The sequence below is a fragment of the Vipera ursinii genome (genome assembly GCF_947247035.1).
Source record: "Vipera ursinii genome assembly, chromosome: 4".
Lineage (NCBI taxonomy): Eukaryota > Metazoa > Chordata > Lepidosauria > Squamata > Viperidae > Vipera > Vipera ursinii.
In genome coordinates, this window is record NC_139514.1 from 16,582,095 (window position 1) to 16,870,452 (window position 288,358).

The following is a 288,358-nucleotide window of genomic DNA, read 5'->3' on the forward strand; positions in this document are numbered from 1 at the left end:
CAGGCCAACCGCAAGCACCCCGCAGGCGCCCTGGCAGGTTTGGCCGAGCGAAGACGGACCCGCTGGCCGGCCGGCCTAGCTTCGTGCGCATGCGTGGCTTTATTTAGCGGGGCTCACGTGTGAACTTGAATGCAGCGGCTCTTGCAGGTCGGAGCCCCGCCCAGCCCCCCTCGAGAGGGACCCGGAAGCATCCCGCATGCGCGCGACTCTTCTTGGAAAGTGTACGCCGCTGCGGGGCGCGTCTTTTCAGCAGTGCCGTGACATCACCGCCTGCCCCTCTATTTCCGCTTCCGGGTGCTGACAACCCACGCTATGCCACTGCCGGCAATGGCAAAACAGTCCTGATACGTCTCGCAATGTCACATGACGTCGCAAGTTTGACATGTCTGGTGTAGATTGTCACAGAGAAAATCTACTTATGTGGTCGCCAAGAGTCAACAATGAGTCATGCTAATGATGTCACTAGTTGGGTAATAAAACAGCTGCAGGCAAGCAAACAACCAAAGTCAGAGAGCACTAAGAACTCCACAATGAGCAGTAACTTGATGGCACATAATCAATCAATCAAAACACTGAAAATTATGAAAAAAATGGAAAAACACTGCTGATAAAAAAATCCTCTTGTCACATCATGTGTTGATAGCTCTGAATAAGAATAGATGGATGCAGTTAAAAAAAGCAGACTCTGCAAATATGCAGGGCAAATGCTAAGAAGAATAACTTTCAATGACTTGAAAAAAATGACAATTTTAACAATTCATCAACAAGGAGCTGCTTAGATAGCACACGGCTGACGCTAGAAAGCTGCCACTTTTACATGGGTACTGGGCATAACATGCCATCTTATCTTGAAAGTTCCCCACGTTACCTGCAGACAATACAGTGATGATATAATTACAAAACTTTTTTTTATCAGAGCAAAATTTCTTTTTCCAGCAGTTTATTGATTTATTATTATGGTGTGTTGCACAGTCAGTCAGATGTTTAGACTGGATTTGGCATTTTTGTCCACCTGTCGAGTCCTGATTTTATTTTTATGTATTATTTCAATCTCTAGAGACTTTCAGTTGCTGTGGAACTTTAATGAGGGGAAAGAAATTGTTAGGCATGTAAAGAATAGAAATTTCTTTTTATCTGTGCTCTTCTGTGGTGGGGAAAAAATCAGTTATTGTGCTAGACCAGAGGTCTTCAAACTTGGCCAGGCATGCTGGCTGAGGAATTCTGGGAGTTGAAGTCCACAAGTCATAAAAGGGCCAAGTTTGAAGACCTCTGTGCTAGACACTACTTTGCAGATTTCATAATAACTTAGAGGCAATATTCAAGGAAACCAGTACAACATAGTAGGAATAAAGAGATGTAGATTGAATCATACAGCCTTAACCATACAATCTTTCTAAGTGATTTTGCACCAGTCTCTTTAGCCCTAAAAAGGTAAGGTAAAGGTTCCCCCGCACATGCGTGCTAGTCGTTTCCGACTCTAGGGGCCGGTGCTCATCTCTGTTTCAAAGCCGAAGAGCCAGCGCTTCTCTGAGGACGTCTCCGTGGTCATGTGGCCGGCATGACTATATGCCAAAGGCGCACGGAGTGCTGTTACCTTCCCACCGTAGCGGTCCCTATTTTTCTACTCGCATTTTTTACTTTCGAACTGCTAGGTTGGCAGAAGCTGGGATGAGTAACAGGCACTCACTCTGTTACGCGGCACTCGGGATTCAACCCGCCAAACTGCCGACCTTCTGATCGACAAGCTCAGTGTCCTAACCCACTGAGCCACCGTGTCCCTTTTTCTTTAGCCCTACCAGTCTCTTATTCTCAAATAATATTAAGAAGGAAATATTATGGAGGATATCTTGATCTCTAGGCAATGGATTGGAACATAAATACAAAAGTAGTGATTCTATTGTTCTGAGTATTGTGAGGAGGCAGTGGTAAAAAAAATATTTTTGTAGAAGGTAACATCCTTTTTTTGGAAAACTTTCCTTTTTTTGTATTTGATTCCATCTTCAAAGTCTTTAGAGAAGGTGTTGTAATACAGTTCCTTGTTTCTTTTAACAGATCTCTTTTTTAGTCGCCATCTGTATCGAAACATCTGGATAATGGATAGAGTGAACAGTTTCATTTTTATCAAAGCTCTTCTGTAAATATAAACAACATCTGATCATCTGGATTGAAACGGCTCTCATGAGGATACCTGTGCCAGCTGCCTGAATCTTTGCAGAACCAATGCAGCCGCACCTAACAAATGACAATCAACTTTCCATTTAAAAGATGATGCTAATGCTAGGACCTAAAGAAGCTCCCATTTGTCATAATATCAATTTCCGGCTTCAAAACATTGGCTTCTCTCAGACAGTCATTTTTCCTCTCTTGTGTAGTGAGGATTTGGATTCAGAATGATTTTTTTTCTTTTAATGACCCTGTAATCCCTTGTATCAGGCTGGAGTCGTGGCGACTGAACAGAGCTTGAACACATGCTGGCCGGATGCCCTTCCTGACACCTCGGCAGAGTTCGCAGCAGACAATTACTCATTGTGCCCAGAGAGAGAAGTATCTGCCGGTACCTAGGATCAAACTCACAGCCTTCAGATTGTGAGATGAAAGCTTCCACCACTAGGCCACTGCACTGTTCTGGATTCAGGATGAATGTTGTTGTCGTTGTTAGTTGCGAAGTCATGTCCGACCCATCGCAACCCCATGGACAACATTCCTCCAAGCCTTCCTGTCCTCTACCACCTTCTGGAGTCCATTTAGGCTCACGCTTACTGCTTCAGTGACTCCATCCAGCCACCTCATTCTCTGTCGTCCCCTTCTTCTATTGCCCTCAATCTTTCCCAGCATTAGGAAATAATGTGACCCCCTCTTCTTTGTGGCAGCCCCTCAGATACTGGAATACTGCTATCATATCTCCCCTATTTCTTCTTTTCTTTAGACTAGCCAGACCCAGGTCCTGCAGCCATTCTTTGTATGTTTAGTCTCCAGGCCTTTGATCACCTTAGTTGCTCTTCTCTGATTTTTTTCCAAACTCTCAACATCTTTTTTGTGATATGGTGACCAAAATTGGCTGCAGTATTCCAGATGTGGTCTTGTTGTTGTTGTTGTTGTTGTTAGTTGCGAAGTCGTGTCCGAACCATCGCGACCCTATGGACAATGTTCCTCCAGGCCTTCCTGTCCTCTACCATCTTCTGGAGTCCATTTAAGCTCATGCCTACTGCTTCACTGACTCCATCCAGCCACCTCATTCTCTGTCGTCCCCTTCTTCTATTGCCCTCAATCTTTCCCAGCATTAGGCTCTTCTCCAGTGAGTCCTTCCTTCTCATTAGGTGGCCAAAGTATTTGAGTTTTAGCTTCAGGATCTGGCCTTCTAAAGAGCAGTCAGGGTTGATCTCCTCTAGGACTGACCGGTTTTTTTTAATTTTAATTCCATTTATATCCCGCCCTTCTCCGAAGACTCAGGGCGGCTTACAAGCTTAGCAGTAGCCTTCATTCTATGTATATGCCTGCTTGTTAGGGCTTTCACACACACCCCCAAGCGGCATTATTACAAAGTCAGCTTAATTGCCCCCAACAATCTGGGTCCTCATTTTACCTACCTCGGAAGGATGGAAGGCTGAGTCAACCTTGAGCCTGGTGGGATGCGAACCTGCACTAATTGCAGGCAGCTGGTGTTACTTAAGGAGGCATTAGCCCACTGCTCCACCAAGGTTTGATCGCCTTGCAGTCCAAGGGACTCGCAGGAGTCTTCTCCAGCACCAGAGTTCAAAGGCTTCAAGTCTTTGGCACTCAGCCTTTCTTATGGTCCAGCTTTCACAGCCATACATTGCAACTGGGAAGACCATAGCTTTGACTATACGAACTTTTGTTGGCAGGGTGATGTGTCTGCTATTTAGTGTGCTGTCTAGATTTGCCATTGCTTTCCTCCCCAGGAGCATGTGTCTTTTAATTTCTTGGCTGCAGTCCCCATCTGCGGTGATCTTGGAGCCCAGGAAAATAAAATCTGTCAAGATGAATAAACTTCGCCATTCAAAATCAGCTAGACTTTTCATATTCTTGTATTTCACCTCACATTTTTTCCTACTGACCCAGTTCAAACATTGAGTGACATGTCATTGAATAATTAGCAAATAATTAGCAAACTACCCTCACCCCCAATTTTTCCATTAACTCTTGCTGTTTCACTGCAGCCAGACGGGATGAACAAGGAATTAAATATATCAAAATAGACCTTTCTTGCCCTTCTGCTTCTAATATTCAATTTTCCAATAATTGTATATTTCAAAATTTCAATCAACATTTTAAACCCCATTATTTTTCTGCCTGGCATATATCCATTCACATAAGCTCACAGTACCATGGAATTATCTCCCTGTGAAGCACTTCCCTATTACAATAACAGAATCATGAATAATGTGGCTATAAGTAGCTGCTGATACAAAAGGGTCCTTGGCCTGAGTTCAGTACTGATACCTCATCATGAGCCTGTTACAACACATACTATATGAGCTTTTCTTTGTAAGGTATCCTCTCTAGGTGTCGGGTGTAAGACTCCCAGAGTTGTGAGGGATGAGTGTGCAAAGAATCACATCTAAAGAAGCTTAATCCTGAGCCAAAATCTGCCTTACAGATTTTTATATACTTACATATATACATACAAACATACATACATTCAAGAGAAGTTAAAAACTAGCAGAGATTAATGCCAAACAAAGAAAACAATCAAAGGAAAGGATAGATAAGATAAATAAAAACTGTATGGACAGAATCTCTTGGGAGTGTTAGGCTTCTAGGTTTAGTGACCACCATCCACAGAGCTGATTTCTTGATACGTTTTCCTGGCAACTGTGTTTAATCTGTTTTCCATATCAAGGCCACTAAACCCCCAAGTCCCATACTCTCCAATAGGCAAAAATTCCTTACAACATAATTTAATTTTGCACTGAAGCCTACATTTTAAACAAGTCAGGATGGTGATTTTAGAAGAATGTTTGGTATATTTATTTATTTATTATTTATTTATTCGTTTTATATACTGCCCTTCTCCCGGAGGACTCAGGGCGGTGTACAGAGCAAAGTAAGTATACAATAAACCAACAATAAAACAAATAAAACCCCAGATCTACAAATAAAACCCCAAATCTATCAGGCCAGGCCGGCTTGCTGGAATAGATAGGTTTTTAAATCTCGCCGAAAGGTGCGAAGGTCGGGGGCCATCCGGATTTCGGCTGGTAAGCGGTTCCAGAGGATTGGCGCACCCACCGAGAATGCTCTCCCCCTGGGGGTCATCTTGCTAAAGAGCAAGATGGAAAAATATGGACTGTAGTGTGAGAGATTGTAGGAGTTGTTTTTTTTTGTAAAGTACGACACAGTTGGCAATGAGACGGATAATCACAAAAAAATGAACTGTTTGGATTCAGTTTTAAGCAATGTGCTTTGGTCTGTAATATTATAGTTCATCATGCCTTCAAAAGCCATAAAATTTTTCGTAAGCATCTCTCTTTCTGTATTTAATGAGGAGGAACTATTCTACTCTACTGCCATCTATCTACAATGGAAACCTCAGAGATGTTCCTTTTCTGATTGTATGCTCTGATTTCTCACTCCTTATCTCAGGACTGGCGTTATTGCTTTCTTTTGGATTTGTTTTTAGTTTAATATTTATATTTCATTGATTTCCAGGGTTTTGTTTTCTTCATAAAAGTCAATACATTCTATACTGATAGACCTGTCTTATGACTGTCACCTCCCGCATACATTTACTTGTTTGATTATCACTGCATTGTTTTTCACTGCACATTTTCTATATATGTAAGGGGACTCTGGTGCTGGCACCTAACACTAGATCATCCATCACCAGGATTCACAATGTCTTCACCAATCCTTCCCTTGATGCCTGCTAGGCTCCTTGTCCCATTTTATTTGTTTTAAGATTATTTTAAATTTGAAGAAATGGAAAGCAGAATACTGGAAAGCAAAGTGTCCCCTTCAAAAATAGATTCCAAGCATGCTTCTCTGTTCGGCATATCTGAAGAAACAGTTTTATAAAGTAAGAATGTTAAAAGTTGCAGGCTGCTTAGAAACAGGAGAAAAAGGGGAAACAAGAAAAGAGAGGGGGAAAAAGGAAGTGGGATAGAGGTCAGATAGAATAATGAGTATCCACACAGGTTGTCAGCCTATTGCCCCCAATAATCTGGGTCCTCATTTTACTGAACTTGGAAGACTGAGTCAACTTTGAGTCAGCCAGGATCGAACTCCTGGCAGTGGGCAGAGTCAGCCTGCAAATATTGCATTCTAACCACTGTGCCATCTTGGCTCAATTTGTGAGAGTACCTATAACATGCTCTCAAAATTCCATTTGTGCCCCAAATTTTGAGGAACACTAAACTAGCATATTAGCAATACTTTATTTAATTTTACTTTATATATTATTTATTTCTGACTTCCAGTCATTTGACTTTTGGTGACTGCCTGGACTAGTTCTTGCAGTTTTCTTGGCAAGAATTTCAGAAAAAAAATTGTTGTTGCCCGCTTCCTAGAGATGAGAGAGAGGGAATAATCCCAGGTCATCCAGCTGGCTTTGTGCCTAAGGCTGGACTAGAACTCACAGTCTCCCAGTTTCTAGTCTGCGGTGTTTAACCATTTTACCAAAGTGGCTCTTAACTGAGATCTATTATCTAATATCTTAAGTTGTGCAAGATAGATATAGTAAGTAAAGGCCCCAAGCTAAGAAATGGGAGACTATGAGTTGTAGTCTTAGCTAAGGCACAAAGTCAGCTTTTATAACCTTGGTACAGTTAATTTCTGTCTACCCTAAAAAACAGGCAATAGCAAATGCCTTCTTGCCAAGAACACTGCAGGGGCTTGTCCATGAAGTTGCCAGGAATCCAGAACGACTTGAATATACTTAATATCAAAAACAATAATAACAACAACAACCCAGGAGAATAGAAGGACATCCTTTAAGACTTACGCGTTTACATAAGAGTAACTCTGTTGGTTCAGCAAAGTTTGTCCCAAAACATGTTTATTCTAACAGAAAAGCATACTAACTTGCCTAAGAAGATGTAGTCTGTGGTTTGGCATGAACAACCATAATCCTGTATTAGCCAAGCCAGCTTCCCTAGAGAGTTTTTCTTCAGCGTTAAAATCTTTCTGATGTGCACATTTCTCTTTGGATGATTTAAAATTGAAATAAATAGTCTTTAAAAGAGATAGAAATAACAATAGTAATACCCCATTTTTAAAGGATGGATAGATGGATAGGTAAAAGAGAGAGAGAGAGAGAGAGAAAGACAGAGACAGAGACAGAGACAGACAGATAGATTCAGATTCTATACCTCTTCATCTTTTGAGTTAGGAAAATACCCATTAACGTATTGAACAATGCCTGGATTTGCTAGCAAACTAGATGACTGCTAGTAAATTCACTGAGAATTCCAGCAAGATGTTGATCTTGTGGGCTGATAATTAACTGGCTGAAGATTTTGTTGTCAGCCTATCTTAGATATGATCTGCCACTCTGAAAGGCCCATTAGTTACACTCAAAGAGTTGTCTAAACCCAGGCTGACCAAACACAGTTGCTGTTATCTCTTAACATGCTACACCCAAACAAATAGACCCATTATTGCTTATCTTGATACACTAGTATATTAACCAACAGAAGTGAGAGCACTACTGGATCTTGATCTGAATTACCAGAATTTGACAACAAGTTTAAGAGCAGGTAAATGTATTAATTTCTGAACTGGAGGAGCTGGATAAAGACTGGAAAATCACTACAGCCATTCTCAGCCTTTGAAACCCTAACCCTTGAAACATCTTGGACCATAATATCATCATCGTTACCTAGCAGAAGTTAACATACCCCAAGGAGAAGGGTAATAAATGGTTTATTCTGGATTTCTAGCATGTTGAGCATTCTTTTTGAGGCAGATTATTTAACACAAAAGACACTGAAACTATTGGCTATTCCCAAGGTGATTGTGAGGCTTAGAATGATGATGAGCTGTAAATGTTTGAATTGCAGAAATTGCTGTTTTCTACATATTACAAAGAATGCACATCAAGTTTTAGCATTTTTGAATTCATGAGTAGAGTGACAATGCTGCATTAACACTACACGCTTAACAAGATCAATTACAAACCTATTAGCTGCATTCAAGCAAGACCTTAAGCTTGAATTTTAATTTTGGTTTTGTTTCGTTTTATTTTTCACAACACAGCATATTGTGTGAACCTAAGTATATAGTTAATCATAATCATAATTAATGATTCTATGAATTATGCTAACTCAGAAAATGGGAAAATCAACTACCAAAGTACGTGAACGTATCCTATAGTTTTAATTGTTACTTAAGGTAAAAAAACTCCCAGCCTTGAAACATTCTTACTGAACCTAGAAGAGCTGAAAATTAATGTGGGAGACCATTGTGGATATGTCTATAGTAGGGGTGTCAAACTCGTAACGTCACGTGATGTGTCACAACGTATCATGACTTTTTTGCCATTGCCGGCAATAGGGTTGGCACAGTTTCACTATGATGCGTCCGGACTGCAGGCTGGCAGTTTGACACCCATGGTCTATAGGGTCAAAGCCTTTGTCACCAGTGACAAAAGCTGGGTTGCCTTGTTGTGATGCAATCTCTGCCCCTTTCATACATGCATTATCATCACAGCACTTATATTGTATATTTCGTCAATTGCCACACAGACCTTTGCCACTTCTAAGCCATTGTGTTGAGAAAATCAGCTTGTTGTGCTAGCAGTATTCTCTCATATTTCACTTATAAGATCCATGATAGAAGATCAAACAAAGGAAAAAGAAGTCCACCCACCATAGAAATTCATCCTCCAGCAACAGTGTTCTCACCATACCCAGTCAGGGACTTATTTGGCCATTCTTCCTAATCAGCATTTTATTCTTAAGGGGGGATAAAAATGGTGACTCACCTTTATGGCCATTTTCAGGATCCTACAGTCACATGACCACAATTTTTGACTTTTTTTTGCTGATTTCTGGCAAAAAATACACATAGGATATAATGGATTTGTTTAATGACATCAGCATTTGCTTAACAACCAATGTGTTGCTTGGTGACTGCGGCATTCACTTAATTACTGTTACAAAAAATATATCATAAATTTTGGTCTGGTCATGTGGTGACCAACTTAACAACCACAATGACATATACCATAATTCCAGGCTCAGTTACGATTGTAAATTAAGGATTTCCTATATCATTAATCATGTAGGACAAAAACATTGTGTGCGGACTTTTTGTTCCATGCATCTGGAGAGAGTCCACATTGTCTGTTGGGATAAAGGGACGGGTAACAGTATTCCAGTATTCCAGAATAGCCTACCTAGATCACTGTCAATTGTCTTCTAACATTTTCAAACTTTTTGAAGCAGAGGTTCAGTCCCTCCTGGTTTTCTCTGTGTACATTGGAGTAAAAAGTCTTCACATTTTTTTGTGCCAGTTATTGTGCTCTAGAATTCTTAAAAATTATGGAAGCCATCTATTTTCAAAATGGTGGCAGGTGCTGCTGTAGCCAGAGCACAAAAGAATTATCACTGAGGGGACTACGATCTGATTTTATTCAAGGGGACATTTATTTTAACAAGAGGAGTAATTCATTACTTTTATGGACTTTTTAATCTTTTTCTAACCCTCTTGTATTTCCAGGCCATTTGCTTTCAATTTTTTTCTCATCATTTAACCAGTAGAAGATTAGGAGGAAGTGAGGAGGTTATATGTGGCCCACATGGAACAACGCTGGGAATCCTTTGTTAGGTACAGATTCACAATTTGAGAAATTGTGTTATAGACATGCATAGAGATTTTGGAATGCAATTTTCCCCAAATCATAGAGAGAGCTGAATTATTATGAGAAGTGAAATGTAGTAACCATCTAATATATGCTTTAGTTCAGTAAAATGCATATTCAATCAAGTTAAATTCTCTCCCCTTCTTCATCTGGATCCGTCACTTTTCTTTTATGGAACAGACCTAGAACTAACTACATTAGAGGAATATGATATAAATAAATTGTATTTTTTTTAAAAAAACAACACTTTTTCATTTTTTCCTGGATCTTTCTGGTTGTGCCTCTTCTTCACTGTTTTATTTATATCACTTCTAAGAATTTCTATTCCGTATTCCATTTCTATTCCATATTCCCATTTTTGTTTAACCAATTCCAAACCAAATTCTGTATGATATTAAAAACATGTTTTTGTTTCTAAGTACAGGGTTTAAAAAATTAATGGTCAGTGGAATTCTGCCAACACTTCCAGAGATACATTACCAAGGACTATATTCTAGACAATAAGAGGGTCTGATCCTTTCTGAAGTCCCAGCAGAGAAAAGCAAATTGTTGTTTCATTTACACAGAAATGCTTTCAAAGGGAGCAAAAGTTTAATTACAGAGGCAAGGCAAAGAGTTGAATTCTACACACAAAAATACACACACATTTTCTTTTCTAAAAACAGAAGTATGGCAGAGCTTCAACAGCACAGATAATCTAACTCTAACCCTGTCAGTAATAATTACAATTAAAATGAAAGTTTGGTTTCATTGGTACAAATTGCTTAATTTCTAACTAGAGAGAAAGTGTGGAAGTTGTTCATTTGTTTATATCCATATCAATCCTCTCTTTCCTTCCACACCTTCACTTCCATCTCCATCTAACACAGGGATCTTCAAACTTGGCCCTTTTATGACTTGTGGACTTCAACTCCCAAAATTCCTCAGCCAATGTGCCTGGCTGAGGAATTCTGGGAGTTGAAGTCCACAAGCCATAAAAGGACCAAGTTTGAAGACCCCTGATCTAACAGAATAGTGTAAGAGAGCATAGACTAAAGAAGGACTTGGGAACTAGAGCTAGGTTTGCTTTAAAAATGATTTGGAAGAAATATAGTACTCTAATTGTGACAACACTGAAAGGAGCAGGGCTAAACATTTTGGCCTATATTCTCCATCCCATCACTGGGAAATGGGGTAGTTAACAAATACCTAGAATTCAACTGTGTTGAGACCAGGTTGAATCTCTCTTCATACCAACACACATACTGAGTACAAAGTGTTCTTTGTACAAGGATATGGCCACGTGTGTCTCCCACAACCCTATTTGCAAACATTCAAGATTCTCCCATTGAAATTTCATGACAAAATGGCTAAATTCAACTTTAACCACCACACTTTATCAGCTAGTGGCATTGATTACTGTTGATCATAGGTCAATGGAGCATCTTGCCATTGGAATGTCATCTTCTATGACAATTTTAATGACCTAGTTTCTGCAGATGAAAAACCAGCTGAGACTGTTTCTTGCACTCCATTATTTATATGAGATTATAAGACTGCATTAACTGAGGAACAGAATCAAGATCACATGAAGTCTAGTACCCTTTTATAATGCCTTGGTAAGACTACACTTGGAATACTATATTCAGTTTTGGTTGCCAGTTTCAGCTGGTTCTTCATCTGCAAAAACAACGTCATTAAAATTGCCATACAAAATAACATTCCAATGGCAAGATGATCCATTGACCTATGATCAACAGTGATCAATGCTACTAGCTAGCCGATGAAGTGTGGTGGTTAAAGTTGAATTATGATGCCCAGGTTCAAGATTCCCCTCAACCAGAGCTAGTCACTTTCTCTCAGTCCGACCCTACCTCATAGAATTCTTGTAGCTGAAGGATGAAATGATGAAATATCCTGCCTTTTTTCTTGATTCAAATGCAGTAATAAATCAATATAATGTTTATGTTTTTTTTAAAAGAAATGGTCTGTGTAAAGCCCGCATCCAAAATAACCCTCTCCTTAATATACTCCTGCATCCCTTACAATTTCATTCCACTATATTATGCTCTGAAATTCCTCAAAACATCAGGCCCAAACAACTTCTTATATAAAAATTACAATTATTCCTTCATGCCTAGGCAAATGCTATTTTTCCCCTAAGAGTGAGTCAAATTGAATTCTGCTCTATTTAAAAAAACATATTTGGTTTATTACCTCATTTATGTGTTTTGTTGTTTTTAACACTGCTTTCTAATGTCAGGAAACACAGCCAGTGCTTTGCTGTTGTCTTGGGAATTCACCCGTCTTCTCTGCACAATTTTTGTGTAAGAGCAGGAGGAAAACAGAGACACGTAAAGTCAGGATTCCTGAGTTTTTAAGATATTCGGTAACAATTCTCATTGTTGATCACTGTATGCTATTGTTTCTGGGGGAATTTTTTTTAATGAAACTGGATACATTTTAGGAAATAGTGGTATGTTCAATTAGTTGCTCATCTAATTCATTTTTCAAGTTTTCGAGTTACAGTGATCCAATTTATTATTTCTTCTGCACAGCTGTTATGAACAGATGCCCACACTGTGTATGTTGCAGAGGATTCTGGAAAGTACTCAGAATGAGCATTAGCACTGCTTTCCTTTTGTTGTGAAGGAATCCTACAACATACCAATATCCCAACAAGGTTGTATGATTGGTCAAACTAGGTGCCAGTGAACTCCTTAGATTCTCCCAATGACAATACAGGCAAAACTATTGGCAAGATATTTTCTTAGAATTCTGCTAGCAAGAAATGGTTGATAATTTGCAGTTGTGGCTTTATTTATTTATTTAGGTTTTTTGGGGGAGAGTAGTTTTCTATTTTTAATAAAATGTATATATCTCAATTCATCATGAATCCTTTTGCCAAAAAAAATGCTTCAGTGTGCAGGAATAAAACTGAAAGTTATTTCATTTTCTTTAAAAATATCATCTTTACTTTCAATGGTCTTCCTTTGCACAAATGCTTTATAATATATAGCAGATGCATACTTCTTCAATTACAAATGCAAAAATATTATTTTCTTCTATCTGTGGTATCCAGCCTGGGCATTTTTCATATATATGGACTTCCAAAATACTCCAATTAGCAGAGCCACTAGGAAGCTGAAGATTGCCCAGATTGGAGAAGGCTGGCATGTTTGTTTTGCTTATTCTTGTTTGAAAGTAGATGCTTGATTCTGATTAATTATTATTATAGATCTCTTTTTGATAGGGCTATGTACGACAGATATTTGATACTACATTTGAAGGGGTGATGTCATATCTTCCTAGACAACTGTGAAGAAAGAGGTCAGAAATTATTATTCTGCCTGGCAACAGGAAACCATTATATTAATTGTGTGCAATGGTGTTGGACCGAAAGACTCAGTAACTACAGTATTTTATTAATATTTTGTAATAAGCATGTAAGAATCCATCACTCAGAATTGAGGATACAGTTGTGATTACAGTTAATCACCAATATTGAATGTGCAGGCTTAAGAGTGAGGGCTACATAGGTTAAAATCTGAGAGGGTGTTTTTTTTTTTGTCTGCAATGTGGAGATTAATTATTTTACAACTCACAAATTTTAAGAAAAAAATCTATTGCTATGCATTTTACAAATATGTTGCTTTTCATTCATTAAAATAAATTAAACTCATTTCAGAATACATTGTGTTACCTTAACTCCCCTCTTTATCAGCAGACACAGCTTTACCTGTTACTAGACTTCAAGATCTTTCACATTTGCAATGTTTTCTTGCAATGGGTTGGGAAAAAAACCACATTTTAACAGATATGAAATTGTTTTTGATATTAAAAACGCAACACGAACCAAAAGTACTTGAAATGAAATAATAATCCAGATATACTCATGCAAATACATCCACAAAGAGGTCATGGGGAAAAAAATCAGATGCTGGGGAATTCAGGCAGTTCAAATGAGTATAAAGATTTATTTAAGCTCTCTACAAGAATTTGAACTACTAGCGGTCAAGGGAAATGAGCTGGAATTAAGAAAGGAATTCAAGGTAGGTTGGACTTAAATCTCTTCCGGGACTTAGGTACTTTCCTTCTCATTTATATAGTAAACAATGATTGTTAGCACTTTTTAAACAAGAATTCATCAAATAAAACTGTTCCCATTTCTCTAACTGACCTGATTTACCAAGGAAGCATTAAGAACATATCCTGATTTGACCAGGTAGCTTTCCTGATATACAAAGTTCAAAACAACTTGGGGCAGGATATTTTAAGGCCCACATATATGTATCTATGTTAATAAATATCTGAATCTATTGTTTGGGTTGCATTTGTCTCATTCCTGGTAGACAGTCTTTATCACCATGCTGCTTAAAGCTCTGAAAAGACTTGCTAGTAGAGAACTGCTATAACTGGGGCTATTGTATACTGTGTGTGTATGTGTGCTTCTATGTGTATGAGGTATACTGTATATCATTTGAAGTGTCCATAAGCTGTCTAGAAAGCCTTTGTAGGAAAACAAAGAAAATTTCTATCTCAATTCTTTGTAGAAAAGTAGGACAGAAATATAACAGCCTGGGTAACAATCCTGGTATGTCTTGCAACTTCACAACTTAAATATTTATTGCTTTAATATATTATGAAATGCAGTTTTGGAAGTCTGGAAACTTCAGTAATTACAGAATATACTGACTTACCCCTGGACATTACAAGTATATTATGCCAATATTTTATCTTCTTCATTATAAACAATCATATGTTTTTGTATCCCAATTCTGAATCAGTTTAAGTAAAATTTCCAAATAGCTTCATGGCTTATTGGTATAAGAATGGTGCTCCATTTCCCAAGTATCCTTCACAAGCCTTTTTAACCCTTTTAACAAAGGCGCTTTTTCAAGAGGCAACTAGATTTCCTTTGTTTTTCCTTGAAGACATTTAGTTTCTCATCCTAGAAGCTTCTTTAGTTCAGTCAGAACTGAAGAAGCTCCTTGGATGAGAAGCAAAATGTCTTCAAGGAAAAACAAAGAAAATCTAATGGTCTCTTGAAAAAGCACCTTTTTGCGATAACCATGATCTGGATGACTGAGAATCTCCATAGACATTCATCCTTTTACATTTTTACACAGGTTCATGTTTTATTTAACAAGGAATAATACTCATAACAACCCAACAAACAATTTTAACACATCCTAGTTGCCTTGAATGATTTTATTGAAATAGAATACAGTAGATGCATCTTTGTATATTTTACTGGATGTTCACTGATGTTGAAAGAAACTGAAAAAAATGAAATCAGAAATAAAGAGTTTGCTGCTTCAGCTTGACACATGTCTTTATTTAAGTGAAAACAGATTTAAGAAGCCATTTCATAGAGATGGAGAAATAATAAAAAGATAATTATATTCACCTCCAGGATTTAACAGCCAAAGACATGGTATTACTCAGCAAATGCTATCCTTGTCCAAGGACTATATTGTTAGCCACATCCTTCAATTCAAAACTTAATCCTGAATCTCAGAGAGAGTATCAGAAAAAAACAAAATAAAGGTAGTGTATTGATATGTATACAGGGACGCGGTGGCTCAGTGGGTTACGATGCTGAGCTTGTCGATCAGAAGGTCAGCAGTTTGGCGGGTTGAATCCCGAGTGCCGCATAACAGAGTGAGCACCTGTTACTCATCCCAGCTTCTGCCAACCTAGCAGTTTGAAAGCACGTAAAAATGCAAGTAGAAAAATAGGGACCATTATGGTGGGAAGGTAACAGCGTTCCGTGCGCCTTTGGCATCTAGTCATGCCGGCCACATGACCACGGAGATGTCCTTGGACAAGCGCTGGCTCTTCGGCTTTGAAACGGAGATGAGCACCGGGCCCTAGAGTTGGAAACGACTAGCATGCATGTGCGGGGGAACCTTTACCTTTACCTTATTGATATGTATACCAGTTTGGGATGGATTAGATAAAATTCTTGACATGGGGAGAGTATATTGAACATTTGAAAGCAAAATTGGATAGAAATACCATGAATAACAATAACCCCAAGTCTATTACATAGCCCTTCCTGCCTATGATGCTTCTATCATCATGAATATTTCAGCCTGAATAACTTAGTATCTTAATACATCTAAATCATATTTACATTTCTAACAGAGATTGGAGTTGCTGTTGATAGGTTCTGTGCCTGAACTTGATAGGTTCTGTGCCTGAACAGATGAGTCACCCAAAGAGTTTAATTTTAATTAAATTTAAAACCAGCCCTCTGACTTCAGCAGACTGGAGAAAGCATGTCTTTGTTGAGCCCCATAAAGTCAGGCCACGTACAACAAGCAATTGTGGGAAATTTGTTGATTTTGACCTCACAATTCCTGGATTCTAATAGTAGTATTTGGTTATAAGAAAGATGTCTTTGAGCTGAAATAAGTGCCTAGGACAAGGGCTTGCCTGTAACCAGACCAATATCCTCTCCTTGAATATAGCAGGCTATAAAAGTAATTGCAGAGACTCAGTTTTTCTTTTCTTTCTAAATTGGTTTGACATTGTTTTTTCTGAAAGAAACTTAAAATTGTCATCCTGCTGATCTGATGAGGGTCAGAGCAATAAATCTGAGTTCTGATGCTTAATTTCATCTTCAGTGAACTATTCAGAGAAAGATAAAATGCACACACAATGCATTTCCTTAGGAAAAAGTAAATATGTTTACTCTGCTTGAGAAGAAAAAATGTTTCAGAGAGCAGTATTGTTAGAGAATAACTCCCATGGATAAAGAGACTGGATAAGTCTAGTACAACTTATAGAATGATTAATGTTCCTTAAAATGGTCAAAGTCACGGCTCTCAACAGTTGAGCCCAACATTTCTATTGTAAAGTGAGAAAATTGTTAAGTGAATTTTGCCCCATTTTTTTAACCTTTCTTGCCACAGTTCTTAAGTGAATCACTGCAGTTGATATGTTAGTAATGGGTTGTTAAATGAAACTGGCTTCTCCATTGACTTTGCTCGTCAAAAGGTGGCAAAAGGTGATCACATGACATTGGGACACAGCAATGGTCATAAGTATGAACCAGTTGCCAAGCATCTGAATTTGGATCACATGATCATGGGGATGCTACAAAGGTGGGAACTGTGAAAAATAGTCGTCACTTTTTCCAGTGCCATTGTAACTTTGAATGGTCACTAAATGAACTGTTGTAAGTCAAGGACTACAACAGTTCTACTACCTGTTGTTAAGTTTTTCCATTTATGGGTCTTTCAGTTACTTCTTTCCTAAAACTCGCTATTCTGATAAATCTAAACTGTCTTCTGTCTTCTGTGACCTCATGTTCATGGAGATAGCTTGGAAGACTATAGACAATAGCACAATCTGTTGAGTCCTACCCTGAGACTATTAAATATGTTTTTTATATTTGTCACCCTTCTGCAACCAGTTTCTTTCCAGCTGGATCAGAAATCTAAGTTTCTACTCAGTGTACCCAGGTCAGCTGGGGCTTATGGGCACTGAAGTCCAAAATATATGAAAGGTGATATTTTGGGGGGAAACACTTAACCATAATTATGCAAACACAGTGGAATTGTATAGTACTCTAGTTGGAACAGTTTTGTTACTATGACAATATGGATTAAGAGATAATGAATGATTGCAATGTTACTACAAAACAGTATTTTACACCACCATTGACTGTAATAACAAAAGAACTCAAGGCCTCTATAGTCAACAAATCATTATGACAGCTATTGTTTCATTCTCCATAAACCTGTTAACCTACATAAAATAGTTTCTAATGTTGAAATCCTAGGAATAATAGTCCCAATGTTTTTATTTTAGTAAAATATGCTTATCCCAGCCATAAAAATGTTAATAAAATATTTAGCCCCATAGATGAAATGTCTGCCATTAGATGATAAGTTATCATGTGGCAAAGTGACAGTGTTATTTAGTTATGCAGCTGCTCTATAAAACATAGCATTATAGTTATATGTGCACATCCATAAATGTCTGTATATATGAAGGTATATTTTGCAACGTTTTACAGTATCCACTCAAAAGACTCTACCTGACACATTCTAGAACTTAACATCAAAACATTTTTTTTTAAAAAAATAATATAGTAATCTTTATTATAATAATAACCATTTAATAACCCTAATAAAAATAAAACCAAAAACAATTAAATAACTAAAAATATTCTTCCAAAGGATATTGAACTGTTCAGAACAGTTGATTTTTAGTTCCTATCAGCAGGGCTTTTTTGTCATAGAACGCTCAGAACGGAGTTCCGGCACCTTTTTTGGATGGAACCTTGTAGGGTAGGGAAGGCAGGTTGTATGCAATGTGTGAGTTCCGGCACCTTTTTCTTTTACAAAAAAAAGCACTGCCTATCAGGCATAGGTTAACTCACAGACAGAGCCAGAAAATCACCCAAAAGGGAAAAAGACTAGGAAGAAAATGAAGAAAGGAGAGAACACACACACACACACACACACACACACACACACACACCAAATTATGAGGTTGTAATACAGAGCCTCAAGCCCTAAAGCTAGCTGGAAAATGCTTATCTGGGACATATTGAATACATTTGTCACAATGCAATAATTGTTTTGCTTTGCTTGCTTTTAGGCAGCCAAGTATAAAAGGTTAAATTTAATAATGCCTACATGTGGAGAATGTCTAGAAAACATGTACTGGAAAAGTAGGCTTTGAAAATCATTTTCCTGTTTGAAAATAAAATAAAAATAAACCACTACTGAAATATTGCGGCAAGTTATCAGCTTGTGGAAAAGAATTTAAAGTGGAGCTGGTTGTCCAAGTCAGCTTTGCAGTTAGGCAGTATAGCCCTGTTTTGATGGATGATGGCTGAGATGTATTTTCAAGGAGAAACTTGACAGGTTTGTCTAGAAATGTTTGTCTCTAGAAGACGTTCTCGCCTGACTCCAGTTTAAGACTTGCTTTTGTACCTTTATATTCAAGACTCAGCAGGCCAGTTTGACTTGTGCGTTTTGCCCTCAAAAGCTTCTCTGTCAATGTGACTGTTTTCAACCTAATCTGTTTAAATTTATTTTAAATTAGTGCAGGTTCGCATCCCACCAGGCTCAAGGTTGACTCAGCCTTCCATCCTTCCGAGGTAGGTAAAATGAGGACCCAGATTGTTGGGGGCAATTAAGCTGACTTTGTAATAATGCTGCTTGGGGGGGGGGGGTGAAAGCCCTAACAAGCAGGCATATACATAGAATGAAGGCTACTGCTAAGTTTGTAAGCCGCCCTGAGTCTTCGGAGAAGGGCGGGATATAAATGGAATTTTTTAAAAAAATATTTATTTTATTTGCCTTTTTATGGATTGCAACCTATCCAAAGATCCTCTTCCTGAGAGATCTGTTAAACAAGGAATAAATGTAGACAGATGTAATATTCATTGTTAACAATCCATAAAGCAAGATGAAGTTCAAAGAGAAATAAGTTAATTTAAGGAGATATAAGGACCCCTGGCGGCGCAGTGGTTAGAATGCAGTACAGGTAATCCTCACCTTACGACCACCATTGAGCCCAAAATTTATGTTGCTAAGTTAGAAATTTGCTAAGGGAGTTTTTGCCCCATTTTATGACTTTTATTGCCGTTTTTGTTAAGTGAATCACTGCAGTTGTTAAATTAGTAATCCGGATGTTAAGTGAATCTGGTTTTCCCATTGACTTTGCTTCTCAGAAAATTGCAAAAGGGGACCCTGGAACACTGCAACTGTCATAAATGCAAGTCAGTTGTCAAGCATCCAAATGTAAATCCCGTGAGCATGGGAATGTTACAATAAGTCTGACCAACGGCCATAAATCATTTTTTGCTGTTGTAACTTCGAACGGTCACTAAGGGAACTGTTGTAAGTTGAGGACTACCTGAATTGCAGGATAATTCTGCCCATAGTCTGGAGTTCGATGCTGACAGGCTTGAGGTTGACTCAAGCCTTCCATCCTTTTGAGGTCAGTAAAATGAGGATCCAGATTGTTGGGGGCAAGATGCTAACATTTGTAAACTGCTCAGAGAGTTCTTTAAAGCAGTATGCAGCAGTGTGTAAGTCTAAGTGCTATTACTATATGAAAGGAAAAATTGCTGCCCCGTGTGTTCCTCCGTGCCTTCTGAATAACCCTTCCTAAGAAGAATTTTCAAAATGGGAAAGTGGAGCATGGAAAATGAGCAGAGACAAAGGAGGCGTTGGAAAAGTTTCAACCCCTTTTGAGAATTTTCCCACTGAACCTTTCCCACAAACCTTCTCCAGGCATTTTCATGAACACTGAGGGCCAAACTGGCTAAAGCAGACATGTCAAACACAAGGCCCACGGGCCGGATGCGGCCCAACATGTGGTTCCATCCGGCCCGGGGACCTGCTCTGAAAAGAGCGAAGGACTGGCCCGGCACACCTCGGCCCAGCCCAGGCCGACCGGGCACTGATCTGTAACCTGGTTGCATCCATCAAAGCCAGAATGCGCTCAGTGTTAAATCCACGGGGCAGCCCCGCCCCACCCCCTGGGTGTGCACACAAGTAGAGTCTGGCATCCCTGCTGGCTGTCTTGCCCTGCAGGCTGACTTCAGCCAGGATGCCGGCACTGGCCGTCTCCTGTGCACACACCCGAGGGGGCAGGACAGAGGTGGTGGGGCAGCTCCTTGCTGGTTCCAATGGATCTTAGGCTGAGTGCGTTCTGGCTTTGATGGACGCAAACAGGTTGCAGATCAGCACCCCCCCACCCCCCACCAGCACCTCCAGCCTTGCAGCCACGAGGCATCCCTTTCAATGGGACCGCCCCCACCCACCCACATAGGATAGGAATGGCCAGCAGCAGCATATTAGTGCTGGCAATGCCTCCCCCTCCCATCACCCCTTCCTGAGTGCGGGGGAAGGAAAGAAATGAGAAGGCAAAGGAAGGAAGGGAGGGAGGGAGGGAGGGAGGGAAAAAGGGAGGGAGGAAGGAAGGAAGGAAGAGGGAGGAAGGAATGGAGAGTGGGAGGGAAGAAGGAAGGAACACAGGAAGGAAGAGAAGAAGGAAGGAACAAAGGGAGGAAGGAATGGAGGGTGGGAGGGAGGAAGGAAAGAACAGAGGATAGAAGGGAGGGAGGATGGGAGGGACCCTATTCCAGCACTCGCCCCGGTCCCACCCTCCTCTGCCGGAGACCCTCAGATCTGCCCCAGTCCTACCCAGGAACCCCTGAAGCAAGTGATGTTGAGCTGGCCACGCCCACCCAGTAGGTCACGCCCATCCTAGCCACACCCACCCAGTAGGCCACACCCATCCTAGCCACCCCTCCGAGGGCAACCACAATGCTGATGTGGCCCTCAATGAAATTGAGTTTGACACCCCTGGAATGAATGGAGCTCTATATATCATCTCTGCTTTTATGAATAATGGATAACCTTCCTCTAAGTATGCATTTTTGAATTTATTTTTGTTCATCTGCAAGGGTCACCAACGGTATACTTAGTCATATCATTGTGACCAATATTTGGAAACACACACATATAATAACGGAGGTGAGATTTGGTCAAATAAACTTTTTTCAACTCATGGGAGAAACAACAATGACAAAGGAATTGTAACAATATGTCAGTTTGCTGCCACATTTTGGCACTTGGGAGAATCTAGAGATCATGAATGCTGGTGCTGCATACACAAGCCCAAAGTGCATGCTGCAATCGCCCATTTCTGCTCTAAGACTCTACCGAACCTCATTATAAAATCCAAAGGCATACTATCCTAAGTGTCAGATTAGGAATGAAACATTAGGACAAACTTAAAAGAAATTGAAGATAAGAATGAAGCATTAGGACAAGCTTAGGGACTCCTGATGCATCACATTTATTGAAGAAAATAAGCCATGCTCCAATTTTTCATCCACTGCTGGAATTCAAAAGCAAGCCTTATATCTAGGAACAATATTCAAACACTTTATTTCATTTTCTTTTCCTCTCTACATAATGGACTGCTTGAGTAGGCTGTTTTAATCAGTCCCTCCTGTTTACAGCAGTCATATTTGCAATCTTGTTGTTTTTTCACTGAGTGTGAGAGCTAACTCTCACATTCACATTTCCTTGAATATATATATATCCGTTGCTTAGATTTTAAGGCTCAAACCTTTCTCTTTTCTGCTTTTCCTTTATCACAACACAAGATAGATTGCTTTCTTTTCCCTTATAACTGACTATTATCGCAAGTCATCATGAACGTTGGCATTGTATTTCATTAACATGGTCTCCGAATAAGAAAGGGGCTTTCAAAACAAAAGAAAGAAGAAGGTGGTTAAACAGATCTTTTAACTGTATTTGCTAAAATGGACACAGGTTTCCTTTACTTTAATCATAGTAAAGGTGTGTGTGTGTGGGGGGGGGGGGGGAAAGAAACCAAATCTGGAATTGAGCTGTATATGTAAAGCTTGGCTTAATGTCTATGGAGATTCTCCATCATCCAGGTCATGGTTGTCTGAAAAGTGCTTTTTCAAGGAGGCAACTGGACTTTCTTGTTTTTCTTTGAAGACGTTTTTCTTCTCATCCAAGAAGCTTCTTCAACTCTGACTGGATAGTTGGGAATGGAAGGATTTATACTCCTTGCAGACAGCTGGTCATTTGTATTCTTTTACAGAGTTGTTGAGGCCACTTGGAGGTATATCTGTGTTCTCAGCGTCTTCAAAGAAAAACACCTCCTGAAAAAAACACCTTTGGGACAACCATGACCTGGATGATCTCCACAGACATTTAGCTATGCACTTTGGGATGAACACCCTTTGAATAGTGAGGGAGTATGAACGGATTTCCAGAAAACATTGCAGACTACAGGAACCATTTGGGCTTCAGTTTGAGAGGCAGACAACACAGACTCATCCCCAACAGCCTGCACCTGTCTTCAGCAGTGAGGTGACATAGGGCAGAAAACATCCTGCAGCCAAGAAGGCTCCACACCCATTTGCACCACTCAGGTGACCCTGAGGACACAGATACACCTCCAAGTGGCCTCAGTGACTCTGTAAAAGAATAAAAATGACCAGCTGTGTGCAAGGAGTATAAATCCTTCCATTCCCCACCATCCAGTCAGAGCTGAAGAAGTTTCTTGGATGAGAAGCAAAATGTCTTCAAAGAAAAACAAGAAAGTCCATTTGCCTCCTGAAAAAGCACCTTTGGGATAGCTTGGCTTATGACCACAGCTGGTACCAGAATTTCAATTACTAAGCAAGATGGTTGGTAACTGAGTCATGCACAATTTTATAACCTTTTTGCTATGGTGTTAAGCAAATCACTACTGTTGCCATGTGTCTGAATTTTGATCACATGACTATGGGAATGCAGCAGCAGCTGTAAGTCTTAAATCACTTTTTTTAGTGCCACTGTAATTTTGAGAATAATAACAATAATAATAATAATAATAATAATAATAATAATAATAATAATAATAATAATAATAATAATAATAATAATAATAAAGTTGGAAGGGACCTTGGAGGTCATCTAGTCCAACACCCTGCTCAGGCAGGAAACCCTATACCATTTCAGATAAATGGTTGTGTGGTCTCTTCTTAAAAACTTCCAGTGTTGGAGCATTCACCACTTCTGGAGGCAGGGTGTTCCACTGATTAATTGTTCTAACTGTCTGGAAGTTTCTCCTTAGTTCTAGGTTGCTTCTCTCCTTGATTAGTTTCCATCCATTGCTTCTTGTCCTGCCTTCAGGCGCTTTTGAGAATAGCTTGACTCTCTCTTCCTTGTGGCAACCCCTGAGATATTGGAACACTGCTATCATGTCTCCCCTCATCCTTCTCTTCATTAAACTAGACATACCCAATTCCAGCAACCGTTCCTCATATGTTTTAGCCTGCAGACCTCTAATCATCTTTGTTGCTCTTCTCTGCACTCTTTCTAGAGTCTCAACATCTTTTTTAACATAGTGGTGACCAAAACTGGATGCAGTATTCCAAGTGTGGCTTTACCAAGGCATTGTAAAGTGGTATTAATACTTCATGTGATCTTGATTCTATCCCTCTGTTAATGCAGCCTTACACTGTGTTGGGTTTTTTTGGCAGCTGCAGCACACTGCTGGCTCATATCTAAGTGACTGTCCACTAGGACTCCGAGATCCCTCTCACAGTTACTACTATTGAGCAAGGTACCCCCTATATTATACCTGTATATTTGGTTTTTCTTGCCTAAATGTAGAACTTTACTTTTTTCACCATTGAATTTCATTTTGTTAGGTAGCACCCAATGTTCAAGTCTGTCAAGATCCTTCTGTATCTTAAGCCTGTCTTCTGGAGTGTTGGCTATTCCTGCCAGCTTGGTGTTGTCTGCAAATTTGATGCGTTCCCCATCTATCCCCTTGTCCAAATCATTGACGAAGATGTTGAAGAGCACTGGGCCTAAAACAGAGCCCTGGGGCACCCCACTACACACTTCCCTCCATGCAGTTGCAGTTCCATTGAAGACCACATGTTGAGTACGACCGGTCAGCCAGCTATGAATCCATAGTTGTTAGCCAGATGGGCGTAAGCCAAGGAATACCTGTATGAATAAACCATGGTGGTTGCTGAACTATCCCAGAAACCCACACAACTGACTATGCTGCTAGGAATTGTAGTTCTAAAGAAACCTGGAGACCAAGAGATTTCCTTCTCTTGCTCAAATTCTTCAATTATATAATAGCACAAAAGTTGGATATTCAGTTGAATGTCACAACTAGAATAAGAGAGTTGGAAGGACCTAGTTCAACCCACTGCTCAAGCAGGAGATTCTATATTAATCAAGACAAATGGTTCTCCAATCTCTTCTTAGAAACCTTCAGTGATGTAACACCACAACTTCTGGAGGCAAACCATTCCACTGATTGTTCTCACTGTCAGGAAATTTCTCCTTTGCTCCTTGATAAGGTTCCATCTGTTAATTCTTGTCCTGCCTGTAGGTGGTTTGGAGAATAGATTGACCCCCTCTATTCTGGGACAGCCTCTCAAATATTGGAAGACTGTTTACCATGTCACCCCTAATCCTCCTCTTTCTTAGACTAGACAGATCCAGTTCATCATATGTTTCCATCTCCCGCCCTGTATTCATCTACGTTGCTCATTTCTGCACTCTTACCAGAGTTTCAATGAACAGCATTAGCAATTTCCCATGATCTTGATACTGTTTCTCTGTTGATACAGCCTAGGGCTGCACTGACTTTTTTGGCAGCTGCAGTACACTGCTGTTCATACTTAATTGGTTGTCTACTAGATCCCTCTCACAATTACTGCTGTTGAGCATAGGTACCACCTATTCCATACCTGTGCATTTGTTTTTTCTTGCCTTACTTTCCTTGCCACTGAATTGCATTTTGTTGAATAGGGCCCATTGTTCAAATTTGTCTAGATCCTTCTGGAACTTAAGCCTGTCTTTTAAAGTGTTGTCTATTCCTCCTAGCTTGGTATCATCTGCAAATTTGATGAGTTCTCCTTCTATCTTCTCATCTAAATGCTAAACACATTGATTTGTGCTTTAAATTGTAAGCCGCCCTGAGTCTTCGGAGAAGGGCGGGATATAAATGAGATTAAAATAAAAAATAAAAATAAATAAATCATTTATGAAGATGTTGCAGAGTATTGGGCCTAAGACAGAACTTTGGAGTATCCCATTGTATACTTCTCTCCATGTAGATCAAATTTCATTGAGTGCAGTTTGTTGGCTAGTTATCAATCCGTCTGATGGTGATGCTATCTATCCCACATTTTTTAATTTACCAAGAAGTAGGTTGCAGTCTACTTTGTCAAATGCCTTACTGAAGTCCAAGTAGACTATGTCTAGAGAATTTCACTATGTCCACTAATTTAATATCAAAGTATGCAGTAAGATTTGTTTGGCATGATTTGTTTTTGACTTGTTGGCTTCTAGTAATAGTTTTGCTTGCTTCTAGGTGTTCACAGATTCATTATTTGATGGTCTTTTCCTAGGATCTTCTTAGGTATTGATGTCAGGTTGATTGATATATAGTTTTCTGGATCCATTTTTCCCTTCTTTTTTTTTTTTGAAGATGAGAATCACAGTAGCTTTTTCCAGTCCTCATGTAGTTCCACAGTGCTCCAACTACAGTAGTTCAGGGGTTCCAAAATCACATATGCCAGCTCCTTCAAAACTTTAGGATGTAACCCATCTAATTTGAGTAATCTCTAACTCATTTAGACTGGATAATTATTGTCACACCATTTTCTTGCCTATTTTGACTTGTATTCCTAATCAGTCTTTTACAGTACTGCTTTTGATAGGTAAAATTATTATTATTTTTCTTTTGTATAAAGATAAATGAAAAGAATGAGTGAAGCAGTTCCTCTTTTTCCCTGCTATTTGTCTTCTTTGCCATCTCTCCCATTGATGGACCGATTCCTTGATTTTTTTTCTTGTTTTTTATATGTTCAAAAAACTTTTTAAATTATTTTTGACATTTGTTGCAAGTCTTAGTTCATTCTGAGCCTTAGCTTTTTTCATTTTTAAAATACAGTTTAATATTGAAATAAAAGGATTATATAAAGAAAGTTTCTTATTTTACATGAATTCTATTTTTCGTCCTGTTCCAAGGCAGTCCAGTTTTGTCTGGTCCATCTCAACCTTCAGTTTGAGTTAACTGGATTGGAAAACATTCAGACCTATAATACGGTTGAATATGACTGTTTTGGCAGCTATGATGGATTGTTATAAAATCATGAGACATTTCTACTGGATCACACTGTATAATATAAATGTTCTCTTCTCTTGCAATTGGATTCTAATTCTGCCGACTGTTGACTGCCAGCAGTTTGGCAGTTCGATCCTGACCAGCTCAAATTTGACTCAGCTTTCCATCCTTCTAAGGTTGGTAAAATGAGGACCCACATCATTGGAGGCAATATTCTGACACTGTAAACCACTTAGAGAGGGCTGCAAACCACTATGAAGTGGATTGTATATAAGTCTAAGTGCTATTGCTATTGCTACTGCAAAGACTGCTCTTTGATCAGGAGTACTACATATAATTTCTGCTGGGAAAATCCAGCATTTTAGAAAATTGAACAATTCTACAAATGCAAGATGTTTCTTCTAATGACGTGCCTAAATAGTATTTGTATCATTTAGATATGTCAGATTCCCAGACTTTGTTTTCATTTACTAAATGATAAATCTTTCAGGAATGGATTTCATTTATCAAGAAATAAAATTCATTGTAATTTATTTTCACAGAAAGGGTCACAGTGATTTGTATTGAAAGAATAATTAGTGTCTTAGTGCCAGCTGCTGTGATTCCAGTTCCAGTGGCAATAATTTTTATGTAATCTAATTCCCTTGCCTTTTAGAATGGCTGTTTTCTTTTTATTTTATTTATTTTTTGCTTTAAGTTAGTAATGCTTGGTTCTCTTTTGTCATATGCTTTAAAATTCTGTTCTGCATTCTAGCTTGAATACGTCAGCCTTCATTCTTTGCTTGGTAGCAAATCATCCAGCTGGGTATAAGCTGCAGAAATCCTGAGCAATTTGAATGCAAATTAAATCAATAACAATTTCTTGGAAGGGTTTTGCCCTTGGAGAGACAGCACATTATCTGTTCAGATAAAGCTGTTCAGAAATGCTTTAAGTGGAAAAGCATCATTCACTATGGAACAACAACAACAACAACAAACCATCTTCTTGTAAAAGAGGAGGGTTCTTAATGTCCACTTGCCCCTCAAGTGGGCAAGATGGGGTGATATTGTGGATTATGTTTCAGAGGGCAAAGATAAACTGGGTGGGTGATTTTTCTGAATTTCTCAAAGGAAGGAGAATTCTTTTTATTTAGTTAGTTAGTTTTATTCATTTCTAACATAAAATATGAAAATACCAAAGCAAATAGTAGGGGACGACAGTAGAAAAAGGGAAAACAAAAAAGGTGTGAAGAAAGGGAAGGGAAGGCATTGACTTCCGACTCTCTCTGTTGCAGTAAAATCAGACATTCAAATCAAATCTCAACTTTTTACATTTCTATAAAAATAAGCACTAGCCATTTCTGTATCGGTAGATCAGTCTAATTGGTAAAACCCAAAATCATGATAACATTTTTTTCCACCTCAAGCACAAAGTCCAGAAGCAGTTTCCAAGTAGAAATAAAAGTACTTATGTTCTTTTCTTTTATCAACACAGTCACTCTGGCCATCTCTGCTAATTCCATCAGCTTTTGTAACCATTCATCCATGTTACGAATCAAGACATCCTTCCACTTTGGTGCATAGAGCAATCTTGCTGCCATCACCATATATAAAATCAGAGTTCCAAATTTTTTTCCAGATCTCTTTCCATTAGACCCAGAAGGAAAGTTTCTGGTTTAATTTTTATGTTCACTATAAGAATTTTCTCCATTAATATATGAATCCTACTCCAATATTTCTTTGCCTTATCCCATGTCCACCATAAATGATAACAAGTCCCTTCTTTACATTTACATTTCCAACATTCATTTGAAATACCTTTATACATTCTTAGATAAGTGGTGAAATACCAGTGATACATCATTTTGTTAAAAAAAATTTCTTTAAATTAGATTATAATTTAATGTGAATTTTAAGCCTTTTATCCACATATTCTTCCATTGTTCAAACATCACATTATACCGAAAATTCCTTGCCCACTGGATCATACAGTGTTTTACAGGTTCATTTTCCAAATTCAATTTTAGTAACGTTTTATAGACCTGGGCAATAAAGGAAGAAGAATTCTTCAACCAAAATCTCAGGACAACATTTTGCTGCAGCGATCACTTTACCACTATGGGTAAAAGAAAAATTAACCACAGGAGTTCTATCCCCATGTCCTTACTTGGAATTTAATGGAAGCCTGGGAAGACAAGACTGCTGAAAATATGATTAAACAGTGAAGGCACTGACAGCATCAAGCCTGCCATGCTGCAGTCATGAATATTTCTCTAAATTTCTTTTCCAATTTGAAATAATTTCTACAGAAATTTACTTTTACCAAATGAAAAAAAAAAACTGGAGAAGTGGAGAAATGCATGTTACTTCCCTTCCCAACCTTTATTTAAAATTTCCCAGATATTCACAATTAGGAGAGGCTACATAGTTGGCAAATGGCTTAAGCCACATGACCAGGGTGAAGTTGCTCCACAAATAACAATGTCCCTTGATTTGGTTTAAAACCCATGTCCTGTATTCTGAACTTGGTTCTGTTATTGTGGTAACTCTTCTAGATAGGAGAAAGCTAACTAAAGCGTAGAAAGATAATACCTACGTTCTTTCTAAGTGCCTAGGTCATAGGTGAAATTCTTTTAGTTAAAAAACGATTAAACCTTGCAAATCATTATTTTCCCCTCTCCTTCCCCTCCCCTCCAAAAAAAAAAAAACCACCACCAAGAAAAAAATCCATCATTGAAAAATTTGTCTTTGCAACTGAATTTGGGCAATAGAATTTTGGAAGGGCACTGAGGATCTCAAAAATGAAACTGTGGAACCCACTGCCTGCCATCCCCTAATTCAGACCAACAGAAGTTCCTAACTTCTGCAGAAATACAAAATCTGTTACAAAGTTTTACCCTCGGAAAGGATTGATATTGCTTTAAAGCTTAGCTATTCCTTCCTGACTTAGTTCCTGATTCTGCCAAAACACCTGCCAATCTGTAGAACAGTAAATTGATAAATTGTTCACAAGCATCTTTTCCCTATTGATAGAATAAAAAAAAAGTCCCTGTGAAATCTGTGTCAGAGAAGTTCATTGCTATTAAAAGTGCTTCTCAAATACCTTTCAAACCGCTAAAGTGCTTTATGCATTAGTCACTTAAATGGTTTAATCATGATTTACAGAGAGAAAAGGTATGAGACCACTTTCAGCAAAGAAATGTAAAATTTATTCAGAGTTTGCTACTTATCTTCTGATGCAGAAAAGAAATAGAAAACAAAACATGTACCCACAACAGTATTGTGAAGAACAGAATGATTGCAACTCTTCAATTCCATTGTTATTTCAGATTGGCATTATTATACAACAGCATACAAGAGATTGCGTGTGTGAGAATCTTACTCCAAACCTGTCAATTTAGGATCAAGTGATTTAGCTAATTTACTGCCCACGTGCTCAAGTATTTTCTGAAGCAAATCTAGTGTAATTCCTTTCTCTGCATGTTGTTCTGTGATCTCCCCTCTCCTTTACTATTTTGCCACTTTTCCAGTAGTTGTTATTATGACATTATAATCCAAAAATCAAAAAAGGTCTCAAATAAGGGAAAGAGAAAAGACAAGGGAAGGGAAGGGAAGGAGTTGTTTTGTATATAAATCACCAACAAAATCAAGTTTCTGTATTCTAAGAAAAATATTAAAATTACTCAAGGCAACTTACCAAAAGTTTTATTTCATTTCACACACAATTTAGAGCTGGATGATACATGGAGATAGAAAAATTCAAGAGAGTACTGTATGACTACGTTTTTTTTTTTATTGAAAAGTTTTAAAATACAATTTTCCTTTAAAAAAAACCCCTTCCCCCTCCCTCCTCCCCCCCTACCTCCCCTCCTCCCCCCTCCCTCCTCCCCCCCTACCTCCCCCCTCCCCCCCTACTTCCCAGAGCTGAATACAAGGTATATATATATAAAAAAAAAGCAAACCTAAGCAACCATATACTAACAACTATAAATTCTAAAATCCATCACTCTCTAGCTTATATAGGATAAAACAAACCTTAACAATATTAAATATATGTATAAAAAAAACTAGCTCCAACTGGTACAGAATGCAGCCGCGAGAGTGGTGTTGGGAGTCTCCCGATACTCCCACGTTACGCCTCTGCTCCGTGAGCTGCATTGGTTGCCAGTTGTCTTCCGGGTGAGATTCAAGGTACTGGTAACGGTATTTAAAGCACTCCATGGCATGGGGCCGGAGTACCTCAGGGAACATCTGCTGCCGGCATCAAGCTCCCTGCGCCCTGTGCGTTCCCACAGAGAGGGCCTCCTCAGGGTGCCACCGATCAGAGAATGTCGATTGGTGGCCCCCAGGGGGAGATCCTTCTCTGTGGGCGCTCCGGAGCTGTGGAATCAGCTACCGGTTGAGCTCCGGATGGCGCCCGATCTTCGCTCCTTTCGTCGCGATCTTAAGACATTTCTGTTTGTACAAGCCGGCCTAGCCTGAGGGGGAGTGTTGGGGTTATTTTATTTTTGTTTTTTTAACTTTTCTGGGGGTTTTTAGTGTTGTATTTATACTGTTTTAATTAGGGCAATTTGTTTAATCTTTTTTAATGTTTGTATTCACTATTTTATTCTGCCCTGTGAACCGCCCTGAGTCCTCAGGGAGAAGGGCGGTATATAAATGTTATTAAATTAAATTAAATTAAAATTAGAATAAGAAAAGGACACTCTCTAGCTTATATAGAATGGAACAAACCTTAATAGTATTAAATATATATTAAAGACAAAAAAAAGGAAAAAGAAGAAAAAAAACCCTTCTCAACCCTATACTTATCCTAAATAAACTCCATCCATTTTATCCATTCCATGATATAACATTCTTACAAATAATTTTCCAAATTAACCAAGGATCCCAAATCAAAAAACTTTAAAGTCAACTCTTCTGTAATCGGCCGTTCCTCTTCCAATACCACAATCCAAAAAAGCTCACCCTTTCCACAGAACCACCAAATATAAAAATATATTGCGTCTACACCCAAATCTTTTCCCCCCTCCCCTACTTAACTACTTGACTATATCATAAAAGTTCCATAGACTTCTGCAATTCCTGCTACTTTCTCTTCTTAGATCGTTTTGCAGCAGCACGCGTCACCCTCTGTTTTATAGATTCATCCGACGAGGTTGTATCTTGATCTCCTCCAACACCGTTGTCTTCTATCTGACCATCTTCGGCCTCTTGATGCACTCCTTCTCCAGATCCCTTTCCAGCTTCCAAAAGTGTTAATGGCGTTGCATTTAAAACATTATTGTAGAAATCACGCGCTTGCATCACAGTAACCAAACGGTACTTTTTACCTTCGTGCGTCACCATCAACCCCACTGGGATCTCCCATCTGAACCTTATATCTCGCTGCTTGAGCTCTTGCACAAGAAATGTAAAATCCTTCCTTCTCCTTAGAATCTTTGGAGGAATTTCTTTTAAGACCAAAACTTCTTGATTAGCAATCATAACTTTAGTATCATAAGCAGCTTGTATAACTTCATCTCTAGTTTCCCTTTTTGCAAAATATACCACCACATCTCTAGGCAACTTTCTCTGCCTGGCAATCCATGAATTCACACGAAACACTTTGTCCATGCCTCCTTTTATTTCAGATGCTGGCTGTTTCAACACTATTTCAAAAGCCTCAGAAACCAGCTGCTTTAGATCTTCCTTAGTATTCTCCTTTAAGCCTCTAATTCTAATGGCAAACTGCATCTGGAAATATTGAGCAAGACACAGTTCCCTTTCCATTTTATTTTCATTCTCCAATAGTTTTGCTTCTAATATAGCATTCTTTTGAGACAAGTCTTCTAGCTTTTCCTCCAATTCTTCCACACACCGAGCCACTTTAAACACTGAAGTCAAGATGTCTACCCTCATCGCTTTGAGCTTCTGTTCCATCCTCTCCTCCATTCTCTCCTCCAATTTCTCCAATTTCTCCTCCATCTGTGCAAATCTAATATTAATTGATTCCAAAATTACCTGGGTATGTTTTTCAAGAGCATCTTGTAAGTCCTTTGATGTCAATACATCAGGAGGATGCAGCGCCTGCAATAATGATTGTTGCACGGGAGAAGTTCCAGCACTCCGAAGAGTTTTAGGGGGTGGTTTAGCCGCCATCTTTTACCAAATATGACGCACTTTCACTTCAGATTTGTAATCCAAAAAAGTCCATCAAGCTGGAGAGTAAAACATAGTAATCCTCTTTACCATTTCCTCTTGTATCGCTCTGCCTGCTCCTTTAAATCATAGTCATTCCTTCAGGCAGGGGTGGTCGCAGACGGCTGGCTCTGCTCCAAGAAGTCAGGAGCAGAGGCGACGGCCAGCTGGGAGCAACCCAGGCTACGGGGGAGTTCAATCCTTCAGCCACCCAAGCCATAAGCTCAGGCGGCCCTGGAGAACTCTACCCCTACCTGGGAGCTCGCCCCCTCCTCTTCTCCCGAGGAGGGGGCTTCGGATTCGCCCAAACAGCTGATCGGCGCTGTTTCGGGTGAAAAAACACCAGCTGAGCCGCGGGCAGCCCGGGAAGGCTCCCTCCGTCGCCGCGGAGCCACCGGAAGTCCTGTATGACTACGTTTTTGAAAGTCATAGGTCCTTTTCAAGAATACCTGAATACCTAAAGTAGAGATTTTATCTAAGACTTTTTTGAATCATAATCCTGCGAGCTTGATTTATAAAAAATAGCATTGATTTAAGAATGATATCTGATGCAAGGAAATCTTTTATTAAAGATTATTTTATACAATACTGAACTAAGGAAGAAGAATAAAGAGGAAATGCAAGCAATTTTCATGAGATAAAGTGAAAAGAAGAATTAAAAAAGTTCCCAAAGAAATTAACTATTTGTCAACAAATTAAGCTCCCACAGTGACAATTTTCTATGTTAACAGTAAAAGAAATGGAAATAAAAATGAATTATGTAAAGCAAAAGAGTTTCCACATAAACCAGGATAACAACTGACATACTGTATGTATTATGAAAGAAAGAAAAAAGAAAATGATATTGCTATTATAAGGGGGAAATATTGTATTAATTGATAACATGGCCATAACAAAAAGCACTTCATCAATATTATTCTAATTTGTATAAAGAAAGTGACATCTTTCTAGAGAAAATAGATGAACATCAAGAAACAAAATTTACTGAGGATTAATGAACAGGGATAGATTATTAATGGATCTGCAGTATAACAATAAGGGAACTTTCTGAAGCTATAAAAAGATTAAATCAGAAAGATACCTGGTCCAGATAGATCATCAGGTTTTTATTATAAATTTTTTGAGGATGAACTTTTATAACCTTTACAAAATACAATGAACGTTATTTTATAGGAAAGACATTTGTCAGAGAGTTGGAAAGAGGTGGGTATAGCTTTAACATCTAAAAAGGGACAAGATTTAACTTCTCCAAGACATTATAGGATAATATCTTTACTGAATAATCCCTACAAATTGTTCATGACAATTCTAGACTGAAAATAATTGTGCAAAATTCATTAGGATTAATGTGAATTTTTACCTCAAATGTAGTTAAAGGACAATGTTAGTACTGGTGTTGGGCATTTGGGAATATTTGGAGCAACATAATGAAAAAAAACAAGCCACATTAATAATCTTAGATTATCTAGGACATTGATATTTTAGATGCAGAGATCTTTGACAATTTGGACTGGGCTTTTTTGGTTAAGGTTTTAGAAGAGTTTTGGATATAACTTGATAAAATGCATAAGACTGATGTACGCTTCATAGAAAGCATAAATAATTGTTGATGGAGATCTAACAAAACCCTGTGAGATAGAAAGAGGAACAAGATATGAATGTCCACTGTTTCCTATCTTGTTTATTTTGGTTCCTGAAATATTGAGTAAAGATATAGCAAAGTATATAGTAAAGATGAGAAGATTGCCAAAGTAAAGATTAAAGAAGAAACTTATATATTATGGGCTTTGTAGATAACTTGCAATTGCTTTTGGAAGATCCTTTAAAGGAAACTGAAACATTAATGAGAAAATTCAAAGAATTTGGTGCATTAGCAGGTTTCAAGATTAATAAACAGAAGATAAAGATTAACAAAAATATGAATACAGAAAATCAAACAGAAGTATGAATAAAATGGGGTTTAACCTTAACAAGATAAAATATCTTGATATGAAACAAAAATATCTCGATATAAATGTGAATTGTCATTTGTCACTAGTTTGCTTACATGCAGATACTAGAAAGATTTAAAGTAGGCAAAAAGTTTATGGTTTTGAACATTGAAAGGCTGAGTTGGAGATAGAATTTAAAATAGAGTTGTGTACATATAATTATAATTGCTAAAAGGTATAAAATGTATATTTTTATTGAGATTCGAAACAGAAGAAGAAGTAAAAAATGTATGATAATGTGGGCTAAAATGTTTGGTTATAATATATAGATGGAACCAGGGCTTTTTTTTCTCATAGAATGCTCAGAACGGAGTTCCGGCACCTTTTTCAGATGGAACCTTGTAGGGTAGGCAAGGCGGGTTGGATGACATGTGTGAGTTCCGGCACCTTTTTCTTTTACAAAAAAAGCACTGGATGGAACAATGGGAAACTATGTGGTTAAAAGGACTGAAATTTATATTACTTTATAATATTAAGGAGATTTTTTTAAATAAAATGATGTACCATTGCTATATGTCACCACATAAATTATCTAGAATATATAAAGGCACTTCAAAATTATGTTGGAAATGTGAATGACCAGAAGGGAAATTTTATCATGTTTGATGGATAAATAAAAACCTAGGAGTTTTTGGGTTCAAATATACATACTAATTCAGAGGTTATTAAAGATTAATATACTGTACAATTGAAGCCAGAGGTCTTTCCTTTGGGATTCATGGGAAAACAGTTGGGAAAAAGTCATGAGACTTTTTTTTGTATATGATAACTGCAGCAAGAGTATTATATGCACAAGGATGGAAAGGTTCAGCATTACCCACAATGAAGGAATAGTTATTATTATTATTAGTTGGTAAAGATGAATAATAATAATAATAATAATAATAATAATAATAATAATAATAATAATAATAATAATAATAATAATAATAATAATAATACCCTATACCATTTCAGACAAATGGCTGTCCAGTCTCTTCTTAAAAACTTCAAGTGTTGGAGAATTCACAGCTTCTGGAGGCAGGTTGTTCCACTGGTTAACTGATGTTACTAGCTGAGATGGCAAAGCTGACTCTTATAGAAAAGACAATACCTACATTTATTGCTGACTGGAAAGCCCTTTTTGCATAAAACAGAATAAATGAGCTTATGGTTTATGGTTTTGATGTTTAGACAGGCTAGATTATAGAAAGAAGAGAAGTACATTGTAAAAATAAGGTAAGAGGTTTTAGGGGAAAAAATCCTTGATAAAATTATATAGGTAAGGTAATTTAAATTTTATGGTTTGGTAGGAATCCCTATATTTTGGAATATATTGCCTTCTGATGTAAAAAAGCACACCTGTTGTTCTTTTAAAAACTAGTAAAAACTGAATTTGGAGATTGAGGGATATCACTAACTAACGAAATTGCTTTTGGTGTCTTTTTTACTGTTACGGATTATTTTATTACCGTACCTTTAATATTGTTTGCTTGTTTTTAATATGTGTTGCAGGCTTTTGCAGACGGACACAGCTGGAAGTTAATCTCAGTTGTGGCAATATACAAACACACAATAACTAAGAAAACAATAATCATAACAAAAATTACCTACCCTTGCTCTAGTGGCACAGAGGTCACTGGCATGATATTATATCCTAACTATATAATAGGAAGGTACATGCTTTGCCTACTGCAACATTGGATTATCAGATTGGATCCATCACATTACGCTATGCATCACAGCATAACTCTGACTATAATGTCTAAACCAAGCTGTATTTCTACAATAGATTCCTCTAGCTATTTGGGATAACTAAAAGTCAATTAATGGCAATTTTACTATAGTCCTCTGCAAAGTATAAAACAAGGGGTGTGGAAAATCAAAGCACCTTCTCCTGTGAGTTGTTAAAAAATCTACCGGAAATTATATTTCGGCAGTCATTTATGACCATGGAGCAACCTTGGAAATTCAAGTAGAAAATCAATTTTAGGAATTTGCAGATGAATGCATAAGATTTTCTTCTAGCTACATTAAAAAGCCTGGCACGCTAAAAGGAAATAAGTTTTTGTATGTGTGTGTGAAGATGGCATAGCTTTCTATTGTGAAAAAAAAAATGATTCATGCAGTATGGGCAAAATTTTACTACTGACCTTTTAATGTGAAGCCAAGGAGGGTGCTAAATTCCTGGTGGGAAGAGAACATCAAAATGTGGTGTGTTCTTCTCACAAGGTATTTAAACTTTGTGTAACAAATCAAGCACACCCATGCAAAAAGAAAACCCTTCTGGTCTAAAAACATAGTAAATATTTTTTTCTGTATCAGAATAAATAAAAGGCTAATAGCGTTTTGAAGCAATAATGGTGAGATTAGAAATGGAGGCAACCATAAATTTAGATGCCCCAAAAGTTCTTTTTCAAAAGGCAGCTGGACTTTCTTTGTTCTTCCTTGAAGACGTTTCGCTTCTCATCCAAGAAGCTTCTTCAGTTTAGAATTGAAGAAGCTTCTTGGTTGAGAACTGAAACGTCTTCAAGGAAAAACAAAAAAAGTCCAGCTGCCTTTTGAAAAAAAAACGTCTTTGGGACTACCATAATCTGGATGACTGAAAATCTCCATAGACATACACTTAAATACAATCACAAAAGACAACGGCCCCTTCTTCCTTTTTTCCCTCTGCTTCTTTAACCCACTTATGAAGAAATAAGAGAAGAAGAAGTGAAGCCTGTAATTCTGCCTTCACAATTACAGAAAGGCCTGCTATCTTTCTTTCTTTCATTTATTCTAGAATAAAAGGGATAAGAGGAGATGATCATTTAGACTGGATGGCAAATGTACCATTGAATATAAAATGATTTTGTATGTCTAAAGATGTCTAGACTTGCTTTATAAATAATTTAATATTTTCTCTCTCTTACAGGATTATTCTTTTAGAATTGTAGGCTGTTGACCTATTGAAAGCTAGCCATATTAAGCCAATTGATATTAATGAGGAAGGTTAGCTACTGTAAATGATTGGAGAAATCTTCTGCTAAAATAACAGCTTCCAGCATTATTTTTCTTTGCAAGTTGCCTATAAATATCACCATAGGCATGAGATGTATATTGTTACAAAATACAGTAAGTATGGTGGATATCTGCAGCCAAGCATTTGGAAGTGAGATGGTAAAGAGCGTTTTGGAAAAGGAGAACAATTTTGCTGGTTCTTTTTCTATGATTTTGTGATTGGCCATACTGATTAGAATGGCAAGTTGCAACACTACCCAGACTTGGTTGATCCACCCCAAAACTAAGCAATGTCAGTCCTGGTTAGTATTTAGTTGGAACCCAACCTGGATGCCCCATGCTTGTAGGCTTGCTTGTAAACTCTAAGTCAACGGCCAATGTTTCTTCACTGTTGCCACCAAAAATGTCATGGATCCATCAACATCATCAATATGAGTTACACTGTCCATGCAAATATTTTTTAAAGGTTCAAGCTAGATAAACAATAAGTGAAGCAGAATTAAAGTGCCCTGTATCTCTGAGCTGCCTCTATTGATAGCCTTGATTTTGTCCCCACTAATTCAAACCAATTGCCCACTCCCTCTTTACCATATTCATTTAAAAATATTATAAAGCACCAAGATATATTTCTCGGGTAAAGCACCAAAATATATTTCTCTGGCTCTGACCTCAAGCACATGAGGTAGAAAGTCCTGCCTTTTGCAGCAGGGCCCTATGAGATTCTTCGAGGAAAAAAATAGTTAATAAATGAGTAAATTTAATCTGGTTTGTTGGCAGTCTCAGCCTCTAGATACACAATGAATAATCAACAATTATGAACTGAGGGTAGGTTGATGAACTGAAATGAGCGCATAATATTTAGATAAGCACTTTTCTTTCTTAGATAGCTGCTGTCTCATAAATCATGCATTGGACTTTTTATGAACTGGGCACTTTTAAGTATCTAATATTTATTACCCAAACTTAGAAATAGTCTTTCCTTTGCACCTCTGCTAGCAGAGGGACAAAACCACATTTTTTAAAAAAGCATATTCAAGTTCACAAGTTACTTTAGTAATCTAGGCTGACAATTTAAGTTTCAAGGAATTTCACATGAATTTCTTTTTCTCCACATCTACAATTAAACCTAGAACCCAAAGGGAGGCCTATATAGTGCCTTGAGGGCTCCTTATGAACTGAAATACTTAGAGTTCTAGGATCCAGCTCACACGAAGGAATTGTCTGAAAATTGTGGAATATGAACTGGGAGACAAACTGGAGGTAACTGGTTCCTAGACTCAAAAAATAATATGTCATAGCCAAAAGGACACCCCTCCCCCAAAGGTGGTGGTGAGGGGAAAAAGAAAGTAGTAATTAAATTAGCCCTTATTAGATGGTAAGGGACGCGGTGGCTCAGTGGGTTAGGATGCTGAGTTTGTTGATCAGAAGGTTGGCAGTTTGGCAGGTCGAATCCCGAGTGCCGCGTAGCAGAGTGAGCAACTGTTACTTGTCCCAGCTTCTGCCAACCTAGCAGTTCGAAAGCACGTAAAAATGCAAGTAGAAAAATAGGGACCACTACGGTGGGAAGGTAACAGTGTTCTGTGCACCTTTGGCGTCTAGTCATGCCGGCCACATGACCACGGAGATGTCCTCGGACAAGCGCTGGCTCTTCGGCTTTGAAATGGAGATGAGCACCGGCCCCTAGAGTTGGAAATGACTAGTACGCATGTGCGGGGGAACCTTTACCTTTACCTTTAGATTGGTACTCCTAACCATAGCATCCTTTCTTTCATTTCAGAGCAGATATTTATAAACCTACTGACAAAGATCAGAACTGTGCAAGTGATGCATTCCCTATGAAACTCTATGGAAGCAAAATTTGCACTTTGAAGGAATATAACAGGAAGAGGTCTTAGGCATTGGAGAAGACTTCTGAGAATATCATTGATAGCCATGAAAACAAACTGATAGATCATCTAATAAATCAACCCAGAGTTCCACTTGAGGCACAAATGACTAGGTTCAAATCATCCTACTTCAGATACATTATGTGAAGACCCATTCCTTTGGGAAAGGCTGTAATGTAGAGAAAGGTGGAAGGAAAAAGATGAAGAGGGTAACTAGCAGCAAGGTGGAAACACTGAAATAAAGTGATGGTGTTTGTACCATCGGCAGACTTGAAATATCAGATTTGGGACAGATTTCTGGGGAAAATACCTATTTGTGTGGTTGCTAAGAGCCAACAACATCTTGATGGCATGTAATCAAATTGGTGTGAATACTATCAAGCTGGGAAAAACAGTGAAGATGTGTCTCATTTTTCATAGGGGGATTGATTCTTATTTATGATTAAAAAAATCAGTAGTTATTCGGACTCACTCCAAAGGTTGATTTTGTTAGGCATATGATGGTAGCCTACATATTGGGTTGAAAATATATAAACCATGATGTTGTAACTTTAAGATGTAAATTGGCCAATGGGTGTGTAAGTGTTCTCATGGCCATAAGAGGGGGCTAGGAACGTAGCTTCTCTCTCTCTGAATTCACTACTCTCTACTATTACTGTTTTTGCTCTGTTTTGCTGTACTATTGGTTTACTACTGTGATAAACCTGTACAACTGTGTATTGACCTCTGGACCGGTAAGAAGACTTTGTATTTTGGATTACTCCTTGGACTGTTGCTATTGTGTATGACCTGGACTGTTTATTTTTTACCGTGCATTTTTGTTTTTACACCACCTCAAAACTAAAGTACTTTTTGCTTTCACAACTCAGTGTACTCTTGTGGTTACTGTGTGACTCTTACTGTACCCTTCCTTGTCTGTGCAACTCCTTGCTAGCACAAAGAGACCTCTGCACAACAATTCCTAACAGATTTCATGTCTTTTATTTATTATTTTTATCTCACTCCATAATGCTTTACCTATTATTATAGGCCTACCAGACTTAGAGCCTGTCCACTATCATTTTTCTTATGAACATTACTGATATTCAGTTCTTCAAGGAAGGTCCTTCTAAAATAGTCCTGCTTATACAGAGATACGAAGAGGAGAATAATTAATTCCCTCTAATGGGAAATATTTATTTTTTCCTATTTTTAATTGTTTGTACCCTGTCTTTATTATTTTACAAATAACTCAAGGTGGTGAACATATCCAACACACTTTCCTCCTCCTCCTCCTATTTTTGCACAACAACCACCTGCGAGGTGGGTTGGGCTGATAGTGTGACTGACCCCAAGTCACCCAGCTGGATTTTCATGGTGGGATTTGAACTCACAGTCTCATACTTTCTAGCCTGGTGCCTTAAGCAACTAGACTAAACTGGGTCTAAATAGATGAAACTGATCACCTATTTATATCACTAGTTCAAACTGGATAGAAATAAGTAAAATAAATAATAAATAATAAAATTAATTTAGGACCACTTAGTTATGCCACCTCTGCCAAAAAACGTATTAAAGGAAAATTCTGGACTTTTCTTTCTTTCCACTTATCTTTAATCTCAGAACACAACTTACCTACAACCTTGGAGGGTCACAACGATGGCGATATCAGATCAGTGCAACAACTTCATGGAAGATTTTGATTCATAGAATGATGAACTACAGTGTGTTCTAATCTATATTTGGCATATTAAAATCTGTTCCAAATCAGCTTGATACACTCTAATTCAGGCTTTTCTAAGATCCACCAATATTACTTTCAGTAACAAAATTCTGCTTATAATCAAATAAACTATATGGCTGTATCAAATTTGAAATAAGTCACACTGAATGTTTATAGCCAGAGAAGTCAAAGTAATAATAAATAATAATTAGAAAAATGAATATTCATAGCCACCTGTCATTTAAGCATCTGTTTGAAATGCAAGTCTTTAAAATACACTCAATAAATATAAAATAAAATGAATTAATTAATTAAAATAAAATAATAAAACATTTACAAAATATAATCAGCTGCCATAAATAGTGGATCATCTGTATTTAAACTGTAAAAATGGTTATCTATACAATTTTTAGTTACATTCACATTAGAACTATACTAACAAGTTGGGAAATAGAATAGTTAACCTAATTCATAAAGAATTAATCTAAAATAATGATTAGGCATAGTAAATAGATGGAATATCCTGTAATTGGTAATTACTGAGGGAAAGGGAAAATGATATGAAATATCTGTGAGTTTCTAGAGACATCTGGTTCATGACTATTAGAAAAAAGAATTCTGGGATTTGTAGTCCCAGGACATCTGGAGAACACCAAGTTTCAGAATGGACCATTGGACTGATTTAATCATCTTTTGAAGGACTGCAGAAGTGTGTTTTCTTCTGCAGCAATAGCAGGCAAATGTTACTGCATTATAAATCCAGTTGGTCGGTCCCAATTATTTCTAGTATTGAAGTTGCTTACAGAAACTTGACATTTTTATTGTTTTAGAATCAGCTGGAAACTTATTTACCCTGTAATTTAGCAGTTTTTTTAAAAAAAATAGTTTTTACATTTTTATATCTTTCAATATATTTATCAAATAAGATTAAAGTTGTTTCAAAACATTTTCAATGAATTAATTAGCTGATCCATCAATGAATAATGTCAGCCAAGACCTGGATGACTAAGAATCTCCATAAATATCAGGGAGTACCGTAATAACTTTTTAACTGGGTACCATAGGCAAACCCCATGGAACATCTAAATCCAAGGAAGGAGTTTTATGCACTCCATAAAATAAAGATGACAAGAACACCAATACATTATTTATATGATATATAAACTTGCAATATGGTGAGTAAATTGTTCTGATATACTTATTCATTGCCCTTCTATACTAGGTCAGTGCTAAGAAGGTAGTGTGACAAGACATGTGCAAACATATTCTCTTTAAGAGCTAAAAGAAAATATGTACAACAGACATTTTACCACATTCTCTAAGGTAGAAATCAAGAACTGAAAACAAGAAAAGTGCTATTTAAATGGATTTTGCCGATATGTCCTTTCCCCACATCTTTGCACTGATGGCTTATCTATTTTTTATTTTGAATTACTTAGCAGTTCTGCCACAACTTGCAGTATTCCATATCAAGCTGGCACAACATGTTCTGGTTTGGGATATTCTTTCCAACTCAAACATTTTTCACTATAGTTAATTGATATATGCAGGCACTAGACTGAGCAGTTTTAAGACAATAAAAGGTCATTTGTCAAGCACAAAGGATAGAGGACATAGATTAAGTTGCAGCACAGAATATTTATTATTTCAAGTCTATACACAAGAATATAGTCAATTAAAGTTCAAATCTGAATCAATGCCAGATAAAGGTCAACAGAATTCAAAGGAGGGTGTATTTGGATCATTTGTGGTAATGTAAAGACTCTAAGCTGATGACATGTTTAACTCCACCCCCCCAAGCTCTACCTGCTGTTCTCCTACATGATACAAATTTGAAAATAGGACATTTTTATGAGTAGACAGAAGAGTGCCTAAAAATCCCTAGATAACATTGAATTTAAGGTAGCTCAATTTGTTCTCTTTGTTTCAAAATGATTTCTCAAGCACTCAGACAATAAGGCAGAAAACACACACACATAGTTTCAGAATTGCAAGGTAGATTTTTAGTCAATGTTTTAAAGAGCAGGGGTCCCATTTCTCCCACCCAAAAAGCAAACAGCAAAAATCAATGTAGTCAAGCTGATATAAAACCTCTCCACCCAACCCAAAAGCCAGGCTTGATCCTTCAGGAACTAGATTAGACTAGATTATGCAAGAACATTTTCTTTACAGGTTTCAGCTAGTTTGATATTGAACTTTTCCCCTTACTTCAGTCTTTTCCGCAACATGGCTTTGCACTGGAAGTTAAAAGTAGCTTGGCAATCAGGTGGGAATTTGACCTAATCAAAACAGACACTATTTCCTGAGAGCAAATCTTCTGAATAAGTTAAAAGTGTCAAGCAAGCAATCACTGTAACCCAAAAGTCTTTTTATCTGACGTAATACCTCAAAATAAAGCAGATATTCCTCAGTGAATGAGGCTTATGACATGGGCTGAACATCTGAAAAATCAAGAGAGTCCTATGTTAAAGAAAATATAATGAATATCAAGGAACTTGGTTATCATGTTCATGAAAAAGAAAGCGATCAAAGTCTTAATTCAGAAAAATATTGATTTTTTAAAAAAATATTTCACGAATGACAGCAAATATACACTTTCCAGGATAATGTTGCAGGACCTAATCTGGGTTGGTCACCGGCAGTGCTTTTTTTGTTTAAAAAAAAAAGGTGCCAGAACTCACATACAGCTCCAGCTCCAGTCGAAAGCCCTTTACAGAGGGGAGGCAGGGGGGTAACTACTTTAGGAAGCTTCCGAGGTGCAGATCACGTGAACAGTGTCATCTGAAAGATGCTATTGCCACAGCTTTTGAGAGGGCACTTGTTCGGAGCCGGCATGTCTTCTGCCACCTTGTCGTCCTCTGCCTCTGATGACACAGAGGCTTCCTCCGGAGCCAGAGTTACCAAGGTGGTGGTGGAACTGCTGCTTTGAGAGTGTGCCTGGTCCCTCAAAGAGATTCACTCCAGGAGCCAGTCATGGTCCCTGGTGGCCAACAAGGGGATGAGGACGGAGGGAGGTGGTGGCGGAGGGAGCCCCATGAACCAAGGCAGAGAAGAGGGTCTGCTTTCAGGGCAGACCTTCGATGCCCCCAATTTCTTCAGGAAGCTTCCTTTCACCGAGCCAGAGCTTTACTCGTGCTGGCAGCTTAGAAGGAGCCAGTTCTTCCCTTCAAAAAAAGGTGCTGGAATGCCGTTCCATGCGTTCTATGACAAAAAAAGCACACAGGACCAGAGGCTTAGTCTTCTGAGCTTCCTCAGAGAACCTCTCTCTCCCCATGTGCAGTATTGCTACACACTTTCCAGTACAGAGAAGTTCTCTGAGGATGGGGTCCAGCAGGAGTCCACAAGCTCAGAAAACAAAATCTCTGGTCCCAGTGACCGACCCAGATTGGATCCTATAAAAATATTTCTTTCTGATCACATAATTTATAAAATATGTTTAGCATTTGAATTTATTTAAAGAAAATGGTATGCAAGGGGTTCTTTGATTGCAACTATTTAAATTATATCCTGTAGATTAAACGTTTTCCTTAAGTACCTTACCTAAGTCTATAAAATAAACATTTATGCTTAAAAGTTTGCTAGTTGCTAGTTGGAATTAAACTGAATAAAATACCAATTACCTTAGCCCTCTGCTTTGTCTCTCTCCTACTGTACCTCTTTCTTGTGTGTCTATGGCTTTATTAATTTGTTTGTTTATTTAATTATTTATAAGGCTAATAAGGACGCTGGAAAGCACATGCCTTTTTAAAAAAAATAGGTCCAGTCAACTGCTGTGTACTCAAGTGAACTTATTTGCTTGCAAAAGTTTAAGCTTTCTTTGCTCAAGTCATATAAATTTACATGCCCATAAAAACTCCATTACTATGAACCATTATTGAAATTTTTAAAAACATTTATAAGAGAGAGATGTGGAAGTTAATCTTCCTCTCTAACTATAAATGTAGTCAGAATGATACATAGGTTTATTTTTCAAAATAAGTTTATTGATAGCAATAAAAATGGCATTCATATTGCACCTTTTACCATTGTGGTTGTATAGGAATGTTAGAGCAATATAACACTGCAGAAAAAGAAAAAGACATTGCATTTCATCCTCACTTAGTATATGTCATACGTTTGGAACTTTAAAACCCATAGATTCAAACAAAGTCATACATTCTTCTTTATTATGCAAAAAAAACCCTATTTAAGTGAACATGGTTGCATATATCTTAATATCTATCATATAACAAGTAATATAAATGACATGCCTCATAGATTTAGCAAGCCAAATAGTGCAATTCGCTCAAATTGGTTCTATCCATACTGAACGGTTTACTTGTCTCCGTCATTTCCCATTCAAATATTTGCATAAAGGGATATGTATTTGAGAAACATACCACTACTGAAAAAGGCCCTACCAAATAAATATATATTGGGTTATCTGTGTCCATTAAAAATGGATTAGGGATAGCGGTGCTAAGAGAAGCATGCTGAGATAAAGCCACATACAAAAAGAAATGTACTAGCTTTTATGTTAAGGTTGTCAAAAACCAAGTATGCAGAGGTTTCAAAAATATCTCTCAAAGTTAGATCAGATAAAATACCACTTTATTTCTAGTTGGAACTTTCACACATTCCACCAAAGGCTTATAGAGATAACGATGTACCATTATTGAGCTTCAACATTCTTTCTGGATTCCCAGACTATTTACATCCAGTGAAGAAAATTAATATTGGCAGTTATTTACCAAACTTGCACAATGTTGTCTGTTGTAATTGACTGAACCTATCCAGAGTCTCAATCAACATGTCTTTCTCATTCTTTACTCTTTGAATTTCCTTCAGGTGGATGAGGGAGAATTAATCTTGTTCTTACTACATGCACAGCACTGAGCCACAGTTATTTGCCATTTTTCACTACAAAATAAATCTATGCTGAACTCAGTGATCTTGCTTTAGTCTTAAAACTGCATTTTTATTTTAAATATAAATTAAAATCTTGTTGCTTGAGGAGGAGGAGGAGGAGGAGGCAGCTTTAAAATAAAATACAAATAAAGATAAACAAGAGGGGGGAAAAGGTCTCAGGCTTTGTTGATAATAAAATAAATTATTATAGGCTAAATCTGTAAGATTTAAAAATCCTTGAAGGAAAATTGATTTCTTTAAATATTATAGCGTAATAAAAAACAAAAAGGAGTTCTTTATTTTGGTGAAAGCTACATAAACGTAGCATTCAAGTAACTTGTAAATCTTTATTCTGAGAAAATAAAGAACATATTTAAATGTTTCTGAACTTGGGTTACCATTACTTTCCGAAAGTGAAGAAGATATAATGAAAGAAGGGAAAGAAAGAAGTCACACAGCTTTCCACATAGACTTGCAAAATCAAATTGAAAAACAGATGATGCAAACTTTATGTTCTCAGATTTAAAAGTACCATTTGTACAGAACTTAGATTGCTCATCCCCAGGGCTGCAGAGAACATCTGTGGAAATTTCCAGTAAAGCTAGATATATAATAAAAATGATAATATAGTCTGCAGAGATTAAGATAAACCTCTTGGTGCTATACTTGAAATCCCAGACAGCTGGGGGAAAAAAGATCTAAGATCACAGAAAGATCTAAAATTGATAACATTTTATCCCTTTGTTAATTTCCTTCCTTTCATTAAAACATTTGGCCCAATTCACCTCTATTTTCTATCAGTTCTCACATCATTAGTTACCAGTCAAGGTAAAATACTACATATAGGCTTTGCTAATAAATCATGTTATACAGGTAGTCCTCAACTTACGACCACAATTAAGCCCAAAGTGTATTTTGCTAAGTGAGTTTTGGCCCATTTTATGACTTTTCGTGCAACATTTGGTAAGTGAATCACTGCAGTTGTTAAATCAGTAAGTGAATCTGGCTTCCCCATTGACTTTGCTTGTCAGAAGGTTGTGAAGAGTGATCACATGACCCTGGGACACTGTAACCATTATAAATGTGAATCAGTTGTCAAGTATCCGAACGAAAATCACTTGACCATGTCTGCAATGATTGTAAGTGTGAAAAATGGTCAAATAGAGATAGATAGATAGATAGATAGATAGATAGATAGATAGATAGATAGATAGATAGATGATAGATAGATAGATAGATAGATAGATAGATAGATAGATAGATAGATAGACAGTAGAAGAGAGACAGATAGGAAATGTATGAAAAGAGCTAAAGAAGGAGTTACCTCAGAGTAAAGAGTATTAAGAATAATTTGGAATATTTGAAGGAGCATTTTAGAAAAATGGTGATGGTAGCAATATGTTGAAACAAATGCTATAAATTTTTCCATCGAGGAAAAAACACATCCCATAATGAGTAGGAAGTGAGAATGTTGAAAAATAGTAAGATATAGATAATATTACTGGAGAATCATTAAAATATAGGTTGGCTTATATCTAATTTCTTTATTTGGCTTATTGGCTGCTCTAATCATGACTGACTGAGCAATTTACAAACCTCCAAACAATAAAGGATTAAAAACAAATTATAGCAACAATGATATAAATTATTCAGACAATGTGTGAAGGTTGCATCTAAGCTTGACAATTGAAAGATATCCATTATTGTTCTTTTATACGGAGGGAAAAAACAGAGAGAAAGCAAAAATACAGGGGGAGAGTTTTTAAATTATGCCTGGAAAGGTGTTTGGAATAATATTAATGGAAAGAATATGAGAGATAAAAAGAAGCTATTTTTTGGAAGTATAATGTGATCACATCCCCCTCAGTGGATGTTGGCCTTTCATTGGGAGTATGGATGAGAACACTACTTGTGCTCCTAGCTTCTTAACTTTATTGCCTAGTTGTTTGTAATCACTTACTACTGTACTCAGGTTCTTTGTTGTGTCATTGACCCAGTGTGGAGGAGGAGGAAAGGGTAGTAATCAGTAGGCCTAATTATTTTGGTTAGGTTCTCAGCCACATCTTTGATTTTTGCTCCAGGGAGACAACATACCTCCCTGGATTGTATGTCCAGTCTGCAGAGGGATGATTCTGTTCCTTTGAGAGGATAGAATCTCCTATTACCAACACTTGCATTCCCTTTTGGCAGGCTGCAGTCTGGGGTGCTTTTCTGTTTATCTCTGGTGTGTTTGTTGATGTGACTTTTTAAGGGATACTTGAAGTGACTTTTTTAGGGATATTTGAAGTAGTTTCTTTGCTAGGCATGTTTTTTTTGAGGGGGAGATTGTGGGTCTGCATGTTTCCATCTAAGGGGAGAAATAAATTGCTCAGTTTTAGTGAGGCTGTTTCTGGTTGGGTTGTTGGGTAGAAGGGGTTTGTTAGTTGTATGCTGCTTCTTTCTTTGAGTATTGTGTTTCCTTCTGTGTGACATACCTCCTTTTGTCTTCCTCCAGGGGTTTATCAGTATGGTCAAATCCTCTGGGAGTTATTTGTTCATTAATTGGTTCCATTTGGTATCTTTAAAATGTTTTGCTGGCTGAGAATCTAAGTGATTTATAATCAGTGTTAGATTGCATAATACAACAAGAAGTTCAGATTTGACAAATAATGTCTTGAAGACCCAGGTAGTTATGTCTGACAGAGAAAAATGGGGTGAACAATTGCATGTTATTCATAAAGGGAAAGAATTGAGATCAAATAGATAAATTTGTATACCCTGGTAGAATGATTAGTAAAGATGGATGGAGAAATGTTAAAATGTGGAAATAATGACAGAAGGGTCATGAGTATTATGAGAGATGAACATTTATCAAAATAGAACAAATGGCTATGTATGATGTTATAGTTTTGTCCATGGAAGTAACTATTAGCTATGTCAGAAGAAACAGAAATAAGCCAAACGAAGTAAAATTAATTATTTAAGAAATGAGTGTAATAAAATACTGAATGTTGATTCACCTCAGAATTCACAGGAGTGATCAATATGAAAGTGCACTTAGGTGGTTTTATTATACAGAACAATAAAGATGAAATTTCTATCTCTTTATCTGTCTTTCTATGAAAGAAGAATCAATGAGTCAAGAAGAATGGGGAAACCAGCAAGGTTGTCATTGGATGCAATTAGTCCTGAAAAAGAAATTGGTGAGAAGTTTAAAAAAAAATACAGACTGGAAGTTGAACAACTAACTTTGTGGTGCAGCTGGAACAATCTTGAACTGAACATACTCAAAACTGTAGAAATGATAGTAGATTTTAGGAGAAGCCCTCCTATTCTACCACCTCTTGCAATACAGTATCAACAGTAGAGACCCTCACATTTCTAGGTTCTATAATCTCTCAAGACTTAAATTGGACACCTAACATCAAAAATGTCATCAAAAAAGCAGAACAAAGAATGTTCTTCCTGCGCCAACTCAGAAAGCTTGGACTACCCAAATAGTTGCTGATACACTTCTATCAAGGAATTATTGAGTCTGTCATATTCACCTCTATAATTGTCTGGTTTGGCACTGCAACGAAACAAGGAAGACACAGACTTCAATGTATAGTTAGAACTGCAAAAAAAAAATTAATATCGGCCTTCCTTCCACTGAGGACTTGTATACTGCACAAGCCAGAAAGAGGGCTGTGAAAATATCTATAGACCCTTCACATAAACTGTTTCAACTTCTACCCTCAAAACGATGCTATAGGGCATTGCACGCCAAAACAACTAGACACAAGGACAGGTTTTTTTTCACTCTACTAAACAAGTAATTCCCACAACACTGTCAAACTACCTAATAGGACTGCATTACTATTATCCTTCTCATCCTTCCTTATCTTCTTATGACTATAACTTTGTAGCTTGCATCTTATGATTTATATTAATTGTTTTATTTAATATCCTAGTATGATTTATGTTGGTTGATTATTTAGTATCCTATGATTATCACTAAGTGTTGTATGATATGATTTATGATGAATGTATTTTATGATAATTATGATCATGATTTATCACTTGTTGCTTGTATGTACACTGAGAGCTTATGTATCAGAGAAAAATTCCTTGTGTGTCCAATCTTACTTGGCCAATAAGGAATTCCATTCTATTCTATTCTATTCTATTCTATTCTATTCTATTCTATTCTATTCTATTCTATTCTATTCTATTCTATTCTATTCTATTCTATTCTATTCTATTCTATTCTATTTCTATTCTATTATGTTGTTCTGTTCTGTTCTATTCTGTATGAAATGGTATCTAGAAATGACATATGGATATATCTTGCAAAATATAGTGTTGTTGTAAATGCAGTTTGTTCCTTTAACTTCTTTTTTTCTTTTCTTTTTCTGTATTATGCAAAATTTCACCCACTCCAAAAGGGAATATATCATTGACATGTTGGGTTTATCTGTTTAGCTGTGTTAGCTGTCATTAGACATGATAAGATTGTCCATCATAATAAAACTAGTTAAAGTGCCTTAAAATTTTGTCAGGGCTTCATGGTTAACCCAATGAAATACATTTGCAGGGTCATCATTTTTGAACCTTTATCATGGCACTAATTTTTTGAGTATTCACTCAAAAATGCTTCCAATTGGAACAATTTCCACTGGCATTTTCTTTGGTATGTTTCTTTTAAAGCTGATTGTGAAGATACTCTTGAAGCAAATGGCTGTTTGCTATTTCAAGAGGTGCTTTTAAAGAATTATAGCTACAAGAACACTTTTTCCCAATGAATTGTCTCTTGCTGTATTTCAGCTTTAGCAAGATGCAAAACAGGTTGGTTATAGTCAAATGTATTCATTTGACTTAGCAGGAAGCAAGATCCAATACTAACACTTTTCAACAGTCCATTTAGAAAAAAGGGAAGGGCAAGGCAAGGCAAGGCAAGGCAAGGCAAGGCAAGGCAAGGCAAGGCAAGGCAAGGCAAGGCAAGGCAAGGAAAGGAAAGGAAAGGAAAGGAAAGGAAAGGAAAGGAAAGGAAAGGAAAGGAAAGGAAAGGAAAGGAAAGGAAAGGAAAGGAAAGGAAAGGAAAGGAAAGGAAAAGAAAGAAGGAAAGAGAAAAGACAGGACCAAGCACTAGTTCTAATTGTTGGAAATTTTCATCTCCTGTTCAAGGGTAAAATTACATGTGAGTTGCCATCCAAAATCACATCTATCGGTTCCCATTCTTTAACAGCAATAGTACTTAGACTTATATACCGCTTCACAATGCTTTACAGCCCTGTCTAAGCAGTTTACAGCGTCAGCATATTTTTCCCAACAACCTGGGTCCTCATTTTACTAACCTAGGAAGGATGGAAGACTAAGTCAACCTTGAGCTGGTGAGAATCGAACTGCTGAACTGCTGGCAGTCGGCAATCAGCATAATTAGCCTGCAATACTGCATTCTCAACACTGCACTACCACAGTTCCTCCTTAATCATGGGCTTCCTTTTCTTCCTCATGACAAACAACTCATCATGTGGAATTTGTGTATACTATGATATGTTTATTACTAAATATTATGGAAACAACAGAAGTGGGTGTGAATGTTGTCCTAGAAAGTAAAGCTTTGGGAGATTACCAAAGCTCCAGGAAATTCTCAACATTCAAGAATGCTTGAACTCCTCTCTCACCATAGGTTCCAAAATAATTTCTGTCACTTTAAAAAAAGCAAAAGGGCTGATTTGCCTGTATCAGCTGGGATGAATATGCTTCTACTCCTTCACAAATATACATTATGAAGAACAGTTGTAAGAACTGGGTATGACTAGTTTAATGAAAAGAAAGACTAGGGGTGGCATGATAGCAGTCTTGCAATATTTAAGAGGCTGCCACAAAGAAGAGGGAGTCAAGCTATTCTCCAAAGCACCTGAAGGCAGGACAAGAAGCAACAGATGGAAACTAATCAAGGAGAGAAGCAACCTAGAACTAAGAAGAAATTTCCTGACAGTTAAAACAATTAATCAGTGGAACAACCTGTCAAGTTGTGAATGCTCCAACAGTGGAAGTTTTTAAGAAGAGATTGTACAGCCAAACCCCACTTATTTATCATCCGGTGCTGGGTGGGTGTGGCCCACTGGGTGGGTGTGGCCACTGGGTGGGCACGGTCACTGGGTGGGCATGGCTGCAGTGGTCATGGTAGACTGGGTGGGCGTGGCCAGGGTGGGCATGGCCACCTTGATGTTGCTCGTGGGGAGGGACACCTGTGGGGGCCAGAGTGGGTTGGGGGAGATACAAGGGGCCTCTGGTCGGTGGGATGATGGAAAGAAGGCTTGTCCTGCAGGGTGAGGCTAGGTGAGGCAGGGGCCAGGGCAGCTGCTGCCTGACACCATCAGCCCCCGCACACAGCAACTGCATGGGGGCCTACTGTGTCCATCAGCAGCCACAGCCTGCCGGCCCCTTGACCAGTGCAATCTGGGACTCCGCAGCCTGCTGCGAATACTGACTCAGCAGGCACAGTAGGGGAGAGGGGATCCATTATACCAGTTCTTTACCTCTGCCTGGCTTGTTCCATGGCCTCATGACAGCGGCATTGGGCGCAACGCATGAGGCAGCAAATGGCCAGTTTTGATGCAACGTGGCTGTTTGTCACTGGCCGCGGCCATTTGCCGCCTCACATGTTGCACCCAATGCCGCTGCCATGAGGCCACAGAACATGTCGGGCAGAGGTAAGGAACCGGTATACTGGTTTCTTACTGCTGCCCGGCTTGTTCCACGGCCTCATGGCAGTACCATTGGGTAGGAGGCAGCAAACGGCTGGTTTTGGCATGATGCAGCTGTTTGCCATTTCATGTATTGCACTCAAGTGGGGCAGGTTCCCCCCTCACCTGCCCATTCGGCTACAGCTTTGGTGGCTCTGTAGGCAGAGCTGTGAAGTTTTCTTCTCTGACAGAAGAGAAGTTAGAAAGTCTGATGGAACTTTTTTTTTTTACCGATAGTCCCACAAATACACGGCGAAGGCTGAGAAGTGAATGGAGAAACAGAATGCAGCTAAAAGGCAGGTTAGGAAAAAAAACACTTGGGGGAGGCGAGGGCATCTGGATGGGGGCAGGCATGGCAACCTCACCCTGCGTGGCTTCAGCAGATATCTGGCAGGGGGAGGAAAGTCTACCACCATGCTAGCAGTGCTGCATTGCTTGTCCATCCCATGCACAGGCCTCTCATGGAGTGCCCTGCTCCCGCCACTCCATTACACCCCATGCGGCACCTTCTTTCCAGCTCCGACGCGTCACTTTCTCCGCCACTGTGTGGGACTAAAAATAAAGTTCAATCAATCAATTCCAACTTTGCAAGATCTTTTTTCCGCAAGAAGTTGAAATTGATTGAACTTTTTTTTTTGTACATGGCAGCGGAGGCCTAAAGCAAAAAGGTTTTATAAAACCCAGCTTAAAAAGCCACATGCCCAGGGAGATTTTGATGCAGGTTGTTCACGGACGGGACTGAAGGCCTAGGACTGGGGTGATGGTGCCCCTGCCCCGAGAGAGGGCTCTGCATGCCGCCTGTGGCACATGTGCCATAGGTTCACCACCATGGGTATAAGGTTTCCTGCCTGAGCAGGGGGTTGAAGACCTGAAAGGTCCTTCCAATTCAATAACTACTACTACTACTACTACTACTACTACTACTTTTACTTTTCAGAGGAGAAATTCCCATAGCTTGCTTTTCAAGGTAGTTTCTCCAAAATAACACCTGACTGATTTCTATAGATTGCAACTTTTAGTTAGGAGCACTTTCTCCTAGCTCCTGTTGGCTACCTAGATATTTTTGAGTCCTGGAGAAGTACCTTTTCTCACTTTCAGTCCATTGTGACTTTGCTCTACTCTCAGCACAGGATCCACATTTATTTATCTAGAGTGCCTGTTTCTGAGGATGAGAACAAATTTAGAAAGTCTGAGTACTTATTTTATATACAGCATTCAGTACATGCTGATTCTGGTAATCTGAGCTTAATTTACTTATACTAATGACTGAAAGGTGAACAAGTCCCATAGTAGAGAATGAATACATTTTTTTTCAAGAATTAATGAAACCATAGGTATAAATTGCTGGGTAATTATAGACCAATAAATACATTAATCACCAAGCAAAGAAAAAGAAATATTAGCTTTAGCTAAAAAGCAGCATGTCTTTGGCAGGAACTTTTCAAGTATCAGATTGCCCAAAAGTCATTAACTAATTAAAATCACAGACTTGTTTTACCCCAATTATACTGAAAGAGCAACAAATAATAGAATTAATATGTTACCACTGGTCATGCTGTCTGGCAAGATAATTTTTTTCTTAAAGAGTAGGAAGATGAATAGCATGTGGAATGATCGAAACATGCAACTGTGGAATGGATCATGTCAGGCATTTTTATTTTAAGTGTCCCTCTAATAAACTTTATGCCAACCTGGACCATTTTTTAGACCAGCCAACAGAGGGAATTCTTATGGACATTTCAGGAAGCACAAGAGAGATGCATGTTTCCCTGTAGAGGGTTTTGCATTGCTTGAGTTATGATTGTATTTTTAGGAAGTAAATCCAAGCCTATTTCTTTATTAAATTTAATTAGCCACCCCTCTCACATAAGTGCAGTTCACAACAATTAAAAACAATTAAAAAATACTGTATAAATAAAAACAGTTATTCAATCATATTGAAATCACAGTTAAAAACTCAGTTTAACATAAAACATAAATAGCAGATGAAGACTAATTCTCTACTGTGTATCTTTCCATAACAAGACATATGCTAACTGGACTTGACACCTGTGATTCCTGCTATAGATCAGCTGGAAGCAAAATTACCACATTCATGTTCAGTGGCAGAATTCCTTTCAATATCCAACTGTAAGTCTAGAATAAATATTGTTTCTGGAATTATAAATCCTTTGGAATTATTTTCCAACTGGATATGATCAGTAGTTCTAGTTCATTTTACCTGAATCTACTAGGAGTTTCAAGTCCTAATATTCTTCATAAAAAAGGAGCCCCTATGGGTTTTGCTACACTAATCACTGCCGACAATAGGGGATGGTGCTCATCTCCATTTTAAGGCCATTGAGCCAGCACTGTCCAAAGACATTTCTGCATCATGTAGCTTGCATGACGTCACTGAGCACTGTTACCTTCCCATCAAAGTGGTACCTATTTATCTACTTGCATTTGCATGCTTTCAAATTGCTAGATGGGAAGGAACTGAAGCTAGGACAGGAGCTCACCCCATCGTGTGGTGCTTGGGTCTCGAACCTGGGCTGCTGGCTTTCCAGCCGACAAGCCCAGTGTCTTAATCGCTGAACCACTGCACCACCAATATTCTTCATAAATAATAGTATTTCATTTTAAGATGCAGTTAAAATTAAATTATCTGTAATGATTTTTCATTGAAATCATCAGCCAGGAGTTAAATCAATTGTTTTCAATGAGAACCAAGTTCAAACAATTTAATTGTTTGAATATGGCTAGATGACTTCTTAAGGCAGGGGTGTCAAACTGCCGCCTGTGGGCCGGATGCGTCATGCTGAAACCGTGCCCACCCCAGCTCTGGCAATGGGGAAAAAGTCATGATACATTGTGACACATCACATGAATTAAGGGATCTTGCAGGGGAATAACTGGTGGTTCTTCAGTGAAGTTAAATAAAATGGCATCTGGTTAATGAAGGTGTTTGTCAGGTCAGAGCCCAAAGATGACACCATGAAATCCAAATGAGTCCAGATCTTTATTTGTTTACACCTAATATACAGAACATTGCCAGATTAAAACTATAAACTTCTAACCAGATTGATTTACCCTGAGAGATTATGGGATGTGACCATCCTGAACCTCATCTCCCCTTCCTCATTCAGTTCAGAGCAGGCAGTCTCTTATTTTGGGCTTCTCTTTGGAATATGCTATCTCCTTAGGAAACCGTGATGCTCTTGCTAGAATTCCTCCCACCTTCCCCATGTGCACATTCCATTACAGTGCTACAGTCAGATATAGTTATTTTGTGTTTTATTTTAAAATTAATTATATTTAACACTGAACTACAGTGCTAACATACAGTAGTTAGGCTGCAAGTGCAAGATTACTGCAGAGGTACTATGAAAACTGGTAGCATCTGTCTTTTCCTTGCAAGTACATTTGTGAAAGTGTTATCTTCTTATGCTAATGGTTTTGGTTTGTGGTAAGTAAAGGAATTAAGTTATTTTAAATAATGAAGTTTAGTGCTATGTTGCAGAAACAATTCTCTTTAAGTGAAATCACACAAACACTGCAGTGCTGGAGAAAGTTCTAAATGCAAATTTCAATTACAGATTATAACATGCTTTGAAGTAAATGCACATTATTTCTCTAGAAGATTAACAGCAAGCAACAGAACTCACTGAATGCAATATAGTTCATCACTGGGGTGTATAAATCAGGTCCTATGCATTTTAAACTGTTGACTTGATTTGGATCACTAATCTGCTCTGATTTATCCATGTAATCAATTTAGAAAATTGAGACTGATGCATTGAACTGATTTGATATCGTGAATCAATTTACAGAAAAGGGGTTTTTGAGAATATGCATGGTTAAATATAATTAAAACAATGGAGGAACCTAAAATTTGATTTGAGAATTTGTGGTCACTTTTCAGTTGGGTACAAAGATTTGACAGAATCAGTTTCAAGTCAAATTTCCTTTTAAGTTTTGTAAACACCTATTATTTGTATCTCTAGTAAGCCAGTTTTCTAAATGAAGAATATCCCAGACTTCCTGTCCTTGATTTAAGGAAATATTTGCAGATGGCATCAGTCCACAGGCCATATTCTGTGCTGTGTTGGTTGTAACTTTTATAGTTACTTACTGCCCAATGGGTGTTGTCTGCCATAAATTAGTAATACAACCTGTGCAAGGGGTTTATTGAAAACAGAATATAAGATTATCCTATCCTATCCAACACTGAAAATACTACATAAAAGTAAGCTCTGAAAACTTGATAAGAAATTCTTATGAATCCTGCTAGCACAGAAACTGCTGCTGAACCAGCAGTAACTTTTATGCGCTTCAAAGACAACCCTGCATTACATTAATTTGCCAGGAGATGACTAAGGCACAAGGTACCATAGGTATAGCCTCCAGTCTCCAAATGGGCACCAGTGACACACAAGATGAACCTGTGCTTTTCCTCTAACGTGGCTAAAGATTAGGATTCTGAGAATTGTAGTCTGAATCCATCTGGAAATAGCAATTTGGGAATACCAAGACAGCAGTGGAATTGGTCTCCCCAGTGCAGGGGTGTCAAACTGCCCGTCCACAGGCCAGTTGCATCATGCAGAGCCCACGCCCACCCCAGGTCTGGTAGTGTGAAAATAGTTGCAATACGACACGTGAGGTGGCAAGTTTGACACCTGTGCTCCAGTGCAATCACCACTGTTGGCATTAGATTCTCTGACTTCAGTACTAACAATAGCTAATCAACTATGGATGGAGTAGGCAGAAGATTCTGAAGTCAAAACAAAGAACAAAAATGGGCACAGATAGAGGATTTATCCAGCTAGTTTGTACCTCTCCATCAGGCTCCTTGTGCCCTAACTTAAAAATAAGTAAAAAGACAAATAAATAGAATGTTGGCATGCTACAGAGAAAAGCAATAGGATCTAGCATTATACACATTTCCTGGAATGTCTTTAGACATCACAAAGATCCTATTGGGATGGTAGAAAGCAAACAAGATTTCCTTCCTTCCTTCCTTCCTTCCTTCCTTCCTTCCTTCCTTCCTTCCTTCCTTCCTTCCTTCCTTCCTTCCTTCCTTCTTATGGCAGCTATTTTTTTGAGTGTGCCTATAAAATACAGAACAGCGTTCTGTGCGCCTCTGGCGTCTAGTCATGCCGGCCACATGACCACGGAGACATCCTCAGACAAGCGCTGGGTCTTTGGCTTTGAAACGGAGATGAGCACTGGCCCCTAGAGTCGGAAATGACTAGCACGCATGTGCGGGGGAACCTTTACCTTTACCTTTATAAAATACTCTCAAAAAGTTAAGTGTGTTCTTATCCCCCCAAAACATTGCTCCCTCCTGGCACACGCGCAGTAAGTAGGAAAGTTTATACTGATTACTCAAAAGAATCTAACCACCAAAACTGCTGTCTTTTCTTCCTCCCTACCACTTAATTTTTAACAATTGGCCTGAGTAGCTGGCAATAAAAGCAGCAACTTGTACCATCTTTCTCAGTAGTTAATCTCACATATGAACTCTGGAAGACGGAGCTGGTGATGTCATTCTTCTTGTGTTACAGTAAACCCATAGCCAACAATAGAACTCTCATTTCAGTGACCATGTATGTGCAAAAAAAAAATGAGTGGGAGGAAATAGGAGTGGAAGGGGATTGAAGTCTAAATTAACCCTAGGGAGGAAAAACCCATGTGCCATTTTTGTATTGTGTTCAAATGAGATGCAGCTGCTTCGCTGAAAATGTGAAAGCAGGAAGAAGAGTTCTATAATTAGGCTCCCCCAAAGAGGGCTGGAAAGCGGTAAGTGCACACCTGACACTAAGCAGGGGAAGATAAACTCACCCAGCTGTCAGCCAACTAACTGAAGGCAGAGCATTGCTATTTGGAGAAACAAAGGGAAATGCTTAGGAAGCTGCAATTAGCATGTGCACAGCAAATGAATGGAGCCTGATGGCATTTATACTGGCAGGAGCTTGACGATTCTAAGGTGAGGTGGAAGGAGGAACAATCCCTAGATCTTGGCTGATTGGAAGACCGTGGTCCTGGAGTGCATTGAAAGGGTTACACTACATCCAAGTTTATTAGGTTTATGATCAGATCTGGTACCTACAAGACCTTTAGCTCCTTGGATGGACACACATATCCAGTGTAATTTCACATAATATCCTAATTATTTTTCCAAAGTTTTCTCTCTGTTAATATTCATGAACTAACACAATTCCAAACTCATGATTTTTTTTAAAAAAATAGAAATTAAGTCTAATAAAGCTTTACCATACCTGCTCTAAAATAATTAAAGAAAAATCACAAAACAAAGCAGAATATTCAGTTTCCATCTTCTCTGGTGATATCATTGCCATGCCCAGTCCAAAATAGAAAGTCCATTTTCATCTGCAAAAATGTGTTGCAACGTATCACAACATTTTTTCCATTGCTGGCAATAGGGTGGCCACGGCTTCACCATGATGCATCTGGCCCGCGGTCAGGCAGTTTGACACCCCTGCTCTAAAAGAACTAAATAGAAGAGAAAAATAATTACAAACATTTCAAGCATATTTTTCTTAATATATTTGGTTATTGAATTAACCTATGGTTTACACAAGACACTGAATCATTAATTAATCAAATTAGCTGGGTCTTATTTATTTATTTATTCCATTTGTGAGGCAACCCATTTGATGACAACAAAAATTAACAATAATTAATGCTAATCAAGCTTAGAAGATTATACACATGAGCCAGAAGGTTTTTAACTAGCTTAGTTAAGCTAATTGAGTGAGCTCATCTAAGTTTGGGTATGCATTATCCCTAGAAACACACACATATCATGTAGTAACTTGGTACTCAACTGCTTAGTTCAATGGGAACTTGGTACTCAGTTGCTTTGAAACTCATCAAATTTGGTGATCAAATTCTGAAGTGAAAGTTTTGTCCTGATACTCATTGTTTGTTTAGTATGCAACTCACAAGCTTGAACTTGTCAGTGTCGGTTGTCTTGTGACTCACTATATTATTCCTAATGGAAAAAAATTGTTTGGTACTCATTGTTTTTGGTATTCATCACACCTCCCAGACCCAATTAATGATGAATACCAAAGCACCACTGTATTACTGAAATCACACATAAGAAATGTGTACTATCTCCCTGATTTTTGAATTACAGTAAATTCATTCCTTCTTCTTATGAGCACCATTTAACCCAACTAGGCTCTAGTGTATAAATTAAGCAAAAACACATATAATTTCAGTTGCAGGGCAAAAAGGAAACAAGGTATTGTATTATCCTAATAATAAATAATTCTAATTCAAAACATTTATCATTGCTATCTAAATGTGGAAGTATTCTCTTGGTGTCTCAATATCACATCCTCTTCACAGCATTTTATTTTATTTTATTTATTTATTTATTTTAATTCCATTTATATCCCGCCCTTCTCCGAAGACTCAGGGCGGCTTACAAGCTTAGCAGTAGCCTTCATTCTATGTATATGCCTGCTTGTTAGGGCTTTCACACACACCCCAAGCGGCATTATTACAAAGTCAGCTTATTGCCCCCAACAATCTGGGTCCTCATTTTACCTACCTCGGAAGGACTCAAGGCTTGAGCCTGGTGGGATGCGAACCTGCACTAATTGCAGGCAGCTGGTGTTACTTAAGGAGGCATTAGCCCACTGCTCCACCAAGGCTCTTATTTTTGCTGATGGACATGAATATAACAACACAATTCACAGAAAATGGCGTTGGAATGTTTGGTTTTCTATTTATTCCCTGTCATGTTGCCAAACAATGACAGCTGCTCATACCTTTTTCATGATTCTTCTTCTTCTTCTTCTTTGTTTTTTGGTCCCCAAGGAAGAATAAATGCTTTAACTTCCTTTTCTGCTTGGCAGCAACTATCCAAGCAACTGACAAAGGAATTACACATTCTTGTCCAGGGGAATGCTTGCTGTCTAGGACTGAAGTTGTCTTCTGATCTAAATTAGCCTTGCAGATGTCCATGTTCCTTGCCTTGATAGTCCTGCCATGTATTGTATTTTCATTAAAGAGACAAGGAGTCTCTTGTGAACTGAAGAGATGTTTGGAACACTATTGAAGAAAAACTTGAAATGATATGATATGAATGGATATGGATCAGAGCCCATATTAAAGATTACCTAGTGATAAGAAGCATGGTGGCTCACGTGGTTAGGATGCTGATTTGACAAGCAGCCAACCCTTGTTCAAGACCCGAGTGTTGCTGTGAGACAGGGGTGACCTTCCATCCTTTGCTCCAGCTCCTTCCCGGGACATGAAAGGAGCTCCCAACTGGGCATCCACTTGGCAATGATGATGTCACCTGCTAATCCTTTCAACCCTGGAGCACCTTGGTGCTTCTGACATGAGTGTGATGCAACCTAGTGCAATAAGGACAGTAAAGTGTTACTATTTCTCTGCCCTTATTACATCCACTGATAGCCACCCAGCAGCATTGTTTAGGGTAATCTGACCTCAGTTGGGTAGAAAGGGTCCTCAGAACATCTGGTGGGCTGATGTGAAGATTATTTGGGATATCTGATAGATAAAGTTACTCAGATTCACTCCAAATTGGTCTATGAGTGGGCAGGCCAGGCTGCAATGTTTGAAGCAATCTAGAAGGTGTTATCTGGAAAGAGCTTGAGCCAGTGAATCCCAAACAAATGGTCAGGTTTCTGTGCTGTCAGCAAAGCCATTTAGCCCTTCCTGGGTAGTAAAAGTAGACATAGAGGTGACCTGGGGTTGAATCCAGCCATAGCATCAGTCTCTGCAAAGGAGGGGGTGTTACCTCCTATCTAGAAAGAGCCAATGGGACAGCCTTTCCTCAAGAGGCTATCTTTAGACCCAATATTTTTTGACAATTACTAAACATTCTTCAAAGGGATGTGGTGGCTCAGTGGGTTAGGACACTGAGCTTGTAGATCAGAAGGTCAGCAGTTTGGCGGGTCGAATCCCGAGTGCCGCGTAACAGAGTGAGCACCTGTTACTCGTCCCAGCTTCTGCCAACCTAGCAGTTCAAAAGCACGTAAAAATGCAAGTAGAAAAATAGGGACCACAATGGTGGGAAGGTAACAGCGTTCTGTGCGCCTTTGGCATCTAATCATGCTGGCCACATGACCACGGAGACGTCCTTGGACAAGCGCTGGCTCTTCGGCTTTGAAATGGAGATGAGCACCGGCCCCTAGAGTCAGAAATGACTAGCATGCATGTGTGGGGGAACCTTTACCTTTACCTTTACCTTAAACATTCTTCAACCTCTCTTTGTTGAAAAGATGATTAGTCTGTAGCTAATGCGAATCCCAGTGGAAACAGATTGCTCCCAATTTCAGTCAGGTTTCAGGCCAGGATTTAGTACTGTGATATTTTTCAGTCATGCTTATTGATGACTTGCAACAGCAGTACATCCTTCTGTTCCTTGATCTTCCAGTGGCATTTGCTTCCATTGACAAGAGTAGCCTCTAGAGCTGGCTCTGTGGGTTGGGAAATGGAGCCACCATCATTGCAGATTTTAGCCTGCTAGTCATTGACAACCATAGGGGGCAGTGCTCATCTCCATTTCAAGGCCATTAAGCCAGCGCTGTCTGAAGACATTTCTGCAGTCATGTGGCCAGCATGACATCACAGAGTGCTGTTGCTTTCCCACTGAAATGTACCTACAGTATTTATCTACCTACATTTGTATGCTTTCAAACTGCTAGGTTTGCAGGAATTGAGGCATGGACAGGAGCTCATCCCATCATGTGGAGCTTGGGTCTCGAACCTGTCCAGCCAACAAGACCAAAAGCTTAACCAATGAGCCACCATGACAACTTTGTGTCTAAAGTGGGACTAGAACTCACAATCTCCTCGTTTCTAGCCTGATGCCTTAACTACTACACTAAACTGCCTCTACTTTATTATTTCAGCCTTGCTACTCTATATCTACCCAACAAAGGATCAGTACTATAACAACTGATATTAAAAATACAAAAAGCACATAATACTATATCTCTGTAAAATATTTTATTATATCTCTAATATATAGGTAGATCTCCTACAGTGGATAAATAAACTTGAGCCATAAAAGAAAATCTATATTGCTTTGGGAGCTTGGAAGAAGAACAGCATACATTAATGCTGGTGTTTGAGAACTTTAGAGAGTTTCTCAGTTCATAAGAACAATACCTCTTCATTATTATAATTCCAATCAGTGACATCACAATAAATTGGATTTCTGTTTCTTTTTTTTAAATTAATTGGATTCTAATCTGAGCAATACTTTTAAAATTAATTCATTTGTTTGTGCCCCAGGGGTATATGTAACTATTGTAACTATACTACAGAGGTGGGTTTTTGTTGTTGTTGTTGTTTCTTTAACACAGTCATCTCAAGAACAAATTTCAAAGGCTACATCAGAAATAGATGATTTCATAGCAAGATGTCAGCCAGTTTTCAAAGCAAATTTAATTTATATGAAGAGCCATAATTTAAAGCATCCCCCTTCCTCAAAAAGTATTATGTTGGGTATCCTTCTAATCCCCACTCCTATCCCGGGTTGGACAAAAATACAATAATTGTTGTATTAAATTGCTGACAACACAATTCTAGCTATCGGTCTGCTGTACTGATGGGATTAGGAAAGGGACAATTTGAAAAGATCAGATGGGAGACGATCTTCTTGATAAGAACAATCCTATAAACTTGCTTTTTCATTCTATTTACAAATAAAAGGAAAATGTGTAGACTGTATTTTAATGCACATTTATAGAATGTAATTCATAGCCCCTTGACCAGTATATGAACTAAAGCCCAGACAAAAGTATATACCACATGAATTGTGTGATTGAATTCTCACACAAAAAATGTACACATATAAAGTCTGTTTTCAATAACAGTTTTGTCCAATGTATAAATCCCATTAAAATTGATTAAAAGTGGACTTGTGTGTATGTGTGTGTGTTTGTAGATTTTCACTGGTACAGGTGTGTCTTGGCATATTCGGGTCTTTTCCTGTGTAAGATTGATAGTGTCTTGGTGACGTTTCGACGAGGTCCCACTTGTCATCTTCAGGCTGGTTTCTTCAGCTCGCACAAGCACGAAGCCGCAGACACCAGCCTGAAGATGACGAGTGGAACCTCGTCAAAACATCACCAAGACACTATCAATCTTACATGGGAAAAGACCCAAATACTCCAAGACTTACACGCACACACACACACACACACACGTGTGTAATATAATCAGATGAACAGATTGTACAATAAATCCCAGAAAATTTATAAAAAGGTAAAGGTAAAGGTTCCCCCGCACATGCATGCTAGTCGTTTCCGACTCTAGGGGCCGGTGCTCATCTCCGTTTCAAAGCCGAAGAGCCAGCGCTTGTCCGAGGACGTCTCCGTGGTCATATGGCCAGCATGACTAGACGCCAAAGGCGCACGGAACGCTGTTACCTTCCCACCGTAGTGGTCCCTATTTTTCTACTTGCATTTTTACGTGCTTTCGAACTGCTAGGTTGGCAGAAGCTGGGACGAGTAACAGGCGCTCACTCTGTTACGCGGCACTCGGGATTCGACCCGCCAAACTGCCGACCTTCCGATCGACAAGCTCAGCGTCCTAACCCACTGAGCCACCGAATAAACATTTTAAAAATGTGCACATATGAAAAACTCACATTGGATAAAACAAGTTTAGTTTTTCATTTTTCCCACCTTTAAACAGAAATGGACTATTGTGTGTCTCCTATAGCCAAATCACATATGCATCATACGATTTGAGAAAGAGAAGTCATATTATCTCTTCCGGATTCTCTTTACAAAATCTAGATCAGTGATGGCGAACCTTTTAGAGACCGAGTGCCCAAACCACAACCCAAAACCCACTTATTTATTGCAAAGTTCCAGGAGCATATCAGCATTATGGTGCCCTTGGGGGGCAGGGAGGCACTTCTGAGTGCCCCCACTGGCATACAAAAACCAGGGGCACAAAAATGGGCCACCGTGCTGCAAGGTGCTGATGCAAGGCGCTACACCACGCAAGAACGGGGCAGGACTAGTGAGTATCATGCAGGCACTAGCCCTGTCCCAATTGCACCACACGCATGCTCGTGGCCCCATGCACGCACGCATGCAAAATGCTTCCCCCTCCCTTTTCTTCAAGTCCACCAATCGACAATGGTTAGTGACCTCTGCGATACCACCTCTACTTGAGCTTGCTAGTTGGCCACTTTGCTTCCTTTGTGCTGGGCAGGGCTCCTACTCTGGGTGGCAGTGGTGACCTGATAGACCTGCTGCTGCTAGCAGTGGTGCGTGTGCCAACAGAGAGGGCTCTGAGTGCCGCCTCTGGCATGCATGCCATAGGTTTGCCACCACTGATCTAGATCTTTTCTTGTTCCATACTTCTATAGGTTTTTCCAGTACTTGACCAACAATTTAAACTGTGTGCTTTGTTTTTCATGCCATCAAATGTATGACTATACATTTGGACACCACTACTGAATATGTGGCTGAATATTTTTGCCAGAATTTGTTATTTCTAATGTGCCTATAGTTTATTCTAAAAAAGCTATGCAGAGGCAGAGGAAATGAATACCTCCATCATAATCTTAGCTAAAGTCTCTTAGCAAATGAAAGTAAACATTGGAAGAATGAAGATTAACCGTATTTTTAATACGGAGAGGGACACGATACATTGCTGGTTTTGATACTGAGATGAATGTTATGGTCCAACCTCAACACTTTAACAGATAAGGAGGAAGATGAGGAGGAAGTATTCAAAGGCTGCAAATCTCCTCTCACACTTCCACCAGGAGTATCTTCAGCCTATTTTTCAAGAACTAGTGCTACCACATGTTAGCTGCAAAAATTGAGACAATCACAAGATAGCAACAAAATATATAAAAATGTTCTGTGCAGAAGACATGGTTGGCTAAGAGTAGAAGGTCATAAGTTGATGAGGCACTGGCATCATTGATTTAGTTAAAAAAAACCAGCTGAATGGGGCAGGACTGTTCTCATGGTTGACTTTCTGAGATAAGAGAGATCTGAACAGCTGTGCTTGGATGGAATCAATTAGTTAAGAAGCAAACTGGACATGGTATAGCTCCTGAAACAATGTTGATTCATCATGCAGTATGCTCCCTTATCTCCCAAGTCTGACAATTCTTCACAAGAAAAATCACCCTGGCCTTTGACATTGGCATCTGTAAACTCCTCCCTTTTTTATTGGGTTTTGCTACAGGTGATCCTTAACTTACGACCACAATTGATCCTCAGATTTCTATTGATAAGCGAGACAGATGTTTTTACGACCTTTCTTGCCACAGTTGTTAAGTGAAGTTGTTAAGTTAGTAACACAGTTGTTAAGTGAATCTGGCTCCCCTATTGACTTTGCTTGTCAGAAGGTTTGCAAAAAGTGATCACATGACCCGGGGACACTACAACCATCATAAATACGAGTCAGCTGCCAAGCCTGTGAATTTTGATCATGTGACCATGGAAATGCTGCAATGGTCGTAAGTAGGAAAACGGTCCTAAGTCACTTTGCTCAGTGCCGTTGTAACTTCAGATGGTCACTAAATGAACTGCTATAAATTGAGGACTACCTGTATCCCCCTGGAGATTTTTCTTAGTGAGCTTGCTCTTAATAAGCAGAGTTTGGATTGGATTTATGTCTATAAGATTAACCTAATGAAATATGATAACCCAGGCCACAAGCAACTGATCATAAAACTAGAATAAGTCTTCCTTACTCAAACATTCCTCTATTGCGCTATTATTTTAACTCAAACAAGGAATATACCTGGGCTTTTGCAAAAAACTTGTGGTGGGCTCTACCGCTGCTGGTGTTGTTTTACAATGTCTTTATCACTGCTTCTCAAGGTTTGTAAAACTATCATTGTCTTGAGAATTATAGGATTAACCACCAAGTAATATGATTATATTAACCTGTTTGTATAAAGGGAAGGAAAGATTATATTAACCTTGGACATATCAGACCAATCCTGGATATTGTGTTACATTGTGTTACCAGCTGTGTCTGAATTTACAGGTGCAGACCTCTGGCTCTGGACTTTGTTACTAGTTATGGAATTTACTTCTCCAGAATGTTTTCTTGTCACGTTTAGGATAAATAGGGTAAATATGACACCTATTATACAAAGGTAGTCAAGACAAGTAGCCATTCTTCTCTTAATTTGATGTTTCTTTTACAACTATTCAAACTGGTGGTGAAACCCAAACTGGATGGCAATACATTCTGTAGGCCTAGGATGTGGTGGAAATTCTGGAGTCCTTGATATTAAATTTAGACTATGTCATAATTTAAGATAATTTTTAAAATCAATTGATGTATCATTGGTACATGACCCCAGGGAAACTATAAAAAAATCTACAAAGGTATTTTAAACCAGGGCTGGGAATTTAAAAAGAATGAGGAGACACTGTGAATTGTGGATTTGTGAATAAGCTAAGAAATTTTGAATACACTGCAGCAGGATCATTACAACGTCAGTGATAGAATATTTATCAAAGAAGAATAAGAGGGACAAGTAGTTTGGCATTTTGCACACCGACAGACACTTCTTTAATTATTTTTATTTTAAATGTATTATTTTTGCAACAAAATGGTGCTTATTCCCAAATAAAGCCTATTGCAATTCAAGGGAAGGAGACACCAGTAGACCATTTAGTCTGGGTTTTAGAATTACCTACTAGAAGTATTAATTTCAATTCTGTGGGAAGGTCAGCATAAGCATGGGATAGATCCCTAATTCAATGTTCATTATCTCCACTGAAATGTGGAAAAAGGAACAGTAAGATCAGCTGCAGGTCTTGTTCTTACAGTTTTATATATAATACTATAATTCTTTGTGTGCTCAAACCCATTCAGAGCATTTTCCATTCAATTAACAGCTTTTATTCATTGAACACTCTGCTATTTAAAATATTTCCTTTTCCCCAGCTAGCCCTCTTGTTCTGAAAGTGATCTGAATTTTTTAATTTGGAAGGTTGCTATTGTTTTCAGGGAAATTTAATAATAATAATAATAATAGTAATAATAATAATAATAATAATAATAATAATAATAATAATAATAATAATAATAATAATAATAATAATAATAATAATATAAAGTTGGAAGGGACCTTGGAGGTCATCTAGTCCAACCCCCTGCTCAGGCAGGAAACCTTATACCATTTCAGGCAAATGGCTGTCCAGTCTCTTCAGAAAAACCTCCAGTGTTGGAGCATTCACCACCTCTGGAGGCAGGTTGTTCCACTGGTTAATTGTTCTAACTGTCAGGAAGTTTCTCCTTAGTTCTAGGTTGCTTCTCTCCTTGATTAATTTTCAAACATTGCTTCTTGTCCTGCTTTCAGGTGCTTTGGAGAATAGCTTGACTCCCTCTTCTTTGTGGCAGCCCCTGAGATATTGGAACACTGCTATCATGTCACCCCTCATTCTGGGTGGTTGTTTTTTTTCCCCCACCTCAACATTGCATTCCTTTTATTCAGTGATTCAGCATGGGGAAGAGATTCTATGGACCATTAAATGGGGTGGTGATGATGGTGGTGAGACTTTCAAGCTTTAAAAATTTAATTTTAAGAAATCTTCATGCAGTGCAGGAATGAATAAGTAACCTGTACGGAATATCTTTAATATGGTTAATACTAATAATATTTAATTTAATAAGATTAATATATTTAACATCACAATGTATCTTAATACAGTTATGAGTCAGACAGCATTAAAAGTTTATTAAAATATCATTATTATTTGCTACAGAATATTATCTGGGTTAGGTCTCCCTGGTTTCAGATCAACATCTTTAAATATGATTTAACCGTACTAGTTAAGATAAAAGAAATGGACATTGTACTCTATCAATAGTACTATATTGTAAATTTATAGTTTCTGTGATGTCCCACAACAATTAGGCAAAAGCAGTTGAAGAATTTTTAGGAAGCATGTTATATAATCTAAGCCCATCATCATGAATTTCCATATTTCCAAATAATTAGGTTGTTTGAACAAATTGATTTATCCTGGTATATTATATTAAATTTTTATTCTTATTAAATCTCGGTATATTTTAGCTAAATCCTCAGAGATAGCAGTTTACGGTTTGAATTAACGTGGCAGTGTATCCCCTGTAACATATCAGAGTTTTGACTGATTTTGACAGCTAGCACATTTAATCTCTCACGAAGAAATCCTTGTGGAATTATGGCCTTGCCAAGATAAGACCTTTAAATTCTATATAATTTTGTTCTCAGTAAGAATTTGAAAGAGCTCAACCTAGTAATTGTAGGGAGAATTACTTAACCAGATACAGGAGATACTCTATTGCCCCATGGAGCAGTGCAAAGCAAGATAGCATCTTCAGCATTTGGATATTGTATTATGTTACGGAAAAGGAATATTTGGACAAAGCAAAGCCTCAAATATTTCAACCAAGCTTAAGGCTTTTCAGCTGGAAAAAGGTGCAGGTGGTACTGGATTTCCAACTGCATTTGGGATCAGAATTTCCATTGCTAAGCAAGGTGATTGTTAAATGAGTCATGACTGAGTTTATAACCTTTTTTTGTGACACAATTGTTAAGTGAACAACTGCAGTTTTTAAATGAGCCATGCAGTCATTAAGTAAATCTGACTTCTCCCATTAACTTTGCTTGATGGAAGCTGGGAAGGTTGTAGATGACAACCAATCAATCAGAATAGAGCTGGAAGGGACTTTGGAGGTCTTCTACTCCAACCCCTGCACAAAGAGGAGACCTATGTCATTTATCCAGTCTCTTCTTAAAAGCCTCCAGTGATGAAGCACCCACAACTTCTGAAGGCAAACTGTTCCACTGGTTATTTGTCCTCACTGTTAGGAAGTTTCTCCTTAATTCCAGGTTGCTTCTCTCCTTGATTAGTTTCCATCCATTTTTTTCTTGTCCTGCCCTCTGGTGCTTTAGAAAATAAATGGACCCTCTCTTTGTGGTAGCCCCTCAAATACTAAAATACTGCTATCATACCCAAATCCTACAATTGTCTTCATATATTCTAGTCTCCAGGCCTTTAATCATCTTAGTTGCTGTCTTTAAATTTTTTTCCAAAGTCTCAACATCTTTTTTATAATGTGGTACACTGCACCCAGGGACATTGCAACCAAAGGAAATACATGCCGGTTGCTGAGTGCCCAAATTTTGATCAGTTGTAACTTTGAATAAGCATCCAATATAAACAGTTGTAAGTCAACCTGTAATTTTAGCAATTTGAATTAAGGTAATACAATCCACTATTGTTTCACACAGCTCTACTTATTTACCGAGGCTTCTGTGTTACCATTTCCAATGGCTTGAATGGCTTAGAGAAACCAAAGTAAAGGATTGAAAGCATCAAACAAGTAAAATTTATCCAACCACCATGCCCCAAAGGCAGGCTAAACTTTCTAAGGTTTTTCCTGAAGCTTTCCTAAAACCCCAAACATTTACAAGCCTTTAGAACTTTTATTAGTACCCTATTATGACTTATGTTGATTGATTATTTAGTATCCTATGACTATCACTGAGTATTGTATCTTATGATTTATGATGATTGTATTTCATGACTATGATCATGATTTATCATTTGTTGCTTATAAGTACGCTGAGAGTTTATACAATGGAGACAAATTTCTTGTATCTCCAGTCACACTTGGTCATTAAAGAATTCCATTCCATTCCATTCCATTCCATTCCATTCCATTCCATTCCATTCCATTCCATTCCATTCCATTCTGTTCTATTCAAGATGGCCAGATTTCAAGGGGCAAGTTGTTCCATAGAAAGAGGGCTATCATGAGAATGCTCTTCATTAGAATACCTGTAGATGGCATTCTCTCAAAGAAAGGATCCACAGTAAACTCTCATTCCAATCTCATGGGCAGGCAGTCTTGTAGCCATCCAGGAGCCATATTAGTAAAGGTAAAGGTTCCCCCGCACATGTGTGCTAGTCATTTCCGACTCTAGGGGCCGGTGCTCATCTCCGTTTCAAAGCCGAAGAGCCAGCGCTTGTCCGAGGACGTCTCCGTGGTCATGTGGCTGGCATGACTAGACGCCAAAGACACACGGAACGCTGTTACCTTCCCACCGGAGTGGTCCCTATTTTTCTACTTGCATTTTTACGTGCTTTCGAACTGCTAGGTTGGCAGAAGCTGGGACGAGTAACAGGCGCTCACTCTGTTACGTGGCACTCAGGATTCGACCCGCCAAACCGCTGACCTTCTGATCAACAAGCTCAGCGTCCTAACCCACTGAGCCACCGCGTCCCATATTACCATATTATAATATTACCATATTATAATAATATTACCATATTATAATATTACCATATTAGCCATATTGTTGTTGTTGTTGTTAGCTGCGAAGTCGTGTCCGACCCATCGCGACCCTATGGACAACATTCCTCCAGGCCTTCCTGTCCTCTACCATCTTCTGGAGTCCATTTAAGCTCACGCCTACTGCTTCAGTGACTCCATCCAGCCACCTCATTCTCTGTCGTCCCCTTCTTCTATTGCCCTCGATCTTCCCCAGCATTAGGCTCTTCTCCAGGGAGTCCTTCCTTCTCATTAGGTGGCCAAAGTACTTGAGTTTTAGCTTCAGGATCTGGCCTTCTAAAGAGCAGTCAGGATTGATCTCCTCTAGGACTGACCGGTTTGATCGCCTTGCAGTCCAAGGGACTCGCAGGAGTCTTCTCCAGCACCACAGTTCAAAGGCCTCAATTCTTTGGCGCTCAGCCTTTCTTATGGTCCAACTTTCACTACCATACATTGCAACTGGAAAGACCATAGCCTTGACTATACGCACTTTTGTTGACAGGGTGATGTCTCTGCTTTTTAGTGTGCTGTCTAGATTTGCCATGGCTTTCCTCCCCAGGAGCAAGCGTCTTTTAATTTCTTGGCTACAGTCCCCATCTGCAGTGATCTTGGAGCCCAGGAAAATAAAATCTGTCACTACCTCCATTTCTTCCCCATCTATTTGCCAGGAATTGAGAGGGCCAGATGCCATGATCTTGGTTTTCTTAATGTTAAGTTTCAACCCAAGTTTTGCACTCTCCTTCTTCACCCGCAACAAGAGGCTCTTTAGTTCTTCTTCACTTTCTGCCATTAGAGTGGTATCGTCTGCGTATCTTAGGTTGTTGATATTTCTTCCGGCAATCTTAATTCCAACTTTTGATTCATCTAGCCCTGCCTTTCTCATGATGTGCTCTGCATATAAGTTAAATAGGCAGGGCGACAGTATACAGCCTTGCCGGACTCCTTTCCCAATTTTGAACCAATCAGTGGTTCCGTGTCCAGTTCTCACTGTTGCTTCTTGACCCGCATATAGGTTTCTCAAGAGACCAATAAGATGGTCTGGTACTCCCATCTCTTTAAGAACTTGCCACAGTTTGTTATGATCCACACAATCAAAGGCTTTAGCATAGTCAATGAAGCAGAAGTAGATGTTTTTCTGGAACTCCCTAGCTTTCTCCATTATCCAGCGTATGTTGGCAATTTGATCTCTAGTTCCTCTGCCTCTTCGAAATCCTGCCTGCACTTCTGGTAGTTCTCGATCCACATACTGCTGAAGTCTAGCTTGTAGGATTTTAAGCATGACTTTACTAGCATGAGAAATGAGTGCAATGGTGCGATAGTTTGAACATTCTTTGGCACTGCCTTTCTTAGGAATTGGAATGTAAACTGATCTTTTCCAATCCTGTGGCCACTGTTGAGTTTTCCAAATTTGCTGGCAAATTGAGTGTAGCACTTTTACTGCATTGTCTTTTAAGATTTTGAATAGCTCAGCTGGAATACTGTCACCTTCACTAGCTTTGTTGTTGCTCAGCTTTTCTAAGGCCCACTTCACTTCACATTCTAGGATGTCTGGCTCGAGGTCAGTGACCACCTCATTGTGATTATATTAGCCATATTACTTAAGGCCTAAAGATGACAGCCATCCTTAACCATCCTGAATTGCATCCAGAAGCTGACTAACAACCAATGCAGCTCCTAAAGTAGCCACCTTATATGGGCATATGCAGGAAACTGCATGTTGTGCCAGCTATGGCTTCTGTGAAAAGAGCAATCCAGAAAGGGCCACATCTCTATAAAATACATGTGCTATCTTGTCTTTAGTAACAATGCAACAAGCCTTTCATCAACCTTTTAATTAAACAAGAGTGTTGGGCTGGATCTGTGAAAATCCAAATTCAAGTTCCTTCTCAAGCGTGAGACTCAATATTTCCCCATGTCAATTATTTATTTTAGACTAAAGATAATCTCCATGGAATGGAAGATAGTATGAATGGAAGAGTACTATGCATACTGGTTTAAGTTTCTAGAGAACAAAGGAGCATAAACTTAATGGCTAAATAAATATGTAAGAAAGAAATCACCTTTAAATCTAATAACACCATCCATGAATTTGGGTAGTCCTCGGTTTACAGTAATTAGTTCAGTGACCATTTGAAGATACAGTAATGAATAAAGGCACTTACAAATGCTCCCTGAAATTATGGCTGTGATAGCACTTACAACTACAGGGGTGCTCCAAGTCCTCTCCCCTTCCTCCCTCCCTCCCTCCCTCCCTCCCTCCCATCTATGCTCTGTTCTACCTCACTCTAAGAAATCCTGAACAAGGCTTTTCTTTCACAGGTCACACAGTTACCTCACAAAATTTGGGGAACAGTGCCTCACATGGGCAGCAGCTGCCTCCTAAAGGCCAGATTGGCACACCTTGTCAGTAGTGGAAACAACTGATAGTGAAGGTAAGTGGAAGCAGTCGAGTGCAGAGTGGATATTGCAACTGTGGCTTGGACTGGCTGGGGCGACTGTGCCTTCCTGGAGTGTCAAGAAGCTCTTTTATGCTGGGCCAGGCTGGGGTTAGGCTTTGTTTTGTGAAGGGCTTCTTGTTGCACTACAGTTCAGGGGCTCTTGCTGCCCAAGAGCAGTGGCATGCCAAGGCCCTTTGCACCATATTGCTGGACCAGGCTGGGACTGAGCTTCTCAGTGTGCTGCAGTTCAGGGTATCTTGCAGCTCCAGAGTCATGACATGCCAAAAAGTCCCTTTGTGCTTCCCAGGGCACAGCAGCTTTGCACTGCACAGCAAGACTGGGCTGGGGCAACTGAGGCTTCCAGGAGTAGCTGTTGCTTTGTACTGTGCTGTGATTCAGGAGGCTTCTTGTAGCCCAAGAACTGCAGTGTGTTGAGAAGCCCCTGAGCCTCAGTGAATTCGTTCCCCAGGTTCCCCTGTATCAGCACATACAGTATGCATAAATGCACTCCATACTCTCTTTTCCCAGATTTCCTGAGCTTACATTATACATTGCAACACTCCCCCAATTTGTGTGCACCCCAAGACTTCTTTCTTCTCTGCTTCCCCTTCAACAATTCACAAATTTGGAGTTATGATGGCAACCAAGACTATTTCTAAGTGATGTGGTCACATGTCATCAAGTTTTTTTATAACTACATCACTTAATAGCATAAATTCAGTCCCACTTGTAGTTGTCAATTGAGAATTACCTGTAATAAACATATAGGCAAACTCAGCAGTGACCTTTTCTTGTTACAAATGTCCTATAAGTGCTAAATGCCAACACTGCAACAATCTTGGCTGAAGCCATTTTTGTTTCATTTTCAGTTGCCACAGTACTAGGAGGGGGGATGGGTGGTTTTAATGTTAGACTAAACAATATTCTGTCCCATGGGAATCAAGGTCATTGCTGCCTGATTTTTGGCAGGCTGAACCTTCCATTAGAAAGCCCGCCAAAGTATTCTATTGGGGAACGTAGTTGATTACATTGTGCTGGGGTGGGAAGATCAACTTTGTAACATTGTAATGATTTGGAGGGAATTTCAGACTTGGTTTCACTTTTGACTGTGCCAATAGTTTGTAGCCAATAAACAGGCTCTTTAAGGAAACTTCTTGCCTTGGAGTTCTGCTTTTACTGGACTCATCTATCAGAACCGTGACACTAAGAGTCATAATCTTTCATTTTAAGTTTTAAAACCTAAAGTTAACATTCCCTTCTGAGGCATGAACTCTAAACTTTCTCCAACCACATGCTTGGAATATCCCCACCTAAACCCCATCAAGGATTGAATATTAGATAATGCTTCATGCGTTTTCTTTTTTATAGTGGAGCAAATATGTACACAATATTTTTAAACAGATATTTAGCATATCTTGTGAATTCAATGATAAAACAGAAAATTATTATTTGGGGAGGAAAGAGAGAAGCAGCTTCCTTTAGTCAGCTGTGTGGTAATTATTAGTCAGTAACATCTCATTTGTGTTGATAATTCTTGTCAGTATCTGTAGAAAAGATTGGAAACCAACTGTATACTTACAAACTCACAAATGCACTCATGGACTCTCCGATCATTCCAGCAAACACACTAATTTCCAGAAAAAAACATTTTAAACTTTTGTGCGGTATATGCATTGCTTTGTTTTCATGTGTTCCTAAACCTAATACATTTTTATGTACAGAGGTGTTTTGAAAACACTTTTCTGCTAAGGTAAGGACATAATGGAAATTACAGTGATCCACTGAATTACAAGTGGCAGCTCTTCACTAAAGGCAAGGACTGTGTGAGGCAACTGTTTTTCACTGAAGTGATGCTTTGTGCCACAGAGGTGAAGAAATTCTCCTTGTCAGACAAGTATTCAACAGAATTTTCCTTGTCAAGATGCTTTGTGCCACATCGAGCTCTCATCCAGCTGTTCTAATAACTGGAAGAAGCATCTGTGTATAAACTATAGGGATGCGGTGGCTCAGTGGGTTAGGACTTGTCGATCAGGAGGTCGGCAGTTTGGCGGGTCGAATCCCGCGTAGCAGAGTGAGGGCCTGTTTCTCATCCCAGCTTCTGCCAACCTAGCAGTTTGAATTCATGTAAAAATGCAAGTAGAAAAATAGGGACCACTACGGTGGGAAGGTAGCAGCACTCTGTGCGCCTTTGGCATATAGTCATGCCGGCCACATGACCACGGAGACGTCCTCAGACAAGCACTGGCTCTTCGGCTTTGAATCAGAGATGAGCACTGGCTCCTAGAGTTGGAAACGACTAGCATGCATGTGCAGGGGAACATTTACCTTTACCTTATAAGCTATAGGTGTGCTGATGACATCTCTTTTAAGTCTTCCAGACAGCTGTATGCACAAAGTCTGTTCATATGTCACAAACAGTGCAAACTACCTTGCCTCACTTTTAGAAGTGTGTTGGGGGTGTATGTTGCTTTATGAAATATAGATTTAACAATTTACCCCAAAGCACTGAAATAATCCTGACCCAGACATTGACAATTGATCCTTCTGTTTAGCTGCCTTCCAGCAATGGCATCCCTGGGGGGAGAAGTTGGAGATGTGTGTGAGTGATGAAAACAGCATTCTGGCATCACAAAACACCTCCCACCTTTTCAAAGTGTATCTTGACAGACCCAAAGAAGCAGAGTTTATGGGACAATGTTGTGATGTCTATGGACCCCACTATCCTCTAGTGGAGTCTTCTAATATTTATGCTGTTTAGAATAACATTATAGTAGACTAATGGAAGTGAAATTCAGTCAGGGAAAATTAAGCCCAGATAATCTGAAAACCACTTGTTAAAGTATAATCTATGAACAGAAGATAAGTAAGCAGAGGTTGTATCCATTCCTGATTTCTGGAACCAAAAGTGTTCAAAACAGAATTCAAAGTATCTATCCATGGAATAAGGGACACGGTGGCTCAGTGGATTAGGACGCTGAGCTTGTCGATCAGAAGGTTGGCAGTTTGGTGGGTCGAATCCCGAGTGCCGCATAGCAGAGTTAGCGCCTGTTACTCGTCTCAGCTTCTGCCAACCTAGCAGTTCTAAGGCATGTAAAAATGCAAGTAGAAAAATAGGGACCACTATGGTGGGAAGGTAACAGCGTTCCGTGCACCTTTGGTGTCTAGTCATGCTGGCCACATGACCACAGAGACGTCCTCGGACAAGCGCTGGCTCTTCGGCTATGAAACAGAGATGAGCACCGGCCCCTAGAGTTGGAAATGACTAGCTCACATGTGCAGGGGAACCTTTACCTTTACCTTTTTATCCATGGAATATCTTCAGCCTATGAGAGAACACTTTAGAGCAGGGGTGTTAAACTCACAATGTGTTGCAATGTATCTTGACTTTTTTTCCATTGATGGCAATGGGGTGGGCATGGTTTTGCCATGATGCAACCGGCCCATGGGCCAGAGGTTTGACACCCCTGCTTTAGAATGTTTGTATCTAACATGGGTAGTCCTTTTTTTTGTAATGAATTATATATTGATGCAGGGATTATTTGCCGTGCTTGAATTGTTCACTGACTTTGCTCCTAGGAGAGACCTAGGGATCAAATTGCCAATCAGTATTGAAAAGAGAACTAAAGTTTTTTGTTCTGTTTCTGAGTCTCAAGTAGTGAGTAAGGTCTCATAAACCTCCAGCTTACGGTCCAAAAATATTTCAGTATTTTAAAATTCCTCACATAGTCATTGGACAAAAACAATGGACATCAGGAGGCAGTGAAAATAAAGTGATAGGTGAGGAGTTCAACAGAAATTCTGCCCCCTCATTCTTTAAAATGTCCAAGACATCCCTCAAAGTAATTCTACTTTAAGAAAGTGATAAGCAATAAACCATGATTAGCTATAATATGGCTGTTGTGTAGTGGGTCTGATGCAAGAGAGACGCCAGCCGGTGTGTGAGTTCAGCTCTTTATTGGAAGGGGAAGTGAACTGGGGAATGAGGGCTACCTGGCCTCCTTATATACCTGGCCAGGTAAGCTAACAGCCAATGGGGTTGGCCCTAGGTTTCCCGCCGAAACTGTCCAGGCCAACGCCCCCTGAAGGCTGTTGCTATGCAGATGCCTGCATACATAACAATGGCTTTCTTGACTTTTTTTTTAGCATGCATGAATCCAGGTAATGTGGTTTATGAATCCTAGTCTTTGGCTTATTGGTGTGTAGGTCCAAACAGTTATGATTTTTTCAGTCTTTTATTTCTGTGGAAATAAATTATGCCCTGGGTTTATATCTGGAAGTTAGAAATGTATTTATTTCAGAAATCAGCTTTTTGTGGAGATAAGAAGGGTGGAGATGGGGAGGAAAAAAAAAAAACCTTGCCCACATCAGGCATTTTACAATTTAGTCTGAATTAAAAAGCTCAGGAGAGAAGATCAAAAGATAGCATTGCAGACGAAAATGAAAGAACTGATAAATCCTGGCATTCAAATGATGAACGCGGTTTTGAAAAATGTGGTTCTGCAGAAGCAGCAAAATCTTCTTTGAAGATTCTGGTAGGATTCATATAGCTGAATCTCCATCAATCTCAGTCTCAATCTATATTTCCTATAAAGGAAGAATATGGTACTCATGATGGTGGGGTTCTTCTGCAAACACAAATATCTATTCTGGTATGTTATGCTTTTTATCTGGAGCAAAATCTACTGTTTTTAATTGGAATAAGCCAAAGGCATGAAGCTTTTCAGCAGAGATGACAGAATAGGATAGATGTATTGGAGAAAAAATATTTTTAATATAGGTTAGGGAAATTGCAGATGATTTGGATGTTTTCAGCAAATACACATCCAAATTACTGAGACAGAATAATATGTGAAACTATGCAACAACAGACACAAATGGTTTTAGACTGTTCCATATATCTTCAGACAACACCCAATAAATCTATCTGGGAATTTTCCACTTCCCCAACGGCGATAAAAAAATAAAATAAAATGTCACATATTGTCTGTCTTCCAGAAGCATACAGTAGGTAATTGGAGGCCTTAGAAGAATGAATTTTCAGGGAAAGGAACAGAGAAAACTAATAAAATATTTGCTTGCTATGTACCATTGAATGCTTGGTCCATATTTAAGAGCACAACTTTTATCTGATTTTCAGCTGTTCATATCTGCAGCATGTCTTTGTATTCTAGAACCAAGGAATACTTTAGCTGCCATGGGATAAAGGATACTCAATTGCCATGTGCTTCAGAGCTCAAAATAATACATTTCTTTTGAGCAAGTCTAATTGGACTCCCTGCAGAAATGGGAATGCCTTTCCCACATGTCCAATTTTCAGTTTTCATGCTCTTTTTTTGGCATGCATTTACTGTATGATGAATGCCTGCAGCAGAATATATTCCTCAGTGCAAAACAAGGTTTCTCAAACTTGGCAACTTTAAAATGTGTGGAATTCGACTCTCAGAATGCTGGACGTACCTGGCTATGGAATTTTGGGAGCTGAAGTCCACATATCTTAAAGTTGCCAAGTTTGAGAAACACTTGTGTAGAGCAGGGGTGTCAAACTCACAATGTGACGTGTCGCGACATAGCACGACTTTTTTTCCTATTGCTGGCAATGGAGTGGGCGTGGTTTTGGCATGACGCATCCACCCCACGGGGCAGCAGTTTGACACCCCTGGTGTAGAGAGATCAGAATGACCAGCTGGATAGCCATTTTGATTGTAGATGTTCTTATGAGGTACACTCCACTCCAGCCTGAATGTAATTAGAGCAGAAGTTCAACATTATAAAGGAAAGTTATTTAGCTGTTGCTTTTTCCGTTGGTCAAATGAGAATCAAACTTGAATTATGCCTATAAATTTGGGAGGAAGCAAAACCCTGCTCTGGAAACAGCAAGATGCTGCCATTCAATTTGGCTATTCTGTCATTCATTCATTAAGAGCTCACTTTATGGCTATTTAAGACCACAGAATAAGGGAAAAACAAGAGTGGGAAGGATATTTGTCTTCTTAGATTTGAGCTTTCTTGCCTTCCTCCTCTCTTAAAACCACAAGTCCTCTTTAGAAAGGAGTAACTGCAACGTTTGCAAATTACAGTCATGTGGGGCTAGCTAAACTCCATTCCCAACCACAATCTGATCTCAAGACATCCTGTTTTTTAAAATTTGTAACTATGGTTCAGATTTTCTTAGCATTAATCTATTCTTCACTTTCCAGATGTGATAGAATCCTAAGGGGTAAGCTGTTTTTTTTTTTATCTGAGCTGAGTAATCTTCTCTTGCAAAAGCTCAGAGTTAAACATTTCTCAGTAATTGTGGCCATCCTCCACACTTTCACAAGAACTTCAGTGCCCAACCAATGATAAGCTATTCCCAAAAGCAAAATAGCAGGCAACAAATACTCTTTCTGATACCATTGTGTTAATTTAGCTTACCGTGGAGTAGGCTGGGCTTCATTTCAAGGGAAATTAATCAGTTGGGTTGGGTAGCTTCTGAAATTTTAGCTTTCTGGGACTATGTCAGAAAGTAATAACAACAGCTGACCCTCTTCTCTAAAGAACATTTTTTATACATCCCTTTTTTAAATAAATGCAGTTGTTTGGAGATCTCACAGGCCCTTCTAAGGCAGTCTTTCTCAACCTCTTGTCTTCAGCAACAAATCAGTTAAGAAACCCTTAATAAAACAAAATAGATCTCAGTTGTAAGACATTTCATTATGGTTTTGAAAATCTATAATTTTTTTAAAAAGGTTGCATTCTTCTGTCTTATATAAATGAAATCAGAAAATCTGCTTGTCTTGATTTCCTGCACTGGAAATTTAGTACTATGTGTTGTCTAGGAGGAGTGCTGCACTAGCAATTTACAGTATCACCCAGCCATTGTTATGACAATATAACATGTCACTGGCATTATATTAAGGTCTGCAGACATCCAGATTCAACTCCAGTCACAGCAATGGAAACTTGCTGGCTAATTCTGAATCATTGTTAGAGAAAAGATAGAAAATAATTGTAAAAGTAGACAAAAATTATTATATGGATGGATGATGTTCTACATTGGAAGCTGGGAGATGTTCTAAAATTAAACACTGATGAAGTCAGCCTTTGGAATTCCAACAGGTTCATATATGGAGCCTTGGTGGAGCAGTGGGCTAATGCCTCCTTAAGTAACACCAGCTGCCTGCAATTAGTGCAGGTTCGCATCCCACCAGGCTCAAGGTTGACTCAGCCTTCCATCCTTCCGAGGTAGGTAAAATGAGGACCCAGATTGTTGGGGGCAATTAAGATGACTTTGTAATAATGCTGCTTGGGGGGGGTGTATGAAAGCCCTAATAAGCAGGCATATACATAGAATGAAGGCTACTGCTAAGCTTGTAAGCCACCCTGAGTCTTCGGACAAGGGCGGGATATAAATGGAATTAAAATAAAAAATAAATAAAAATATCTTGATCTCAGATTGATTAAACATATTACACCACTGGATCAAAGATGGTTCTTGGAGGTTTTTTTAGTCCAGGGTAACCAGTTGATAATCTTGGAAGCAATCTTATTTCGAAGAGGAGAATTAAAGTTATTCCTTAAAGACAATTGTCTAAGCAAGAGTTATAGGTTTGAGGAGTCCTTGGTGCTCTTTGAGCTTGGTTGTTAATCACTAGGACTGATGAGGTTACTTAGTTTGGGTAATGAAACATCTGCAAGAAAACAACCATGCTCACAGAGCACCAAAGATCCCTCATTTCAACACCAATTTACAAATATTCTCCTTTATTGGTAATTATAGGTTTGGAATGTCTCCAAAATCCTTCAATGATTTCCTATAGAATAGTCACTTTGTGTTTTTCCCCTTTTGAGTAAATCCAACCAAGCTTAAGCAGTCTGTCAAGAGTTTAATCAAAGTATCATTAATAATAATTTGGCTCACTCCTTTTGAAGATTAACTAAATGGAAATAGAGGGAAATCAAGTGACATTCATTACCTTTTGACTTGTTTTATTCAATGGGACACATTTATAGAGTATAAGAAATATAACATTTCTTTTGAAAACTTTGTTAATGAATAACATAAAATGTTTTTTTAAAAATCAATTATAATACAATCATTAAAGATTATAGCACTTTTATACTAAATTGCACAAACCATGATCCATTTATTCCTAGTATTCAATAAGTAGTCATTTGAGTGTTCTGTTTTGCTTTAAAACCTACATTTAATTTGAAAGGGTTGTGTCATACCTACAATATCTTTTTTGCCTTGTTTGGGGGAAAAATATCCAGTGATTTACTTGCTGCATAGTTATTGGTAGAATAATTGCTTGGAAATACCTCAAATAATCCCAAACATGATTTCAGCCAGGAAGACCAAATGGAAAACATAACCAGATAAATTAATCCTACTTTATTGTAAAGCTACATTAACAGAATCTTGCAAGTCTGAAAGTAAAATTCTCTTGTTGCTGCTTTTGCAGTCTGAGAACCTAGGGAGAATCCCTTCTGAGAAGCTTGCTCTGTCCACTATACAGTTGTGGACTATTATGTCTCTTTTCTGAACGTGCCCTAGGCACATCTCTTTGCCCAACCTCAGAAAGTCTTTTCCACAGATCATTAAACATGTAAACATAGAATTTGCCCTATTTTGAAAATATATTCAGAGACAAATGAAAAGGTTTCCGTTAAGAATGGAATCTATAGGGTTAGTACATTGCAGGCAAATGGCCCATCACTAACAGCTAGAATCCTCCAATAGCAGAGGTCCCCAACCTTTTGGGCAGCTAGGACCAGTTCTGTGGAGAAAGGTTTTTTTCATGGACCAAAGGGTGCATGGTTTTGTGTGCTGCCAGCATCTCACAGATGGGGCTTTGGTTGTTTGTGCGGACTGGTTGCTGGCATGCCGTGGCTCGGTACTGGTCCAAGGACCGAGGGTTGGGGACCCCTGTCCAATAGGATATGATGTTAGGTTTGCTGCTTTTAATCAGTGTAGCTCCTATTGTAACTCAGTAGATAAGTCTTTATTGCAAGGGAAGAAAGTTTTCAGCATAGGTTGGTATAGTATTCGCTACAGCAGCCTGCAGAAGCATCATAGTGGGGCCAGTGAGAAGGACATTTTGTTCAACTTCAGGAAATAGCCAAAACCTATATTCTACATGCAAAGAAGTCCAATGAGAATAGAGCTGTGACTGGGGGTGGAGGCAGGGATTGGCTTAGACAGGTCATATATAACACTATGAAGCTGAAAACCTCAGAGAATGCAATTGTTTTCTGCAACAAATATTCACTGGATAAGAAACATAGGTTAATTTGCTCAACAGGACATTTTATTTATTTATTTATTTATTTATTAGTTTTTATAAACCGCCCTTCTCCCGAGGGACTCGGGGCGGTGTACAGAGGAAGGAATGTATACAGAATTGAACAATAAAATAATAAGAAACACTAATGAAAACAAACTGGGACCCCAATTAACGCTATCATGCCAGGCCGGACTGCTGGAACAGGAAAGTTTTTAAGTCGCGACGGAAGGTACGGAGGTCAGGGGCCATCCGGATTTCGGTTGGTAAGCTGTTCCAGAGGGCTGGCGCACCTACTGAGAATGCCCTCCCCCTGGGGGCCACCAGCCGACACTCCTTGAGCGGTGGCACCCTGAGGAGGCCCTCTCTGTGGGAGCGCACAGGACGGTGGGGTGCTGACATTGGCAGAAGGTGCTCCCGTAGGATGCTTGTGCCTTTGACAAGATGGCTCACTTCTGAGAAGGATATGCAATGGGATTCAGTAATGTTTCTTTGCCACTGAAAAGAATAAAGGTTATATAATGAGATGGATTTCACAAACCGTGGGTGCTATTAAGTGTGTATTAATTAGTGTCTCCTTTTTTCCATTTAGTGTTTATACAGTATAAACGTGTCCAGTGGATAATATGCTGAAATGACTTTGAAATAGAGTCATTTGGGAGCCCCAACTGAAATGGACTAGTTAATTTTCTGTAGATTATAATGGCAGTAAGTTTATAAATGAATTGTCATAAATGAATTGTTATAAATTGTTATAAATGAATTTGTAAATGCCTTGTAGAGAAATGGTTGCTAAGTTAGAAGTGGATTTTAACATTCTTGGAACATTAGACTATGAAGAGCTATTAGACTTTATGGCGCATCTGTTAGTTTGATATTAGCAAATATACCGTTCTTCTAAATATCAGTTGAGCAACAGAGAGACAATGGTTTACCCTTTGGTTGTTAGCTGAACAACCCAGAGATTGGTCACTGTAGGAAGAAGAATGAAGGAGAAGATAGATATTTTGACAAGCAAAATTGTTCTAACTCTTTTTGCTATCCTGTTCACAGAGAACTCTCTTAGATGTTAACATTTGTTTGCTGACATAACCTGAGCAATTTTGCACAGCCAAATTTGCTACTGGAATTCTATTTTCCCCTACTCTTTATAAATGAATGTGATTTTTTTCAGATAAAAAGGTAAAAGGTAAAGGTTCCCCTGCACATGCGTGCTAGTCGTTTCCGACTCTAGGGGCCGGTGCTCATCTCCGTTTCAAAGCTGAAGAGCCAGCGCTTGTCCCAAGGATGTCTCCATGGTCATGTGGCCAGCATGACTAGACACCAAAGGCGCACAGAACGCTGTTACCTTCCCACCGTAGTGGTCCCTATTTTTCTACTTGCATTTTTACGTGCTTTCGAACTGCTAGGTTGGCAGAAGCTGGGACAAGTAACAGGCGCTCACTCTGTTACACGGCACTCGGGATTTGACCCGCCAAACTGCCGACCTTCTGATCGACAAGCTCAGCGTCCCAACCCACTGAGCCACCGCGTCCCTCGTTTTTTCAGATATTGATTGCTAAAACTTCCATCACAAGGATTTGCATAAATGCCACTTGCATAATAAAAAGCATTCTTCCAATATTGTATTTTTTCTGGGTTCCAAGTATCCATCTCCATGCCAAACTATTGCAAAATATGAGAGGAAAAATATCTATATGTTGGGTGGGTGGGTGAATAGATGGGTGGGCACAATTGAAAAGAGAAATATGCTAATAATACTCTCTTTTTTTGAAAAGCAGCTGCTTCTTTTTATCTGAATGATATCCTGGTTAGTTGCATTGATCATCCAGAATGACAATGAGTTGATCTAATCTGGTCTTGGGCTGTACAGTTTTTGAGAAGCTTTACAAAAATGGTTGCAGGGATTCCTGGAAGGATTGATAGAGAACCTGCTATTTTATCAAATCACTTCAGCATCTGGGATGAAGTGCATCAAAGAAGAGTGAAAGTTACCACACTCACTGTTTTGCAATAGGCCTGTGTTTATATATACTATTAAAATCGGACATGGGAGTGACTGTTGGGTCACCTTGAAATTAATGAGAATGTATTATTTAGCAGCTCGTATGCCAAGGCCACTTTTCACTGATGCAGAAAATGTTCAAATGTTTTCCTTGAGCTCCTTGTTTTTTCTATTTCTATTTCTAATTCACAGGCTAGGAAAGTTATTGGGAAGTCTTATTCTCTCAATGAATGGCCTTTGCTTCTTAGCTCTGATGATGCTAGAAAAAACTTTTTAAAAATAGATTTATAACACTGATTCTCAAATCACCCTAAAACAGCCTTGTAACATGTAGGGGGTGTTCAACTGGATAGATGTCAGCCTTCTACCTTCTATTGCCCTCAGCTATATTGTTGTCTTACTACAAAAATATTCCCCTTCCTCAGTGTACATGGCATGGTAGAGAGACAGCTCACCCAAGTCCTTGAGGTGTAGCTTTTTCATGGCAATTTCTCTGTGGAATCCCAGAAAATTTCTTATTTATCCTGAAGAAATTGGCATTCAGAATCAGTAATGGGCCATGTGAGAAGAACAAATTAGAATAACAGAGTTGGAAGGGACCTTGGAGATCTTCTAGTCCAACCCCCAGCTCAAGCAGGAGACTCTATACCATTTAGATAAATGGCTGTTCAGTCTCTTCTTAAAAGCTTCCAGTGATGGAGCTCCATCAATTTCTGAAGACAAGCCATTCCACTGGTTGATTATTTTCTCTGTTAGGAAATTTCTTCTTGGTTCTAGGTTGCTTGTCTCCTTGATTAGTTTCCATCTATTATTTCTTGGCTTCCCTTTCGGTGCTTTAGAAAATAGATTGATCCCCTTTTCTTTGTGGCAGTCCCTTAGATATTGGAAGACTGCTATCATGTCACCCCTAATCCTTCTTTTCACTAGACTAGCCATACCCAATTCCTGCAATCTTTTTTCATATGTTTTACCCTCCAACCCCTTAATCATCTTTGTTGCTCTTCTCTGCACACTTTCTAGAGTCTCAACATTTTTTTAATAATATGGTGGCCAAAACTTGATACAGTATGCTAAGTGTAGTCTTACTAAAGCTTTATAAACCAGTACTAATACTTAATCTAACTAATACTCTGTTTTATTTCTTTCTGACTGCTGAACCTATAACCAGATAAATCATTGGATTGGCATCATTGAGATTGCCAAATTTCTATTTTACTTCCTACCCATACCATTTTTTTTGGCAGCTGATCTCCATTTTCATTTTTAGAAATGGTATAGCTTTTGAAAGACATAAAAAACAGGTCTGATAAAATACTATAGCACTACAGTGGGTTGCATCTCATTTAGATACTGACTAATAAAAACTGTGCTACCAAAAATTAATATTAGTACCATCTCAGAAATATGCAAAGATGTAGTAGGGTAAGCAAAGCCTTCAGAAGTAGGGAAAGGCCAGAATATCTAACCTGAGGTGATGGAACATACACCCACAGCAACAGGGAGGGAGGATTTTGACAGCTCAGAACTTTCCCAGGAAAAGACCCAGATCAAGAGTCATGAAGTCTCAAGCTGGCTAGACGAGGGCAGAAGAGGGTTATACTCATTGCATAATGTCTCAGGATATATCTCGTAGCTTAGTAAGTTATAGCTTCAATTCCAGACAATTTTATCTGTAAGGTATGAGCAAATAAATGTTTGGACTCAATTGGACTTTATTGTTTCATTTCTAGGTTTGGACCTGAATCCTGTTAGTCATTGTTATATGCAGCTAAAAGCCTTTGTAGGACTCCCACTGCTCTATTTTATAATGGTACTTATTTGTCCAACCTGTTTCCCATTTATCTCCCCCACCCCTCCTTCTTAAGACAAGGGATGAACAAAGGTCTTTTCTGCTCCTTTCTTTTTCTAGGAATGAAATCCGGCTGCTTTCTGTTTCTTCTCAATTGTGTTTAAACTAGGAAATTATTATAATTAATACCAGAGGTGGGACACAAAGAGTTTATCACTCAGTTCAATTTCTTGACCTCATTTGCTTCTTTTGTCTGTAAACAAGATATTTGGGCTTCTGAGTTCCATTTCTCTTTTCTTTTCTTTTCCAAATGTCCATCAGCCTACCAAGAATGACCAAAGTTCCAGTACAATGATCAACAACTGTTGCTCAGGCATTGTGGTTGAGGTCCATTTTTAGAATTCTTTCAGATGGGTTGCAATGTATGGCTGTGAAAGCTGGACCATAAAAAAGGCTGAGCACCAAAGAATTGAGGCCTTTGAACTATGGTGCTGGAGAAGACTCCTGCGAGTCCCTTGGACTGCAAGGTGATCAAACCGGTCAGTCCTAGAGGAGATCAACCCTGACTGCTCTTTAGAAGGCCAGATCCTGAAGCTAAAACTCAAATACTTTGGCCACCTAATGAGAAGGAAGGACTCACTGGAGAAGAGCCTAATGCTGGGAAAGATTGAGGGCAATAGAAGAAGGGGACGACAGAGAATGAGGTGGCTGGATGGAGTCAGTAAAGCAGTAGGCGTGAGTTTAAATGGACTCCAGAAGATAGTAGAGGACACGAAGGCCTGGAGGAACGTTGTCCATAGGGTCGTGATGGGTTGGGCATGACTTCGCAGCTAACAACAACAACAGATGGGTTGACTACAGACTTTCATCTATGTTTCTTGGTAATCTCCCATCCAGTACTAACCAAGACCCATCCAGTTTAGCTGGGGTTGGCCAAGATCAACTAGATTCAAAGGCATTTTATTGTTATTTTTTGTTTTATTTTATGCATTTAAATAATTTGCAGTAGATAAATTATAATGATAGCTAGATTGGTATAATGATCAAGGAGTCAGGCTAGAAACTGGTCAACCATGAGTTCTAGTCCTGCCTTATGTATGAAACCAACTGGGTGATCTTGGGCCAGTCATTCTCTCTGAGTCCTAGAAGAAGGAAATGGAAAACCACTTCTGAAATCTTGCCAAGAAAACTATAGGGACTAATCCAGGAAGATGCCAAGAGTCAGAAAGCACAATAAATAAATTTTACATTTATTGTTTATCATTATACACAGTTATATAATTTACTCAGTGAAAATGAAAACAAAACATTAGAACAAAAAGCTTACATGAGACAGGTTTATTAAAGCTACTTGATCTGGCTACAAATTTTAGGAAACCATTAGAGGGCAGGCAAGTGATACACAGAAAACCATAGTTGTTGTCTGGAATTTTGGAAGCTAGATCTAGTAGTTCTTGTGTTTATGCAACAAGCCTAAATACAGTCACAAAGAATCTTGGGAATTGTACAAATAGAGATATAGTTCTCATAATTCTAAATGGTTTTAAGAAAGAGCAACTCTAGCACATTTCAGAAGAGGAATGGACCATGATTGGTAAATTAACTATATATTTAAGTTGATGGTTTAGATATGGTGTGTGATCCTTTTTTATAGGGTGGTTATTTAAAGTCCTTATTTGTTTGGGCTCTTTGATGCAAATCTGATATAGAAAAACCTAAAACAATTCCAGGTTGCTTGTCTACACTTTTGCAAGCTGGAAAATGGGCTAAGCACATACAAATTGCCTGGTCAAAAGATTTTCTTATTTTTCTGGGGTATATTCAGTAGGTCCAACCAGGTGGATGGACACTAGTGGGTTTCAGAGTAAGCTTGGAATTGTTCCTGAACTTTGGTGTGCCAGTTTGATTGAAGCATTAGTAGCTGCTTGAAATAAGATTTTAGAGAGGATCTGATTTTTGTGGATTTTCTTCATGCATGGATCTCAGGGAATCCCTTGGTTTTCAGACAAACTCTAAATGATAAAAGTCTTAAAGTGGCCAAGTTTGAGGACCCCTGATTTAATTGATGCAGTCCATAAATAAGAAGGGAACTGGAGAACATTTGCAAGACTGTTGTGAATATTACTTTAGATACACCTGACATGTCACTAGAAGGCAAAATCATGAAACTTCTTCTCACTTCTTTTGGCCATGTCATTCACTGGAAAAAGCATGTGTGTTGGGAAACCAGGTCATTAAAGAAAACTGTGTCAAAGCTGACACCAGAACATAGAAAAACTAAAAAAAAAGTGCAAGATTGGAAGATGTGGCCCATAGAATCAACAAGAATCAGACTTGACTGAATGGATAGCACCATCACTTTAGGTATCCGTTACATAAAAGATGGATTTGCTTAAAGGTGAATTTGAGCTAAAGAGGTGCCTGAGCTTCAATTTTGTCCAGTTTTCTGGGAAAAGTTTGAATCTGTTAGTCCTGATAAATTGGACAGAGCCCATGGACCTGTGAGTGTAGCCACCTGTGTTTTAGATCCACATATCACCTGGTCAGTTAAGGCTTCCTGAGATAAGACATACGGTAGTTAATGCTTCTGTGTGGAAATAAGTAGTACTACCAGCTTTTAAAAAGGTGGTTGCCAAAAGACCAAGAGCTCTTTTTGTCCTCATAAAAGTACAGATATTTCAAATTACCTGCCACACCAGATTCTTATTATGAGGCATGATTCTCCTGCAAATTAAAAAAAAATAAGAAAGAGGTTCAGGAGATGGATCCCAAAGCTGCTTGGAGATGGTACATAAATCTATTGCCAGAGCCCCAAATGTTACTTCTTAGGAGGAAAAATCCAGAAATATTTTTTTTAAAAAAATATGGAACAGCTGAACTGATTAGTAATACCTCTGGATTTATTACAATCAAAACAACGCACTAAAATACTTTCTTAAGACATTTTAGAACAGAACTTTATGTGACCAAAACAATTCCTCCTTGGTGTTCACTGGAAAAATGACTCAAAATGAAAGCTTATTTACATATTTTTTATATGTGGGAGAATTTTTTACTGCCTTTTCATCTTGAAGGAGAAGGAGAAAGAGGGATGGAGCATCTCTGTTTCATAACCCATTACTACATAGCTTAATAATTTTCAGTATCAGTTTATGACTGAGTACATATTCTAAGAAACAGTGTAGTGTAGTGGTTAAGGCACTGGGTTATAAACCAAGAGACTGTGAGTTCTAGTCCCACCTTAGGCACAAAAAAACTAGCTGGATGACCTTGGGCCAGTCACTTTCACTCAGCCCTAGGAATGAGGTAAACCACTTCTGAAAAACCTTGCCAAAACAACTGCTGGGACTTGTCCAGGCAGTTCCTGAGAATCAGACCACAATTAAACAGAATAATAATAAAACAAATAGCAGCCAAGACATGTGAATTGTTCTATTAATTGGTCCTAAGTTATTTTTCATTGCAATGTAGCAGAGAATGGATAAAGCACTGGAGAACAGCATGCCAACAATTGAGTTTTAAACTCACTGATCACCCCTGAATGCTGCTTATCTGTATAACATCCCTGTGAGAAACATTTGATTGAGAAGGAAGGCTCAGCTTTCATTTACTCAGTAAAGTCTAGATTGAATAATATTCAAATCAAGGTTTCACTAATCTGAGCCAAATATTCCATTACTAAAATCACTTTTGGTTTGTTGCAGATTCACACACACACTCTGACTCATTTCTTATTAATTCCCAATTCCTTAAACAAACAAGGAAACAAACATACAAGACTTTGTACATATTTTACTTTAAAGGAGATGTTTAACAATTTACTGCATCATTAAAAATTATATGCACCCTGATGTCTTTTCAAAGCCCCAGAATCTGAAAAATGTGTAGGACCTACAGTGTATAAATGCATTCCAATCTGCAGATCAAGACAGGTGAATGAAACTAGAGTTATGCAGAAAAATAATCTCACATACTTTTCCCCTTTCAATTTCTTAAGGATAATTCATTATTGGTTCACCCCTTCCCCCGTTTCATCAATTCTTATGCATGTAATGTTTTTGCATTTACCTAATGATGGGGTGACCAAGATTGTACTTGGGCTATAAAACAAAGGGTGGGGCTTTGATTGTTCACCCATCTCCACAATTTCAAAGCCACTGACTGTTGCTGGGACTGTTCTCACCCAGGAAGACCTTTGAAGATGGGAAAATATATTCAGCCAGGAAAGATATGCAACAGAAAACATGACATCATGTCCCATAGTCCATAACTTCCAATATAAACTTAGCTTGACAACTTCAGCAAAAAAATTCAGAAGACATTCTTAAGTAGCTCTGAAAAAATTCAAAAGAAACTCTCAAGGACCTCAAATTAAAACATATAAATTAAAAGCCAGAAGTCTTTTCTCCCCACAAACAAGAGAAATTTTTGAGCAATTCCATGGCAGGTTTCGGAACACCATTAAACAAAATGCTTGTGTAACATTCCTCATTAACGCTACTTTCTGAATGGTATCATTTATTTGACAAGAAGAATCCTTGCTTTTTACAGTGAACACTGTGACCTTCCTGTCAACCCATCAATTTCAAACGGGTATTATTCTCATTTTCTTTCTCCATTTTGTTTTCTGTTCGCAGCATCAGTTAGTGCAGAGCCAGGATTATTCCTCCTCCTTCTGTATCTTTCAAAATTAAAGGAGATTAGGGCATTTGCAACAAACCTCAGAATAATGATAGCAGACCACAAGTATTTGGTTCTGCACACAAATACATTCTTGAGAAAAACGGCTTGGCTATTATAGTTTAACAATCTCTCTCTTTTTTCTTGTTTCTGCCTCAAAGAGAATTGCATGAGAATAACATAGCTATGCTCTATGAAAGAATCTTCTTTCTCAAAACACTGGGCTATGTTACTTGCCAGATAATTGTGTTTTTTTTTTCAGGAAAGGGATAACTAAACAATGAACTAAAGTACAAAACTACAAAAGCATGTACTATTTGTTAAAGAAAGAAATGCATGTGGATTATTAGAACCTAGTTTAGTTTTGAAAATAAGAAATGCAGTAGTTGATCATGAGAAATGAGATATGCAGGGCAGAATTAGCAATGCATCTGCAGACTAGGAAATTTACAACTGCACTTTGAGTCGAACAAACTCTAGACTGGCATGGAATGGGGCAATTCAGGTTATATTTTTGTTTACTTAAAGTGCCTAGTCTCAAAGGCTGATCATCTGCCTAACTGATGTACAGTTAGTCCATCACAATTGAGCCCAAAATGTATGTTGCTAAGTGAGATAGTCATTTTATGACCTTTCTTGCCACAGTTGTTAAATGAATCATTGCAGTGGCTAAGTTAGTAACATGGTTGTTAAGTGAATCTGGCTTCCCCATAGACTTTGCTTGTCAGAAGGTCATAAAAGGGGATCATATATCTCCGGGGAAACTGCAACTGTCATAAATATGAACCAGTTGCTAAGGGTCTGAATTTTGATCACATGACTATGGGGATGCTGTTGTAGGTGTGAAAAATAGTCATAAGTTACTTTGTTCAGGGCCTTTGTAACTTTCAGCTTGTGAGATGGGCAGAAGGAATAGCACATAGGTGGTTCCAAAACTAACTGGGCTGTTTTATGTAAGTCTTTGTGGGTAATAACCAGCTCTTTAAATTACAACTATAAGTCACAAAAGCCATTTTAGCTTAGAGAGTAATGGAGTAAAGTTGGCTCATTGAGGTATATCCATTACAACTTGTGCTGTTGCATTCTGTATCTGTTGCAGCTTCTGAATAGTCTTCACGGGGAGCTCCACAGAGAACACATTGCAAAAATCCAACCAGGAGGTAACTAAGACATACAGAACTGAATCAAGGCCTCTTCAACCAGAAACACACACAATTGGTGCATTGTTTGAAGCCCCCACCTATCCATAACTGTCCTCTACTCCTCTAGCAGGACCCATGGGTCCAGGAGAACCCCCAAATTGTCCATTGACTTTGAGTGTGGAGTGCAGGTGGACAATCCCCATATCCAGAATTGGGAGGCAGAGGGGGCCGGGCAAGTCCACAATCATTGGTGTCACTGAGTTTAAGTTATAGCCAGTTCCTTCCCGTTCAACCCCCCATAATCTGGCCACTTAGAAAGAATGGGGGCAGCCTTACTTGGTAGACCCAGGGCAGAGATATACAATAGTATCACCAGCATACATTTTACATTTTGCTGATAGATAATATTGCCCTACAGCAGGGGTGTCAAACTCGATTTCATTGAGGGTCGCATCAGCATTGAGGTTGCCCTCAAGGGGCCAGGTTGGTATGGCCAGGGTGGGCATGGCCTACTGGTGGGCATGGCCAGCTCTACATCATTTGCATCAAGGGTGCCTATGGGGGCCTGGGCAGGAGTGGGACAGATCTGAGGGTCTCTGGCAGAAGGAGGGTCTCTGGGCCAAGGCAGTGGGGGTCATTCCCTCACTTTTTCCAGGATGGCTTCGTGGGCCACATGAAACCATTTCGCGGGCCAGATCCGGCCCCCGGGCCTTGTGTTTGACATGTCTGCCCTACAGCTTTATGTAAATATTAAACAAAATTGGCAGTGAGTTATAAATGCACAACACCAGGTAGTTTGGGGTACTTCATAAGATCAAATATTGAATTGTGAAATAAATTAGGAGGTCTTTGCTCAGTCCTAATGATCTAACACAGCCTTCTGCAATTTGGTGCCCTCCATACCAATCCCCAAACACAACTCAATTGCAGTAAATGTGTATTTAAATCCATCACAAGTATTACAGGTAGTAGAGAATATTTTTTAGCTCAGGGTTGAACTGTGGTGTCCTTGGTGCTCCCTAAGTTTGTTTGTTTTCTTGCAGATATTTCATTACCTAGTATTGGCTAATGAAATGTCTGCAAGAAAACAACAAAGCTCAGAGAGCACCAAGGACACCACATTATCACATGTGTATTACATGTCCACTGATAAATAGATTCACCTGTTTCTACCCCTGTTTGCAATTTATTTCTTTTTTCTTCACAAAGTCATTTTTTTAAAAAAAATCTGATGTCTATTTGATATATCTATCTAACTATTTTGAGTCCCTGTGTATGATGGGCAGGAGGTATCCTTCTATATGTGGGGGGGGGGGAGTAGAAAATCCTATGTTTCTGCAGTGTTGTGCTTAAATACAGCTGGAATGTTTAAGATCTTTTCTATCTGGTGTGCCTTGATACAGCCAAGCAAACATTAAAGAGGATTTAGGATTTCAACATAAAAACTGCAGACTGGACTAAAAAAAAAAGGTAACGCTCTTTGTAACATTTTTAGAATTTATAGGGATATGATCTACAATCTAATAACTTCCCTTTTTAGTTACAATGCGTTTGGGCTACTTTTTTTTTTAATACCAGCAAATCTTTGCTCTCCAAAAACTAAGTATGCCTCTTTCCCCAGAGTTTGCAGAGCAGAACCGATGCTGGGCATTAATTATTTACTGGTCATTTATGAGCAGCACTTTCCACTGTCACAAACCATCAGTTTACAACAGGCTTTCTGAATCTAGATAAATTGGATTACAACTTCTTACGTCTGCCTCATTGTTAGGGATTATGGGAATACTATTTTGAAAGCACCAGTTTGGGAAAGGTTGAGACAAACTGTTTATATTATCTAAGTGTAACTATATATTTTGTTGTTGTTGTTGTTGTGAAAAAGACTTTGAAGGCCTTCTGGATGTCTTTGTTCATAACATGATCCATTCATAATATGTTCATGATATGATCAAATAAATTATGTTTAGTAACTGCAATATAAGATGGAATTTAGTTTCAGTCCTAGTTTGGATGGGGGAGGGCTCCTAGGTAAGAAGCTTTCAGTTGAAAGCCCCTCTTAATGAAGTCTTTACTATCATCTGCACTGTGTCGTATCATTTTGTTTTTCTGGGTTCAGTCTGTTCAGAAGTCAAAATTAGAGGAAACTAATACTTTGCCTCAAGGGACGCGGTGGCTCAGTGGGCTAGGACGCTGAGCTTGTCGATCAGAAGGTCGGCAGTTTGGCGGGTCGAATCCCGAGTGCCACGTAACAGAGTGAGCACCTGTTACTCGTCCCAGCTTCTGCCAACCTAGCAGTTCAAAAGCATGTAAAAATGCAAGTAGAAAAATAGGGACCACTCCGGTGGGAAGGTAACAGTGTTCCGTGCGCCTTTGGCGTCTAGTCATGCCGGCCACATGACCACGGAGACGTCCTCGGACAAGCACTGGCTCTTCGGCTTTGAAACGGAGATGAGCACCGGCCCCTAGAGTCGGAAACGACTAGCACGCATGTGCGGGGGAACCTTTACCTTTACCTAGTACTTTGCCTCTTGGGTCCTATGGCTGCTTACATACTCAAGGAGGACAAGGAGGTGAAGATGAAGATGAGTTATCCCAAGGCTACAACCAGCAGGAAATCCCAGACTATGTTTGGGATCTAGCAGCAACATCAAATACTGATAACAGCTATGCTCCGTTTCACAGATTATTATTTTTTTACAAGAAATATATTCTTGGGTTATAAGACTGGAAGTTTTTTTTTTAAAGGAGGAATAGAAGGCAATGGCCAACCAACTCCCTTTTTATTTCATAAAAATAGCATTGTAACTGATAAAGGAGGATTTTTGTAGCTGAGGGTTAAAATGGGGGGGGGGTCCTTGGTGCGCTCTGAGCTTGGCTGCCTTCCCACAGATGTCTCATTACCCAAACTAGGTAACATCATCAGTGCATGTTAATTTTCTGCAAAATGTCTGCAAGAAAATAACCAACACAGACAGCACCAAGGTCCCCGCAAAACAGCATTGACATACATCACTAGGAGTTGAATTAAACGTGAAAGCGATATAAGTTTTCATATCTCCAAAAATAAGAGTATTAAATTTACCACCAAGGTGTATGGAGACCAACGTTTCTGCACAGCTATATAGAGAATTTGTACACTCCCTACGTCCTTAATTTTTATAATTGCCTTGACTGGAAATTTTACCCATGAGGAAATCACCTTGTGGATTTGGTTGAGAATGAATAATTTGGTGGTCCAAGGAGAGAAGATGCTGGGCAACGTTTGATATGGTTTGATGTCTAGAGGAATGACAGGGAGACTTTATGCTAAGCATATTTGCCAAGAAGAGGGGAGAGTAGGACTTGTTTAATATATACTATGCTCCAAGAATATACTAAAAAAAGATGCATAGAAGGATTTAATTTGGAGCAAGCCTTGGTTGCAGGACACTGGGGAATTACCCCTTTTCAGAGCATAGGTTCCTGTTCTTTAATGTTACCATCATACCAGGTACTCTTCATGTACTGTAGGATCAAAGGAAGAAATTCATGACTGGAGATGATTGATTTCATTTGCTTTCAGGAACTTCCAGAAAAATATTGTCAGCAGGGTTGATTAAAGTAAATTCTATAGGAATGGAAAGGGATCATGTTTTGGAGATTCTCTAGGAGAAATCAGCTCCAAATATTGGATCAGGGTTTTTTGTATCATGCTGCTTCTAACTAGCAGAGGTAACTCCCTCAAAATGGAGACATTTCCTCAGATGGTGGAGTGTTAATTATACTAATTATTTATTAGACTTTTTAAAATTAAATACTGACTTTTCTTGGCTTTGATTTTTTTAAAAAAGTATTTTTATAAGTTGCCCAGAGTCACTTGATATGAGTTGGGCAACAAATAAATTTTATATTTTTTTTAAAAAAGTTCTAGAGCAGTGTCTCTCAGTTTTGGAATGATGGCTGGGGAATTCTGGGAGTTGAAGTCCATGTATCCAAAGTTACAAAACACTGTTCTAGAGGAAAAACACAAATCAAAGTCAATAATAATTAACACAGAAATTCTGCTATTGCTCTAAAATTATTCTTAGAGTATAGACAAGAAGCAAAATTGGCCAAACTGGTGGATTTCTTCAGACAATAAGCCTCTGTCTGAAGATTTCTAAATCTTGGGGTTAATCCAGCTAACTCGAATAGACTAGACTAGACTAGACTAGACTAGACTAGACTAGACTAGACTAGAATAGACTAGAATAGAATAGAATAGAATTGGAAGGGACTTTGGAGGTCTTCTAGTCCAGCCCCCTTCTCAAGCAGGAGAACCTATACTGTCTCAGACAAGTGACTGTCTAGTCTCTTATTAAAAATCTCCAATGATGAGAATATATTGTCCTGAATAAGATTTGTTAGTACAGCGTTACAGCATAATTCACAAAGCCCAGATTCTGAAAATAATAAATATAGTAAATTAAAGTTCATTAATATATTATTATGTTGAGTTTTCACATTAAATCTAACAGGCTTTTATAAATTAGCAAAAGGGCCATAAAAATAAAACAAACTAATTCTACACGTTTATTAAGCTATTTCTAAATTATTGCCTGTTGTTTCTAATGCCTTTGGGGCTTGTGGAACAAAGTCAAAATGAATATGCTTTAATAGCAAGTGCACCGGGAGGGGAGAAAGAAGGGGGAAATGATAGCTCTTGACAAGAACCAGAAGGATATAAAGAATATTTATAATAAGGAGAAACCTAATTTTGTAGTATTTTTAATAGGTTTTCAATGTTTGTTGAGGAGCTAAGGAAATTTGGAAAGTTTATACATCATAAGGGATCTGCTTCATTTGAAGATCCAGTTTCATATCCAATCAATCTTAGTTGCCTGCTGAATGAGGACTGGAGAGTGAGGGTACAGCTCAGTTATTCCTCATTTAAGCATGTTCTAAGCCAGGGGTAGGCAACCTTGGCTCTTTTATGACTCATGGACTTCAACTCCCAGAATTCCTGAGCCAGCTATGCTTCAGAAAAACTCAGCTATGCTGGCTTAGGAATTCTGGGAGTTGAAGTCCATGAGTCATAAAAGAGCCAAGGTTGCCTACCCCTGTTCTAAGCATAACTAACATAATTCTTTTGCATCATATGGCTGGGTTGGATTAAGAGTAAATGGTTTTAGGAGGCTCTGATCCTACTTAGAAGGTCAATTCCAAAAGATGGTGCTGTTGGACTATCTTGTTGCTATATATACCATCATTTTAGCCATTTTCTATCCACTGCAGGATGAAGGCCTCTTCCACATGTTTTCAACCTATATGGTTCTGAGCTTTCTATTGCCAATTGGGCCAGCAATATTTGCTGATGTCATCCACCTTGTTTTAAGTCTCTTCCGTGGACGCTTTTTATCAAGTGGGATCCATTCTATGACTTCCTTGGTCTACCTGCCACCAGTTCTTCTTGCTATGCAACCAGCCCATTTCCATTTCAATCCTTTTACTCTCTTGATGATATTATATATTCTTGTTTGTTCTCTAATCCAAAGTTCTCCAATCTTTCCTGACTTGCAGCCTGGAGGGGAGAGCAGCTTCCAAATTACTGCGCATGTGCATGCACACACACGCAAATGGGGCCAGGTCCACTGGTGCCGTACTAATGGATGCATTCACGCATGTGGAATACACTAGCACTATGCGCATGTGCAAATGGCTGTGCACCCCCGCAGTGGCTAGCGCCCATTCGTATTTGCACAAATGGGCCAAACACACACCCTGTGCTAGTGTCCCTGTTCTATGCATGTGCAAAGGGGGCCACAGGTGATAGCACCCTGACCAGCCATTTCCGTGGCCTGCTGAGCTTGTCGATCAGAAGGTTGGTAGTTTGGTGGGTCGAATCCTGAGTGTCGTGTAGCAGAGTGCGCGCCTGTTACTCGTCCCAGCTTCTGACAACCTAGCAGTTCGAAAGCACATAAAAATGCAAGTAGAAAAATAGGGACCACTACGGTGGGAAGGTAACAGCGTTCCATGCGCCTTTGGCGTCTAGTCATGCTGGCCACATGACCACAGAGACGTCCTCAGACAAGCGCTGGCTCTTCGGCTTTGAAATGGAGATGAGCACCAGCCCCTAGAGTTGGAAATGACTAGCACACATGTGCAGGGGAACCTTTACCTTTTCCCCTTATTTTTATTTAAAGGGGGCAATTTGGAAGCTACATTGCCACAGGTGCTCCCGACTATTTTCTGTTAATCATAGAATCATAGGGCTGGATAGGATCCTGGAGGTTCTCCAGTCCAACTCTCTGCCCAAGATAGAAGTCCTAATTTTTACCCTGGATAAATAGTTGCCCAACCTTTTCTTTAAAATTCCCAGAGTTCCTTACCAATGGAATTGATATCAAGGAGTCCTATCATTTTGAGACTGGGCATCCTAAAACAGAACTGTGAGCTCTAAAATAGGTTCAACAATTCCCCATTTCAAAATCTGGACCCACATAGATTTATGACCTGGTGCCACCCATTTGTAATTTTTCTCTTTCAGCTTTTACCTTTCAAAAATACTGTGAGCCACTCCAGCCTCGGAAAGAGGTTGTTCTCTGTGCTCATATCCAAATTCTCTTCCTCTGACATCCCTTTAACTACTTTATACAGTGTATAACTTTTGATAGCTTGGTGTCCAAGCTGGAGGTCATATTGAGCTGCTTGGTGAAATTTCAACAACTGCTTGAGGCAAAGATGCTGTACGGTTACAGAATGCTTTGCACTCTCTGCCTTGATTCAGAACTGCTGCCCTAAAGCGATCTGTGCCCAATCAATAGCAAGATATTATTTGTTTTACAAAGGCTTACTTTTGGGGGTAGGTGGATAAGGTAAAATATATACGTGTCGTTGTGCTTTCCTTTTTTCAAGAGAATATATTTTGACAGACTATTTGTCATGACAATTCATTTCATCTATAAAGCCGGGGCAAAACACTCACACTTAACTTTTATTAAGAAAAATAAATTACTCTGGAAGGTAGCTCAGAAATACTTTGGAAAGAAAACATCAATCATTACCTCATTCAGAGGAAAAGATGACTGAGACGGGAGCCCAGCAACAAAATACTGTAGAGGGCAGGAAAATCCAGAGTTTCAAAAGGGTGTTTGCCAGATTTCCATCTTTCTGTCCAAAGTCATTCCTGTTTACGTGGACATTAATTTGGTTATGTACCTGGTTCCTAGGTCAATTTAAGAGTTGTAAAATCACTAGCAGTCTGTTAAAGTCCAGTGTTTAAATGAGAAAAAGGCATGCTACACCATCTGGTAGGAGATATAGGAATATAGCCAGCCGTACCAACAGGCTGAAAAATAGCTTTTATCCGTGGGCTGTTAGGCTTTTAAATGGGACATAATCTTATGCAGAATTGACTTGGGAGGCCGGTGTGTGGTGTAGTTGGTTCACATGGTGTGGTGGGATGGAGGGTTTGTTGTCACTGTGTGTTGGGAGGAGAGAGCACGGGGGGGGGGGGAGGCTCAGCTAATCTCAATGTACACATGTTGTACTTTGACAATAAAGGTTTATTTATTTATTATAAAAGATGAGTCACTGTTTTTATTTTTAATAATGCTCTGGAGATTCCTATAACATCTTGAGGGCATTGTTTAAAAGTAAAAAAATGGTGTGGTGCACTGGTGTAGGGCAGTGTGAAATACAACATCCCCCCCACCCACCCCCTAGAACAAATGCAAAAAAAAAACAAAAACCAAAAAACCCCCCCTGGGGTCAGTTGAAGATTCTCAGTCACCCGAGTAGAGTTGCCTGGAAGCAAAGTCATGGTAACTGGACTTGTATTCTTTTTGGTTTGAAACGTTTCACTACTTGTCCAAATAGCTTCTACAGTCTGAGCAAGTTGGTTAGAGCGAACCTACATATAGTGATGAGAAATTAAACCACCCTTAGTGGTTTAATATAGTGTCCTCCTAACCAACCTGGCAGCATGATGGCCCAGTGGCTAGTGATGTGATTCAGGGTCAGCCTGTGGGTTCGGCAGTTGGGTTGGACGACTCAGAGGAGGAGGGGGGTGTTGAAGAGCTTGCTGAGGGGGTTGGAGAGCTTGCTGATGAGAGCCCTCAGCCAGGCCCCTCCCACCTGGTCACGACGCAGACCCAGCTGTGTGAGCCTGACAGCGTGGATGAAGATGACCCACAGCTGGCCCTGTTCAAGGACGCCCGATGCAGGAGGCAGTCAATCAGGAATAAACAGAGGAAGGCAATGGGGCTTCTCGGAAGGAGGCAGAGAGAAGCCATGCCCTGAACTGTATAAAAGGGGAATGCGTGGGAGGGCTGGTTTGCTGAAGGCAACCGTTTGAATAGCTCCTGTTTCTTGGTTTGTGTCTTGTTCCGTTTGCTTTTGTATCCATAAATTTGGCAGGCTTAATTCCAGCCTCTTGCCTTCTTGTAAAAGGGGTTGTCCCTGCCTTTTCTGCAGGGCTGGTAGCAGGCTGGTACAGAACAGCTAAGATGTTGGGCTTGTCGGCTGGAAAGCCAGCAGCCCAGTTTTGAAACTGAGTGTCATGCGATGGGGTAAGCTGTCTTCCTCGCCCCAGCTCCTGCCCACCTAGCAGTTTGAAAGCATGCAAATGCAAGTAGACAAATAGGTACCACTTTAGTGGAAAGGTAACAGTGCTTTATGATGTCATGCTGGCCATATAACTGTGGAAATGTCTTTGGACAGTGCTGGCTCAATGGCCTTGAAACGGAGATGAGCATTGCCCCTGAAGTCAGTTATGGCGAGTGGAGTAAAATTTTCCAAGGACTCCTTTACCTTTTAATTCACTAACCAACTTGCTCAGCTTGAAGAAGGTACTTGGATAAGCAGCAAAACATTTTAAACCAAAGAAAAAAGAAGTCCAGTTGCTGTGACTCAATTTCCAGATAATAAATTGAAGTGGTAGTGAGCATCCTGATGAACTAGACCAAAGTCACTCGGCTTTCCATTTAGAATGAATGACGAAAGGGTAAATTTCATACACTTCTGGTAGTCTGTTGATTGATTGTTATTATTGGTTGACTAGGCTTTCTTAATTTTCTTGGCTAGACTTTATATTTTTAGTTCTTACATTCACACGGAGATTAGGTTTTCTGGGAGTTTTGGTAAAGCAAGAAGCAGAAAAATCCACTCCTGTTTTTTGTGACTTTCGTTGGATCAGTAGAAAAGAAATAGCCGCAGTTCCACAGTATGCTCTTGATAGTCTGAATCTGTCCTTATTCACAGAAATGCTGGGGAAGTCTACTGATTTTCCAATAATATAAACTACAAGGAGAGAAAAGGAAAGAGAATGGAAGACAAAATAATATTTAATTCTGCACAGGAGAAAGGAGAAATATTAGCCAGGAAATAAATAACAGTTCCAACAACCCAACTGAAAAGGAAGTTTCTTTTCAGTTGAATACGGAGGGAAGTTTCAAATCTCAGCTCCAGATTCTGTACCCAGACACAAGAGTTCACGAGCCTTTTCTTCCTATCACCTATATCCATACTAGGTGATGAAGTGCTTCAAAGTCTCCGAACCTTGGAATATCTTTAGGAATTCCGGATAATCCTCAATTTACAACAGTTTGTTTAGTGACCGTTTGAAGTTACAAGGGTACTGAAAAAATGTGACTTATGACCATTTTTCACATGAACATTACAGCATCCCCAGGGTCATGTGATTTACCTTCAGATTTATTTATTTATTATTGGGACTTATATGCCGCCCTATCTCCCGAAGGACTCAGGGCGGCTAACAACAATAACATACAATAAATACAGAAGTTAAGATAAAATTAAAATTAAAGGCCCCTGTACAATAAATTAAAATTAAAATAAATTAAAAATTAGAGTTAAAAAATTAAAAACATAATTAAAATCCCTGTCAGTCCAGGTCAGCCAGGTGGAGAAGGAGTGTTTTGAGGCCGCGGCAAAAGGACTGGAGATCTGGGGCCATCCGAAGCTCAGGGGGGAGCTGGTTCCATAGGGTTGGCGCTCCCACAGAGAAGGCCCTCCCCCTGGGGGTCACCAGCCGACATTGTCTACCCGACGGTACCCTGAGGAGGCCTTCTCTGTGTGAGCGTACTGGGCGATGGGAATTCGTTCCCGGCAGCAGATGGTCCTGCAAGTATCCCGGGCCTAAGCCATGTAGGGCTTTAAAGGTAAGTACCAGCACCTTAAATCTCACCCGGAGGACAACCAGTAACCAATGCAGCTCACGCAGGAGGGGTGTAATATGGGAGTATCGGGGTGTTCCCATCACTATGGGAGTGATACTTAACAACTGGTTCATATTTATGATGGCTGCAGTGTCCCAAAGTCATATGACCATCTTTTGCGATCTTCTGACAAGCCAAGTCAATGGGGAAGCCCGATTCACTTAACAATCATGTTACTAATTTAACAACTGCAGTGATCCACTTAACAAATGTGGCAGGAAAAGTTGTAAAATGGGACAAAACTTATTTAACAAATTTCTTACCTAGCAACATATGTACATTGTGGTCGTAAGTCGAGGACTACCTGTAAATGCAACCTCTTCTGAAAACAGTGTATTCCATTTCTTCTAAGGTAATATTTTTGTGATCTCAAGCAAAGCAAAGCAAACAAAGAACTCTTTTGCTTTGCACTTTTTGTTTTTACCCACGGGGAAACAGAATGAACCAAACAGAGACATTTGTGGGAAAGAACAGGTTAAAAAAAGTCAAGATGATCTTCCTGCCTCAGATGCCATTTTAACTTTTCTGATCTACCCATCTATCTATCTATCTTAAAATGAAGACTGGTATGATTAATCATCTGCTCACAAATAGGCCAGCAGTCTTATTTATGTGTAAATATTACTGAACAGAGTCAGAACTCGTGCTTCAAAGACTGTTGACATCATGTTGATGTTGGGTTGTTTTCATTATTCAACTTTTCTATCACCTCACCATTTCTAGTGGAACATTAGCTTCATGTTCTGCTTTTGAACACTTAACGCAGATGTTTAAGGAAGCTTTACAGAAAACGGATCTCAACAACATTCCATTTTGCCCTCAGAGCAGGCACTGGTGTTCATCAATATTCATTAACATTTGTTTACTTTTTTCAATCAATTCTCTTTTCTCTAGCACACTTCCCATTGAAAATAGCTTGAATTAATCTCTCAAGCCCTACTTTTTGAGATATTTTAAGAAATGCTTAAATAATTGGCCAGTAAATTATATTTACCCTTTTCCTTTCCATTTATCTAGCGCTCCCACTGCAAACAAAAGAAAATATTATCAAATTCAACTGGTAAAATTAATATTCTTATTTGCCCTTCACAGATGAAGTGGCTGCACTATGAGAAAAATAGCAGAAAGGACCATGATTATATATTGTCTCTTTTGACTGACAGAGCATCAACGGAATATCAGTCATTATCATCATCATCACTTCCATTTATTTACCAAAAAACCCTACTAGATTGCTTTACTTATTTAGTTTTAATTTTGGAATAAATTAACAAGTGTCTTCCCTCCTTCTGATGGAAAGCTTCAGATATTAAAACTCTGTCACAGAAAGCCTAGAACATTAATAGTAAGAAATTATATATACTAACATTGCTTTTTAACCATACTGAAATTCTGCAATAATTATTTTAAGTTGTCAGTTGAAATTTCCCTTTTAATCCCTGTGTTTGGCTAAGGTCCAATTGCACTGAACACGACTTACATAGGAGAACAATTCCTGGCTAACACTTAAAAGGACTTTTCTGTTTGCTTACCCATGTTGCTTTTGTAGATAGATCAGAGGTAAACTACTGACTTTTCAGTCAGCCTTGTACCTCAGTGACAAAAGCACTGCTAATCAATATTAGATAAAGAGGTAATCAAACTCTACTGAAGAAGGAATTTATTCCATTCCAGTAGCAGCTGGTTCCGCAACATGGGCCTTCCGCTGAAAACACAGAGTTTCTGTAGATGTGAAATGCATCTGTGGTGAATCTCACAAAATGCCCTGATGCTCTACATCTGCATGGGCCTGGGAAGTCCTATAAGTAGCTTGTTTCTAAATCATGTAAAGCTTTATATATCGGTGTGAGCACCTTGAACTGTGCTTGGATGGAACCTGAAATTGCTTCAATATGAGGCTTATACGAGATCTTTAGGAAGCATCACTCAGCACTCATGTCAAACAACTGCAAGTTTCAAATTATTTCTTAGGTTGGTCTCATGAAGAGCACACTGCAGTAATCCAGTCTTGAGGTTTCCAATGCATGTGTTACCACAACCAGATTTTGTTCTGCTGGATTGGCCATCAAAAGCTGATAAAAGGCCTTCCTATCCTTGGTGTTATGTGCCTACCCAATATCAAAGATGAATCCAGGAGGCCTGCAATCTTGACTTTTTATGTGGGACTGGCTCCTCATTTTCCTCTTAAACCTATAGTCCAGTTTCTGACTAAGTATGCTAATGTTATCTTCAGATTCAATGTAATTCTTCCATGTTCAGTTCCTTTCAGCCTCATAACAATAATTATACCCAACCGTGAGCTTTCAGGAAAGAGAGATAGCTGAGCTGCCCCACCTATTGATGATAATTAGCTACAAATCTATAACTGTTCCTTCCCAATGGCTTTAAATAGATGTTAAATAACAGAGGGATCAAACAAACATAATTCAATATCACTTTTCATTACTGCCAGAGAGAGGAATGGAGCCACGGAAAACAATTTCCCAGTCCTCTCAAGTTTTCCAATAGGCTACCATTGTGGTTGCAACCATTCCACAAACTATAAAATACCAAAACAGAGCAGGAGATACTTAGGAGACACTGTGATAAGTATCTGGGAGACTTTGTATCCCAGGTGATTTGTGATCCCACCATATCTCAACTAGGTGACTATTAAAACAGCTGATCAGCTTGAGAAAACATTTTCCAGGTCTTCTTGGATTTTTTAAACTATCAATATCTCAAGGTGGGCCAGTTTATCTGGTCCTCACTCTACAGAATACACTACAAATTGTTTCTAGTGATTTTTCCATGACACCAAAATCACATCCTGATCCTTTGTATATGGACTATAACATTCCAGGACAAAAGTGACAGTGTAATCTGTGTTCCGGATACATTCTGAAACAATCTATGAAGCTTGTGAAAGATATAGAAGCCATGAAATTGTGGGCTAGACCTATTAAAGCAGAAGCAGTGTCAGGACCGACCCCACCCCACGTCTTAGGAAGACAAAAACTCTTGGAGTCGGTTCTAGTCCAAAAGGAATCTTTACTAGGACATGCTTGGTTGTGGGAATACAAGACAGGACTTAGTACTGTTTTACAAATTGAAATTTTATAAAGGGTACCCGGTTCAACCCCCCTTCCCTCAACCCCATTTGGTCAGCCCCCATCCTTCTACTTCGTGTCATCCCTTTCGTGGGAAAAAAAGGAACTTCGAATCTTTATGGTTATTGCCTTCTTCCTCTCCAGAATTAAAAGAAAACACAAGCCAGATGCCTTCTTCTCTAACCCTCCCTTTTGATCCCCCCAGTTCAAAAGGTTTCCTTGGTCTTTGAAATAACCTAAGGCAGGCTGAATCCACATCCGCTCCTCCTTCCTCGGGAGATGGCAGAATCCATATGGGGGGGGATAATGTTTTAAACATACATTTACGAATGTGATATAAATGGATTCTGACAAACAGCTTGAATGCTGAAGATCATTAATACCAAAGCATTAGGATTTCTAAACTACCTCTAAAAACCTTTGCAAAAACATAGTCTGGGACGGTAAAGGTAAGGGATGGCCAGTAAACTATTAGAATCTCTGTACAAATAAGATATATATCTTTGAAACTAGTGAAGTCCTGGATGGAGGCATGGAAAGGAAGATGCTATCCTAACAGACTATCACAACACTCACTGTCTGCTCAACTGATTTGTACAACTCTTGTATAGCCAAACATCTCCTGTCTATACCTCATCCTACAATTTTTTTTAATACTCTTATCAGAAACTGATCTAGCATTCAACAAAGGAACAACAAGATTAGATCAGGTCCCATGAATTATTCTGGGAAGTAAACAGAGTAGGAACTCTTATAATTGAAATGATCCTACCTCCCTTCTCAGATCTGATGCTTTTCTTCTATCAAGAGTAACACCATAAGCGCTACTGGTGGTGAATAAAAACACAAGTACCTTCCAGTTAACCATAGAAATGGGAAGGATAATAGGACACATCATCCACACACAAATAAAAGAAAAGCAAATTCACAAACATGAGTCATAGTCACCCCTACTGACCTTCTAAAAATACAATTTATGTACAAAAACAGCTCTGGCTGAGCTCATACTTTCAGTTATCCATCCTACTCCCCTGGAACAGTTACTAATATACGCCGTTGCCAATGATCCTAGGCACTTATTGTGGGATTGCTCAATTTCCCCCAGTTATCCAATCTTAGCATGGAAAGATTCCTTGTTGTTCTGCAAAAAAAAAAAAAAGTAATCCCAAGGGGAAGCCTCTTGTTTGTTTCAGGCCTGGGCTAAATATTCAACACATCCTTTGGAGCCCTCTTATCTGACCTCAGACGTAGTGTGGGTTGTGCTGGTGTTGCACAAAAGTAGGTATGGCTGCTTTTGGACATATATTAAACCTGGGCTAAATAACCTGCCCACCCTATCTAGATTCCAAGATGTATTGCAAGTGACTGCTAGGTTAGAATTGCACAAAGAGTAGGAAAAAAAATGCCACTGTTGTTCAGAAATACCTTCTTCAGGGAAACTAGGAGATGTTATGAATTCTGCCTCAGATTTTCCTGGAAATCCTTTTTAAAAATTTGCATCATTCTTTGTAAGCTCCTCATTCTTTTTAGGGTGGAAGTCTATTGAAATCTAACTAGGATGTCCAGGTCTGCATTATACCTTTCCCCTAGGATGTGCTTACTTAAGGCAGCATGTTAATTGACTTTTGTTACAAATACTTATGTCATCGAAGTTGGAGGGAGCTTAGTAGAAGCACAGTTGTCCAATACTTTTCAGCTTTTTTTTTAAAAAAAGCACATTATTCTGGTGACTTCCATCACGTTGAAGGGCTCCTAGTTTCTTGAATGTGATTAATGGCTTCTTTCTGAGAAAGAAGAAAGATGGAGTCAAGTTTTATGAACATTTCTTATGTCCCCAGGAGAATTTCAGCCAACTGGCAGCTTACTCAATCTTCCTTTTCTTCCCTTGATAGGATTTTATCAAAAACCTGCCATGGTTTCTAGATGGGGCACATCTTCAGGCTGGTGTTTCGAAAAGTCACCCATCTTTGAACTTTGCCACATCAGCAAAACCACCAAGCCTATAGAGCCTAAAATTGGTCTAGGATGGATTGTCTTATTTAAATATATGGAGTTTCAGTGGAGTTGCTACGCCACCTCTGAGTGGCATGATATAGGGTTCATTAATTTTGAGCCTTGAAAAATTTGAGAGGTTTTATTTATTTCCTCCTGCTGTTTAGACGTTTCTGTTCAGGCCAATATGCCAATTTGCTTTATCATGAAAAAAACCTCTGTCAGATAATTTAGACTGATTAATGAATAGGTGAACTATAAATATATTTCTAGTTTATCCAAGCCATACACTAGTAGTTACTTTGCCTCTTCAGCTCTGAAACACATTTTTTTCTGTGTCAGATAAAATTACACTTTAAGTGAGGTAAATATATACATACATATATATATATATATATATATATATATATATATATATATATATATATATATATATATGTGTGTGTGTGTGTGTGTGTGTGTGTGTGTGTGTGTGTGTGTGTAAATTACTAACAAAGAATTAAAGGGAAACTGAGATGCATTTCTGACTCTTTAGTCGTCCTCAGTCAGCTATACCCTTCTGAGATTCGAACCTGGGCTGATTGCATACAAGGCAGTGTTATTTGCCTCTAAGCCACAAGGTCCCTCTCGCTCTGTTAGCTTTTTTCTGCAAGGGAAGATATGTTTCAAATGTTAACTATTTAGATTACCTTGCTAGGCCCCAAACATGGGGCAAATCTTTATTTCCTGTTTTCAGCCTATCTTGAAGGCTATCAAACAGGCAGTAGTCACACCGGACAATTCATATATTTGTGTAAATTACTAACAAAGAATTAAAGGGAAACTGAGATGCATTTCTGACTCCTTAGTCGTCCTCAGTCAGCTATACCCTTCTGAGATTCGAACCTGGGCTGATTGCATACAAGGCAGTGTTATTTGCCTCTAAGCCACAAGGTCCCTCTCGCTCTGTTAGCTTTTTTCTGCAAGGGAAGATATGTTTCAAATGTTAACTATTTAGATTACCTTGCTAGGCCCCAAACATGGGGCAAATCTTTATTTCCTGTTTTCAGCCTATCTTGAAGGCTATCAAACAGGCAGTAGTCACACCGGACAATTCATATATTTGTGTAAATTACTAACAAAGAATTAAAGGGAAACTGAGATGCATTTCTGACTCCTTAGTCGTCCTCAGTCAGCTATACCCTTCTGAGATTCGAACCTGGGCTGATTGCATACAAGGCAGTGTTATTTGCCTCTAAGCCACAAGGTCCCTCTCGCTCTGTTAGCTTTTTTCTGCAAGGGAAGATATGTTTCAAATGTTAACTATTTAGATTACCTTGCTAGGCCCCAAACATGGGGCAAATCTTTATTTCCTGTTTTCAGCCTATCTTGAAGGCTATCAAACAGGCAGTAGTCACACCGGACAATTCATATATTTGTGTAAATTACTAACAAAGAATTAAAGGGAAACTGAGATGCATTTCTGACTCCTTAGTCGTCCTCAGTCAGCTATACCCTTCTGAGATTCGAACCTGGGCTGATTGCATACAAGGCAGTGTTATTTGCCTCTAAGCCACAAGGTCCCTCTCGCTCTGTTAGCTTTTTTCTGCAAGGGAAGATATGTTTCAAATGTTAACTATTTAGATTACCTTGCTAGGCCCCAAACATGGGGCAAATCTTTATTTCCTGTTTTCAGCCTATCTTGAAGGCTATCAAACAGGCAGTAGTCACACCGGACAATTCATATATTTGTGTAAATTACTAACAAAGAATTAAAGGGAAACTGAGATGCATTTCTGACTCCTTAGTCGTCCTCAGTCAGCTATACCCTTCTGAGATTCGAACCTGGGCTGATTGCATACAAGGCAGTGTTATTTGCCTCTAAGCCACAAGGTCCCTCTCGCTCTGTTAGCTTTTTTCTGCAAGGGAAGATATGTTTCAAATGTTAACTATTTAGATTACCTTGCTAGGCCCCAAACATGGGGCAAATCTTTATTTCCTGTTTTCAGCCTATCTTGAAGGCTATCAAACAGGCAGTAGTCACACCGGACAATTCATATATTTGTGTAAATTACTAACAAAGAATTAAAGGGAAACTGAGATGCATTTCTGACTCCTTAGTCGTCCTCAGTCAGCTATACCCTTCTGAGATTCGAACCTGGGCTGATTGCATACAAGGCAGTGTTATTTGCCTCTAAGCCACAAGGTCCCTCTCGCTCTGTTAGCTTTTTTCTGCAAGGGAAGATATGTTTCAAATGTTAACTATTTAGATTACCTTGCTAGGCCCCAAACATGGGGCAAATCTTTATTTCCTGTTTTCAGCCTATCTTGAAGGCTATCAAACAGGCAGTAGTCACACCGGACAATTCATATATTTGTGTAAATTACTAACAAAGAATTAAAGGGAAACTGAGATGCATTTCTGACTCCTTAGTCGTCCTCAGTCAGCTATACCCTTCTGAGATTCGAACCTGGGCTGATTGCATACAAGGCAGTGTTATTTGCCTCTAAGCCACAAGGTCCCTCTCGCTCTGTTAGCTTTTTTCTGCAAGGGAAGATATGTTTCAAATGTTAACTATTTAGATTACCTTGCTAGGCCCCAAACATGGGGCAAATCTTTATTTCCTGTTTTCAGCCTATCTTGAAGGCTATCAAACAGGCAAGGTAATCTAAATAGTTAACATTTGAAACATATCTTCCCTTGCAGAAAAAAGCTAACAGAGCGAGAGGGACCTTGTGGCTTAGAGGCAAATAACACTGCCTTGTATGCAATCAGCCCAGGTTCGAATGTCAGAAGGGTATAGCTGACTGAGGACGACTAAGGAGTCAGAAATGCATCTCAGTTTCCCTTTAATTCTTTGTTAGTAATTTACACAAATATATGAATTGTCCGGTGTGACTACTGCCTGTTTGATAGCCTTCAAGATAGGCTGAAAACAGGAAATAAAGATTTGCCCCATGTTTGGGGCCTAGCAAGGTAATCTAAATAGTTAACATTTGAAATATATATATATATATATATATATATATATATATATATATATATATATATATATATATATATATATATATATATATATATATATATATATATTATATATTGACACGTATTTTGAGTCAACATATGTCAGCTTTGGAAGGAACAGTGTGTTTTCAAAGTTTTTAACCATATAGAACAGACATGTTAAACACAAGGCCCGGGGGCCAGATCCGGCCAGGCGAAGTGGTTTCATGTGGCCCCTGAAGCCATCCTGGAAACAGTGAGGGAATGGCCCCCGCTGCCTTGGCTCCGGCCCAGGCCATCAGGAGCCAATGTACAATTTTGTGGTGGTCATCTATGCTGAAATACATTCAGTCTTAGCTCCACAAGGCCATCTGGAAACAGTGAGGGACCGGCCCCTGCTGCATCGGCCCTGCCCCCTGGGTGCACGCTAGGGCAGACATGTCAAACACAAGGCCAGGGGCCCAGATCCGGCCCACGAAGTAGTTTCTTTTGGCCCACGAAGCCATCCTGGAAACAGTGAGGGAATGGCCCCCGCTGCCTTGGCTCCGGCCCAGGCCATCAGGAGCCAATGTACAATTTTGTGGTGGTCATCTATGCTGAAATACATTCAGTCTTAGCTCCACAAGGCCATCTGGAAACAGTGAGGGACCGGCCCCTGCTGCATCGGCCCTGCCCCCTGGGTGCATGCTAGGGAGATATCACCCTTTGTGAGGAATGAAGAAATGCACCAACGCCTGGAAGTGGCCAGCACATGGCCCTGCCTACTTCGGGCAGGCTAGGGGCTGGGCAGCATTGTGCTTCTCTTCTGATTTGTGCCACCCGGCTCAACCTCTCGGCGCTGTGAGGAGAGGACCATGTGCTGGCCACTTCCAGGCGTTGGTGCATTTCTTCATTCCTCATGAAGGATGACACTTCCCCAGCTGTGTTTCTTGCCTGTTTTTCTCCCTCCCTCATGTCAAATATTTTCCCATCACTCTGTTCTTAGGAAGGAAGGAAGGAAGGAAGGAAGGAAGGAAGGAAGGAAGGAAGGAAGGAAGGAAGGAAGGAAGGAAGGAGAGAGAGGGTCTCAGGGAAGTCCTGCCTTAGTCCTTCCCTGCTGCCCTTTCACCATCCCCTTGCCCCCTCCTCCTGGCCTAACCTGGGTGGTCTCCCATCCTATTGCTAAGGAAGATTTGGATACAAACCCAGGTCACCTAACATGGAGAGGGAGTGGGCCTCCCTCTTGACATTGCCCTCATACCCATCATGAGCAACCTGGATAAGGAGAGCAAGCACAGCAGCTGTGCACCCCATTGGGGAAGTGGGGGTGGGCTTAGTGCTGAGGGTGCTTGAGGGCTAGACTGGGCATTTGACCTCCACACCACTGTCCAGCCTCCCCCCCACATGGCTTGAGAGGAACAGTGAGGCTCCTCCAGTGGACCATACTTGGCACTTGCCCCAGTCCCATCTCCTTCTGCCAGAGACCCTCAGATTTGTTCCACTCCTGCCCAGGCTACCATAGGCACCATTGACGCAAACAATGTAGAGCTGGCCATGCCCACCCAGTAGGTCACACACACTCCAGCCACGCCCACCCAGTAGGCCACGCCCACCCAGGCCCCACCCACCCGGCCCCTCAAGGGTAACCGCAATGCTGATGTGGCCCTCAATGAAATTGAGTTTGACACCCCTGATATAGAAGATATAGAATATTATCTCTTTATATTTCCTTAGTTATAATGGGCATTACCTACTTTTTATTAACTGCAATTATCCCAAAGTGCAACCATGAAATAGGATTAAAAATCAATTAATATAATAGCCATTAAATTGCAGTATTTTAAAAGCCAGGGGAACAGGAATTATGAGAGACAACAAGCTCAGTTAAAAATCCAGGTGAATGCATTTTCAGTTTTTTTTAATATAAGGATTGGAACCTGCCAGAACTGAATAGAATATAAAGGCTTCTCTTTTTTGGCCACATAGTGAATGTCTGGCCAATGCATGATTCTGAATAGCACATTAATGTCACAGAAAGGAACAAGTATCCAGGCCATAGCCTGTTTGGTATCTTCTATTTTTGTCAATAGAAACCTCTTCAACAAGAATCTGCCGCTTTCACGACAGCTTTGGCATCACATAAAGTGCATTACGGTAATTTTGAATTCACCAAGGGATTGCTCACTACATATATATGAATAGCAAGAAGAAGTACAGTATTTGCAAGACAGACATTACTGGCAAAAGACTCTTTGGTATTTGGAAGCCTGTCTCAGTTGTATCCAGCATTATTTAGAATTCCTTTTTCTAAAATGAAAATAAAAATTACAATTGCAATGAAAAAAAAGAATAAAACGAAAAAATAAAGGGTGCAGAAAAAGAAAATATACAAAGAAACAGTCTCCCCCTTCTTTACAAGTACAGGTATAAACAATTTTAGTAACTTATTTACCGTCTCTTAAAATACAGCAAATGATCTCTTCTTCTCATATCCGCTCTCTTAACTATAAACAAATACTTAAAGCCTCATTATTTCAAGTCCTGATGTTAGCAAAAGCCATTAAAGGTTACCTAAAAGAACAACATTAAACCAACCAACCAAATCATTCCTTTTAACAATTTTGATCCTCAGGTGCTTAAAAATGTCCCAGAACTTGATTTATTTTCTTTGTTTCTTCTTCTTTGCCCTCTCAGAAAATATGTAAAAACACTATCGAGCTTCTTTTATAAATTCAGTGTGGGAAAAATATCCATGTCACTCTCTGTTATTTGTATACCACTTTTAATTATTAAGTTGTCAGCCATTTCTTTTGGATATCCAGTGTAGCAACTTTTTCCATATCATTGTTGTTTCCATTTAAAATCCATTTTCAGATCAGTCTCAATCTTCTCAGGTAAAACTCTTTCCTCTTCCATTTAAACACAGTCCATCCATCTAAGCAGACATTCTTAAAATTAATGTTTGGGGTCCATTGTTTAAAAATATCCTTCAGTAGATACAAATATTTTGCTTCATTCTGTGCTAGTAAGTCAAATTTAAGGGTTCTTCTTTAATTTTAATCTTTAGGTCCTTCCATTTCCCTTTAGTCTCATCCAATCTTTTTTTAAAAAAAGAATTTAAAACAAAAGCCTTTTCTAGTGTGAAGGATCCTTATAATTAATTCCAAAATTTTATTTCAAATCTATCTGGATCCTTAGCCCATTTGTAACCTTCCAAAGTCAAAGGTCTTATCACCCTTTTGCTATTTATTATTTTTTTTCTCTAAAAGCTTTAACTTGTAATTAAAACCTCTTTCACTCTGGACTGCAGGAAACTCACCTAACAAGTCTTGATTATCCAAAGGTTCCAAACTGCTGAAAGACAGTTAAAAGCAATTTCCAAAAGTGATTAGAAAAGGAAATATGAAAAGTCAGTATCCTTAAAGGAGCCAACTTTGGTTTGAGCAACATGGCTATTCCCTCTTGTCACTGAGCTCCAAATCTCTTCTCTGAACTCTCAAGTCTTTTTTAATATAAGGTAAAGGTAAAGGTTCCCCCGCACATGCGTACTAGTCGTTTCTGACTCTAGGGGCCGGTGCTCATCTCTGTTTCAAAGCCAAAGAGCCAGCGCTTGTCTGAGGATGTCTCCGTGGTCATGTGGCTGGCATGACTAGACGCCAAAGGCGCATGGAACGCTGTTACCTTCCCACCATAGTGGTCCCTATTTTTCTACTTGCATTTTTACATGCTTTTGAACTGCTAGGTTGGCAGAAGCTGGGACGAGTAACAGGTGCTCACTCTGTTACACGGCACTCAGGATTCGACCTGCCAAACTGCCGACCTTCTGATTGACAAGCTCAGTGTCCTAACCCACTGAGCCACAGTGTCCCTTTTTTTAAATATAGTAGCAACCAAAAATAGATGCTATATTCCCAGTGTGGCCTCACCAAGACATTATAAAGTCATATTAATACTACATGTGATCTTGATTCTATCCCTCTGTTAATGCAGCCTGGGATTGTGTTGGCTTTTTTGGCAGCTGCAGCACACTGCTGGCTCATATTTAAGTGATTGTCCACTAGGACTCCAAGATCCCTCTCACAGTTACTACTATTGAGCCAAGTACCACCTATTCCATATCTGTGCATTTGGTTTTTCTTGCCTAAATATAGAACCTTACTTTTCTCGGCATTGATTTTCATTTTGTTAGATAGGGCCCATTGTTCAAGTCTGTCAAGATCCTTCTGTATCTTGAGTCTGTCTTCTGCCAGCTTAGTGTTGTCTACAAATTTGATGAATTCCCCTTCAATCTAAATAATTGATGAAGATACTGAAGAGTACTGGCCCTAAGGCAGAGTCCTGGGGTACCCTACTGCGTACTTCCCTCCAGGTAGATGTAGTTCCATGAAGGACTACACGTTGAATGTGGTTGCTCAGCCAATTACAAATCATCTGGGGGTGATGCTGTCTAACCCACATTGTTCTATCTTGTAGTAGCTTGTGGCCTACTTTATCAAATGCCTTACTGAAGTCCAGGTAAATTATATCCACAGCATTCCTCTGGTCCACTAATTTTGTCACTTTGTCAAAGAATGCAATAAGATTTGTCTGGCATGATCTGTTTTTGACAAACTCATGTTGGTTTCTGGTTATGACTTTGTTTTGCCTCTAGATGTTCTCAGAGCCATTGCTTGATTATCTTTTCCAGAATCTTTCCAGGTATTGGTGTCTGGCTGATTAGTCTGTAGTTTCATGGTTCTGCTTTTTTCAGTTTTGAAGGTGGGAAGTATATCAGCCCTTTTTCAGTCCTCTGGTAGTTCCCCAGTGCTTCAGGATCTTTAAAAGTGGTTTTGAGATCATGTCTGCCACTTCCTTCAGGAAATGGTGGAGACATCTGCCTTGCAGTCTCTTCATGAGGAACAACTGTCTGGAGTACTTGTGGATGAGCTCCTCTCCTTGTCTGGAGAGGGGTTACAAAGAACTGGTCTATTGCCAGCTGTTCATTCCAACAGAGTTGTTGATGCTGATTTTTGCATAGCCGTCTTCTGTTCTTCATAAAGGTAAAGGTAAAGGTTCCCCCACACATGTGTGCTAGTCGTTTCCAACTCTAGGGGCTGGTGCTCACCTCCGTTTCAAAGCCGAAGAGCCAGCACTTGTCCGAGGACGTCTCCGTGGTCATGTAGCCGGCATGACTAGATGCCAAAGGCGCACAGAACGCTGTTACCTTCCCACCGGAGTGGTCCCTATTTTTCTACTTGCATTTTTACGTGCTTTCAAACTGCTAGGTTGGCAGAAGGCTGGGACGAGTAACAGGCGTTCACTCTGCTACACGGCACTTGGGATTCGACCTGCCAAACTGTCGACCTTCTGATCGACATGCTCAGCGTCCTAACTCAGTGAGCCACTGTGTCCCTTTTTTTCATATGAACCCCCAAAGTTGCATTTCTTCTATTATTTGAGCAGAAATCCTAAGCCCCAAATGACCATGTTGTAAGTGCAGATTGTACATAATTAGATGTAAACTGTATAAATGAGCAACAAGTGGAAATGACAATCCAGTTTTGCCTCCTCTTCTTATCTTTCCTTGATGAGCACAAGATAAGCATAACCTGCTGTTTTTCATTTGCAATGCAGTGGCCTTTGACAATTGCCAGAAAAAGCCTAGGTGAAAATTATTTTGTTACCCTTTTATTGCAAATCAATGCAATTTGCGAGATAAGTGATATTTCACAGTATTTCCTCCTCTTTGGTCTGTAATCCACCTATATTTCATGGCTGCTGACCACACTCAATTCATAAACAGTAATTCAGATGTCCCCCCCCCCCACAACCCAGACTGCAGAAATAGAACATTTTCTCTCTAATGCTAGATAATGTTAGTGACTACAGAACAACTAGGATTTCGGGAAGGAATTGGTTATTAGAAAATAAAGTAGCTAGCTAGATAGGTATATAGGTAGGTAGAGAGATAGATGATAGATAGATAGATAGATAGATAGATAGATAGATAGATAGATAGATAGATAGATAAGAGAGTGAGAAAGAGAAAGAGAGATAACAAATGAACTGTGGGGTAAGCTATGTTATTTTTCCTAATTCAGAGATGAAGTATTGTAACTGGTAATTTCAGGAGGGAAAAACCTAAATTACTACCCTGGTGAATAATTATTTCCCCAGCTCATTATTTAAAAGATTAATTAGACTTGCAGAATCTGTCTATCCAGTGACATTCATATGCTGCATTCCTTATTCAAATGCAAAAAAAACAAAAACAAAAACCATGCCCAGAATACTTTTTGCAAAAATAAATAGCATAATTTACCAAGGAAATGATATAAAGTACCTTATTTTCTTTTCTAGATGGATTATAAACTACCCCCTCTGGAGTTTCCTATATTTTCCTATCTCCCAACTCCATTTCCAGTGAAGCATAATGCAAAAAATGTGCATTTCATCAAAGTAGCATCAACTTTTCATTCGTTACATTCTTTTAAAGCTCTGCTTTGGGAATTATATATAAACTGCTCAACACCCAAACATTGCAACATTTTTGTTTGCATATTTTTGAGCAAAGGAAAAAGAAAACCCTTTTGATTTAAAAAATAAGCCCTCAAACTCACTGGTGCTGGAAAATTGCAGAGGCTTTTTCAATTCGATTCAATGTATTGCGGTCAAAGACAAGTACGGATAATAAAGAAATGAAATTTAAGACAGAGTTAAAATACTTTTATGAAATAACCTAAGTAGCATTTAATAAGTGGGATCCAGGATATAGCTTACCGTATATTAAATAATAATGTAAAAACTAAAATGACATTAAACTTTTAAAAAGTAAAGGTGTTTTTTTTTTCTTTTAACCACCCTGTAATCCCTTGCATTGGGGCGGAGTCAGGGTGACTGAATGGAATTCAAGCATTTACTAGCTGGATGCCCTTCCTGATACCTATGCGCAGTTCACAGCAGACAATTACTCATTGAGCCCAGAGAGAAATACCTGTTCCTACCTAGGATCAAATTCACAGTGTCGTGATTGTTAGGCAAGAGGTCCATCTCTAGGCCACTGTGCCACTCCAACAAAATAAAGGTATCTAGAACTATTAATATCAGCAAAGTGATAATGTCTAAAATTTAAATAGATTACAGTTAAAGGGAACGAATTGCAGGTTATTGATCCATCACAGTTCTATGTATCTTCACTGCTGCTGTAGAAAACCTAGCTATATGCCCAGTAATAAGCTGTAATTGCAACAGTTTCAATATTTGGTGGGTGGCTATATTTAGAATTTAAGGGCATTCTTGGAGGCCTCTTGCAAAATATCAGCCATGGGTGGATTGGGTGATTCATGCAACATTCTAGATTAGGCTAAAATGGGCAGAGGGAGGAGTTGATGGTTCAGCAGGCGCAGGAGCTTAATTTTGGTCATAACTTGTTTTGTAAGCCATCCCACTCCATTCACACATGGTATGGCCGACTTGTTTGTATTTGTACCTGTAGTGTTTACTTGTTTGTATTTGTCAAGGATGATGCTAAGCTGGATAAACAATCACAAAGCATCAATTTGCCCTCATTTATTTTGATTCCATCTCAATCCTATCCCTCCAAGATGCAATTGTGGCTTTTTAAAGCAAGTTTTTGAAGAAAACACTATTTTGCAACCAGTCTCCAGATTTGGCAGCATGTTATTAGTGATGATGATAACAACAACAGTGTTTTTACTAAAACAAACAAGCAAACAAATAAACTCAAACAAACTCACCTTACTGCACATATATCTTAAGATACTTCGTACAATGCTGACATTGTCTGTTGACATAACCTCTCTCTCTCTCTCTCTCTCTCTCTCTCTCTCTCTCTCTCTCTCTCTCTCTCTCTCTCTCTCTGTGTGTGTGTGTGTGTGTGTGTGTGTGCATGCACATTAGATAGCAGCAGGCTGGCTTTCATCTTTTTTTTTCTTTTCATCTTCAACAAAGAGACTTCTTATGTTTTTCTTCTTTCCAGCCACCAAAGTGACATCATCAACATAGTAAAGGTAGTTGATTTTTCCTCCAGCAATTTTAATTCCAATTACCAATTCTTCTAGTCCAACATTTCCCATGACATTAGCAAACAGGTTAAATATGTAACGTGATGGCAATATAACCTTGATAAACTCTTTTCCCAGTTTTGAACTATTTGGTTGCTTCATGTTCCAATCTATCTGCTCCTGTGTGGTCATCATACAAATTCTTCAATAGGCAGTTGAGATGGTCCGTTGTTCACATATTTTTGAAGGCTATCCATAGTTTTTTTTATGCAGTCAAAAGCTTTTGTATAATCAATAAGGAAACTATTTTTGAATGCCTTTTCATTATGGATGCTAGTGATTCAATATCAGGATATTCTGTCATTTCTGTATACAGTTGCAAGAAAAAGTATGTGAACCCTTTGGGATTACATGGAGTTTTGCATGAATTGGCCATAAAATGCGCTCTAAACGTCATGTAAGTCACAACAATAGAAAAACACAGTCTGCTTAAAATAATACTACACAAACATTAGCTGTTGTCATGTTTTAATTGAACATAAGATGGAAACATTCACAGTGCAGGGTGGAAAAAGTATGTGAACCTTTGGACTTAATAACTGGTTGACCCTCCTTTGGCAGCAATAACCTCAACCAAACGTTTCCTGTAGTTGCAGATCAGTCCTGCACAACGATCTGGAGTAATTTTGGACCACTCTTCTGCACAAAACTGTTTCAGTGTAGCAATATTCTTGGGATGTCTGGTGTGAATCGCTCTCTTAAGGTCATGCCACAGCATTTCAATCGGGTTGAGGTCAGGACTCTGACTGGGCCACTCCAGAAGGTGTATTCTGTTGTGTTGAAACCATTGTTTTGTTGAATTACTTGTATGCTTTGGGTCATTGTCCTGTTGCATCACCCATCCTCTGCGGAGCTTCAGTTGGCAGACAGATGGTCGTACGTTTTCCTGCAAAATGTCCTGATAAACTCTGGAATTCATTTTCCCATCAATGACAACAATCCGTCCAGGCCCTGAGGCAGCAAAGCAGCCCCAAACCATGATGCTCCCTCCGCCATGTTTTACAGTGGGGATGAGGTTTTGATGTTGGTGTGCTGTGCCTTTTTTTCTCCACACATAGTGTTGTGTGTTTTTCCCAAACAACTCAATTTTGGTTTCATCTGTCCACAGTATATTTTGCCAGTAGTGCTGTGGAACATCCAGGTGCTCTTTTGCAAACTTCAAACATGCTGCATTATTTTTTTTGGACAGCAATGGCTTCCTCCTTGGTGTCCTCCCATGTACTCCATTCTTGTTTAATGTTTTCCTTATTGTAGATGTGTCAACAAAAATGTTAGCATGTGCCAGAGATTTCTGTAGGTCTTTAGCTGACACTCTAGGATTCTTCTTTACCTCATTAAGCATTATGCGCTGTGCTCTTGCAGTCATTTTTACAGGACGACCACGCCTAGGGAGAGTAGCAACAGTGCTAAACTTTCTCCATTTGTAGACAGTCTGTCTTACTGTGGACACATGAACATCAAGGCTTTTGGAGATACTTTTGTAACCCTTTCCAGCTTCATGCAAGTCAACAATTCTTGATCGTAGGTCTTCTGAGAGCTCTTTTCTGCGAGGCATGGTTCACATCAGACAGTGCTTCTTGAGACCAGTAAACCCAAAACAGGTGTGTGTTTTTAAAGGGCAGGACAGCTGTCAGCAACACATCCAATATCATCACACTGGTTGGAGTCAAGGTTGGCTCACTCTTGGCTCCAATTAGCTCTTGGAGAAGTCATTAGGCTAGGGGTTCACATACTTTTTCGACCCTGCACTGTGAATGTTTCCATCTTATGTTCAATTAAAACATGACAACAGCTAATGTTTGTGTAGTATTATTTTAAGCAGACTGTGTTTTTCTATTGTTGTGACTTACATGACGTTTAGAGCGCATTTTATGGCCAATTCATGCAAAACTCCACGTAATCCCAAAGGGTTCACATACTTTTTCTTGCAACTGTACATACATTTTATACATTTGGCAATTCTTGGTCCAAGTACTGTTGAAATCTGATTTTCAAACTTTTGAGCATTATTACACCATCATGTGAGAAGAATGTACATCTCTGGAAACTTGTCATTTTTAAGTACTGCCATTTTACTGAATAGAAAATGTTATTTTCCAGATCTTGGCCAGTGCTATTTTACATATTTCCTTACAAACTGCAAGCAGCAATTTAACTGAATCTTTAACAATGTCCAGAAGTCTTCAGCACTCTAACAAATCTAATATCTTAAATTTATTCTTTACATTCACCACATAGTTATAAGCAAATATTGCCAGGGTTATATCTTGTTGTTCTAATGAATTGATTTGTCTTCTTTACTTCAAGGAAGTAATTTTGGTAGTTCTTGAGTCACAGGCTGACTAACATTTTTGCTTGCAGAGTCAGCTATATCCCTTTGAAATCATGGATATGTAAAATATATTTTATAATATTTTACAATGACATTTATTTTCCCCAAAACAAAAATCTATACTAACTATATCAAGTTGGTGTGTCTTCGGCTACTCCAAGGATACCCAGGATGAAGAGAACAAATGGTAAATTGGTGAAAAAAATGTCAAGGAGGAAAGGGGAAAGGAAATTATTTCATTGTGGCCAAAGTCTTATTTCAAGCAACACATTATGAAGTGAATATGATCAGTTATCCCATTTTGTTGAAAACATCTGGAGATTTGTAATCTTCACCCTAAAACCAGGGTGTGGTGTGTTTTTTTTAGTTTACATGGTGGCTCAGTGGGTTAGGATGCTGAGCTTGTCAATCAGAAGGTCGGCAGTTTGGCGGGTCGAATCCCGAGTGCTGCGTAACAGAGTGAGTGCCTGTTACTCGTTCCAGCTTCTGCCAACCTAGCAGTTTGAAAGCACGTAAAAATGCAAGTAGAAAAATAGGGACCACTACGGTGGGAAGGTAACAGCATTCCGTGCACCTTTAGCGTCTAGTCATGCCGGCCACATGACCACAGAGATGTCCTCGGACAAGCGCTGGCTCTTCGGCTTTGAAACGGAGATGAGCACCGGCCCCTAGAGTCAGAAACGACTAGCACGCATGTGCGGGGGAACCTTTACCTTTACCTTTAGAATCCAATACAAAGACTTAGACTTGTATGGAAGGAGGAAAGTGAAAAATCTATACAAGTAGTCAACAATAGTCAGCACTTGAATAAGAGAATTTAGAGCTTGATGACAGGTCTCAGGGAGCCTGGAAAAATGTATTTTCCCTATTAGTTACTATTTTTTTAAAAAAAAATAACAATGTAAAAATCACTAAGTTGGTTCAAACTAAAGACTATCTAGTCCAGCAATCTTTTCTCAAATGACTTCGAAGACGACTAGGAATACAATATGACTGCAGTAGCGAGTCTCACAAAAGGGCTACATGAGAGACTAGGTGAGTTATGCCAATGTAACATTGTATTTATCTTTTTTAAGGAATGGAAGTGCTTAGTTTACTTTAAACTCCCTTCTATAGGTATGTTTGGGACATGATCATCTCTGGAACAAATGCAGAGCAGATACATCATAGAGACTTGCAAATACAGATTTTCCTCGAGTTGCAACCACAATTGAATCCAAATTTTTTGTTGCTAAGCAAGACAGTTATTAAGTGAATTTTACCCCATTTTACGACCTTTCTTGCCACAGTTGTTAAGTGAATTTGGATTTCCCATTGATTTTGCTTGTCAGAAGATGGCAAAAAGTAATCACATGACCCTGGGACACTGTGACTGTCATAAATATGAGTCAGTTGTCAAGTGTCTGAATTTTAATCACAGGATCATGGGGATGGTGTGGAAAACAGCCATAAGTTACTTTTTTCAGTCCTGTGTTGTAAATTCGAACAATCACTAAGAAACTGTTGTAAATTGAGGATTACCTATACAGCTATACATGGTATTTGAAACGTCAAAAATATTGGAATTATATTTCAATGGCATTTCAACAGTTACCAGAGGGACCATCTTTTTCCAAAAGTTTATATCCATCTCAGATATCCATCATATTAGGCATGTTGCAGATCATGTCAGCCAAAGAGTGCTGACTGGCTGCAACTAGAAAGCCCTTTTCTGCTGGAGTGCCTGTTTTATGGAATAGCCCTGCCTCAGAGATTAGAATAGGCCCAATCCTGTTGGCTTTCCGCAAAGCTTTAGAAACTTGGCTTTTGTACCTGGGCCTGACATGGAATGTGTGAAGGGCCCCATTGCTTGGCTTTACTATTAGTTGACTAATCATCACAGCTGGTGTTTATACTTATTTATTTTGTAGATGTTTGATTGTTTTAATGTCTTCCAAGTTGTTTTAATTATTTTAGAATTGTAGAACTGTAAGCTATATAGAAGTTGAGTAAATAAACAATGTTTTCATGTTATAATTCTAATCTATTTTGCAGGTTTAAAGCCGATATAATAAAAAGAACAACAAATGTAATACAAAATGTTCAGATTAATGTTATATAAATCTGATTTTCTGGATTGGTGAAACAAATACGATTGGATGTTGTTGAAGTTATTTGTCTTCCTGGAATGCACACAGTTCTCCTCCTTTAGAAGACAGAATATTATTTTATTGAGAAGCTGAACAACAACATAATAGTGTCCTGCTTCCATTTTGAGAAATGCAGGCATGCATTAATAATGGGAAAGGAAGAGAATAAATTAATCTTTAAGAGATTTGGAGAAAAACTTGCCAAATTAATAAATTTGATTTGGAATTCCCAGGAGTTCAGAATAAGATTACCCAGGAAATAAATCTGAAAGAAAATGGCAGGTTTCCAAATCTGCCTTATCTTAGAAGAGCCATATTTCATGTTGAGTGATTAGACACTTACTCAGCAGAAATACCCTTAGGTTTTGTCAACCTTGGCAGCATCATAGGGGTTACATTTGCATACTTATTTACATGCATGACTATAGTCTAAATTTTCTGGCACATTAAACACAAAAGCTGCCTATCTTCCTTGTCTTCATGGATGTCTCTCTTTCTTCCTTCAGTTAGAGATAATGTACTGAATTCATTTATTTCAGGATCCACTGCCATTGGTAGAATTTGTAATGTAAGGAAAAGAGAGACAGTGACAGATCAGAGATATAAGGGTTAATGTTGGGTCTATGGATTGTCCTGGATAAACCGTAAACCTGGATCTCATTGGCTAATCTATAAAGCAGGAACAACTCTTGCATACATTAATGAAAGTGATATTTTCATAGACTTACAGAATAACAGAGTTGGAAGGGACCCTGTAGTTCATCTAGTCCAACCCCCTGCTCAGGCAGGAGACCCTAGCATTTCTGACAAGTGGCTGCCCAGTCTCTTCTGTGGAAAACCTATCAAGATGACAACAAAGATAAAACAGTAGTGTAATTGTAGCCTCTATCTGACTGTTTGGATGTTAGTTGGATGCTGTTTGGATGCCATTTAGAGTTGTGAAGTCATTATGATTGCTTGAAGACATTACAATTGGGACCTTCTCTTCCCTAAACCTACAAAACAATACAGAGGAATTTTCACAGCATCTGTCAGACAAAATGCTTGGATTTGTTCCCAATTAGACTTCACCCTTGGTTTCAGGTCCCATGGAATTGCCTGGGACACAGTCTAGTCCTGTTATCTGGGAAGAGTTTGAACTTGTTACACCTAAAGAAGTGGATAGAGTCCTTTTGACTGTGAGTTTGGCAACCCTCTCTTTAGATCCATGTTCCTCCTGGTTATCAAAGGCTTTCTGTTGTGATGCCCACCCTTTGGAACATCATCCCCCTGAGATGAGATTAGCCCACATTCTTTGGCCTTTCAGAAAGTCCTCAATACATTTTTTTGTCGGGCGTGGATAATCTCCTGACAGCAGACAGCTCATGTATCCATTCACCATGTGTGACATCTTAATTAACTCTCTCACAATCTTTGTTTTACTCATATTGATTATTTAATTGTTTAGTTGCTTTTTATATTCAATGTTAAGAGTTGATTTTGTTGTAAGCACTTGCCCAGAGTCACTTGTGAGATGGGCAGACATATAAATTTGATTAAATAAATAAAATTGATACAACCATTTAGGCCAGGGGTCCTCAAACAAGACCCTTTTATGACTTGTGGACTTCAACTCCCACAATTCCTCAGCCAGGCACACCATGCCTGGCTGAGGAATTATGGGAGTTGAAGTCCACAAGTCATAAAAGGGCCAAATTTGAAGACCCCCTGATTTAGGCCAAACTTAGCATTTGGATGAAATGTGGAGCTCTTGATGGTGGTTGTTTATTACCCAGTTAGGTAACATCTTCAGTGTTAGAAGGCAGTGGGTTTTGCTCTTTCTTTATATACTGTAGCTTGTTCTGTCAGAGTTGGTGTGGGTGTGTAGTTTTCTTATTGGTACTTCCTGGATTTGGCTGTTCTTTATTGCCTGATTGTTTGAGTTGGTAGTTTCTTGGTTAGGATATTATTTATTGTTCAACTGGTATTAATCTGCTGATTTGTAATTTTGCCATTTTTCAGCATTAATTTCCAGTTTTCAAGAACAACAATAACAAAAACCTGAAAATAGATTTGCTTAGTGACTGCAGTGTTCACTTAGCAACTGCTGCATTTGTTTAACAACAGTGGTATTCCCTTAACATTCGCCATAAAAATGTTAAAAAATTGGGTTATATTACATGATGCCTTAACTTATGACTACAATGATTTATAACCATTATTCTAGGCTTAGTTATGGTCATAAGTCAAGGACTACCTAAAAATTTCCTTGTGTTTTTTTAAAATAACCCTTATAATTTCAATATATAACATTTGTTTAAGATATTATGTAGCCTAATGGCATTCAAGTTATTGATGTTTTAAGTATCTTAGCAATGTTTCTGTTAATTAAAAAGGAGCCGGTTATTCAAAAGAATCATAACATAAATATTTGTGTTGGTCAGGACTAGATAGTGTCACAAATGTTCTTTGTATGCCAGACAATGAAACTGCAAGGCATTTATGTGATAATGTTGGTATTTTTTACCCTACAGATATTAAATTGCCCTGTTTCTCTATTTATTCAGGGAGCTCTATTAAAATTGATGCAGCCTGCCTTCAGGTGAGGAATTTTTATTTTTACTTTAATAAAACATTGTCAGATTCAAAAAAAGATTCCTTCCAGAATTTCACGTTTCTTAGTTGGTCATTGTCAGAATTTTTGGAGGGATGATATCAAGTATAAAATGGAGTGGTAACATTACAAAAACTTGCTTTAATCTGTTTTTACAGCATCTACCATTTTACATAGCATAACGTTTTAATCAAGACATTCCAAGTTATGGGTAACTGTCCCCCCAAAGAACTAAGAAAGACATGTGGAGTTACTTCTGAGCAGTTTCCTTTACTGTTCCTCACCTATAGACAGAATCTTGTCAAACTAAAAGAACTATTTGAATACCATAGATATGCTCTGGGAATTTTTAGAGAGGAGCCATTTTAACTTTCTTCCTCTCAACCAAACATTCTGGGCTTCACTGCCTCTTTGCCCTCTGGAATACAGCCCTTCCCTTTTGGTAATCCAGACTACATTCCACCACAATTACATAGAACAGTACTGTTGATTAAATAAGTGTTACCTCAAAATATCCTGGTTAAGCATGTTGGTTTTATCAAACCCAGAATGAAATAATACAATTCCTATTTACATATTTACTTGGAATGAATAGGTCAATGTATTATGTCTGAAATAAATGTGCATATTTTTATTATCCTTAGCAGGACCTGAGATCAATTTTTATATAAAAACACTAAAGTAACCCTGTTAATGATTAACAAATTAAAAATAAGCCAGAGGTCTCAAATAATTAAGGAAAAAATATGTACCAAGATACAAAATGAGTTTCCAGCATTTCCCCTAAATCTTCCTCTTCATAATAATCATTCATCTTCATTTGAAAAAAAAAATGATGTCATCAGCTGAGAGCAAATGTTTCTTAATTTTTAGCAAAATGAATAAAATCTTTCCAAATTAGATTAAGAGATATTATTCAGTTTGTGTATTGCATCGGCAAGCATTTCCATTAAAATATTTATAATGATTAGTACCAAAGGTCAAAAAGCTTGAAAATTAGTTTTTTTCCATTTCTGAGGGCCTCTGTGTTTAAAATATTTTTCTCTAGCTTCTAAGCCTGACATCCATATGACTTTTACCACTTTATAAGAAAAATAACTTTAATACAATAAAAAGTAATAACAAACATAAAAATATATTGAAATTGTACCATCTAAACAATTCTACTGAGTTTGCTGATTCAAAAATAATCTGGAACAGCCCTGTTTTAACTTGCTTTAGTCTCATGGAGGTAATTATTCTACAAGGGATCCGTAACAGCAGTGGTGGGATTCAAATAGGTGAACAACCAGTTCTCTGTGTGGATGCTGCTTCCAGAAGTCCATTCTGGGCCTGGGAAACAAAAAAATTAGCTACCGGTTCTGCCAAAGTGGTGCGAACTGGCTGAATCCCACCACTGCATAATAGGGAAGCAACTTCTTCCTGTTCCCTCTGATCTCCCTGTAGTGCAGGGGTGTCAAAGTCGCAACGTCACGTGACATGTTGCAATGCATTGCAACTTTTTTTGCCATTGCCGCCAATGGGGTGGGCACGGTTTTGCTATGATGCCTCCAGCCCGCGGGCTGGCAGTTTGACACCCCTGCTCTAGTGGGACTGCCATAAGGTTCCCTGAGTTTCTCATAAGGGATAAGTTGATTCTGGATATAGGAGGGGGCTTTGTAGTGGACCCTGCCAATATTCACCTGGCAATGTTTATTTATTTATTTATTTTATTATATTTGTATACCGCCCTTCTCCCGAAGGACTCAGGGCGGTGAACAGGGCAATACATGTTAAAAAACAAGATGTTCTATCTGATCTACTCACTGTTTTTGATGGTTTGCTGAAACTGTGTTTTCCTGGAGCTAGGGTTTCTGACAATTTTGAATACTGTTCTACCATTCTAGTGAAACAGGTGAAACTGGTTGGCCTTTCAGGTTGTGAAAGTCAATTCAGTATTCGACACACCATCCTCACCCACCAGATTATTTTTGGTGAAGGATCTCATGGCTGGTCTATTTTCCACAACAGGGACATCAGAGGGACCAGGGAAAAGTTTCTTCCTTATTATAGATCCCTTGTAGAATAGTTACCTCCATGAGACTGAAGCAACTTAAAACAGAGCTCTTCCAGATAACTTTTTTAATTAATAAATATAGCACAGTAGATGCTCCAACTTTAAGATATTTTGATACTTGCTATTACTTTTTATTGCACTGTGGGTATGTTTCTTACAGAGTGATAAAAGTTACATGCTGCCACTATGTACAGAAATGTCCCAGTAACCACCTTGTAGCTATATTGCAAATGCATCTCAGTGGATGAAATCGATAGGATTCTGCAGGATCCCATCTGGCTCAGTCACTGGGACCAACCCAGGTTGGAATCTGCAACATTGACATGGGAAATGTACTGTATATTTTTTGCCTTCATTCATGATAGGTTTCTGCTTTCCTTAGGGTTATGTAGGTTAGGCTTAAATTAAGTCTGGGCTGGGGAGTGGAGGAGTGGATTCAATGGGCTGAAATAAGCTTTTCTCTAGTTAAGAACAAGGCTGGCAATGGGTGAGGACACAGCTCAGTTCTGCTTCCTCCTCCTCTCTGCAGTCTTTTGACTGAGTTCAGTTCTTAAAGGATAAAAAAGACTCAAAGTGAAATTTCATGGTTTGATCATAAGGAGAACTCTCTATGATTACATGCTTTCTTAAAGAAAATAAGTATTGACTTAATTCAGACCTTCTTGCTCCATGTAGCAAATTCCAAAAGAAAAAAGGATCATTGCTGAAATGTAAAAATGTGAAAGACAAGTGGGCAGAGATAGCCGAAGTCATTTCCATTGTTTGAAGCTTTTATGCACTGAAGGCAACTATCTCCAAAGAAATTTCATTTCTTATTTCATGCATCAATTTAAATTGGTTCAGGTTTATTCCCATAAATACAGTATATGCATTTTGTGCCGCTATCTTCATTAGTTTAAATTCATTTTGTTTTCCAACTTGATACTATCCAAATGTGTAGCGATTCCAGTTCCCAAAATTTTTTAGTCAATTTAGCCAACTTTCAGAAATCTGATGATTGTAGCTGTAATGGATCCAGATGATGCCAGATTATAGAAGGATGCTATAATATTACTTATCCCACTTTAAGTATACATTTCAGAATATTGAATATAAAACAGTAAGATCATAGAATTAAAAATATGTTAGAAATCTGGTCCATTACCCTTGCTCAGTGAAGGAGCCAGGGTGGCGCAGTGGTTAGAATGCAGTCCAGCAGACTAATTCTGCTGACTGCCGACTGCCAGCAGTTTGGCAGTTCAATACTCACTGGCTCAAGCTTCACTCAGCCTTCCATCCTTCCAAGATCATTAAAATGAGGAACCAGATTATTAGAGGCAATATGCTGACTCTGTAAACCGCTTAGAGAACATACCAGTCCATGTGGCAGATGTTCCATGTCTTTTTTATAGTTTTTTATTGGTTTTTTGATACAAATCAACAGTGCTTATTCAACAAACATGTTGTCTGTGTTTATCATTCGCTAACACAAATTAAATTCCTAATCCCTAGTTCATTTCTCTATCCATTGGTAGAATAAGTCGCAAGTTTGAAAATATTCTGTTTCTTCTTTTTCTTTCAACCTTAAAGTAAGTCTGTCCATTTCCGTCCAGTCTAGTATTTTTTTTAATTATTTCTTCCTCTGGTGGTATTCATTTTTCCAGTATTGTGCGAATATAATTTTTGCTGCTGTTGTCACGTGCAAAATCAAATATACACTTTGTTTATCAAGCTTTTCTGGCGTTATACTTAATAAAAAAAGTTCAGGTTTAAAATCTACATGTTTCCCCAGCATCTTTTCTAGCCAAGTATGTATTTTTGTTCAATATCTCTTTTCTTTAACACATGTCCACCACATACAGTATGATAATAAGTACCTGGTTTATGATTACATTTCCAACATTTATCTTATATATTTTTAAACATTTTTGCTAATCTTGCTGGTGGCAAGTGCCATCTATAAAATATTTTGCATAGATTTTATTTATAAGAGGTTGACATTATCAATTTATAATTTCTTTCCCACAGGGTTTTGCCATTTCTCTAAATTTATATTGTATCCAAAGATCTTTGCTCATGTTATCATTGTTTCTTTTACTTGTTCGTCTTCCATTTTCAAATTTAATAGAAAGTTATACATTTTCTTAATTAGTTTTTCATCAGAGATTAATAATATCTGATCAAACAAAATCTGCATACACTTTAACATCTTTATCATATCTCACTTGCATTTCTAAATGTGACCACCATGATTGATCAATACCCTGATTTTCTATCTCTTGTCTAGACAAGATGTTCCATGTGTTGGCAACCTGTAGACTTGGGAACTTCCTAATCTCTAGCTCTGCTCCATGTGATTGCTGACCTCAATGGGTTAGGAGAAGAATTTGATATAAAAACCCCACAGTCCTGTAATCCATGTCCCACAGGATGACCGTGACAGAGATTGACCACATTCATTGCCAAGCTGATGAGAAGAAAACATAGCTCAAGCCCCAAACAATCAGAAAATGTTCACATCACTCAGACAAATAATTCACATACATATAAGAAGGGATGGTGGTGCAGCACAATCTGACTGCAAGGTTTCTGTAATTATAATAACTCTCAGTTAAAGTAGTCTTAGCCCTCCTGTGTAATTGAAGCTTGGTCTGGTCTACCTGGTAGAGCTAACAACCACTTGCATTGTGGGGAAATATTGTGATCCAGATTTTCACTAACCCCTATAGATTGTCATATTATATATTGTTGATGGTCTAAACCAGAGGTGCCCAACCTTTTGGGCACCAGGGACCGGTTCCGTGGAGAGAGGTTTTTCCACAGTCCAGAGGGTGCATGATTTTGTGTGCTGCCTGCATCCTGTGGATGGGGCTTTGCTTGTTTGTGCAGACCAGTTGCTGGCATGCCTCGGCCCAATACCGGTCCATGGACTGGGGGTTGGGGACCCCTGCTTCAAATCCTATTGAAACCACATGTTCTATTGATCTAACTGGCTCTAGAGCAAAAGGCCCTAATATCCCTTGGTCTTTTTTAATTATGGGGTTCTGAAACTCAACTATATTTGGGAAACTGCAATAACCTGACCAATAGTTAATATATCAATCAGACTTGAATTAAACTGTGCTTTTTTCTACATATAATATCACCTTTATTCTGCATACTTCTGTTGCTGTGCATGCTATTAAACCAAAGGAACTTCATGAACTTCACTGTGTAAATAATGCACATTGGAACAATTAGAATAATTATTCTATATTTGCAGTGTCTACAGTTGCACTGAAAGCAAGAAAGAAGAAAAATTAACTGCTCTTATTCACAGTGATACATCAGACCTCAAGTCGGAGGTTTTTTTTGTAGTGAGTTGGCCCTGCATTTTGAGTAAGCATCTTTGTTTTGCCACAGTGGTAGACATTTTGATCTTACGGTGCTGTTCGTATTTGTTTTAATATCATAGAAACAAAGCTTCTGCTTCTACATCTCATAAGAGTAAAATACCAAATGGGAAATATGACACATCAGCAATCATTTTTAACACTTTAATTTTTAGATGGGCTCTAAACAAATGTTTTCTAAAGGGTTTATAAATATTGTTCAGATATTTACAACATGTATTAGCAAACGTATGGATGATAAATCAAATTGGAGTAGACTTAGGACAACTCATATTATTTAAGTAAGTGTCCACTCCCTGTTTTACATCTCGAACATAACAGTTAAAAGAAATTCTTTTAAAACTTCTCTTCAGTGAATTATTCTTACAAGTATTGATTAACATTTATATGCCATCAAGTCATTTTTTTACTCCTAGCAAGCATTGATTTTTTCCCATGTACAATTATAAGAAACTTAATATTTTTTAGGACTGGTAGGCGCTAATCAGTTACCAGCAGGAATGTCCACACAGAGGGTAAATAAAGCATATATGGTGACTGCAATTACACAGTCAGAGTACCATCATTTTTACTGGTGTTGTGATACATGTAAAAGGAGAGAGGCTTTTATTATTATCCCAAAGGTGCTTTTTCACAAGGCAACTGGACTTTCATGGGGGAGGGGGGGGGTAAAAGAAGTTTCACTTCTCATCCAAGAAACTTCTTCAGCTCTGATTGAATGTTGGGGTATGGAAGGATTTATACTCCTTGCAGACAGCTGGTCATTTGCATTCTTTTAGAGAGTTGTTGATGCCACCTGGAGACTTATCTGTGTTGTCAAGGTAACCTGAGTAGTCATTCTTGGAACTGCTGAAAGGATTGTGTTGAAGACTGGAGATAGATGATGTCATATACTTCCCCCTCTGTTGAGAGAGGGCTATTCAGTTTTGACATAGATGGCCTCTTTGACCACTCTTTAAAACCTGTAGTCCTCAAAGATATTTTATAACCCTCAATAATAGTAATTGTGCTAAATAGTATAAATTGTAAGAGGTATCTTGGAGTCCTAGTGGTGAATCACTTAAATATGAGCCAGCAATGTGCTGCAGCTGCCAAAAAAAGCCAACACAGTCCTAGGCTACATTAACAGAACGATAGAATCAATATCATATGTAGGGTTAATACCATTCTATAATGCCTTGATACCTTAAAAGACGATGCAGTAAAAGAGCTACACTCAATTTGCCAGCAAATTTGGAAAACTCAACAGTGGCCACAGGATTGGAAAAGATCAGTTTACATTCCAATTCCAAAGAAAGGCAGTGCCAAAGAATGTTCAAACTATCGCACCATTGCACTCATTTATCATGCTAGTAAAGTTATGCTTAAAATCCTACAAGCTAGAGTCCAGCAGTATGTGGATCGAGAAGTACCAGAAGTACAGGCAGGATTTCGAAGAGGCAGAGGAACTAGAGATCAAATTGCCAACATATGCTGGATCATGGAGAAAGCTAGAGCGTTCCAGAAAAACATCTACTTCTGCTTCATTGACTATGCTAAAGCCTTTGATTGTGTGGATCATAACAAACTGTGGCAAGTCCTTAAAGAGATGGGTGTACCAGACCATCTTATTTGTCTCTTGAGAAACCTATATGCGGGTCAAGAAGCAACAGTGAGAACTGGACACGGAACCACTGATTGGTTCAAAATTGGGAAAGGAGTCCGGCAAGGCTGTATACTGTCGCCTTGCCTATTTAACTTATATGCAGAGCAGATCATGAGAAAGGCAGGGCTAGATGAATCAAAAGTTGGAATTAAGATTGCCGGAAGAAATATCAACAACCTAAGATATGCAGATGATACTACTCTAATGGCAGAAAGTGAAGAGGAACTGAAGAGTCTCTTGTTGCGAGTGAAGAAGGAGACTGCAAAAGTTGGGCTGAAACTAAACATTAAGAAAACCAAGATCATGGCATCCGGCCCTCTCAATTCCTGGCAAATAGATGGGGAAGAATTGGAGGTAGTGACAGATTTTATTTTCCTGGGCTCCAAGATCACTGCAGATGGGGACTGTAGCCAAGAAATTAAAAGACGCTTGCTCCTTGGGAGGAAAGCCATGGCAAATCTAGACAGCACACTAAAAAGCAGACATCACCTTGTCAACAAAAGTGTGTATAGTCAAGGCTATGGTCTTCCCAGTTGCAATGTATGGCAGTGAAAGTTGGACCATAAAAAAGGCTGAGCACCAAAGAATTGAGGCCTTTGAACTCTGGTGCTGGAGAAGACTCCTGCGAGTCCCTTGGACTGCAAGGTGATCAAACCGGTCAGTCCTAGAGGAGATCAACCCTGACTGCTCTTTAAAAGGCCAGATCCTGAAGCTAAAACTCAAATACTTTGGCCACCTAATGAGAAGGAAGGACTCCCTGGAGAAGAGCCTAATGCTGGGGAAGATTGAGGGCAAGAGAAGAAGGGGACGACAGAGAATGAGGTGGCTGGATGGAGTCACTGAAGCAGTAGGCGTGAGCTTAAATGGACTCCAGAAGATGGTAGAGGACAGGAAAGCCTGGAGGAACGTTGTCCATAGGGTCGCGATGGGTCAGACATGACTTCGCAACTAACAACAACAACAACAACATAATGCCTTGATAAGACTACACTTGGAATATAGCATCCAGTTTAACAGTTATAGTTAAGAATCTTACAGATAAACAAAGTAATTAACTATCAGGAAAAATAGATCTCCAGATAGTTAAGAAAGTTAAATATTTGGGAATATATCTAACAGTAAGATGTGCAACAATAAAAGAAGACAATTTTATAAAACATTAACTTTTAACTATGGATTTAGAAAAATGGAAAAATCTACAATTATCAATGTTAGGAAGAATAGTTATCATGAAAATGAATATCTTACCAAAATTACTTCTATTTCAAAAGTACCCATAAAATTAGAGAAAAAATTCTTTGATGATTTAAGTACACTGATTTTGAAATTTATTTGTCAAGGGAAGAAAGCCAGAATTAAATTGAAAATGTTACAAGAATCTAAAGAAAATGGGGGATTTGGAATACCAGATTGGGTCCTATATTACCAAGCATGTGCTTTAACATGGCAAAAGAATGGATAACCTTTAGACATAAAAGATTATTATATTTAGAATGACATGATTTACAACTTGGATGGCACACTTTTCTATGGTATGCGAGGAATAAAATTGACTGATATTTCCAAAATCACTATATAAGAAATGCATTATTTTTAGTATGGGAAAAGACAAAAGCTAAAATCTACATAAAAATACCAGGATGGCTTTCAACAATGGAAGCTTTTGTTCACCCAAAGTTAATTAACTTTGAAAAAAAATTATAACCTATAAAATATTTTGAATATGGAAGGGAAATTAAAATCTAAACAAGAGTTGGAAGATCAGGGTATTGATTTATCATTTGCAAATACAAATGAGATATGAGAAAGATGCTAAAATACATGGTTTTTATAAAGACAATGTTTGATCAGGTATTGTTGACGTCAGACAAAAAGTTGATTAAGGAACTAAATTTTATTAAATTTAAAAATGGAAGATTAACAAGTGAAAGCAACAATGATAAAATGGGCTACAAATTTTGGGCACAATATAGAATTAGAAAAATGGCATAATCTTTGGGAAAGAAACTATAAATTGACAATGGCAACTGCCTATTAAGAAAATCTATATAAAATGTTTTATAGATGGCATTTACTACCTGCAAGATTAGCAAAAATGTTTAAAAACATGTCTAGTAACTGTTGCAAGTGTAAGCACAAGCCAGGCATGTACTATCATCTTTGGTGGATATGCCCTAAAGCAAAAAAAAAAAATTGGTCAAAAATACATATTTGGTTAGAAAAGACGTTAAGAAAACTTGTAGATTTTAAACTATTTTTATTAGGCATAATATCAGAAAAAATGATAAAGAAAATGTATATTTAATGTTGCATGTATTAACAGCAGCAAGAATTGTATTTGCTCAGCACTGGAAAAATGAAGAAACGCCATCTGAACAAGAGATAATCAAGAAAATACTGGATGCAATGTCGCATGGTCGCACAGAGAGACAGACACTTGAGCTGGGTATTACTTCTTTATTTGGATCGTGAATGAAGCTGGAGCAAAGGGGTTTACCTGGCGTCTCTTATACCTGCCCAGGTGAATGGTGACCAATAGATTTGAACCTGGGCTTCCCGCCAGTGCAGGTGGCCAATGGATTTAAACCCTGGCTTCCCGCCAGAGCTGACCATGCCCTGGGGCTGTCAATGACTCGCTCTATTCAGGCTTTCCCGCCAAAGCGGTTATAGCCTGGAGCTGTCCAGCCCCCTGCTGTGCTGGCATTTCCGTGTGTGCTTAACAGCATACACTACACTGGACTGTGCAGAAATGGATAGACTTATGATGAAGATTAAAGAAAAAGAAGATTCAGAATATTTCAAATATGAGACATATTTTATCAGTGGCTGGAGAAACAGAGTAGAGATCAGGAATTTAATGTGCATTATTAAATAAAACAAATGGACCCAGACAACACATTGCTTACCAAGCATCTATGAACTGTCAATATAGAAAACTAATAAAACTAATAAACTAATAAAATATGATATATATACCAAAGAAGCAATGGATGGAAACTAGCAACCTAGAACTAAGGAGAAATTTCCTGACAGAGCAATTAATTAGTGGAACTTGCCTCCAGAAGTTATGGGTGCTCCAACTCTTGAAGTTTTTAAGAAGAGATTGGTCAACCGTTTGTCTGAAATGGTATGTTGGGTTTCTTTCTTAAGCCTATTCCGATGTGATAGTCAGTCACTGTATCTGGAGGCCAGTCCCCATCTTCTCTGTCTCAGATGGCAAACATGGCTTATTTTGAATACCTTAGGCAGAAGATACCTTTTCTACTTAGTATGTGCCCCTATGCAAATTGTTACTCCTTTCCTTGACATGTGAGGTATTTCCATATATAAGAAGAAGAATGCACAAAAAAGATCTCTGGACAGAGAAAGAAAGGGGAGAAAAATAGCAAAACAAAATAATAAAGCATTACATGGAAGATTTACATCAAGAAATAAACTGTCGGCTTTGCTGGCTATATTAAAATTTAATTTATATCACTTTGTGTGTGCAGTGATATTTTCCAATTTTCACAGTTCTGCACAGTATATGAAACTGTATTATATGATTGGTGCTTGTGGCTTTTCATTTTATTACTCAGCGTTATTAACATTTTAGCATCCTGTTTTACAAATCTCTTGCTTACATAGCCTTGGGAAACTATTTCAAACTTGCCCAGCTGTATTTATTTCAAAGTTCTTTGCATCTCAAATGCTCATATTTATAATTTCTGGAATAACAGTCAAAAGAGCAGTTTATTACAACAAAAGAAATGTGGCTTTGTAAGTTTTAAAAGGATTGCTAAAATATTTAAAACAATATGTATTATCTTGAATTCATCCTTCTGAAGAAGGCCTTCCTTCCTTCCTTCTTTCCTTCTTTCCTTCCTTCCTTCCTTCCTTCCTTCCTTCCTTCCTTCCTTCCTTCCTTCCTTCCTTCCTTCCTTCCTTCCTTCTCCTGTATTTAACCCATTTTTTTTTCATTTAAAAGAAAATATGGCTAGGAAGGCTTGTAGATTTTTTTAAAAAGACTGTAAAAATCTGTTATTAAAGCACTGCAAATACGGTTAGGGTCCCTCAAAAGTATAGCTGCAAACATTAATATGTACAACTTATTTTTGTATTTAGAGCCACATTTCTTCAACAAAAATCAGGGAAATGCATAGCAAGTATGAACTACAGTATGGCACACTGCATTGATGTGGTATAAAGCCAGTGAGGCCAGATTAGAGCTGGTGCTAAACCACTCACTCTTTTGCACTACTTCATTTTCATCTGTAAAAACACAGAAATACAATTGCTCTTCTTTCCACATTCTGTGGTCCAGGAAATGGGTACGTGTGGAAAATGCAAAATATTGAAATTATTTATTTATTTATTTATTTATTTATTTATTTATTTATTTATTTATTTATTTATTTATTTATTTATTTTATTACATTTATATACCGCCCTTTCCCTGAGGACTCAGGGCGGTTTACAGGAAATTAAAAACCAACAATACAAAAGTTAAAACCAATTTTAAAAAGATTAAACTAACCCTGTGCAATTAAAACCCCGATTAAAATAAATTACTCCTCAGCCTGGGCCCGAGAGCTCGAAGAGCCAGGTCTTCTTACCAATTCTTACCATATGTGTAAAATATCAAGCCTTCTGATTGTTTCAATCACTAAAGCATACTTTAGATGGGCGTCTTCTTTGGGCAAAGGCCAGCACAATTGTTTTCCCAAAAGAAACTTCTTCCTTCCTTCCTTCCTTCCTTCCTTCCTTCCTTCCTTCCTTCCTTCCTTCCTTCCTCATCTTTTCTTTGTTTTTTAATTAATTGATTAAATGTATATGTCGTCCAACTCAATATCAAGTGGCTCTGGGCAGTTTACAGTATCATAAAAACAATATAAGCAATTAAAAGTCAGAAGTATTAAAACATCAAGCATTAAAATTAGAAACATTAACAATAAATTAAATAGGAGGATCAGTGTGGAATGAGGGTGGAGGTGGAGTCTTATCTCAGTCCATTAACAACCTCCAGTACAACATGCCCCCATCGGGACCCAAAGCCAGAGGGCAAATTTTTAGGCCCTCTTGGAAGGCTAAGTGGGTGGGGGCAGATCTCATCTCAAGAGACATGATGTTCTAGAGGGCAGGAGTCATGGCTGAAAAGGACCCCATCGGTCACAATTTCTTGGCTGACAGGATTTGCTATATGCCAGTTCTGGTGCAAGTGGGCTTGGCCAATCCCATTGGGGTGCGATATTCCTCAGGTAACTTAGACCCATGTTGAAGGGGTTTAAAGTTAATAACAAACCCCTTGAATTGGGCCTAGAAGCAGATTGGCGATCAATGCAGCTCACACAACAAGGGTGCTACATGGGCCACCTGTTCTCTACCAGCCTGCTACCGGCCCTCTAGAAAAAGCAGGGACAACCCCTTTACAAATGGCAAGAGGCTGGAATAAAGCCTGCCAAATTTATTAACATAAAACAGAGCAAAACAAGACACCAACCATGAAACAGGAGCTATGAAACAGGAACTATTCAAGCGGTTGCCTTCAGCAAACCAGCCCTCCCACACATTCCCCTTTTATACAGTTCAGGACGTGGCTTCTCTCTGCCTCCTTCCGAGGTGCCCCATTGCCTTCCTCTGTTTACTCCTGATTGACTGCCTCCTGCGTCGGGCGTCCTTGAACAGGGCCAGCTGTGGGTCATCTTCATGCACGCTGTCAGGCTCACACAGCTGGGTCTCCGTCGTGACCAGGTGGGAGGGGCCTGGCTGAGGGCTCTCATCAGCAAGCTCTCCAACCCCCTCAGCAAGCTCTTCAACACCCCCCTCCTCCTCTGAGTCGTCCGACCCAACTGCCGAACCCACAGGCTGACACTGAATCACAACACCACCCTAAGGTCTCCTAAGACTGCGTTGCTGCATTTTGTGACAGCTGTTTTCTTTTTCTTGGCTCAACTCTCTTTCTCTTCCATCTTTTTTCAGTCTTCTTTGCCAACCATCTCAAAAATCACAGAAAAATTATTTTAATTCCTTTGACAGGGTAATTGGACTTATCAAAAAAAAAGAAAAGAAAAAGAACAAAAATGAACAAAAGCTCTTACTTTAAAAAATGATTCCCCCCCCCCAGACCAAATTACTAGACTGGTCAAACCACCAAAAGAACATTGGAACGACCCCAAAAGAAAACAGCAACAACAACATTTCGCTATGGTTGATTTAACATCTTAAATGTTCCCTACTTCAATTGCTATATCCATGATTTTTAATATGTTTCTGCTTGGGGAAAATGGGATAAAATATCAATTCTGCATTGCCCTTTCTATAAAAGTCTTCTTATATAAACACTCCTACAATTAAAAGTGTTTTTCATTTAGGTTGATGGGAAGTAAAAGATTTTTAATTCTTGGCTTTGCAAAAGACACATCTTTTTCACTCTCTGAATGTAGACAAATTAAGACTGTTTATAATTCTTTTTAAAGCCTGTCATGCCAGTTTTAACATTTTTATTTTATTTAACATTTCATTTCTTATTGTTACAATGTCATATTATTTTACTCCATCTATATTAGAGAAAGAGAGTAGGGAAAGGTATGGTTAAACAAGACTAGACAGATTAAAAACTGAATGTGTATTGGAAAAAAGAAGATTGAATGCTAAAGTGAGTGACTGATCCTAAAAGGAACACAACTAATAATTAAAATGCCTAAAAAAGCTAAAGGTAAAGGTTCCCCTGCACACGTGTGCTAGTTGTTTCCAACTCTAGGGGTCGGTGCTCATCTCCGTTTCAAAGCCGAAGAGCCAGCGCTTGTCCGAGGATGTCTCCGTGGTCATGTGGCCGGCATGACTAGACGCCAAAGGCGCACGGAACGCTGCTACCTTCCCACCGTAGTGGTCCCTATTTTTCTACTTGCATTTTTACGTGCTTTCGAACTGCTAGGTTGGCAGAAGCTGGGACGAGTAACAGGCGCTCACTCTGTTACGCGGCACTCAGGATTCGACCTGCCAAACTGTCGACCTTCTGATCGACAAGCTCAGCATCTAAATATCTAGGCATCAGGGCAAACAATACATCTGTCTGGGGAAAATGATCTCCAAGCTGGACCCATCACTGTAATGACCATCGCTCATGCTGCCATCTATTCACTTGAACAAGAAATCCAGAGGAATGAACAGAATGTAGAGAATAAGTGGCTTTTTATGAATTCCACAGTCTATAAAGACCCATAAGACATTTTTCATGTGGCTGCCTGGCTGCCATGCAAGTCCTTTTGGTAGATCATTGACTATGGAGGCCCAGCTATTAGCGAATGGAATTAAATATTTTTGAACGCTTTTATTTTTTTAATGTATTGGGGTTTTTGTCCCTCTCTGTGATGCCATTTGTAGCAAAAAGTAGGAACATCTGAGATGCAGTATCTGAGTAACACCCTGTATTATTCTTTGGAAAGCTTCAATGCTTAGATGAGATGTTGACAGGAGGCCAGCACCCTCCATGTACCTACGTATATCAGATTGCCCAGAATATACTTGTGCTGTCATAGCTTGTTATGATAGATCTTTTTCTGTTTATATTTGTTAACTACTCTTGTTCACACACTGATCTCTATAATACTCCAGGGATACACTGTTCCAATTGTGAATGTATGAGGAGTCTATAAAGATTTTCAAAAGCTACACACAATTGTTACAAGATTCACTTTAAAACACACACACACGACTGATTTTCTTTGAAAGAAAAATAGATTCACGTTTAGATGAACATAATAGGTGCAATATTTTGAGACCAACATATCAACTTCAGTGCTTTGTGTTCCTTTTGTTCAATTATAAGGCTAAATGGGAGTGAGGGATGAGATTGTAGCTGTCTTCATATCTGAACAAGCAAATCTTGTTGATTTCTGAAGCCATGAGTCTTACTGGAATTTTGAGCAATGTTTGTCTCCTATTTCTTGTTTTATGAAAAGTAATATGGAAATGGAGAGTAGGGAAATGGCTAAAGGAGGATTCAGCCCCAAATTAACACTCTTTGAATGAAATTAATGAGAATTTAACTGCCTAAATCTGGATCAATCATTTATGTTTGTAGGTGGCAGGAGGCGGGACTTTTCTGCTGTGGCACTCCTCCTTATGAAACATTTTCCCTTACCTTCTAAACAAGTAAGGTTAGCACCATCCCTAATTATGTTTGGGAAGTTCCTCGAGATCTGGCCTTGTTACCAGATCTGGGAATCCCAGGGGACCAGTGACACTCTAATATGACTCCATCATTACCAGAAACCAGGAGAGTCTGAGTTCTACCATAGTCCTGCCTTATCCATGAAAGCCAGCTGGGTAATCTTGAGCCACTCACTCACTCTCTCTCAGTCCAACTCAGATCACATGTTATTGTTGTGGGGAATATAGGAGGAGAAAGAACTATTATGTATGTTCACCATCCTAAGTTTTTTTTTTAAAGACAGGTTAAAAAAATAATAAAATAATAATAAAAAATAAATTTCTTAGGTTTTAGATCCTTAATTACCCCATTTTTTCTACTCAAACAGTTGGAACCATGTACCTTGTACAGTCTGGTCCCCAGAACTGGAAACAATATTTCAAGAACAGTCTACTCAATGCAGTATACAACGGACCTATTACTGCATCTGGATTCTGTCGAAGTAGCCAAGATTATTTTGGCCTTTTTATCTGCTACATTACTCATTACTGGTAGCCTTAGATCTCACTTGTTGGCTTTAAAGCTAATCCCCCCTGAATTCTCTGCCAATTCATTTAATTTTTCCTAATCAGATGTAGGAGTGTCTATTTGTGTAACACCAATGAATATCATCCTATCAAGCCTTGTTCTGAATCCCAATTTTGTCCTCTAAGGCAGCTGTTCTCAGAAAATCCATTAAAATACTAATGACTTTGTGTGGGGGGAAAAATGAGAAAAATTAATGAATATCAGAAGACTCCAGGAGGCATAATAGCTGCCTTCAAGTATCTAAAGGGCTGTCATGATGCAGAGTTGTTTGGAGCTGTCACAGGAAGCCAGATAGGTACAAGCTTAAATAATAATGACATGGATTCAGTTAAACATCAGAAAAAAAATGTTGATAAGAGATGGAATCAATGGAACAGATTGCCTGCTGAGATGGTGGACTTCTTTGCTGCAGGCTTTTAAAGAACATCTGGATTCCTGTTCTGGCTGGAAAGTCAACTTGGATGATTTCCAAGTTCCTTCCAGATCTTTCTGTAGGTATTAGTAATATCCCCAAAACCGAAATCAACTAATGAAGCAAAAAATTGGGCTCTTGTCTATCACAAATGAAGGTGGATCTTTACTTTGATGGTATAAAATAAGAAGTCCTTGTTACAGCAGTCACAGTTAACATTAAAATGTCTCTCTGTTTATTTGTGTTCAGGTGTGTAGGTGTGTAAGTAAATAAATATCAATCTATCAATAACAAATTACTATATAACTATTTATCTGAGCCATGACCTATAAAGCCCTAAATGGCTTGGGTCCGGGATATCTGAAGGAACACCTGCTGCCGGCATCAAGCTCCCTTTGTCCAGTGCGCTCCCACAGGGAGGGTCTTCTCAGGGTGCCGCCGGTAAAAGATTGCCAGCGGATAACACCCAGGGATAGGGCCTTCTCAGTGGGTGCGCCTGCCCTTTGGAACCAGCTGCCAGTGGAGCTTAGGACTGCCCCCGACCTCAGTTCATTCTGCCGGGACCTAAAGACCTGGCTCTTCGAGCTCTCTGGCCCAGGCTGAGAATTTTAGTTTTAGTTTTAATTTTAATTTTAACTGGGGTTTTATTTATGCAGGGACGAATATAATTTTTTTTAATCTGTTTTTAACTTTTGTATTTTTGTTTTTAATCACCCTGTAAACCGCCCTGAGTCCTTCGGGAAAGGGCGGTATATAAATGTAATAAAATAAATAAAATAAATAAATGTCCCCAACTCTTTTTGGCTAGATCCTGAATGTGGGTTTGAGTTTCACACATAAAGCTTTCACAGATTCCAACAAAAAAATGGAGAAGATGGAAAAAAAATAAACACAATGACAGATACATATTTGACAAACTTGACAAGATGAAATTATTTTAGTTATTTTTTTATTGTACACAGAAATTGGGGAGAAGAAAAGCTCACCAAAAAAACATATTATTTCTTGTGTACTAAATAAAATTGGCACTAGCTATATTTATATCTGTCAGGGACGCAGTGCCTCAGTGGGTTAGGTCGCTGAGCTTGGCAATCAGAAGATCGGCAGTTTGGTGGGTCGAATCCCGAGTGCCGCATAGCAGAGTGAGCCCCTGTTACTAGTCCCAGCTTCTGACAACCTAGCAGTTCAAAAGCATGTAAAAATGCAAGTAGAAAAATAGGGACCACTACAGTGGGACGGTAACAGCGTTCCATGTGCCTTTTGCGTCTAGTCCATGGCCACATGACCATGGAGACATCCTCAGAGAAGTGCTGGCTCTTCGGCTTTGAAACGAAGATGAGCACCGGCCCCTAGAGTCAGAAATGACTAGCACACATGTGCAGGGGAACCTTTACCTTTACTTTTTTACTTTATATTTATATCTATATTTATATCATTTTAATTTTTATAGTAACTTTTTTGTTATTTCTGTTCTAGCGAGTTAGTTATACAATCTTCATCGCACTACTTAGCCATTTGTTGAAGTGACATAAATTCTGTCCAAATGATTATTGTCACAAAAATGTTTGGATAACTCTAGAAGACACATAAATTATCTGTCCTAGTCCTATTAGACCTCTCAGCTGCTTTCAGTACCATCGACCATGGTATCTTGCTGCAGCGTCTCAGGGGGTTGGGAGTGGGGACCACTGTTTTACAGTGGTTCTCCTCCTACCTCCTGGGCCGCTCGCAGTCGGTGTTGGAAGGAGGGCAGAGGTCGGCCCCGAGGCCTCTCATTTGTGGAGTTCCTCAGGGGTCGGTCCTCTCTCCCCTCTTGTTCAACATCTATATGAAGCCGCTGGGTGAGATCATTCGTGGTTTTGGGGTGGGGTATCATCAGTATACTGATGATATCCAGCTTTTTCTCTCCACCCCGAACCAACCCAGTGATGCCCTCGACATGATGTCCCATTGCCTGGTGGCGGTCCAGGTCTGGATGGGGAGAAACAGGCTTCAACTTAATCCCGCCAAGACTGAGTGGCTGTGCATACCGGCATCTCGGATTAACCAGTCTATTCCATTGTTAACAATGGGAGGTGAAGTGTTATCCCCCGTAGATAGGGCCCACAACTTGGGCATCCTCCTGGACTCATGGCTCAGTTTGGTAGATCATATAGGAGCCGTGGCCAGGGGGGCTTTTGCCTAGGTTCGCCTGGTGCACCAGTTGTGGCCCTATCTGGACAGTCCTACGTACAGTCACTCATGTGCTTGTGACCTCCTGGATAGACTACTGCAATGCTCTCTACATAGGGCTTCCCTTGAGGACCACTCGGAGGCTTCAGCTGATGCAGAATGCAGCCATGCAAGTTGTAATGGGGGTTTCCCAATACTCCCATGTAACACCTCTTCTCCGCAAGCTGCATTGGCTTCCAGTTGCCCTCTGGGTGAGATTCAAGGTGCTGGTGATGACCTAAATGGCATGGGTCCGGATTATCTTCGGGAGCACCTGCTGCCAACATCAACTTCCCATTGTCCTGTGCTCTCCCTCAGGGAGGGCCTCCTCAGGGTGCCGCCGGTCAGGGAGTGCCGGCTGGTGGCCCACAGGGGGAGAGCATTCTCTGTGGGTGCGCCTGCCCTTTGGAATCAGCTGCCTGTGGAACTCCGGATGGCCCCTGACCTTCGCTTGTTTCGCCGGGACCTAAAAACTTGGCTATTCGAGCTTGCTGACCTGGATTGAGGGTTTTTGGGTTAAGGTTTTAATTTTTAATTATTTTGGGGCTACTTAATTTAATTTTATTTTAACCTGTATATATTGTATTGTTTTAATTTGCCCTGAAAACTGCCCTGAGTCCCTTGGGGAAAAGGCGGTATATAAATCAAAATAAACAAATAAACAAACAAACAAACAAATAAATAAATAAATAAATAAATAAATAAATAAATAAATAAATAAATAAAATTAACATTTTAATATTTAAATACATTTATTTTAAAAGAAAACTAAGTGAGGAACCAAGCATATAACCAATTTAAATAACTACAGAACAGTTCAAGTTCTTCAGACCATCTGTAGGTGATAGAAAATGAATGCCTTTCCATCTTTCTACCATCAAGCATTTTACAGTAAAAAAAAAAGCACACAATATTGATTTCTCCTGTTCGGCTTGTGTCTGAACTGTAGATTATCTATTTCAAAAGTGTATAAGCATTGATGAAAAACAGGAAGTCTTCCTGAACAAAATTAATATGAAATGTAACTTCTGCTCAGAAAGAAGCAGTTACAACACATGACCATATCATAGCAGATCTGGAGTGTGAGATGATTGGATGGATGGATGGATGGATGGATGGACTAGAGAGAGAGAGAGACAGAATATATATATAGCTAGAAGACAATATTGATAATTAAAGGTTTCTGAGCTGTGGGAATGAATCATGAAGCCTGTAGTGATTAACACTTGTTCCTTAACTATCTGCATATAGGAGTATATGAACAAGGATTATATATTGGAGGTGGTGACCCTTTGAGAGCTGTATGCAATGAAATTTCATTTTGATGTTTGCCGATTGGTGTACATTCAAAGTGACAATAAAGTTATCATCATCATCATCATCAGTTATATGCAAGGGTTCACATTTGGAACACAGAATTTTTCAAAGGTCATGAATTAACAGTGCAAGGCAGAACAAACAATAATGGAATAATGAAACACCTTTTCTTAATTTGCATTTTAAGCCTTAGCTTGCTTTTAATAATAATAAAAAAAAACCTTTGTTAAAGTAATGCCTGTTTAATCACGTCAAATTGTGGGCTTTGTTTGGCTTGAGATATATATATATATATATATATATATATATATATATATATATATATATATATATATATATATATATATATATATATATATATATATATATATACCTCTTGGTAAAATAACTGCATCTATTCTTCAAGTATCATTAACTTTATAAACAATTTCCCCATACTGCCATGAAATAAGCCAGAGTCATGCTAGACTTGCAAAGTCAAAACGAGGGACTCTTATACTTCTCTGGCAAAATATATATTCATTAGACATTCAACAGATGGATTTGTGTTTTATATGATAACTGTTCAAAGTATCATATGATTTCATCGTAAGATGCCAGGATATTGTCAAGAAAGATTTCTAGAAAGGACTTTTCATAAACAATGTTTGGAACTAATGCTTACTTAAACTCTAATTCTGTATTTCAGAAGCATTTGTTTGAAGCCAAAGTTTCAGTCCTTGGAAGTACACTTTTGTTTTATGATTTACAGCAGACTGATCTAAAACTAATAATAAAAAAACCCTTCTTTTTTACGACTCTACTCCCTAGTGCTGGAAACTACCTTAACTTTCAAAAAGTCCTTCTCCTACAGAAGCTGCTTTTATTGTTCTGCAGTGTGCTTAAGAACTGCATTTGAATTTCTCTTGATGTTGTTTTCAAGCTTATTGTGTGAATAGAAAGAGTAGATGATTCTGTGACTAGTGTTGTGTTATTTATACCTCATTCTATCAACATGAAGCTAATTTGTCCACACTTTCATGTAAGGAAAATTTTTATAAAATGAATGTCTTCAGTCTCTGGAGTTTTCATCAAAGGGTAGAAAAAGGGAAATACTGAATATTTTATTGTACAGTGAGAAACAGGATATTCACTTACAACCTTTAACCATATTGTAATGGAATAAGTGGGGGAAAAATCTCCACTCTGTCATTGAGAATGTTGCCATTTCCTTTGAAGGAAATTTCAATGATCTGTCATCAAGTTGAATAAGAATGGTACAAAAAATTGGAGAGGATAGCTATTTCACTAGTACCACCTACAATATGCCATAAAAGCTTCTTAAACTCTTGTTTTCTTGTCAAGAAAAATAAGTTTTGGAACAAATTTCAAATCTTTCAATTGGATATGAGACCGGGCAATGTATTTTTACACATGAACTCTCTTTAAATCATTCTGATAACTAGGGCTGATCCAAGAAATGTTGCTCACTAAAAGAAACACAATTTATAGAACTGACAGTTTGAATTTTATTTTCGTGCTGGTAACTCTATCATTACCTCTATCAGTGCAATATGTTTGGTTAGAAAGCTTGAGACAACATTGTTCTGCCTTGAATGCAGGACAACATAGCCAGAGAAGAGTGTCATTTGCAACTGTCAGTCAAAACCTGATACTTGAAATGTCTATGTAGATTCTCAGTCATCCAAGAAATGGACTAAGTTGGGGATATGGAGAAAAAATAAAAACGGGAATTGCCATCTTGTTCAAGACCCAATTCTTCCCTGCAGCTAAATTGTGCCCTTTCTACTTGGCATAAAGCTATGAAAACAATTTTTATATATGTAACACAGAACCACCAAAATGAAATGAGATCACAACTTCACTGATGCTTAGTGGGTAGGTGCCACCAAATTGGGCCTGACCTCTGGTCACTGTCCATAACATTCCAAGAACATTGTGATGATATGCATATTTTATCTACTGTCTTCCCTTCTCCAATATACTTCAGTCTTGCCAGTCATAGTTTTTATTATTATTATTATTACTTTTTCATAAGGGCTGCTCATACTACCAGCCCAAAGCATGGTTTTGCTTGCTGATCATTGCCTCAAGGGAGACAGGACTATCACATTGGTTCTCTCTGCAATCTAAGATATTCTTAGTTATTGTTATTTCTCTCAGCTTTTTCTCACCATCTAAATTTCAGAGCTGTACATTAAACTTGGAAAAAAATGTTTAATCTGAATTTTAATTGGCATAGAGATATCTATATTCTTCATGATCATTGCCTTCTATTAGGGTTAGGGTTTGCCAGTCCAGTTTCATGTTTATTCATCTACCATCTTTTTTTCTTCACCATCAACCAGTGGTGGGATTCAGACAGTTCACACCACTTTGGCAGAAGCAGTAGCTAATTTTTTGCTGCCCAGGCCCAGAATGGACTTCCGGAAGCGGCACCCACACAGAGAACTGGTTGTTCACATATTTGAATCCCACCACTGCCATCAACTGTGAATTTACTAAGCATTCCAATTGACCTTGCTTTTCTATTCTCTATACTTAACTCAGATATGTCTTAATAAGTTTCAAGCTTTTATCTTTAATACCACTTTAACAAAATTCTGTGGCCTGCAGATATATGGACAACTAAATACTTGTCCTATTCTCTTCCGTATTCTGAACACCTTTCCTCAAATCTACATTCTTTACTAGAGCTTCATATGTATTGTAAAATTTATTCAGAAGACTAATTGAGTATTTGACACATCCATTAGCTTTAATAAACTCTACATTCTAGCAAGATATCCCCATAATCAAAGGTTTGGTGCAGTAAAGCAAACTGCTTTCTCCATTATTTATCTTACGTTCATTATCTGATCTCATCTGCCACTGACTTTTCTGAAGCCTTCCCAGTTCTTCGTTCACATATGGCTTTATTGTTTTTGGGTAAGTTCTTAAGCAAGATAAGGAAGGATAGGCTTACAGTAATTGGGGGAGTATTTATTTATTTTATTTATTTTATTCCATTTATATCCCGCCCTTCTCCGAAGACTCAGGGCGGCTTACAAGCTTAGCAGTAGCCTTCATTCTATGTATATGCCTGCTTATTAGGGCTTTCACACACACCCCAAGCGGCATTATTACAAAGACAGCTTAATTGCCCCCAACAATCTGGGTCCTCATTTTACCTACCTCGGAAGGATGGAAGGCTGAGTCAACCTTGAGCCTGGTGGGATGCGAACCTGCACTAATTGCTGGCAGCTGGTGTTACTTAAGGAGGCATTAGCCCACTGCCCCACTGCTCCACCAAGGCTCTAGCTATTGCTCAAATTCAGTTTCCAAAAATTCCAGATAGTATAGTAGGAGTGTTAGGAGCTATAGTTTTACAACCTCTGGAAGACCTCATCTCCAGGCTTATGTAACCATTCACAGGGATTCCATTTACACACTGCATTATTAGTAGCATACTACTGAGAAATTTTGATGATGAGCAGATATTCTAGAAATGTTCTGCCAAATGAAATGAAGCTCAGAAATAAACTTGAGACAAGGGAATTGTAAACCTAGTGCACAGTGCCCAAACTCTTTTCCATCTTAAATTAGAATCAAATCCAGAAATGTATTTAACATTTATTGCCACCTCTCCTGTTCTCGGTGGTGATTCTCTAGTATTCTTTACTTATATCTTATTTATATGCCTGTTACTCATTTGATATAGTGATATTTTGGGGTGTCCACCTACTTTTTATTTTATTTTTTTTAAAAAAAGAAAAGAAAACAGAGTTTACTTATGGCTTTCTAGTTAAATGTGCAGTCAACTAGTTTCCAAAGTAGATTTGTTTTTAGCTCATGCAATTATGAATTTTCCCCTCTTGTTATACGGAAACTTGTTACTTCCTTCTCATTCATGCATTTTAGTACTGTCCTCCTTAAATACTTTAAAATATCCCTTTATTTGCAGTTTCTTTAATTACTTCTTCACAAGGCTTACTCTCCAGATCCATATCATGTGGCTTACCTTACATAATAGTAAAACTGTGATGGTTGCCACTGATGTTCCAAAACAGAAGCCATGCTATTAGATATATTCTGTTGATGCTAATATCTGCTGCAGCATTAATACCAGTGCTTTTTTTGTAAAAGAAAAAGGTGCTGGAACTCACGCATGTCATACAGCCCGCCTTGCCTATCCTACAAGGTTCCATCCAAAAAAGGTGCCGGAACTCCGTTCTGAGCGTTCTATGAGAAAAAAAAGCCCTGATTAATACCAATATAAAACAATAAAAACAAAGTACCAAAGGTGACTCGGTGTCTATAATTAAAATGGTTTTCTAAAGTTCTTATAGAAAATAAGCACCTCAAATAGGATAGCGGATATACTGGTGTAGGCTTTCCAGGCCGTTATCTATTGGGCTGCATTGAGCTTCAGTTACCATGGTCTAGACTAGAAGTCCCCAACCTTTTGAGCAACAGTTCCATGGAAAGAGGTTTTTCTGTGGACCAGACGGGGCGTGGGTTCATGTACTGCTGGCATCCCACAGATGAGGATGCTTGTTTGCACAGACCGGTTTCTGGAATAACCATGGCCTGGTGCCAATCCACAGCCTGGGGGTTGGGGACCCCTAGTTCTGTCAACAGAGTTCCTTTCGTTTCACTGGCAATTGTGACTGGCATTTTCAGTGGCAACGTGGTCTGCTATGCAGACTATAAACCACTTCGCAGGGATTGATTGGGCTCTTGTCTTTATAGTTGAGTGACGTGATTTCTGATTGGTCTTTAGCTGAACTGGTTTTTGATTGGTACAAGCTGGTACAAAATATCTGATTGATATTTTGTTTCTACCTGATCTTCATTAATCGTTTTGGTGGTGTTCATTCTTGAAACTACCACCAACGGAAACCAACGCCATCAAAATAATTAATCAAATATAGCAGGTTTAGCCTAGAAATACTAATTTTCAAGTTCACACTTCTAATACATTGTAGAATTCATTTAACTTCAGTGTCTTTTCATCACACACACACACACACACACACACACACACACACACACAGCAGCCATGGCTCGCTTCTCCAATGAAAGCTTCTTACACATGGCTCCCAAGCAGGGTCCAACAGGATGGTGCAAATAAGGCGAGTCAATGGGAAAGGCTGTAAGTGGTTTTGTTCAATGAAAAAGCATGTGAAAAGTGGCTCTTGTTAAGCAAATATAATGAAGAGTCCAAATTGGCTGCCCAAGGCTATTTTCTGAACTGAGTATCCAAGCTACAAACTACATTGAAGGACTGTTGAACTTCTATAAAAATATGAATAGTAACAAATGAAACAGGAAACCACAGTAAAAACATTATAAAGGTAAGACACTGCATATAAAACAGATTAAAAAGGTTATTTTCTGAACTGAGTATCCAAGCTATAAACTACACTGAAGGATTGTTGAACTTCTATAAAAAAATGAATAGTAACAAATGAAACAGGAAACCACAGTAAAAACATTATAAAGGTAAGACACTGCATATAAAACAGATCAAAAAGGCTATTTTCTGAACTGAGTATCCAAGCTACAAACTACACTGAAGGATTGTTGAACTTTTATAAAAAAATGAATAGTAACAAATGAAATAGGAAACCACAGTAAAAACATTATAAAGGTAAGACACTGCATATACATCTGATTAAAAAGACTTGTCACTTTCCAAAAAAGAGGGAGGAGGCAATCATTTGCACCACTGGAATAAGCATTTGGTCATGTGGAAGACCATTGCTGGTTCTATTAAGCTTCACCTTTTTACATAATAATCCAGGAGAATAACTAACATAGTGAGCTAGATAACTGAATTTTAATGTCATCAATAATCTTCATGAATCACACTCTTTCAACTTTCCTTGTGACTATTAATTGAGTTAACTGGAGCAATAATACCTCATCTTTCTCTTTTTCTTTTTTTCTGATTTAGCTCAGAAATCTCTGAAAACATCTATCAACACGGTAACTGCTGTGTTTCTAGCTAGAAATATTTCCAGCCCCCATACTTTTATAAGATTTTTTTTCAAATTTCACTGATTTTCAAGCATCAGAATGGGAACCTTTTTTCTTCCTTACCAGTTTCGCAGTAGGACAAGAGTCCCCAACTGCTGGGCTATGTACCGGTATTTGTGGCCTGTTAGGAAGCAGGCCACATAGCTGGAGTGTGGACCCTACTGTAAACTGCATGTGTGAGAGGTCTAAGTTGTGTACTCCTACTCCTCCCGCTGAAAAAATCTGTGGAAAAATCATCTTCCACAAAACTGGTCCCTGGTGCAAAAAAGATTGGTGGCTGCTGCAGTAGGAGATTTACAAATATTGATTAGATGGGAAATCATGGACCAAGCATATACTGTATATGATTTGAACATCATTCCTAGAAAGGAAAAGAAAGAAGGACATTTGTCATGTGTCAAGAAATCAGGACAACGTATGCAATATGAATATATGACAAATCTCAAACCATTGTCCTGTATGGACTACAATCTAGAGGACATCTTTAGCAGAACAGTAGAGTCAAATGTATAAATATGATTTGTTAAATGTCTTCTTTTCTGACTCTCATTTGTAATTTTCCTAGCGGAGTTGGAAAGCAGAAAAAAACGGCAGGCCAAATCAGGGACGGGAATTTAGCCATGGGTTCTTGGAATCTTAGAAAAATCTTTCAAATAGATGGGTGATTCAGCAAAAGAGAAATGTGGATTACAGCATACCCATTTATTATGAAGCTGAACTATATTTTTAGAACTGGTTCTGTGGGATAAAATGAGCAGAGCTGTTAAATATTTATTACAAAAGAAGGTTAAGCAACATTTTGACTTGATGGGAAAAACACAGCTGCCTTGGCAGAAATACCACTCACATCTAAATGTGCAGCTCAGCTTTTTTTTTTTTAAAGCACAGTTACAAACATAGTATTTCACTATTTATTTGTAGTTTGCAAGAACATAAAGTAATGTGTTTTTAAGTCTCCACCTTGTTGCACCATGGGTGTTGAGGTTTGACTTTCACTGTTGTGAGCTTAAAGCTGATGTGGCAAAATATGAAACCATAGCAAAAACATTTTCTTTCAAGAAATAGTCATTTATTTTTGTATGACATTTGTCAGTTAGACTTATCACCCACATTTTCTACAAGGGCCTAGGCCCTAGGACGTCGTCTTTCTTTCCCCTTTCCCCTCCCCCTGTTGATCTGAGGGTAGAGATCCCACACTCAGCTCCTTCTATATGTGGTGCCACAGGGTTAGTGCCCTTCCTACTCCTGTGGTTCTACATCTGTACCATCTCTGAAGCTGGATGGGGCTGCATTGTTCCAAACAAACCCCTGCATACAATTTAGGGGTTTTCCTGAACTCATGATCTGCTGCTCAAGGAACGGGCAGCAGTTATCCTTGGGGGTGTGTGTGTGTGTGTGCGTGCGTGCATGCTTTAGACAAATTTGTATTGTGCACCAGTTATATACTGCGTTTGAAGACTACCTGGAAACATTTGTGGTAATAAATCTCTCTTTTTGATGATGTTTTATATGCCTCTTCATACCTATGAAATCTGTCTAAGGAGATGCCATATTTGGAGATCCAGTTTATCTGGGCTGTCCCCTGCATGGTCTCAGAAAACAATAGTTTCATGGCTGAAACAGGTCTCTGTATGGTCCCCCTGCCATCACTGATCTCATTGCCTTGAGATTAATGATGGGAGGGGGGACAGGAAGATATAAATGTTTTAAAACAAGAGTGGGCAATCTTTTTCTTTTTTCTTTTGAAGGTGGATTTCTCTCGAGGATGATGTATTCAGGGTTATATGATCTATGGGTGTAAACCTTATCAACATTAAGATGTGTGGACTTCAGCTCGCTTTAAGATGTTTATTTATTTTATTTTTTGGCAAGAAGATTTGGCAGGAGGACTAGCACACAGATCAGCCTTGATTGCCTATCTATTTTTTTTTCATTAAATACAAAGAGAAGGTAAATTAAGCTGCTCAAACCAGAATTGCCCTTATGTTGATCCCATATGTCCAATCCATTATATTATATTGATCCAATAAATAAGTAAATAGTAAAAGGATAATTTAAACCACCAGGGAAATTAAACCTTTAAGTTTAAATCTACAGAGTTAATTTAGTGGAGTACGGACAGATTCATATGAAACAGAATGGTGTTAGAAACATCAGATTTCTCATTACTGTAATTCTTCTATTCTCTGTGAAAATAGTATAGGTAGTCCTCGACTTACAATAGTTTGTTTAGTGAGCCTTCAAAGTTACAATGGCAATGAAAAAACTGATGTCCGTTTTTCACACTTATGACTGTTGCAGCATCCTCTTGGTCATACAGTCAAAATTCAGACACTTGGCAACTGGTTCTCCTGGGGTCATATGATCCTTTTTGTGACTTTCTGACAAGCAAAGTCAATGGAGAAGCCAGATTCACTTAGCAATTGTGTTACTAACTTAACAACTACAATGTTTCACTTCACATCTGTGGCAAGAAAGGTCATAAAATGGGGCAAAGCTCATTTAACAAATGTCACAGCAACAAAAAGTTTGGGCTTGGTTGTGGTCGTAAGTTGAGGACCCCCTGTAATGGTTTAATGATAATTTTATGAAGCATTCTTTGGGAGGGTGAAACAGCATATTCATTGGAAGTGATTGATTTATCAATCTCTTAGGAAAGTAGTTCATCCATTTCTTCTCAGTCAACAGGTTTGATTCTTATATATTCATCTTTCAAATAGATACCCCATGGATATGAAATTAATAGATACAAGTGATTTCAGTAATGTTGGCACAATTGGAACATCATAAACATGAAATCACTGTAGCTTTCAATGAGCGGGCCTTGGATTTAATAGCTTTCAATGAGAAGGTCTTGGATTTGTTTTCAAAGAAATGGCTCTGATTTCATACATCCAACTTAAAATCTTTGCTAGCCTATTGATCAGATGAAGATCATCATGTCTTTTAAATTGTTTTTCCTTGAAGATCTTCCAACAATGGGACAATGTCCCACAAGCAATCTCAAAAGCATTAAATATCCTGCAAGGTTTTTTTTTTATTAACATATTTTTGTGAGAGTAAATTTTCAGTGCTTATTAAAGCCAGTCACTTTGGATAGTGATATAAAGAAGTATATTAATTTAAAAAGAAAATAAATAAAGACCAGATACTGAAATAGGGTGAACAAGCAGTATTTCACATGTAAATAGATACACAATCATACTAGACAACCCATGACTTGTTGGGTCATCATTCCAGAGATTCAGACTCTTCACTTTCTTCAACAATAGCAGAATTTCTAATGTACTGGAAAATGTCTTAAAAATTCCAAGAAGTATTCAGAGATGTATATGCCTTGAAAATAGCCCACAATGAACTTTTTTAAAAAAAATCCCATTTATATCCCACCCTTCTCCGAAGACTCAGGGGCGGCTTACAATTTAAAGCAAAAATCAATGTGCTTAGCAATAGCCTTCATTCTATGTATATGCCTGCTTATTAGAGCTTTCGCGCCCCCCCCAAGCGGCATTATTGCAAAGTCAGCTTATTGCCCCCAACAATCTGGGTCCTCATTTTACCTACCTTGGAAGGATGGAAGGCTGAGTCAACCTTGAGCCTGGTGGGACTCGAACCTGCACTAATTGCAGGCAACTGGTGTTACTTAAGGAGGCATTAGCCCACTGCTCCACCAAGGCTCTTAAGATGCTTTATTATAATTGTATATTTAATTTAATTTAATTTAATTTATATACCGCCCTTTCTCGAAGGACTCAGGGCGGTTTACAGGGTATTTAAAATCAAACAGTACAAAATACAAAAGTTAAAAAACAATTTAAAAAGATTAAATTATCCCTTAACTAAAAACCTCAGTTAAAAATTCTCAGCCTGGGCCGGAGAGCTCAAAGAGCCAGGACTTCAGGTCCCGGTGGAATGAACGAAGGTCAGGGTCATAAAATGCTTTATAAAACTTCCAGTTTTCAGTTCCACGGGAATCATTGGTCCTAGGTTTTGAATGCATTCTGTAAATTAACCCATTTGACGTACATTAACTCAAATGTTTTGCCCTATGATGTACCATTTCACCCAGTTAAAGCTTACAGACACAAGAGTTTTAGTGGTACTGTATGTCGACAGATGTAGGTCAGTACACCACATTAAGGTCTATAAATAAATGAAAACCAAAGGCTATTACTAACACATGTTTTATTTCAATGTTTTTCTCTCTTCCTTTTAAATATAGATACATATACAAGACATCTAACACCTTGGGCTCTCTCAGCCCTAGGAAGCAGACAGTGGCAAACCAGTTCCAAAATCCTACCAAGAAAACTGCAGGCATTTGCCACGCAGTCATCAAGAATCAAGATTGACTTTAAACCCACCAACACCTTCCAAATCATTTCATTGACTACATAGTCTCAAGTGTGCCAGCCACTTAATCTTTTAAAAGCTCCAATGAAGATGGACCAAACTTTTTTTTCATTGATTGGCTGCTAGTTGAAAAGATATGTTTTGGTAGTTCGAAATGAAATATGGATTGTGGATTTTTAAATTGGAAGTTGCCATCTCTAGCATATCACAATTGAGGTCTCATCCTTTTTATACATGTCACCATCAGACCTACCAAATTCTGTTAATAAGCCTCACCTCATCTGACCCTCACCTGACATGACCTCCCATTACAAGACCCATCACAAGATCCTCACTTGATACAACCCACCCCTGACCCATCACAAAACCTTCACCTGATGTGGCTTCCCCATCACAAGACCTACTGACCACATGAAGCCCTTATAAGTAGAAGAACACCAACACTGTCATCCCCTAAACTCCACTGAAGATGTTACCTAACTTGGTAATGAAATGTTCAAAAACCAATTCACAAGCTTGGAGAATGAACCTCCACCCTCAATAAGCTTTATCTCAATATAACTTAGTTCTAGTCTTCTTCTAGAGTCTGTTTCTTAATCTGAACAACCTTGAAATGTTGATATTACCCTTCATTATAGTCAGGGATTCCACAGGAAATCAAAAAGATCACATTGCTGCTGATTTTATTGCTGAAGACATATGATGGCAATGTAAATCAATCAGCAGATATTGTCACGAGGAAATCAATTTCGAAATCAAGAGGAGAAGGAATATGTCAGTGCTTCAATATATTTGCAACAGGCTGTGATTAACTTCAGATCAGCCCTGGAATTTCCACTCTCAAAACAAACATGTTTCAAACTGCAACCATGGAAAACATTGACTCTTTTGCAATGAATTGACTCCCAGTTAATAAGTCATATATGGCTACAAGCCTAGAGAGATTTTGCATATTTTTCAGTCAGGCCATTGCCATGAATGTGCCCTCCAAAAGCTTTGGCTGTAGGTCTCTAATTGATATTTTTAATGCAACAAAAGCAGAAAATAATTAAGCAGATTAGGAATAAGTGCCTTAACTCTAATTTAATGAGTTGAATTATGGTTACATTTAAACATAAATTATATTTAATGTTTATTATTATTATTATTATTTGGGGCCCATCTTCTTTTTTGGAATGCAGTTCCATACTATTCAAAAGCCAAATATAGGCATTACCCCTCCTCAACTTGCTGAGCATCCTTACGATGCAAATGCTTGCTTTCCTTCATTGCTAATTAATTCTAGCAGCCATTTGGAATACAGGCTTTACTACAGCAGGAAAAATTTGCAGGGAAACGTATTCCTTTCCGAGAAATATTCAGTACTTCTCTGACCTGAGTGATGGTTGAGCCAGGAAAAAACAAGGTTGGTCATTGTCTTCTGCTGCTGTGATCTGAACATGACAAGATGTACTTGAGAAGACCCAAAACTGCAAAGCTGAAAAATTCATTATTCAGTCAGTTTCATTTCAGTGGCTTCATATGCCCATAAATTAAGTGGAATAAAAATGCTTAACCTTAGTTGATTGGCACCATTTCCCAATTTACTGAGGGCAATTAAACTATTTTATAGCAGTTACTTGGTTTGGCATGATGTGTGCAATGCTCAAAGTAAGCAAAAAAAAAAAAGATCCTATGTTTTCACTGGAACAGCAACATCCTTTGGTGTTCCTGACAAAATTTTTTTTAAAAGAAAGTAGTCAAAATAAAAATAATGTTATTTTGCTCTGCATAATGTATGCTAATCTCAAGCCCAATGGGCATGAAATGTGAAGTTAGAGAGGCAATACAATATTATATTAAAAGTAGTGTTCTGGAAATTGTGAAAGAAATAGAAATCAAAGATAGTGTTGATATTTGTTTTGTGTGTTTTAATTATGGATGTATTGCTTTTTAAAATTAAGTATTATATGCCCTTCTCCTCCTCCTCCTCCTCCTTTTGTGTCAGATCAAACTTTAAACGGCCAAAGCCACCTCCTTGGCTTTGTGATTGGCCAAAAATAAGCCATTATCGATACATGTTTGTGACAGTAGCCAACATACCAGCAAATGGGCTGGGCTCTGTGTCTCTGTCAGAATCCATTTATATCATATTCATAAATGTATGTTTAAAACATTATTCCATGGATTCTGCCATCTCCCGAAGAGAAGAGAATAGATGTGTATTGAACCGGTATTAGGCATTTCAAAGGAAAGGAGAAGCCTTTTGAACTGGGGAAACAAAAGGGGGGGCTAGCATCTGGCTTGTGTCACGGAAGAGAGCAATAAACATGAAGGGTCCTAATTTCCTTTTTCCCACAAGAGGGATGATACGAGATAAAGGATGGGGGACTGACCAAATGGGGTTAAGGAGGGTTAAACCGGGAACTCTTTATAAGGGTTTACTTCGTGGAATAATATTAAGTCCTGTCTCATTTCCTACAACCAAGCATATCATAGTAAAGATTCTTTTTGGAATAGACTTGACTCCAAGAATTTTGTCTTCCTAAGACATGGTTTGGGGTGGGTCCTGACAGTCTCTCCATGTTCACATAGCATGAATGGATAGGCATAAATGGGCAGCTATACAAATATGATGAATAAAAAAATATATTCTACTTCTGTAATAGAAGAAGCTTCTTGGATGAGAAGAGAAACATCTTCAAAGAAAAACAAGAAAGTCCAGTTGCCTTGTGAAAAAGCACCTTTGGGGTTCTTCTGTAATCGCGATGTAGAACAATATTTTCTTGCCAAATGGAAGCATTATTCCTACCTTCCAACTGAACATTTGGTACGATGGCTATGCATCTCATACAGCCAAATCCCAAATTTTAATTGCCCCAATTTGGTTAGATTTTTGACAACTACAAATTAAATGTGAATCTTCTAAGTCAGACTGAGTTTGAATCTGAGCTTTCCAAAATTTTGTTGGAAATCAGATTTCATGAAGGTATAAAAACATAAATATTATTTTTGCAAAATAAATAAGATCACACAGGCTGACTGCATACAATGGCATGATAAATTAGCAACATTGAAGCACTGAAGTATTTGTAAGCAACACATACTGACTGAAAGCAATAACTGGTAGACCACAAATAGATCAAGCAATAGAAAATGAAAAATGCTAAAGTGCTCTGGGACTTTGGCATTCAAACAGGCAAGCAACCTGTCACATAACACCCTAAATAAGACAAAAAGAAAGACAAAAAAGTCTGGATAGTAATGTTGCAGTACCTGGAGACAGCAGAATAAATGAGAAAGAACTGGAGAAAATCACAAAATACAAAGACCAGCAAATAAAAGTAGAATGACTGTAGCAAAAGAAAGCAAAGTTAATACAAATAGTGATAGACTCCTTGGATACAATCTCAAAACATCTGGAGCACCATTGGCACTGACAAAATCACTATCAGTCAATTGCAAAAGGAATCTTTACTTAGAATAATTCACATCCTGCCACGATATCTCAAATGCTATCAAATAGGAACATCTGCCTTTCACCTATCCCTGGTCCTCAGTAAGCACTCGATAAGTGGATAAAAATGCCAAACCCAGTCTAAAGATCTGGCTGATTGTGTGACCAACCATCATAGTCCATTTCTCTCTATGTTCTCTAAATTAGAAACATTCAAGAGTGGGAACAGCAGAAAGGAAGTGAATAGGGTATAGCTTTGGATTTACTGCACCTTTAATTATATACGGTATAACAGTATTATTTGTCCTTTCTGTTCAAGTATGATTCTGGATGAATTAGTGCCACCACTGGAGGGGAAAAAAACACCAGCTTAAGGGTCCTCCTTGATTCATAGCTATTGCTTGATAGACAGGTAGAGTTACAGCTAGCGTGATCATTGTTCACTTCTAGCCAGTGTACCAGTTGTATCTTAGTAAGACCACACTTGGAGTACTGCATCCTATTCTGGTCACCACAGTATAAAAAAGATATTGAGATTCTGGATAGAGTACAGAGAAAAGCAACAAAGATGATTAGGGGGCTGGAGGCTAAAACATATGAAGAATGGTTACAGGAATTGGGTATGTCTTGTCTAATGAAAATAAGGACTAGGGGAGACATGATAGCAGTGTTCCAATATATGAGGGGCTCCTACAAAGATGAGGGGGCCAAACTATTTTCCAAAGGACCAAAAGGCAAGACAAGAAACAATGGATGGAAACTAACCAAGGAGAGAAGAAACCTAGAAATAAGGAGAATTTTCCTAAGGGTGAGAGCAATCAACCAATGGAATAGCCTGCTTTCAGAAATTGTGGGTACCCCATCACTGGAGGCTTTCAAAAAGAGACTGGGCCACCATTTGTCTGATATGATATAGGATCTCCTGCTTGAGCAGGGGGTGGACTAGAAGACCTCCAATATTCCTTCCAACTCTATTTTTCTATGTTGTATGTGTCCCCTCTTAGAGAAGGAAGCCCAGACAAATCTGACTTACACTCTTATCCCGTCCCAATTAGATTACCACAGGAGCATCTGATCCAAGTTCTATTTGTCCATTACACAGTAGGGATTTTAAATTCTCACTTCAATCCTCCCTTCAGTGCAGACTTTAAGCAACAGCATTATATATATATTCAACAATGTTATTTGTCTTTTTAAATATGTATATATTTTAAAAGGCAAATAAGAACATAGTCGAATTAAGGATTATACTGCTCAATATAAAATTGTATGTCTTCTATTCCTGTCCCCCTTTCCCCTTTTTCATTGGTTTTGTTTTTTCTGTTGCTTTTAATTAATATACATTATTATCATTATTATTATTAATGTCACATGCTATTTTTAATTAAGGAGATGACAGTTGTCAATAACTCCATCTTCTGTGATTTTTTTCACTTTTAAAACCATGTAAATTAACAGCAATAACAACAGCCACAAATCCCACAGTTTTAACTAGTTATAGTACATCCACCCACTTGAGTGAAATCATCATGCTATTTTATTGCATGCTATATATTATGTAACACTATCATATTTTTATTATTGCTCTTTCCTAGTCTGAAGATGCAAAAAATGAGATACTTATTTAAACCCAGAGTTAAAATTATGCCTCACCTAAAAATCATGTGGCAAAGGTTTTTTTCTAAATAAAACTCTGCTGTTGGCACAGAATCAGAGATGGGGCCAGGAGAGTTTCTTTTGGGTCACCCAAACAAAGCATCTCCTTTTTAGTTCATGTACAGTACATCTAATTCAATATTCTGCCTTTACCCAAAGAGATACCTCAAGAGGATCCCAAGGTATTCTTAATTAGACCATCTCTTAGAATTAATTAAAATGGTTTTTAGCAATCCTATTAAACCAGCCTTTGTTGTTTTATGATCTCAAACTATGGGCCAGTTTTTCCCATCCAACTGTTGAAACTATGAAGCCAACATTCCCCCCCCCCCACTTTGGGCTGTCAGCTAGCTTGTCATACTTCACTCTGCCAGCATCCCTTTAGTATAATAACATGGTGAAATCTTGTTTACTCAAAATGCCTTAAGTCACTTCTCCTTTCATATTCTGAACATGTTTTACATCTTATAAATACATTATGTGTACTGGCATGTTTTATATCTCCCTCTCTTCCCTTATTTCCCTCTCTAGAAGACAAATTTTACAACTCTGAAGATTTCAAGATGTGGGATATTGTAAGATATTTTGGTGGTATTTTTTTTTAAAAAAAATGCATCTGCACATTTTATAGCTCCCTCTTCACATGCACTATTTACTGTAATAATAACCTTTAACACCCAGATATTGTTCGAATGATCTAGTACCCAAAAAAGTGTCAAGTTTAGAAATGGTAGTGCATTACCGAGACAAATGTTTTGGATCTGAAGCCATTCAAAATTAGGAAGAATTCTTTTTAAATACATGTTGCTTAGCTAAAGCAAGGTATACTGCTGTTGTGTTAATTTAATTAGTATTAAATCAAATAAAGGGACACGGTGGCTCAGTGGGTTAGGATGTTGAGCTTGTCGATCAGAAGGTTGGCAGTTTGGCGGGTCGAATCCCGAGTGCCGCATAACAGAGTGAGCGCCTGTTACTCGTCCCAGCTTCTGCCAACCTAGCAGTTTGAAAGCATGTAAAAATGCAAGTAGAAAAATAGGGACCACTATGGTGGGAAGGTAACAGCGTTCTGTGCGCCTTTGGTGTCTAGTCATGCTGGCCACATGACCACGGAGACGTCCTCGGACAAGCGCTGCCTCTTCGGCTTTGAAACGGAGATGAGCACCGGCCCCTAGAGTCGGAAACGACTAGCACGCATGTGCGGGGGAACCTTTACCTTTACCTTAAATTAAATAATAGTAAAAAAGTTTAATAATGAGGCACCAGCAATTGCTTGTCAGACAAAAGCCTAAGATTGATTGATTCAATTAGATTTTTACTCTGCCCTTATTAATTTACCAGTAACTCATGGTGACAAACATACATAATATTCCTTCCTCCTCCTCTCCCCCCCCACAACAATAAGAGACACTTCACTCAGTCTTTTAACTATTTTCTGAATGAGATAACTAGAAAACCTTAAATACCTGATGATATCAATCAGAAAATATTATATTTGAAAATTATATTCACTAGCATTGGAGTAGGATTGCAACAATATATAATTTTGGCATGGCACAAGATTGTCCCCTAAGGGTCCTGATAAATTGACCTCATTCTGAGAAATCATTTTCTTGCACACCCTCCAAACAATTGCAACAAGTGAAAATCAAATCTCACTTTTATCTTTCAATCAATAGTCATTGCAAATATGTTTTTTTAGTTAGATCCAGACATTGGAAATTGATATTTTTATTGACTGATCAAAGTAGTAATTATCCCAAAGAGGTGGCCTTCATTTATTCTTCCCATTCTTTAAATCTGAGAAGAAATGCTCAGAAGGGAGAAAAGAGGAACAAGAACAACAGTAAAAGACCTCTGCTTCAGATATCCAAAAAGGAGGTAAAGATGAACCTCTCCAACCATCCTCTTTTCCACTACCATGTCCTGCAACTCAAGAGCTTATTTAAGAAGGTACGTGAGCAGTATAGCAGGGATGACTGTGTTGATGTTGTGTATATGATTGTTGTCTTCCCTTCTTTTTCTTCCTAGCATTTTCCAGCAAATCCATGCCCACTATTTTTCCCCAGATCAACCAAGTATTTATTCATTGATCGATACAGGAATTGACTAGCTTGTTTCCTGAGCCTAATGACCTAGGCTGAGAATAGAGATAGGGAAAGGAATATTCTTTATTGGCCAAGTGTGATTGGACACAAAAGGAATTTGTCTCCAGTATATAAGCTCTCAGTGTATATACAAGTAATAAAGTGGTAAATCATAGATCATAAATCATAAGATACAATCATAAACCATAAGACACAAAGAAGAAGTGATGAATCATCAGATATCAATAAGAGAAGGTAATAGGAAATATTCGAGAAGATGAGAAAGATGAGATGATGAGAAGGATAATCACACTACTGTACAGCCCCACTACCTGGATAAACATCTTTAGGCATAAGACAGTGCTGTGAGGTGTTTAGCAGAGTGATGGCATGGGGGGGGGGAACTGTCTTTAAGTCTAGTTCTTTTGGCATGCAATGCCCTGTAGTAATGTCTTGAAGGGAGAAGTTGAAACAGTTTATGTCCAGGATGTGAGAGATCTATAGATACTTTCTCAGCCTTCTTTCTGGCTCATGCAGTATACAGGTCCTCAATGGAAGGCAGGCTGGGTGCAATTGTTTTTTCTGCAGTCCTAACTATCTGTTGAAGTACATACCTGTCCTGTGCCAAATGAAAAAGAGTGACTGGCCCAAGGTCACTCAGCTGGATTTTGTGCCTAAGGTGGGACTAGAACTTAGAGTCTCCTAGTTTCTAGACTGGTGCCTAAACCACTAGACCAAACTGGCTCTCTGATTGTTTCCTTCCTTATTTTCCCTTCAATTCCCCCATTCCCATTTTGACAACTCAGAGAAAAGAGTTTGCACTCAATACAAATGCACTTGATCAGTTAATTATATGCGGTCAAATGAGGGTCAGCTCTTGGCAACTATATAGATAAATAAGACAATTTTCATTAACCTGGTCCTTCAAGTCTTACAGTGGTGTACTTATCACCACAGAGATGCTAAAGTAAGATGGAAAAGAAGTAGATTTTAGTGTGAATAAAATCTTTGCTCTTTTTTCAGCAATGGAGACCAAAGATAATTTGCCAAAGGTGTGATTAGACTGGGCACTTAACTCTGGAGCTGATTGATAGATTATTGATTATTACTTCAAGTTGTTTATTATTCCTATCAACTGTGCTGATAGATTTTCTCCATGAATTCCATTAGCATATGAGATGTATGTATGTATGTATGTATGTATGTATGTATGTATGTGCAGACAGACAGACATTCACACACACTCCTACAGTAGATTTATAACTTATGGTATTGCTATGCCATCTTGCCTTGGAGGTATGCTTCAATGCATTGGATTGCAGTCTATAACACAACCAAAATTTAGGGACAGGAGACCAACATCTGACAGTAGAACATTGGAGAGTGGGAGGGAGAAGGATTAAAATCTCAATATATAACAATATGATATTTTTTTGCATCTGCAAAACTGAGTCTTTCAGTATTCTGCACATCCAGGCTGAAAAAGCTTTAAAAAGCCTTTCCTAAAAATATCTGAAAGCAGCTTGTCAGTGCCTTTTAAGAGATGGAAACGTTGCCAAAGATGTAAACCAAATACTGGCCAAGCAAAGCTTTAACTTGGTGAACTTCAAAGGTTGAAACAAGTGAGGGCAAAATATGACATCCATTCTAGGGTTCTTCTGTAACCCACAGACTACAGAATACACCTGTTTCTTTGGTCTTCTCTATGCACAAACAATTCTCCTATAATTACATTCTGCAGCAGAGAAAGATTTATAATTTAACTCTAGGTGCTAATGAGTTCTTTTTTAGAATGCTTTCTACATTTCTATAGCAAAAGTGCCAATCAAGGTTGATTCTTCCCTTTTTTTTAAAATAAAGTACATCTAAGATGTACTGCATTGGCATGCCGAGAAATCCCAAATAAAGCTAAACATCTGCTCTGCTTCTCTTTATTTTATAGGATTTACTACCACTCAGTGATAGATAAGGAGTTGCTTACCATGCAATCCTTGTCATGATAGAAAATTTGGGTTTCTCTTTTCTGAGATGTAGCCTAACTATATTTATTCCACTTTTTTTCTCATTTTCTCAAGGTAAACACCTTTATAATTCCATTCTAGAAGAACTGAAGCCTATCATTCGGTCTTTTATTTTTTTACTTCTGTTCTCGTTGGCTAGTTAAAGTAGGCTATATGAATATGCTTTGACCTCTAATAAGTTATTCTTGCCCCATTCTTTTCCTTTTGTATGCTTACTAGAAACAGGAGAGGTTCTATTATAATTTGAAAATAATTTATATATTTTATAGACTCTGTATATTTCTCTCTCTCTCTCTCTCTCTCTCTCTCTCTCTCTCTCTATATATATATATATATATATATATATATATATATATATATATATATATATATATATATATATACATTTTATAGTTATATCTCTCAATGCATATTTATATAATGATGTTGATGACATTATCCATTCTGTTGTGTCTGACTCTTGGTGATTCTATGGGTCAGGTCTCTCCATAGCTTTCAATCTTGTACTACTTCTTTGAGTTGTTCTATGCTCTTTTTAAATTTATTTTCTTTTATCAACAAGAATAAAATACACAACAGAAATATGAACATCCAACACTAACAATAAGAAAAAAAATCTTGTGTACAAAAAAGAAAAAAAATGTTAAATAGATTTAACATTAAACATAAAGAGTCCTGGAAAGTAAATAAAAAAACTGATAGGTTCTTTTCCCTAACATAACTGATTGATATTAGCTTTGATGTGTCCAGCCATCATGTTCTTCGGTGATCTGGTTTCCTTTTATCTCTAACTCTTCCCAACATAATTGCTTTCTCCAGTGAATTCACCAACATGGCCAAAACAAGTAAGATACAATTTTGTGATTTTTTTTCCTTCTAGTGACATGCCTAGTGTTATGCGCTCCAGTACTTTGGTGATACCCAACTGTATATCTCTGCTCCTGGTGAAATAAGCAGTATCCAGTGTCTGGAGGTTGTGAGGGTCTGGATAGGGAACAAAAGGGCTTCAGCTGAATCCTGGTAAGAGTGAGTGATTTTTGGTTTGGGGACCCTCTGGTTCAAAAACTATACCATCTCTGGATGATGTTGCACTGTCCAAAGAGACCCAATCTGGGGTCTTTCTGGATTCACAGCTCCTACTCAAAGAGCAATCATGGCTAGGAGATAACATTAAATTGTGAATCAGTTGCATCTGTTCCTGGAGCAACTCACACCCTTGTCACTTCGCAGTTGGACTATTGCAATATGCTCTACATGGGGCTGCTCTACAATAGTTCTGAACTGCAATAAAATACTCCAAGAGTATCTGAAAACTTTAGCTGGTGCATAATGCAGGGGAGCAAATAGTTATGTGTGTCTCAGATAGCAGAGTGGGGGCAGGCAGGTGGGGTGGTTTTGGGGTACTCAGTCTCTAAAAGGTTCACCATCACTGCCCTACACCATTTCAGACAAATGGCTGTCCAGTCTCTTCTTAAAAACGTCCAGTGTTGGAGCATTCACAGATTCTGGGGGCAGGTTGTTCCACTGATTAATTGTTCTGACTGTCAGAAAATTTCTCCTTAGTTCTAGGTTGTTTCTCTCTTTGGTTAGTTTCCTCCACTGCTTCTTGTCCTGCCTTCAGGTGCTTTGGAGAATAGCTTGACTTCCTCTTCTTTGTGGCAGCCCCTGAGATATTGGAACACTGCTATCATGTCACCCCTTGTCCTTTTCTTCATTAAACTAGGTATGCCCAATTCCAGCATCCTTTCCTTATAAGTTTTAGCCTCTAGTCCCCTAATCATCTTTGTTGCTCTTCTCTATTTTAGTTTTGCTGTATGCTGTCCTGAGATTATTATAAAATGGACGCCTATATAAATTAGATAAACAGAATAAATGAATTATATGACTTATATATTATAGCTTATAATTTACTACATAGCGAGTCAATCAAATCCAATTTTAGTTTAATTAGGAATTTGGCTTATTACAAATACCTGGACTTTACTTTTTTCATACATTTGCTACATAATACCTTACAAATAGGAAACCAGATATGCAGGTACCAGAGTAAAGAAATCTTGATAATTCACGGAACCCTGAACATAAACAACCTACTATAAGGAAAGGAAATGCTCATGAGATGGAGAGGACCTAAAGGGCTTGATCTACAGATAACCCAGAATAACACCCCAACTATGCAGAGATGATTGGGTAACTTTTTGGGACAGGTTCTGAGACAAAGGACTTGGTTTCCTGTAAACAGGAATTAGTCAGAAGACCTGACCTGGAAGGTATGCAGCTGGTCTATAAGAAAGCACAAGAGATTCGGAATCATGGGACTGAGATAATGTACACAGTGCTGTTTTGCTAACACATATCTGTCCTCTCATTTTCCTGCTTCAAAAAGGGGTTTTTGGTGAGTTTGATTTTTTTTATTTTGCAGATGTTTTATTACCCAAACTAGATAACATCATTGCTAGTGCTAGACTAGCAGTGATGATGTTTTCTAGTTTGGGTAGTGAAACATCTGCAAGAAAACAACCAAGCTCATTTGAATCCTAAGCTACCAAACCTCTCCTTTATTGGTCTTGCATCAATCCCCCCATAGAGTCTTGTAACTTGATAATGTTAATTTGGACATTTCTGCTTTAATAAAAGAAATGTCATACCTTATACTTGAATTTTCCACTTATTACTGGGTGAGATGTACTCATTTATCTCAAGTAAAACATTTAAGACAATCTTGCTTCTCTCTCAGGCATCATCATCATCATTATTTTTGCCATCACTCTGCCTGAGAGCTTGAAACTTGACTTGGAAAATGTTTCTGTTTCAGTGTTTACTTGAGAGAAAGAGAGTGTGAAAGAAATGTGTCTGCAGATGATAACAATATTCCTAGTTATTCTCCTAGTAATGCACTTGCTAAAAGCAAAGATCAGATAAGATTTCCAGGTCTATTTGCTCCAAACTATAAAGGTGTTTTTACTGTTTTCAGTCCAGGAGTGAAGTCAGGGACTTCATTGTCTTATCTGTAGTCTTACAAACTGGTTTGGGGTATAAACCATAGCTAGATCGAGTGCTTTGATAAAAGGTGGGTTTTAAGCCAGAAAGTGTCTATGGCAGGCATGTCAAACTTGCAACATCACGTGACGTTGCACAACATATCGTGACTTTTTCCCCATTGCCGGCAATGGGGGTGGATCTGGTTTCTATGTGACACATCCGGCCTGCAGGCCAGCAATTTGACATGCCTGGTCTATGGTAACATAGGCTTCTGGGTTCATATATTTATCAAAAAAAGTTATCTGAGTTGCTAGGCTGCCGAGTCCAGTACCATCAATCACATGTCCAACACAATGTCATATCTAAGACTTTTGCAGTCTATGAGACAACCATCTTGAGAATGCACCAAAGTAAATGATTGACTGTAAATAGAGAACTAATCCTAGATCTTAAAAACCTCTTCTGGCTAGAATGGGTAAACTCTCCCAACTGTTATTGCTGTTTTCAAAGGATCATAATTATACCTAGATCTTTCTCAGCTGGGCTTTTAGTGGGACCATCTTGGCTCAAATATTTATTTAAACTGTTTTATGGGCAAGTGAAAACCAAATATTTTCACTTGCTATTAGTTTCTGTAGGAAACATTGAATAGTTCTGAACTGCAATAGGGTAGCCAGGAAATATTTGACAATAAATCATCAATATGTACATTTTCTTGGTTTTTGTTGTAAGTGTACCCTCCAATATACTAATTCATTCCATATGCTTTGCTGCATGTACAGAATAAATTCAGCATTTATTTTGTAGAGGTTCTAAAGATAAAGGCTAATGAAATATGACAGCACAAGTTTTGAATAATACTTCATGAAGAGTCAGAAAAGCAAACATTGCTGTGCTTTACAATAAAAGCAAGCTATATAATGTCATTCTCTTAAAAATATGGAATATATGATGTTTGGAACAGTATACTAGCTGTCTCATATTTCAGATTAATTGGGCATTTAATCCAGAAAAGGAGGAATATTTTCAAATGTTTAAAGAAAACATACAAGAAAATATTTATATGAATTTTTACCACAAATTGCTACCCAACAAACACATACTATAAATATTTAGTATTTATACTAAATTATAAATTATTTATAAATAGAGATTATTTGACAAGATCAACAATTTAACAGGTATTGCCAAAATATCCATTGCCCTTAAATCTTCAATACTGAAATTTCCAAACTAATTCTGTCTCAACTAGAAGGATCTTGATTTGACAATCTGATTTTACACAAGCTTAGAGAAAATATTTGATTTCATACAATTTAAAACCTGCTCCTGAACCAGAAGGCTCACAATTCCAAAATCCATATTTTTCTGAATTTTGCAAAACAGTGTGCTATTTTTCTCCTTATCAGAAAGCAGCTGAATTTCACAATGGCAAGTGGCAAGAACAGATGCAAGAAAATTTCATTTACATTTCATTTAAATTTCATTTAAGTGTATTTACAGGTGTATGGTAAAGTAGTGTTTATGTACCCACCCCCAACAAATTATAAATAATTACCTTATAAAACGGAGAAAGGAATTCTGGAAATCAGACATAATGCTTCACCAAAGGCTTGTCAAAAGATATGACAAGTTGTGGAATAATACCAAATCAAGCTGAAAGAGGCGGTTTGTCATTAAAATTATTTTTTTACAGATCTAAAAATAATTTTCACTGTAAGAATGAATTGCAAAAATCTGAATAGATTCTAAAGCTCATCCATGTTAAATCAGACACAATGTCTTATGCATTTACATAATCAAGGTCAATCAATTCATTTGACAACCCATGAAATAAAGGCAATATTTAAAATTCAGCCTTCCAATTCAAAGTAAATAATAATACAATATTTACAATCCAATCCACAAACATTGGACACTGAATCAGTGCTAGAACTTAAGAACAAATAGGTCAGAACATTTTTACCAAATATTTATTGATGTTATTACTAATCATTAATTCCCCACTCCCCACTTATTCCACATTTATAGTGAATATCCTCTTGCTTTTTTCCTAGTTATTGCCAGTTTGTTTCCTTAACAGGGAGCATGAAAGGAGTTGCTAGCTTGATTCATCCAATGTGCCAAGCTTGTTTTATTTATTTTTCTTTATTTATTACAAGTGCTTTCCTGCCAGTTCAATCAAGCAGATCAAAGCAACCTCCAAAGTGATACGATAATAGATCAACCAGCAGAAATGAAATAAGGCAAGTGTTTGCAAATGGGTATGTGGGTGTCAGTGTATACACACACTTATTCAAACGTACAATTTAAATCTCATAATAATATCAAAATAGCAATAGGCAGCACCTATTCGCTCTTCATTGACTCATTTCCCAAATCCCTGCTTAAAGCCCCAAATTTTCACAAGCTTTTAAAGTGATCGATCCTGTTTCTAGGAGTTACCTATTTCAAAGACAGATGTTCCAGCAGATAATGCTTCCAAAATACCTTCCACCATCTGCAGGCCCATAATATGTTCCCTTTACAAACACACACACACACAAAGTCCCAAAACAAACCAAACTATTTTATTTCATTCTGGTTGAACAGATTGTGCAAATTCAACCAATCATTAAACAAAACCTGCCTGAACAAAACCTAAGTATTTGCACTGTGAAGAAAGAGGAAGAGAGATGGATGGATGGATACATAGAAAAATAGATAGATGAGAGATAGATAGATGCTGATAGACAGTTCTTTAGTCATTCTTCAGAATTTCTATGTAGACCAGCATCTTAAGTGGATGCTGTGTCCAACCTGAATTTGGGAACCATCTGAAGGTAGATTTTCACTATATCTATCTGATTTAATATTATAACAGAATAACAGAATTAGAAAGGTCCTTCAGGTCTTCTAGTCCAACCCTCTGGTCAAGTAAAGGTAAAGGTAAAGGTTCCCCCGCACATGCGTGCTAGTTGTTTCCGACTCTAGGGGCCGGTGCTCATCTCCGTTTCAAAGCCGAAGAGCCAGCGCTTGTCCGAGGACGTCTCCACGGTCATGTGGCCGGCATGACCAGACGCCAAAGGCACACGGAATGCTGTTACCTTCCCACCGTAGTGGTCCCTATTTTTCTACTTGCATTTTTACATGCTTTCGAAGTGCTAGGTTGGCAGAAGCGCTCACTCTGTTACGCGGCACTCGGGATTCGACCCACCAAACTGCCGACCTTCTGATCGACAAGCTCAGCATCCTAACCCACTGAGCCACTGCGTCCCTTATTCTGGTCAAGTAGGAGATCCTATACCATTCTAGACAAGTGGTTGTCCAATTCTTCTTAAAACCCTCTCAGTAATGGAACACCCACAACTTCTGAAGACAAGCTATTCCACTGGTTAATTGTTCTCAGTGTTAGGAAATTTCTCCTCAGTTCTAGAGTAGAGTTTTATTTACAAAATATATTATAAAATCTATTTTATTTTGAAATAAACTTATTTATACCTTATATATATTTACAATAGAGTTGTTAAGAAATTTCACCCAGTTGGACATCCAAATGCCCAACATGTTGTTACTGAGCAAAACACCAATTAATTTGAAGAGTTTTATATTTAAGATGGAGGATGTTGATAAGGAACTGAATTTTCCCTCTCTTTCAGAGAGCTTAAGACAAGCTATTTAGGCTTCCTGTCTGCTAATCCTCACAACTACCTTCTGAGTTAAACCAGGCTGTGATAGTGCAGTTAGTTCAAGGTCAAGTTGATGGATAAAGTAATTGGTTGATTATATTTGCAAATAGCCTTTCCTCCCAGAATTCAAGACTGTATTCAGGACTTCTCACATCCCATTTGCCCTTAAAAAAACAATGTTTGAAGGAGATTAAACTGTGAGTTAAGCACTTGCCCTAAAGTGTTTCATTCATAGCTAACAGTGGATTTGATCCAAGCTTCCCTAATCTTAGCCTGACTTGTTCTCCCTAGAGTTTTCCCTGTAATATAAGAAAAGCTGGCATTAGAGGATGGCAAGAACCCTGAAAGTCAAGGTCAACAGTGCATTTTCTCCTCTGAGACCAGAGAGAGGAAAACTGAGTGATTTCTATTGCATCTGGAATAGCTCAGTCCTAATGATATGAACCGCCATTGTGGGGAAAAATGACCAAAATACCCAGTAAGAATGTAAAGACAGAAAAGTTAGAATCTGCCTTCTTATTTCAGATCAAAGAAAAGACCACTGTATGTTCTCAGACTTCTACGTAATTTGTTAAATCCTACAAAATAAACACCAACTGGTTCAGTTGCTTAAAACAACCATTAATTTTCTCAGCCACCCAATATGTTTTATTAATTTTTTTAACATAATCGTTTTAATATTTGGTAAACAGTGTGTTGTCTGGGTTTACATTTAAGAAACATTCACTAACCATTGATTTCTCTAATCTATAATCCACATAATAACTTTACTTGATATCCTCTTTTTCCCATAATGTTCTCTTTTACCAACCTTAAGTTAATACAATTCTTGTTATTTTAGTCAATGACGATTGAGTATAAAATTTTTTCTAATATTTCTACAGATAATCACATCAATATATTTTTTCTTTTCTATCTAGTCATTCTGGTTGTCTCAGCATAGATCCTGTTTACAGTTCTTGTTTACATTTGTTTTTCCCACAATGTTCAAAACATTCTTACTGTTAAGATTTTCTCAAAGTTAATTACATTTGGATATTTAAGTCTATTTTTTGTCATGTAAGCCAACCCAATACTTTTACTTTTCTTAAGGAATAAATAAGACTAAAAAAAGAAAAAAGAAGAATAAGAATAAAGAAAAATAAAAGGATAGTATGCTACTTAAAGTCCCTATTTCCTATAAGCTAATACATATTTATTTCCAAAAAAATTCATTCTTTTTTACCATAATTAAAAATATATTCAATCTTTAAATATTCCATTTAATAAACCTAGTCCTCTAGTCTTTTAACTCTTATTCAAAACATGTTTTAATCTATTGTAATTTTCTTAAAGCCAATCACCTTTAAATATCTAAAACATTTCCTTTATATAAGCCATTCCAACTCTTTTATATTACAATCATCATCATCATCATCATCATCATCATCATCATCATCATCATCATCTTGGCTGAATTGGAACACCTTGACTGGAAAATGCGTAAACCTTTGAACATGCACCATGCTCTACATCCACAAAGTGACATCGACAGATTGTACCTGCCAAGAAGACTAGGGGGTAGAGGGATACTGCAAATCCACCAAACTGTAGAAGAAGAAAAACAAAGTTTGAATGACTATGTAAATCAAAGTACAGAAAAACTGCTGCTGGCTGTGAAAACAGAGAGCATTATAAAAATAACAGAAACAAAGGCAGAATATAAGGAAAAACGGCTGGATGACAGATTAAATAGATGGAAAACCAAAGCTTTGCATGGACAGCATTTGAAAAACATTGAAGGAAAATGTGATAACAACTTGACATGGGCATAGCTTAAGATGGGAACCATCAAGAAAGAAACAGAAGGCTTAATACTGGCTGCTCAAGAACAAGCACTACAAACTAATGCCATGAAAGCGTAGATACAAAAATCTACTGACAATCCAAATTGCCGACTTTGTTATGACAAAGTTGAAACTGTTTCACATTTAATATGTGAGTGCAGCAAAATCACGCAAACTGATTACAAAGCTAGACATGACCGAGTTGCTAAACTAATCCACTGGGCATTGTGTAAAAAATACGACTTGCCTGTGTCCGAAAAGTCATGGGAACATAAGGTGGAAAAAGTTGTTGAGAATGAGAGGGTGAAGATCTTGTGGGACTTCCGAATACAGACAGATCGCGATTTGGAACACAACACACCAGATATCACAGTCATAGAGAACCAAAGCGTACAGTTGATTGATATCGCTGTACCAGGAGATGCCAGAGTCGAAGAAAAAGAACTGGAAAAAAATATAAAATACTGTGACCTGGCCATTGAAACTGCACGATTATGGATGAAATGTGTAACAGTGATACCCATTGTCATCGAGGCACTGGGAACTATGTCCAAAAACTTTGCAAAATACATCAAGAAATTGCAGCTTCCTGCAATAACTCCAGCACAGCTACAAAAAACTGTGCTACTTGGAACAACTTACATTTTAAGGAGATATCTGGTTGATACCTAGGATGATGGCAGCAACCCATGTCAACCATTAGTGCCAGTCAATTTGAGTGTTCAGTTGACTGAGCTTCATGTTTTATGAATAAAAGTTTTATAATAATAATAATAAAATTGGAAGGGATCTTGGAGGTCATCTAGTTCAACCCCCTGCTCAGGCAGGAAACCCTATACCATTTCAGACAAATAGCTATCCAGTCTCTTCTTAAAAACTTCCAGTGCAGAGCATTCACCATGCACCGGCCCCTAGAGTCGGAAACGACTAGCACGCATGTGCGGGGAAACCTTTACCTTTACCTTTACTTGACCAGAGGGTTGGACTAGAAGACCTGAAGGACCTTTCTAATTCTGTTATTCTGTTATAATATTAAATCAGATAGATATAGTGAAAATCTACCTTCAGATGGTTCCCAAATTCAGGTTGGACACAGCATCCACTTAAGATGCTGGTCTACATAGAAATTCTGAAGAATGACTAAAGAACTGTCTATCAGCATCTATCTATCTCTCATCTATCTATTTTTCTATGTATCCATCCATCCATCTCCCTTCCTCTTTCTTCTGTTGTTTTGAGAAACTATTTCTCACCCGAGACCTCTCATCATACATAAAAACATGCCTGACCACGCCAGTCTAATTCTTCATAGCAGTTTTGACCGTTGCAGTTGAGGGTTTAAAATAATGTTATGTTGGTATCTTCAGTTAAGAGTCAGAGATAAACTCATCAGATTTTGCTGATATATCCAGAAAAGAAAAAGAAAAGAAAGCAAAGGCACAGAAAATAAGATTCACCACCAACTACTAGTTTGTAGCCTATATGCCCTTACCACCTACAAAGAAAAAAAGATGCCCACAGGAAAACGAGATCATTCCTGTTAAGTCGGGTTCGCGGATTGATGAGACACAGACGTCAGGTGTGCAAGAGCCTTTATTAGGAGATAGCGTGGTTCAAACTAGGGAACAAAGGTTACCTGCCTTATTTTATACCTGACTAGGTGAATGCCTGGCCAATAGGTTTAAACTCAGGTTTCCTGCCGGCTGGGCAGCCAATCCCTTTAAATCCAGCTTTCCCGCCGAACGCTGTTCCTGCACGGAGCTGTCCAGCTCCGCGCCTCCTTATTCAGCTGTCACACGTGCATGCTATGCCAGCATAGACTACAATTCCATTAGATGCTCACTTTACTTTTGCCATTACAACTCTGTCATCATAACTTGTTTCTCTTCCCCCCCCCCATATTCTGCATCCCAAATAGCTGGTTTTCAAAGAAGATACCTTCCCACCTACCCGCCTCCTTTCCTACAGGGAAGATACAAATAAGATAAATGTATGTTTCCCCCACACCCCTTTTTAAATGCAAAGTTGTATTCACAGAAGGCAGGTGGGCTTTTACTGATTCATTCTCTGATGGTGACATTTAAATTTCACCATTTTCTGCTAGTGCCTAAAAAAGAATAGTTGGCATGTATGAAAGAAGTAACCTGACGTTCTCTTTTGGTCTTTCAGACCATTACTGAGATTCAGAGATACAAGATAAATCAAATAAATCCAATAAAACAACAAACTAAAAACTCATTCTGGAGTTTAAAAGTGCACCCACAACTTCTGAAGGCAAGCCATTCCACTAATTAATTGTTCTCACTGTCAGGAAATTTCTTCTCAATTCTAGGTTGGTTCTCTCCTTGATTAGTTTTCATCCATTGCTTCTTGTACTGCCCACAGGTGCCTTTGGGGAATAGCTTGACTCCCTCTTCTTTGTGGCAGCCCCTTAGATGCTGGAGCCCTGCTATCATGTCACCTCTAATCCTTCTTTTCATCAAACTAGATGTACTCAGTTCCTGCTACTCTTCATCATAGGTTTTAACCTCCAGTCCCCTAATCATCTTTGTTGCTCTTCTCGTCACTCTTTCTAGAGTCTCAACCTTTTTTATATCATGGCAACCAATACTAGATGCAATATTCTGAGTGTGGTCTTACCAAGGCGTTATAATGAACAATTTGTGGTCCTCCAACATCCTATCCCCAGAAATCCCCAGGATGGCTGGAATCAAAATTGGGAAGGTTCATGGCTCTTTCAACTCTCTCACTGACTCCAAAGCTTGATATTAACTCTGCCTACTTTAAAGGGAAACCTTGACATGTTTCCAAACCTAGAGAAACTCTTGGCTTTATAGCAATTGAGCACTCATGCTCATGTAGTTGCTGAATTTCTGCTCACCCCATGGAGCATTTTGTTATTTTCATGCAGGAATCTCTTAATTTAGCCTGTAGCCTAATAAAGTGTGAAGCTCTTTATTCTTGTGCATGCAGGAATTTCAACAAAATATTTTCCATTGTTTGACAAAATCAGGAGTAGAAGCAAGCCTTCTGTTCATTTGAATAAGATGTCTTTTAAAATCTGCGTAGGCTTGTTTACCTTTATGGAGATCACAGTTGAGGACGAAAGAGTTAAACACTGTTTCCTTACACAACTATTTCCATAATTGTTTCCACCTACCCCTCCATATGTACAGCAATTAGCCTTGGGAAAAATTCTCCTCTTAATTATTATTGTTTGCATACATATGTATGTGTTTGTGATAAGTGAACCATTCCTGCACTAGCAATATCCCCTGTGTTGATTCATTGCCATCGTCCTTGGGTGGCTGAGCTTAATCAACTTTCTGAATATGTGAAGAACAAGCCAGAAATATTTCAATTTCCTTTTTGACATGATGGAGCTCTGTGGAGTTGGTAGGGAGGAAATGGACACTCTCCTAATTGGTATTGAAATTCTTCTAGCTCAGGGGTGTCAAACTCACATCATCACGTGACATGTCGCAATGTATCATGACTTTTTCTTCCATTGCCAGCACGGTTTGGGCATGATACATCTGGCCCATGGGCCGGCAGTTTGACACCCTTGTTCTAGCTCCTATGCTTTCCCCACCACCTTCCCAACAACCATTCAATTTTAGTTTGTTGTCTTTTGATTGCCAGTATCTTGTATTGGAAGCAGAATGATGTCACATGGCTTTGCAGCACCCTATAGCCCCATTATGACCTCCATGATGATTACTGCTAGATCAAATTTGCTTTTGACCTTTCCCAGTTACAAGTAATCATACGATTGTGTTCTATTTCAAAATAATAGAATAACAGAGTTGGAAGGAACCTTGGAGGTCTTCTAATCCTGCTCAACCCCCTGCTCAAGGAGGAACCCCTGTTCAATAACAGACAAATGGTTATCCAATCTCTTTTTTAAAACCTCCAGTGCTGGAGCATCCACAACTTCTAGAGGCAAGTCATTCCACTGATTAATTGTTCTAACCATCAGGAAATTTCTCCTTAGTTCTAGGTGGCTCCTCTTCTTCATTAGTTTCCATCCATTGCTTTTTGTCCTGCCTTCAGGTGGTTTGTAGAATAGGAGAATAGAATCTCTCTTCTTTGTGGCAACCCCTGAAATATTGGAACACTGCTATCATGTCACTCCTATTCTTTCTTTTCATTAAACTAGACATACTAGACGTGTATGGTTATCCTTACAGAAGTTGATAAGCCCTGTAGATTCAATCCTTCAGATGTTATATCTTTTACATGACCATCAGAATTTGCCTCCTTTCCAAAGTCATGAATATATCAACAATTTTAAAAAAGTATACTTCAGTGAAATGAATGTACATAAGCAGCTGCTTGGTAAACAGTCAGAACCGAATGCTTATTTCATACATTACAGAAAGCACAATACTAAGGTGTGGAAATGTTATTTTGTTTTTGGCTGGAAAATGTCAGCTTTGGCTCTGACAAGCTGTTCTCTGAAAAAGTGCTCTAGAAATTCAGCAGAGGGTATAGGGAATTTTTAGGTGAAGGCTGCTGCTCACATTGCAACGTCAAGATTGGCATTTGAAGTTGTTCTCCGTGGTATGTCTTTAATGTTTCAGTTCCTTCTGTTTCCTCTGAATTGAAATAAACCGTAGCTCTGGCACAAATTCTCTTGCAAAGTCACTTGCTATTTCAATTTAAAATAACAAAGCTGCAAATGCAATAATGTATAAAAGTGAAGCCATGTGCAGTCTTGTTCCTGAACAGTTCCATGGCAGTAAGTAATATTGTAGAGAGTCAGTTTGGTATAGCAGTTAAAATACAGGTAGTTCTCAATTAATGACTATAACTGAGCCTGGAATTACTGTCATAAGTCATAGCAGTCATTAAGCAGGGAACCACAAGTCGAATCCTATGACCTTTTTTTGCAGCTGTCATTAAACAAATGCCACTGTCATTAAATGAATCCATTATAACTTATTGTGTTTGTTTTTTTCTCTGTGGGGGAAGGGGTTTGCTAGAAACTGGAAGTAAACATTGGAAACCAGCAAGACACTTCAAAAATTGTGGTCATGTGTTGTGGGATGCTGCAAATATGAGCTGGTATTGCCAAGCACCCAAAATTCAGTCATAATTTGTGGTGGTGGTGGTGGTGGTGTGTGTGTCCAGCCATTGGAACTTGGCAGTTGTGGGATTCAAATATATGAACAACTAGTTCTCTGTGTGGATGCCACTTCCAGAAGTCCATTCTGGGCCTGGGCAACAAAAAAAAATAGCTACCGGTTCTGCCGAACTGGTGCAAACTGGCTGAAACCCATCACTGGAACTGGGTCATAAGTACGTTTTGGGGGAGGGGGTCTGTTGAATGCTTGCTAAGTGGTCTGTCATTAAGCAAGGACTACCTGTAGTCAACTAGAAATCAGGAGGCTGCAAATTCTAGTCCTGCCTTAGACGCCAGTCACTTTTTCTCAGCCCTAGGAAGGAGGCAATGGCAAAATGCTTCTTAAAAACGTGCCAAGAAAACTGCAGGGACTACTCAAGTAAAGTTTTTTTAAAAAAAAAACCCTACAAGGTACTAGAAAAAGAGAGAAAGAACATTTACCTTGTATTGAGTGATTTTTTTTAAACTTTTCTTTATGAAGTTTAGATTTCTACCTGATTCTGGCAAGGCAAAAGGAGAAAAGCAAAAGGACAGAGGACCAGAAAAGTAATAGATGTCAAAAGTAAAAGCAGCCTTAAGACATACATGGACAGGGCTACGTTCTTAATTTTGAATATCAGGATTTACAAAACCAAACAAGAGAAACCCAACCCCATTTGGTTGTCGTGCAAAAGCTAACCAGGTCACTTCTCAGGATGATTCACTTTTGCGAATTATTGGAGAATATCTCCTTTCTATTCAAAAAAATAATCTCCTGCATTTTTCTGTCTACAGTATTAAAATGCTGTTTGTGGCAAAGCGGATAAATTATGGCTTCATCGTTTTCTTCTCATAGACAATGATATCAATGGTGGGGTATCATATGCTATATTGCTCTCATTACAACTCTATCTTTGCCCCTTTTTAGAATTTAGAATAGAATAGAGCTGGAAGGGACCTTCCAGTCCAACCACCTGCTCAAGCAGGAGAACCTACACCATCTCAGACAAGTGACTGTCTAGTCTCTTCTTAAAAGCCTCCAGTGATGGAGCGCCCAAGATTTCTGGAGGCAAGCTGTTCCACTGGTTAATTGGCCTCACTGTCAGGAAGTTTCTCCTTAATTCCAAGTTGTTTCTCTCCTTGGTCAGTTTCCAACCATCGTTTCTTGTCCTGCCCTCTGGTGCTTTGGTGAATAAGGTGACCCCCCCTTCTTGGTGGCAGCCCCTCACATACTGGAATACTGCTATCATGTCTCCCCTGTTTCTTCTTTTCTTTAGACTAGCCAAACCAAAGTCCCACAGCCATTCTTTGTATGTTTTGGTCTCCAGGCCTTGGATCATCTTAGTTGCTCTTCTCTGAATTTTTTTTTCCAAACTCTCAACATCTTTTTCGTGACATGGTGACCAAAATTGGCTGCAGTATTCCAGGTGTGGTCTTACTAGGGTTTTATAAAGCGGTACTAATACTTTGTGTGATCTTGATTCTATGCCTGTGTTTATACAACCCAGGATTGTATTAGCTTTTTTGGCGGCGGCTGCATACTGCTGGCTTATAGTCAAGTGATTGAGGCACAAGTACAGAGAGAGGTAAATAAAAAGTACATACTGTATGGATGCACAAACACGAGATATATTATAATAATCTTTACTTTACTATCCTTTATAGTACTGGTCCTAAAACTGATCCAATTACCCTTTTCCCCAGTCTTAAATAATGTCTTTAGTCCCACAAAAAAGCAAAAACCAGACATATGTATCTTGGTATTCTTGGATTTTCAGTTCACAAACAAGCAATTATAAATTATTCCACAACTCCCGGAATGTGACCAACAATTTAAGAATTCTGCTTTATAGTATATCAAGTTCTAACTTTAAGTGTATTTGCAATATTTAAACAGATTTACAGTGATCCATGCCAGACTGATACTCAGTCAAGCATGGATAATTCTGAACTTCTATTAGAAACTGACCTTCAAGACTTCAGTCAATCAACAGCTTAATTGACATTTTTTGTTAATGGATTTTTACATGGATTATGTGTATACTAAGGTGAAAAAGGGTAGAAATGTATGTTTTAATTTATATCCTGAATTGAAAATGGAGGGGTAATGATGATGGTATGGATTCTCTTGTAATAGACACAGTCTAATCATGTGTGCAGCCAATATGAATGACAGTGATAAGTTTAAATCTAGCCTACTGTGTGGTTAATTGAGTCTGATAAATATGCATATAAAGACCAACAGCTATCTGGTTCATTATTTGTGGAGCTTTCTTCTCATAATTCTATTTAAACTGCTTGAATTCTTTTCTTTCTTTCTTTCTTTCTTTCTTTCTTTCTTTCTTTCTTTCTTTCTTTCTTTCTTTCTCTTTCTTTTCCTTCCTTCCTTCCTTCCTTCCTTCCTTCCTTCCTTCCTTCCTTCCTTCCTTCCTTCCTTCCTTGTGCAAAATCAAACTGTTTCCCCTCTTTCATTTATTTTAAGATATTCAGCATTGTGGGCCACAAAGATTTCCCTATCTAGTGTTAAGCACAATGGACAGGGAAAGAAAACAATTAAAAAGGACAGCACAGTTGTGTGCTCAACAGGTCAATTATTTATTAACTAAAGCTTGAAAATATTGACAGACCAGGATTCAGTATGTCAAACACTCAAATCTTCTTGCCATGCAAGCTACAGTCATGGCAGAAATCAGCAAATGATGGACAGGAATGTTAAGGAGGGTCATGAATGTGAAGAAGGGATAAGCTATGTTGCAATGCTTTATTTCTATGGAGAGATGATAGAATAGAATAGAGCTGGAAGGGACCTTGGTGGTCTTCTAGTCCAGCCCCCTGCTCAAGCAGGAGAACCTATACCATCTCAGACAGGTGTTTCTCTAGTCTCTTCTTGAAAATCTCCACTGATGGAGCGCCCATGATTTCTGGAGGCAATCTGTTCCACTGGTTGATTGTCCTCACTGTCAGAAAGTTTCTCCTTAATTCCAGGTCTTTGATCAGTTTCCAGCCATTGTTTCTCGTCCTTCCCTCTGGTGCTTTGGTGAACAACCTGGCCCCCTCTACCTTGTGGCACCCCCTCAGAGACTGGAATATTGCTATCATGTCTCCCCTATTTCTTCTTTTCTTTAGACTAGCCAAACCCAAGTCCCACAGCCGTTCTTTGTATGTTTTAGTGTCCAGGCCTTTGATCATCTTAGTTGCTCTTCTCTGAATTTTTTCCAAACTCTCAACAACTTTTTTTGTGACATGGTGACCAAAATTGGCTGCAGTATTCCAGGTGTGGTCTTACTAGGGTTTTATAAAGCGGTACTAATACTTTGCATGATCTTGATTCTATGCCTCTGTTTATATAACCCCAGATTGTGTTAGCTTTTTTGGTTGCTGCTGCACACTGCTGGCTCATAGTTAAGTGATCATCCACTAGGACTCCAAGGTCCCTCTCATGGTTACTGTTTTTAAGCCCAATCTGTATTTGTTCCTTTGGTTTTTCCTGCCTAAGTGTAAGATTTTGCTTTTCTCTACCTTGAAATTCATTTTGTTGGATAGGGCCCATTGTTCAAGTTTGTCAAGATCTTTTTGGATCCTGAGTTTGTCTTCTGGGGTGTTGGCTACTCCTGTCAGCTTGATGCCATCTGCAAATTTGATGAGTCCCCCTTCAATTCCCTCATCTAAGTCATTTATGAAGATACTGAACAGTACTGGGCCTAAGATGGAACTTTATGGTACCCCACTCCTTACTTCTCTCCATGTGGATGTAGTGCCATTGAGGACTACTCGTTGAGTACGGTTTGCCAGCCAGCTACAAATCCACCTGATGGTTATTCCACCTTTTTCTAGCTTATGAAGGAGTAGATTGTGGTCTATTTTATCAATTGCCTTACTGAATGATCTCTCTTTTGGATTCATCTCTTGACAACTGCCTCCTCAAACGAAGATTTGAAAGGCCTATTATACTGTGGATCATCAAACACAGACAGACAAGTTTTCCTATCACCAGCACCACCTCAAGCATCGTACTTTTACTTCAAAGTTTGTTTAATGTTTTCTGTTTCTGGACCAGCCATTTCCCTCAAGCAGGGGCTCTGGGTGGTGATTTATCCAATCCTATTTCACATACCCATGAGAAATTAAATATTCTAATTCTAATTTTTAAGTTCTTTAAGCCCATCCATAAGAGGACTCTCCTGAATTAGGGCAAGGACCAATCTCATCCAGCATTCTTATATAATGATCCACCAGAACCATTTGGTATTGGGTTCTTGAAAAATCACAACAAGGGATGCAAGTAGAGAATATTATTTTTTTTAAAAAAAAAAGCTTAATCTTTTTTTCTTGGTGAGTACAGAATGAAACGGTCTGCGCTTTCAACTCCTAAACCATTTCTCACCTGGTTTTTAGTTTTAATGGGAATTGATTTTATTTAGAATACCTCCTTCCTTTGGATTATTATTGTTATTGTTACCATCATAATCTTTTGATTCCAAGCATACTAAGCCAGCTTGAGAGACATACAATTTTGGGGGCAGAAGGGGAACAATGTTGAACTTCTTTATATAAAAACAGATTTAGCTTAATGATTATAAATGAATGCAAGCTAATGAAGCTAACTCCATAATGAGAGCTTTTAGAATTCTTGAGCTTTTGTTGAACCATATATATTTTTTAAAAATCCCCTTATTTCCAACAAGGAAAAATACTTCTAGGTGTCATGGACATGCTCATTTGGCCCTTTTTTTTGTTAATACACATTTGCTTAAAGCTATTTTTTTTCTGGTGATGAAACTGTTTGCTGAGAATGGCTTAGTAGAATTATTTATATGATTGAATTGATAATCTGACTGGCATTTTGCTTGGTTAACTTTGTTTCTGATATGCCTGCACTTGCTTGCTGGTTATTAGATTAGTCTCTTCTCCTGAATGAAAGATAGTGTACAAATGCATAAAACTAAATAAATGTGACCTGCCCGCTCCAGTTAAGTAATTATGCCTCAATCTGTATTATCAATGGTATCATTGTTAAGATGTCCAAATTGTGGAGGGGGGGACAACTACAGAATCCCTGGGAAATATAGCAACTGTCAACAAACTTTAATGAAAACACAAGATCAGTCCTCCCAACACTTCCCAATGTATCATTTTTATCATAGAGAAGAATATCCACATTTGATTGGATGTGGATCCAATCACACACACACACACACACACACACACACACACACACACACACACAGCTCTTTTCTGCTGGGAAAAGAAATAAAGGAAAGCTGAAGTTTATTCTGTTTGAATGTGTGCTCTCAGTCATATAAATTATTACACAGATGTGTAAAGATGTCTACTATAAATCTTGTCAATCTTATGTATACTTACCCTCCACATTCTAGAAGGGAGAGGAGTGTGTGTGTGTGTGTGTGTGAGAGAGAGAGAGAGAGAGAGAGAGAGAGAGAGAGAGAGAGAGAGAGAGAGAGAGAGAACAATCAAATGTTCTTGCTATTCTTCTCTACAATAAAAATGGGAAGTGTTGGTAGGACTGATCTTGTGTTTTCATTAAAGCAAGATGATCATCACTGTTGAGATGGGAGTTTTAAATCAGACATAAGAAGATTAATTCTGAGAAAGACAATATGCTTCAGTGAGTCTAGATTTCAGCATGAATTCACCTGCGTGATGAGTCTATGTTTCTTCTTGATTTATACTTACAAGCACTTTAAGCCTGGGAAGACATCCAAACCATTAGCAACCAGGTGACTGCAGGCCAAATGGTTCCTGTAGGTTTCCATTAAGGACAAGGTTGGAATGAGAAATTTGTTCAAGATTTTGCAGTGTTGCCCCATTTTGTTCTGTGTAACTCGGTCATCTACTGAAATGGCTTCTTTAAAAAATGAAAATAAAGGAAGCCTAAAAGCTGTTTTGAAGGGTTTCAGAAGGGAACAATATGCTCAGCATGCAGGAAATGCAGAGTTGGTATCTGAAGGGGGGTGTCCTGGATTTCAGAATGTGGCATCAACCAAAACTCCAGGGTAGAGAGGTGGCAGTTGTCATCAGGGAATCTTTTACAGATCTCAGGAGTCCTGCCCTATCCCCAGCTACAACAACTGTTCATTAAGAATTGTTACTGTTGTCCCTTTTCCTGTTATCCCTGCTGCATAGCAACCTCCTTGGCTGAACTCTACAAGTCCATTTCTGAAATCACAGTATAATAGAATAACAGAGTTGGAAGAGATCTTGGAGGACTTCTAGTCTAACTCTCTGCTCTAGCAGGATCCCTATACCATTGCAGACAAATGGTTGTCCAATCTCTTCTTTAAAACTTCCAGTGTGAGAACATCCACAACTTCTGGAGGCAACTGATTAATTGTTCTAACTGTCAGGATTTTTCTCCTTAGTTCTAGCTTGGCAGTGGAGCTTACCAGACTTACGGTCCTGGGGAACTTCAACGTACCTTGGAGACTGGAGATTGGAGTCGGAGGTGGAGTTCAGAGTGTCTGTGGCAGTCATGGGCCTATCCCAGGTTATCCAGAACACTAACTCGGGACAGTGGCCACATTCTTCTGTTAGAGCAGTGGTAATGTGATCTGAAGGCCAGAGTCATCTCATCAATGAGAATGGTGGTATATAAATTTAATAAATAAGTAGATAAATCAAATTTGGGGGAGCTTTCAGTGTCCCCTTTGTCATAGTTGGATCATGTGCTGATTTCTAGAAGATTTTCTATTGATACTATCCACTGTAGAGAAGATGGACTCATTAGGATGGCTTCTCCTTGGAGGTCCTGGAGGGGTTTCAAAGAGAGATGGGGGTTGTCCCTGTTGATCTGCTGCACAGTCCATTTAAAGCCTTTGTCACTGCTTGGATCAACTGGGGAACTAATTTTGGTGAGTTCCAGATGTGCCTTCTCTGCTCTGGTGCCACGTTATGAACAACCTTCTCCAAAATTAGATTAGATCTGTCCCCTTTGATATTCTGAAAGGCATCAAGACCTGGTTATATTATATGTTTTGGGCTCCCAGGATACTGGGGACTTAACTAGATGGTTTGCTCATTGAGGTGGCCATTGTTATCCTTCTCATCAGCTAGGATTTATAACTTTGGTTTCTGAGATGTTTAATATGGATTTTTTCATTTTTAAAATTGTTTTATTTCATTGTCAAGATAGATTCACTTTTTGTGATTTCTTCAACAGGCATGGGTCACAGCAATACCTTAATATCTGCCCTCTACTAAATGTATTTGAGGATGAGTTTTATTTTATTCTGAAGTTATTTTGTTCCATATTTAAATACTGCCTTTTAATATTCATCGTTTCTCATCTCCAAGTTTTTTTGGCGAGGGGGTAGGGAGAATGAAAAAAAACAATCACAAAGCAATGAAAGCTGTTAAATTAAGGATTCTAAAACCATAAGCTTTCTAATACACATAACTCTACTATTAATATGAACACTCAGTAATGTTATGGCCACTAAAAATAACTAGTAATTAAAAGTTGGTTGATAATATTTCTTGGACAATTCTCATCTTCTACAAATAAGCAAGTGACCCCATTTGTTAAGCTCTTGAACTATCCAATTGCTAATCCAGCAGTCACTCAAAAACAGCTTCTGTCAAAATGAAATGTGCAATGTGACACCTTAATGAATTTTGCAGCTGCTAACTCCTAGGCTATTATGCATATCTAAATTCCATAATTACAAATATAATTATGATTATTAACTGGTTCCATTTTTATATTTGCATCAGCTGGATCTCTTTTATGCCCCCAACATAGACTTTTCTTCAGGCAATGAATCCTACAACTCTTTCTTAATTTACAGTATGAAGCTACGTGGTATCTTTTATGGGTTAGTTTATGGCATTCTGAAACCTAGTTTACAGGTAAACCAGACAGAAAACATGAGTAGATGAATTAATTCTACTTTATTATAAGGCTACATTAATAAACTCTTGGAAGACTGAAAGGACAAACTTCCCATTGCCGTTTTTAACTGCTGGATCCATTAGGGTAGGTCCTTCCTACGTTTTTTGTTTTTTCTCTGACTGTTAAGCCACTGCCTGCCTCTCTTGTCTGATTATTTCCTAGGAAACATCTCTTTACCCCATTCCCTAAGGGCATCCACACAATCCATTACAGTACCATTGAAAATACTGTCCTGCAGTAGCAATCCTGTGCCTTAGATTAAGGTTGAGAAGCAGTACTGCAGGTTCGCATCCCACCAGGCTCAAGGTTGACTCAGCCTTCCATCCTTCCGAGGTAGGTAAAATGAGGACCCAGATTGTTGGGGGCAATTAAGCTGACTTTGTTATAATGCCGCTTGGGGGGGCGAAAGCCCTAATAAGCAGGCATATACATAGAATGAAGGCTAGTGCTAAGCACATTGATTTGTGCTTAGAGTGTAAGCCGCCCTGAGTCTTCGGAGAAGGGCGGGATATAAATGGGATTAAAAATAAAATAAAATAAAATAAAAAAATAAGACCTTGGGTAAGACCACACTTGAAATATTGCATCCAATATAAAGATGTTGGAAAGAGACCCTGAAAAGAGTGCACAGAAGAGCAAAAATGATTATTAGGAGGTTAGAGTATAAAATGTGCAAGGAATGATTGTGGGAATTGGGTAAGTCTAGTCTAGTAAAAAGAAGGGGTCAACTTCTTTTCCAATGCCCCAGAATGCAAGACAAGAAGGAATAAATGGAAAATAACCAAGGAGAGAAGCTACATAAAACTGACAATGAGAACACTGAACCAGTGGAACAGCTGGCCTTCAGAAGTTGTGGGTGCTCCATCACTGGAGGCTTTTAAGAAGAGACTGGACAGTCATTTACCTGAAATGATACAGAGTCTCCTGCTTGAGCAGCGGGTTGGACTAGAAGATCTCCAAGGTTTCTTCCATGATGATCTATGTTCTACCTATAAAAGGCAAATGCACTCTGTTAGAAAAATAAAAAAGAAACAGAAAGCTATCACTCTGCTTTGCAGCTTTTACAGCAAGCTGGTATCCACTTCCTGGATAGGAATGCCAGGAAAACTATCGCTGATGGCCCTCCATCTGGGGTCTTGCCAGCCTTGGAGAAATGCTAGCCAACAGATTACAGCAATGCCCAACACTGCATTTTTTTTCTTTATAACAACCTCCCAAAAATTATTTGATAGGAAAGATCTGAAAATAATGATCAAAATAGATATGCATCTAGTATGTTACGTGCATCAATTTTCTATTGTAACAATCGAGACCTAACCCCCCCCCCCCCGGACATAGGTTGATAGAACTGTGTCATTTCCATGGCCCTGGAGGTCCTTGAAGGTTTGTTAGTGAATGGTGCTATAGAAACACAGTTTTCTTATTCTTAGGAAGAGAACCTCAGCCAACAGGCCTTGAACTCTTTGCCATCCTATTCTTTGTGCCTTGTAGACGACCCTTATCTTGCTTTTATCTGCTGTATGTGCTGCTATCTTCATATAATCCCTTTCATTGAACCAACCTGTCATACAAATCTTTTCCTGCAAACTTCAGTTACTGTAATGAGATGTGTGAATGAGCTTGGGAGAGAGGAGAAAGAACCAAGACTGGATGACTATCATATAAAACAGACATGTGAAACACAAGGCCTGGGGGCCGGATCCAGCCTGCAAAGTGGTTTCATGTGGCCCGAGAAGCCATCCTGGAAACAGTGAGGGAACGGCCCCCACTGCCTTGGCCCTGGCCCAGAGACCTTCCTTCTGCCAGAGACCCTCAGATCTGTCCCACTCCTGCCCAGGCCCCAATAGGCACCCTTGATGTGAATGATGTAGAGCTGGCCATGCCCACCCAGTAGGCCACATCCACTCTAGCCACGCCCACCCAGTAGGCCACACCCACCCTGGCCATACCCACCCGGCCCCTTGAGGGCAACCACAATGCTGATGCGGCCCTCAATGAAATTGAGTTTGACACCCCTGATATAAAAGATATCTGAAGCCACAGAAAGGAAGGGGGGTTATATTTAAGAAGAGGCCTCCCTAAGTTTTCCGGAGAGAAAAAGGAGAACTTTCTGACTGCCAAGATTCTCTAACAATATCTTTGCCATAATTAAAGTATCATAATTGTATGTTATGATAATTAAAGTATCATAATTGTATGTCTAACAGTCTTCCAAATCACATATCTGCATACAATTACAGGTAGCTACAGCCTAACTTGTAGATTAAAAAAAATGCAAAAAATACTGCAAAATACCATCAGTGCAGCTGTTGTTATCGCATTACTGCTCGTGTATTTTTCCAGTATTTTTCCATGTGATTCTAATGGCTGCTCCATTCTTTCTTCACAAAATTCCTCAGCATATCCTATTTTATCCCACTTGGGATAGTGAGATGGATGGCATATAAAGTAGTGAAATAAATAAATAAAAATAAAAATTTATTTTTTTAGTCCAACATTTTATTTAATGTAAGGTTTTCATTTAAAAGCAACGTAGCCCTAAGATTTATGCTTAATAACTTAGCCCAAACATTTGTTTGTTTGTTTGTTAATTTATTTATTTAGAAAATGTATTTTCCATCCCTCTTGTAGCCAATGACTCTGGGAATAAAACATTAAAAAAGAAAAGACATTAAAATCGACAGCCATGGCATACAGCAGATAAAATCATTCATGACAGCAAACTATTAAAACCAGATGGGAAAGGTGGAAGCTGGACACATAGGTTGGGGGGGAGGTGGGGTTTAAATTAATCAACCACGTCCAGCATGAAGCACCCTCATTTGAGTCCCAAGCCATCCAGCAGAGCCAGGTCTTAAGGCTCTTTTGAAATGACAGAAGGATGGGAGCCAATCTCACCTCAGGGGATAAGATGTTCCAGACAGCAGAAGCCACAGCAGAGAAAGCTCTTCTCCTGGATCCTTCCAGCAAAATTCCTTGGCTAACAGGACCCACAGAATGCCCCCTCTGCTGGCATGGGTGATGTGGACCAGTCCCACTGGGATGAGATGGTTCCTCAAGTAGCTGGACCCATGACCAACTCCTTGAACTGCTTCCGGAAGCAGACTGGCAACCAAAGCAACTTGCAAAGCAGTGGTGTAACGTGGACCACTTTAGGGGTCCTAAAAACTGGCTGTGCATTCTGCACCAGCTGTAGCTACCAAATGCTCTTCCAGGATAGCCCCATGTAGAGTGCATTGCAGTAGTCCAAGCATGAGATGACTAGAGCTTGAGTAACTGAGCTCATGCACATGCACTGATTTTTAGGAACTTTTCTAGAGACCAACAGCTGCATTTTCTCTTTATCAGAGAGAGAGAGAGAGATTTTTCTTACAGTATGAATTTTCCAGGAACTTTTCATGAAGAATCCACTATATCTGATGATATAATAAACGAAAGTCAAGTTTTTAAAAAATTAATTGTACACAGTTTTGACATATCTATGCTCATAGATAGCTGCAGGCCAAATTCCTGTTAAATGATGTTACTGAATCCTTAATAATCCTTAATAAAAAAAACATGCCTGTCAAATGATTTAAATAAGGTTTTTTTTATCTTTGAGTTCGTACATGTATCTTCCGGATGCCTTTAAGTTGTGGTTAAAAGGATAGTACAATTAATCCTGGTAATTAGTATGCCATCAAAGACTTAATAGGAACATTGAGAAATCAATGACCTTTAATGCTAAACAGAGAGGGGAAAAACACCCTATAACATTCTGCATGGATTCATTTGAACAAAATCCAAAATAGAAATATTTGATTGCCTCTGTGTCCCATATCCCTGGACAAAGGAAGAACTAGATCAGAAGTGGTTGTGATCAATAACATAAATGTATATCTTGCTTTATTGGAAGGAGCTACTTAGTCTATAGAACCCACTTAGTCTACTGTTCATGAAGACATTCCAATTAAAATATACCTGGTAGAAGATTCCCTGTCATAATAATTATGATTACCAATCAAAGAAAGGCCACTATCTCTCTAGGGAATAAGATCTGTTGTCAAGCTTTAGTTTTATTTTATTTCCATTTTTAAATTTAAGATATTTATTTATTTGTTTTAATCTCTTATTCCGCATTTTATCCAAAATTTGTAAGCTGTCTAGAATTGCCTGTGGCAAGTTGGGTGGCATACAAGTTTGATAGATAGATAGATAGATAGATAGATAGATAGATAGATAGATAGATAGATAGATAGATAGATAGATGGATGGATGGATGGATGGATGGATGGATGGATGGATGGATGGATGGATGGATGGATGGATAGATAGATAGATAGATAGATAGATAGATAGATAGATAGATAGATAGATAGATAGATAGATAGATAGATGATAGATAGATAGATAGATAGATACTGTAGATCAGAAATGTCAAACTTGCAACGTCACGTGACATGTCACAACGTATCATGACTTTTTTTCCATTGCCAGCAATGGGGTTGGAGCGGTTTCGCTATGATGCATCTGGCCTGCGGTCCAGGAGTTTAACACCCCTGCTGTAGATAGATAGATAGATAGATAGATAGATAGATAGATAGATAGATAGATAGATAGATAGATAGACAGACAGACCACCTTTGGAAAGGTGTTTGGTTTTTTTCCCCTAAGATTCCATTGGAATCTGCTTTTGTATAATTGAATCTATTAGAACATAGAAAAATAGTTGGAAGGGACCTCAGAGATCTTCTAATCCAAACCCCTGCTTGAGCAGGAGACCTTATATCATTCCAGACAAATGGCTGTCCAGTCTCTTTTCAAAAGTCTTCAGTAATGGGGCACCCACAACTTCTGAAGTCAAGTTATTCTGTTGGTTACTTGCTCTCACCTTTAGGAGCAATTAACCAATGGAATAATTTGCCTTCAGAAGTTGTGGGTGCCCCATCACTGAAGACTTTCGAAAAGAGACTGGACAACCATTTGTCTGGAATGATATAGATATAGAAATGATATGTATGAAATGATATATAGATATATAAATTATATTCATAATCATAATCATAATAGTAAAGTTGGAAGGGACCTTAGAGGTCATGTAGCCCAACCCCCTGCTCAGGCAGGAAACCCTATACATTTCAGACAAATGGCTGTCCAGTCTCTTCTTAAAAACTTCCAGTGTTGGAGCATTCACAGCTTCTGGAGGCAGGTTGTTCCACTGGTTCATTGTTCTAACCATCAGGAAGTTTCTCCTTAGTTCTAGGTTGCTTCTCTCCTTGACTAGTTTCCATCCGTTGCTTCTTGTCCTGCCTTTGGGCACTTTGGAGAATCGCTTGACTCGCTCTTCTTTGTGAAAGTCCCTGAGATATTGGAACACTGCTATCATGTCATCCCTAGTCCTTCTCTTCATTAAACTAAACATACCCAATTCCAGCAGCCATTCCTTATATGTTTTAGCTTCCAGATCTCTAATCGTCTTTATTGCTCTTCTCTGTAGTCTTTCCAGAGTCTCAACATCTTTTTTACGTTGTGGTGACCAAAACTGGATGCAATATTCCAAGTGTGGCCTTACCAATGCATTAAGTGGTATTAATACTTCACGTGATCTTGATTCTATCCCTCTGTTAAGGCAGCCTAGCACTGTGTTGGCTTTTTTAGCAGCTGCATATTTAAGGGATTTAAATGTGGGATTTAAGGGATAAGGGATTTAAGGTTCATATTTAAGGGATTGTTCACTAGGACTCTGAGATCTCTCTCAAAGTTACTACTATTGAGCAAGGTACCCCCTATACTATACAGTACTTGTACTTTTGTTTTTTCTTGCCTAAATGTAGAACCTTACTTTTTTCACCATTGAATTTCATTTTGTTAGATAGCGCCCAGTATTCAAGTCTGTCCAGATCCTCCTGTATCTTAAGCCTGTCTTCTGGAGTATTGGCTTTTCCTGCCAGCTTGGTGTCATCTGCAAATTTGATGAATTTCGCATCTATCCCCTTGTCCAAATCGTTGATGAAGATGTTGAAGAGCCCTGGGGCACCCCACTTCACACTTCCCTCCATGTAGATGCGGTTTCATTGAGGACCACACGCTGAGTATGGCCGGTTAGCCAGCTATGGATCCATCTGGTGGTGATGTTATCTAACCCACATTTTTCTATCTTATCAAGTAGTAGGTTGTGATCTACTTTATCCAATGCCTTACTGAAGTCCAAGTAAATTATATCCACAGCATTCCTCTGATCCACTAATTTTGTCACTTGGTCAAAGAATGCAATAAGATTTGTCTGGCATGATCTGTTTTTGACAAACCCATGTTGGCTTTTAGTAATGATTTTGCTTGCCTCTAGGTGCTCGCTGATTCATTGTTTGATTATCTTTTCCGAAATCTTCCCAGGTATTGAGGTCAGGCTGATAGGCCTGCAATTTCCTGGATCCATTTTTTCCCCTTTTTTGAAGATGGGAACTACATCAGCTCTTTTCTAGTCCTCTGGTAGTTCCCCAGTGCTCCAGGATCTTTGAAAGATATAGCTCAGTGGTATATTCATAATGGAATAACTTGCCATTATTTTGTATCCTACTCCCTGGAATGAAGCACAAAGTTTCATAGCTGTTAGATACTGGGTTCGTTGCTTCAATGACGAGATGAGGCGAGTGAGTTCAGCAAAGATCATTGTTTATTTGGTTGCAGGAACTGAACTGAGAAACAGGGCTGTGAATGCAGCAGTTTATATCCTCGCCTCTAGGTGGTGGCCAATAGGTTTAAAGCAAGCTATTGCCGTCCTAGAGGCAGCCAATGGCGGTGCTAGAGACAGGTTGTCTGAGGAGCAGGGAGCCGTTAGCCAGCTTCTCTGCTTGAGCAACCTTCCAGCAATTAACCCACGTGATATTCCCTGAGCAAGACAAAGCCCAATACATTACAATAGCCTTCTATGTAACTAAAGTAGCTGGCCAGGACATTTTAGCATCTAAAATATCTGGCATAAGATCTATTTTACTGCACTGTTTCTAATCCAACTATAGTTAATTCAAAATGCAGTGGCACAAGCAGTAACAGGCATTTCTTGCTATGCACATATGTCATTATTGCTACACAAGTTACACTGATTGCCAGTCAGTTTCTAGGTACAATTCAAGGTGCTGGTTATCACCTCTAAAGGACTCCATGGCATAAGGCCTGGTTAATTGAGGTATCACCTATGTCCAATAGTTTGGGGATGACGGATACATTATAGCAAAATGAGTGTGCTTCACTTCCATCAATTAAATATTGTTATGTTGTGGAACTGAGGAAGCATGTTTTCTCTGTAGTTGCATCCTCCTAGAGATAAGATGGCACCCATTCTGCTCAGGCTATGGAAATCTATTAAGGCATGGCTTTGCTCCTGGGTGTGAGATTAATGTATTTGTGGGGTCCTTTTCCTTTTATCATTAAATTGTTTTCAGTACAGACTGTCACATCCTGTTTTATGTCTTGTTTTAACGTTTTAAACTGTTTTAACTGTGTATTTAGTTTTTGTAAACTGCCCAGAGTCTACTGGAGTGAGCAGCCATAATGAATTTAATAGCAATAGTAATAACACTTAGACTTATATACTGCTCCATAGTGATTTACAGCACTCTGAGTGGTTAATAGAGTCAGCATATTGCTCCCAACAATCTGGCACCTTATTTTACCAACCTCAGAAGGACGGAAGGCGGAGTGAACATTGAGCTGGTCAGGATCAAACTCCTGGCTGTGGGCAGAGTTTCCCTGCAATACTGTGTTCTAACCATTGCGCCATCATGGACCAGCTTACATCCTACAATGTTACCTTTAACATCATCAAACAGCAACATCTGCCTATTCCAAGACTTGGGAAGGATTAATAAGTGGATAAAAATGTAAAACCCAAACTAAAAATCAAACTGTACCATTACTTATAATCTAAAGGGATACAGTTCAGGAATTGTACCAGATCACTTCTTTTCCTGAAAAATCAACATATGGAGTTTCTTGAGTCAGCTGGAGAAAAACAAAACAAAGCAAAACTTATTTTTCTTCATTCTTACTCCCTCCCAGATGCTGTTTCTTTCAGCATTTGAATAAGCTTGTAAAGCTGAGGGCAGATTCAGTGAACTCCCAAATCCACAGTGAAAATAAAACCTAAAGGAGGTGTTCAAGGAAAATAAATCTATTAGGACACAGGATATTTAATACCAGTCTTCCCAGTGCTATAAACAATGTGTACCATTATCAACGGCTATTTTAGACCTGTGGGAGAAAAGCAGCATTAAAAAAAAGATTTAGCTCTTTCCAGGAGTAGAAAGTCTACCTGTAAGAAAATAATTATAATAACTCAGGTTATTGCTTAAAATAACGTTAGCGGAGTTTGTTCATTTTCAGGAATTTATTTTCAGGAACTTTTTCTAGTAAAGAGTAAAAAACCTCCAGTATTTCACGTTTGTGTGTGTGCGCGTGCACACATGTGTGCACGCACACTCACACATACATACACACAGAGACACAGAAAGAGATCAAACAATTACTTTAAAGTAGCCATTGTGTTCTTTAGCAATCAACCTTCACAATCTTGGTTTGCATTGAAATGTAAACAAAACAGATTTTCCCCCCATAAAGATTTTTCTAATTACTTTCAAAAAGTTTCTTTAAATCAGTTTCACATTTAAACCAATTAGAAACAACTCTAAAGGCATTCCTTTGCTATATATGACAAAAAAAATAGTGAAAAATAATTATTTTACAAAGCTGAAAAGACATAGTTCCCATTCTTTTAAATAGATCGAAGGGAAACTCACCAGCAATTTATAGGCTTGTAATTCCAAAGGTTGTTCAATCTTAAAGAGGCAGCACCCTAAAATAAATGCCAAAGTGATTAAAATGATGAGGTTTGGACAAGCCTTCAGTCCACAAAGATTACATATATGGCCCAGAGCATGATGGAACCTGTGACTTCTAGCTGATTGCAAAAAGCTGGAAAAATGACAGTTTCTGTTCAGTGCTCACAAAAATAAGCTACCAGAAGAACAATCTCCAGATTTTCTTCCAGAGAGAATCCAGATCCATTTCTACCAAGATTCTCCCACAATTTGGGCAGATTAGAGAAATGTGTGTGCTAGCTTGCCTCACCCCACTAGAATTTATTTATTTATTTACTTACTTACTTATAAAATTTATTAATTTATAAAATTTATTGGCTACCCATCTTACCATAGGATAACTCTGGGCAGCTTACAGTTATATCTAGGTTAAAACGTAAAAGTTTAAATCAAACATTAAAACCAAAGACACATGGGGAGGGTGGGGTGGATTGCAGGGGGAGATGGAATCTGTTATTACTCAATCAACCACCTCCATTATACTGTTTCCCCATTGGGACCCCAAGACAAATGGCAAAGCCATGTCTTTAGGTCCTTATGAAAAGTTAGGAAGGTTGGAGCCAATCTTACATTGAGTGCCAAGATGTTCCAGAGGCAGGGACAACATCAGAGATGGTCCTCCTCCTGGACCCCACAGCCAGAATAATTGGGCTGATGGGACTCACACCATGCCTCCTCTGCTGGTATGAGTGGGATGAGCCAATCCCAGTGAGGTAAGGCTGTCCCTCAAGTAACCTGTTAAGTATAGCTGGTACACCACTATCCAACCGAATATTATTGACAAATCATGGCTTCCCTTCCACCCAAGCTTAAGGATTGAAAAGATACAAGAGAATCTGGACATTCCTCTTTGGGAAACGGTAGGAGAACGGGTGAAGTAAATGAAGGTCCTTGCTTGCAAGGGAAGTTTAATGTCTTCAGTTAGCTTTAGAAGCAAAGCTTGAAGCATATAGTAATTCAAGGTGCCTAGAGGAACTGTGTAGACTTTAGAGGCAGACAATATAATAGATGCTTTTCCATTTATTACTCAAAGAATACAACCTTTTCAACATTGTTTCCAATACAAATGTACTGTAAGAATGTGCTTTCCACAACTTCTTTATAGAATTTGGATTAGTGCAATGTACTACAATTGGCCCAGAATGAAATGCTGCATAAAGTGTTGGATGCCCATGGATTAGTCCAAATTATACCCCTGTTATATGAGCTGGGCTCAATTCCTTCCAAGATGCTGGCTAACACCTTTAAAGCCCTATATGGCACGGGACCAGGTTATCTGGAGGACTGCCTCTCCCTGAAGAGCTGATAGGGTAAGCATTTTTACTTAAACATTGCCACTTTGTGGGTTCTCAGAAGCATACCTTTGCCATTGCTGTTCCTCCCTATGGATCCCCCTTCCCCTTCAGGTATGACAGGCCCTCCACCCTTTTTAACCTTCAAAAGAACACTCAGGACCTGGGTCTTCCCCATTAGTATAGGGTGGAGTCAGAGCAGAAGGAGAATGTGATGGACCACATCAATGAAATGTGATTGCCACAGCAGTTCCCTTAGTTTGGTTTTAAGATGGGTACCTATACAAATGTTAACATCGTACTTGTGTCAAAAGCAAAGAGGCACTTACAGGTTGAAAGGATTAGCCGATGACATCACCATTGCCTGGGGGAACACCCAGTTGAAGTCTGCTTTTATGTCCCCCATTGGAGCTGGAGTGAAGGCTAGCACCTCACCCATCCCATGGCAGCATTGGGTCTCGAACAGTCTTATTAACCTCCAATCCAGTGTCCTAACCATGTGGGCCACCATGTTCCTACATACATACGTTATAAATAAATAACACCCATCAGCAGCTGGAAACTGAATTGGAAAGCTAGAGGAACATCGTACAGATGCTCTTCAAATATAGTGCCTCAGGAGACTACTTCACTCTGAGTTATGATCAAATTGGCTTCAATTCTTTGCAGACCAAAATGATTGAAATGCAAAAGGGGACATGAGCCAACCTGCTTATCATGGTCACAGGAGATCCATTCATGGATCCAGGGCAAGATGTCAGAATGGCCTGGGATCAGGCACAGATGGTCTATCACAGGATTTATGAGGAACAAGAAAGAATAAGGGCTAGTCTGCTTGAGGCTGCAGGTAAGAAAGAAGGTACTAATGAAAACCAGAATTGTGTTTGAGTTCACATTCTTACTTACTAAATCTCTAAACTGCTTGAAAAATTACTGTAGGTTATTTTCGGTTAAGTGTGCAGTCACCACACTCTTAGTCAATTCCTACAGCCAAATCAGACCAAGGGCATAGGTCACTGCATTCAGGTACCAAAAATATAGCTTAGTGTTGTTTAGTGAACAGCAAATATAAACAACAGTTAAGTGACAAAAATGAGACAAAAGGCAGGCAAAAACAGGGAGAGAGAGAGCTGAGCAACAAGCACAAATTTACATTTACATTCTAGAACTGCTGGAAATAATACTATTTATAATTACCATGGGCTGTCCCCAAAGCAGCCCCCTTTGGCATTACCCACTTTAATCCTTTTACGTACATAATGGCAGCAAAATAGGGATGAAAAGTAGAGCACTAGATAATCCCTCCTCTATTCCTCACCATTAAAGGAATAATTTGGTCAGTAGGGATGATGTATCCAAGGGGAACACAGCCTAGATGCTCTTCAAAACATAAGTGCCTCGGGAGAGTCCTTCACTCTGAGTTATGATCAAATTGGCTTCAACTCTTTACAGACCAAAATGCACTGGTGAACTCTCAAGCAAAGTTATGAGTAGATCTTATGCTTGCAAACTTTATTTCCATGTGTATCAACAAACCTACAGGCCGAGGTGGATCCAAACTGATACGATAATTTTATGTGTAGAAATGCTTTAAATTAGGGTTAAGTAGTCCTGGGGTCATAAGCAGTTTCAGAACTTCTGGAACCCAGTGGGATTGAGTCAATGAAATCCTTGTGAAGCAACCTAGAGCTACAGAGAAATTTCCTAATGGTGAGAACAATTAACCAGTGGAATGCCTTGCCTTCAGAAGTTGTGGGTGCCCCATTGTTGGAGGCTTTTTAATAAGAGACTTGCCAGCCATTTGTCTGAAATGTTATAGAGTCTTCTGCTCCAGCAGAGGGTTGGATTAGACTTTCCAGGTCCTTTCCAACTCTATTGTTCTATATGCTATATGACAGGAGAATAGAATCAAGTGTTCAAAAAGGCTTGGCATGTCTTAAATGACTCCAAATAAAATGGGGGGAAAAAACTATCTCCATTCCCACTAAGGCAAAGTTGAAGAAAAATATTGCTGTCAACTTACTTAGTCAAACTGTGCAACTTCTTCTGGAAAAAAAATGTACCCCTATCCTGCTTGAACCCATTTATATGTGTTAACTACATTGATAAGAGCGACAATGAAAGTTGGGTGGTTGGCCCACAATATGTTGAATGATGTGGTTGTTTACCATATTGCATTTTTGTTGGAGTCTGGATAAACTTTTACAGAAAAGACTCAAAAATACTGGGATGCTGTATTGCCTATTAAAGTGGCTCTTTCAAGTGGTGAGTGCATCCCCAATCACTCAAGGTACAGTTATGTTTATCTATCATCAAGTTGATGTCAACTCTAAGCAACCACAAAGGTAGATTTATGGTCAAACATTTTATATTTATATCCATGTGGTTTTCTTGGTAAACATTCAGGAGTATATCATAGTCTTCTCTGGCAGAGTATGAATTGATGCCTTTGCCATTGTCACTAAAGTGATCATCTGCCTCCAGCATCTTCCTATATCACTACTCCACCTATTTGCTTTAGCAGAGCAGGTGGGACAACCTTCACCCTTAGGGTGACCCTGTTGGGAATATACAGTATATTCTGGGCATTCACTCACAACTTTCTTAACATCTTTCCAAGGAATTTTCCCTCTCCCCATGCTATGAGAGAGTATAACAGGACCTCGGGGTTGCGTGGAGAACAACAGTATTGAAGAACAGTCCATTTTAAATCTATATAACCTTTTCATTTAAATGAAAGAGTTAGAATGCAGCATTGCAGGAGTTTGGTCCTGACCGGCTCAAGGTTGACCCAGCCTTCCATTCTCCTGAGGTTGGCAAAATGAGGACCCAGATTGTTGGGGGCAATATGCTGACTCTGTAATCTGGTTAGAGAGAGCTGTAAAGCACTATGAAGTGGTATATAAGTCTAAGTGCTGTTGCTATTGCTATTAGTATATGGCATTGTTACAGTAGCCAGGAGACCACAATGTTATTGCAAAGTAGTAGTTTGGCTGCCAAAGTACCAGCTCTGTCTTAGGACACACTCACACGCTTCCCAGGGTATGCCACAAGAGGGCAAGCTGGCTTCTCCCTCCGCTGAGTAATCTCTCACAAACAGGCATTGCAAGTGGGAAGGTTCAGACACAGCAGGAATCTGATTTCCAGCATGGAACACCAACTCATCTCCCCACTGAAGTGGTACCTATTTATCTACTTGCATAGATCATGCTTTCAAATTTTAGCTGGACAGAAGCTGAGATGAATTACAGGAGCTCATCCTGACATGCAGTGCTAGGACTTGAACCATTGGAGCAGACACCATCTCCAGTGTTATTAAGCCACTGAGGTACCATGCCTCCAGTTCCACACTGAAAATGGAAAATAAGTCCCCAAGAGGATTGCTGTCTTATCTCCCTCAATGTTTAGCAAAATCACATCTCTACATTAATTGGTGAATAATTCATAATCTGAATAATTAGGATTTTGCATGGCTTGAGAGCTATGACTGGATTGTCAATATATTTGGGGTGAAAAATCTTCACTAAATTATCTCAAGGGCAAAAGCTGAGAAAGGGAGATGTAAGGCTATTTCTCTAATTTTCCAGATTTAAATTATTTTCCAAACTCTGGAATCAGGAATGTACAGCTAAATACCAGCATATTTTCCCTATAAGATGAACAGAGGCTATTGGGTTGATTTGGGAAATGCTTAGCTAAGAGGTAATGGGCAGGTTGGTATAGGGAATATCTGAGATCCACTTCTCAGGTAGAAACGGATGACTCCAGAACTGCGCATTTTGGGTTAGCTAGACCAGGTATAGGGTAATTTCCTAAGAAAATAAAGGAAGACACAGATCCACTTTGCCTACTCCACCAAACAAACCCCCCTAACACTGTTTTGTTTTTTCCATTGGACGGGGGTATAAAAGGAGATTTAATCATATATCTAGTGTGTTCCATATTGTTTGGCAGCGTGTCTCTGTAATTTCATTTTCTAAGTCAGAGGTTGCCAATCTGTGGTTCAGAGTCCTTTTTAATGTTCATCAGAGTCCTATCTAACCATAATTGCTAAGAATAGTGTGGAAGAAAGACATGAAAATTATAGCGTAGGTCCAAATCTTGGCTGCATATAATAGTTATAGTTATAGTTATAGTTTATTTGATTTATATACCGCCCTTCTCCTTGGTAGGGACTCAGGGCGGTTCACAGGGCATATATCAAAAAGAGAATACAAAAATTAAAAAAGGAATTAAACCCATGCCCAATAAAACAGTGGTACAAATTAAAAACAATTAAAAACCCATAATCCCCCATCAGGCCAGACCAGCTAATTCGAACAGGTGGGTCTTCAGGCCCCGACGGAAAGTTCGGAGGTCTGGTGCCATCCGGAGCTCCACCGGCAGTTGATTCCATAATGCCGGAGCCCCCACAGAGAAGGCCCTCCCCCTGGGGGCCACCAGTCGACATTCCCTGACTGGCGGCACCCTGAGGAGGCCCTCTCTGTGGGAACAAGCAAACAACCCGTGGAAAGAAAAAATCCCATCTATTTAGATCATCATTTACTGATTGTGGTTCTCAGGCTTCCCTTCCCAGGGAAAGTACAGCCATCAGCCATCCAGAGGTTGCCCATTCAAGTATTCCATCAAGCTTACTTTGAATGTCTCAGCTGAAAAAGCTGCAAATACTCCCAGTGGGAAGCTATTCTACAGTATTAGATATACACCACTAGGAATGTTTTCTTTTCGTTTGCCAATTCTTCTTTTTCCTTTCCTCTAAGATCACCCAATCACTCCCTTCACATTGGCCTTGCCTCTTCTACTTTGTGTTCAGAACAGTTACAATTGCTGCCATATCCTTTTTGAGCCATTTCAGAGCCAAACTGAGGTAGTATAGTGCTTATAATAATTCCTCATGCATCAATCCTGCCAAGCTGCCTAATTATTTGTATGGTGCGTTTTCTGATCTTCTTCCAGATTCCAACTGTGCCATGAATAATGTGATGCTCAGAACACAACAGACTGCATGCAAATTTCTGCTGGTGTAAATTTACACGAACTTTGTTGACACTGCTCAAAACATTGTTTTGCATTAGCTAACATCGTTCCAAATATAACAGAATCATAGCTTAAATGCTATAGGCATATTTTTTTAGGAAAAAAAAGCCATCGAAATTAGCACCATCTGGTTGGACAGAGCTAATCATTAAGTAGCACAATCACCATGGTTGACAACATGATACCCGTGGGCACCAAAGCATAGGCCTCTCCCAAAACATTAGCCATATCTGTGCAAAATTAGACTTTTTTAAAATAAATAAATAAATAAATGACTGAAATCTTGCAAGGTCTTAAAATACAAGCACCAAAGTTTTATACCAAATCTACTACAAGACCTCACAAAGTCTTGAAAATGGTGGAGGAGAAATACATGAGCACTAAAATGTGAAAAAAAAATGACAGTAAAGGAAATGGAGCAAAGAAAGATTCACTATCTATCAGAATGTCAGAATAACAGAGTTGGAAGGGACCTTGGAGATCTTCTAGTCCAAGGGTAGGCAACCTTGGTTCTTTTTATGACTTGTGGACTACAACTCCCAGAATTCCTGAGCCAGCATGGCTAGCTCAGGAATTCTGGGAGTTGAAGTCCACGAGTCATAAAAGAGCCAAGGTTGCCTACCCCTGTTCTAGTCCAACCCCCTGCTTAAGCAGGAGATCCTATACCATTCCAAGTGGCTATCCAGTCTTTTCTTAAAAACCTCCAGTGATGGAGCACCCACAGCTTCTGAAGGCAACCTGTTCCATTAGTTAATTGTTCTCACAGTTAGGAAATTTCTCCTTGAGTAGTTTCCATCCATTGCTTCTTGTCTTGCCTCCTGGTACTTTAGAAAATAGGTTGACTCCTTCTTCTTTGTGGCAGCCCCTCAAATATTGGAACACTGCCCCAAAGGTACTTTTTCAAGAGGCAACTGGACTTTCTTGCTTTATTAAAAGTCCAGTTGCCTCTTGAAAAAGCACCTTTGGGACAACCATAACCTGGATACTGAGAATCTCCACAGATATTGAAACACTGCTATCATGTCACCTCTAGTCCTTCTTTTCACTTGACTAAACAAACCCAATTCCTGCAACTGTTTTTCATATGCTTTAGCCTCCAGGACCCTAATCATCTTTGTTGCTCTTCTCTGCACTCTTTCCAGAATCTCTACATCTTTTTTATAGTATGGTGACCAAAACTGGAGGCATTACTTCTAAAAGAAAGCAAAATAATTCTAAGTCTCCAGCTAAATTCTGTGGAGAAGGGACATTCTTTCTAAACCCGGAGTCTTCAAACTTGGCATGCTGGCTGAGGAATTCTGGAATTGAAGCCCACAAGTCATACAAGGGCCAAATTTGAAGATCCCTTTTCGAAACCAATTGTGATGATTAAACATGTTAAAATAAAAAGTAGAAAGGTATTCAAGACAGGCAACAGTACTGCTTTATCCCACGCATTGTGCCACAAGATCTAATGCATATGCCTGAATCACACAGTATAGCAAGTCCAAACTCCCTGGCTTAGTGATTGAGTTTTGTTTGGACTTTACATGTTATGTGAATCTGACTATATGAAGCAGATTTTAAGCCAACTCAGACAAGTGTGGTTTGTTCAGTAAACCAGAGTTAAACTATTTACTAGCATGATGTATGAAAACAGTTGGACCTCTCTCAATGATGATTCCTGATGGATAAAATCATTGCTTGCCAGAAATGTTCAGATTAATCCAAGCAGCTCCAAAAATTCACCCCAAACACACCAGTGCTTTATTTTTTCCCCTCACTTCACTTTTATTTTTCTACCTTGTCGTTATATTAATTTAGAGGATCAATATATGAGCTGACAACTTAGTAAGACCACACCTAGAATGTAATGGTCACATTACAAAAAAAAAGATGTTGAGACATTGGAAAAAGTGCAGAGATGAGCAACTAAGATTAATTAATGTCTGGAGACTAAAACATATGAAGAATGGTTGCAAGGCTTGGGTATGACTAGCCTAGAGAAAAGAAGGACTAGGGGTGACAGCAGTATTCCAGTATTTGAGGGGCAACCACAAAGAAACCAGAGGGCAGAACAAGAATTAATGGATGGAAACTAATCAAGGAGTGAAACAATCTGGAATTAAGGAGAAACTTCCTAACAGTGAGAACAATTAATCAGTGGAACAGCTTGACTTGAGAAGTTGTAGAGGCTTCATCGCTGGAGGTTTTTAAGAAGAGATTGGACAGCCACTTGTCTGAAATGATATAGGGTCTCCTGCTTGAGGTCCCTTCCCACTCTGTTCTGATTGATTGAACTTCAATGGATTTTGCAAGTCTTTTAGGACATCCTTTTGAAGGTGTCAACCTGGATCTTCTGTGTTCCCCTCTGGACACTTTTGTTGCTTGTAGCAGTTGGGGCAGATGATTCCTTCTTGCAGCTTGCTAGACTTGAGGAAGATGCAATTCAAGACTTTCCAGCCTCCAGGCCTTTTCCTGTTGACATTTTGCCTCCCTATTTAGGTAGAGGATCAGCGTTCAACATTTTGTGATGCTGGGGGCCATTTGCCTCTCCTAATACAGGCCTTGTAATAGGATGTTTCCTAGTGTCACCATGGCACTTCATGTGAAGTCAATGTCACACTCAGGAAAACAGTAAAGAGAGTAATAGGGTACTTCCAGATTATTTTCTTGCCTTTTGTCCCTTTTGAATTAGTTCCATATGTGCCTGAGACTGAACCAGGAGGTTTTAACTATTTTCACCACCAGGATACTAGGTTCACAGGTGTAAATATCTAGATATCACAGACAACCAGCAGCAAGTAAGCGCTGGCTCAATTTCTTTTTGTCCTGCTTTCATAGTTCCATGCCTAAATACATACCTCACTTCCAAAAATAAGCAAAAAATAAATGTCTAGCATTCTCCTTTATTCTGCATTATATTCTTTTACACAGCCTCTCTAGCCTGCTGCTACAGGAGGCAGAAGATATGGAGAACAGATCCACTCTGATGGAGGATCAGAAAGCTGTTACTGAAGTGTCAATTCTGGGATTCTGGAAGTTGAGGATTCTTAGAATACCTGGCAGTTTCAAGCTCCTGGTCACAATGTGATTTGATCACTAGAAGGTAGACAGGTGGATTTTTTAAAAAAATGATAATAAAATACAATAAAAACAGGAGGCTGCCCTACACCAAACCTAGACTTCAAAGCAAGTGAACCTGAAATTGGCAGGGGGGGGGAGAGAGACTTTCCTTTCCTTTATTTCTCCTTTTCCAGATGCATTGCAAAAAAACACCAAAGTTCTGGAAAACTAGCTATTTTAAAATATATGCTATTGTGGTTCGTTGCAGAGTCAGCAGTTGTTCAGACTGGATTTTGGCATTCTTACCCACCTATGATATAATAAATAATGGATAACATCATCAGGAATTGCATTTGTATCAGCAGGTCATGTATAAAGGTAATGCTGTAATTGAGCCCTGAAATATGGTTGTAAGTCATTGTGGTCACTAAGGGAGTCACCACATGGCCACAACTGATTTTACTAACATTTTTGCAATGGTCATTAAGTGTACATCGCAAGTTGTTAAATGAATGCAGTGGTTGTAAGCAGTGGCGTAGCGTGGGTTGTCAGCACCCGGGGCAAGGCAAGTAATTTGCGCCCCCTAACCGCACGCCTGGCACCCCCCCTCCACAGTGGGTGGCGACCCGGCGGCTCGGATCAGATTTGCACAGCCAGCACTGCAGTGAGAGTGAGTGAGCCAGGCAGGGGCAGAGAGCTGCAAGTGCGAGCGCGCCCCCCCCAGATGTTGCACCCGGTGCGGCCGGCCCCCCCTGCACCCCCCATGCTACGCCACTGGTTGTAAGTGAATGCAGTGGCAGTTAAGTGAATTTGTTTGTCTTTTTTTAGCTGGAAATTAGAAGTAAATGCAAGAAACTGGCAAAAAAAACACCATGGAAGATCATGGTCGTATGACCACAGGATGCTGCAAAGATTATAAAAGAGAATTGATTGCCAAGCAGCAATTGTGATGCTTTGAAATTGCACTAAGTAGGGAATGAAGACAACTGTCTCTTCTTTTGTTGTTTCTAATCAGTATATGTTATTTTGAGATTTACTGCTTCTAAATATAGTTTCCACTTTGCAATCATGAGTAAGAGACCCAAAGGAGAAATCTGAAGACGTGTAGATTATTCAAAATGAATTTCCAAAATTCACTGATGATATTTAGTGGAGCTAGACCATACGTAATTGTAATTGATATATTTTAGGTACTTTAAAAATAAACAATTTTTAAACTAGCCAACCCTGTGACCTGTTGCATTGTCCTCTGAGAGAAAAGTAAGACAGTGTGATGGAACCAGAATTAAATTTTAGCCTTATCATTTTTTACCCCTATGCTGGATGTTCTGTAACCATCCAATCAGGTTATATATCATAAATAGAAATATAATTGCAGCAGCAAACAAACTGCTATAATAAGCCAATATTTACTTACCTAAACAAATAAATAGAATAACCATCAGCTGTCAAAAAAGCAGAGGGAGCGAGAGCAATTTCTGACTTTCTGCTGGCTTCCCCATTTACTTTGCTTCTGGGAAGCTGCAGGAACATCAGAAATGATGACTATGTGACCAGGAATGCAACAGTGGCCAACGACTTTGTGAATAAAACTGATCTGAACATTGTGGAAATTTCAATTCCAGAAGATAATTTCATTTTGGATTTTTTTATGCAATCTTTAAGTTAGCAACTTTTAGGTCTCTTGAATAAAAAAAAATATTGCAATATAACACACCATTTGGGCTAAACCAAAGGTACAAACAGACAAACAAATGAACACAATGAAAGTTTTAGAGTACATAGATAAACACAATGCCTATCCAATCTGCTTGGTAAAAAAAAAAAAACTTGACTTCCAGAGATTTTGTAGTATTGTTTTCTGTCTGGGAGCATTTTGTTGATTTCTCTAGGAGACTATTTTCTGACTGATAATAAATTCCTGGCCCCTGCACTGGTAATGTTAGTGTTCCTTGAGGACAAATCTGAATTTACCCTTAGTACAATTGTATGTGATATAAATCACAGGAAGTTTTGTGGCTGATTACAGAAATGTATAATCTCCATCATTTGGTAGCATTTGAAGGCAGATATCAAAGTTCATCACTTAAATACAAACCTCTGAGTGATATTAACATTAAAGGAAATAATAGTCCTGGGGAAAAGTGCTTGACAGATAAATGAAGGAAATGAACAGAGAAAAGGGGTGGGAAAGTTGTGAATGTCTAGACACTGCTAAATTACAATTCTCAGCATCGCTACACACTAGCCATGCCGGAGACTATTGCAGCTAGGTCATGTAAGGTCAAATAATGTCAGGATATTATAGGATAACTAAGGTGGCAGAGCAATCAAACTATAGAGAATGGGTTTTTTTAATGCTTATATGTAAAACTCTTTGAAAGTGAGTAACTTGTATTCCAGAGAGAAAAGCCTCAGGCTCAATCTGCTGCCAGGTGTATGAATTCTGTACTTACAGGATCAGGTTTATACAAGGGAACGTTCACAATCCATATGCAGAAAAGTCCATATTCTTATTTTTGAGATCACCATCTTAATTATATAATAATATATTATGTTCCTGGGATCCCCAATATAGTAGTTTACAGTATACAGAATATCAGCAGGCGTTCTTTCAAATAATATTTTCAATTTTCTTAAAAGAAAGAAATTGGCAAAATGCCCTTGACATCCCTATAACCCTGGTGGCTATGGCAGAAAACAAAATTCTGAGTGAGGTCTTTGTAAATGCACTCACCTGTCCAGAAATAAGACAAAAGAAGAAGGGCTGATTTACAGGGCCTCAAAGGGTATGTCAGGAAGCAATTTCCCCAGTTTGACATCCATCAAATTGGTATTGATGAACGACCATACCCACTATGGCAGATACATTATGAATAGGGAGACCATTTGGAAGAACCTTTTGTTTTTATCACAACACATGTCTAAGATGAATGTTTAAGATCCAAGGGGATAAGTAAAGTTAATCAGTCAATCAAAGACTTCTTTCTTATCACTTAAATGCACTATTTTATGTCATAGGGTACAATTTCAAACGATGTGTGTAATTCAAGGTACAATCACTTCCATTTCCAGATTGGTACTAAAAAAATTACAGAATCAAAATATGAGGTAAAGCCATGCTGATTTTTGTAACAACTATATTTTTTTCCAAGGTGTTTACAATCCTGATTTCTTCATATTTATGACTTGTTCTAGAATCTTTACTGGTATCGGTGAAAGACTGACTATTTCATAAGTCTCTGGATCGTCCCTTTATCCTTTATTGAAAATATTCCTGTTATTTGCCATTTTTCCAAGCTTCTTATAGAAATAGGGATTTGAAGAACAGTCTTATTCCTACGTAAATGTCTATCAAGATTTTCAATCATCCAGGTCAAGATTGTCCCAGAGGTGGGTTTTTTTCCCCCCAAAAGGCAACTGGACTTTCTTGGTGTTTTCCTTTGAAAACATTTCACTTCTCATCCAAGAAACTTCTACTGTTCAAAGGAAAAAAATATTAAGGAAATCCAGTTGCCTTTTGGAAAAAGCACCTTTGGGACAGTCTGGTTCCTAATTAGCCTAGGGAATGAAACTCATTCAGACTATATATATATGCTTTCACCTTATTTATTTCAATCTCAAGCTTCAGTCTTGCATCTTCACAGTTTCCTGATAGCCATACAGCTTTTGGTTAAAGAAATCTAAGCCCAGATAGGACTGCAATATAGGATGTCAGTAGTTCTGCCTGAATTTTGTTGTGTTGTAGCATCTACCCTTCCAAATGGTAGTTAACCCATCCTCATGCTGGAAGAAACCAGCCCTAAATCTTTCTTATTAATGAGTAGGAGGTAGGAGCTAATCACTGTTGCTAGTCCTAGATGAGCAAAACAAATCAAGATTTTCCTCAAAACGTCATGCTTGGTGGAATTTCTCCTTTATATCAAGTTAGTTGATGCAAACTCTTGATTTAGAAGGAATTCTTGTCAGGTGTTCCCCTTTGAACATCCAACTGAAATTCTTTATCAAACTCCTGTTTACTCTTCTTCTTCATGGTGTCTCTGTGAGAAAATGTGAAAAGGGAAGAAACTGACAAAGATAGGTGATTCCAGAGGTTGTCATTATATACTGGCAGTTTCAGAAGAAATAGTTTGCAATGGTACATATACTTTTTAGATAGGTAAACAAGCATAACTTTGGCATGATGTTAACTCCAGAGCAAGTACTTTAGCAAAAATTCACAAAACCCTTTTTCTGATACAAAACCAAATCCAACAAAACCTCACTAAGCCATGTTTTAGAATTGGTATTCTAATTCTCTATGAAATATTCTTGCAACCATGCCTAGAAGGATTTTTATTTAAATATCTGCTGTTTATTGTTTCTCCCCCCCTCTAACATCCTTCAGATGTCTTCTACTTGGTCGAGTAAATCTGTAATCCATTTTCTTTATTATTATTTTTTTAGGGGAAAACACAGCTTTATTGCCAAGAAGATAGCCAAGGGATTTACTAGGTAATTCTACTTAATGCTAATGAGAGAGTTATGCAGTTTTATATGCATACTTACTGATAATGCGAATAAGTTAACTTTCTAAATGTAAGGCGAAGAGATATTAGAAACCCATAAAATTGATGATTTAGCAAGAATGTCAGATTATGGTCCAATAACACTGGATTCTATTTCTCTCCTTGTAGCCAAGACATTAGAAATCTTATGATCATGAGAACTAGAAACTTGTATTACAAACATAATTTAAAATGTTTATGAGATTCATAAAATTGATATGTCTGTTCATCTGCCCGATTGCTTCCTAAGCAAAAGTTGTTTATTTCACAACTGAAAAATATTAGCAGTTAACTGTAAATTAGCACTCTTGCTCAGTTAGGCAAAAGCAAGACAGATTAATTTATCAGTTTCGTATTATTTTAGTTACCATGGTTATCACAGCAAATCTTTAATCTCACTACTTCATGCCATTGTGTAATAGAGTTGTAAGTGAATAGTGATCCACAAAATCTTGTGAGTGAAAATTTTTGCCAGTCTTTAAAGGTGCTATCAGATTCTATTCCTTTTACTGTAAAAATGCCCCCAATTCACTTATTAGATTTATGTCCCATCTAGACCAGAGAAAGGAAAATTAAATTATATTTGCTACCCAGATTTTTATGAAGCTGAGGGATCTTTTCAAAACTAGTCCCCCTTGTAAAAATATCTACCAAAAGACGGGTTGTAAGATTTGAAGATGTTATTTCAGTTTCATGAGCCAACTCCATATCTCTTTTCAATTTATCTAGAAGTAGTTAGAAATCGCCAATTGATTTGTAAAAACCCAGGAAAAAAAGGTGACTCATCATTAATTTTTGAGACATTTTTTTCTAAAGCAAACTTCAATATTCTGGCTGTTTGACGAGAAGGAATATCAGGTATACGCTATTATAAATGCTGGTCATTTCTATACAGTAAACTCAGCTCCCCAGACTGCTATTTCTTCATCAGCTTTCAGTTCCATAGGAGATTCAGAAAAAGGTCAGGATCATTGTTTATTTATTGCTTCCTCCCAGTTTATTCTCACCATGAAGTAGTTGTTTTCATCAGCTATTCCTATTCTACTGATCATGTTTGCTAGCAAACAGCTTCTCTCCTATGGCATCAAAATGCAATCGTAGGCACCAATTCAAGAGGAATTCTGGAGTTCGGCCCCATGAATGTCAGGCAAAGCCTGACATGATCCTTAGGCTAAGGCAGTTGAACTTTCCTGATCTATTTAATTGTTTTGTTGTTGTTTTTTTGTTATTGCCTTGTTATTTTTTCCCACATTGGTTTTCTTGGATGCAGGCAGTGGTATGAGTGGCTACGGTACACATCTTTGTTTTTGCCCATTATTTTCAGTTTGGATAATACCAAATGGCTGTCTCCCTTGTAATATGGAATCTTAAAGGGCTGGGATTTCTCGTTAAGCATATACAAATCTTATCTAGATTTAAAAATGTGGGAGTTCTTTTGCAGCATCTCCTACTTGTTCTAAAGATGAAACATTTTAAACAAAGTCTGGTTGGGAGTGTTTTATGTCCAAACCAATTATAAACATGAAGTACAACTATTTTAACTGGGTTTTCTCCTTTGATTGAAGAAGGAATTATGAAGGTCATTTTTCAATACTTTTAGGGCAAACTTTTGCAAAGAGTCCACTCAAGCAATCAATGATTTGCTAATAAGTCATGTTGCTTAAATTTGTTTGGAAATTTGTCTTAGGTGTAATGAAAAGCTTGTACAGTACTTTTTTTTTAGGAAACAGGCCTTCCCAACTCAGTGTCTGATTTGTATACTTGGTTAGTTTTGGTGCACAATATTCCACAGTTCTTTGAAAACAAACTTAAACTCTGTTTCTACTCAATAAATTCTGGAGCTATTAACTTTCTGCTACATGGGCTTTCTGCAGATTATCCCCTTAGAAGTTTTGCCAGTTCAGGCAGAAATGCAAAGGGATTTTGCAGGTCTACAGGGAGTGTAAAATCCAATAAATAATGCAGATAACAGCATCTCATAAGAGAGAAAGAGAGAGAGAGAGAGAGAGAGAGAGAGAGAGAGAGAGAGAGAGAGAGAGAGAGAGAGAGAGAAGGAAGAAAAGATGTGTGTGTGTGAGAGAGAGAGAGAGAAAGAAAAAAGAAAGAAAGAGAGAAAGCTGAAGAGAGAGAGAGAGAGAGAGAAAGAAAGAAAGAAAGAAAGAAAGAAAGAAAGAAAGAAAGAAAGAAAGAAAGAAAGAAAGAAAGAAATTGATTTGGATTCTTTATTCCTTTCATCTGAATAATCAGCCTCTCTAAATTGATGTTGCTTACAGGGAAGTCAGAAAACCTGAAGGGTGATGAAGGATACAGCAATCAGCTTGAAAAGATGTTACATCTCTGAAGAGCATTGAGGATGTCAGATGATGCTAGGTCCTGCAAAAGGAGGGTCCCTGAACAACTGTTAGTCTCTTTAAATTACTCTGCATTTCGAACAGGAAATCACCCAATTAGACTAACAGCTGCAGAGACGGAATAAGCCTTCAGCTGAACACTATATAAAGCAACTAAAGTAACTTCTTCTTTCCCCTTTTTTCATTGTGGTTAAAATAAAATAAAAAATCTGGCCTAGCATTCTTTTCAAGGATGATTAAAGAAAACATGAGACAGCTGATTTTGCTACACTGACAAAGGGCAGCAATGGGGGGGATTTGAAATGCAAATTATGAAGATTTGCAGCCTGACTAATCCTTTACCCCAATTACTCCCAAGGAGAGAAGAGTTGAACAAACAGAAGAATGCAAAATTAGGCTGAAACGAAGGGGTTTGTATCTGGGATGGGAGACATTGTCCACAAGCTTTTGCTGCTTTCTTCAGAAGATGGAAGAACTAGTATTGCAGCACTGCAATATAAGCTTCATCCCTTGCTAGTGTGCAGGCAATACCAGGACACAGGTAGGCAAGGAACGGGACTTGTGTCACAATAACACAACTTGCATCACTCTTGAGTCCCCAGATGCAGCTTTCTAATAGCAACTTTGAAATTTTGATTCTGGAATTCTCTCTCTGGATCCTTCTCTCACATCTTCCTCACAGAATCTGAACTACAGCAGTATATAATTTTAGTGTTCTGATAGAACTATTAGCCAGTTTGGTGTAATGATGAAGAGATAAGGCTAGAAACCAGGAGACGTTGAGTTCTACTCCAGCTTTAGGAACAATGTCAGCTGGATGATCTTGAGCCAGTCACACAGAATGAAGACGCCAGTGACAAAGTACAGGTCATCTTCAACTTATGACAGTTCATTTAGTGACCATTCAAAGTTACAAAAGCACTGAAAAAAGTGACTTATGAACACAGTTCACAGTTACAATCTTTACAGCATCCCCATAATCAGTGGTGGAATTCAAATACCTGAACAACTGGTTCTCTTATTTGATGCAGACCTGGTCCTCCGAGGCCTAGAATGGACTTCTGGAAGTGGTATCCATGCACTTCTGGTGGGCCATTCTAGGCCTGAGAGGCATCTGAGGCCTAGAACGAACTTCTGGAAGTGGCATCCACGCACTTCCAGTGGGCTGTTCTAGGCCTGGGAGGCTTCCTCCAGGCCTCTGAGGCCTAGACTGGACTTCTGGAAGCCAGCCAGTTCTCTGAATGCAGCAAAATTTAGCTACCAAACCGAAGCGAACCAGCTGAATCCCATCACTGCCTATAATCATGTCATCAAAATTCATATGCTTGGCAATTGGCCCATATTTATGACCGCTGCTGTGTTCCAAGGTCAGGTGATCACCTTTTGTGACCTTCTGACAAGCAAAGTCAATGGGGAAACCAGATTTACTTAACAACCACGTTACTAAATTAACTACAGTTAATTCACTTAACAACTGTAGTAAGAAAGGTCATAGAATGAGGCAAACCTCACTTAACAAATGTCTCATTTAACAACAGAAAGTTTGGGTTCTGTTGTGGTCGTAAGTTGAGGACTAGCTGTATTGCTGACAGCTTGTCAAAACAATTATAGGGACTAACCCAGGCAATTGCTCGGAGTCAACACTGACTTGAAGGCTCATGATAGATAGACGTTTGATATGTCTATTAGTTGATATGCCTGTTACAGTAGTTGCATCAACTCCATTAACATCTTGTGCATCATGATATCATGCAGATAACACGTCATTTTTATAATATCTTGTTGTACATGACAGTACTTCTATTCTTTTCTCATGATTGCCTTTCTATATAATTCCAATCACTCAATAGAACATGAAAGATTCTGCTGATTGTATCCTTTTTATCTTTGTATTGTTCGATGTTTCTTCTGTATAGATAGAGTGCATTCAATTTCACACACCTACACATGATTCTACACTTCTATTGCTTTATTGTTCCTCTGGTTTGCCCCTGTCCTAAAAGTTATTCATAGCAGAATCAAATTTTAGAGCTGGAGAGAAATAGAGGAGTCTTTTTCATTTAACACCTTGTTCCAAACAGGAAAATTGACTTCTAGCTGCTTCTTGAATACCCCCCAGTGAAGGGCAGCATGTTTGCCACTAAATGACTTTTAGTATTAGGAGTTTTTTTCCCAAAGAGTTAAGACTAAATATTGCTTTCTTATGATTTCCAAACATAGCTTTGTGCCTGTCCTTGAGATGAAGAAAAAAAAATCTGTGTAGAAGCCATTCATGTACTATAAGGCAGCTTCTTCATAGTTGTCCTTCTGTCTGCAAGCGAGCAAAAACCTAAACCATCATGGCTTTTGCTATTCCTGTTGCCAGTTCTCTCTTGTGAGAGATTGTAAGGTAACTGAGCAAAGAATGAGGAATGATAACTGTAAACAACTCATGGAGTTGTTTGTTTTTATTTATAATGTTTTTTTTACTAGGGTTGTAGAATCATTTCGACTTGGGATCAAGGGAATTTTCTCAAAAACGTAAGAGATCTATAAGTGGACAGGCTTGGTGGATGACAACACAAAAGGACCTGCACCCACACACACAAACTGACTATGTTTCAACAGCACACTTAACCCAATTAATGAACGGAGGTTTTCTGGGTTCCCATATCATACTGAGTTACTTATTAACCACAATTGTTGGGTTTGCCTAACATGGCAAACATTTTTCCTAAACCAGAAAAAAATAGAGGTTAACACTAATCAAATTTAGCAGAGGGAAACATCTACTGTGACTAGGATCACTGGGTGCAGAATATTATGGGGATCCCCCAACCCCATGCATACACATTTTTTGAGAAGTCCAATTCCTTGATAGTGATATTATGATGCATTGCAACTTGAATTTTCTCCCCTTTAAATGTATCATTTTTCCACACAAGTGCTAGCAGACATGAAAAAGAGGAGAAAAATATACTGCTGTTTTGGTGGTTTGCCAGTGTTAAATAGTGGGTTCAGGACACGTGGAGAAAGCAGCACAGATTACTAGAACAGCCTTTATTGAACCCAGAACAAAAGACAAAGATGGAGCTCGCCAGTCTTCTCCAGCTTTTGCACAATCGCGTCAATCTCTGCTTCTTCATTGGGTTCCTCGCTTCCGCTGTCCACAACGCTCTCTTGGTGGACTGATCCACTTGAGCTGTTGCTAGGTCGGAGAGAGTTCTTGTGGCAGGTCGCCTCGTGAGCCATTATTTCGTCCAAGACCTCTTGCAGGTTCATAGTTGGCTTGGTGACCACCTTTTGCTGCAGCCACTCAGCTCTCAACCCGAATACAATTCGGTCGCGAATCCGATCTTCCAGGTTGGGGAATTTACACATGCAGGCGGCTTGTCACACCGCCGCGATGAATTCTGTTGTTGATTCGCCAGGATGCTGGTTTCTGCAGACAAACTGCAGCCACCAAAACAGCTCAGACCTCTTCGGCATGAAATGCATGTTCAGTTTGCGGGTGAGCTCAGCATACAACACGGTTGAGACGGCTGCTGGGTTACACAAGCCAACGGCTAACTTCTTCAAATAAAGATAGGGCTAGGACAATTAAACTTCCAATAGCTATCACATCATCACACAAGGTTGTAGCACCTGATCAACCTTGGCAAATCTCAAAAAGCTACATGGGCTACATTTGTAGTGCATGGATAGCACATGGATGGGATACCACCAGGAATCCAAATTGTAAACCAGATTGGTAAGTCAAAACTAAAATTACAGAAGAAGGCATGGCAAACTATTTCTGCTTTGTTGCCAAGAAAACAGTCCCTGACTCAAGTTGAACTTTAAGGGAACTTTATCAAGGGCTTTTAAACCTCATATTTTGTAGTTCCTTACCACAGACCATGCTGAAATAGACTGAAATAGAATTTCAATGGGAATTGAAATTCAACAATTTTGGTGCTGCTATCAGTTCTCCATCTCAATTTTAAGGTATTTATTAGCAGTTACAAAATGATGAAAATAGGATTCTTTATTAAAACTAGAAATAGATTAATTCAATTATTTTTTTAAAAAAAACAACAGCAGCACTATGCTCCTTTTTAAAATATAATTTGCATTGAAACTTTTACAAAGCAGATACAAACAAGCACTAATGAATTAGAAGGAAAGGCAGAAAAGAGAGAAAATAAAAAAAAATCCAAAGGAAAAAAGACAAAAATGCAGAAAGAAAGAAAGAAAGACTTGAAGTAACTTTTGATTTCCTTTGCAGCAAATATAAGTACAATCACAATGTAATCTCTTACTCTAGGGTTACAAAAGAAAGCTCAGTCTTGTCTATTCATTTCTTTTTCTAATCAAAACCACAAATCACAAGTGCAGTTTTTCCATTTTGTGCAAAATGTCTATTAGGGTTTCTAGTCAGCAGCACTACTTTACTACTACTTTACTCAGTGCTTTTTTTGTAAAAGAAAAAGGTGCCAGAACTCACACATGTCATACAACCCGCCTTGCCTACCCTACAAGGTTCCATCCAAAAAAGGTGCCGGAACTCCGTTCTGAGCGTTCTATGAGAAAAAAAGCCCTGAGTCTTTACTACTTTACTGGTCTGAAGAAAACAGCCTAGTTTTAAATACCAATAAAACCAAAGAAATCATTGTCGATTTCAGAAAAGGCAGGCACAGCCACACTTCTCTGTGCATTAATGATTCACCTGTGGAGATGGTTACCAGCATCAAATTCCTGGGTGTGCAGCTAACAAGTAGGCTGGCTTGGTCGCTCAACAGTGAGAAACTGGTGAAGCAGGCACAGCAGCACCTGCGCTTTCTGCGTCGCATGAGAAAAGCACAGCTTCATTCCCCTGTCCTGACCACTTTCTACAGGGGAACGATCAAGAGTATCCTGTCATACAGCAACACAATCTGGTTGGGAAGCATCACTGCTTCAGACAGAAAGGTGGTGCAGAGAGTGGTGAGGATGGCCGGAAAGATCATTGGCAGTTCCCTCCCTCCCATCCAGGACATAGCACAAAAGTGTTGTTTGAACAGGGTCCGTAAGATTATCTGGGACACTACTTATCCTCTTCACAACCTGTTTTCCTTGTTACCTTCCAGGAGGAGGCTTCATGGTATCCGTAGCAGAACATCCAGATTCAACCATAGTTTCATTCCATACGGCATTAACCTTGTGAACTCTCAGGCTTCCTCCTTCCATTATATATTCAAGTTGGTCAGTATTTAATATTTTATTGTTATGTATATGTAGGGGTGTGGGTCTATACATATGTTGTATGTAGTATGGTTTTTGGGGGGTGTCATGTATGTATCTTACTTTGAGAGTGGGCAATTAAATTTCATTTTTGATGTGCGCCATTGTGCCCACAGTAAAAAATGACAATAAAGATTATCTTATCTTATACTCCTGAAATACTGATCCTTTTCCTGTTAGCCATCAATGTGCACAAAATAGCATAATGTTTAAGGGAAGGAAACGTAATCAAGATAAGGAAAGATCAGAAGATGCTTTGTAAGATTGTAGGCACGGAAAGGATCAACTTGGAAAGTCTTTCCTTGTCTGGACTTTAAACATTTTGTAGCACACAGAAGTGCTAAAGCATCTTGCCACAAAGTTGAGAACTGGCACTTGCAGAATGAATGAATGAATGCTTTGCCTGGGAACAGGGCACTGGCAAACTGAACAATTGATGGGTTTCCACAGTGAAAGGGGCACAGCAGGGTCCTTGATGTTCTCCAAGCATGGTTGTTTTCTTGCAGACATTACCAAACTAGCTAGCATCATCATTGATAGTAGTTTCCTCTCCATTTATACACTCGTGGCTTGCCCTGTCAGTGTTGGTGGAAGTGTTCTTGGTGGTTCCTTGATTGGGCTATTGTTTACTGTTAGCTTGTTTGAGTTGGTAGTTCTTAATTGGGGTGTTGTTTGCTTCTTGATTGTGGATCTAATGTTAATCTTGGTGTTAATCTCATATAGATGTTGTTTATATCTATGTACCTGTTGATGATCATTTCTCTGGATGCCAGGCTTCCCGGAATTTTCTAGTGTCAACATCTACATACCATTCAAAAGAGACAATCAAAAAGTCAGAAAGAAAACAAAAAGTCAAAAACTTCTCCTCACCAGCAAAAGACAAGGAGAGATTGACATCAAGATTAATACTAGACCAACAGTCAAGCCCCAATCAAGGAATTACCAACAATTACCTACTTTTAGGAAATAGAACAAGACCATATTCAAATAGATAAGATGTGTATTTTGAATATTAGATCCTGTTATGAATTGAGATAAGAGAAACTTTGGTTACCTAAAGCCTGGAAATTATAAATATCAAATGTTAAATCTCAATATTGAAGGGGAAACTAAAAATTGGGGAAAAAACAATAACAGGACACTGATTGTCTACAAAGATTGAATGTTAAAGCAATTAAGATATGAGTAAGCTAAACATTTATTGATAAATGTAATGATGTTTTTTTTCCTTAGTTAATATAATAAGAACTGTATTAGCTTAAATAAGAGATAGTAGTTATTAAGGGAAAAAGAGAAAATATTTGACGTTGTAACTTGGGATTTGTACTAAAGATTTTTGTATGTTATTGAACTATTGATTAACCCAGCCACCGTGTTGCTTTTTAAATAATTAAATGTAAAATTGGAAAATTAATAAAATATAATTTAAAAAAGAATAAATAAAGTACTCAGAAATAACTCCAGGTTTCTTTCTTGGTTCTTGGAGGGCCTGACAAGTACATGTCAATGGACATACACAGCTGGACATGTAGATATAAAGCTTGTCCCAGCAAATTTAGTGCAGTAAGTGGGAAAATTAAAGACATATTAACCTTTCCCCACTGTCATGCCTGTAGCCAGCGCAGATTTCCTAAGCCACTTTTCTTTATTTTATTTTTTTTAGTGCAGAAGTCAGACTGTGGCTTTTGCTATGGGAAAAACGCTATTTCTATTCAGCCAGGCAGGAAAAGCTGAATAGATTTCTTGGAGGTCCTTATTACTGCAAAACCCAAAACCCTTTTAATGCAAAAGCTTTCCAAGTTCAAGCTGTCAAGCTGAGAGGACTCCACAGTCACCTGTTTTTGCACAATCCAAATACTGCTGGAGAATCAGCAGCTGCTGGAAATTGAATAAATCAGGAGGAGTGAAGCAAAGAGAAAAATTATGCATGCTCATGGAGTGCTGTGCTGAAAACCCTGACCTGGTTCCAATAGTCAGGAACTATGGGCTAAAGATTAACTTTCTGCTGCTGCAAGTATGTTGACCATTTGGGCATTGTATACCACAAACACAGAGTCATTCTAGGGTACTGTAGATGAGATTTATCACCCTCAAAATCAGGAACATTTGGTGAATCAGTAGGGTAATACAGGTGAAACTCGAAAAATTAGAATATCGTGCAAAAGTTCATTTATTTCAGTAATGCAATTTAAAAGGGGAAACTAATGTATGAGATAGATTCATTACATGCAAAGCAAGATAGTTCAAGCCGTGATTTGTCATAATTGTGATGATTATGGCTTACAGCTCATGAAAACCCCAAATCCACAATCCCAGAAAATTAGAATATTGTGAAAAGGTGCAATATTGTAGGCTCAAACTGTCCCACTCTAATCAGCTAATTAAGCCATAACACCTGCAAAGGGTTCCTGAGCCTTTAAATGGTCTCTCCGTCTGGTTCAGTAGGAATCACAATCATGGGGAAGACTGCTGACCTGACAGTTGTGCAGAAAACCATCATTGACACCCTCCATAAGGAGGGAAAGCCTCAAAAGGTAATTGCAAAAGAAGTTGGATGTTCCCAAAGTGCTGTATCAAAGCACATTAATAGAAAGTTATGTGGAAGGGAAAAGTGTGGAAGAAAAAGGTGCACAAGCAGCAGGGATGATCGCAGACTGGAGAGGATTGTCAGGAAAAGGTCATTCAAAAGTTTTGGGAACTTTCACAAGGAGTGGACTGAGGCTGGAGTCAGTGCATCAAGAGCCACCACACAGACAGATCCTGGACATGGGCTTCAAATGTCATATTCCTCTTGTCAAGCTGCTCCTGAACAACAAACAATGTCAGAAGCATCTTACCTTGGCTAAAGAAAAACAGACCTGGTCTGTTGCTCAGTGGTCCAAAGTCCTCTTTTCTGATGAGAGCAACTTTTGCATCTCATTTGGAAACCAAGGACCCAGAGTCTGGAGGAAGAATGGAGAGGCACACACTGCAAGATGCTTGAAGTCTAGTCTGAAGTTTCCACAGTCTGTGTTGATTTGGGGAGCCATGTCATCTGCTGCTGTTGGTCCACTGTGCTTCATTAAGTCCAGGGTCAACGCAGCCGTCTACCAGGAGATTTTGGAGCACTTCGTGCTTCCTTCCACAGACGAGCTTTATGGGGATGCTGACTTCATTTTCCAGCAGGACTTGGCACCTGCCCACACTGCCAAAATCACCAAAACCTGGTTCAATGACCGTGGGATTACTGTGCTTGATTGGCCAGCAAACTCGCCTGACCTGAATCCCATAGAGAATCTATGGGGCATTGCCAAGAGAAAGATGAGAGACATGAGACCGAACAATGCAGAAGAGCTGAAGGCTGCTATTGAAGCATCCTGGTCTTCCATATCACCTCAGCAGTGCCACAGGCTGATAGCTTCCATGCCATGCCGCATTGAGGCAGTAATTGCTGCAAAAGGAGCCCAAACCAAGTACTGAGTACATATGCATGCTTATACTTTTCAGAGGTCCAATATTGTTCTATGTACACTCCTTGTTTTATTGATTGCATGTAATATTCTAATTTACTGAGATTGTGGATTTGGGGTTTTCATGAGCTGTACACCATAATCATCACAATTATGACAAATCACAGCTTGAACTATCTTGCTTTGCATGTAATGAGTCTATCTCATACATTAGTTTCCCCTTTTAAGTTGCATTACTGAAATAAATGAACTTTTGCACGATATTCTAATTTTTCGAGTTTCACCTGTACATGGAGAATTGGTAGAGTGGTTAAAAAAAGAAAAAAAATAAATTTCTTCCAACATAGATTGTGCAAAGCTCATATTCTTCTCTTATTGCTAGCAGAACCTCTTGCAATTAATTGAATAGGGCTACAGAATCTGAACTACAAAATCCCAGTTTACAACTGAATGACATGAAGGAGATACAGATTCCTGCTCTCTACGGGTCATCTACATTTATGCAGTCCAGATACAATATCCTTATAGCTGACACATGAAAAAAAAAGTTTTTGCATGCCATCTGTGAGATGTTTCCAATTGCAATGCTAGGTGAAGTGAAAATGATGGCTCTAAATTATATTTGAAGTAAATTTCTGTTAAGACATTTGAGTAGGTGACATACAAATAATAAGAAACTGATGAACCAGTTTGGTGTGGTGGTTAAAAGTGCTGGCTTAGAAACCAGGAGACTATGAGTTCTGATCCTTCCTAAGGAATGAGAGCCAGCCGAGTGACTTTGGGCCAGTCACACTCTGTCAGCCAAAACTACATCACAGGGTTGTTGCAGTGGTGAAAATAGTGAGACGAAGGAGCAATTAATATGTTTGCTCCCTTGAGTTCTTATGAAAAATAATAAAGCTCTTCCAGTCATCTACTGGAGCATGTGGACAAGGTGCCACGACGCCTTTAACTAGGCAAACTTGCAATGGTGTTGATAGTTGTGTACAAGAATGTCCTTGACTTAGACATGGCTGCTAAAAACATTCTTATTCAAGTGACTCTTTTAGATAAATGTGCTTATGAATATTCATTATCTCAGAATAAAACATGTTAGATAAATGCATTAAAAGAGCTGGGAAATGGAAAAGTCACTGAGGTAACTGGTGGATCCTGTCACACAGAAGATAACCAGTCTGGCTGTAGAGATAAACAGTAAATCTGCTACTCTTCTTGAACCAAGCTCTCTTTAAGTTTCCCCTGGGCAGTCTTTCATGTGAATCTTTTATTTGGGCTCTAATTTTACCCCCAGTTTTAGTTCTCGCTTCTGACACATCTGCTTTGACTCAAGGGATGTTTTATTTATATAGTCAGCTTACAGTACTGTTAGTCTGCCTTTGCTGCTTAAAAAGCATAGAGAACAGGTAAATTAAAAATGCAACCAATAGTGAAAATATAATTTTAAATAATGTGTTTAAAAGCCACAGTACTGTATTCTCACTGTGGTTTTTAAATGTATTATTTTAAAACACCTATCAATCACAAGGATGAGGAATTAGTTAGGAAATAAGCAACAAAAGTGAAAGGGAAAGTCAAAATTTTCACCGCCACTGAAAATGAAGCAAATTATCTGGAATTCCATCCAATGTCTGTCTCCATGTAGAAATTATGATGGTAGGGTTAGGAGGAGAAGAGCGGGAAGAACTGGGGGAGAGTTAAGTGTGTCATCAGCTTGGAGTCCTTACATTGCCACAAACAGTCCAAGTCCTCTTGAAGTACATTGACCCTTATCTGGTGCCAATTTAGCATTGACTTTTAGTTGACTAGATTATTGTGTATAGGCTTGAGGAATAAATCTTTGAAGTCCAACTTAACTTACGGTCCTGATCCTTTAACATTAGGATAGTAGCTCTCATTCAAACAAAAGAAAATAATCTTGTATCATATCTAGCTGTTGCCAAACCAACAGACAGAAGGAAACATCTCTGCCCCACCCCCAAATGATTTATGCAGCCTATTACATCAATCAGGTTAAAGGAAGAAGTGCAAATGGGATTCAAATGTTACAGTAATTCTACAAACAGGTTTTGTGCAGATGCTGGGATTGTTTAGTTACGGCTTCTAATTTTCACTATAAACTATTGATCAGGATGTATTTTATAGTGTCTGTTTCCAACCAGAATGATGCCAAAATGACATTTGCATTATGATGTTGTGACACAGGTTTCTTCCCTCCATGCTTGTGTTGTGTCATCTCACAGAAATAAACAAAGAGTAGCATTTGAATCATATCACAGCTCAAGTCTCCTCCCTTTCCCTACACCCTGTGACTACTTACACTTTCTTGTGATATCCTGAGTTTGGCAGATGGATTTCATTCTGCCTGCTAGTTGAAGCCTGGCAGAGGTACTTCAGAGCAGGTGGAGACTTGGAGGAAAACTGCTGTAGCTGCTCTTGTACAACCGGACAGATGCACAAGGAAATAGGAAGTCTTTTAAGTCTCAAGATATTTGGAGCTTGAAAGTCTAAATATTCCCCTTTTCCTTGCACCCAGAAATGGTTGGATAAAAATAATGTATTTATTTATCGAATTTATTTGCTGCCTATTTTGCGGTTCAGATGACTCTGAGCAAGTAGAGTTGAAGCAAGAATACAGTTGCCGTATTTGGTACCAAGCATTGTTTAGAGGGGCCATAGATCATAGAGAGTTTTACAGGAATTAGACTGAAATATGGCAAGAGCAAGCTTCAGTCATTTATCTGGTAATGTCAGCATTCCATGGAAATGTTTACACTTGATGTGTACCAGCTGAAGTTGAAAAAATATTCCCGGCACCATGGCAGTCATTTTCTAAATTACATCCTCACTCCTTCAGAAGATGTGAACTCTCCTCCAGAGTCAGATAAGAGTTGGATAAACAGTGAAATTGTTTTAGCCTTACCCCATCCAAGTTTATTGCCTTATAACTTTCAAGCTGCTCCACCTTTTGTAGCTGAAAACTATATTTGGGGGCCTGTCGGTATATGCACATCAAAAGAAATACTTTTAAAGAGTTCTGGTACATAGTTTTGCAACTCAGAACATGGGCAGAAATTTGTGCATAGAAATACATGCAATGGACAACAGTTTGATTTTAATCCAACCCCCCCAAAAAAAAAACAGATATAAAATGCACATGACTGAGCACATTCCAAATGAGTTGTCTCTGAGTATTTTTTTCCCACTTTTGTGATGTAAAATGAAAAAGACAGAATTTTCTAGTTCTGCTTGGCTCAGATGTCTCCCTAGGTTTGGTTTAATACAGATCCATCTTCTAGCTTTGCTATGTTCTTGCTCAGGTACAAGAAGTTCATCTTCGGGGGGGGGGGAAACTCCTTATTAACATGAATCTGGTTATGATAGTTCCTTTCTTTCTGTCTGTAGTCTGCTTATTGAATAAACACACCAAATTGCAAGAACTCTGATTTAGTCTTTTAATCTAACTGCTCTGTCATGTGCTTCACCCCCCTCCATGTTTGTCCTTGCAGTCTGGGAATGTTATTGCATGCAGAAAAACAATAATTATTTATCTTAAGACAGATATTATGCTCAGCAGTAGGTCGGTTCCTTTGGTACAATTCAATCTAAATGTGTAACCAATTTACCAAAATATAATTATCTGAGTTATATCTTCTGAAGGGGTAGAGGGGGGGAGGGAGAAAAGCAAAGCAAAACAGCTGCAACAGAAAGACTTGAATGCAATACTTAAATGCGAGATACGGTTTAAGCAAACCATAAATTATACCCCATAGATAAATTCACAATAACCATTCCAGGAAGACAGCCATTGTTGCTAGTTTATAGTAACTGTGACTTCAGATAGTTAGATCTTGAGAGATAATATAGTGCTATTGGCTAAGCTTTGAATTTAAACAGAGGAAAACATGAATTCAAAATCCAGCGAAATTATGGGAAGCTATTCAAATGCACTTAATATGATACAATTTTAGTCCCCTTGTATTAAAACCACCAAATAAAATTTTTGACAACTTCCATAAGGTTGCTTAATTCCTCTGGACAGGCATGTTTTTAATTGTTTGGTTTTTTTTTTCTTTGTCTGTGTAATAAACTACCCAAAATCTTTTGAGACTCAGCCAGTCTCCAAACTGAATAAAATAAATATAGAGACAAAGCACAACCATGTCATATAATGCGTGTATACCAGAGATTATCCAAAGGATTGTGCTTACAAATCTATTTTTAAAAAAGCAAATGATTGGAAAGCATTTAAGGAGTGATCTATATATAATAAAAACACATTGCCATTTAAAAAGTGTGCAGAAATAAAGATTTTTGCCTATGGCTGAAAAGATAGTAGGCTTCTTTATTGTTAAATTGGGTGTTAAAAGAAAATCTTTGAGAAGAACATTACATGTCCAGAAAGGGTGAGCTATTCCTGTGAAATTCTGACATGACCAAGACTCGTTCAACAACATTTAGAAAATAAGATTCTTTTTATTATTAGAGTTTTATTTTACCTTTTGAGTGAGAGAGCTAAACTCAAGACAATGAATGTATTTAATACTCCTTCCTCTCACTATTTTCCCCATAGCAACCTCTGAGTTGAGCTGGGCTAAGAGAGAACAACTAGGCCAAAGTAACTCAGATGGCTTTCATGAGAAAGGGAGGCATAGAATGCATAGTCTCCCAGTTTCTAGGCCAGCACCTTTAACCACTATAACAATCTGTCTTATTTACTGCATTCTGCATTCCCTCCCTCCCATCCAGAACATAGCACAGAGGCATTGTATGAACAGGGTCCATAAGATTATCTGGGACACTACTTATCCTCTTCACAACCTGCTTTCCTTGTTACCTTCTGGGAGAAGGCTTCATGGTATCCGAAGCAGAACATCCAGATTCAGCCATAGTTTCTGTAATGTATTGGGCTTTGTCTTGTTAAGGGAACACCACATGGGTTAATTGCTGGAAGGTTGCTTAAGCAGGGAAGCTGGCTAACGGCTCCCAGCTCCTCAGACAACCTGTCTCCAGCGCTGCCATTGGCTGCCTCTAGGGCGGCAATAGGTTGCTTTAAACCTATTGGCCGCCGACTAGAGGCCAAGGTATAAATTGCTGCATCCGCAGCCCTGTTTCTCAGTTCAGATCCTGCAAGCAATAAACAATGTTCTTTGCTGAACTCACTCGCCTTGTCTCGTCATTGAAGCGACAAACCCAGTATCTAACAGTTTCATTCCATACAGCATTAACCTTGTGAACTCTCAAGCTTCCTCCTTCCATTATATATTCAAGATGGACAGTATTTAATATTTATTTGTTATGTATATGTAGGTGTGTGGGTCTATATATATGTTGTATATAGCATGTGTTGTGTAGTGAGTTCTTTGGAGGCAGTAAGCAAGACAAGAGGTTGCAAACAGGAACATTGCTTTATTGAGGCAACAGGAACAGAACTGAAACAGAGGCTTCTGCGCAGCTACTTATATGGTTGGCCACTAGGCGGCAGCCAATAGATTTAAAGCAACCCATTCCCATCCCAAATCATCCAATGATCTTCTTGGAGACAGCAAGTCTGGCTTAGTTACTGACCATTACACAGACACACCAATTGAGCAACCTTAAGCAGCATTCAAACAGACACATGAAACAGTTCAAGTAAAATCCCTATACATTACAGTATGTTTTAGGTATGTGTCATGTATGTGTTTCACTTTGAGAGCAGGCAACTAAATTTCATTTTTGATGTGTGCCATTGTGCCCACAGTAAAAAAAAATGACAATAAAGATTATCTTATCTTGTCTTGTGTTGTCTTGTCCTGTCCTGTCCTGTCCTATCCCGTCCCGTCCCATCCCATCCCATCCCATCCCATCCCATCCCATCCCATCCCATCCCATCCCATCCCATCCCATCCCATCCCATCCAATCCCATCTCATCTCATCTCATCTCATCTCATCTCATTTCATCTCATCTTACAGGGAGTTGTTGAGCTTTCAAACACAGTAATAACACAAATGTATTAAAAAAAGCATCACATGGAATCAATTTATTCTCTTTCAGCATTGATGAATTCTCTTCTCTGTTCCCAGATATCAGTTGAGAAAGAAGAAATTTTACAGATTGGGAACAGGATTTGTGTTGGAATGGCTTTCTTTGTATGAGCCTACTCCACTTGCTTGTGCAAACCAGACAACATTAGACCAATTGATTGATTGATTGAAGTGATGTCAACTCTTAGTAACTAATTTCCCCCCCCAATTTGTTGAAAAGTGATCCTTCAGATCTTCCAATGATCCACTCATTTTTGCTACAACTGAAGCCATCCACCTTTCTGCTGGTTGCCCTCATCTTCACTTTTTTTTCTACTTTTCTTAGCATTATGTGTCCAAACTATAATTTGAACCTCAGTGGGTTAGGACGCTGAGCTTGTCGATCAGAAGGTCGGCAGTTTGGTGGGTTGAATCCCGAGTGCCGCGTAGCAGAGTGAGCGCCTGCTACTCGTCCCAGCTTCTGCCAACCTAGCAGTTCGAAAGCACGTAAAAACGCAAGTAGAAAAATAGGGACCACTACGGTGGGAAGGTAACAGCGTTCCGTGCGCCTTTGGCGTCTAGTCATGCCGGCCACATGACCACAGAGACATCCTCATATGAGCGCTGGCTCTTCGGCTTTGAAACAGAGATGAGCACCGGCCCCTAGAGTTGGAAACAACTAGCACGCACGTGCGGGGGAACCTTTACCTTTACCTTTAGTTCAGCCTCAAGCAGAATTCTGGGTTGATTTGCTTTGATGATCCATGTTTTTTGTTGTTGATGGTATACTTAGGAGTTTTCTCCAACCTCATTCCAAATAAATTGTAGGAGCACAATTTTCCCTTCTAGACAAATTTAGTTATGTTTTCCTTTTACTCTACCTCTTTTAGGACTAAGGCTATTTGCATGCATCTGTAGCTCGCACAAGCCATTCTAAATAAGTTATATTTTAGATAAAATTTGATTGGTTGGGTCTCATGTATAGCTCATGTCAGTGCTAAGAATATGTAAAAAGGCACTCTGTGTTATGAACTATACAATAATGCAGAAGGGAACACTAGAGAAAGCTTACTTGAAAACCATCTGTTATGAACTATGGGGGATGGGGGAATTAAAATCTCTATTTCCTGCATCAAGTGCCCCATTAGTGCCTGCTGTCTATACGAGTCATTGAGGTTCACCCAGCTGTCAAGTGGAACCAAAATGTTCTCCTGTTACAAACTGCGTACCTAAAAGGATAAAAATATATTTCACTGTTCAGTAGCAGAAAGGTTGTGACAACCACTATAAAGAAAACGGGACTGAACATTTGCTTGTTTGTTACAGCTACATCTCTTTGTGCATGAAAAATATTCAGGACAATGTCCAAACTATTGATGCCTTCAAGGTAAGTCACAGACCACAACTCAAATCTAAAGCAACAGAGATGATTGGTCAAGAAGTTAAGAGATGTAATGAACACTACTATGAATCCTGGGAGGTTCCTGAATCCCTCAGTCCACAGGACAGGTTGCATTGTGTCCTCCAAAGGAGAAAGAAGTGGTCCTTTCTGAGCTTGGTTGTTTTTTTCTTGCAGACGTTTCATTACCCAAACTAGGTAACATCATCAGTGCCCTTTTAGATACATTTAGCACTGATGATGTTACCTAGTTTGGGTAATGGAATGTCTGCAAGAAAAAAACAACCAAGCTCAGAGAGCACCAAGGACCCCTCTTTTCAACCCTGAGCTACAAATATTCTCCTTTAAAGAGATATAATTTCAGTAAGGAAGATTCAATTCAACTTGCGATTTCTTCAGCATTGTTCATAGATCTCAGCTCTTCAGTTTTGGAAGCACAGTAGATGATCTCTAGGCATAGCAGGAAATACTGCAGAAATGCAAACTCCAAGCCTTACTCCTTGAATAGGCCTTCTGACAATGTATACACTTCCAAACTTGTGACATACATTAAAGTGCCAGATCACTTTTCTTATATATATTTGAATATCTATTAATTGGACTGACCACAATGTTTGAACTTTAGCCCAAAGGCATGAAAATCCAGGTCTAAGGATTGCACTTCTAGAAGAACCCAGATGGTCAGTCTTGTTCTGAAGAAAATAAGTATATAATGTTCTAAAGCAGGGGTCTTCAAACTTGGCCGTTTTATGTCTTTGGACTTCAACTCCCAGAATTCCTTAGCCAAGGAATTCCTTAGCCAAGGAATTCTGAGAGTTGAAGTCCACAAATCATAAAAGGGCCAAGTTTGAAGACCCCTGTTCTAAAGCAACATATTTCACTTTCTTTCTGAATCATCACCATGCAGAATTCTGAAAGCAAAAACAGACCAATGCCTATTTATTTAATGACAATATTCCTAGGCCATTTCTCACTTAAAATACCTGAGTGGATTATATAAAAAATGTAACTATAATTTGTTTATTAAATTTATTTATTAAATGTGCATGCCACCCATCTCACCATCATCAAGAGTAACTGTCATAATCAACTAATGTCTTGTTAATCCCTAGTAGAGCTGATTACAACAAAGATAAGGAGATAAAAACAAATGATTGGGCAAACCAAAAATTTGGGGGGAAACTCTTCTTGAATGTGACCACACCAATTATTCCTTGGAAGTTTTTCCACCTGTCAGGTACCACTATGGAAAATCCCCAATATAAATAAAAAGTTAGAATATCAAGGAAAAAAAATAATCTAGAATCTTTATTTCTATCAGTCAGATTTTTTATTTTCTATATATATAATTAATGAACTAGGAGAATGTATCATTAATGAACAAGGAGAATTTCAGAAAATAAACATTACTTGAGAAGGAAAAGCACTTTTATTCTGCTGAGAAAAGTCACTGTGGGAACATGGTGTCTATATATCTTTCTTTGTTTTGTTTTTTATTCACCAGGCTGCTATCAAAATATCATTTTCTCTCAATGTGTGTAGTAAAGTGTGATTAGAAAGAAAATCTCTTGTTCTCTTTCTCTCTTTGTTTCTCTCTTTTAGTCAATGATCACCATTCAAAATAATGCACCTGGAAATACATCTGCTGAATACTTAAAAATAGAGGAAGGAAGACTGGCCTCAAACAATGACAAAAATGGATGGAAATTAAGGATACTTCTGTGGTCACTGGCCAGGGTATAGATGGATAATGACAGCTCACAGTTTCCCATACAATAGGCAACTGGAAAAGAGATTCTTTTTTTTCCCCCATCTGCTTTAAAGAGAAAAGAAATAAAACATGGCAAATGAGAAATCCTGCAGAGAAGATCCAAATGTCTGCCACTTAATTTCAATAGTACCATTGTTGAGATCCAAACCAGCACGTGTTGATTGGAAAAGTTTAATCCTCAATCAGAAAATTGTTAAGGACAGCAAATAGCACTTCTTTTGTCAATTCACTGTTGATTAAGATTGGAGGAGAAAATTAAAGCCAAGAACACACATGGCTAGGCTACAGGGAAGAGAAAAATAAAACAATAACGTTACAACAATTGGCTTTGTTTTGTCACCATTTCCCCTTCTAATTGCCTCCAGAGAAAGCTTAGCCCAGAATTTAAGTAGACCATCTGGGCAGTTTTTTTCTTTTTGCACATTGATTCTGGTAATAATGGGTATGAGGAAAAAAAGAAAGATTAGGAATGTCTAATTTTGAGTGAAGTTAAGGATGTAAATCTGCAAGATTCATCTTCCTGGAAAATGAACTCCTTATTTTTAACAGAGCATCACTTTTGGCTCCCATTTTTCAATGTAATGAGACAAACTTGTATAAACAAAGTCTTTTCAGAAATGTATCATTTTAGATTTAAGGACATGCACAAGTTTCAGTGAGGCCAGGAAATATTTCCAAGGGGGCTTAAAAACAATGTTTAAGTATCCCAAAGATGCTTTTTTGTGAGGCAACCGGAATTTCTTGTTTTTCTTTGAAGACATTTCACTTCTCATCCAAGAAGCTTCTTCAGCTCTGACTGGACGATGTGGAATGGAAGATTTTATATTTCTTGCAGACAGCTGGTCATTTGCACTACTCAGGTGACCCTGATGACACAGATAAACCTCCAGGTGGCATCAACGACTCTCTAAAAGAATGCAAATGACCAGCTGTCTGCAAGAAGAATAAATTCTTCCATTCCCCACCATCCAGTCAGAGCTGAAGAAACTTCTTGGATGAGAAGTGAAACGTCTTCAAAGAGAAAAAAGAAAGTCCAGTTGCCTTGTGAAAAAGCTTCTTTGGGATAAATATGACCTGGATGACTGCGAATCTCCATAGACAATGATTAAGTATAAGTGAAATGTATATTGCCCCAAACTTGTCTTTCTTTCTTTCTTTCTTTCTTTCTTTCTTTCTTTCTTTCTTTCTTTCTTTCTTTCTTTCTTTCTTTCTTTCTTTCTTTCTTTCTTTCTTTCTTTCTTTCTTTCTTTCTTTCTTTCTCTTCCCAGCCAGGAGTCTATGCACTTTACCCAAAGCAAAAATATATTGGGAGCTAATTTCAGTGTCATTGTTATTATTATTATTTTTTTGAGTTTACAAAGTTTTAGATTTGTATTCTTTATTCCTGAACAGCATGTAGCATGTAGACTTATAATATATACTGCTTCATAGTGCTTTACAGCACTCTCTACGCAGTTTACAATCAGCATATTGCCCCCAACAATCTGGCTCCTCATTTTAATGATCTTGGAAGGATGGAAGGCTGAATCAACCTTGAGCCAGTTAGAATTGAACTGTTGGCAGCAATCACTGAGTTAGCCTGCAATACTGCATTCTAACCACTGTGGCACCATGGCTCATGGGATGATTGGGAAGTTATGGATCACCGAAGGGAAGATCATAGCATGCAAGAGAATGATTACATAAACATTTTTCACCACTACGGAAGAAAGAATTCCATACCTGGTCAATACAAATGCGCCTGATATGGTCTTCTACTCCTTTACAAAGCAGTTACTTTTCTTTCAAAGTGACCATAATGGGGGAAAAACAGAGACAGATCTTATCAGCAAGAGACTGAAAATAAGCCATTACTAGTCTCACATTAAATATTGCAATGTGTAGAATCAACATTTCATTAAGGATGGAGAATAGCCAATGGATTCTCTTTCAATGGCAGGAGCAAAATGTGGTGGTATCCGATAAACAGTGAAGTATCCTGGTACGTGACATCATTAGCCCAAGGTGAACAAGTGACAGCTTCTTTTCTTTTCCCCAAAAAGCTCCTGACTGGAGGGAGACTTTCTATCAAATCATTACTCCAAGCAAGATACAGGATGCATACCAAGTACAGGAAAATCTCAGTGGGAGGATAATGCATTTCAATATCACCAGCCTGAAAATAAAACTGAACTCTGACTTCTTGTGCCTAAAGAAAGGAGAGTGAAGGACAGAGCAATAACTTCTATACAGTGAGGAATAATTTTTTTAAAAAAAACATCATTAGCAAAAGCAGAATGAATGTTCTATTTTTATAAGCTGAGGAACAGTCAGGAAAATCTGTATTCCTATCACATCCAACTTTTTGGCATCCTCCAGATTATTGCATCCAGTATGAAAACCCCACTTGCAATGTAAAGCAGCTCATAAAGTCCATCAGAGTTGAGCAGTTTATAAATTCAAACAAACAAACTGTCCTGTTTACTTTATAAAGAGCCATGTGGATTTGCTTTCTAACGTCAAGGCCAAGGTCCACAGGTTTTTATCATATACAGAGTTAAATGAGCATATTTAATAGAAATATACTGAACTGAATTCAAAGAGCAAAAAAGACTTGTGGCACCTGCTCTCTGATGCCACTTTGATGGAGTTGGCTTTGATCATCCCTACAGTCTACAGTGGGAAAAGGAAGGGGAAGATAGTACAAGACAAGACAGTACAAGGCAAACATGGGTTGTGTTTGCAGGACAAAGAAGTATCCTTCATTGATGATGATGATGATGATGATGATGATGATGATTTTCTACTACTAGCAACCACATAGATTTTGTCCATTCCAATATGTCTCTAACCTATTCTTTCAAGTCTGCCAATGGAACATCCGTAGTCTCTGTAATTGAGTCCATCCATCTTGCTAAAGCTCCTCCTCCTCCTCCTCCTCCTCCTCCTCCTCCTCCTCCTCCTCCTCCTCCTCCTCTTCTTCTTCTTCTTCTTCTTCTTCTTCTTCTTCTTCTTCTTCTTCTTCTTCTTCTTCTTCTTCTTCTTCTTCTTCTTCTTCTTCTTCTTCTTCTTCTCTTTCCTTCCACTCTTTCCAGCCTTAAACTCTTTTCTAGAGAGCTAGGCCTTCACATAACGTACCCGAAGTAGGGTGATTTGTGCCTGGTCCTTTGTTCGTCAAGTGAGAGCTTTGGGTTGAATTGTTTAATGATCCATTGGCTTGTTTTCTTGGCTATCCATGGGATTCTCGTGGATCTTTTCCAACACTGAAATTCATAAACATCAATACGCTTCCTCTCTTGCTTTTTTAAAGTCCAACTTTCACTTCCATAGAGTTAGTCAGATATTTTCATAGGCACATTAATGGCATTTGATGTTTTCCTAAATATAGAGCAGGCATTATTTTTGGAGGCATAACATGTGGAACAATGAAGGGGTGGAATATTTGACAAAATTGAGTAAAAAAACATGTTAAAATGTTAATATCATATTGAAGTTCAGTCTTGCAATTCTTTGGATTGGGAAAAAGTTTAAGAATAGCCTAGGGCAGAGCTCTCCAACCTTTTTGATTTGGTGGCCCAGAAAGGGAGGCAGGCACCACTAAGTGTACATGTGCAAATGGGCCACATGTGCGTGCATGCAAAAATGAGCCCCGTGTGCACATGCCCAATGGGCCATGCATGAGTGACTATGCACAGGCAAATAGCTGCACATGGGTGCACATGCACATGCAAATGGGGCTGCATGGATGTGAGTGCTGCAAATGGGGTGGTGCTAGTGCCAGCAGGATGCTATGGGCAGCACTAGTGCTGGTGGGGTGCTTGGGGGCAAGGTGGTGCTAGCGCTGGAGGGATGCCAGGGGTGGCGCTAGCTCTGCAGAATGCTCAGAGCAGCACTAGCACTGGTGGGATGCTTGGGGGTAGGGCGGTGCTAGCACTGGTGGGATGCTAGGGGTGGTGCTAGCGCTAGTGGGATGCTTAGGGGCGGGGCGGTGCTAGCCCTGGCGGGATGCTAGGGGAGGCTCTAGCACCAGTGGGATGCTCGCGGTGGGGTGGTGCTAGTGCCAGCAGGATGCTCAGAGCAGCGCAAGCACAAGTGGGGGGGCAAGTGCACACACGTGCACTGGCCATTCCTTCATGCAGGTTGGGGACCCCTGGCCTAGGGGCCATAGAATTTAGTCTACCTGTGGAAAGGGATATTTAAAGTGTGAAGAATTAACTGTATCTTTTCCCCTCTGAAGATACATAAACATTCTGCCTATCTATAACAGCTATTATGCTCTTTCACTTTGAAAACAAGAAAGCACAGTGTCACTAAATTGGAAACAATTTTTCATACCATACAATCTTTCCAGTTGCTATGAAACTAATTAAAAACATTGCACAGCCATCTTAGTTTTCCATATTTAACATATTACTGAATGATTACTCTATTGTCTTTAATGAAAATATTCACTAAGTAATACAATTAGCTCAAAGTAAATTAAATGTGAAATTCAGCTTTTGAATGATTTTAGCATCTCACAAAAAAGCAATGCTGGTTGCAGAGTGGAAAAATGGGTATAAATGGACTTTTAAAATTTCTGAATGGGAAGTGAAAAAGAAGAAAGGACATTTTTTTAAAAAAAAATGTTCACATAAGTCTCATCAGCAACAGAAACAACACTGCAATCTTGTGTCTGCAATGGTTCTTCAGATCCAATGCTTTTCTAAGATATCATCATAGGGCAAATAATGGAAAGGTATTGTTATCATTTGTTCACAACAATGTGAAGTCACAGCTACAAAGATGCTTTTTCAAGAGGCAACTGGACTTTTTGTTTTTTCTTGGAGATGTTTCACTTCTCATCCAAGAAGTTCTTCAGTTTTGACTGCTCATACTCTTACTCCATTCTAAGGGTGTTCATCCCAAACCGCATAGCTAAATGTCTATGGAAGTTTTCGGTCATCCAAGTTAAGGTGCACCTGGATAACTGAGAATCTCCATGAATATCTAGGATATATAATGTATTGGCATAGTATAGGTGCAGATCCAAACAGTGTGAACTTTTGCAATTAACTAATATAAATTTTTGTCAATGCACAGATTTTCCAATTGTTTTTCATGATTTTTTTTGGTATGGAACCACTAAGGTCACCTGGGCTGGTTTATGCCATAATCTTTCAATTTCAATTTTCAGATATCGATTCTTTGTGATCTTCTTTTTCTCTTATTCTGCTATCACCTGGTGTTGTCAGACCAATTATCCATACTTTCTTCTTTCAACCACAGTTAAAACTGGTGTGTTATGAGCCAAGGCTTTATCAGTTTAGATTCAGAAGTCTCACAATACTTTAACCTGCTCATTTACAACTACTTTCTCAGCTCTGTTCCCACCAACATTTCATTACTGACATGAAGCAATTTCTAGAGATGCCACAGGGAATCATTTTGGTGACTGTGTTATGCCACTGTTTATAATCAGATTGGGCTATCTTCCTGCAGGAACTCAGTGTATGATCTACTATTTCTTCTGCTTTGCACAATCTGCACTTTGAATCATTTAATGATTTAATGAAAGTTAGAACAATTAACCAGTGGAATAACTTGCCTCCAGAAGCTGTGAATGATCCAACACTGGAAGTTTTTAAGAAGAGACTGGACAGCCATTTGTCCGAAATGGTATAGGGTTTCCTGCCTGAGCAGGGGGTTGGACTAGATGACCTCCAAGGTCCCTTCCAACTTTTATTATTATTATTATTATTATTATTATTATTATTATTATTATTATTATTATTATTATTATTATTATTATTATTATTATTATTACAAGATTGAATCTGGGTCAGTTACTGGGACCAGCAGTTTACTCTTCCGAGTTTTTGGACTCATGCTGGAACTCATTTTCAGAGAACCTCTCTCTACTGGAATATGTGCTTTGGGCTATTCTATACTTTAACATATATATTTGCCTTTATTCATTTAATGATGTTTCAGTTCTGGCCTTGACTGCATCAGTTTGAACAACTTGCTCTCTCTCCCACAGCCAAAATCAAATCTTTGGTTACCTTTTTTTTAAAAAAATATGCTCTAGTTGTAACCAATTGCTAGGTTTTATTTTTATACACTTTCCCTTTTATCTTTTAAATTATTATTTACAGAACAGGGAGGAGTTAAGACTGATGTCTCAGCCAAGGAGGAAAAAAATGATCTTGCTCAAGAATTGTGTTGCATGTTTTTGTAAATTGCCAGATTGGTGACACAGAGATCTGATATAGAGATTCAGCTACTAGAGACCATGAAAACAGGAATGGAATGCCTACAATCACAGGGAGAAAAACTTAAATACAATTTAAAGGATGCACACAAGAGAACGCAATTCTTTGAATGTTTTGGTTCTGAGATTTCTTGAAACAGAATGCTGACTAGATTTGGAAGAGAAGCAACCTGGGGTGTTTTTTTTCCCCCCAAGCATAAATAAGGATAAATAACAATGATTTCTCCTGGATTTTGTTTTCATTACTTTGCATACAATGACATCAATGAAAAAAAATAAACATTTCTCTTGAGCAGGCTAGTTCTGTAAGAATAGTACACTTATTGGGAGTGAACAGCAGCATCTGGAATAAGTACTAAATAGACAAGATACTTCCTTACCTGCTGAGATTCTTCCCATCCTATGCCCCCCTCCCAGCTGGAAACAAATGTGTCAAATTTAATTGCTTTATTGTCCTACTTTCACTTTGCTCCGTCCTGTTTCTATATCAGTTGAAATTTCTTTTAAAACTACCTGAATATGATGTACATATTTCTATGTACACTATCTCCTAATGTTAGTATTTTTGTATGCCTTCCTGCTAAGATACATATTTTGGGGTAGTTCTAGTTGTGTTGAACTGAATGTATTTTTATGCAAACTCTTCTTATGTATCCCTCCTTGATAGGCACTTTTCTATAGTGTGTGCATTAGGAAAATTGAGAAAGCATTTACCTTATAACTTGCTAGCATTACCTCCCAAGAAAGTGGAAGTAGATCAACTCTTTTATTTTCTTAGGAGAAATATGTATAGTTGCAGCCCTGCTGCTCAGCAGATAGACAGAGGCTAGTGAGGCTCCTGCAGTTTGCCTCAATGACAGTCTTCATGCCATAGAAACAATTCAACAGGTCCAAGCAAAATATTGAAGTTAGCAGGATTTCCTTCATTCAGATGTCTCGTATCACTTCAGTTATTTGTCCACCAAACAACAAATTGACAAACAACAAATATTTATACAGGTAGTTCTCAACTTACAATAATTTGTTTAGTGACAACACTGAAGAAAGTGACTTATGACCATTTTTCACACTTATGACTGCTGCAGCATCCCCATGATCATGTGATCAAAATTAGGATGCTTGGCAACTGGCTTATATTTATGATGGTTGCAGTGTCCCAGGATCATGTGATCACCTTTTGTGACCTTCTGACAAGCAAAGTCAATAGGGAAACCAAATTCACTTCACTTCACTTAACAACCGTGTTACTAACTTAACAACTGCAGTGATTCACTGAAAAACTGTGACAAGAATGTTGCAAAATGGCACAAAATTCACTTAACAACTGTCTCACTTAGTAACAGAAATGAGTTCAATTGTGGTCATAAGTCAAGGACTACCTGTATATACGTGTATACACAATCAAAAACAAAACAGAAAAAAGCTCAAAGGGCAGACTCAGTGGACCACTAGGTCTTTTTCTGCTGTCAGTTTTCTATGTTTGTATATGTATTGTTTTGACTACTTCTAATACACACACAGGGACGCAGTGGCTCAGAGGGTTAGGACACTGAGCTTGTTGATCAGATGGTCGGCAGTTTGGCGGGTCGAATCCTGAGTGCCGCGTAACAGAGTGAGTGCCTGTTACTCGTCCCAGTTTCTGCCAACCTAGCACTTCGAAAGCACGTAAAAATGCAAGTAGAAAAATAGGGACCACTACGGTGGGAAGGTAACAGCGTTCCGTGCGCCTTTGGTGTCTAGTCATGCCGGCCACATGACCATGGAGACGTCCTCGGACAAGCACTGGCTTTGAAACGGAGATGAGCACCGGCCCCTAGAGTTGGAAATAACTAGCATGCATGTGTGGGGGAACCTTTACCTTTACCTTTAATACACACACAGTATACTCTGTAACACAGGTTTTCACCACCTTCCAAGCATTCTTTTAAAAATACATTTTTCCAAATATATGTTGCTTCATACATTTTGGCTTATTTGTTGAAAATTACAGTCAACAGATAATAGATTTCATTTGGACACAATAGCTAAATCTTCTGTCTTCCATGCAGCTTTTTGAATTAACAGCTCTTTGTTCAAACTCCTTGCTCTAGTATGGATCATGGACAACTGGGAAGTTATTTGAAGAATAATAAAAGGTAAATTTGTTTCTTAGTTTTCATTGAACAACTATTTCTCTGGGTTGTCTGCAGCCTCTCCTAATTCCCCCACCTCAATTAAAGCACAAAAAATGTGGTAATCAATTCCTCCCATAGGACTTTTGCAGAAGACCAATAACATGGAGATGCAGGAAAGTAATGAAGAAATATAGAAATAGAAAGAAAACATCCAGTATGCTGGACAATCTTGGTGAACTAAAAACACTAATAAAAGAACTTCTAAAACATTTCAAAAATGAAGCAGGAAAATTAAATTCTTTCCTGCACTTTAGGAATAAGGAGATTAGTGAAACTTCACTCCAATGCGCATCATTTTTCTCAACTTCTGTATGCTATTTTTTAAAAACAATATTAGTTTGCCTATTTTATGTTCCTATATGCTTTTTTTCTTAAACACCTTCCACACACACATACATATACACTCGCTGTATTTAAAAACATTTTAACACAAATGGAAAGCTTTTTCATATCCATAATCAATTTTAGGAACTTTCCTAAACTTTGAGAATAACTGAAGATAGAGAAAACTAGGTTCATTTCAGGTAGTCAATTGGTGCAAAAGAGTTCATAGAATAACTGATCTAATATAAGAAGAGGAAATGTTCAGGAAACAGAAAATCAAGTTTAATCCCAGTATTTACATTTATATGTGAACCTGGAAGGAAATGTCCGTATTTCCACAAGGGACACCAATTGTTACATTCACTAGAGGTGAATTGGACCAACTCAATCCAGGCAGTAAATTGAGCGATCTGTTAATACATGGTTCTGAAATTCAACTGGATTGAATCTCTGAATTGAATTTGATTCTGAGTTGAATCAAATGCAATTGGATTGAATCTCTGAATTCACTTGTTAAATTGAAAAGCTAGTTCAATCGAATGTCTCCAAAACATTTTGGACATTTTGCCCATGCACAGAATTGACTTTTTCTGAACTGATTCAGAAATTTGAATTGAACTGCCCTGATTCAACTATTTGAGGCATACATTCAGATTGTTGGATGAAACTGAAACATTTGTTTGAACAGAATAAAATCATTTCTGTCAGCCTGAATCCTGTAACTCAATGAGTCTCTCACCCATGGATTAAAGTCAGAGGATAAAGCAAGACTTTTGAACTTGGAACTTAATTTATATCGTATTAATGCTTGGAATATATATTCATGCTACTGCTTTATTGCACTTCTTTTTTCTTTATTGATTGATCAGCGTTGCACGACTGTCCATGTCATGAAAAGCAACTCTGGGTGCCATACAGAAATCTAATAAAACAACACATATATAAACATTATGAAAACATAAGAATCAATATAAAAATGAAAATATTATTAAAAGCAAAATAAACAAACTCTAGGCAAATAGAGAATAAGAATATCCATTAATGTCTCCAGTTCCTAGAACCCTCAGACCTGGTGATATAACCAGATCTTGAAGGAATTCTAGAACATCAAGAGGGATGGTGCTAATCTAATTTGGGTAAGGGAGAATGTTCCTTAAGCTAGGCTCCATGGGAAAGAAGGATCTTCACCTGGTACCTACCAAATCTACAACCTAGCTAATGGTATCTGCAGCATGCCTTCTCTGCCTGAACTTATGGGTAGGGTTGGTGTAAGAGGCAGTCACTTACATAACCCAGTATTATGTCTTGAAGGGCTTTAAAGGTTAAAATCAGCCCCATTCTGTTATAAAATGGTCCTGGCTAGAAAAGTTGGGATTTTCAAAATCCAGAAATTCTAAAAAACAATTCTTTCTCAATTCATGGTGTTTGACTGGCAACTCATATGTCATTAATCCTTCTAACACATCTGAAGCTGATCTTAGTTTGCTTTGAAAGCTCTAACATTGCCTTTTCATTATGCACAAAGAATATAGCATCCCATTCTTAGAAAAATACCAACTTCATTATTTGAGCATCACAGAATTACCAAAGAGACTTCAAATGAATCGGTGAAATAGAAGTTCTTCTTTTTAATGAAACCAGTAGATAATTCATTCAAAATATGTCAGTCATATTTTGCTTCCTAGAAGATCATAAAAAGTAACCTAGATATCTTACATTTCCTGTGGGGCTTCATTTTCCCAAATTTTTATGAGCACAATATCTTTGGGAAGAAAATACTCAGAATTAGTAATTTCTGATCCTTCCTGGAACAGCCTCTCATCAGAATCCGAGATGTGACACTTCAGCATAATCATGTTTGATTACACACAGGATGTTATCCCAGATAGCAGCAAATGGAACAGAAATAGCAATTTAGCTCCAACCTATTATATGATTGCAATTTACTCCAACATATCATTTTTGTTCTTTAAAGAAATAGTATCTTAGTAGCAATGAAATATATCCCCTGCCCCATGGAAACATCCAACTGTTCAATTTTATTTAATAGAAACAATATCCAGTCACTTGTTTAATTATTGTTCTTGTGGGATATCTTGAAGCCCAAAATTCTGTAAGATGGTTACAAGTGATATCAGTAGAAGGATCTGTAGACCTTATTTTTAGCATATATTTAGCATCAGTATGACTGCTGGTATGCAAATATAAATGCAGCTGACTAAGATGTGGCCTTGGAAAAAAATGTAACTCAAAACTAAGTAAAAACAGTGAGATTCTTTTTTTGAGCAGGATATTGCTGTATATGGGTCTGGTTTGATAAGTCACAAATTATGCAACTTTGTTTTAGTGTCAGACCTGTACTTCAGTGAGACTTGCTTTTCGGTAGCCCCTTAAACTTTACCAAAAAGGAGAAAATGTAATAGAAAGAAAGAAAGAAAGAAAGAAAGAAAGAAAGAAAGAAAGAAAGAAAGAAAGAAAGAAAGAAAGAAAGAAAGAAAGAAAGAAGAAAGAAAAACTTGTGTGCAATTTGTAAAATTAAAAGTTGCACCAACACTCCTCTACACACATGTACACATACACAAAGAGAGAGACTTTTTATAGGACTAAGCGTTAATTGTGTAATGTGTACAGTCTTAGTTTATGGAGGAAGTGAAATTTAGGAAAAAGAAACAAAATAATTTTTCTTCCCTGATTACTTTTACAATGGCAAAAAAGAAAAGGAAAAAAAAAGATTTGATTGGAGTAACTAGAAAGAATACTTATCTGAATCTGAATTTTCCTTGTCCAAGTCCAGTATTCAACATAGAAGAATAGGAGGTAGGATTGTATCTACTGATCCTGGTCTGAACCCCAGTTTCTAAACTGATCCTAAGTGCATATCATTGTATGGCCAAAATACATCCAAAATACATTCCACCTAACTCTAATTCATATGACCTCTCTTTATTAATTGAGTCAGATGAGTTTTATTTAAGGACCTATAAACTTCAGAGCAGAACCTCATAAGATCAATTCGTCCTAAGGATGGAAGAGGTTGGTGTCAAAGAATTAAAGAATTTCATTCTAGATAGAGAGGTATTTTTTCTGTTACTTCAGAAGTAACACTTGACACATAATTTCATCTGTTTTGCAGGAAACAACTGACCCTAGGCAATGGTGTTCTGGATCTAGTGATCTATCATCCTGGTGTCTCTCAACTGAAATACCAGTTGGTTGATTGATTATATGGTACCAAATTGCTGTTGAGTCTTAGTATCCACACAGACAGATTTTGAACTTCCTCTAACTTTGTCTTTCAGTTTTTCCAACAGTCCATTAATCACCATTATAAATGAGTCCAAATAGATTGCATATTGAGTTCCTCCAGCTTAGAAGTTTCCAAAGATGCAAAATGGTCAGTTAGTTAAATGGTGTCCAGTAATCAAAATACAGAATAATAATAAAGTTCCAACTTTATTATTATTCTGTATTTTGATTACTGGGACCTTGGAAATCTTCTAGTCCAACCCATAACTTCTAAAGGCAAGCCATTCTACTGGTTAATTGTTCTCACTATTAGAAAATTTCTCCTTAGTTCTAGGTTGCTTCTCTCCTTGATTAGTTTCCATCCATTGTTTCTTGCCTTGCCTTTTGCTGCTTTGGAAAATAATTTGACCTCCCTCTTCTTTGTGGCAGTCCCTCAAATATTGAAACACTGCTATCATGTCACCCCAATCCTTCTTTTCTCTAGACTAGACATAACCAATTCCTGCAACTGTTCTTCAAATGTTTTAGCGTCCAGACCCCTAATCAACTTTGTTGCTCTTCTCTGCTCTTCTTTTTCCCCCAAAGTCTCAACATCATTTCATAGTACTCTCAAATGGCTATGCCTTAATGTTTTCAGAAGAAACCTTTCTTAAGATTCTTTGCCCAAAGCATCTTGCTGTGTCAAAATTATGCAGATCCTTTTCTCTATGATTAGTTCCTAGGAGCTTCCTTCCCATTTAAACTCAATTGACATGAATGCATCCAGCACCTTAATCATTTAAATACTACCAAATGTCTATCTCAAATAATTATTATAGATAAATAATACTATCAAATGGTTAAACTATCAGATATCCTTGCTAGAAAGCTTGCCAAGACTGCTAACATATTTTATTAATACTATATTCCAAAGGAAATGTGCTTCAGAGCTTAGAAGCAGCTAGCCTGGAACCAAGTCTATATTATATAGAATAAAAAAAACTGAGGGCAAAATTATGTGGAGTTTTACAAATAATCACTACTGTTTTGTATTTTGCTTAGAAATAAATTGTCAGTTAAAATAAAGATTTCAATATTGTTATGATGCAGCTATTTGGGATAAAATTTAATTACTTGTCCAGGGATTTTAAACTGGAATGTTGTTTGAACTTTATTCTTTCATCATCATATGCACTCTAGATTAATGCACTCTAGAAAGAGTGCAGAGAAGAGCAACAAAGATGATTATGGGACTGCAGGTTAAAACATATAAAGAATGATTGCAGGAATTGGATATGTCTTGTTTAATGAAAAGAAGGACTATGAGTGATATGATAGCAGTGTTCCAAAATCTCAGGGGCTGCCAAAAAGAAACGGGGGTCAACCTATTTTCCAAAGAACCTAAAAGCATGACAAGAAGCTATGGATGGAAGCTAATCGAGGAGAGAACCAACCTAGAACTAAGGAGAAATTTCCTTACAATATAATTCATCAGTGGAAGGACTTGCCTCCAGAAGTTGTGGGTGCTCCAACACTGGAGGTTTTTAAGAAGACTTTGGGCAACCATTTTTCTGAAATGGTATACGATTTCCTGCTTGAGGGGTGGGGGGTTGAGCTAGAAAACTTCCAAGGTCTTTTTCAATTCTGTTATTCTGTTAATGCTGAGGTTTGGAATCTTAGTATAAAAAATAAAGTTTGGTTATTTTGGGACAGAGGATAGTTTTGAAAAAAGCTTTAAATAGTGATTAACATGAATAAGTTATTCCACAAATAATGGCTGAATCTGTGCATATAGTATCTGGCAGTGCTTTTTTTGTAAAAGAAAAAGGTGCCGGAACTCACACACGTCATACAACCCGCCTTGCCTACCCTACAAGGTTCCATCCAAAAAAGGTGCCGGAACTCCGTTCTGAGCGTTCTATGAGAAAAAAAGCCCTGGTATCTGGAATCTCAAAGCCTATGATCTGCCCTCTTCAAGTAGTCACTGAAGGTGTAAAAAGTGCTAACAGCCTGTATTAATGACACCACAGATTCTAGCTAGTCCTTGACAACAATAAAGTGAAACAATGTTAAAATTATTCCATTTTGGCATAGTTTAAAATGCAGTGTGAACACAGCATTTCTGTCACAATCATTTGACAAAGTGATATTAATTTGCACCAGAGTGCTTAATTTGTGTCAATTAGTTAGCATTGCAGAGTTCCCGTCTTTTTTGTTTTCATTTCAAACTGCAGATTCATTGTAGGCTTCAATCTTATAAGGTTATTAAAATAATAACATTCATACTTGACTCCACCTGCAGTTTTTATGAACCTTTCTTTCCATCTTTAGTATTTTGACCCAACCTTACAAGTATGGTCTGTCCCAACTTTCTTTCTAGTGTGCCTTTGGCTAGCTACCACCAAGGCTCTTCTTAATTCTAGTTTGCTTCTCTCCTTGATTAGTTTCCATTCATTGTTTCTTCTCTTGCTTTCTGGTGCTTTGGAAAATAGCTTGACCCCCCCCCCTTCAATGTGGCAACCCTATTGGAACGTTGCTATCATGTCACCCCTAGTTCTTCTTTGATGCATTGGGGGATTTTGTAGTAGTAGCTACAAATGTCTCTGCTAAAAATTGGCTGGATTGTTGTGATGTTATCTAATTTTTAACCCCAGTGAATTAAAAATCAGAGCATACCATTGTCCTCCTAGCATGGCATTCTGAGCACAGATCACACTTGGCATTGACTGCAGCAATTTCTTTCCTTTTGATTTGCCAATCACTAATCGTGGCTGACTCAGAAATCTGCAAAGTTTTCCTAGGAGACCCCTGGCTCTCCAAAAATGCTTTTATCCTGAAATGGCACTTGGAATTCAAGATATAGAAAAACCAGGATGATGAACAGAACAGAACAGAATAACAGAGTTGGAAGGGACCTTGAAGGTGTTCTTGTCCAGCCCCCTGCTCAAGCAGGAGACTATATCTTTCCAGGCAAGTGGCTGTCCAGTCTTTTCTTAAAAAGCCTCCAATGATGGAGCACCCAAAACTAACTGAAGGCAAACTATTCCATAGATTAATTGTTCTCACTGTTAGGAATTTTCTTATTTTTTAAAAATTTTAATTCCATTTATATCCCACCCTTCTACGAAGACTCAGGGCAGCTTACAAGCTTAGCAGTAGCCTTCATTCAATGTATATGCCTGCTTATTAGGGCTTTCACACACACACACCCAAGCGGCATTATTACAAAGTCAGCTTATTGCCCCCAACAATCTGGGTCCTCATTTTACCTACCTCGGAAGGATGGAAGGCTGAGTCAACCTTGAGCCTGGTGGGATGCAAACCTGCACTAATTGCAGGCAGCTGGTGTTACTTAAGGAGGCATTAGCCCACTGCTCCACCAAGGCTCTTCTTAATTCTAGGTTGCTTCTCTCCTTGATTAGTTTCCATTCATTGTTTCTTCTCTTGCTTTCTGGTGCTTTGGAAAATAGCTTGACCCCCCCCTTCAATGTGGCAACCCTTCAAATATTGGAACGTTGCTATCATGTCACCCCTAGTTCTTCTTTGATGCATTGGGGGATTTTGTAGTAGTAGCTACAAATGTCTCTGCTAAAAATTGGCTGGATTGTTGTGATGTTACCGAACAAACAAATGACATTTGTCTGCCTTAGGTCAGATAAGAAGAGACTGGAAAATAAATAAGAATTCAAGTCTTCTTATGGTTCTGGAATAAGCAATTGTCCAGGAGAGCCTAAGGAACGAAGACTGGAAATGAGGACCTAAGGAGGAGGCCTAAAGAGGAAATATGAGTGAAAAAGTAAAACTAGGAGAATGAACAGCAGAGGGAAAACAAAAATACTTGTGGCCAGCATCAGAGGCAGAAATGGGGAACCTAATGTTGGTCCAGCTGCAACAAAGCTCATGCCAAAAGATAACACAATCTGCACACAGCCTCTAAAACAGAATTTCTTTGACTTCTTCATTTATCTGACTCAAATTTTACAGTCAATGTGGGCATTATTATTTGGGGGTGCGCAGCACTTTGGATTGGAATGCAAAAAAAGAGCTTTGGAGCATGGATGTTAATGGTCTGCATATCCTTAAACCAAGGTATTTTTTTCCCTGGAATTATGCAGAAGCTTCAGAGGGTAGAATTCCAGTAACAGACACAGCTGTGTAAAAAAAAATGCAGCTAGGGGCTGTGTGACATTCCAAGTATCTCTTAGCCATCTAACCCAAAGCACTGTACAACTGTATCATTTACTAGGGTTCTATGGATTGAATTACCCTTAAAAGCCTTGCAGAAGTCTCACTCATTTACTTCATTACACCATGGTAGGCATCCGAAGCCAGTGCAGTCAGATAAAGAAATTTCTTCAATTCCTAAATAGAAGGGTAAAGCCTTAGCACTTTTTCCTGGCTTAGAACTGTTGGGAGAGACACTTGCAGCAGAGAATGCAAGGTCATTTTTAGTGTCCTTTTCAAGTGGCTTCCTTGCTACTCCGTTTTTCCCTTAATGTGGGAGGAAGACCAGATTGATAAATAGCATAAAAACATTTGGCCCAATTGAAAAGTTATTATTGTTGTTTTTATTTCCTGAATAAATTTGAAAATGACAGGCAGACAGCCCATTAGCAATTTTATATTATTTATTGCTTAGGAGTTTTAGGTAAAATGTTTTTACAGGATAACAGCAATAAAGGGGGGGAAAAAACAAAATGATTTACAAATATAAATATTAGACAATCTCCGGTCCTCCAGATTTGTCATCTAACAAAGAGGAGAGGAAAACCATTTAAAGGCTTCAGTTCTCAAAGTTTATTTATTTTATTTATTTATTTATTTATTTGTTTTATATACCGCCCTTCTCCCGAGGGACTCAGGGCGGTGTACAGAGCAATGTATGTATACAGTTAAACAATATTAAAAACAAATGAACCCCAAGAGCTGTCAGGCCAGGCCGGCCTGTTGGAACAGGTAAGTTTTTAAGTCGCGCCGGAAGGTGCGAAGGTCGGGGGCCATCTGGATATCGGTAGGCAAGCTGTTCCAGAGGGTTGGCGCACCCACTGAGAATGCCCTCCCCCTGGGGGCCACCAGCCGGCATTCTTTGACCGGTGGCACTCTGAGGAGGCCCTCTCTGTGGGAGCGCACAGGACGGTGCAGTGTTGACGTTGGCAGTAGGTGCTCCCGTAGGTATTCCGGACCCATGCCATGTAGGGCTTTGTATGTCATCATTAGCACCTTGAATTTCACTCGGAAGGCAACCGGAAGCCAGTGCAGCTCACGGAGGAGAGGTGTGATATGGGAGTATCGGGAGACTCCCAGAAGTGTTCGTGCAGCTGCACTCTGCACCAGCTGAAGCTTCCGAGTGGCTTTCAAGGGCAGCCCCATGTAGAGAGCGTTGCAATAGTCAAGGCGAGAGGTCACAAGTGCATGGGTGACTGTACACAAGGCATCCAGGCATCCATTACAGTAATGGTTGTAACCATACAGAATGTGGAACATTCAGGTGGTCCAAGACAAAGCCATGAAGCATCCACCAAAAATCAAGATGAACTCTTCAACTTCCTCATAATAAGTGTGTTGGTCAGAGCATACATTATTGGGAAATCTTTATATTAAAGGTTCTTGCCTTCAGGTTCTTGCCTCGAAGGGAAGGACCAGAGGAAAAGGCTTTGAGGTATGGACTGAGGGACAGGACTAGGTTCTTGAATATGATTTAGAGAGACAAAGGCAGCTGGTCTCTCCAATGCAATATGGAGTGCCCTGCTTCCCTTTTCTTTCTTTGCACATGTTGTGTCAGATAATGCTGAATCAGAATTACATCTTGATTGCCTAAGGAAGAGTTACATCACTTGAGACTCACCAAGCTGAATGCAACCCACCAAGATGTCTATAAATGTTCTGTCTTGATCAAATTAATCAAACTGTATCACAGATCTCGCATGGAGGTCCACTGTACTTCTTGCTTCACCTTAGCAAAGTGCTGTTCAACACATCAGCAGTTGTGTTGAACAATGTGCTGTTCAACACATCAGCAGTTTTATGCATCAAATAACTCTACGGGGATAATGTTGAGGCTAGGAATTTTGAAAGAAAAATGAAAATATAATAATGAGAGACAATGAACATGATGATTGATGAGCATGCATACTTAATGAACTTATAGTCTGAATATTGTTTATAGGGATAATTTATGACTATTAGGAATGGAGTCATATTCAGCTGAATCTTTTGAACTGGACTGGACTGGTTTCAGCTACTACTGTATTCATGTTGGAAGCGTCTACCAAGGCGCTACCAGGTTAAAAGGATTAGCCACCATCACCGTTGCCTAGGGTTGCCCTAGGGGACTCCTTTCGTGTCCCTGTTATTTTCCTACCAAAGTGATACCTATCTGTCTACTTAAATTTGCATGCTTTCAGACTTTTAGGTTGGCAGGAGCTGGGACAAAGTGACAGGCGCTCATTGTGTCACAAACTGATGGAAGCTCATTCAGGTTTTGAACTTCCAAGCTGTCACCCTCTCAATGGTCTTCTGACTCAGCATCTTAACTACATAAACCGCCAGCCACTGATTTTTAGCTGCAATTGATATAGGGAGATGTGAGTAGAACAACAGGTCCGAGGGAAAGTCCGAGTCTTAGTTTAGATTAACTCCATCTGTCAGGGAGACAGGGTTATGAATATAGATACTCACTTTAGAGCCATTCATTCAAATTTACAATAGCACTGAAGTAAAATGACTTACAACGGTTTCTCCTACTTAAGACTATACACAATCATGTGATTGTGATTGGGTACTTAGCAACTGACATGTATTTATGATGGTTGCAGCATCGTGGGGATCACATGATCTCCATTTGTGACCTTTCCAATGGACTCCAACAAGAAACACCAATGGGGGGGAAGCCAGATTTGTTTAACATCCATGGCAAATAAAGGTTGTAAAATCAGTTTGTGGTCATGTGATAACTCACTTAATGGTAGCATTACTGAGCAACAGAAGTTCTGGTCCCTGTTGTGATCGTAAGTCAAGGAATTCCAGGAGGTCAAATATTAACAGTCTGTGGGTACTTTTGTAACATTATGCGAACTTCTTTTGTTCCTTTTAATCTACTCAATACAAGTTAATTGATTTCTTTGTTTAATTGTTATCTAAGTGACCATGCTTGACTATTTCTTCCTGACATGTCACTTGCTCAGAGATATTTTATGAAAAAATAAAGCAGAAAAACATAATAACCTCTAAATAAGAAAAAGGTTTGCGGTGGCAGGAAAACTAATAGTTCTTTTAGAGCTCTCTGAGAGTAAATGAGATTTCACTTCAATTTTGAAGAACAAAAAGATAATAAGAAAAAGGATACCTTCAGCAAGAGTCTACACAATACCACCCCATTTAGTGTACAAATATTACACATTTGAAATGAGATAAAGTAAATATTAGGTTGTAGTTATTTTTAAAATTTAATATCGAGAGAGATAGAGGAACAGACAATTCCCACGAACACTAAAAGAAATGGTGCATTGTCAGAATGAAGAATAAATGAAGAAATGAAATTATCTGCGGTCTCCCCCTCTTTGCTTTTTTTAGTTTCTTGAGAGAAAATTCAACTCTCATGAGTGAATGCAGTGAGCTTCCAGTAGGGTAGGATACAAAGCGTTTATGCCTGTTGTTTACTATTAAGAGAGGAGAAAAGAGAATTATTTCTTTTAAGTTTCATACTCCCTCACATTTTTCAGTAGAAGCACCTGTGTATTGATTGTAAGAGATTAAAGTCTTTGAACTACTGAACAGTTTTTTACACTCTGGGTTTCATATTGAAATTTACATAGACATTCATATTCCTCCATGATATTTATAAATAAATCATATGCTTTTACTGCAGAAAATTTCTCCTTAACAGATAATTTTCACTCCACAGATTTTGGTCCTCACACTGAAGAATGAGTGGCACAAAATATGAGTTAGTTGATAAGGGCTGTGTTGAAATCTAGAAGTACAACAGTATGGCAGTTTTCCTCAGGCACATTCAAGAGTCTTGTGGCTAACTTAGGAAGGGAGACTGGTTAACAATGGGTCATAGCATTATTATCCCAAGACTATAGAGTGTAACTGTCCATCTAGGAGCTTCTAAGTTTCAGCCTTTGCAGAAATCAATAACAATATCATGGTTGAGCTATCCTACCAATCAGAGTGCCCAATACTGTCTCAGTTCTAGTCTGAATCCTGACTAAGAAGGATGACTTGCATGGAGAATTTAGCTCAGCAAACAAAAACAAAAAAAAGGGGTGGGTTTCCCCTTCAAGGTTAAAGAAGCTAATAAAGTTAGTAAATTTTGTTAATATAATTATTGATAGTTTTTAAAGATTAATAAGTACAAAGAATTTTATATTATTTTCCACAGCAAGGAAAAAAAAGGAGAGATGGTTAAACTGCTCTATTCTAAAAAAAAATAACATATCTAATCTTGTTCCCATTTGGAAATCAGTTCTAGATTTTGTGTTTGTGATAAAAAAAATGAAACTTTGATTTTGATTTGATGATTAGATAGGTTTGATGTTATAGAAAGGGCTAGTATTTATTATTGTCTAAAAATAAAAAGCGGAGTCTGTAGTGCTATTATCTTCTGCGTTAAAGAGTTGAAAATCTCATTTTTTTTATCTTTTCCCTTTTATCCCATACTTTCTCCCTTTCCCCCTTTCCCTCTCCTAGTTTCCCATTATGTTCATTTTTTTGTATTTTATACTCTGATAAACTAATAAAATTTTGTATCTGCGAGATTTCAGCTCAGCAAATCTAATATCCGATCAGTTTGCTAAGATCTATGGCTCTTTGAGGGAGACCAGGTTCAGAAACAGACAATGCTGGGATTCCAGGAATACTATGTAATTCTGGAAGTGAATAACAGACTCTTGAATTTTATCTTGGGTCCTCTCATGCTACACAAAATCAAACTGGGATTATTTTGAGTTTCCTCCTCACACCTGTTTCAATCTATTGATTATGTAATTGCTTCTCCAAAAGTCAGCTTCTTTTCCCCTTTTGCGTGCCTTTGGGTCAGCTTTAAATCTCTTTACACATCCTTATCTAAAGTGAGATTTTGATAGATTACACGCCATCAAGTTGATTTTGACTCTAAGCAATCAGACAGATAGAACTTCTTCGGGTTGATTTATCTCTGATCTGACCCCTCAGGTCTTCTAGTAATGCTCCAATCACTGTTGTAATTAAGTCCATCTATCTTGTTGGTGGTTGTCCTCTTCTTCCCTTTTTTCTCCCCTATTCTTTCCAGCATTATAGATTTTTCGCAAGAGCTATATTGTCATTTAATGTGTCCAAAAAGTAGACCAGTTCTTAACAGCTGTTATTTTCCTATCTGTTGATGTGGTCTTTCTCAGTAACACTTTTCAATATAGGGGACACATGAACTATAGTTTATTTAGTTGGCTGGATTTTACACAACAGATTTAGTCATAGATTAACTACGTGTACTGGATTTTCCAAGGGACGCGGTGGCTCAGTGGGTTAGGACGCTGAGCTTGTCGATCAGATGGTTGGCAGTTTGGCGGGTCGAATCCTGAGTGCCACATAACAGAGTGAGCGCCTGTTACTCGTCCCAGCTTCTGCCAACCTAGCAGTTCGAAAGCACATAAAAATGCAAGTAGAAAAATAGGGACCACTACGGTGGGAAGGTAACAGCGTTCCGTGCGCCTTTGGTGTCTAGTCATGCCGGCCACATGACCACGGAGTCATCCTCGGACAAATGTTGGCTCTTTGGCTTTGAAACGGAGATGAGCACCGGCCCCTAGAGTTGGAAACGACTAGCACGCATGTGCGGGGGAACCTTTACCTTTACCTATGTCCTTAGTAATGGTTTGCTGGAAGTCTTTTGCAGTACTTAATCTTTTAGATATTTAGCACAATTTAACATAAATATTTCTACTATGGAAGAGTGCATTTCAACAGTATTAAACAGTATCCAAAGCACCCTACTAGCCAGATTACTGCAATCATTTTCAGTCTAATATATTAGGGTATCCCTGGTTAAACAATTCCCAGTCCCCTACTGTTGGGTAATAAAGAGGCCAGAAGGCACTGTTTTTCAATAGCATCATCTAGTCTTTAGCATAATAGGATTGGCCTGCCCCACTCAGTCTTGCTGGGTGAGGTCTAGAAGAGGAACTTTTCCTGCTGTGGCCCTCGCTTTTTGGAACATCTTGCCCTCAGAGGTTAGATCTGCACCCACCCTTTTGCCTTCCAGAAGTACCTTAAAACTTGTCTCTGCCAGTTAGTTTGGGGCCTCCCGAGGTGCTCTAGAGGTGGTTGTAGGAGTAATGGGGAAGATTCCACCTCCATACCTTTTACGCTCCTGGTTTTAAGTCTTTGTTTTACTCTTATTATTGCAGTTTTGATATTCAGTTTATATTTATTATATTTACATTAATGTTACATTATATTTATATTTATTATATTTACATTAATGTTACTATATTTATATTTTTATATATATTTGTATTGTAAGCCACCCAGAATTACTTGGGCATATGATGGTCATATAAATTAAATAAATAAGATAAATAATCTCCTAATGGAAATCTGACTCAAGCCTGTTCCTGACTGCATTCAGTGAGATGCTGAAGTTTGAGCTGTTCCATAGACTTTTTATTTGATACATTATTACATATTTGGGTTGTGGGTGTAAAGGTTTATATAATTGATCGTTTTTTATGTACATTTTATTTTGGATATTTTAATGTCTGCATAATGAAAGCCACTAAGAACTGATTCTGATTGTGGTGGTATATTAAATAAATAAATTCCTCCCACATCAACACCTGCAGATCAAATTCCAAACCAGAAGAATTTTTGACAAGCAGCTATGCCAGCCAACTTCATTCATTCATTCATTCATTCATTCATTCATTCATTCATTCATTCATTCATAAATGCACTTGCTGCCCACCTAGTTCCATCTCATGATTTACCAGTTCATCTCCCGAACACGCACAGCACCTTGCCTATAGCAGGATAGCAATCACCAATATCTGCAGCAACATTTTAAACTGGTATACAGGTAGTTCTCAATTTAACACCTGCTTGTCCAGCATCCATTCAAAATTCTGATGGATCTACCTGGTGGATCTACCCAGATTCTAAGTTATGGCAGTCAACCCCCCCCACCTCCTGAAATTGCTCAACAACTAGGCTGCATTTATTGCATTTTGCATTTATTGCATTTATATACCGCCCTTTCCCTGAGGACTCAGGGCGGTTTACAGGGAGTTAAAAATCAAGCATACAAAAGTTAAAAACCAATTTTAAAAATATTAAATCAACCCTGTATTATTAAAAACCCCAATTAAAATAATTTACTCCTCAGCCTGGGCCCGAGAGCTCAAAGAGCCAGGTCTTCAGGCCCCGGCGGAATGATCGGAGGTCGGGGGCAGTCCTCAACTCCACCGGCAGCTGGTTCCAGAGGGCAGGCGCTCCTACCGAGAAGGCCCTATCCCTGGGTGTCACCCGCCGGCAATCTCTTACCAGCAGAACCCTGAGCAGACCCTCCCTGTGGGAGCGCACTGGGCGAAGGGCGTTTGATGCCGGCAGCAGGTGTTCCCTCAAATACCCCAGACCCAGGCCATGTAGGGCTTTATAGGTAATAACCAGCACCTTGAATTTATGGCCATTTGCAACATCCTATGTTCACATGTTGTATGATGGGTTTGCCAAAACCTGGCCTTTACTTCTGATTTTTGGCAAGTGAGCTGATAATGTACCAGTAGTTTGTCTAACGACTGTAGCATTCACTCAGTGACTGCGAATTTGCTTAATAACTGCAGTAATTTGTACAAAAATGTTTGTAAAATTGGATTGGTCAGGCGACCGACTTGTTTTACAACTGTCATGAGTTACGATTGTGATGGGCAGACTCCATTACAGTTATACAGTCATATGAGCCATACTGGCACAGTAATTAGAATGCAGTACTGCAGTAGAAAAATAGGGAGCACTACAGTGGGAAGGTAACAGCGTTCCGTGCACCTTTGGCATCTAGTCATGCCGGCCACATGACCACGGAAATGTCCTCGGACAAACGCTGGCTCTTTGGCTTTGAAACAGAGATGAGCACCAGCCCCTAGAGTTGGAAATGACAAGCACGCATTTGCAGGGGAATCTTTACCTTTACCTTTACTGCAGGCTAACTCTTCCTACTTTCAAGAGTTTGATCCTGATGGGCTTGAGGTTGATTCAGCCATCCATCCTTCCAAGATCAGTAAAAGGAGGAGCCAGATTGTTGGGGGCAACATGCTGACATTTTAAATTGCCCAGAGAGTGCTCTAAAGCAGGGCTTTTCAACCTGTGGTATGCATACCACTTGTGGTATATTAGCACATGGCAGGTGATACATGGTCCTGCCCAGCCAAGTGTAGTGGGGGAGGGAATGAGCCAGCACAGCACAGCACAGGACTTACTGTGAGAGAGTCCTCCAGAGCTGCAGAGTGGCTGGGGTGAGGCAAAGGCCCCAGGCTCACTTGCGGCTCACCCAGAAGAGAAAGGAGAAGGAGGGGGGAGGAGACAGGAGAGGCTATAAAAGGAGGCAGTTTGGGCGGGAGAGGGAGAGAGAAAAAAAGAGGCAGCCTTGGGAGGAGGTGGAGTCAGCTCTAGCTGCACCAAAGGGAATAAAGGAGGAGGGTGGAGGAATAGGAGATCAAGCAGGCTGGCCATGAGCCGATCTACAGCTTCTGTGGAAGCCACCTGTGCTGGCAGCAACAAACAGGCAAGAAACAGCAGGGGAGGGGTTGTCCTCCATGAGGAATGAAGAAAGGCAGCAATGAAGAAAGGCAGCATAGGCTGAAGGTAAGGCACGGAGGGAGGGAGGGAGGGAGGGAGATGGAGAGTGGAAGGATTCTTATGTGCTTTTGTGACTTTGAAGTTCTGGGATTTGTGCAATGTGGGCTTTGTGTTCTTAAGGAGTGCTTGGCAATTTCTATTTGGCTGATGGCTGATGTCTCATGTTAGCTTCTGTTGCTCTGCTATTGTTAGCTGTAAGTTTTGCTGCAAGGGATTTTGAAGTATTTTTCTCCTGAATGGATTTTGCCTGTAGCATTCCTTTACTTATGAATGGAGCCATATGGGGAGGCTGCCAGTACTTACTATATTTTTTTTCTTCCTTAAGTGCTGGCTGCCAGCTCCTTAACTTTCCTTTCTAGCCAGTGGCTAATTCTTAAAGGGGAATGCACCTTTTTAAGCTAGTTCCCTCAGCAGCTTGTCTTTTCTGTCTCTGGAGGCTTCTCCTTGTTTGATGAATATATGGAAGATGGAAAACATGGGTGGTGGTGGTTCAAATTGTTCCTTCAGAAGGATATCAGAATGAGAAAGAGGGAGGGAGAGAGGGAAGTCCCGCCTTAGCACTTGGCCACTAGCCATGCCATTGACTTTGCTTGTCAAAAGGTTGCAAAAGGGGATCACATGACCCTGGGACACTGTGACCATCATAAATATGAATCAGTTGCCAATCATCCAAATGTGAATCCCATGACCCTGGGCATGCTGCAATGGTCATAAGTGTGAAAAATGGTCATAGGTCATTTCAGTGCAATTGCAACTTTGAACAGGGTTTTTTCTTTGGTTATCATGTTTTTAACACCTTGCTAGGTGGTACTTGAATATTGCCATATCCTAAAAGTGGTACAATCGGTGAAAAGGTTGAAAAGCTCTGCTCTAAAGCATTATGGAGTGCTATATAAGTATAAGTTCTATTGTTGTTGCTTTGATTGGAGGACTACTTGTAATTTTCTGCTGTCTCAGGGTCTGGAAGATAAGTTTGACATGCTCATGAGGAACCACCTTATTATGCCTTTCCCTCTTAGTATGGTTGCCTTAGTTTTCTAGAAAGGAATTTCAACAGAGGCAGCCAAAATGCTATGTCATTTTGCTAAGATCCAGAGACTGTGTCTATCAACCCCAGAGATGGTAAAGCTAGTCCAGCAATGTTTACAGAAGAGAATTTATGCAACTAATCCTGTTATCCAAATGTGCTGGCCTATGCCAGAAATTTTTATCATAAAAATTCAGCTCTGTTGTTGAAAAGGAAAAGGGAAGGAAAAACAAGCTAAGATCATGGTGGGTCTTTGGGGGTGAAAACCCTACTTTGCACATATTATATTAGTGTGGCAGGGAAGTTGACAGGTTTTTGTAACTTTTTAAAAAACACAAACTAGGACCCACCAATATGCTGTCTGTGGCAATTTCCTGAGGATAACATGACTATAGAATAGAGTGCAGATGCTTGCCAGGCACAATGTTCAAAAATGGCACATTCACTTTGACATAAGACAATGATTTGAATCTTTTTTCCCCCTTTTGGTATCTTGGGTCAACCCCTGCAGAGAAAATCACAGAGAATAATTTTACAGTCTGACATTATTGACTTCTCAAAGAACCATTATCATCATTACTTAGCCCAATAATAATTGCATATGTTCTGAGATCCTGGAATATTGATTTTAATCAGTAGGTTTAATGAATTAATTTATTACACACATATTCCCCCCCCCCCAAGGAATGGAAGTACTCAAATTATAGTTAATATAATGATTCAGTAGAATTACAAGGATATGAAGCTCCTGAGTTACTGCTGAACTTGGAAACAAATTCCAAGTTTGGAATTGAGCATGAGATACCACCCATTTCAATTAACTTGTTCTCATTTTCCGCTAATATGATTTTAATCTTATATGGCCCACAAGCTTAATGGAAGCTATTCTCAGAATAACGTTTAAGGAATCTTTAAATTCCTGGAAAATTACTCAGTGTTTTTGGAGGCAACGCATTTGACAAAGAGTAACTTGCATCAGCAGGGAACTTGGAGGATCAGGCCACCCAAACAGACACAAGAAAGCCTTCTTGCAAGAGTTGAAAGATGATATTTCTGTTCTATTGGTGTCATGATATAAAACTATTTCAGTTCATTTCACACACAGCAATGCTAGCAAATCTTCTTGTCAGTGTGAGGCAAATCAATTCCCATACCTCCTAGCTGCTTGCCAGTCCAGCTATCTATCCTGACAAATGTGTATGCTTGTATCTTTATGTGTAGGGTTTCCTTAGTAATATTACTGTTTTAAAGAATCATGTTCTAAAAAACCAGGCAAAGCAGCTCCAGTGATGGAAAGGCAGAAATCATGGATATTGCAAACATATGAGGCAGCTGAGATGTCCCCTTTATTCTTAGTCAGGATTGGGGTTCTGAGTTCTGAGATAATTAATTCCTGCTGTTTCTCCATTGGGCTTTAGATTTCTTGATATGCTTCTACTTAAATACGAAATAGGCCTTTTTCTTTTTTTACAACCCTGTAATCGGTTTATTTGTGGTAGAGTCAGGGCAACTGAATGGAACTGAGGGTTTACTGGCTGGATGCCCTTCCTGTCACCTACACGGAGTTTGCAGCATATATTTTCTCATTATGCCCTAAGAGAGAAATACCTAGGATTGAACTCTCAACCTTCCGAATGGGAGGAATGAGTCTCCATCACTAGGCCACCACACTACTCTACTACCAGTAGTACTACTCAAATGGTAAATACTAGGTTGAATCTTGATTAACTTGTTTAAGATCAGGGAAGATTACCTAGATGTTGCCATTTGTTGTGATCAACACTTGATCCACATATTCATTGACCAGAATTTATTTCAACTCAAAATCTGCTTTGTGTAAGGATGGACAGATGGACACACACAGAGAGAGACTGTAAATTACAAGTCTGTTATGCTTCTTCAGGCATCTAAGTCTAGACTCTAGGGGTATATAAGCAATTGTACACAAATGTATAATAATATTTTAAAAAACACCATTGTCTGTACAAAACCCACATTTCTGTTCCTAACGTTGTCTCTTTAGAGAGAGTAGCCACAATGAGTTTTTGAGATTTCTGAGTATATTTTGCATCACTTGTTACCTAATTCATCTGGATATTCCAGGAATTAAAACTGAAATTTTGTATAGGATCCTGCCCCTTAGTAATTGTTGTTCTCCAATAGAAGTACTTAATCAGAATAGAGCTTGAAGGTCTTCTAGTCCAACCCCCTGCTCAAGTAGGAGACCCTATACCAGAGGTGTCAAACTGCTGACCTGCGGGCCGGATGCATCATGCTGCAACCACGCCCACCGCAGCTCTGGCAATGGGAAAAAAGTCATGATACGTCGTGACACATCACATGACGTTGCGAGTTTGATACCCCTGCCGTATACCATTTCAGATAAGTGGCTCTCCAGGATCATCTGAAAAATCTCCAGTGATGAAGCACCCCCAACTTCTGAAGGCAAGCTGTTCCACTGGTTATTTGTCCTCACTGTCAGGAAGTTCATTCCAGCTTACTTCACTGCTTGATTAGTTTCCATCCATTGTTTCTCTGTCCTGCCTTCTGGTGCTTTGGAAAATCAGTTGATCTCTTCTTTGTGGCAGCCCCTCTAATACTGGAATACTGCTATCATGTCCCCTCTAGTCCTTCTTTTCTCTAGACTAGCCATAGCCAATTCCTGCAACCGTTCTTCATATGTTTTAATCTCCAGGCCTTTAATCACTTTAGTTGCTCTTTGCACTTTTTCCAGAGTCTCAACATCTTTTTTGTACTTATGCCCATTTCTAGCTGCTATACCCCTGAGGAAATTCAACAATTTTTTTATTTTGTATTCAGAATAATTTGTTTTACTTTTGTGCATAATAGTGGCTTGTGCATCTTGTACATCATGTTCTCAACACACTGTTTTTAAATGCATCACGTGAAAATAAATCTTACGGCAGTCAGTTTGATTTACTGTTACACAGTATGTCAAAGGTGAGTGTTCCAATGTTGATGCACATGAATAGAACTGATGGGCAGTTCAAAATTAACTTTGTTAAAAAATCTCTGGGCATCTGCTTTGATAGCAAAGGTCATGTAAATGAACTTCATTGATTTTTACATTCCAATTTTTGGTAGTTTTGCAAAAAATCTGTGTGATTTATATATTTTGCAAAAAATAGTACATCTGAGATAATGAGATTCAATGTGAGCACATTTTAAAAAACATGCAGTATAGTATATGATATACATTTATATATAATTCTTGTTCAAGAGTTTTGAATTAAAATATATGTAGTGCCACCCCCATAGGAACTGCTAAAGTCCGGGTCCCCTTGGCTTCCTCTTGACCTGGATGCTGGTCCAAGAGGTCTCTCACATTGGCACCTCTTATTAACAGACGCACCTAGTGCAGTGATACTCAGTCACGGTCAACAGCCACTCACAAAGGCAATGATGGTCAATCTCTCTTGGTGGTAACTCATGTGGAATAATGCTGGTCGATCGCAGGCAGTCACAGCTTGCAGGGGGTGATGGTAGTCAGTCCCTAGTAACAGCAAACTCTGTAAGTTGATGGTAGTAAGTTCCTGGTAACAGCAGCATTCATGGTGTGAAGGCGTCAATCTCTTTCTGGAACTTGTAGGGACCTCCCTTCTCCACTCTCCTTGTCTCTCTCTGCCCTCACTCACTCCACTAATTCTCCCCTTCTGTTTCTTTTGCCTCTTCCAGCTGGTTCTACAAAATCTATCCTCCTCCCTTTCTCCCTCTAACCTTTCCCCACTAAAATATATGTTCAACCTGCTCAAACTCTTCCCTTGCTCTTCCTCCACCCAGCTTGTTCTAACAAAGGAAAAGAAGCAAAACTTCCCTGACCTACCCTCTGACCCTCCCCTTCGTCTGGCTTGCCCACAACAAAAAAACAGCAAAAAAAGGCTTTATCTCCTCTCTCTCTCTCTCTCTCTCTCTCTCTCTCTCTCTCTCTCTCTCTCTCTCTCTCTCTCTCTCTCTCTCTCTCTCTCTCTCTCTCTCTCTCTCACACACACACACACACACACACACACACACACACACACACACACACACACACACACACACACACACACACTGTCCAGCTTTCCCACAACGAAAAAACAATAAAAGGCTTCAAAAACCCCATTCTCTTACTCTCTCTCTCTCTCTTCACCTAGCTAATTCTCAATGGAACAAACTCCAGCAAGCCGCTTGCTACACCCAACATCCCCAAATCACCACCTTCCTTCTTCTTTCTCTCAGTTGGCTTCCTCCTCCTTTTTGACCCCTCCCAAGGGCCACACCCTGCCACCAGACCAACAGTGGCTGCTGGAGCTCTTCATTCCCCTGCCGGATCAGCAGGGCTCCAGCAAAGCCTCTCAGCCAGCCCCAATCTCGCCCCAGTTCCGCTACATATATATGCAACATTTTCCTCAGGATATGCCAAGTTGATACAATTAACATATAATCGTGTGCATTATTCCTCTTTAGTCTTCCACATGCAGGTTTTCTGCAGATTTTGATTTTCAAAACATCGCTCAACATTTCTATTATTCTGTTATTCATGGACTTGCTGGCTTAAAATAAAAAGCTGACTACTTCTGAGAAATTTATTAAAGCCACAGTGACATCAAAATGATATCATGTAGCATGCATGCTATTGCATCATGCATCATAGTGTGGATGAATGAAATTGCATGATTATGTAAATTGTTCCAGCTGTGTTGCAATGTCTGATGCATATTTATTGGTGGTGTTATTTGCATGATTATTTCATAACATAAAGAGAAAGATTTGTCAAACACTGGTATGCTCTCACATTTCAGCTATATTTATGATTATTTCAAGTTGGCAAAAAGGAGATATTTTGATACCCTTAAAGTGACATATTCCCTTTTGAGGAAGGAGGTTTGCTAAGACCATCTGAAAGGCTGCTGTGAAGAATTTTCTGAATATCAGATTTGAGAGGAGCTGGATTGTAGCTAGACAATGCCAAGGAGATGATGGGCCTGATCATGTGGAGTGATATGGAATAATTTTGAATCCCTGAGACCTGAGGAAGCAGTCAAGTACTTCTGTAGTGTTTGTTCTCAGTTGGATCCCTGCTTCTCATACTGGTTAAGTGTTCAATTTGTGCAGTAATAACTTCTTTTAACAGGAAGTGAAGGAGAATGTTCTGTTCCCTTCTTCAAGAAACTTTCACTCAATCTGTCCTCAAACTTTCTTTTTTAGGAAAGGTTGTGGAGAATATTATGGCCTTGCATCTGAAGGGGACTTAGGAGAAGCAGATTGTTTTACCATTGACAATCAGTTTCAGGGCAGGAAATGCACTGTTTGCACTTGTGGAGGACCTATGGTGAGACCAGGATCAGGACAGTGAAATCCTTTTGGCTTCATCCTTAATTTCTCAGTAGTTTTTGGTATCATCAACTATATTATCCATTTGGACCATATCCAAGAGTTAAGGGATGTATTGTTTTGTAGTGATTATTCTTCTTCCCAAAGGGATGGTTCCCCATTCGTGGTGGTAAGAGAGAAGAATATGCCCAGAGGCCTCAAATCTGTGGAATGCCTTAGTGATCTCTCTTCTCTCCATCCTTTTTTTCTTTCTTAATAATTTCATGACATTGTGGTTATGGTGGTGGTTGTAGTGATAACTGGGGTCATGGTTGTGGTGATGGTTGAGTTGTCGGTGGTGAGGATGATGTCATCTATCATCTATCAGGATTGGGAGGAACAGACTCCAACTGAAACCATCCCAGATGAAATTGCTTTGAGTTTTGTGTACCTAAAATTTCAGGGAAATTCCATCTGAATAAAGTTGTAATCTGTCGCTCAGCAATGGTCTACAGTGTTGAGGGTTCTCCTCGATTCACAGAGTCTAGTTGAAGAGCAGGTGGCAAGTGTGACTGGGAGTTTTTGCATCAGGTTTGGACTGGGAGGCCCTGCTTAGAGTTACTGATGCCCTAAACCACTTCCTATGTGGATTACTGTAATAATCTGATTTTGGGAATGCCCTTAAAGAAAATTTTGAAGATATAACTAATACAGAATGTGTCAGCCCAGGCAGTGAGGGCTGTGTCCCAACATAGTCAAATGATCTTACTTTTCTGAGAATTGCAAATAATAATAATAATAATAATAATAATAATAATAATAATAATAATAATAATAATAATAATAATAATAATAATAATGTGGGAAGGAACCTTGGGGGTCATCTAGTCCAACCCCCTGCTCAGGCAGGAAACCCTACACCATTTTGGACAAATGGCTGTCCAGTCTCTTCTTAAAAACTTCCAGTGTTGGAGCATTCACCACTTCTGGAGGCAGGTTGTTCCACTGGTTAATTGTTCTAACTGTCAGGAAGTTTCTCCTTAGTTCTAGGTTGCTTCTCTCCTTGGTTAGTTTCCATCAATTGCTTCTTGTCCTGCCTTCAGGCACTTTGGAGAATAGCTTGACTCCGTCTTCTCTTTGGCAACCCCTGAGATATTGGAAGACTGCTATCATGTCACCCCTTGTCCTTCTCTTCATTAAACTAGACACACCCAATTCCAGCAACCGTTCCTCATATATTTTATCCTCCAGACCTCTAATCATCCTTGTTGCTCTTCTGTGTACTCTTTCTAGAGTCTCAACATCTTTTTTACATTGTGGTGATCAAAACTGGATGCAGTATTCCAAGTGTGGCCTTACCAAGGCATTGTAAAGTGGTATTAATACTTCATGTGATCTTGATTCTATCCCTCTGTTAATGCAGCCTAGCACTGTGTTGGCTTTGTCATTCAGTTTCCGTGTGTGATCCAAGATACTGATTGTCAACTTTAAGGCTCTATGTGCCTCCGAATGTAGTTAGATGAGGGACTACCTTCTCCTCTATTTATCTTCTCATCCATCTTGATCAAATAGAGTCAACTTTTTCTAAGTCCTGTCCCATGGGATTGCCAACTGACTGTGCCTCAGAAGCAGACATTTTCAGTAGCACCCCCATTCAGAACTACCTCTCAGAGATTTGCCAGTCTCGTCTCTCCCAACTTACGAAAAAAATAGGAAGATTTAGCTATTCTGTCTTGCTTTAGAAGAGGCTGTGTTGAACTGAAAGTGGGTCTGGAAGTGTATGACACTTCCATGTTCCATTTATTCATTTTTAGTTTGCATTTTTTTAAATAATTGCAGTTTCTAAATAATATTTTGTTTATATCCACAACTATCAGCCACTCAGATCCTCCTGGAATGGGCAACATACCGTTGAGGTTGATATGGTTCCTCTAAGAATTTGTCCTGTATAATTGCTTCTGCTCTGGATTTACCTGGCTCTTGCAATGAGATTTTGTTTTCATCCAAACCATCACAGAGAACGATGCAAATTTGTCGAGTTCAAGATTACCCACCTGGCTTCTGTGCCTAAGGGAGGACTAGAACTAGGCATTCCTGCTCTTAGTCCAGCATCTGAATTATGACAGCATGCTGACTCTTGCACCATAGAAGGATAGTAAATAACTAAATATTTATTTCAAGTGATGCAAACTTCAGGCAAAGGATCTTTTCATATTTTTACAGTGTATGCATCTTTTATCTGGCCTACTGTTATTAAAATGAGACAGCAAGTCTCGCTCTCTCTCTCTTTCTCTCTCTCTCTTGTCTTTTTCTCTTTATGATGTAATTTTGATAAAAGTGATTTTATTTCTAAACTATGCATTTCTAATGAACCTACTTTTGCCTTCAAATAGAATGAATATGCCTTTGTATTCACGGATAGCTGAGTTCAAACTGTACTTGTTATCCACTATTTAATGAGTCTGTTTCTTTTTCAGTGGGATTTAATGCATCTTAAGTACGATGGTACTTAAGAGTGGTTAAAGTCGCTGAGCTTGTCAGCTGGAAAGCTGCCAACTGATGTTCGAGACCCGAGCGCTGTGCAATGGGTAAGCTCCCATTACTTGCCTCAGCTCCTGCCCACCTAGCAGTTCAAAAACATGCAAATGCAAGTAGATAAATAGGTACCACTTCAGTGGGAAGGTAACAGCATTTAATGTGCCTTGGCATATAGTCATGATGGCCACATGACCATGGAAGTGTCTTAAGACAATGCTGGCTCCCTCAGCTAAGAAACAGAGATGAGCACTGCCCCCAAGAGTCAAACATAACTAGATAGAGAAAACCTTTACCTTTAAGTACTTAAGTACGATTTTAACACTCTGCATTTTCTCAGAAACATCCTATAATTCAACTTTCTGCTGAATTCAAATCTATCAACATAAACCAAAGAAGAATTAGGTAGAAAACTAGAAACGTTTTCAGAAATGCCCTACGCTGTTTTTTCTATAGGTTAAAAAGAAAGAAAAATGTTCTAAAGGAGGTTAAAGATTACAATATCACATTTGTATAGATCAATGAGTTATGATGAAAGAAATGCAACCATCTTGTACATTTCAGAAAGTAAGAGAAAAGTCATCCAACCCAGGTCTGAAATTTTTTTTTCAGGTCATTACTTCAAAAATCAGCGCAACGTTTGCTAGATGAAAGATCTGCCTTCAAAAGTTAAACATTTAAAACAGTGCAGATCTACTTTGCCTGCTAATCCCTGCTGAGAACTCATGCCGCCCACCCACCCCCAAACCTCGGTGAGTCTAAAATTGGATATAGACATGATACACATTATACTACAGTAGTATTTAGGGATTAAAATCTAAAGAATGTCAATAACTAAGTCAGACTAAACTAGTTGAAACTGGACATAATTCTTCTTGACCTCAAAAGTAGGACAAAGGTAATTTCCATTTTCTAATGGGAATCATTAATTCTTCAGGTTAAGCTGTTAAAACATAAATAGTTGAAAAATGAAGTGCTTCAATTTGCATTATAAATGAAGAGGATGCTTGAGATAAAATGCATGCAGTACATTTTTTTAGCTGGTTACAGGAACAATAAAATACTTGAGGGGGATTTAGCCTGTAGATTTATACGTTAACAGGTATCACTTTGCACTGAAAACTCAAAATAGTATTTTTAATTTGCGAGAATAAGTTTTTAACTTTTCTTGAAACACAAACAGAAGGATAAAAACAATATAGGAATGTTCAGTAAGAAATTATTGGCCTATGCCTAACTACCCCTTCATAATAATAATAATAATAATAATAATAATAATAATAATAATAATAATAATAATAATAATAATAATAATAATAATAATAATGGATTACTGCCTTGTCGTGCCGAAGGGGCTTGTGTAATTCAATGAAGCTATGAGCTATGCCGTGCAGGGCCACGCAAGACGGAAAGGTCATAGCAGAGAGTTCTGAAAAATGTGATCCACTGGAGAAGAAAATGGCAACCCACTCCAGTATCTTTGCCATAAAAACCCTATGGACAGTACCAAAAGGCAAAATGATATGACGCTGGAAGATGAGCCCCTCAGGTCGGAAGGCGTCCAATATGCTACTGGGGAAGAGCAGAGGGCTAGTACTAGTAGTGCCAGAAAGAATGAAGCGACTGGGCCAAAGCCGAAAGGACACTCAGCTGTGGATATGTCTGGTGGTGAAAGGAAAGTCCGATGCTGTAAAGATTTTTTCTCCATAGGAACCTGGAATGTAAGATCCATGAATTAAGGAAAACTGGACGTGGTCAAACAAGAGATGACAAGACTGAACATCGACATCTTAGGTATCAGCGGACTAAAATGGACAGGAATGGGTGAATTTAATTCAGATGTTTTATGTTTATGTTTATGTTTATGTTTTATTTAATTTATATACCGCCCTTCTCCCTGGGGACTCAGGGCGGTTCACAGGGCATATAGATAAAAATACAATACTATACAAAAGTTAAAACAAAGATTAAATCAGTGCCCAATTAAAAAACAATAATGCAATCTAAAATGACAATTTAAAACCCAGCTCCCCCATCAGGCCAGACCGGCCAATTCAAACAAATGGGTCTTCAGACCACGACGGAAAGTTCGGAGGTCCGATGCCGTCCGGAGCTCCACCGGCAGTTGGTTCCACAAAGCCGGGGCACCCACAGAGAAGGCTCTCCCCCTGGGGGCCGCCAGTCGGCATTCCCTGACCGTAGGCACCCTGAGGAGGCCCTCTCTGTGGGAACGCACAGGGCGGAGGGGAGTTGAAGCCGGCAGCAGGTGGTCCCCGAGGTACCCCGGACCCATGCCATGTAGGGACTTAAAGATCATAACCAAGACCTTGAACCTCACCCGGAAGACAACTGGTAACCAATGCAGCTCGTGGAGCAAAGGTGTAACATGGGAGTACTGGGAAACTCCCAAGACAACTCTCGCGGCCGCATTCTGTACCAGTTGGAGCCTCCGAGTGGTCTTCAAGGGAAGCCCCATGTAGAGAGCATTACAGTAGTCAAGGCGAGAGGTCACGAGCGCATGAGTGACCGTGCACAGGGCATCCCGGTCCAGATAGGGCCGCAACTGGCGCACCAGGCGAACCTGGGCAAAAGCCCCCCTAGTCACGGCCACTACATGATCTTCTAAGGTAAGCCGTGAATCTAGGAGGACTCCCAAGTTGCGAGCCCTATCCACGGGGGGTAAGAGCTCACCCCCCATAGAAAGAGATGGAACATTTTGAATGTCCCGGGATGCCGGAATGCACAGCCACTCAGTCTTGTCAGGGTTGAGCTGAAGTCTGTTCCTCCCCATCCAGACCCGAACCGCCTCCAAGCAACGGGACATCACAGCGAGGGCATCACTGGGGTGGTTTGGGGTCGAAAAGAAAAGTTGGGTATCATCGGCATATTGATGATACCCAACTCCAAAACCACGAATGATCTCACCCAGCGGTTTAATGTAGATGTTGAACAGGAGAGGCGAGAGAACCGACCCCTGAGGAACTCCACAAACGAGAGACCTAGGGGCCGATATCTGCCCCCCTGCCAACACCGACTGCGAACGTCCCAGGAGATAGGAGGAGAACCACCGAAGAACCGTGCCTCCCACTCCCAATCCCCTGAGACGCCGCAGCAAGATACCATGGTCGATGGTATCGAAAGCCGCCGAGAGGTCTAATAGGACTAGGACAGAGGAATATCCCATGTCCCGAGCCCTCCAGAGATCATTCACCAGAGTGACCAATGCCGTCTCCGTGCTGTACCCGGGCCTGAAACCATCAGGTATACTACTGCGGGCAAGAATCCCTCAGAAGAAATGGAGTAGCCTTCATAGTCAATAAAAGAGTAGGAAAAGCAATACTGGGATACAATCCTCAAAATGACAGAATGATCTCAGTTCGAATCCAAGGCAAACCATTCAATATCACAGTAGTCCAAGTCTATGCCCCAAGCACTGGTGCTGAAGAGGATGAAATTGACCGGTTCTATGAAGCCCTACAGCACCTTATAGAACTAACACCAAAAAATGATGTCCTTATCATCATGGGGGATTGGAATGCTAAAGTAGGAATTATTATTGGAGCATATTGGAGCTGTGACTAGGGGGGCCTTTGCCCAGGTTCGCCTGGTGCGCCAGTTGCGACCCTATCTGGACCGGGATGCCTTGCGTACAGTCACTCATGTGCTCGTGACCTCTCATCTAGACTACTGTAATGCTCTCTACATGGGGCTGCCCTTGAAGTCCACTCGGAGGCTCCAACTGGTGCAGAATGCAGCCGCACGAGTTGTACTGGGAGTTTCCCGATTCTCCCATGTTACACCTTTGCTCCGCGAGCTGCATTGGCTGCCGGTTGCTCTCCGGGTGAGATTCAAGGTGTTGGTAATGACTTACAAAGCCCTACATGGCATGGGTCTGGATTACCTACGGCAACACCTGCGGCCGGCGTCAACTTCCCTCCGTCCAGTGCGCTCCCACAGAGAGGGCCTCCTCAGGGTGCCTCTGATCAAAGAATGCCGATTGGTGGCCCCCAGGGGGAGGGCGTTCTCTGTGGGTGCGCCAGACCTGTGGAACCGCTTGCCGGTTGAGCTCCGGATGGCCCCCGACCTTCACTTCTTCCGGCGCGATCTAAAAACGTATTTATTTGAGCAATCTGACCTGGTTTGATGGGTTAGGGTTGGGGTTTTAATATGTTTTTAATTATTGTTTTAAATTGGGCATTATATTTAATCGTTTTTAACTTTTGTATCCTGTTTTATATGTATTGCCCTGTACACCGCCCTGAGTCCTTCGGGAGAAGGGCGGTATAAAAATATAATAAATAAATAAATAAATAAATAATAATAATAATAATAATAATAATAATAATAATAATAATAATAATAATAATTATTGTTGTTGTTGTTGTTGTTGTTGTTGTTGTTATTGCTATTATTGCTATTATTGATCATCAAGCAGTCAGCCAGATGTTCAGACTGGGTTTTGCATTTTTGCCTACCTATCGAGTCCTTACCAAAGACCTGGGATAGGCAGATGTGGATGTTTGATGGTGTTATAGATATTGTCACAAGATGGAAGCTATTCCCAGTAAAGCCACCTTTTGCAATTGATTGATGGCAAATTTGTCAGTGCCGATGGTGTCAAAGTGGTGCTCCAGTTGTTTTGGGATTGCACCCAAGGCACGTATTACTATTGGTACTACCCTTGCTTGCCTTTGCCACAGTTATTCTATTTCTTTTTATAACTCATCATAATCATAATAGTAAAGTTGGAAGGGACCTTGGAGGTCATCTAGTCCAACCCCCTGCTCAGGCAGGAAACCGTATACCATTTCAGGCAAATGGCTGTCCAGTCTCTTCTTAAAAACTTCCAGTGTTGGAGCATTCACTGCTTCTGGAGGCAGGTTGTTCCACTGGTTAATTGTTCTAACCATCAGGAAGTTTCTCCTTAGTTCTAGGTTGCTTCTCTCCTTGATTAGTTTCCATCCATTGCTTCTTGTCCTGCCTTCGGGAGCTTTATTTTCTTATCTTCTCCAGTTCTTTCTCATCTATTCTGTTGTCTCCATCTACTATTCATACTTCTTTGTCTTTCTTATCAACAATTGTTAGGTGTTAGGTGTTATGTGGATGATGATGATGATGATGATGATGATGATGATGATTTACCCCCATAGTTCCCATCATCTTTTAATGTTAATCATTCTTTGACCTGGCATGAAGAAAATTCATGCAATCACTGAATTGACTACATGGCACATAATCAATCAATTTATATCCCTCTTCACACACACACACACACACACACACACACACACACACACAAAATTTATAAAGTACCTTTTTTGGACCAAGCATTCACTTATCTACATTTTCCCTATTCACTAACCCTTTCACTTTATCATTTTACCAAGCATCCTGCTAATTAGCATATCTGAATATCCTTCTGTGGTGTTCTGTAGTATAATTCTTTTCATTCCTCAAGCAGCTTTCCCATCCTCTTTCATTATTTCTGCTTTGATTGATTCTTTTGAGAGATTAATCTATGTTTAACAATTTTTTACACGGGACTTGTATTTTCTGTTCCTGCAATTAGAAGTTACACATTTGTTCTAGTTTTTTTTCCTCCTTTACATATCCAATTTCCCCCTAAGATTTAGTTTTGATACTACTAAAAATGATCTTTCCTACATTCAGAAACTCTTATTACTTTTGTATCCTTCATTAATTCTCTCAGTCTATCATTATAAAGTATCAAATTAGCCATACTTTTGATTTATAGCTGTTTGCATGGCAGATCTGTAAACAGATTTATACTTATTTAAAGCAGGCCTTTTTCTAAGCAGATTCTCACAAAACAGATGCATATCATTCTCATTCATTCACTGGTTTGTGAGTTGCTATTTCTTTATTCTCTTGTTTCCCCCCATCCATTCACGTCTTCTGCCAGAATGTTTGCCCTCTACTCCCTAGACACCATTCGTTCAGAATGGTTCACAGTTAAAAAGCTTTTAGTCTATCAAGCCATTTCTAAATAGGATGGTTTATTTAAAATTTAATTGAGACATTTTCTATTTTTTTTTAATTAAAAGGATCACAACTGTTTTATAGCAATATAGGTTTTGGCTGTATTATAATATGTAATGTGATGTATTATAATGTATGAAATTTTAAATTTGTCAACTGGCTGTATTTTATTGCTTAAATTTCTTTGGTTTTTATCTTACTAGTTATTCTTCATATTATTGTTTGTGCTTGTCTTTTTATTTTTATTTCTATTTTCCCCTTTTTGTTTAAAACCTAACAACAATATATTTCTTTTAAAAAGATTATTGGTCTGCTTGGCTTGGGTTACAGAGTTGCTTTTTGTTTACATTTACATTTAATGTATAATGTTTAACTTGCATTATGGGTTGCATTCATTATTATCCCATTCAGAACTACTCCAGTGGGAAATAGCATTATGATGAGATTATCTTAAATGTGCCAAAATCTGCTCAGCTATCAAACTCTTTCATTTCTTCAAAGGAGCTACACTTCTAGGTGCACAAGTCTTTTCCATCGAAGTCTACACTCAATATTTGGAGCTAAATTGTACCCATGCCATTATTTTATCCTCTTGAAAATGTACAATCTCAGTTTCTAAGGGTCATCTTCCAAAGTGGAAGGGTGCTATGAAGCCAGTTGATTTAAAATTAAAACATCTGTTTGGAGATACATCTTTTCCCACTGGTTTAAGTTGCTCTTAATTTTCTGGTTAACAATTTTTTAATCCCAATAATGCCATTATTTTATCCTCTTGAAAATGTACAATCTCAGTTTCTAAGGGTCATCTTCTTAAAGTGGAAGGGTGCTATGAAGCCAGTTGATTTAAAATTAAAACATCTGTTTGGAGGTACATCTTTTCCCACTGGTTTAAGTTGCTCTTAATTTTCTGGTTAACAATTTTTTAATCCCATTTATATCCCGCCCTTCTCCGAAGACTCAGGGCGGCTTACAATTTAAGCACCAACCAATGTGCTTAGCAATGAATTGCTTAGCAATGTGCTTTGCAATGAATTGCTCTTGGAACCATGTTGACTATGAGCTAAAGTATTTTACTTTATTTTGCTGTACAAGAAAAAAATAATTTCACAGTCTCCCTGATAAACTATGAATCCATGTTACCGTTCTTATGTAATTTTATATAAAAAAGATAAAAATGACTATACAAACCGATATAAAGTAAAAATAAAAAATGAAATCAAAGAGAAAATCAAAAGTGCAAGAAAGAGAGAAAAAGTAAAAGAAAAAGAAAAAGGAGAGGAAAAAAAATACAAAGAAGTGGCTTCTGATCTTTACAACATGACTCTCTTTCTACCATAATCTATCATGTCTAATCCATAAATCATAAATTCTATTTTTTTTCTGTTTTACCCAAAAAGCCTTTAAGGGGGTTCCAGTCAGCAATAAACCCAGATATTATATTTTCTCAATTTGGCCATCTCAGCAAGTTCCATCTTTTTCATTGACCATTCCTTCATTGTAGATATTGCTAATTTTTTTCACTCTTGTGCATACAATAATCTGCAATTATCATATACAGAAGCAGAGTTCCATGTCTTTTTTTCCAACTGTTTATCCATCAATCCCTCCCAAAAGATCTCTGGTCTCAATTGTGTATTAAACTTTAAAATAATCTGAATCAGTGCATGTATTTGAATTCAACATTTTCTAGCTTTTATGCCATTCCACCAAGCATGATGAAATGTTCTTTCTTGTTCTTCACATTTCCTACATAAGTTTGAACTTTATACATTCTAGACAATTTGTCTGATGTCACATAACAATAAAACTTCATTTTATATAAATTCTTCGTTATAACACTGTGATGTTAAATCCTTTCAACCACTTATTTTCTTATCACTTAATCTGTATGATAATAACCAAACATTTCAGTCTGCTTTAGCATACATTCCTTCACTTATTCTTTCTTCAGTTTCAATTCTCAATAAAACTTTATACATGTTAGCTGTTACATGTTCATCACTAAATTCTATTTCAATCTATTTAAGTCTTACAGTGTTCAAAACCATAAACTCTTTTGGCTACCTTAATTCTTGCTAATAACTGTAAATAAGAAAGCCATTGGCAACTGTATCCCTCTGGTTCCAGGACGTATCCTGATTTTGTTCTGAATTCCCTTGACAAAATTCTCTTATCTCGTGATAAGGGTTGTGTTTACTTCTTGCTTCTTGCTGTAAAATGCTTCTTATGCTAAAAATAACAAAGGTGTTTTGGAACACAATCTAAGTCTGTATCTATTCCATATTCTCAGTATGGCATATTTAACATAGTGATTTTTGAAATCTGTAGTATCCTTGACTTTAACATGCCACAAATATATCCATGCCCCCCAAATTGCAGGTCATGGCTTCTAACAACAACAGCCTTCTTTTTCTCAGTAGCACTCAATCTTTCATCCAAAACCAAACAACAAGCTGTGAAACACAATATCGAGTCAGGTTAAGCCAATCATCCTCCTTGCTTTGCATCTTGTAATAACTTATATTTCACTTGTTTCTTTTTTCCTGTTGTCACACAAACTTAGATAAATCCTTTTGCCACTCTTTAAATGATGTATCAGTTATCAAAACAGGTATTCTAGGCCATTCTAGACAAGACATTCTTTTTTTTTAAATCACAGATGTTTTTTCCCCAGCAATGGTAGTCATAGTTTCTCCCATCTTACAATCTCTTTTTTAACTTAATTCCATGTCTTAGTATAATTATCTTGAAATAATAGATAATTCCTATTAGTCACTGTGATACCCAAAATTTTACTTTTTTCTCAATAAAACCCATTTTATTCATCAGTTTTATTTGATACTTTATTTTCATGGTTTTGTATAATATCTTTATCATCTGCTTGTTGAGTTTAAAACCTGCTTATGTACCAAAGTCTTTGGGTAGAATTTGGATCTACCAAAACCAACACCCAGTCTGCAAATGTAGTGTCCTTTCAAAAAAATCTCAACTGTGGTTTGAGCAACATGGTTATTCCCTTGTCTCCTCTGAAATTTTATTGGGGAGAAATGACAAGATATACCAAAGAAGAAATGGCAGACTGAAGATGGCTCTGCAAAAGTAAAGCCAATGACTCTTTCAGAATAAAGAGCTGGCAAATAGGTCAGCTTTTCTTAATTCCTCTATGGACAAAGAGAGGAACTTGTGATCACCTGCAAGTGCTCCGGACAGTTGTTGCTGATGAGGAGATCATAATATGATCTCCAGCAGGTCTAGAGCTCTGGGAGATGAGGAAATCAGAATCAGTAGATTCAAAAGGACACTAGGTCCCCATAAAACCCATAATGATCCTCATGAATAAATTATGTAAAATTATTTTCAGGCTATCATTCAAAATCAGTCTACAAAAAACTTGTCATTATTAAAAAAATGATATTGGCTTATAGTTTCTCTTTAAACTAAAAACTTGTCCTTATTTAGATATTAGTGTTATATTGGTCACTTTCCAACTTTCTAGCACTTTTTTTTCTCCCCGTAAAATAAAGTTTAACACATTTTGAAAGATTATGAAAGTTCATCCTCAAAACATTTATAATAAGAACCTGATAATCCATCTGGTCGGTGGACCATTTCTGGTTAACCTTTTTTTTAATGGCTTCACAAACTTCCCTTATTAATATGGGTTCATTCATAATTTGTTTCTATTCATCTATAATCCTCACTAAGTTTTGTTTCTTTAGATATTCATCTATTTTCTCCAGAGAGATGTTTTACCCTTTATACAAGTTGGAATAACATTGATTAAATGCTTTTGCTTAATCACATTATCAATTAATACAGTATCTCACTCCTGTAGCTTCATTATTATTTCCTTTTCATATTTTATATACCAACTACTTCTCTGATTTGTTTGCAAACTCAGTGTTGTTGTTTTTTTCCCCTTTACATAGTTCATTTTTATTTCCATTTATCTTACAGCTAACATAAGTAACTGTTGTTGATACAAACCTCCACTATTGGTCTACTACAACAACATTCCATTTAATCTTCAACTATAAGAACTGGATTTTCTTTTATAAACTAAATTCACAGAATTATTATAGTGGGAAAAAATCTCTGGAAATACCTCTGCTTTAGAAATCTTAGTAACCAAGTTCTATGAAATCATATCTATTATTGAAAAGAAAGAATAGCTATGCTCTCTTGAATTGCCGTTTTACTCTCTCCATATACCAAGCAGCCCTAAACTGTCCATAAAAATTCAAGAAAACTATAGGTGTCAAACTGCCAGCCCATGGGCCGGTTTCATCATACCGAAGCCATGCCCACCCCATCACCGGCAATGCAAAACGAGTCATGATACATCGTGACACATCACATGTCATGGCGAGTTTGGCACCCGCGCTATAGATATTTTGTTCTGAGTGATTTTTTTATCAGAGATCACTCCATGCCAATCCCCAATGAAACACAAATGAGAAATCCATTAGTTGCACCATCCCTTGCAAAACAAAACTTTATCCTCATCCTAATTATTGCTGTGAACACATTCATGAAAGGAAGAGGGAATTCTGGATCATGGTTGGATGAAACAAGCCTTATGAAACTACACACATCCCTTGAAATCTGAAAGATCAACAGAAAAAAAGTGGCCTTTTTTTTAAAATGCTAAGGAAAAAATTGGGCGGGGCAAATAATGGAAAATAGTAAGCAAAATTCGGAGGTTAATGCTCTATATATCAATGAGTACTTTGTTCCACAGTTGTAGAGAAGGATCCAAATTTAGAGGGCTTCTTGAAGTTTAGTATAAAAGCATAAGCAAATGATATTTTATTCTTGTACTAAGTATTCATGACTGAAGTAAATTTATTCATTTTCCCTGTTAAAGTTCATGTCCATTATCCTCTTTATTGTGGTCTCATTTTAAATACTGAATTCTGGTATAAGCAGTGTCATGTGTTCAACTTAGAGACATCATAAATAATATATACTAACTAGATTTTTGTTGACAGGAGAACTAGACTGAAATTCAGTGAATGATTATGTAAAGGAGAAAAATTAATGCTGATTTTCTTCTCCTATACAATGTATTAATTCCCTCAGTGTTCTGAACATAGCAAGTTATTCAGGGAGATGTAGAAACAGTTAATTTGTTTTCCTGTTTAGTTTGCAGAAATATCTCATAACTCAAAACAATGCAAACCAACTGTGAATCCCATCCAATAAAATATAAAATTACATACTGAAGCAGGGCAGAGAATTAGATTTTTTTTTCCTGTCACAGTTCTAAGTGGCAATGTTCTTCAGAAGTAAATACACACCTGGATAGTTACCTCTATTTTATTCCATTATTTCCTACTATGAAAAAAGTTATCCTAATTTTCCCCTAGCTTCCTAGTCCCCAGTTATAAACACTGCTAGAGGAAGTTCTTACTCTCTGTAAAACATACATCTTAGCATTCTGTCACTTTACATTGTTCAGAGGGGGGAACTGTTGTGTATATATGTGAAATAGCATGTTCCATTTATAAAAGTAAGTTGAAAACCTTTTAATTCAGAATCCAAAATGCATACAAATAGATAAACATTAAGATCATAGTCATCCTTATTCTCAGCCTTCTCCTCCTCATCCAACAACATCTGCCTATTCCAAAAAAAGAACTGGATAAGTGAATAAAAATCCCAAATTCAGTCTAAGCCTCTGTGGGTCGAACCGCATACAGTACTTCTTGTGAAACCATATTCTCCAAATCAAATTTGCTCAGACAACAAGCTTTCATAGGAAAGGCATGCTCCAGGCTAGGAAGGATTTCTTCTCCATGGCTGCTGCTGTTCTATCTTTCCAATAAATAAATAATAACAGCAAGAACAGCATCAGTAACAACAACCACAACTAAGGGGATGTAGATTGCATATCAGATCCACTGTGGCTGCAAAGCCTGTCTGTCCTCTCAGACAACTGTGTGGTCAATGTGGGACTCAGACTGTGGCCATGGATGGGTTTTTGAACAGATCCATGGCTCTTCTATCCTATTTCAGTGCTTAGCTGGAAAACAGAAATGGCAGCCAACAGAACTAATACTGTGACAATAAAATGTTGCTTTACTTTCATCTTCTTTTGTTTTATTGAAGTTTCTTGATTTGTTGATGGCCCTAGTCCCACTCCACAACTCTGTCACTAATCCAGTTTAAAGGAAAGTCAAATCAAATATAAAGTCAAATGTATTTATCTGAAAAAGGCTAATTTTGTTGCTTCCTCTGCCAGTTATTTTAGCTTTATTGTGAGAGGGTTGTCTATACAGCCAATAATGGAAGGCAAATTAGTTTTTCTTCTTTCTAATGGCCTTTTGTAGAGAATTGTCTTAAAACAGGATAAGCTTTTTTGGGGGAAATTATTTATTGGATAGTCTTTCACATGGCATTCAACAGTGAAAGATGCTCCTCAGTTAAAAGACTCGCAAATGCATGCATGTGAATATGTGTGTGCACACACATACACACTTGCACCAAACTGTGTTAATTATTCATTTTTCTCCTAGTTGTGCTCAATATTTAACGTACGAATTTATTAAATGACAGGTGGCAGGAACCATAGTCATAGATATTTCTGTAAGGTCCTATCACATCTAAAATAAAAGAAATGGAATTTCCATTCATATTTTTATTTCTGCTCATGACTAAATCTTGTATGAGTAACCAGTAATTGATCTTATTTGTATTGACTTGGATTATTTCTGTTGGATTCACATACTAAATGCCCATAAGATTGAAATTTAAGGTTTCTTTAATGGGTGACAAAAGGAAACAATTATATCATTCTTCTGCTTTTTCAGTTTCTTGTTGAAAGAAAAAATGCAGCAACAGTCAGAAAACTCACAGGTATTCAGCAAAATTAGTTTTTTTTTAAAGACCATTACTTCTAACAAGGAAAATGCAAAACAGAGAAAAATAATAAGCACGGGAAAAGAAAAAATCCATTTTGAGATATTTATTGGGTTTTCAACTAGGCTGTGTTTTTTGGGAGCAAGCACCTTCTTTGCATATAAAAGACCCGATTTAAGAGCTTCAGCAGTTTTATCAAATGAGATCAAACACTCAACAAAGACCAGAATAATAATTTTTTTAAAAATACAGGAAACACAGAAAACGATATGGTGTGATACAGATTTATAAGCTGTACATATCTGGGATACAGACATAAAAGCTAAAATCTACCGCATACAGAAATCATTTAAAAACACACCCAGAGGAATTTGTGTGTTTCAGAACTCCTGCAGCATTGTGCCATTCGACCTAACAACTGCGCACAAATCAAAAAGTGCCCCTTTGGGTCATACTTTCCCTTATTACTTATTATTAATATTAATTTGGCCTTTTGGTTTCACTTAGCAAGGTGCGAAAGATTTCCATCTAAGGCAGAGATTTATTTGTCCGTTTATGACCTTCAACAATATATAATTTACCTCCTGGATCTCACTGCAGTTGCCTGCTTTTCTAAAGAGTGTAATAATTTAACTCCTTGCAATATTTCATGCACTTCCAAGTCATCATCCTGTAAAATGTTCTCCCCAGTACCTCATATGCCAGAGCTGTTACTCATGCTCATCAGATGTGCCAAATGACCCTTGGACATGTGAACAAGTATGGAGGATAATGAGAAGATAGATGCTTGTAACTGATCACAATCTCTAATCCCTCATTGCCCATTTACAATCTAAGAAGGATAGAAGAGCGGATTAACATCAGTTTAAGATAAATCTTCACTTAGTTATTTATTCAGTTGAGATTTCATGTGTTTTTCTCCTTCCCACAGAATACACCCTGCAAGATAGGATGAACTAAGAAATAGTAGGTGGTCCATAGTCAATCTTTCTTTAAGGAAAGACACTGAAACGTCACTTGGATGATGTTTTAATTGATTAGTATTATTGCCTGAAAAAAGTATATATGTATATAGTTTTATATACTGAACTCAAGGTGGATGAAGGACCTTATATGTGTAGGATCCTGAATTATACCTGAACTACTGCTCTCTTTTGCTAGCCCTGTTGCTAGCTTGTTGAGAAGGCTGGATGTTGCTGCAGCGTTAACAGTGTTAACCATGCTCCAAATGAGGTAAACACCTAATTGTTAATTTGTTCCAGTAACTGAAGAGGTTCAGCTGAGTGGAGACATAACAAAAAGGTTGGACCTACTAATATTTGTGTAGTAGCCAATAGCATTAGATGGCTTTCTTGGATGTTACACATGTAACAACCTGATGTTCATTGCTATGCTAAGGAGAATATATCTGATGAATGCATATCCAGTTGAGTCCTATTCAGACATCAGGAAGGGAGCTTCCAAATTCAACTTTATATGTATAAATGCTCCTTATTCTTCCTGAATGTCTTTCCACAGCTCCTGTAAATACATGACAATTACAGAATGATCTGAGAAACAAGGACAGCCCTGTTCAGTTGTTCATACTATTAAGGTAAAATCTCCTTTGAGTTAATTTCAACTGAGGTTTACTTTCATGTTCACATGGAGATTTTTAGCAACAATGTGAAGTAATTTGCCATTGTTTCTTCCTTCCCTTGCCTACAATCTTGATGATCACTTAACAAATTGCTATCCATGTCTGACCATATTTAGTTTTCTGTGAACAGCCTCCTATGCTTTGCTCTCAAAGATATATATTTCATACATGTATGTATATGTATATGTATATGTATATGTATATGTATATGTATTTCTGCCAAACTTTCCTCTAATTTTCCTATTGAGTCATTTGAGAAGAATCAGTTATATTTATGCAGATCTACATATCTAATCTCATGGATCACCAATATGTCTCTTTAACTTTTCAGCTATCCTGTTATATCTGAAAATTTCAGGAGTGAGACTACTTTGATTTAATCCTACACTCTTCAAGAGTTTAGTATATAACTGGAGACATGGATCAAGTTCAGGTGTGCAGTGAAGGACATGTTTAATAGACCTGTAAGGATATCAATTAGAAAAAAGGCAATTCACATTTATTTTGTCCAAGCTTCCATGCTTATACTTCTCAAACTTCCAATGTATTACTTTATTTTTTTTTTAAATTTCATTTCAGGAGGACCAGCTTAATATCAAAGCTTTTCATCTTCATTAGGATATATTTCTTTCTTACTGACAACTTGCAAGGATTTCTCCCTTTGATTTGATCATCCATTAATCTCCACCAGACTGATTACCTAGAAAGAGAAGGGTCATTGCTTCTGTCATTGTGATGCTTTGTCCAAATTCATGATTTAAGATTAGAGTTTTTATTTTGTTCCTTCTCTTGTATTTCTTGAATCTGAAGGAAACTGCATTATTTGTGCTCCCATGGCTGCCCAAATCAGCATATTTAATTGACACTCCTCTTTTATTAGATTGAAGTTGCAGTGTGCAATTTTGTAGTTCACAGAAGAAAGAGCACAAACCTAGTTTGGACACCAAAGATAATCAAGATTTCCTGTTACAGAAATGATTTTTTTATGAGTCCTCAATTTGCATGCATCTTTCCTCCTGCCTCTAAAACAGGGGTGTCAAACTTGCAACGTCACGTGATGTGTCGCGAAATATCGAGACTTTTTTCCCCATTACTGGCAATGGGGTGGGCATGGTTTTTCCATGATGCATCCGGCCCATGGGCCGGCAGCTTGACATCCCTGCTCTAGAACAACTGAAATAAAGAGCTTTGACACATATAATGATATTTCTAAAGAAACCATAATTATGCCTTAATTATGGGAACTAGTCTGATTAAGCCATGGAATTATTTGAAAAGCAGAAACCTTTAATCTCTTTTCATGTCTGAGTGAGACACGAGATAGTACATGCCTGAAACTCGTGAACTCTTGCTTATATAAAGGGAAACCATGATTTTCTATTACACCTGGACCAGACAATGGTCTCACTGGCAAATAAATAAATAAATAAATAAATAAATAAATAAATAAATAAATAAATAAATAAATATTTGCATACTATATCAGTCTTCGTGGTCACCATGTTTTTTTCTTCTGGATTGAATATTGCTCCAATGGTAAAATGACTATATTTGCAACAGAGGATCAGAGAAACATGGAGAAAATACGCAAAAATAAAATGATGAATGTTGGGGTTTTGTTTTCTCCTTTTCTCTTTTGAAAATTATAATTCAGCACAGCAATAAAGTAAGCAGTGCAGATTAGAGTTTCAAGAAGAATAGAATGACTAATATTAAATTTTCTCATCAAATTTTATGTTTGGTGCGATCATCATGGGCCATAAGTAAGTTGAATTTTGTATCTAATAAAGGAACAGAGTCTCTATTTTTGGAGTCAGTGGTTATTCTAACTCACTCCAAACTCTAAATATGAAACAAGTAAATGCAATGAGTGTAAATCTTTCTGTTTGCATTAAAATTAAAATAACTTATGTTTGTAATAACAGATCTAAAATAGCTTCTATGGCTGCAGCTGTCAGATCAGAAATCAAATCTTGAAAAATGAACAAAGTAATAAAGAAAGAGGATCTCAGTTTGAATCCTTTTTTTGTTAAACATGGAGAGAGAGAGACACTTAAATGCTATGAAAGGAAAAGCAACAGAGATAGACAGAGAAAGATTATTTTCCATGCAAAATCATTATGGAGGTGGGTTTTTTATTTATTTTTCAAAAGCTATAGCTTAAAAGTTACTGGAATTCAGAGGGGTTTTTTTTTAATTCAAATAACATCACTGAGGCATCTTCCTGTTGAGGTGGCTGGCTCTCAAATGCTTTTAACAATGACTAACAGAATAAATTTACAGAGGAAATTCTCTTTCTGAAACCCCATTTGAATGAATGGTGATGTGCCAGGGCACTTTTGAGAGACCATATGTAACAATTGTTGCTAATCATCAATTTTCCAGAAACTAGTCCCTTGGTTAACCTAAAATTACAAGCAGTTAACAATGCACATACTCTGCAGTGCAAATGAACTGGGTTTCTAATTGTGTTCTTGTATGAAAGAGAACAAATGTGAAAATGATACCCCATATGTTGGCCATCACAATACACATTAAGCAAAGCGAGTATAAAGAGAAAGAAGCGATGAAATCTGTGCCAAAATTTGCTTAACAATGGCTTCAGCATTGGATAGAGGGAACAGCCAATCCCTGTCAGCTTTATAGCCACATTACAAAAACTAAACTTGCTATTATAATGTAATTAGAAAAATACATGGGTTTTATTTGTAATGTTGTTAGCAGTTCATTAGACTTTTGTAGAGCTTCAAAGTATTCTGGAGTTGGTTCAGGGTCTGTTAAATGCGTTTTTATCTTTCTAGTTCAGCTAAGGCAGGGGTAGGCAACCTCGGCTCTTTTATGACTCATGGACTTCAACTCCCAGAATTCCTGAGTCAGCTAGGAATTCTGGGAGTTGAAGTCCATGAGTCATAAAAGAGCCGAGGTTGCCTACCCCTGGGCTAAGGGAAAGAGAGGGGGGGAGGAGAGGGAGAGGGAGAGAAACCGAGCTATAGTTTTTAAGGAAAAAAATATGTCAAAAGCAACCTAAATAGATTCACTCTAATTTTACAAAGAGGGGTGGCACCACAGACACTGTCTGTGAGTACAAAGCTGATTTCTTCATTTCTGTATGCTGCTAAGAAGAACAATTTTTGTAATGAAAAAATAGTAACATTCACATTTATTTAGCAATCATGTGGATCTGTGAATATATTGTAATTTCTCTGTGTTTCAGACGATAGGTAGATGTTTAACAGAAAACAAGCTTATAACACTGGAAGGAAAGATGTAAGGAATAGATGTTTTCTTGGCAATAATCAGGTGATTTATTCAACATAGAAACTTCAGGGTCAAATAGCAGCTAAGAAAAATAGTGGGAATAGAAACCTATCAAATTCAAAATCAGTTCCAAATTCTGGCTTTTGCCTTCAGAATAAATGAAAGCTATTTAAGCATTTTTCTTTAAAATTAAGAAGTGAGTGGAATTTATCATAATGTGCATATTAAATGATAGCAACTAGAGCGTAATTAAAAACATCATGGAATTTTACACAAAAAAACTTCAATTACTACTTGTCTGGGTATTGATTGTTGGCAAGGAAATATTCTGGCTTTTTGTTTCCTTTTATTTTTATATTGTCTCTTTTGAATGGTGAATTTACCTCTATGTGCCTGTTTGATAGCTGATTTGTCTGAGTGCTAAACTTCCAGGAATTCTCTAGCAGTTTTGCATTTAGGTTGGTTCAGGATACTTAGTTTCCCCATTGAAATTATGGTTAAGTCTGCCTATGTGTTGTAAAATTAATTTTTTTATTGTGTCTTCTGATTGCTAGTTGTTGTTAATGGATGCACTCTGCTCGTCTTCTGCCTGTTTGTCCTACATAGTGGCTGTTACAGTCACTGTTATAGATAACTCCTGCTTTTTCTTCTTGGTCTAATAGGTCTTTGGTTTACTTAATATGTTTTGGAGGGCTTTGGTCAGATTGGGTGCTTCAGGGATGTTATGTCGTTTTAATAGTCTGTTGGTTGTTTCTGTTTTTGACATATGGCAGTGTTATAATTTTTACAGCTTCTACTGGTTGCATTGTAGAGGGTTGACTGGTCAGTCACTTTGGACAAAGTTGTATGGGTATCTATTTTGTTGGAAGATGTTCTATAGGCAGTCTCTTTCCTTCTTCTAGTATTCTGCAGTATGTTTGAGTTCATCTGAAAAATGTTCTTATATAACTCCTGGTATCAGACGTTGGATTGCTGGTTTGGCAGTGAGCACTTGGTTACTGTGAGTGGTTTTTCGATAAACTTGTGTTTCTAACTTGTTGCCACTTTCTCTGCTGATGAAGATATCCAGGAAGGTTGTATGTTGTTGTCTTTTTTTCCCTTCTGAATTTTATTCATTTGAAGATGTTGTTGATTGTTTCATGTGTCTTCTCTAATTGTTCCTTTTTTATTATGACAAAGGTGCTGTCTACATACCAAATTCAATCTTTTGGTTCCATGTATGTGAGCAGCATAATTTCTAGACACTGAATTACAATCTGTTATGAATCCTGAAAATAGTCATCCTAGGGGTGTTCCTCTGATTTGATGGAATATTTGTGTATCAAGCTGAAAGCAGATGGTCAAAGATTGGTGAGATCCATGATTGTGGATATTTCAATCTTAATTATTTGGTTACATTGGGTGTGTTATATAGTACTGCTACCATGGATTCTTTCACTAGTTCTGGGTCTATGGAGGTAAAGTGTGCTGTGACACAGAATGAATCTATAATCTTGTTTTCTTCTATTATTAGAGCTTTGGTTTTAACTTGGCTATATTTGCACAATATGTGTCCAATTAGTAACTTAACCACAGTCTTGTCCACATTGACCGGCTGCCATGTCCTTTGCTGCGCTGCTCCAGGCGAGCCGTGCCTGGAGGTGACTCTCCTCCGGGGGGTTTGCTGGTGTGGAGGGGGCCCTGGGGGGAGGCGGGGCTGGGGCGATGGCACATGTGCCCACAGAGAGGGCTCCGAGTGCCACCTCTGGCACTCGTGCCATAGGTTCACCACCACTGTCTTAAGACCACTCAGGACTAGAAAAAAAATGATGCTGATACTCTGCTGAGCAATAGAAAATAAAATAAAAAATAGCAACAGTTCCTATTTCTTAAATGACTGCCTTTGTTTGTACTCTTTTAAAAAGCCCTCCCTGGAAACATAACTATCACAGCAACAAAAAGGCAGTGTTATTCATTCTGTGGCCAATCACAACAAAACAAGGATGCAATTTCCCTAGTGGAAAACAAAGTGGATAGAGATAAGTAGTGTTTATGTATATGTGTTTGTGTGTGTGCACGTGTGCCATTTGTGTGTGTAGGCAACAAAAGGAGGAGTTCTAGGCACTGCCTTGTGAGGCAGTGAAAACATGCTAAAGTTTGCTAGCTTCTCCACAGCAGAACAGAAATTGAACTCAGGAAACATAATACATAACAGTAGGAAAAATATTATTCCCTTTGTTGTTTCCAGCATTATTAATATTTCTATAGTGCACATAAGAATAAGAGGTCCAAAGTGATTGACACTTCACAGATAAACACACATTAAGATTAAAATTTGGTGGAACATTCAAAAGATTTTTAAGAGAAAGATAAAGTTTTCTCCACAATTGTTTTTATTGGGTATTGTTGTATATTGTGATACTAAAGAAATCAATTTGATGTTGAACTTGATAACAGCAGCACGGTTACTGGTGGGACAATATTGGAAGAAGGATAGTTTGCCTACTATAGAAGAATGGGTACTTAAGGTATCGAATCTTGCAGAAATTTCTAAAATTTCTGCTTATTTGAAGGATCACTCATATATATATATTTCACTCATATAGATATATTTCAGTTTGGAGGAGATGGATAGATTATATTCAGAATAAATATGGGACTAAAAAGTTCCATTTAGCTTATGAGTAGATTTTAGATTGTTATTAATTTTAGTATTAGTATTGATTATATTTTTGTTTAAATTATTTTTATTATGTTTTTAATAATTTGAATGTATCAATGTTAAAGGGGAGTTAAAGCACATTATGAATTTGGTTAATTTTATAATGGATAATTTTAGTTAGAATATGATTATTATATCTATGACCCTGTATTCAGCTCTGGGAAGTGGGGGGGAAGGGGGGTGGTTTGGGGCAGGTGGGTTTTGGGGATATGTATTGTGAATTTTTTTTTGTAAAACTCAGTGAGTTTTGTAAAAGTCAGTGAGTTTTCTGTTCCACTCATCTAGAGGATGCCCATTGGAGTAAGTTGTTTTAATTGCTTGATGAATCAATTAGAGGTGTGTTAACCAGTTTATCTTGTCATGGTAAAGCCCAATAGACTATGCTCGCCTATGCCCTGTCTTTCACTGGTATTTTTTTTAATCAGATCTGTTTTCTTGTCCTCAGATTTATTTTGTAGTCTTAAGGGATAAGTTGTTGTTTCCAATACTTGTGAATTTTTCCCCACTAGGATTAAATCACGTTGCCTTGTTTTGTTCTTTAAGTCTATATTCTCAATTCTGTATCCGTTTACAGTATCTGTTTTATATATTCCTTCTCTGTTGTTGTTTTCTGGGAATTTTTTGTTGTTGTAGAGTTAACTTGGAAATAGATTGATTTATATTTCCAAAGTTGTTTTGGATTTCTCTGTGGTTTAAAGTCATTGTTGTTTGAATTAGTTGCAGTATACTATATATCTCCTCCTGTCACATATTTATGTTTTCTTGATATATTCTTTCTACATCTCTGATCCATGATAGCCAAAAATTTGAGTTTTCCTCTTCCTTTCTTTTTTCTGTAAATAGTTTTAAAGTCCCGATTGCTCACTCACTTACTGCCCCGTCGCTTCCAAATGCCTCTTGCTCACCAGTAAGCAAGTGGCATTTGGAAGCATTTGGAAGCGACGAGGCAATAAGTGAGTGAGTGAGCAAGAGGCCTTTGAAAGAGACAGAAAGCAAGCAGAAACCAAGAAGCAGAAAACCTGGGCATCTCCTGGAGAGTCGGGGCCACTTTCCCTTACTGGAAAGAGCCTCTCCTCCTTTGGCTCCATCCGGCTTTGCAGTCGGTTGGCACCTGGGAAGGTGAATCATTAAAAGAACCCCCAGTACTCCAACGGCTTTCCCTGAGAGGCTGGCGCCTCCTCTCAGCACGGGCATGTCCGCTTGGGGGATCTGGGGATGCTGGCGTCCCCAGTGCCTTCTCCCTCCTCTTCCTCCAGTGGCTGCTGTGGAGGAGTGTGGGTGTTGGTGTCAGGGACAAACAGGAAGAGCCGACTCAGTATTTTAGAATAGGACATTGTTAGCAGCGCTCACTCCATTTGAGATACCACAAGCACACTACCATAAAGTTATTTTGTTTGATCATTGTAATCTTGACTCTTTTGGAAAATCTTAGGCTTTTGTCTCTGGAAACGGGTGGGGACGCAGGAGGCATGAGTCATATATTAATTGCGGAGTTTATTTTGGTTGAATTCGTTGAGGGAATCTGGTGCTCGATCTGTTCAGGATTCCAAGTTTTGCTACTTTGGTTCCCATAGTTACTTTCAACCTGGAACAGTTGGGTTTGAAAGCTGTTCATTGGCCCCAACTCTCCAGGTCCAGGAGATGCCCAGGGTTTGAAAAAAAGCAAGGGCAAACCTGTGAACTGATTTCATAGGAGGAGGCTCGGAAACACTACTGCCTGGTAAAAAGACGCAGCAGCTCATTCGCCTGCTCAAACAGAAGCTGCATCTCCGCTTCTGCCCCCAGAGTGGTGAATTATGTGTGGACACAATCACAAACCGGCTTGCGTTCTACCGCCTTTTAAATTGCTAGACCTCGAGGCGCATGCACCTTGTTGCCTTAGGAGTGATGTTGACTTGCCCAAATCTGCGGCCAAAGGAGCATTCTTTGTCTGGAGGAAGGAGTCGGAGCTGCTCCAGCGGGCCGCTTCTGTGGCAGTGGGGCATGCTGGTGCCCTGCGCTGTGCTCTGTCTGCAGTGGCTGCCCTAGGAAAGGTAGAACACAGCTCTGGTCCGGGATAGTCAACCGCTCCAAGCCCTGTCTGGCCAGCTTTGTGCCTCCATCCTCCAAGAGCAGCTGGTTGTGAGTTTCTGCCATGCACTTCCCCGAGTGTTCCTCAGCCCCGGATCTCCCCCCACCTGGAACCCCCGCCGCATCTGCAGAAGTCAAGTGGGGCGAAGGGCCCTTTGGCACATCTTCCATCCCTCCCTTCCTGCCCCATGGTCTACAGCAGCATTGTTGGTGCACATGGATCAACTTTGAGTGAATGTGAGGTGTTTCTGTTGCTCGAATAAAGCTTATTAAATGAGCTGGCAACCTCTGAGTGTCATTGATAGATCTTCCCCAACTTTCCTCCGGTGCTTCATAAAGAGTTAAGTGGGCATCAGGTTTCTTGGTAAAAATGGATTAGGAAGGAAGGAAGGAAGGAAGGAAGGAAGGAAGGAAGGAAGGAAGGAAGGAAGGAAAGAAATGACAATGAGAGGGAGGGAGGGAGGGAACAACAAAGGGACAAAGAGGGAGGGAAGGAAGATGGGAAGGAAAGAAGGGAGGGACAATGGGAGAAAGGGAGAGAGAGAGAGAGAAATAGAGAGAGGGAGAGAAAGAGAGAGAAAAAAGAGGGTGTGAGAGAAATAGAGAGAGGGAGAGGGAGAAGGAGAGTGGGAGAGAAGGAAAGAAAGAGAAAGAAAGAGGGAGGGAGAGATGGAGGGAGGGAGGGAGAAAGAGGAAGAGAGAGAAACGGAGAGACAGAAGGAGAGAGAAAAAAGGGAGGGAGAGAGAAAAAGAGAAATAGGGAGAGAGAGAAAGAAGGAGAGAGAGAAGGAGAGAGAAAGAGAGAGGGAGGGAGGGAAAGAGAGAAATAGAGAGAGGGGGAGAGAGAGATTAAATTAGTAACTTGGTTGTTAAGTGAATCTGGTTTCCCCACTAACTTTGCTTGTCAGAAGGTTGCAAAAGGCGATCACATGACCCTGGAACAATGTGACCATCATAAATTTGAATTGGCCGCCAAGCATCTGAATGTAAATCACATGACCCTGGGGATGCTGCAACGGTCATAAGAATGAAAAATGGTCATAAGTGACTTTTTTCAGTGGCATTGTAACTTTGAACAGTCACTACACAAACTGTTGTAAGTCAAGGACTACCTGTACTTTATCATTTTTTCCCTTTTTTTTTTTTGGTCATCAAGCTTTTGACCCCTTGCTAGGTGGTACTCAAATGTTGCCATATTCTAAAAGTGGTACAATCAGTGAAAAGGTTGAAAAACCCTGTTATATTAAAGTCATAGCTGTCATAGTCTTCATCTGCCACTAGGTGTAAGCAACTATTTGTTTTTCAATTTCCAAAATGAACAATTATCTTTGAAATGAGAGTCTTAACAATAAAACAATTTTAAAACAATTTTAGATTTATCCAGATTTAAGTTTCATGTTTTATATTTATTTCACTTCCCTATATTTTGATCCTCCATAAAAAGATTAATTCACCACTTCCATTAATATAAGGGTGGGGTGGAAATCCCCCTCCTTCCCTTTCGGAGGTATTTTGCTTCTTGGGGATCTTTTCCAGGAAATTAAATGTAAAATAGAAAAGAGAAGATCAAATTCCTTACCCAGTTTCAAGCACAGTGTTCATCAGTTGTGCTGGTTAGTGCTTTGGGACTTCAGTTGCAAGTAACTTGGGCTGGTTGATGCAATATGGCCAGCCTTTCTCCTGTCAGGTTAGAAGGTTTTCCCCAAGTTGAATAGATCGTCCGCTGCCATTCCAGAATCACTGAAGCACCCTTCTTTCTTTGGTGGCTCTTCGGGCAACTTAGACCCATTTAGGGTCCCTTGGCATGGCGAAATTAGCGGAGAATCCTCAAGCTCGCAACCAATCGCTACTGTGCAAAACCGGAAGTCCCCCTGGTAATTTTTTTTTTTTTGCTTACCTTCTTCTCTAGCTTCTGGTAGCTGAGCAACAGAAACCTGTTTTCTGTTATGGCAAAGGTTAAACAAGTTAGATTATTATGTATATAGCATGGAAAACAGGAAAGCATGCTGATGGAGCCTTAGCTACCCGATGCTTATATTAATGGATTAGTAAAGTGCCCCTTGATGTGATACATATTCTCTCACATCCTCAATATCCATTTTATGGGAGGTTTGTTGTTATTTTTGTCAAACTGGGATGCAAATGACAAGAATCAAAGTCAAATGGATTGATAATAGCTCAAAGCAACTCAGTTTTGATACAAACAACTGTAAAGTTTCTATAGAGACAGTGGAAAACTTTCATAACAACATCAAAAAATGTTTCTTACTAAATATATAATGCCAGTTATAGGAGGAAGAGGATGAAGGGGATTTATATCCCATCCTTCCTCTGGAAGCTGGTCATTTTTGCATCCTATCACAACCACTTTTGTCACCCATTATCCACAGCCTTCTTTGGCAAAGCTATTGAGATTCCAAAACAGATCAATGGTAGAAGAAAGAACTACAATTTGTCAAAATATTGATTGATTTGATTTAAATCCTGACTTTCCTCCAAGAGCCCAAGGGTGCCCACATAGACTCCCTCCTCCAATTTTTCCAGAACCTCTGTGCAGCAGATGTTTAGCTAAGAGATAGTGACTGTCTAAAATTACTGAGTGAGCTTCAGGACCAAGGTGGACTTG